We start from the raw sequence: 288,358 nt of genomic DNA on the forward strand, positions 1-288,358 counted from the left end.
CTTTAAATCCACTTTTTTTTTCATCCTTTTACACACTACATTATTATTCACTCTCTAATGTATAACCGCCCAGTCTAAGATTTTCATCTTTGTTTCTGCTATGGCCCATGGAAGGTTTTTTCCCCATCAGTTCTGGAACACATGTCCAGATGTTCACCTCAGGAATCAGTCTGTGGCAGCTTCCAGTGAAATGGTGTGTAATATTTTTGTAGCTTGAGTTCCTAGGCAAAGACAAACATTATAACACACTTCTTAAGTGGACTGGGGTGAGAGGTATGGAGTCACACTAACCATTGGAAATGGGTTTCACAGGTAGATCTGTATGTTGTTTTTTCCTTTCGAGTAATGTGGACCATTTTCAGTTTCTCCCTGCAGAAATACCAACTCAGAGCAATATTTTTTTCAGCCTTTTTGGGAACTAGGAAAGACAGTATTTGAAGAAAGCTCTCAACTCTACATAATAGTTAAAGTCAGCTCACTAGATGTCACTACTGGATAATTTCCGAGTGGTTATATTTCAAAAATATGTGGCAAAAAGGAAAAAAAAATAGCTCCTGATGATAAAGAATTGATTTATGGTAGGACATTCAGGGAAGCTGTCAAAACTTTCATTCCATCTTTAAACAAGGTAGAAAATAGTCCCCACCTACTTTTCACCTCCAACCTTTCTTTGAATTAAATTCTTTCATACACCTGCTATTTGCATAGGTCTTGTGCTAGAGGTTATGGATGCTATAAGCATGAACAGAGCAGGATAACTTTCCGGAGCCTGAGTGGGAGGGAAAGGGACAGAAAGCAGACATCAACATAGCTATATAAGTAATGTCTTTGTGTTTGCATTTTAAAGTGATAGAGGAGAAAGGAGGAGGGGTGAAGGAACAGTGGATGGGGAAAGAGAAACGAAAACAAGAAGGGGAAATTGAAGAATTTACTTCCACTTAGAAGTCAGGGAATATAAATAAGCCACCAAAAACCTAGAGCTGGTTAAACTTCTCACACAAGTTCTCCTCTTTTCATCTCCAGCCTTAAGCACTGCCTTTCACATGGAATTAGGCATCCTGAGCTGAAAGAGATACCACAACATCATCATTCTTCACCTCCTTTGACTTGCCTGTTCCCACGCTCCTGGCGGGAGCCATCACACCATCACCTCCATCACTCTGTCTAGTTATTTTCTCAGCGTGGTAACTACTAAGCAAGGAAGGGCCCCAGAGGAGGCTTAAGAAAGCCATTGTGATGGATGCTTTCTATTTGGGGACCCCTTTGGTGGACAGAGAATTTCATTCCTTGTGGTGGAAGGAACCTGGGGTTCCTATAAAACTTATCTGGGGAGCTTTTAAAGACACAGATATCTGGGTCCCCACTCCAGACCTCTTGAAATCAGAATTCCAAGGGTGTGCCCCTGATATATGGATTTTTTTAAACTCCCACAGGGGATTCTCCTGTGCGGTAGGAATATGCTCCTAGGATTAAGAACCACTGCCTCACAAGAGTCCAGGGGCTCGATCCTATACCAGGACTCTAGGGAGATGCACGTTTTCTAGAAGAGAGTGCCAAACAGCTGTCACTCCCACTCTTTGAGAACATCATGTATCCTTTCCACCTCCCAAATTTTATTATGAAATACAGTCAAGTTGAAAGAATATTATAAGTGAATACCCTGATATCCACTGGCTAGATTGTACCATTAATATTTTACTAGACTTGCTTTATTTCTATCCACCTATTCACTCCTCTATCGATCCATTAATCCATCTTACTTCTGATGCATTTGAAAGTAAAGTGCAGACATCAGCACACTTCCCTCTAAATACTTCAGCATGCAGATCATTACCTCGAGTTCAATATTGGTTTATTCCATCTAGGGTAATACAAATCTTAATTATGTATTGTGTAATCCAATGACTCCACCTGTGTACATGATCTAACCCACTATCAAGGTACAGAACATTACCATGACACCCCCCCTCCGGGTTCCTCATGCCCCTTCCCAATCAATCCCCTCTCCTACTTCCCAGAGGCAACCACCATTCTAATTTTTTTCCACCATAGATCAGTTTTGCCTGTTCTAGATTTTTATAATAATGGAATCACATAGTATGTGATTTTTGTAATAAAATTATTTTAAAATAAATAAAAATAATAAAAAACAAATAAAAATAATAAAAAATTATTATATAAAATATTTTATATAATAATATTATAAAATAAATTTTATAATAATGGAATCACATAGTATGTACTCTTTGTTTAAGGCTTGCTGCACTCAGCACAATATTTTTGAGATTAAATTTTGTTGTGTATATCAGCAGTTCATCCCTTTTGATCGCTGGGTTGTATTCCATTTTATGAATATCCCAGTTTGATTTTCCATTTTTCTATTGTTGTAACATTATGTATTCTTGAATAAGTAAATATTAATATTTGTATCAGACTGTGTTTAGGAGGGAGATTGCTACCCTATCCTGGGGTCTTTCTTGTAAATATACCATGTATGGTTACCTTCCACCAGAATTTTGTCTTAGAGTATTGATGGGGAGTGATATGTGGAACACAAAATCTAGAGGCAATTGAAAGTATGGAGGAGATGAAATACTTTCAATAGTCCTTTGAGTTTGTTTTTAAAGAAAACTTCTCTTCCCTGTGCATCCTATTCTAATGATTCTATCATTGCTGTAACCACATTTTATTATAATTAACTTTTTATGTCTTTGCCTCTCCAATTAACTAGAAGCTCCTTGAAGGCAGAGACTGTCTCTTTGGTGTCCCCAGCACACAGCCCAGAATCTGACACATAGTAGGTATTTAGTAAATGTTTCATGAATGAATAAATGAGTGAAAAAAAGCATTCACTGAATGACTCCTTGCCCAAGCTTTAGCCTCAATACTTCTCTACATAATATATGTAATATTTTTCTTATATCTGCTTATCTGTAGCTGTGGAATATTTCAAATGTTGTTTCAATCATGCGTGCTTTTATTTCTAACCATACTCTAAAAACTAAAGGCAAGGGCAGGGATGTGTCTTCCGTATCCTTCAACAAAGAGATGGGATGGAACTCTGAAAAACAGAGTTGATATTACCTAAATGCTGGTTGAATGAAAGATCATATTTTTTTGTTTGTTTCTTAAAGATCATATTTGGAATGATAAGCTCTAAGTCCCAGAAGATGCTGAGATCACAGAATCCCACTTCCTAATTCTTCAAAAAGACCAGGAGCATCCAGAGGACAGGGAGTGTCTTTTGTATTGTTGTATGTCCAGGACCCACTACATGGCCTGTCAGTAGTTTTCACTCAATAAATATTCAGTAGAAGGAAAGAAGGAAGGACGGGCGGATGGGAGGTGGGGGCCAGGAAGCAGGTAACTGAAGCTAGTTGTAAAATGATTTTGCCAAAACTTGCATCAGAACCCAGGTCCCTTCTTTCCTAGACCAGCCCTGTTTCCACTAGTTGGTTCATGTTTTAAACGTTACTAGTGTTGTCAAAAATGCCATCTACTTTCCTGTTACCGATGGCAATTTAACTATGAGCGCAGTTGCTTTGCTTCACGGCAGCTGTCTCCTCCACGGACCTGAAATGCCAGTGCCCCAGCTGTCTTGATTGAGAGCCCTGGTTGCAAGAAAACAAGACAAAATGCTTTGCTGCCTTAATTCTAGTGGGAATTTAATTTAATTAGCATCTGATTTACACAGCGCACTTCTGACAGCTGTGTTTGTGGAGTATCCGTGGAAGCAAGAAATTACCATCCATTGAAATCATCATCAAAGCTTATTTATCTTCCTACTGCATCTTTCCAGCCTTCAGCTTTGGGGACTTCTGTGTGTTTATCGCACACTTTTACAGTAAATAATACTCTAGTAAGTGCGCGAGGATTTGCAGCGTGTTGAGTATAGGCTTGTTTCAGAGTCTTAATAGGATGAATCTGAAAATGAGGCTTTGGAGGTTTGATCAAAGGACAGGTGTTTTTTTAATGTTGAGTTCTAAGGATCATTAAGGATCTCAAAGGAGAGAATCTTACCACCTGGGCCAAAGGAGCAATCACAGTGCGGTATTCGGGGCTTGCGCAGTGCGCTCTGCTCATAGCTGCTTGGGAAGGACGTGGGAGATCGTTGATGGGCTGCCCGCTGGAGCCTCCCCTCAAACACCTGGAGCTGTCCTGCGGGGAACAAAGGGACTGGTTGCAGGATCTTACCCCTGTTTATATTCCACAGTGCCTGGTACACAATAAATAGTTGTTGAATGAGCGAGCAAATGAATGGGATCAGGTATAATGGAACTGGAGGCAGAGCTTTAAAAAAAGCTTTGAAAAATGATTAGCATGAGTTTACAAATCACTATAATACCGTCAGGGGACTTATTAGATAAAGGAGGTTCTAACCACATATGGAGAAGGGAGAGTGCATGGCTAAATAAGGGCTCAGGGGAAGTTTCAAAGAAGAGGCGGTGATAGAACTGTCTTGAATCATACTAATATTTTATGGGAGACAAATGTTTTGATAACAAGAGAAGAGAGGTGGGAATCCCAAGAGAGAAAATTATATTAACAGAGTCGAAAAGGCATGAAATAAGATGTTTTTAAGGAGGAGTGAACTTGGCTCGTAGAGATAGGAAATGTAGGGTAATTTAGGGCTAGAGCATGAATGACCTTGAAGAATTTCAAATTTTATTCTGTAACAACTGTGGGACCTTTGAAGATTTCTGAGAAGGTGAGTAACCTGATTAGATTCATGGTTTAGAAGAAAGATCTCTGGCTTCGTGGTAAAGAATAGACAAGCAGAGAGAAGGAGATTTTTCATGCCCTCATAAGTTAGAGAGATTTTCAGTGTTCGTACCAGTGAAGCAACAATCAAGAAACAGGTCCATGAGTAAAGCCTGGGGGCATGGTTACTGACTGGGAAATGAGTTTCAGAGATAACACCAAGGATGAATTATCAGGATTTAGCAATGGATAGACTGACAGCTGAGAGTCAAGGTTGCCTGTTAAGTACTGAAGTTTCCAGCTGGGCTGACAGTGAGAATGGTGTTGCCATTAGAAAGAGAAAAAAGTCTAAAGAAGATACTGGTAAATATGAAACATGTTTCCCACTTTAGCATGTCATTAATGTACCTGACACAGGCCCATTTTTTTCATACCATTCCAGCTTGATACAATAAGACAAAGTGAGAGAGTGGCATGGACATATACACACTACCAAATGTAAAATAAATAGCTAGTGGGAAGCAGCCGCATAGCACAGGGAGATCAGCTGGTGCTTTGTGACCATCTAGAGGGGTGGGATAGGGAGGGTGGGAGGGAGACACAAGAGGGAGGAGATATGGGGATCTATGTATACATACAGCTGATTCACTTTGTTATACAACAGAAACTAACAGAACATTGTAAAGCAATTATACTCCAGTGAAGATGTTAAAAAAAATATATATTAGAATTAAAAGACACTTTACAGATTATCTAGTTTAGTGTTTCTCAAAGTAAGTTCCTCAGATTGCTACTGATTGAAAGGCTCCATGCACATGTGATTTTATAAGCAAATACCTTGGGAAATATTGTATACTATATCTGCCTTTTGGAGCTTCACAATGCACAGTAACATATTAAACACCTTGACAAGGCACCTTCTGCAGGAGAGAACTTTCCTTCGTTTTCTTAACTTAAGTTTCTCAGACCTTTCTTAAATATAAAATTTATTAATATTCAGAAGAACATTTTTTTCCGCCAAACCTAACTTAGTCCAAACTCCTCACTTCATAGATTAGAAAACCAGGCCCAGAGATGTTAGGGAAGCATTGACTGAAACCGCCCACCTCGGCCAGGCCCAATGATAATCACTCACATGAGTTGTCTCACAACAAGAGGTCCCCATAAGGAACACAGTGCTGCCACTGAAAACTAACGGGAGAATTAGGGAGGGGCCAAAAGGAGGGAGGAGACGCCAGCCCATAATATGTCCTACCAACCTCCCAGAATCCTCACTGGAATCCATCTTGGCTGAGAGATGCGCCTTGGCTGAGAGATGCGTGCGCAACCAGGAAGAACCCTGAGTCAGACCAAATATGGGTTTCTAATTCATATACAGGTGATTTGTGTATCTTTCCTAAACTAGAATCAGCCAGAGGGTTTAAGACTCCATATGTCGGGTGGTGCAGTGGTTGAGAGTCCGCCTGCCGATGCAGGGGACGCGGGTTCGTGCCCCGGTCCGGGAAGATCCCACATGCCGCGGAGCGGCTGGGCCCGTGAGCCGTGGCCGCTGAGCCTGCGCGTCCGGAGCCTGTGCTCCACAGCGGGAGAGGCCACAACAGTGAGAAGCCCGCGTACCGCAAAAAAAAAAAAAAAGACTCCATATGTCCAATCCTGCCCTCTTCTCTCAGATCTCCTCCCACCTCAGGCAGGAGGCTCCTTCACACCCCCAAGGAGTGGTATGATTCTGCATGCAACTCCAGCATATGGGTTTTTTTCCCCACACTAAGCAATTCTCTGACACCAGCTGGTTGTCCTACAATTCAACTCACTTCTGACACTGTCCACCTGGAGATGGCGTCAGATTCCCACAGCTTAAGGGCTTTAGTCCTACAAGATTGCCCACCCGTTTCTGCTGCTTGTTCTCTGTGCTTCTAACTGGCTATAGGTGGGAGGTTCCAATGACCCCCTTCTTGGGTTCCATTAATTTGCTAGAGCAGCTCACAGAACCCAGAGAAACATTTTTACTTACCAGATTACTGGTTTATTATAAAAGTCTGTAACTCAGGAACAGCCAGATGGACGAGATGCACAGGTTAAGCTATGGGGAAGGGCGTGTAGCTTGCATGCTCTCTGAGCTTGTCACTCTCCCCGTATCTCCACGTGTTCACAATGTCGCAGCTCTCTGAACCCTGTAGTTCAGGAGTTTTTAGGGAGGCTGCATTACATAGGCAAGATTGATTAAATCATTGGGCATTGGTGATTGAACTCTCCCCTCCCTGGGAGTCTCAGGTGCGGTGTGGAAGCAAAGGGTATGTGGTGAGGCTGAAAGTTCCAATCCTCTAATCACATGACTGGTCCTTCTGGTAACCAGGCTCCATACTTAGGTGGGTCCAAAAGCCACCTTGTTAATATAACACAAGGCGCCTTTATCCCTCTCATCACAGGAAATTCCAAGGGTTCTAGGATCTCTGTGCCAGAAATGGGGACAAAGACAAAATATATATTTCTTATTATAAATTGCAATATCACAGGGGGTGGAGAGCTTAACTTCCCTTTCTACCTTCCCTTCCTATCATTCTAGGGAAAGATAAAAGTTGCTGAGTGCTTGGGAACCAGTTGAGAGGAAACCTCTCCATTTTACTCTGACTCAGAATGGAGGTCCTAATCCATCCTCTTGTGAAACCATGACTTTTCCTTTCAAAGTTAAGAATATCCCCTCATCCATCTCCTTGGGCTCATTGCTCTCTGGACAAATCCTCTTTCATTGTTGGTACTGTCTCCCTCCTTCACGTGGAGTCTGATCCCAGCAGGCAAGGACCTGCACATTGACAGCTTTCTGAGAGCAGCTCCTGGGAGCACATTCTTGGCCAGGTCCCTCAGCTTAGCTGCCCTTGGTATAGAATTGTACCATCTATCTCAACAAGATCCCACTTTCCTGAGGGCAGCAACTGGGGTCATATTTCTGTTTTCCACACCATGACACATCTCAGTAGATAGCAGCTAAATTGAACCATCCATGGCTGCATATAAATGTGTGTGTCTGGAGGTGTTAAATATACGATATTCCCTTTTCCATAGAGTCATAACTCTAGCAGGAACTAAAGCAGAGGAGAGCATAGGAATAACCTTTAGTATACATTCTCACTGTACAGTTTTCTGCTTCTGGGTATTATCCCACAGGGGTTGAGGGGACCAAAGGGAATAAGGTAACACTGATGGAAGCTTATGAATAGAACTTTGAATGGTGCTTTTGTTAGGGAAGCGTTGACTGAAACCACCCGCCTTGGCCAGGCACAACGATAACCACTCACATGAGTAGTCTCGCAGCAAGAGGTCCCCATAAGGAACACGGTGCTGCCACCGAAAACTAATCAGGAGAATTTGGGAGGGGCCGAAAGGAGGGAGGAGATGCCAGTCTATAATATGTCCTACCAACCTCCCAGAATCCTTTTCACTGGAATCCATCTTGGCTGAGAGATGCGAGCGCCACCAGGAAGGACCCTGAGTCAGACTGAATATGGGCCAAGCAAGATGATTGGCCAGAGACAACCCAGAAACTAACCCCATTACCATAAAACCTGAGACTGTGAGCCACGTGGCAGAGCAGTTCTCCTGGGGTCCCTCACCCTGCTGCTCTCCACCCAGGTGCCCCTTTCCAATAATGTCTTTTGCTTTGTCAGTACGTGTGTCTCTCAGACAATTCATTTCTGAGGGTTAGACAAGAGCCCACTCTTGGGCCCTGGCACAGGTCCCCCTTCCTGGAACACTTTTGCAGCTCAAGTTCGGATATCAATTGATTCTCACCATTCTTGGGGGGGGGTGGTTTTTTATTATCCTCATTTTGAGGACAAGCCTGATGCTTGGCCTGTCTGTGGCTACAGCTAATGACTGGAGAAACCGGAATTGAAATCTAGGGTTCCTGGCTCTTGAATACTCACTAAGCTTTCCTTTTAAACACCAAGATATGCTCCCTTCCCATTCGCTTTAAGCCTCTGTTGGGATCCGCTGGGTATTTCATCCACTCATTGTGCCCCAGTCAACTGAATGGAGGACTTTTGGTTCTCAGTTATGCAGTTCTACGTGATCACAGTTAATCTGTGAGCGGAGTGAACTCCAGCCCAGGTACTTCTTCATAAATATTAGGATGCTGAACTTCATTTGGAAGCAACGGGGAGCCAAGATGACAGTTTTCTGCATAAAAATGTAAACGTTTAAGTGTGTTTAAATCGGGACTGCATGAAACAACATGAAGCAGAGAAGAGAGCTGTTCCTGCACATTGCATAATGGAAACACTGACCAACTGGCGGTGTAATAGTTAGCTAAATACGGTAGCAGTAACTTCCTAAATGTATGTTGGATACTAGATGTGTCAGTCAAGGTTCTCCAGAGAAAGAGAATGGAAGGGATTTTTTTCCAAAGGATTGTCTTACGCAATGGTGGAAGCTGGCAGGTCCACAGTCCGTAGGGCAGGCCGGCAGGCTGGAAACTCAGGTTGCATTTGATGCTGCAGTCGTGAGGCAGAATTCCTTCCTCTTTGAGGAACCCCAGTTTGTTCTCTTCTGGCCTTTCAACCAACTGGATGAGGCCCATCCACATTATTGAGAGTAATTTCCTTTACGTAAAGTCAACTGATTTTCAGATGTTAACCACATCTGCAGGATACCTTCGTAGTAACATCTGGATTAATGTTTGATTAAATAACTGGGCATTAGAGCCTAGCTAAGTTGACACATAAAACTAACCATCACATGAGCCAATGAGGAAGACTGACATTTCAATCAATTGCCTAAAATTAACATTAATAAGGTTCGTATATAAAGTTTCAAGAGCTACCTTTCTTAGAATTTGAAGATGAAGATGTGCATTCTCCCACCATCAACACATTCTTGGGAGCCATCTTGTTCTTGGGGTCATCTTGCTCTGTCACTTATACAGAAATTCACTCAATTCTGGATAGAATGTCGTTTCTACCACTTTGCCCTGATTTATACAGCTGGTCAGCCGGAGGCAGCCTTGAAGATGACAAACTAAATGTGTCAGGTAAATTGTATCCATTTCCTTTCAAATGATTTGTTGGGGGACCTTAATCTTCTTTTTCTCAGTGTAAATACTGTCCACCCAAATTAAATTCAGACTGATGTCACTCCCACTTTGTCCCCAACATAAATGAAATCGTACGCAGAAGATTTTCCCTAAAGAGATTTCAGCATTTTTTTCCCGTCTTTTGCCTGAAAAGCTGACTATCGTGTTTGCTAGCTCTTGGCAAGCCTGCATAAGTTGCCTGAGAATCAATATGGTTAAAGGTGTGATTGATTTCATTTTGCTGTAGGTATAAGAAATAATTATATCTTGTGGTTGGAGATGGTCCAATTTGGCAGAGGGCAGAAACTTTTACAGGAATAACTGAAAGGTATCATCACCAACAAGCCTGCAAAGATGAAAAAGACCCAAACAATTCTTGGCAGGCTGTTCATCCACGGGAAGATGCTCAAATGATGTTTGGAGATATGGAGATAAATGCCTGTGTGCATTTGCCAGAGAGCTTCCCTGATCACTTCAGACTTCTTGAATTTCCACACTAAAGGTTAAGGTTTAGGGTGACTCCATCATTAGAAAAGAAAAATAATAAAATTAACTTTAATTTGCCTACATTACGCACAAGGAAGTGTGGTGGTAATAACCTAAAACATCAAGAATCAGGAGAATCATTTAAATTTAGTTTATTGATTAAATCAACAGGCTTTTGCTACATAATTTGTTAATTGGGGATATTTTTGGCTGGCAAGAATTTAGGGTTTAAATATCATCGGAAGGGGAAGTTAGTTAGCCCTTCCCCAACGTATCATTGGATCGTGGAAGCTGCCAGATAGAACTGGGCACTACTGTTCCTCCACATACTGTTTAGCATTCATAAATCTACAAAAGGCAAAGATGCCTCCTGGGAGGAAAAGGACTAGGATTGGCACTCCTTCTCCAAGGTTCAAAGTTAAAAACATGGGGTAGAATGAACAGAGATGATACCGACCAAGCTTAGGTGGCATGAAAGGACAATAAAGGCCCAAGAGGAAACCCGCTATACAAGGGGGGAGGTCCGGACTGCTGACAAGCATTATATCTTTGTCTAGATTGTTGGCGGGGAGTGTTCTGGGTATAGAGTATGGCTAATGGTAGAATTCCTTCCTACTAAGTCAATTTGACATTATGATTGTGCTTTGGGGAAAATGGCTATGGGTCTGTAATATCACTAAAGAGTTGTACTTTCTAGGAGGCTCCTTTTATTTTTTTTTTTTGTGGTGGGGATGCTCATGACTAATATATCAGAGAAGTGTTTTCCTGGTCTACTGAAGATCCACCTGGGTAAATAACCAGGTGGAAAATATAGGAACGAACAGTGGTGGCAAATGAAACAGCGAGACTAAACTTGCAGGAGCTGGTTGCCTGGATGAGCCCCAACACAACACAATACGACAGGAGGAATAACTGATACAGCTCAGCAAGATCAGCCTAGCCTTGAGGAGTGAGGCCAAATTCTGGCCCTCTGGGAGCACTGTGATTCTTGGATGAGTAACTTTGGAGTCCTTATGCATATTTAGGAATAAAAAACCTATTAGTTATTCATTGCTATGTAAAAAAATTCCCCCAGTATTAGCAGCTCAAAAAAACAAACATTTATTATGTCACAGTTTCTCTGAGGCAGGAACCCAGCAGTGGCTTAGCTGCAAGATTCGGGCTCAGAATATCTGGTGAGGTTGCAGGCAGCTGTCGTTGGCTGAAGCTGCAGTCATACTGGGGCTGGAGGAAGATCATCTAAAAACACCCTGTCAGTGTGCAGCTCCCGCACAAGCCTCCCATTAACCTGAAGCCATTCATCCCAGGAACTCTCAAGTCTTGACTGATGGGAGCAGAGCTTTCAGGAATGACATGCAATGGGGGAGCCCTTGTTCCTGGAGAGGCCCAGGGCCCCATCAGCCACAAAACCAAATTAGGGAATTACTGTTGCTACCTTTGCAGCCCAGTATCAAATGCATTTCAAGTGGGCCGCCTCCAAAGAGGTGTATATCCGGGTGGTTAGGCCAGGCTATGCCATCAGAGGCCAGAAGGGCCCCAGCTTCCCAAGTCCTCCTGAAAAGGTGTGTACTGCCCAGGCACCTGCTGTGTGGTTCCCGGTAGCCAGGGATCTGGAACAGGAAAAGGGTCTGGAGAGGCTGGGACACAGGAGGGGACTCTTGGGGGACAAGTCATATGCCTAGTAGCAAACCCTAGCCTCCCCAATGGGGAACAGAGCTCAAGCTTACCCGAATGCCTTGTGGGGTGGGGAGGGGCGGGGCCGGCGGGCGGGCCAGGGAATCCTCCAGTTAAGAGTCACCCCGGAGCCCTGGTTGCAGGAGAAGCCCGGAGCCAATCAGGCAGCAAGCTCAAAGGTGGACTGTCGCCAACTTGCTTCTGCCCACTCAGAGTGATGGGGGTGAGGGATTGCTGTGGTGACTGTGCAGACCTCCGCAGACCTGGACGCCCCCGCCGTCCCAGGTCTGCGGACGGCATGCGTACTGCGCATGCGGGTGCCGAGCAGTTCGGGATGGCCAGGGATCTGGGACACAGCAAGGGTTAGGAGAGGCCAGGTTACGACAGTAGAATGTCCAGGGACAAGGCTTAATCTACACAAATGCGCATATTCCCCTTGAAGGCAGAGCTGGAGGATACTGGACTGCACGGCCAAGGGCAGGCCGGCGGTGGGGGGCGGGTGGGGAACGGGTGTGTCCTCTAATAAGAGACACGAGACCTATGGTTTTGCAGGAGAAGCCTGGGGTCTCGTCAGGCGGCAAGTCTGAAGGGGACTGATTGACCAGTTAGTCCCTGCTACCTCAAGGTGATTTCAGGGCGTGGGCCCCCTCCACACTGAAGACTGGGTTGGTGGTTAGGGCTGAAGGAATGTGTGTGTATTAATACTATGCCTGCCAGTCCTGCGCATTTTCTGGAATATGACCCACCCCGGGACCAGTACTGGGCCAGGACCCAGTTCAGAGGATTAGGGGCACCATGGTTGGCTCTTGGGGGAAAATAGACCTGTCGAAATTCCTTCATTCCTCACTGGCTGTTCGCAGGAGACCTTAGTTCTTTACCAAATGGACCTCTCCACAGGCTGCAAGATTCTCACAAGGTGGCAGCTGGCTCCCCCCAGAGCAAGTGAGCCAAGAGAGTAAAAGGGAGAGACCAAAACAGAAGCCACAGAGTCTCTTATAACAGTCTGAGAAGTGTCATACATCACTTCTGACACATTCTGGAGCTCACATAGACCACCCTGGTTCAGTATGAGAGAGGCTACATGGCGTGTGAATACCAGGGAGTAAAGATTATTGGGGACCATTTGAGAGGCTGGCCACGGAAAGACTGGATGTCCTTATAATTTAGCTATCTCGAACTTAAGGCCAATAGGAGTGCAGAGATTTTTGTCTGTTTGGTTGATAGATAACAGTATGTCTATGAAAATAATCAATAAACAATCTATAATAGGAATAGAAAAGAGTTTTATTTCAGCCAAATTAAAGAACATTAAACAAGTCTGGGATACATTTCTTCAAGGTTTCAAAAAACAGATCAGCACGTACATGGTGAGTCAATATGGCCTTGGCACCTGGGAAGGGAGTCTTATCAATGAAGGAGTACCAGTATTGGCATCCCAGGAGGAGAGAGATTTAATTTTTATTTTTAACATGGACATTCTTTACTTCTGGTCAGTGCACCCTTTTCTTTAATAATTAAAGCAGATGTACAATGTACGTATAATAGGCCACAAATAGGCTGTTGTAGTTAGCATAAAATTCAAGTTAACTCATGTATAAGCCAGAATGACTTCCCCATACCTCAGTATGTAAAAATCTCTTTTATCCAATAACTGGCACATACTAGATGCCCAATTCATATTAAAGGAATGAATTAATTTTAATATTAAGGGAAATGTGAACTTCTCTTGCAGCCACAGGCTGATAATATCTGGGCATTGGTTCCCGTTTGTTTTCCTTATTATATTTAGTTCGAGATTCAGTTGATTGCATATGGCAACTGACCTTAAGACAAGGGGATCTCCCTTTTTTTAGTGGAAAATAAAATTAGATTGAGAGTAAAACATTTACTAGATAAAATTTACTCCTATGAATATCACACTTTGGTTTGCCTAGTTCTCTGGAATCAGCAATAAGTAAGGTATCTTCCAGGGTACCATTTAATTGAGAAAAGTCAAAAAGAGTTCATCACAGGATCTATTCGGAAGCAAAATAGCAAATAAACCAGAAACAGAGTTTTAGTGTATGGCCTGACACCTGAGAGGCAGGTAACCAACGCTTCACTGGTAGACTTGGCCACTTCTTCTGACATGTCATAAAGCTCTCAGATTTACCTCATTTTGAAATTGGACTAGCAGGGCCTTTTGGATGAAGAACTAAGACGGACTCCTTAATGGAGACAAACCATTCAGACTCCTTGAAGCCATGATTTTCATATATATTACTAATTATAATTGATACAATGATTTGAGTACCTAATTAGAGCCATGTGCTTTTCCTCAGTTTTCACCGCTTATTCTTAGAGTAGTCATGGGCTGTGTCTACCTCACTCACTTTAATCCCCTTTTACTGAGAACCACGCTCATCCAGAAACAGGTCCTATAAGTATGTTGCTACCACATGACTCCACCTTCCTGGTCACAAATGATTGGATGAGGAATGGTCACCTGAACAAAAAGGGCTACTCAGGGGCTTCGCTGGTGGCGCAGTGGTTGAGAGTCCGCCTGCTGATGCAGGGGATACGGGTTCGTGCCCTGGTCCGGGAAGATCCCACATGCCGCGGAGCGGCTGGGCCCGAGAGCCATGGCCGCTGAGCCTGCGCGTCCGGAGCCTGTGCTCCGCAACGGGAGAGGCCACAACAGTGAGAGGCCCGCATACCGCAAAAAAAAAAAAAAAAAAAATGGATTTGATTCCTGCATCAAACCTGTTTTACACATGGGAACACTGAGAATTTGAGTAACCTGAGCTACCAGGTTAGAAAGAGGCAGCCGAGCTGAGATCAAACCAGTATTGCAGTGACTTTTCAGCTTATAATTTATCCCTTATACCACTGGAAGAAAGTGTTTCCCTTTCTCAGCTGTCTAAGGAGGTCCACACCCCTAAAAGTTAATTGCAGTCATGTGACTTGCTTTGGTGGAAGAAACATAAGCAGAGGTGACATGATTCATTCTTAGTGGAGACAGTGATTAACTATCCACTTCACTTCTGCTTCTGCAGCCCTGAGAGCACCAGTTTGGAGGAACCATAGGATCAAAGGAGCATGTGCTACTGAGCCAGCACCTGGAGAACACGGTGGGAAGCCATCTGAACTGATGGTGGACCTCCCATGAGAAGGAAAGAAACTTTTGTTGTTTTAAGCCACTGAGATTTTGGAGTTGTCTGTTTATGCCAGATAACCTATTTTATCCTCATGTATTCAACTAACCACACATTATTCTCTAGGCCTACTTCTGTCCTTGATTTCATATCAAATCAATTCCAACTTCCCATCCTCTTAGAGTTATTATTTCACTTTATATGGCCGCATAGCAAACCACTCCACAGCTTAAAATGACTTACTGTTTCTTGTGACTCTGTTGGCTGATTGGTCTCAGCTGCATGGTTTATCTGCTACACATAGGACAGGAGAAGTTCACTTATGTGGCTGCATTTGCTGGGGAGCATGGCTGGGGCTGGAACGCCTAAGATGGTCTTTCATCCTTGGGGTCCTCTCTCCACGTGGCCTCACATCATTCAGAAGGCTAACGCAAACTTCTTTACAACGTGAAGCTTTCTAAGAGGACAAGTCCCCGGTGCAAGTGTTTATCAAGCATCCAGTTGCATCACATTTGCTACTTACTATCTCACTGGCCAAAGCAAGTAACATAGCCAAGGCCAGAGTCAATGTAGGTGGGGCTATGTGAGGACATGAATTCCAGAAGGTATGGTTCTTTGGGGACCTTCAAAGAACAGTCTATAACAGCCATTAATTAAGCATTAACAACTAATATTCGCAGTTTTAAAAGAATTTTCACATTTATTAGTTCATTTCGTTTAACAGTAACCCTTGAGAAACAAATAAATGCCACCCCTATTTTACAAAGAAAGAGACGGGGCTCAGAAATTTAGACACCTAAAATCACACGACTAGTAAAAAGCAGAACTGAGACTTGAACTCAGGTCTTTTTACTGCAAAACCTGTGTTTTTCTATATCACAGCTACCTTTGGCCAGCGCAACCTGTGTTATCCAGCTATGATTTCCATGTCTGATCTTTAGAGTTTTTGAAAATTTGTTGACAAGGAAACAAGAGAATCATTCACTTTTTCCAAATACTTTTTCTAGAGCTTAGATTGTTTGTTTATTTATTTTTGACGTGTTTGGGGAGAAATGCACCCAACTCTCAAAGACTGCTATGTTGAAACAGAGTTATTAGCAATGTTTGCTTATTGCAAAGCAAGCCCCAAGTAAGCCAACATAGCTATTGCAAAGGACACCCTGAAAGGATTTAGACTTCATAATGCCCAAAGTTTCTTTTGAGGAACAGAGGGTCCTTTTCTGTACCCTCGCCATGTGACAAAGAGTTTCAGCCTAAAACTCCTGTGCCCACGTTCCTTAAGGCATTTATACTACTGTGCAAATGTCAATACTAGTAGCCCACAACTGATGGACAGGACTTATATCACTGGGGTGGAGTTGGGCTGCTGAGCTTATAAATAAAAATTTACATTGAGAAAGAATCCACAATTGTTCTTATGATTGTTTACAATTCCCGGCTGCTGGAGAATAAATCACAAAGAGATTGAGATCAGATCTGGCTCAGAAGTGCTACCTGTGGTGCTGTTGCCGTGGTAATCAATGACCGAGGATGAGAGATCCAGGGGAACTATAGCCCCGCTGCCCATTAGGAGCTGGAATCTGCCATCAGGCCCTCGCTGGATGAGATACTCCACCGAGGAGTGCCCTCGTCAATGTCCTGTTGTCTCGTTCCATACTCTCGGGCCCCAGCCTCCAGGTGACACTTTTCATTGGGAACATTGGCTGGTTGGGCCTTTGATCCATCCCCTTCACTTTCCTTGTCACTTTCCTGATACAGAGAGAAATAAGGAAATGTTTAACAGTAAACCCAATACCTCTGATCGCCCCCTCTTATAGAGACAGCCTTATAAGAAGCCTCCCTTTTATGCGATCTCAGGCTTCACACTCGACTACCATCTACGAACTATCTCAGGACCTTCTAACTTCACACAAGAGAGGCAAATACGAATAAGCATCATGGGGTGAGGGGCATTGGAAAAAGAAGTCAGTCTGACCATGGGAGCTCAGTGAAACTGCAGTTACATGAATTACCAGGTGGGAAAATACTCCTCTGTAAGGGCCCAAATCAGGAACAACCAACATTCCCATCTCAGGGCTCTTGGTGTCCCCAGTGGGATGTCACATACCTTATTTTGTGTTCTATAGTACTCATTTAACACATACTGGTATTTGGGTTGATTAAGACCAAAGAAGAGAACAAATCTTCCACCAAGGAATTCACATGCTAGAAGAAAGAAAAACGCTTTGGTAAACTGAATTAATAATTAAAGCTTAGGGCTTCCCTGGTGGCGCAGTGGTTGAGAGTCCGCCTGCCGATGCAGGGGACGCGGGTTCGTGCCCTGGTCCGGGAGGATCCCACATGCCGCGGAGCGGCTGGGCCCGTGAGCCGTGGCCGCTGAGCCTGCGCATCCGGAGCCTGTGCTCCGCAACGGGAGAGGCCACAACGGTGAGAGGCCCGCGTACCGCAAAAAAAGAATAATAATAATTAAAGCTTAAACTCAAGTTTCAACTTGCCCTCAAATGGTCTATTACTATACTTAACTTCAAGGCTGACAAAAGATTTCAATTGCTCCAGACCCTCAAAAAGTCCTAGGACTCAAAGGGAATTTGTTAAATCTTCTGTCTTCACATAGGATTACATGTAAACTATCCTTTCCAGATGAATATATCAGGGGAGATTTTCAAAATACTTAATAACAGGTACAGGTCCTGAGCAATCAGAACAGATGTTGCCTATCCCCATGTGTATCATCTGATCATCAGCTGTGAGTATGTTGCAAAGTATACCCCAAATTAATTCCAATGTTACTGAGACCCATGTCAGAAATTTTTCCATGCATCAAAACAAACTCCTTCCTAGCAGCAATTTAAGACCTTCCTTGTCTGCCTTCAGTTACAATATCAAGGTGGCCTGCAGCCTCAGGGATTGTTAGAGTTAGGGATAAAGGTTTAGCATAAATAATGAGGGGTTTCCAAAAAGGTCTCTCCTAGAGATGTTCTCCTGTAAAAGTATAGGACTTCTGATGTGCCTCACCCCGTTACAGGACTTTCCGATTCCCATGATTCATTCCACTTCTGAAGAAATTGCTCATACAGTGCATCAAAATGATGCTGTCTATTCTTTTTTAACGTGCTTTATCCTTTCAAAAATACTCTAGCTCTGTAATCTGTTTGTTTGCCACAGTGCCTAGTACATGTGCATAAGAGAAGTTTCTAAAACATTAGAATAATCTCCGGAAGTTTTCCTGTTTATGACCTACTAGAATCTTACATGGAAAAAATTAATTACCAGTGTCATCTGGGTTCCAGCTCTAACCAAAGTCTCTGTGTAAAGATCAGACTGTTAGCGTATTTATGCCTTCACTAAAATCTGGAAGCCCCCGGCAGAAGCCCTTTCAGGCTACAGTTCCTGAAGGCAGACTGATTCCCTGTGTGTCCTGCCCCTGTCATCTGAAGTCAAAGCCCAACATAGAAATCACTGTAGTCCCTGTTCTCCTTCACACGCTCATATTGCTGTACTGAGTTTTGCTTCTTTTACCTGATCTAATCTCTAAGGCTCCCTCCCTCCAAAATATTTCACCTCTTCAAACAGTCTTGCCCTAACTAAAGCATAGAAGTCTCTGGAAGGCAGCATTTCTTCTGCCAACATATTTTGGTTGAGGTAAGGTCAGTATTCACCTGGGTCTCTAAAGTAACTTCCAAATTACAAACCTTCCACCTTGATCAAAAAGCACTTAGGGCTCATACCATCTGACTAAATCTCCCTTATCATTACTTTTAATGTGATTTAAAGACCCCCTGGTCACTTTCATGGTCCCCAAGCTGGCCTTGGCCAGACATACTTTCATAGCATCCTTAAGATGTCTCCTCTGTACATCAACATTCCTGAGTATCCCAGTCTATAGTCCCTACACTCCTCCTGCCATGGAGGTTGTAACAACAAATTATCATCATGGGCATGTTTACCGGCCTATATTACCCATTGACTATTAAGGCCCTTGAAAGCAAAGACTGTCATTTGTCTTTGTGTCCCAGGGTCCTGCACAGTGCTGAGCGTACATGAGGACTCAATAAATGTTTACTGAATGAATGAATGAAGATCAATTCCTAAGAGATATATTTTATATTTTCTCAGATTCTTAAAGTTGTTTCCCCCCATCACATACACAAGCATATGCAAGTTAGAAGGAAATGAGTAATTACATGTTGCCAATTGTGATTTTTAAAAAATTGATGAAAGTCAAACAAAATAAGATTTAGTATTTTGTCTCTTGTAAGTAGCCACTTAGGCTATTCATTATGTCCTTGGGAGGGATCACTAAAATTGTTATAATAGAGTGATTATGAAAAGGGAACTTGGAACTGTGTCAGGTAACAGTTGAAAAAAGAAAAAACTTGGAAGTTTATTCAGGTGAAGAGTCACCTCAGGGAGGACTGACTATTGTCTTCAAATATTTGAAATTCTATGAAAGAGGAATCTGGACTGGTGTTGTCTGGCTTTTAAAAAGACAACTAGGATCAATGGGAAGAACTTTAAAAGAAGATAGAATAGAAGATAGAATTTACTAAAAAGAGTTGAGAAAAGATGGCAGGGTCTGCCTGAAGATGTGAGGTTCTATGCCTTCGGGAATGTTCAAGTGTAGATATAGAAGCGACCAGTTCTTCAGAATGCCACGGAGTGGATTAAACCACTGGAAGTCCCATCTAACTCTGAGGGTCTGTAAGTCTATATTTAGGACAGAAAAAAATAACCTTAGCAGTACTTACTAGAAAATGAGGTCCTTGCTATTCGCCCTGCCCAAAACCATAGGTAGGACCCCCATGAAAGTTTAGACTGAAAAAAAAAGAGAAACCAAATCAGCATAAATTAATAACAGGAGTGGTGACTGCAGAGTCTGCAGTGTAGAAGTTTCAAAATACTTTGTAATAGGTTCCATTTTCTCTCATAGATGAGAAACCTAAGATTATCAAAATTATAAGTTGATTGTACTTGGCTGTAGAAAGCAAACCAAGGAGAGCAAGGAATTAGCTTAAAACTGTGTTTTCCACAAACCTCATCTGCCTTAATTTCGCATTCACTCAGCCCCCATGTTCGCTAATAATGATATTCTAAGCTTACAGGATCAAGTGTTGAATTTGTTCTCTGTTCCTCTTTTTCTTCCTCTTCCTCTGTGCTATATTCTTCCATGATGTCACCATCAACAAAATGGATAACTCTTTTGGGAGTCCTCCTTTTGGAAGGTCTACCCTTTTCTAGTTCTAACTGCTGGAAACTGTCTTTTTCCATAAGGAAAAAACTGGTAAATGAAAAACAGGACGCTTTAAGACAATCTGCCCAGGACTGTGTTTATATAGCAGAGACGTGTCTAATCATTTTCAATGGATTGTAAAGACAGAGAGTTCAGAGGTAATCACAGCTATGATCTCATCAGTTCTTCAAATCCAAGAGAAGACAGTTTAGTTCTGTACCAAAACAGAAAAGATTCAATTAGTAGTGAAAATGTGAACTTTGGGTCTTCAAACAAAAATGTCAACAGGATTCCTTATTAATTGCAAAAGCTGCAGTTGCTGGTAGGGGTAGGAAGGGGCCATCGCCCTATGGAAATTCCTCAATCATTTCGATAAATACTGAGGAGCAATATAAGTAGTGGTAAAGAGTACAGGCTTTGCACAGACAGGTGAAAATATTTGCCAAGTATATGTCTGATAAGGGACTTATTTTCAGAATATATAAAAAATAACTGTAATTTATAAAATATAAACAACTCAATTAAAATAAGGGCAAAGAATTTGAATAGACACTTTCCCAAAAATTTACAGATGCCAAATAAACTTAGGAGAAGTGCTCAATGTCATAGTCATTAGACAAATGCAAATAGAAACCATATGCGATATCACAACATAGTCACTAGAAGGAGAAAATTAAAAAGACTAACAATACTAAATGTTGAGGGGTAAGTGAAGCAACTAGAACTCTCATAAATTGCTTGCCAGTGGGACTGCAACTAGTATGGCCACTTTGGAAAACAGTTGGACAGTTTCTTAGAAGTCAAACATATACTTACCATGTAATCTTGTAATTCCATGTCTAGATATTTTCCCAAGAGAAATGAAGATATATATCCATCTAAAGATTTGTATGTGAACATTCATAGTAGCTGTATTTGTAAGAGCTCCAAACTGAAAACGATCCAAATATCCATTAACTGGTAAAAGATAAACAAAATGTGGTATATCTATTCAGCGGAATACTGCTCAGCAATTAAAAGTAATGGACAACTAATGTTTGCAATACCCTGAAGGAACCTCAGAAGCATTATGCTAAGTAAAAGAAGCCAGACACTGTATGATTTTACTTATGTGACATTTTAGAAAAGGCAAAATTACAGTGGTAGAAAACAGATCGGTGTTTGCTAGGGGTGACAGGCTGTGGGAGGAGATTAACTACAAACGGGCAAAGGGAACTTTTTGGGGTGATGGAATTGTTCTAAGAGATAGTATGATTGTAGTAGTGGTTACTCGACTGTGTATATACATTTGTCAAAGCGAATCAAAATCTAGACTTAATTTTATTTAAGTTAAATCTTAATAAAGCTGACGAGCTTGGAGCCAGACTGTCTAGGTTCAAAATCCTGTTGCTTAATATTCCAGTGTCTTGGTTTCTTCATCTATAAAATAAGAATAATATAATTTGAAAATGTGTGTGAATATATACCAACCTTGTAAAATTAAGGAGTAAATGAGTAAAGACACATACAGGACTCAGAACAATTCTTAGAAAACAGTAAGTATTTAATAAAAGCTAGCTATTGTCAAGTACTTATCACTTACTTAATGATGTATATATATCAGGCACTGTTCTAATGTAGTAAGTACACTCTTGTCTTAATATATTTTAAGATTATATCAGCAAACATGACAGGCCGAGCTGATGTGGAAGAATTTTTCTTCCTGTTCCAAACACACAGAAATGCGGGATAAAATGAAACAAACAAAACATTCAATCAGGCTGCACTAAGGAAGTAAGAAAGAGAGTCAGAGAGAGGAAGGGGAAGGAAGGGAGTGAGGGAGGGAAGAAGGAGGGGAAAAAGAGAAGGAAAGGAAGAAAGGAAGAAAGCTAACCCAGGTGCCAGAAAAAGAGAGGAAACTCAAAATCATACGGGTGAGCTGAAGCGGAGGTAGTTCCTGGGGTTTCAGAACCAGGTATAGGCCTTGGGGCTAGAGTTTTAATACTGGCGCAGAGAGGAGAGAGCCTAAATCACAAATCCCATGAGTGTGGGGAGCTGAAGTAAAGCTACCTGCATAACACTAAGATAATCAAGTACTATCTTAGCTACAAAATATGGACGAGTAAAACTACCTGTTGGCCTGCAAAAGTGGCAAAATAATTTGTCATCTCCTGGCAGCTTGGGTAGAAATAGTCACCTGAAAAAAAATTGGAGCCCGAGGCCAGGACCCCATACTGGTACGTGGCCCAAATTCACAGCCCTCATACGGTATAAGGACCTATAAGGACCTGAAGCGAAGCTGAGTAACCTGGAGGCAGTGCAGCCCACAGAACTCTCAGATGCAAACGCAAAGTCACCCTGGAGGGAGGCTTCAACAGGACAGGGAACACTGGACCTCCACTACAAATAACCCTGGCCAAGGATGCGCTCATTGCAAAAACTTACAAATCACATGAGGAAACCAACCATCATGAGGAGGGTTCAGCAAATGAAATGAAAAAAATGGGAGAGTCCTCATCCAAGAATTAGGAATAATAGAACAACATGAAACTTTAAAAATGAACATGGTTGGGCTTCCCTGCTGGTGCAGTGGTTGAGAATCTGCCTGCTAATGCAGGGGACACAGGTTCAAGCTCTGGTCTGGGAAGATCCCACATGGTGCGGAGCAACTAGGCCCGTGAGCCACAATTACTGAGCCTGCACGTCTGGAGCCTGTGCTCCGCAACAAGAGAGGCCGCGATAGTGAGAGGCCCGCGCACCGCGATGAAGAGTGGCCCCCACTTGCCACAACTAGAGAAAGCCCTCGCACAGAAACGAAGACCCAACATAGCCATAAATAAATAAATAAAATTAAAAATAAAATTAACATGGTTAATATATTCAAAGAGATAAAGGAAGCAAAACATTATAGTATCCAAAAGGAACAGGTTGATTTGAAAAGGAACCAAACAGAAATTCCAGAAATGAAATATATGGGAACATAGGATATGTTGGATGTAGATTAAACATAGTGAAGAAATCTGAGGAAATCTCTCATAAACAGCATAAAGATATATATATATATATATATACATATATATATTCTGTTAACATGAAAGAAAAGTTATGAGCTAAGAATAGATGAGAAAGTTCAATATACTTTTAATGGGAGTTCCAGAAGATGTGAACAGAAATAATGGGGGAGGTGATGTTTGAAGAGGTAATGGCTATGGATTTTCCATATTTGAAGAAAGACACAAATCTTCAAATATGAGAAACATGAAGAATACTAGAGGGATAAAAAAATAAAATCAAACCTAGATCATAGAAATTATAGAAAATCTTAAAATTTATAATAGATAAGGCAGATTAGGCTAAAGGCTAACTTCAAATCAGCAACAACTGAGCCCAGAAGACAGTTGATTATTGTCATAAAGAATTCAATATCCAGCTGAACAATTTTTGAGAGTAAAACAATGACATTTTACGACCTATAGAAACTGAGTTAAGCATTCCTGCATCTTCACTGAACAATGAATAATATAAGATTCTGTGTCAAATAGAAGGAAAGTGAACGCAGAAGTAAGAGTGAGATGCAAGAAACAAATGTAAATGAACAAGTAAACAAAGTGAAACTCTTAATAGTGACTCTTAAAAACACTACTTTGGTAGGGCACAGTATAAAAACAAAGAAGTATTAAGTATTAGCTAACAATAACAAAAATATGAGGGGTTGACCTCTTTAAGTATTGTTTTGGAATACTTTGGAGAGGATAAGTATGCATGCTGACAATTTAAAGGTGACTAGCAAAATAATGGAATTAGAATGTATGGCTTCAAAGCCAGTAGAAGAAAAATAAAAAAGGAAATAAACACTCCAACAGAAGGCAGGAAAAAGGGGATAAAGAGAGCAAAGGAAAAGCATGATTAATGAAAACACCAATAAAATATTAGAAATAATTCCAAATAAGTCAGTAATCATAATATATATGAGTGAATCAATTATCAGCCATCTATCAAAATGAAGACCAGCAGATTGACTTTTTAAAAGTTTTATGGGCAATAAACACAGAATTGAATATACATATAAATATATATTCATACATACATATGTTTATGTATGCATGAATCAGTCACCAAATCTTATTTGTACAATGCCATTGTTAAAGGTCAGAGTTACAAAAAGCCTGTCAAGGGTTAACTTTGTTATCCAAAGCAAGGTGATGTGAGACCTTCTCAGCCCAGGGTCCCCTGAGGAGTCTTAAAGGATATATTCATGGTTTTCCCTGACCGACTTAGTGGCAGTGTATCACAAAAGAACCTTGGTGAGAAGTAAACTAAAACTATTTGGTGAGAAGTAAACTAGAACTACTTAGTTTCTGATGCCAAAGAGCAGAAAAAAAAAAAAAGATCTTAACTTGGTGTTTAAAATATGCCGAATATAACAGTATTGTTTAAAATATGCCGAGTATAAACAGTATTGCAGAAAAAAAAAAAGATCTTAACTTGGTGTTTAAAATATGCCGAGTATAACAGTATTGCAAAAGTAAATATTTTCAATGCCATGAGAAATAAAATATGCTCTATAACAATCAGAAGAAAATAAAAACATTTTCAAAAAACAACTCACCATTATTCCTCTGCTTTTTCTTTCATTGCTTTAATTGGCTTTGGTTTTGAAAGTAGTGCAAAATTTGGTGTTAGAATTGGTTCGGTAGATGACAAATTAATACAACTAGCCTTTGTGCTGACGTGGAAAGGTTCTCTTGCATGTGTCTTACAGGGCGGAACGAATTTGAGTTGTGGGAAGGTGAGTTATGTTTACATGTGCAGCATTAAATAAACCCAGTGGCCCTCAAACTTGTCTTCATGTTAGGATTACCTGGGAGTCCTTTTTTAAAATTCCAAGGCCAGGACACACCCGAGACCCACAGTCTATTGGGGTGGGACATGGGCCTCAATTATTTTTGAGGCTTCCCTGGTGATTGCAATGGGCAGGCCAGTTTGGGGACCAGTGCCTGAAGGAGAGCAGGACGAAATGTGACTTTTAAATTGAACAGACTTGTGGGATTTCTCTGGTGGCGCAGTGGTTAAGAATCCTCCTGCCAATGTAGGGGACATGGGTTCGAGCCCTGGTCTGGGAAGATCCCACATACCCTGGAGCAACTAAGCCCGTGCGCCACAACTACTGAGCCTGCGCTCTAGAGCCCCCGAGCCACAACTACTGAGCCCGCGTGCCTAGAGCCCGTGCTCTGCAACAAGAGAAGCCACCACAATGAGAAGCTAGCACACCGCAGCGAAGAGTAGCCCCCGCTCGCCACAACTAGGAAAGCCCGCGCGCAGCAACGAAGACCCAACACAGCCAAAAGTAAATAAATTTGAATTGAACAGACTTGTGATTTAGTCATGTGGTGTACTGCAGAAAGCTCCAATAGCCAAGCTTGGGCTAAGAAGTCTTGCTTATTTTCTTACAGGAGGATTTTTTTTTGCTTTCTGCTTTCTGAGGCCTCCCTGCTTTGCCCCCAGCTAAAAAGCTTACACATCAAAAGTTTAAGAATAAGGCCTAACAGTCTCATTATAGTCAATTTACTCCTTTCCAGACCATCTCCCAAGTCATACATTTCTGAACCAAATGAAGTACCCCAAGCCCCCATTCACCTGGCTCACCCCTGTTATATTACAGACTAGTGATATCTGTTGGCTTTCTGAAGAAAACAGTAGTTTGTTTTGCAAAATAGTGTTGTGCATTAAATTGACATATTCGTCTTTAAAAGAGAGTGCTAAAGGAGCAGAGTGGGCAAGAGAGATGGGGAGGAGAAAGGAGGGGAGAGAGAGAGGGAGAGAGAGAGGGAGAGAGGGAGAGAGGGAGAGAGGAGAGAGGGGAGAGGGGAGAGGGGAGAGGGGAGAGAGAGAGAGAGACCTACCTGGCTTACAGTCGATTTAGTGAATGCTTTTCTGCCACCTAATGGACATTTCAGGATATGCTATGCAAAATTCATCTTTGTAATCACAGTGTGTGTCAATATAGAGGGGGCTCAATACTGAACTGCGTCGAATCTACTTATTTTTTATTTACCAAAATCTTGGGAGCGTTGCCAACTTCACACCAAGTACCTAGACTGGGATGTTTTGGAAGTGATATTTCAGAGGGTCAAGTATTCCCCACAACATGCTTTGTACCTCAGTTTAATTCGTAGGAGAACCTCTAGTTTTTTCTTTAAAAACCCAAATCTAGTTTATCAAGGATTGTTCCCAAGTATATAATGTAATTAACATACCATATAATCTCCCTGACCTTTCAATATTGGAGTACACCAGGGCTCAGCTCTTGGACTCACCTACTCCTCATTTGGCCCTATGGCTTTTTTTTTTTAAAATAAAGTTATTTATTTATTTTTGGCTGCATTGGGTCTTTGTTGCTGCGTGCAGGCTTTCTCTAGTTGTGGCAAGCAGGGGCTTCTCTTGTGGAGCACGGGCTCTAGGTGCACGGGCTTCAGTAGTTGTGGTGCACGGGCTTCAGTAGTTGTGGTGCACGGGCTTAGTTGCTCTGCAGCATGTGGGATCTTCCTGGACCAGGGCTCGAACCCATGTCCCCCGCATTGGTGGGCAGATTCTTAACCACTGTGCCATCAGGGAAGTCCCAGCCCTATGGCTTTAAATACTATCTACACACACATTTATAGCCAACATTTTTATCTCCCTGAATCTCAGATGCATAGATCTACCGTCTACTTGAAGTCTCTTCTTGATGTCTCTTTTTGGACGGCTAACAGACAACGCAATCCACGTCTAAACCTTTTGCTCATGCTTTCAGTGCACCCTTCTCCTTCCTGAAACTACCCCACCCACTCACCCAGCTCCCACTCACACACTCACATCTACTCCTCTGGCAGTCTTCCCATTTCAATAAATGGCAACCCTATTCTTCCAGATCCTCAGGCCAAAAACATTGGAGACATTCTTGATTCTTCTCCTTTAATCACACCTCACATTAAATCCAACAAGAAGTTCTCTGGGTTATTGCCAGAGTCTTAATACCACCATTCCACTGCCACCACGCTGGTCTAAGCCATCATCTGTCACCTGGATTATTGCAGCAGTCTGCTAATTGGCTTCCTACCATCTACACTCAAGAAGCAGTAAAGAGTTGTTAAATGTTAAATCATACCATGTCACTTCTCTACTTAAAACTCTCCAGTGGGTTCTCGTCTCACCCCGAGTAAAAGCCAAAGTCCTTACAATGGCCTACAAGGTTGTAGATCTGGCCCCAGTACTTTTCTGGCCCCATTTTGTTCTACTGATACCTTCCCCCTGAGCTGCCCCCGTCTCATTCCAGCCACTGGCCCTCTTACTGCCGTACCCTGACCACACAGGCTCTCTGCCCTGCAGGGACCTTGTGCGGGCTGTTCTCTGGATGAGTCTGTCTTCCCTTAGACTTTGTTCCCTCACTTCCTTCAGGTCTTTGGCTCGAGGTCTTCCCGGGGCTCCAGTCGTTCAAAGAACCAGCTGACTTCGTTCACCACCACCACCACTCGACAGCTTACGTCATTGTTTTGTCTCCTTAGTACTTATCAACATTGAACACAATCTATATTTCACTTATCCTGTTTTTGTTTCCCTCTTCCCTTCCTTCTCTGACCCGCCCACCAGTCAGGGTGGAAGGGGTTTTACCTGTGTGCTCCCTGCCTTATTTACCTCCTGCCACTACAGTACCTGACACAGCTGGAACTCAGTATTTGTTTAATAAATGAATCATACGGTCAGTTCACTTCAATGGGTGGGGGAAGGTACTATATAATAGATTGGAAAAATAAAGAGAACAGTCTTTAAAAAAAGTTTTTTTTTTCCAAATGAACCAGGTTAACGGAACCGGCCCTGGGTAACTACCAAGAGTGCGTCAGCCTTGTTTGCCTGGGCCTGCGGTGCCCCCTCCTCCCTTTCCCTCTTCCCCTGAGGGCGTCTGAAGGCTGAGCCTCTGGTAAAAGCAAGGATGGGACAGCCAAAGCCCCACTTCACAGCTTCACAGGGCAGCATTCACTGCCAGTTTCTCCACGCCATTTCACCTGAGGAGATGGGCCCACTCCAATTGGTGACTCACCCCAGGCAGGCAGAGTGAGGCATTCTGGGGAGGATATATGTGAAATCTGAATAAATAAACACATGTATAAACAAACCACTGCTCCTCCTTGAGAAATGCTGACAGAACATCACCTGGCCGGACTCTTCTACCTTTATTTTCAGTATTAGACCATAAACATGCACCCAGCCACCAGGGGTAAGAGTGACATTACTGACATGCCTGTCCTATTGGGGTGTTTCTCAACTTTTCCTACATCATAGCAGATGATCTAGGAAATTCATTGTTTGACATTCTGGAGGTGACCAGCCTGGGAGCTCCAGCCACCTTAGGCCCTGCCCAGTCAGCCCCAGAAGGCTGAGATCAATAGCTTGAGGCAAACGACCAGAGAAGCTCTGGACAATATCAAGCCGCTGGGTGATCTAACATTTTCTCTGGGGAGCACTCTTAGAGGGAGCTATGAGCTTACACCCACCTCAAGCACATCACAGTCATCAGATACACTGAATCGCATAAGTGATAGCTCTGGCCTTTTGGGTAAATACAATCCAACACCGCTTTCTGTTCTATAATTCAGAGTAGGCGCCCCCTCCAGATTAACTATTTTAATCCCTTTAGTTTACTACAAAAACATTTTTTAAAACAAGAATGTAAATTCGAAGCAAATTGCTCAAATATCAGATTAAAGTCTTTAGATACAAAAGTATAGTAAACCAAATGACACAAGTTTATTTTTACGCACATATCGAGACAAAAAATGCCTCATTTTCTAAAGTATGATTACTCTAGAAGGAAATATTTCTGAATATGATTTTATCTGAGTATATTTATATAGTACTGAAAATGCTACCTCAAAGTTTCCAAAGTAAAAAGTTTTCTGCAGAGTACTGTACAGCAATAATGATAAGGTCTCTAGCTTAGCTCACCACCGTATACAAGACTGCAGCATGCTGGATAATACTGTGAATAAAAATATATGCAGGCTGACTGAAACCCTACTTCAAGATTAAAAGGTGGTAAGTACCAATAAGCATAAGTAGAAACCAAATAGGTCAAGGAACGTTGAGTGTTTAATGAATTCATGTAGCATAAAACAACTGATGCAAATGCATCTGTCATTTTAAAATACAACTGTGAAGAAATATGATTTTACATTGTATTAACCTTGTTACTGGCTTAATAAACATAAAAATATTTATTGAAAAACAAAAATTCCAATGAAATTGGAAGTAGAATCACTTTTATTTTCATAAATAGATAATTCAGTATATTAACAACACTTTTAGCAGGATATGTTAGTTGTCATTATCTGGTTTAAACTAAGTATGCAATAGTTAACACAAATAGTTATTACATCTATGACATTCATGCAACTTCTTTACATTTATTCACTTCCCCAAATTTCGAAGACGATTTCAAAGAATATTATATATAATGGGATAGTCAGTCAAAGTGTCACCTTTGCTGAGTCAACAGAATATTTACTATCTGCTTATCTTAAAGTTGCCAATTATTGATTAAATGTAATACCAGTATTTACTGCACTTTACAGAAGCACTGAGCATATTACATGTTTTCATTCCATATATGGAAGTATGACCCATAAAAATGTCAATATGTGAAACTGACACATATTGTGTCAATAAATTTAGCCTAGTTACTAAATTTTCAAATGTGAAAATTTAGTAACTAATAAGCACTTGTTTCTAAAATAAATAGATCTTACAGGCCAAGAGTAATAAGCTCACATCAAGTACGGTTTGAAGTTTTGTCAGTAAAAGGCATAGAGCACAAAAATACAGGGAAATTAAAGTGTTTTTTCTATAAACAACAAAATAAATGTCTGTTCAGTTATTACTCCACTGATTCTGAAAACTGCAGCTTCAAATATTAAATGTTATACAGCAAGGAGTAATTAGCATTTCCATATATAAAAAAAAAACCTCACTGATTCTATGTAGCTTTTTTTCCCATGAGTATAAACTATGATTTAAGTAATCATTTATTTTAGCACAATATTCAGATAGGTATAATCTATTTTTCATAATGAAATGTTTATTCCTATCTCAATACTTTATGCAGGTTTTACTTATTTGTCACAGAGTTGCTGTGTGGATTCAAAGGTTTATCTATGCAAGCGCTCAGCACAGTGCCTGGCACAAAGTAAGCTCTCAACATACCCTACTATTACTACTCCTATTATTTGAACCAATCTGTCATTTATAAGAGAAAAATTAGGTGATGCCCCAGGAGAATACTCAAAAGAAGATAAACCTACATGTGTGATTTTTTTTATTAAAGTATTATGTATCCACTATTTCCCAGGTTTGTGTATATACTAAACTATTTCAAATATTACAAGGTATTTTTAAGATATACTGTACCTGTTTGCTCTCTAAGTTTCTGCTATGGCCTTTGGCCTAAAGCAATACAATTCTGACAGGATAAGTGTATTAGAAAACTATATAAAAGCCATGTACACTGAAATCAGGTTAACAAAGGCATTTTACTCTAACTTCTGTAACAAAGTAGTAGAGATTTACCAGTGTAATTCAGGACAACCGATCTTGTTTAGGCTTAAAGTTCTTTCTTTTCATCATGCACTATTTGACTTCTGCAAAAACATTTTCACTGTCTTCTCACACAAATACTAAGAGCTGTTACCAAGTTCTGTCCCCTAAGTAAAAAATCCATTAGAAAAAAGTACTTTAAAAAATATTGTAGGTTTGCTTACTGAGACTGAAATGAAGTACAGGGCTATCAGCAAAAGAGTAAGCTCTTAAATGGTCTCAACATACCTATAAACACTGATTTCTAAGTAAATTATAGATTCTAACATGTATAAGGGATTTGGTATGAAGATTTTTTGATCTTTAACTAAAAGTGATTTTTTTTTCCCCCAACCAGAAAAGGTAACTGACACAGAAGATAACAAGTCAGTTGTGCTAAAACTGACATATCGGAGAGGGGTAAAAAACCTTGTCTGTTAAAAACTGACTCCTGTCATTCTTCTGGTATCAAATAAGAGGAAGGAAAATAAACTTTTTTTTGTGAAGATAGAAAAACACACCTGAAACCACATGATTCTGGCCTGTAGTGTATTAACCTGAAACTTACTACTACCCAGAGTTCAGGAAGAAAAACCCAACCCCCAAATATGCCCTTTAGAAGCACAATAAAAATTTTTCACAGGTTGTCCTGATTAAAAAGGAGTTCGGAAACAAAGCATGAAACACTTCCACTGTGTTAAAAATCAAGAACAAATAAACTGAAGGCAGATTCCCTCTGAATGTACTAAATTAATCTATAGGCTTCAGAGAAATCATTTCAAGAAAGATGAAGTTCCATGGTTTATCTTATCTGGAAGAAAATTCAAAGTGCACACTGTATCAATGTATTTTAGGAGATGTAGCACCCAGTGTCCTTCTGAGGTTTGATATCTGGTTCTTTCATAGGTTTCACCACTTCTTCTGGTTTGGGTTTAGCCTATGGAGAAAGAAAAATACAGTGTAAGTACATAAACTAAGATCTGGAAAACAAACACTAGATCTATTCCACTTCAGACTAATATAAAGATGATATACTAAAATACACAGCACGGAGACTAACAAAGCTGTGCCAGAAGCTACATACAAACCAATTCAATTAAAGACATAACAGGAAAGCAACACTTCAGTGAAGATGAAAACCTGATGGGTAGGCAAAGATCAAGCTAATGGTACTCTTATTCTTTCTGAGGAGGGAGAAACTGAGCCATCAACCTGTGCACATGGAACCCTCAAGTTTGAAGATTACTTGTGACAGTAACAGGCTACCTCTTAGGACATTATTTAAGAGGCTGAACAGGATGCAAAAACTGTTATTTTAAGGAATAATGGTTTTAGTATGGGTAGGAAATTATATTAAAAAAAAATTTCAAGGAAGCAGCTATGGCTACAAAATAATTCCCATCTCTTTTTTCACAGACCCCCTCTCTTTTGGTAGCCAAACCTCAAAATTTCCACTTAATCTACCATTTGGTTTAGTACACTAAGATGTACTTAGATATAAATGAATAAAAGCAGTCTAATTTTACTCCTGGATGATGTCACAGAATGTTGAAATTAGGTCAAATCTTCAAATACCATGCACTATGCTGAATCAAAAACAGCATTGCTATAGCAATATAAACATGGATGAGCCATCCTTTTTAGACCTGTCCTCCCACACTCTTCTTAAAGGAGGCTCTGACGAATTGTAAAAAGGCAAGATAATGTGTTGAAAACAACATCACTCAACTATGTAAAAAATCAGAAGACAACTAGCGCCTAGAGGTTTACCTCTGAAAGAGTTCAGATTTTACACCAAGCACTGTAATTAGCTAATTTAACATTTAGACAAATACATGCATCTATTTAAATAGAGGACAATATCAAACTGTGAAGTCTGAATTCTCTTTTGAAATTTTTGTGAATGAATGGAAAAAACCCAATCCCGTACACTGTCATCCTTGGGTCTTTGGGTGAGATCAAAAGCAGCCAATGTTTCTGGTGTCCAGTGCACACTTGTAGGAGGAAATTCGAAAGGTACAGGTTCTACGAGACCATAAACTGCTTTGAGTTCCAGTTGTGGGGCTTCTGTTGGAACTTTTTGAAAGTAACTGCAAAAAGCAATGGAAACAGCAATTCATTCAGTTATTTGTTAACTATTTGAGTGTCTATTTATGTCCAAGACCTTGTGGAAGGAAATGACAATTTAACGATGAATTACATAGAGAACAATTTCCTGTCTCACATAGTTTACAGATGAGTAGGTGGCAAAGTCAAGAAACCCTGTCAACAACTGTGCAATGTAACTGAAGCTATGAGGGATGTGGAGTGCTGTGAGAACACAAAAGAGGGGCAATTAAAAGAGGGGCAGATTTGGGGGGTTAGGGATGCTTTCCAAAGGAAGTGATAAAAGTTAAACTGGGCACGTTCAAGGATGTGAAAGCACAGCATGACCAGATGCAGAATATAAAGGGAAGAATGCAAGACAAAAAGCAGGGACAAAATTAATTCTACAACCTCCATAGGTACTGATCTACGGTTTGAACAACACTGATTTAATAATGGAAAACTGCTTGACAGGCCTAAACAGAACTGACAGAAAATTAATTTCCCTGCTTTATACGTGGCTGAAAAGAGAATGAGATGAGTATGCCAAGAGAAGGTATGTATATATAACACACAGAGAAGGAATGGCAGGGAAACAAAGGTAAGAGAAAGTTAGGACAGTAGAAGTGGGCTATATATTAATAATTCATGTTTGAATTTTTAAACCTGCTTTTGTATGTTATCATCAAAAGCAGAATAAAAATTAGGTCTAACACAAGTGAATTCTATCACCAATTTAAATAGAAAATTAATGCTCAACTTCAATGCAACTTGATATAAAATGTATGGGAATAAAGACTAACAAACTGTGATATTATTAAAACGATATTATTATTTAAACATTATAAATACGTTCAAACCTCAGTATCTTCGGGGGATTGGTTCTGGGACCCCAGCAGATACCAAAATCCAGAGATGCTTAAGTCCCTTACATAAAGTGAAGTAGTATTTGCATATAACCTACGCACATCCTCCCGTGAACTTTAAATCATCTCTAGGTTACTTATAATACCTAATAGAATGTAAATGCTATGTAAATAGTTGCTAGCCTGCAGCAAATTGAAGTTTTGCTTTTAAGGACTTTCTAGAATCCCTCCTCCCTGCCCCCCCATATACTTTCAATCTGCAGTTGGTTGAATTCCGGATGTGGAACCCACAGATTACAGAGGGCCAACTGCACATACTATACCGACTACTAAAATCATACTGAGCTGTACTCACATAAATCCATTTTCTCTCTGACATTTTTCAAGGGTGTTCTTCACAAGATTTCCAAGTTTCCTAAAGAACAAGTGTCCTGAAGGTTTGACTGTTGGTCCAGGGCCTTTGGTTTCTCCATATTCTTTGCATAATGCTTCTGCCTTTGCATAAACTGCATGTGAAAGGGATATACAGTCATTTGATTATAATTATTGATTATTTATACTAAAAAGGCTATTAATCAGAGATGCTCTTTAACTAGCGTAAGAGCACTACCAACAATAGTATAAGGGGTAGGTAGGTATTTTCTACAAGTTCTAGGTTTTCGAAGCACTTTTTTCTTTCCTCCAATTACTTCACTGATTCTCATTCCCTTTCATGAACTCCGCCAACATCTGTTTTAACTGCCCATTCCCTCTATGATTAAACATTAGTTTTTAAAAGAGGAGTTAATATTCTGGCAGGAATACTTACATTTTTCTGCCTCTTGAAGAGACCTGATTGCTTCACCACATTTATCACTAGCCAACAAAGTCTGACCATGATAACAATAAGCCTGATAAAAGAAACAAATTTTTATTCATTCTCTCCTCAAATGATGCTTTCCACTATCATCATTTTCTATATGCATCAGACAAAGAAATGCCTTTGTCCATTGTTTGAAGTATCAATGCAGTCCCTTACATCTCTTTACTTGAATAAGCTTCCCCCCATCTCTGTTGGTATATAAAGTGGAATTATGTCAAGCCTTAAGCCAAACTAGCCTTCTAACCATGGACTGAGAGCAAAACTATTTGCTGAAACCTGTTTTTAAAATTAGGGCAGAGGGGATAAAGGAGGGAAATTAGTGTGCTAATACAGAGGGAGAAGGAAGAAGGATTTGAGGTTAAAGACTAAACAGGTCTTAAGAAAAATGTTACCAGGCTGGAATAGAACATGCTTATTCTTTAAATGTCTACCATCAATGCAGGGATTGCACATGGTCTTATGCAGTGTGTTTGAAAGCAGATTATAAGGTATAAGAAATCTTATTTATGATTCTTCACCAACCCAGGTGATACACTGTATGGCTAAGTCTTTAGATTAGCATCAGTAAATATCTTTCTCAGTGAACAGGATGAAACGAGAGAATTCTCATGAAGTTTGCAGAAGGTTCCAGCTTAAAAGTGGGTTTGAATCAAACAGTAATTCCATTGCTATAACCCAGCTCTACATCATCTCCTTCCACTCGCTTTACTCCACAATGGCTGCACTGACTATCAGGGAACATTTACTGAGAGCTGTCCATTATCTGTAAAATGCTAACGAAGAGTCAGGCGAGATGACAGAACTGGTGCTCGAGGGGCTGGAGAGACAATAATTTACATTGTTTCTGGGCTAAAAATACTTACATAAGCTGTGTAGAAACACATTTTCAAGTGAAGATATTTTCTCCATTTAGCAGAGTATGCAGGCTCCAAACTGGATAAAGCATGATCTAAAGTTACATTTTAAAAAGCAAAATATAATTTCACCCTGATTCACTAGGAGACTTATAGTTTATGTGTTCAGATACTAAAAGACCATTCAAGTCTAAAACTCAAGCATTTACACTTTAAAAACCTTGCTTTGGGCTTCCCTGGTGGCGCAGTGGTTGGGAGTCTGCCTGCTGATGCAGGGGACACGGGTTCGTGCCCCGGTGCGGGAAGATCCCACATGCCACGGAGCGGCTGGGCCTGTGAGACATGGCCACTGAACCTGCGCGTCTGGAGCCTGTGCTCCGCAGCGGGAGAGGCCACAACAGTGAGAGGCCCGCGTACCACAAAAAAAAACCCCACAAAAAAACCCCTTGCTTTATTTAAAGTGATTTATTTTATTTACTTATTTATTTATTTAGATTTGATGGTTAATGCAATTTAAGTTTGAGATAATGATAAAAATAGCAATGACTAAGAACTTCAAAGTAAATATGAATACTATTATAGTATCTCTTTCCAACCTTTTTCATAATACAGCAATGCCAAGAATAGTCCAGTCACCCAAGTCAGAAGCAAGGATACTCTCCTAACCCTCATTCACCACCCCATCCCTGCATCTTGTATAAAACACACATGCTCATATACCCTGCCAAACACCTTTTGAATGTATTTCTTCCTCTCCATTTCCTACTCTGCTATCTTTGTCAAAACCTTCATCATTTCTTCCATAGTACTTATGAAGAAATGATTATAATCTAAGTAGAGTCAGCCTACTACTCCTCCACTAGTAAGCCCATTTCTCATCTTGCAACGATAGGGACCTTTCTTAAATTCAAGTCCAGTCAAGTCAGATTGACTTTACTATACCTTTTAAGGGGTCCCAAATACCTACCGAATGAAGGCCAAACTTCTCAGACAGGCTTACAGACCAATTCATAGCCTCACATATGCACACTTTCGTAACCTCTGCTCCTAGCTCTCATCCTGTTTCAGCTAAAACATGTCTCAGTTCCAGAATGTGCTAAGTTCTTTCTAATCTTTGTACATACTACAGAATGTTCTACTCTTCCCATATGCTAAAGCATCCCAGCAAACCTAGAATTTCTATTTCTATTTCAAAATAAGGCTAAACCACCACCTTCCTCTAGAAAGCCTTCTCTAGCATGCCCCCATCCTTTAGGTTTTTATTTCACCCCTGTAACCACACCTCATTTCATGCTATAATAATGTGGTTACATGTTTGTCTCCTTCCCTAGACTGTGAATCTCTATACCCAGCAACTAAAAGAGTAACCATCTGATAAATAGAAACATATGCATGTTTCCTAAATAAGTGACTGAAAAGAATAATACGTTAAGGAGAAGATCTGAGTGCTAGTCTCAGCCTCCCACCTGCTAGCAGTTAAATTACAGATTAGTTATGTTAATTCTCTGGATTTCAGTTTCTTGTCTAAATAAGGATAGTAACTACAAGGTTGTTATAAAGACCAAAAACATTTCAAAAGAAAAACAGCTGTTTAATTATTAGATGTTAACTGGTTAAAAAGGATAGCATCATCCTTTTCACTAGAAGTTATGGAGCATATTAACCGTGAACAGCTCTAATTCTTTTATTTTCTTTTAAACAAGATTAATAAAATAGTGCAGCTATTACTACAGCTTTGCAAAAGATGAAACAATCTGAGAGTCCTTTTGCTTTGCTTGTTCCCTACTAAGCCAAGAGCTTAATGTGAAAATCTAAAGACTAAAAATAGAACTTACCAGCTTTTTGATAGAAATTGGCTGTTTCATATGCCAGGGCAGCAATTAGTACAGGAGCATGTTTCAGTTCAATTGCTCGAGCAATTGTTACTATTACCAAAACACAATGAAGTGAATGTATGATTAAGTTCACTTGCATTTACCTTAAATTCAGTTATAATAGCAAAAGACAGTCTGATATCTATTCGGGACTTTAATACAGTTTGTTAAAAGTTTTAACATGAAAAGTAAGCTACAGAGAATGCAAACATAAACAAGCAGAAAACACTGAGCTTGTTGGTTCTGATACCACTTCCTTAAATAAATCACTAGCCAATTACTAATCACAGAAAACCCCTACTACAAAATCGCATGATGTAAGAGGAAACAAATACTTTCAGGGCACTGGAGTTTGAAATAAAGAAAAACAAAAGCCAACAAAGTTTCTTTATTGTTTTCACATAAGTCTTCATTTATTTCCTGCCACTGAAAGGCAAAGATTTCAAGGTAAGCCAAACAGTGGAAGCAGAAAAGAAATGAGCAAGGTAGAGTGGGGGGAAAGATGAGTTATAGACTTAATTATGCTGCCAGAAATGGCATGAAATCAAAATCCTCTTAAAAAGAATCATTAAACTGTAAGGCCTTTTCCAGCTAATGAAAAATGAAGGCAAATGCTAACGGTAAAAATCAGTTTTTTAAATTCTTCACTATAAATTTCTCAAATCCTGAAACTCCAGCAATTCCAGCTAATTCTGATTTTAAAAAAAAGAACTAAATGCCAATATAGACTTTCTTAAAAAAATCTTACAATATTTAAGATACCTTCTTGAGCTTCAGCTTGACATTGGATAATGTAAGCTTCTATGAGTCGTGCCTCTAAATCCCTCCCCTTTTCTGCGGGTGTAATTAATTTTGGGATATGACTTTCCTGAGAGAGAAAGAAAAAAACAACAACAAAGAAGCCAAATTTTATTTTAACTCAGCTGTTAGAAAGAAAACTGAAGTTATGAGATATTCAATTTGGGGTTTTTCAGAAATTTAGGGTACAAACAAAGTGTAAAATGGAGCAATGTTAAGCTTACAGAGAATAAAAGTTCCTGTACACTAAAACTTTTAAAGCTTCTTATAAATTTTTGTAAAAATAAGAAATTCAAGAGCAAAATTTGGGTCATAATAAATTGCTTAGATATGGAAGTCATATTCTCAACTTAGAAAATGTTTAACTGAAACGGAAACCAAATTTCCCTTTTGCATGACAGCCGAAACTGTTCATTCACATTAATAATAGCAGATATAAAGAAGACTACAGTTCTGTAGCTCACTCAGGATCACAGCTTTTTCATCACTGTAAAACTATCTTATCATGAGAAAATGCAACACTGGCCTCCAGGAGCCTTCAGTAAATAGTAGTTTAATTAGAATGGGGTGGGGGTAATTCTGGTTGGAAAATACGTTAGTCTTTCCCCTAATTCTCATCACATCTCCAAGCAATTTAATGTAATTAGTGTGTACTGATTGCCCCGCTGGCATTTTCAATGAAATACAGAGAATATACTCAGAAAATCTGGTTTTGCAGAATCATGATGGCTCCTGGCAACTGCTTCATACAGCAAGGGAAATGCTCAGAACTATCAATTTTTGTGCTTTGTTTTCTCTCATCTTTTCAGAAGAGACTGAAAAATAAGCAGTGAAGTACCACTTGCATCATCTAATTGTAAAATTCACTGATGATTTTCTGAAGTGGAACACTTAATATTCTGTAATTGGCTGCACTCATCAACAAGGTACTTAACATAAGGAAAACAGAACACATACTAGTTCTTTCTACATGATGAAATAATTCCTTCACCCCACCCCGCAAAGAATTAAATAAAAATTATTCAAAAATTAAAGCATTAAGAACATATTTTATTATTATTATTTTACCTTTAAATGTTTAAAAATCCCAGCTGCAATTTTTAAGCTTCGATGGACTTCTTTTGCTTCATCCTCTGTTATGCTGAAAGATAGTGGTTACATTAGTTACAGGATGAATCCCGTTTCTGGTATTAAAACCAACAACTAATACATTCTCATAAATCCACAGAAGTTAGTCATTTGTGTTTTTCACTACGTTTTCTTCTTTTTGACACTTAAGAAACTAACAAATGCACATGAAAAATATCCAAAGAGAAGATACTACAAGTGAAAAAGAGAGCTCCTGTTTAGGGGTCTGGACAAAGCCTTCTTGTTTTTCCTTCCAGATAACCTTCTGTGCATAAACAAGCATAAAAATCAATATACATTTAATGCATGCACATACTTAAAAAACACATACATACACAATATTCACCACTCTGCTCTTGTTTTAATCACCTAAATTACTTCAGAGACAATTTTACATCAGCACATAGAATTCAACTCCATTCTTAAATGGCTGCATATTATTCCCATGTTCAGGCGCATCACAGTTGGTAGTTGCCAGTTTCATATTGCTAATATCCAATTGTACTATTATAAAAACTGTATCTCATTTTATTTCACAGTTCCTTAATCCTTCAAAACATCTTTCACAAACTTATAAGGCTTTGTATTTTTCTGTGAATTACCTGTTTATTTTCGATTTGTTGATCTTTTCCCTGTTGATTTGTAAAAGCATTATAAAAACAATTTGTCACATGCACTGCAATTTTTTTGACCAATCTGTCATTTGTTTTCTAACTTTGTTTATGGTACTTTATGTGGTCAAACAGTCAACCCTTTTCTTGGTTTGGGGTTTTATTCAGAAAGACCACCCCCATGACAAGATTATTAAAAATTTTTTCCCTTTTAACAGTGGGCTCCATAATTCTGATACTTAAAATATTAACTTTATGAGGCAACCTTACATTTATTAGAAGTGATACTTTTTATCAGTAGCCTAGACTTTTTAATAATGAAGCTCCATACGTTTGAAAAATAATAATATGCACATAACCCTTCCCTTTTAACTTACTTTTCTTTGCCAGCCAGTCTTGAAGCATATTTGGTATACCATAAAGCTACATTAAATCCCATGGAAATTAATTCAAAAACAGCATCCTGCTGGGCACTAGAATTATAAACATGATCGTTAAGTACTGTCAATGACTGAGACAACTCTATATGAAGCCTGCTATACATCTTACACAAAATCATAAAGAGCTAAATGCTAACTGAAAAAATGAAGAGTTCTTGTGTTTAATATAGGTTGGGAGGTAAGACACAAGCACACACACACACAATTAACACTGAATGACTAAACATAATGGTCCACGATGTACTTCATAATAGTAAACATGAGAATAGTAGTTCCCAAAGGTTACTGTACGTTGAATAGTTTTAAAAATACAGATTACTGGAACTTATCCCACAAAGAAAGTCTGGGAAGTGCCCAGAATCTGCATTTTTAACAAGTATCCAGTTGATTCTGGAGCAGGTGATTCTTACACCACATTTTAAGAAAATGGATTTCAGAGGAGAGATCATTTCAGGCTAGAATGGTTAAAGAAGGCTTAATGGTATAAACAGAGTTTGAATTGTGCCTTGAAAGATGGCTAGAAGGGAAGCAGAAGGACATCCCAGATGAGGGACTGATGCTGTTAACGCACAAGAAAGGATAAAGATTTTTCTGGTGGCAGTAACCCAACTAGCTTGATTGAAGTTGCCAGTTCATAGAGAGAAATCGAGGAGCAGGAGAGCAAAAAGCCAAGCTGATGTGAAACTGTAGAAGATTCTGAATGCCAAGCCAATTGGTATACTACAAAGAAAAAGGTCTCAAAAATAAGTGTATTTTATATCTTATTTGTTTCCTTCAGATTCTATAACTAAACATGACACAAAGATGGCAAAAAGCTCACAAAGCAAATAATATTTTTATTCACTGTTGTTCTGATGAGACCCTGAAAATTCTTTATACACATTATCTCACTTATCTCAAATGATGAAGTAAAAAACCTGACGTAATACCCTTATTACACATATAATACTAATAAAGATACAGAAAAATTACCCAAAGGGAAGAAACGAGAATCATGATTCTGCTTTGTATTTTTTATTTAATTGCTGCCTCCATCTTAGAAGGAACAGAGACATGGAAACTTTTTAGATTAAAAAAAAATTTGTTACAAAACATGTAATTAAAAAATACCTTATAAACTACCCTGTTTAATATACATAATAACATACAAAAATATGACAGTTATGAACAAACTTCTTAAAACAGTTTACCATGCCAAAAAAATTTAATGCATAGTTTAACGGCTATTCTTTCCAGCACTGGGAACTTTCCAATGAATTACATCTACTAATTACATCTAGTAATTCTAGTAATGGTGATCTAAGAGGCATATCTAATTTATAAGTTTATCTTTAAATAATAAGATAGTTTTGCTAATTTTTATGGGGTCTCATGAAGAGCTCTCTCCTGTTTACCCTTCGTTTATTTCAATCTGCCTTGCTCCCAAACACTCCATTTCTATTGTACCACATCTAGGTAGTAGTTAAGAGTGTATACAGTTGAAAAAACATTTTTCAGAAAATATACTCACAGCACACTTTTCATTGAGTAAGTAGCAATCAAGGATTAAATAACTTAAAAATCTCAGATGTACTGAATACTCAACATTATAACTTAAGGCCTTTATCACATAATTCTTCACTGTCTCATAAAACTATGCTGAGAAATGCTGTCACAAGGAATGAAAATTTAGCATGGTGGGGAAAACTGCCAAATTTATGTAATACAAAACACTTTAGAATCTGCCAAAGTTTTGTAATGTAACAATGGTAGAGGTTTGATTCTTTAAAAAAAGTTTTTAATGAAAATATTCCTTAATTTTAGATGAAGTACAAAGGGGTACATAAAGCAAAACAGAAAATGAAGACTTACTTGGAAAACCTTGGTATCCCAGAATATTAAAATCTGGAAAGGACCCACAGTCCACAACTTCCTACCCAATTTATGAATTCTATTATATACAATATTCCCAAGGAAGGAAGGAAGGAAACTAACATTTATTGAATGTCTATTAATGCCTGGCATTATATCAGCCCCTTAATACAAAATTTCCTATTTTGTTCCTCACAAAAGCCCTATACCTGTAACCCCAACATACAGTTGAGGAAGCAGATGTTCACACAGGAGAAGCTCTGAGGCTGATCTACGTGTGTATGAATCCAAAGTCCACACTCCTTCCACTGTAATGCCTGCCTTGGTTGTTTGCCAATCCCCATTTCCTCCCCTTCTGATTTTATAAAACGGTTAATTCTAAAGCAAATTGAGATAAAGATATATAACTATTTAAACAACCCAATGGTGTTTAAAAAAAAATAGTTAAAAATTTAGCACCATTATGATTGGTTTCCTGTTATAATTAGATCTAACTAGTTTCAAGTGAATGATGAGAAAGTTCTGAGGGGAAGTTGTTAAAAAGAGCAGAAACAGTGAAATTAGGAAGAAAAACAAATACAGTACTGTCAGTCAAAAGAGTATGGAACTGGGGTGGAACTGGGGTGGAACTGGAGAGAATGAAAGAAGGAGACTGACCAGAGACATCTGAACTATCCATCAGAAAAGGAAAGTAGTGGAGAAAGCAAAGTTCTGCTCTGCTTGGATGGAGGCAAAGACCAAAATCTAGGTTTGGGTTTCAAATTCCCAAACCATTCTTTGTGTGTTATTAAAAGTCAAGGCTGCTCAATCTAATTAACGTTTATACTGATTATCTCAAAAATGATTTGGTCCAGAAGAAACAAATTCTGTTTGTACTTAATAGACTGCATTAGGAGTTTAGGTCAAAAGTTTTATATTAATTTCCTGATAAGGCAAAATGCTGATCAGACTTACATATTACTTCTTCCACACAGAGGCTACGAGTTAATCGCTAGCTAAACAGTTACAAAAATGGCTTGAATTTAGTACTGTTGGTGCTGCTTACCTTGGAACCTGTCCCTGTAATGTATCAGTCCACTTGAAATTTTGAATATATCGTAACTTGCTTTCTTGGGTAGATTCATCCAATGAGTTAATGAAACCTATAAAAAGGTAGAAAACATTTTCAGTTTTACGTGTCTGTTTAGAACATTTTTCGGAGAATGACTTTTTCAGATACCCGAATGAAACTCCCAGCCCCTCTATACCCTTCTCCTAAGGTAACATAATATGAAATATGCACACATTTAATTTTCAAAATGTTAGAAAGACCACATACTACCTTTACATTCTCACATTTCTGATACTCAAGCATACTGAAGAATATAACCTAGAAGACTAAACTATTCAAATCTGAAAAGTCTAAGAATCGAATATGAACTTCTACATAGTTGACTTTTAAAAACTTAAATTGATTTAAATAACTAACCTTGTAAAAGTGAAAAATATGAATCTGCTGCATTCTTCATCATTTGTGGATTACAGTTCAAATCAGTGAACAATTCAAGCAGTCGTGCTCTAGATGATCTCAAGTCACTTAAATGAGACAGAAAGAGAGATTAATGTTAAGTAAGCTGTATTACAATGAATCTATGTAAAAGTGGCTTAAAAGTTTCAACTGTAAAAGCTTAAACACACACACACACACAGCCCTTCCTCTAAGATATTACTAAGTATACAGGAATGAATTTAATTGGACTAACACTGGAGGTAAGTGAAATTTCCAGTAACAGTTGTTTTAAAAGTTGTACTAAAATAAAGTCAGTCCAACTAAAGGAGCAAATCATGAATACAATTATATAATAAAGATACACAGCAAGTTTTAATTTTAAAAAATCAAACTAACACAAGCTTTTAAGATGGGAGGAAAGAATTACGAATGAGTAAATTAATCTGACCAGTTCACAATAGAAGTTTTTTGAAAAATGGAAATTTAACATTTGTACATAATTTTAGTATCCACTTACAATGTCAAACTTTGACATTATGTCAAAATGTACTTAAGTACAAAACCATATTTTAAAATTGCATTCTATAATACAACACACACACAAACATGCAAAAACACGTGACCACTAGTCATTTTAAAACTGCTCCCTCATCTCCATTCTCCTTTGCTTCTCTGCAGCAATAAATGTTGCAGACATTTATTGTTTCTTTCTCAAAATTCTTTTCTCCCTTGATTCCAATAACGCCAAATTTTCCAGATTCTCCTCTTAACTCTAAAAGTTCCTTCTCTATTTTCTTCCATGTCCCCTTCATATTCCCACCTCCAGCAATGTTCAGTCTTTGGCTTTCTGCTCTTCTCTCTTCTGAGGTCTCATCTACGAATATAACTACATCTAATCCTAGATCTACATTATCAGCTCTAACTTGGTCCTGTTCCAGTTACACATGTTCTTTCAGAAGGCAACTTGCTTAGCGAGGGATCCAGAAATCATATTACATGGACCGTGACTAAGGACAATTGGGTGTAAATGACTAAAGACTAAATTTAAATTGTAAGCACCAAGACAGCAGGAACTGTATACTCAGAACTTAGTGTCTGGGATAAAGCATATACTCAAATTTCTGTGTCGAGTGAAGTAATACTAACATTTCAAATATTTTAAGATTTAGAAGGACTGTAAGTAGCACTGATGTTTACAAAGGAGCACAAACTTAAACCTGAATGGTCTAGATGGAATGTTTATTGGTACCAGCTCTAAGGAGGCTGATTCCAAGAAAGTATATAGTAACAACTATATACAGCTGACCCAAAATGGGATGGGCTACCTTATGAATCTGTCATTGTTGAGTTATTTAATTAAAAGCTGGGAGGGGTAATTCTTGGACTCGGAAAAAAATCTGAATTTTTTTCCTTTTGGCCATGCCACGCAACATGCGGGATCTTAGTTCCCCAACTAGGGATTGAACCCAGGCCCCCTGCATTGGAAGCGCAGAGTCTTAACCACTGGACTGCCAGGGAAGTCCCCAGAATTTGAATCCTTAAGGCCTATTCTAGACTCGAATACTTTGCTAGCTATTTCCAAGTAGGCATTCAATCATCACCTGCAAACCAACTTGTGCAAAATTATATTCATATTAAAATGACAGAATTCGAGAAAAGTGTACCTTAGAAGTATCTAATTTAGATTATTAATTTTACAGATGAGTAATCTTACAGATGAGTAATTAGTAAGAGACTTGCCCAATGCTACAGATAAAACAGTTAAGCTGGGACCAATGTCTAGGATTAGGGGTTGGCAAAGTACAACCTGTAACTTGTTTTTATACGGCCCACAGCTTAATTTTGCAAAAATGAACAAAGAAGAATATCCAATAGTGACTGTGTGTAGCCCACAAAGCCTGAAATATTTACTATTTAGCCCTTTACAGAAAAAGTTTGCTGACCCCTGGTCTAGATCAACCTTTTACCCCAATTACTTCTTTTCACAAAAAGTAGCAATTCTCTTGGTTTTCCTTTACTGGTACCACCAATGTCTTGATCATCTAGGTTCTGTATCTCATAGACTAAATGAATCCTTTTCAACTTTCCAGAGCAAATGAGACATCTGGCCAGTTGATGCCTCCTTCGAAATCTCTCTTGCATCTATCTCTTTTGTGCCAGTTAAACTGCTCTACTCATACTCCCTAGAACAAAGGTTTACCTAACAGAAATGACTTTCTCCTCTCCCTTCTTACTATCTTAAGTCAGGGGTCAGCAAAGGACCTGAAGATAAATATTCTAGGCCTAGTAGGTCATAAAGTCTCCCCTGGGAATACTCAATCTTACTGTAGAGAGGAAAGGCAGCCATAGACAATATGTAAATAAGTGGGGGGGGCATTATGTTCTAATAAAAACTTATTTTTATGAAAACAATCACTGGGCCAATCTGCAGGACACAGTCTGGCAAACCCTGATCTAAGCCATACAATGCATTTAAACCCCAGCTCAAGTCCTCTCTGCTACTGAATACTCTGAAGGCTATTTCAGGTCATAGGGACCTCTCCCTGCTCAGAACTCAATTAATTTACTATCTGGCCAATGAACAATATCCATATATGACTTTGTGGAGTCTCTTGTACTGTTGTAACATATAGCTTAACTCTTTTAATTGTGACTGTTTAGCCTCTCTGGGACTCACTCACTGACCTAAACTTGAGGACCCAGTTTAAATAATCTATGACTTAACTTTTCACATGTCATTTGTAAATATATAAGGAGTCTAAGGTTAGGGACAGTGTGTTACATACTTCTGCACTGTGCATGACCCTAAAAAAGTACCTCGTATCCATGGGGGGCTCAGTCAATACTTGTGAAGACTGACAAACTTACCTGCAAATTTTTGAAGCAGCAGGGCCAGTGACTACGCCATAATAGTTAAAAGGGACAGGAGCTGTGGCTTTTAATGGGTTCCTATGAAACCAATGTGTCATTCTCTCCAGGTGTTTCCTATTGACAAAAAACAAATGTATAAAAATTAAACATAAAACATTTAATAAGCACTGTAAATCATATTAAAATATTTTTTAAAGTAAAAGTTGAAAATTACTACAGGATATATACATTTTAATATAAAACATATATAAAACAGACATATACATAAATAAAATGCTTCACTGCCATACATCAATCTCGTTTTAACTGTTTATAGCAGCCTATGCTTAGATCAGGCCTATAAAAAAACAGCATTTGTAAATGTGCTCACAGTAGCTGCAATGCTGAAGATACTGGAGCAGTAATGTTTAAACTTTAATGTGTATAAAAATCACGTTGGGGCAGGAGGTGGGGGCTTCTTGTTAAAATGCAAGTTCTAATTCAACAGTCTGGGGTAGGACCTGAGACGCTGATGCTGCTGGTCCCCAAACTACACTTTTGAGGAGCGGAGTACTTCACTTTGGTTGGACAGCTGCAAATGAGAAGGGCACAGGAGCAGAGGAACGTGATTCCGAAAGAGGTTTAAATGGTGACCCTTATTTAGACTGCTAAGATTACTTGACAGAAATAGGTGTTAAATTAACTGTATCTCCCACATGATATTGCTGATGCCAACTGATTGGCTGTAGCATGTGTTCTATAATAAATATACTTTCCACAGAATAGCTAATAAGAATCAATATTTTCATGATAAAAAACCCCACATGATACTTGATCAATAAAATCTATCCTTAAAATGGTAAAAAATGGCTGAATTATGAACATATTTAGCATGTGTAACTGAAGAAACCTCAGGTAGAGTTGGAGTTGGGACAGGCCTGTAGGGGGGGCTCTCAGGTCCCGCTAGGAGACCTCAGTTAACAGGAGAGAAGTAAACCTACATCTCTGACAAGAAGGTACCTCTAGGTTACTATCAGAAGGAAGAAGAAAACTTCTCTCCATCCATGGCAGCTCAGCCAGTCAGACTGTAGCAGGCCAACCAATGAGAAGCCTCCATACTCTGGACTCCCAGGTTCCTCCAATGGACTCTCTGGTTATTACAGCCCCTCCCAACTCTCCTCTTTTCCCTATAAAAGCATGCTCCCCTTGCTTGTTCTCTGTATTTGCTTATGGTCACCCATCTTTGCATATCGCTGATTGTGATTTCTCTTCTAGTCCCTAATAAACTCAGTTTAGTTGGTTAAAAAAAAAATATCTATCCTTAGAACATACTTGTGGTTGACAAGGGGGAGGGCAGGTAAGGGAGGGAAGGACTGGGAGTTTGGGATTAGCAGATGCAAACTAGTATATACAGGATGGATAAACAACAGAATCCTACTGTATAGCACAGGGAACTATATTCAATATCCTGTGACAAACCATAATGAAAAAGAATATGAAAAAGAATGTATATATGCATAACTGAGTCACTTTGCTGTACAGGAGAAATTAAACACTGTAAATCAACTATACTTCAATAAATTAAAAAGAAAATAATGTCTATCCTTAAAACCCAAAATATTTAAAAAACTACCTAAGTGAAATGCCAACTTAAAAAAATTAAGTTCCACACCTTTCAGGTTAAAAAAGAAAAGAAAAAAGGAGTGTGTCACTTGCTTAAAAGTCCTTGGGAAGATACCGAAGATAATACAGGAAGGTGTAATTGAAGACTTAAATATGGCAATTAGATTTCGGGAAGTGGGAGACAAAATCGGTAAGATTTAATTAATTTGAAAGCATTATATACAATGTTGTCCATGGGTTTTTCTTATCGGGGAAAAAAACGTGGGCTGCACAGTGTAAAAAATATCTACTTTATGCACCTCCCTTACCATATTTATTCATGGCAAAACCGGCTTTGGAGAGCACCAGCTATTTAAGGATGAGGAAATGCACTGTGTATTCAATGAAAAATTGAGCAAGTTCATTTGAGTAACTCAAAACATTAAACAAGTCCTTCAAAAATATATAACCTTCTAAATATCATCCACATAAATCTCCTTTACAACCTAAGTAAATTAATACTGCATCTCTGTGCATATAAACCAAGCCTCCCAGACATAATGGCACACAATACACTTGACCGTGACAAATTTTCCACAAATACTCTTTTAAGGCGGCCTCCCACGTCCTGGATGAAAATGTCTTAAGTTCTGCATATCTTTACTTCAGGACCGAAGACGGTAAGTACCGTGTTCTCTACCCCTCCCTACCCAATCTGTCCGGTCAGAGACCCGCACTCCAGTTTCCAAGCATTCGAAGGGCGGGGTAAAAGGACGACACACCCACCTGCAGGTGCAAGGAAGGGTGCCGCTGAAGCCACCAGCACAACAGTCGGATCGAGGCTGCCACCTAAGCCGAGACCACAGGAAGAGTCCGATTACCGACAAGGGTTCCCCACTCCGGAGACCCTGGGTCCCGCGACGAACCTACCGCCCCCGAGCTCCCAACGTCCACTTCCTGTTTACCACCCAGCCTCTTCCTCCCGGGCCCCGTCCGGTTTAACGCCGTTAAGAGCTTGCGCAGGCGCACACCTTAGCGTGCACCTCCTGAACAGGCATTTTCGTGGAAAGCCGATACTATCTACCCGGGAGAGGCGGGCAGAAGGTGCCTAAACAAACTCCTAGGTAGCCATAAGACCCTCCCCCCGCCCCCAACCGCTAGTGGAGACGCGGGCAAAGCGATTCAGTGAATATAGCTGTTAATACCATTGATTCGTGGGGCTAATGTGAATTTTTTTCTCGTTTGTTCCAAGGCACTTTTTACACAGGTTCCATAGACTCCCAGATAGTGGTCCCCAAAAATCTCCTTCTAGTGCCTTGAAACACTTTAAGGAGACTTTTGGGGACCACTATCCGGGAGTCTATGGAACCTGTGTAAAAACCTTAACCCTATTGCTTGGGACTCCGGGGAGACAACGGGGTAGGGATAGTACTGGGAAACGCCCATCCTCATGACATACTTACCGGATTTCTCGATGTCTGTACAGCACCCCTCCAGAGGGAAGAAAGGCAGTGTCCGAGTCCGCAAACGAGAAAGGGAGGGAGTCGCAGAGCCCGGATTACCGAACTTGAGCGACGGAAACCAGGCCTGCGGGAGCCGATCACGTGGTCAGGGCGGCCATGACAGCTACCGAGGCGGCAGTGCGCGCCGCTCTTGGGTTGAGGCTGCCGCGTTGTCGCAGTCCCCTTAAAACACTCCGTTCCTCAGCCCTTTCTTAGATATTCCTCCACAGTCTTCCCTCTTGAGCTACGGTCTCCTCCAGAGACAAAGAGCAGAGATGGCCGCGCCTCCCACCCCGAGGAAGAATGCCGCAATAACAATGGCGGCCGCTCGGTGGAGCGGGGCGGCCTCAACCTAACACGAGGCGGGGCCTCGGGGGCGGAGCCTCGGCGGGGCGGCCGCTTCAGAGCCGCAAAGTTTGGCTGTGGCGGCAAATGGGCTTGGGCGGCTCCTTGGCGGGTGGTGGCGGTGGCCGTAGCGGTTCCTTTTGGCCCTGTTAATGTCGGGGCCAGGCCCGGGGAGGATGGCGCCCTAGAGCCCGGCCTTGCTGGGGTAGGGGCGGGAGGGGACGGGGTGGGGACCGGCCATGTCGGAAGTGACCCGAAGTCTGCTGCAGCGCTGGGGCGCCAGTTTTAGGAGAGGCGCCGACTTCGACTCTTGGGGCCAGCTGGTGGAGGCGATAGACGAGTATCAGATGTGAGTGACTAACCGCGGGAGCGGGCCAGACCGGCTCCAGTCGGCCGCCTCCCGCTTCTTTCTGTCGGTGTCTCTCATCACTGTATCTGCAGCCAAGGCTTCTCAGGGTGGGGCCCCGCAGGCGCTGGGGCTGAGATCCCACTGGCCCTGGAGACCAAGGTCCAGTCTCTGGGGTTTTTCGCTCTCCGCCTCAGCAGGGCCAGTTCCGTGCAACAGGTAGCCCTTCTTTCCTGGGGCGCCAGCCCATTCAGGCTACCTACTGAGTTCCTTGCCACCGTCTCATGGGTCCCCCGCTCTGCAGTCAGTTTCCTTTTCCCCTCTCCTCCGCCTCTCTCAGGTTGCCGCCCCTCAGTTTCTCTTTTAGAATCTCGGAGGAATACTTGTGTGTTCTCCGCCCACGTCCCCGGGATGAGGGGCCTCGCTCTGTGTACGGTGCCTTCCTCCTACCCTGTGTAGGGCAGGAGGGAACTGGTGGCGATTGAGGGGAGGGGAGGGGGTGCCCCCAGGAGGCAGCGAGGCCGGAGGTATCTCCTCAGCCCAAAGAAAGGTCTCCTCTCGCGCCCCTTCTCCACCCCTCTTTCTGGGGAGCCGTGTTTTCCCAATTCACCTCGATTCCGTTTCGGTTTCTGGGACTGTTATTTGCTAGGCTGGGTGAGTCCCACCCACCCCCTCGCTCGGTTGCTCTGGGTGGAGTCCCTGCAGGATGTGAACAGAAGAGAGCAAAATGTGAATTAATAGACCACGCACAGGAGTCACCACCGCCTCCTTGGGTCCCTCCTCCTTTTCCTGTGTATAATGTATAGCCGCAGGGTACATGTGAGCACCAGGTTCTTTGATCTACCCAAGTCCGATTTCTTTCCCTTTATGGTTTCCTCTCAAAACTTCAGCGGTGTTTTTAAAATTAAAAGACAAGGTTTGCGTATATATTAAACCTTGCTTATAGTTTTCTTGCACATTTTACTGAAAATAGGAACTGCCTGCTGAAATGCTGTTGTTTGCAAACTGTTGCCAGTAATTACTTCTTGGTTTAAAGCAAGTTATTGTTCGAAACCATGTGTAAGTAAAATCCACCCCCCCTCCCCCCGCCCCAGCGTCTTTTGGAAAGAATACACGATTAGTGCTTGGAAGATCTAAATCCTGTATTCTTTTTCTACAATAGTTACTTGTGTTTATCTGGCCAGTAAGATAATTTAAATGCGTGGATGTTCTCTATCTCATCTTACTGACTTTGAATTGCCTGTAGTTTTCAAAAGCCCTGAAAACCACCATGGTTTGGGCCATTTTGCCATGTGTGGCAACTACTGTCATTTGTTTTGCACTTTCACTTGATTTCACTTTACTCTTGCAACTGCTCGGTGAGAATATTATTATTTTAATTTTGCAAATGAGGAAACTGAAGCTCAGGTTAACCGGATTACCTAGGGTCACAAAACTATATTGCTGAAGTCTGGGTTGTTTTTTTTTTCCCAGTTCCAAATCCTGTCTGCTCTACTATGTAGTGTTTAAGGCATTTATTAAAGATGCGTTGTATAAGTGAATTGGACAAATTAGAAGACTTCCTTCATTCCCAGAGAATGTATCCTTCATACTGTAGCCGGTTAGATAGTGAGCACCCATGTATACTCATTCTGCATTAACTAAACTTGCGTAGCCTGAAATCTAAAGCTGCCTCTCACTTGTGATGGTGAGACATCGCAGCTGTTGGCACTCAGCAGCAGGCCTCACAATGGAAAGTGAAGAATACCATGTCCAATTGAAATTACAAAGGAAAATTGAATATGCAAGCTGTTTAGCTGGAATTTCTAAAAATATCTCAGCAAGAGAGTAATAAGCACCAACAAATCTATTGTTGAACCTCATTACTAACCTTGAACTTCATGATTCAGAGTAATTCTAAAATTACTATAAAAACCACCAGTGTCAAATTTGAATAGAAATATGTGATGATTGGCTTAAATTTTGTAAACATACAGGCTACATACACGATGTTGAATTTAAAATTAATACACTCAAAAATGAAGGCCAGTTGTCTTTTTTTAATTTGAATTATCTGTGAGAAAAGGAGACCATTTGGGGGCCACTAAATGATGTGAAAAAGAATGGATGGGATTTAGTAACTGACTAGATACTGAGCGAGAAGAAGAAGTCTGGGAGAACTGGCCTTTCTGACCGCAGAGGCAGCTGTGTCTTTACAGCTGTGCAACACACAGGAGTGAATTCATGGGATGGGGACTTTGTGGGGGAGGGAGTGGATGTGTTTGTACTTATCGTAAGGTAAGAATATCACAGCTTAAACAGTTTCATCACTCAGCAAGTGAGAGCTGGGCGTATAGAAATGAATAAGATTTGATATCCATCCTCAAAGTATTGAGTCTAATGGAGGATTTTATTTATTTATTTATTTTTCATTGTGAGAAATGCTGGAGGATTTTAGAATAAATGGGTATTGCTATGACAGAAGTAGGAAAAGAGTAAGTGCTGCCACACTCCTTGCTGTTTCCTGAAGCATGCTTCTGCCTTAGGGCTTTTGTACTTTTTCTGGAACACTCTTCCCCCATTATCTGCTTGGGCCGATTGATCACCTCCTTCAGGTCTTTGTCCAAATATTATCTCTGCGAGGCCCTCTTTGTCCAGTTAAGTATGCTGTCCACTCCCACTCCCTCTACCTCAGTCTTGCAGATCCAACCCCCAATCCTGCTTAATTTTTTCTATAGTATTTATCACCATATAAAGTACAATATATGTTATGTATTCATTTGGTTGGTTGTCTCTCTCCCCACTTGAATGTAAGCTCTTTGAAAACAGGGTATAGGAGGGGTTGTCTATTTTGTTCTCTACTGTATACGTAGTGTCCAGAGTAGCACTAGACTGTTATCAAGTAATTATTTATTTAGATATTATATAATTGTTGTATTCTAGTGAATGGCTTGATTCAGGAATATGCTGTGGGAGCATTAAGGAGTTGATACCACAGTACTGTTGGAAGATTTAAGCAAATTATGTCAAAACTGAAATTGCTATCTAAAATATACATGATCAATTAAAAACAACTCCCTCTAGCAGGCCACCTCTTTCAGCAACCTGGGGGTACCTGCACCCTAACTTAGGGTAGAGTGGCATGGACTCTGCTGCCTAGAATCAGCTATTTCACAGGATCAGTCCTGAGGCATTAATCCGGCACACAGATGCTCAATAAGTATTTGTTAAATGAATGGGTGAGTTTGAAGATTGGATAAGCCCTGTTAATCATCCTTATTATGCCTTGTGTCAGTGCCTCTCAAGGTGTGGTCCCATGTCCTTGCTGGTCTGCAACGAGATAAATAAAGAAATGGGGATTTAAAATTTAGGAATTTCATTGTGGTGTGACATCTTAATGATAGTTTTTATTTTATTTTATAAAAGTATTAGCCTGGAACAGATTGCGGGGGAAAAAACTAGTTCTTCACTCTAAATAGTTTGAGAAGCACTTGTTTCTGTCATGGATTGCTGTGGGGTTTCTGTGGGTCACTTGTTTATGTGCTTTAAGGATATTTAAAACTTCCCCTTGAGAGCAGTCCTGTATTACCTGTAGGCACCCTTGGAAACTGAGGTTATTCTCTAGAGAAAAATATTTGATAGGTTTTTTACCTTTACTAATAGAATGTCAACTCTTACCTGCTCATCTGATACCCAGAGCAGGTGGATTTTCCCTCAGTGGACAGATTTATGTCTCACTTTGTCTTAAAATGGTGCAATCATTTATGGGCTTAAAAAATTAAAATTTTTTAAAAATTAATTTTATTTATTCATTGATTTTTGGCTGAGTTGGGTCTTCGTTGCTGCGCCCGGGCTTTCTCTAGTTGCGGCGAGTGGGGGCTACTCTTCGTTGCGGTGTGCGGGCTTCTCATTGCAGTGGCTTCTCTTGTTGAGGAGCACGGGCTCTCGGCACGCGGGCTGAAGCGTAGTTGTGGCACGCGGGCTCAGTAGTTGTGGCTTGCGGGCTCTAGAGTGCAGGCTCCGTAGTTGTGACGCACGGGCTTAGTTGCTCCGCGGCATGTGGGATCTTCCTGGACCAGGGCTCGAACCCGTGTCCCCTGCACTGGCAGGTGGATTCTTAACCACTGTGCCACCAAGGAAGCCCTAGAAAATTAATTTTTTTGCCTAGGTTTTACAAAAAGTTTTTTAAAATAACTATTGAGGTATAATTTATATACAGTGAAATTCAGCATCTTACTTTTACAATTCAGTGAACTTTTAGTAAATTTACCAAGTTGTGCAGCCATCATTACAATCAAACTTTAGAACATTTCCATCACCCCACAAAGATCGCTTATGCACATTTGCAGTCATTCCATGTTCCCACCCTAACCCCAGGTAGCCGTTAATCTATATTCTGTCTCTAAAGATGAAATGAAACTTTTTCTGGACATTTCACGTAAATTGAATCATATGATATGTGATCTGTATGTGGCTTCTTTCATTTAGCACAATGTGTTTGAAGTTATCCATGTTGTTGTATGTATCAGTACCTTGTTCCTTGTTACTGCTGAGTAGTATTGCATTGTATGGGTATACCACATTTTGTGTATCCATTCACTACTTGGTAGACATTTGAGTTGTTTCTACTTTTTGACTGTTATCATTAACGCTGCTGTGAACATTCACGTGTAAGCCTGGGTGCACGTATATTTTCATTCTTCTTGGGTAGAGATGTAGGAGTGGAATTGCTGGCTCATATGGTAAATTTATGTGTAATTTTTAAAGGGAAACTGGTTGGTCAAACTGGGTGCACCATTTTACATTTCTACCAACGATATATGACAGTTCCTGTTTCTCTACATTGATAGCATTTGTTATTGTGTGTCTCTTTGATTATAGCCATTCTAGTGGGTATGTAGTGTACTTCACTGTGGTTTTCATTTGTTTTTCTCTTACGACTAGTAATACTGAGTGTCTTTTCTTATGATGCTTATTTTCCCTGTAAATCTTGTTTGTAAAGTGTCTCTTCATACCTTTTGCCTATTTTTAAATTGAGTTGTTTGTCTTTTCCCTATTGAATTAGAAGAGTTCTTTGTATTTTCTGGATATCAGTTCTTCATCAGATAGGATATATGATTTGCAAATATTTCCTCCAGCCTGTTGCCTAATTTTTAAAAACAGGATTCTGTTTGAATTTAACATCATTGTCTACTGACTGCTAGCATTTGAGCAGGAGTTTAGAGCTATATCCTTTCTTCTGACAGTGACCTACTTAGGTTTACAGTCACTATTGGCATATTGTGTGTAGAACTTGTCAAATAAAGAAACTGTGCAACACTGTAACTTCCCTGAATTCAGGGATGTGTAGTTGACATTGTTAAGTGTAGACTGTGATTCCTGAAGAGAACTCTACGTAGATGGTAGGCCAGCAAGAGTTAGAAAGGAAACCAAGTACGGGACAAGTATGGCTATGGCTATTTCTAATTGTACTTACTCCTGTATAAAATCCACAGAGTGGGTCTATGAATGACATTTTAGGACAAATATTCTGGGGTTTCCAGTTTTGGGGGAAAAGAAATAAATGGATGGAAACACTTTTATTAAGTAACATGGTGGAGCTATCCTGGCAAACGTTATGATTTTATGCAGGAGTTTCTTGCGTTATGATAAGGAGGATGCAGACCTTTCATAGATTAGATAGAGGTCATCAAGTGAACTTTACTCTTGATCTTTAAAGACATGATTGTATAGATTAGAACTTCCATCTAAGGCTTTTTGGAAACTCGGTGAACTGTCTTTTGCAACGGCTTGGTGGGAAATCTAGCACTTGCTACCCTTTGTATCCCTGCCTCTTTTCCCCACCTAGGATAGTATAGTATGCTTGGGAATTATAGTTTAAAATTCTTTTGTAGTTACAAAATGTCTCACCAAAAAAATCCTTTCGATTCTTTGTTTTCTTTTTCCCCCCTGCAAGTTTTTAAAAATTAAAATAAATATCACGTAACATGAAACTTATCACTGTAAAGGTGTACAATTTGTTAGTTTTTAGTATGTTCACAATGTTATGCCACCATCACCACTATCTAATTCCAGAACATTTCCATCACTCTCAGAAGAAACCCTTTACCTGATATGGGTCACTTCCAATTCTCTCATTTCCCCAGCCCCTGGCAACCACTAATCTGCCTTCTATCTCTATGGCTTTACCTATTCTGGATATTTCATGTAAATGGAATCATATAATATATGATCTTTTATATGGCTTCTTTCATTTAGCATAATGTCTTTGAGGTTCATTCATATTGTAGCATGTATCAGTATTTCATTCCTCTTTATGGCCAAATAACATTCCTTTGAATGTGTGCGCCACATTTTGTTTATCCGTTCATCAGTTAATGGACATTTTAGGTATTTCCAGTTTTTGGCTAATCACGCATAATGCTGCTCCTGTGACCATTCGTGTACAGTTTTTGTGTGTGTGAGTGTGAACATGTTTTCTGTTCTCTTGGGAATATACCTAGGATTTTGAAACTGCTGGGTTATATGGTAACTCTATGCTTAACTTTTTTTTTTTTTTTTGCGGTACGCGGGCCTCTCGCTATTGTGGCCTCTCCCGTTCTGGAGCACAGGCTCCGGACGCGCAGGCTCAGTGGCCATGGCTCAGGGGCCTAGCCACTCCGCGGCATGTGGGATCTTCCCGGATCGGGCACGAACCCGTGTCCCCTGCATCGGCAGGCGGACTCTCAACCACTGCGCCATCAGGGAAGCCCCCTATGCTTAACTTTTTAAGGAACTGCCAAACTGTTTTCCACAGTGACTGTACCATTTTACATTCCTACCATCAGTTCCAGTGGTAGGGTTCCAATTTCCACATCCTTGCCAATACCCATTGTACTTTTTCTCCCTCTTTTTAAAAATTATACCCATCCTGGTGGGTGTGAAGTTGTATGTCATCGTGGTTTTAATTTGTATGTCCCTAATAACTAATGAGATGATATTCATGTACTTATTGGCCATTTTTATATATTCTTTGGAGAAATGTCTGTTCAATCAAACCTTTTACTCATTTTTAAATTGAGTTATTTTTCTTTTTATTGTTTAGCTGTAAGAGTTGAGCTTAGACTTGTAACACAGATCCATCCTTGAAAACTCATCCGAGGCCTAGCTGCTGTTTTTAAGGATGATGATAACTGAGCAAACAGTGATTTCCATGTCTGATTGGTAGAGGATTTTCTTTATTTGCCATGAAAAATACGTTCAAAAGTATAATTTGATAGAGTATCATCACTTTGTCATGGCTGTAATTTGAACTAATCTTATCAGCAAATTAATGATAGACTGATAAAGTACCTCTGGCTGGTACTATTAATTGGTGCTCACTGGAAGTGTTTAAGCTGAATCTGGACAACTGCTCTTGGCTTGTTGTAGAAGAAATTCGTGTGTACTAAGGAAAGTTGAATTCGATGTCATTTGAGATTCTTTCCACCTCTATGATTCTGTTTTTGCTGTCTCGAGCTGAAATTTGTCCCAGTGAAATGGTATGAAAAGTATCTTATTTCCATTGTCATTGTATAAAGAGTTAGATTCTAAAGATAATGTAGATTTATACTTTGAAAACAGAAGAAAAGTGTTATTGTACTTCACTCTTTTTTAAGAATTAAATTATTTTACCATGTTTCACTTGAAATAGTTTGCTTTCCTTCAATTTTAAAGAATGTTTTTTTCTTCTTACAGATTAGCAAGACACCTACAAAAAGAGGCCCAAGCTCAACACAATAATTCTGAGTTTACAGAAGAACAAAAGGTACCATAAAATAATCTCTAGATACATCAGATTCCAAATGAAAAGGGTTCTGTCTTGAGTCCGTTAAGCAAAAACAAACAACAAAAACTGTTATACTTAAGTACAAAGAATGATACTGATTATGCTTCGCTGAACATTAAGTAATTACTTTAGAGATACCACATGATTTACCATGTAATGAATTTCTCACTTAATGAATTTCTTTACTCAGCCATTTAGACATTTAGTGGAGACCATCCACACTTTGGTTGGGAAGGAAGGGGTACCAGAGACTGGAGTTTGATTGTGAGTAATTGCATCCCACCTCAGTACTTACTTAACTCAGAACTTCCTTACCTCCTTCTCCACCTCCTCTGAAAACAAACAAAAAACAAAACAAACGAAAAACAAAAAAAGCCACCACTGAAAAATAATTAGTTCAAGTCAAGAATTTAGCATAAGAATCCATCAACAAAATAAATGCATAAAGTTGCAAAATGTTTCAAGGGTGCTCTTTCTCCTTGAATTAAAATTTTAATGAATCAAATTGATTCCCTGTACTGCTAGAGATTGTGAAAAATGGGATATTTTAAGAAGCCTTATTGTAAAACAGTGAGAAGAAATGGGAGGAAACAATTCTTATTTTTCCTGGCTCAAGGTATCTAATGTTAAGTTAAATTTTAATCTCGTAGATAATGAAAAAATTCATGTCAGTTTTCCTCCCATTTCTTAAGACATTGTAAAAACTATGGTGACTTAATTTGCTTTTATTCTCTTTTTGTACAAGGAGTGGGAGTGGGAGTGATTCTTTGCACACTCTTTAAGTAAGCCTAAACAGATTGGTTTTAGTCCTTAGGCCTGTATTCATTTGATTCATCTTTATAAGTCTTTGAAAAGAAAAAAACACCAAAAATTAAGGTCAGTCATATTTCTTACACAAGTTAGTATGTTTGCATTTTAAAAATATTTGGGGTCTGTTGAACCGGTTTGCAGGGCAGAAATAGAGACACAGATGTAGAGAACAAACGTGTGGACACCACATGGGGAAAGTGGCAGGGGCAGTGGTGGTGGGACGAATTGGGAGATTGGAATTGACATGTATACACTAATATGTATAAAATGTATAACTAGTAAGAACCTGCTGTGTAAAAAAATAAATAAAATTCAAAAATCAAAAAAAAAAAAAAGAACCTGCTGTACAAAAAAATAAATAAGATAAAATTCAAAAAAAAACCTAATAAAACATTTTTGGGTCTGTGTCATCTAGTGTATCTTTATTTTGTACTTTAAAAGGTAATAGAAGTTCTAAAATTTTAAAGTATATTTTTCTTTTTTCCTTAATAATTGCTAATATCCACAATAGATTTAGGAAACTTAGGATTTTAGCCCTGGAAAATAATTACCACAGAGGAATTGTCCGGTTTGCAAAAGGAAAGGAAGAAGGACTATATGCTTTATCACCTCTAAGATTTGTGAAATCTGTCTACGAATTGCTAAGGAAGTGATCAGCTGGCATCACAGAATTGAGAGTTTAAACATCTATGTTTTGAAACAATCTCAAATATCTGAGTATGTAAATTAACAGCTAACAAAGTGTGTTATGACTATGGAAACAAAATGAAAGCTTAGGAAATTAAAAAGTTTAATGACAGCCATATTTTAATCACCTGTTTGCCTTGTCTCCAACATCTGTTGCTTAGGTATAGGTTCTATGAGCAACACGACCTCAAATATAAACTGATTTGACCTAAAACATACTAAAGTTTTTAAAAATGTCATCAAGAAATGAGCTTTGTCGTATTCTGATGATTAGACTAACCAGAAAAAATTAGCTTTTTCTTAATTTTCTTTAACTTTCTAAGGATGAAGCTGGAGTGTTTGACAGTGCTGTGTATTCAATCTTTAATTTATAGCTGTTCTTAGTAGGCACCCGGCTGCTGTCTTTTTTCAGCTTACACAGATCTCACCCTCCACAAGGCCCAGGAGGCACCATGACCTAAAGGAATGAGCCTGAGATCTGGAGTCAGAAGACTTGGTCTTGAATCCAGTCTCTGTCTCTGGGCCTTAATTTCCTTATGTATGAAATGAGGGATTAGATAACCCTAAAGGATCTTGAAACGTATCCCTAAATCTTCAAATGACCTCTACCTTTGAGGTAGTCTGTTCCTCCTCCCCTCCTCGAGGCCTGATTTCTGAGGTATTTTTTATTTATAAACCTGCTTAGGAGGCAAATGTGGCTGCCAGTAGTGACTACAGAGAGAGATTGTGCCTGCCTCCCTATTCCTTGGGCTTGGAGAAGGGCCCCCAAATCACTCTGTACTACATTATAAATATAAGGCAAGTCGTATGCATACAAATTCTTTAAAAAAATTTTCTTTAAAAATACAGGTGAAACGTTCACAATGGGCCAGAAACCTCATATTGACATAGTAGGCCTTATTTCAATGTCACATAAGGAAAAACTTAGAGGCTCTGAGTTAATAAATGATTAGAAAAACAAAGATTTCCCAGACATTATCTGGAGAACATTGACTCTGAAAAATTAATAGATGTTATATGAACAGAGTTTGTGACTTGTCAGGGCTTTTAGTATGTTAATGTGTATGTTGGAGTTTTAAAGAGTTTGGGTAATGGAGTATTTCTCAGATTTGTTGGCTTTTGAAAGTCTCCCTCCTCCTCCCTTTATAATATTTCATTGGATCTAAAGAACATGTTATGGGAAATTTTGAAACCAACTGTTAGGTCTGCAAAATTAATTGAATGCCAGACCTGGCATGTAAGCCAAAGGAGAAGAAATTTGATTGTGTTTTCCTTAAAAGAGGAAAATGGAGAATGTTCCTTACATTATTCTAAGCAAAATTGTTCTATATGTTTTCTATTTGGAATTATATTCTTTATGCTTTTACTATTTTAAATGTTTTTGTAGCAGTGACAAGTTTTAGAATTATGCCAACCATTTAATAATTTGTGGAACTTTGAAAGAAGATTTTTGAAAACCACTATATTTCTAAAGTGCTTTCTTTATGAAGCTTTTTACTGTTCACAGTAAGATTTCAAAAATATTTGATGAATAAATGCTTTGTTAGATCTTAAGTTATTGATATTTATTTGTATATGATTATTTTAAGATTAGAGGAATCCTATTTTTTTAGAGAATAACATATATATCTTCACAATATTTATTTTAAATCTGAAGAACTCTAAAGCAGAGCTACTGATCTCTCTAAAGTTTATTAGTTGATGGTAAAAAATCTTCATATGGCTTTTCTATTCAAAATATTCTCAAAGATTTCTGGTGGAAAAAAAAGCAAGTTTATAATTCTTATTTGATGTTCCCTCATGATCAGTTGACATAGCTTTCATTTCATTTCTTAATAGTTTTGTCATTATAACAACAGGGTTTAGTAGCCAAAAAAGAGCTGCCAAAAGCTTTCATTCCGTTGAATTCCCTGCTTTGGTGTAGTAGATTTTCTCATGTAAGTTTCTGGACAGACTAGAACATCCTGTCTCATGATGCTTAGAAAGTTTTTCCCTGTTTTGAATCAAATTTAGTGGTAATGAGAATTCCAGCACTATATGCTTGTTTTACATTTTATAGGTCCCCACTTTCCACTGCCTCCTCCCTCTCTTCCTTTCTTTCCTCCCCACCCCCGCCATCTAAAGAGTAGACGGCTGGCTGTCTAAATGTAAAAAATTAAGTCTGGATTGAGACGCTACTACTTTAACAATGTGTATTTTTTCAACCTATTTTTCCTTGATATGTTTTAGCAAAGTTACTTTTGCTCTTTATTTGTATATTTCTATTTCATCTTTTCCTTTCACCACTCTTTTTGAGTTGTCCATTTCCCTAGCAAGTGACAAAGTAAAGTAGCCAGTATTCTGAAAATGACATTTTCCATTTCTATACCACAGTAGGTATAAGCAGTTAATTTGAATGAAGTGCTAATTATTTAAATCTTTCTAAAATTAAACTTCACTTTGCTTAGTCTTAATGTGTATTAGTTAATAGTCAATATTTATATTCTGACACATATGACTTTGTGCTTCTTAATAATTTTTCTGAACGATTTCTTTCTAAGAAAGTTGAAATAATTACAGTAGCAAGCACTTGATTTTGACATCAATAAATGCTGCATGTTTTGCTAGAGCTGAAAATGATAGTGTTTCACTCCTTTTTTAATACTGATGTTGGGTGTGGTCCCTTAAAATAGTTATGAATAATGCTTATTGGTATTTTGCCATAGTTCAGTAGATTCTGTGTAAAAAACTGTTGCTTCTGCTTAATGTGAAGAAATATTTAAATTTAAAATAGATTATTAGTGGACTTATAGTTGTTAAACTACATTTTACCTTAAATGTTAAAAACATCAAATCAGATGGATTGTATAGTAAAGAAGGAAAAGGAGTTAACTAGTATTTTTAAAGACTTACTCACTGGTACGTGTCCCTTAATACAGACAACCCTTTTTCAAAACCATTTTTTAAAGAACATAAAAAGTATGGCCAAATGGTATTAAAATAAGTGTATTACTTTGTTGTATATATTGCTATTGTATAGAATACACTGATGTCCAGGGCAAGTTGCTTAACCTGTCTTCTGTTTTCACATCTATAAAATAGTTGTATCTAACTCATAGGGTTGTAGTCAGGATTAAGTGACGTAATGTGTGTAAATCACTTAGCAGAGTCTGTCATTTAGTAACTGCTCAATAGTTGTTAGCTACTACTATTACTATATAATTATATTTATATTTAAAATTATTTACTAGTTTTGTCAGATTTGAGTGATATATATGAACAATGATCTGAGGTTATTAGATTTTATGTAGAAAAGATTGTTGCTGGTTCCTCCACAACAGCTCTTTCAGAGGGTAAATATGTGAGTATCTTGATTCCTTTTGCAGCAGTTCTATTAAATATAATATTTAAATGTAAAATTTCAAAATAAAATTTGACATTTTCTAAACTCTTATATTAAGATTAAAAGAAATTTTTTTTTTTTTTTTTTTTTTTTTTTTTTTTGCGGTACGCGGGCCTCTCACTGCTGTGGCCTCTCCCGTTGCGGAGCACAGGCTCTGGACGTGCAGGCTCAGTGGCCATGGCTCACGGGCCCAGCCGCTCCGCGGCATGTGGGATCTTCCCGGACCGGGGCACGAACCCGTGTCCCCTGCATCGGCAGGCGGACTCTCAACCACTGCGCCACCAGGGAAGCCCTAAAAGAAATTTTTAAAGATTGTGGAGATAGTTAAATATTGTTACTTGTTCCTTGACCAAGAGTCATGTCTTTTGCTCAGTCGTGGTTTATTTATTTATATATTTTTAAATTAAAAAATTTTTTTTATTGAAGTATACTTGATTTACAAGGTTGTGTTAGCTTCTGGTGTACAGCAAAGTGATTCAGTTATACATGTTGATATATATATCAATATATACATATTCTTTTTCGTATTCTTTCCCATTATGGTTTATAACAGGATACTGAATATAGTTCCCTGTGCTGTACAGTAGGACCTTATTATCTGTTTTACATATAGTACTTTGTATCTGCTAATCCCCAGCTCCTAATTTATCCTTCCCCCTTTCACCTTTGGTAACCATAAGTTTGTTTTCTATGTCTGTGAGTCTGTTTCTGTTTCATAAATAAGTTCATTTGTGTCATATTTTAGATTCCATAAGTGATATCATATGGTGTTTGTCTTTCTCTTTCTGACTTACTTCACTTAGTATGATAATCTCTAGGCCCATCCATATTGCTGCAAATGGCATTATTTCATTCTTTTTTATGGCTGAGGAGTATTCCATTGTATATATATATACCACATCTTCTTTATCCATTCATCTGTTGATGGACATTTATTTACCTTGCTTCTGTGTCTTGGCTATTGTGAATAGTGCTGCTGTGAACATTGGGGTGCGTGTATCTTTTCTAATTATAGTTTTCTCCAGATATATGCCTAGGGGTGGGATTGCTGGATCATATGGCAACCCTATTTTTAGTTTTTTAAGGAACCTCCATACTGTTTGCCATAGTGGCTGCACCAATTTACATTCCTACCAACAGTGTAGGAGGGTTCCCTTTTCTCCACACCCTCTCTAGCATTTGTTATTTGTAGAATTAGTGTTTTATTTTGTGAACTATCCCACCTGTTTATGGTCCACATGATAATTACGTAGTGCCATCTAGCCTGGGTGCCAGGTACCAGGACGATAGTTGTTACTCCTCTTTGCTCCTCATTTATCTTCCAAAGAAAATTGATGAAAGAGAAAACCACCAAATCTAATTGACTAAACTTTTGCAGGTCGTCAGTATGTATAGAAAAACATTCTTTTCTTTTCCAGAATATTTTTTTTGTGAAGGCATTGCAAATATTGTACATATATATTCACTTTTATTGTCAGGATTTATTCCTTTTTATTAGGAAGGATTTAAAAGTCTTGATGGGCATAATTCAGCTGCTGCCTGCTCTCGCACGTATTTGTTCTATGGGTCTCCTCCTTTTCATTTCAACCCTAGTCATTCATGTTCTTGTTCTGATTACTGTTTACATAGACAGTTGAAATAACCTGATTGATCTTACCTTTATTCTTTTCCCTTTTCTCCTTCACCCTATGGATACTGTTATCACAACAGTCTTCTTTGTTTTGTTTTGTTTTGCGGTACACGGGCCTCTCACGGGCCCAGCCGCTCCGCGGCACGTGGGATCCTCCCAGACCGGGGCATGAACCCGTGTCCCCTGCATCGGCAGGCAGACTCTCAACCACTGCGCCACCAGGGAAGCCCACACAGCGGTCTTCTTAAAGGGCAGATCTGATAGTCATTCTTCTGTCCAGAAACTATCTGTATGATTTATTGCTAAAGTAATAACAGATTTTGCAGCTGGTCCTAGAAGGTCCCCTTTATAATGACCTCCCTCCCCCAACACACACATTTCACATTTCAAACCTTTCTCCCCCTGCTTCAGTTTGGGACTTCAGACAAATGAACCATGACAGTTTTCCTAGTACGTTAGTTTTAGAAATCCTCCCAGTCACTGGGGCTTGAATCCTAATTCCGATTCTTGTCCTGTTTCTCCAGGACATATTACCGCTTAGTTCGCTGAAGCCCTATAGAATCAAGTGCCTCTGCTTTATGTTACAGTGATTCTGAATGTCTTATATAATAGAAACATGAGCTTATTAAAGACAGGAACTACACCTTATCACTTGTATCCATTTTATAGCTCAGATCTGACTGTAAAATTTACCATCATTTATCACAAGTATTGATTCTGCTTAGTATTGTTGATATATTTAATTGAACAAGTCAAGATTGGATTTGAGTCAAAATTAAATTATACCACTGTGCTAACTTTCAGATATTTTTGTTTTTAAGTCTTTTAGTGAATATCAGACTTTATGGAGAAGAAGAAAAGGTAAAGCTTAGGAGGGAAGATGCTTGAAGTCCTTTTCATTGCCCTTTAAATCACATCTAAAGCTATCATCAAAGCAAACTTGATTTAAAATTGGTTGTGGCACATTAGGTTAGGAGCAAATATATACTCACCTTCTCTGCCCGATCCCAGCCCTTTACCTCCTGTTTCTCATCTCCAAAGTCTGCAAGATGCTAAAAGAAGTAAAATTTAACTTATTTTTTAAAATTATAGATTGCTTATCAATGAAAATTAACTTGATGATTTGGACAGCTAACAGTTATGATATATTTGGTATTTATAGCTTTTTCTTTTTCCTTCAGAAAACCATAGGCAAAATTGCAACATGCTTGGAATTACGAAGTGCAGCTTTACAGGTAAATAGGTTCCCTCCCTCCAACTTTTTAATATAAGGAAAAGAAATTATTGTGAACTATTCTGATAAAATATTAGCATTCATGCCAAAAGCAGTATCGTCTCACAAAGGTTTTATAACAGTAAGAATTCATGGGTTAAACTCATATTAAAAGATTTAGTTCATATTATATAAACTGTAAAAATAAAAGATATGACTTCAATTTTTTTTCTGTTATTTTTAGCCTGAATGTTCCAAAAAACACAAAAACAAAAACCAGTTTGGAATTTTTTTTTTTTTTTACCCTGAAAGCAAGAAATAGATTCATTTATTTTGGCTACTTTTTGAATATGTCGTCAACCACTTAAAAGACATAGGGTGCAGTGAAATCTTTGTAATAAAAATATGTAATGCGCATGTTTTAAATTCAGTCCACACAGTCCCAAGAAGAATTTAAACTGGAGGATCTGAAGAAGCTAGAACCAAGTAAGTTTTGTTTTATATTTTTTAGTGATACTCCTTTAGAAAAATATTTGAGCTGTTATGGATATTAAGGTTATTTAGCAGAATGCTGATTTGAGTCATTTCTGTTAATATCTAGTCCTATGTAATTTTTTTGTGCTTTTATAATTCCTATAATATTTATAGTAATTATTCTTTGGTTCACTTTCATTATAGAATATGAAAAATTATTTGATTCTATGTCGTACCTCATCTATCTGTTTTAGCCTTTATTTTGTTTTAATCTCTTTAATAAGACTATAATTAAATTACTTTGGTAAACATTTATAGTAGAGTCTACTGGAGAATATAAAGTTATAGTCATTGATGCCTATTTATACAGCATGTCACTGAAAACTGCAGTCCAGCTGTTTGATCTGCTCTATAAAATATTTCCTTGTTGTCCTCATTTTCCTTCCTGAAAGTTTTTTTGAGGTAAACAATTCCTTCAAATATTTTGGTGGTTAGGTTGCTGCTAGATGAAGCTTTTTTGCTGGTTCAAATGAATGTTCTCTTAGAGGAAATGTTTGAAATATAAGCAAGGGCACAAGTATTGAATATCACCACAGTCAATTTTAGGACATTTTTATCACCCCATAAAGAAACCCTTTATCCGTTAGCATTCAGTCATTTCCCTCCAGCTTCCCCCAATTCCCAGCCCTAGGCAACCACTAATCTACTTTTTGTCTCTATAAATTTGCCTGTTCTGAACATTTCGTATAAATGGAATCATATAATGTATGGTCTTTTGCAACTGGCTATATATAAGATTATTTTAAGAAAAGCACATTGATGGCTTTAAAAAAAAGATTTCAGCTGCAGTTGGGATGTCTGAGTCGTATAATGTTTCTAAAGAAAATCATAACGTTCACTTTTAAATGATAAGAATAATTTGGATTTGGGATCCTTACCTAGTCACTATTTTCCATTTCTTTTCAGTTTGTTTCCAAATAAAACTTAAGAACCTGTTAGGTATGTAGGGTGGCTGTAAAGTTTGTAAACGCTTATACTCAGATGTTTATTATCTCTTTCCATAGACTCGCTCAGTTATTCCTCCTATGGCCTCATAGACTTTCTCGTTGGTAATAACGGTTGCCATTTTTTCGAGTAGTAGCAGTATGCCAAGCACTCAGATAAATCGTCTCAACGGCATTTTGCTTACTGACACTTGCCCGTGATCTTACAGCTTGTAAATGCCAGAACCGGATTTTGACCAGGGTTCTAAGTAATCTCAAAGCCTGCATTCCTACCACTGCACTCTGTTATTAATACTTGGAATGGTGCAGTATTGGCATCAACCCTAAATATCATGGTTCTTCAGGTCAAGTTCCTGAGAGATTTTTGGCCCATATCTTAGTGGAAGATTGGACTAAAATCTGCATTAGTCTTCTACTTTGTTTATTTGTTTTTGTTTTTTTTTAAGATTTGGTGTGGGAATGGAAAGGAAAGAGTATTATTGGGATTCATTTTGTTATAGTTTGAATTTATATAGTGCTTCTCATTTGGACTTCTCCCTTCCTGGTACTTATTATTTTTTTAGATGATTTTAATTTGCTGTTGCCTCTAAAAGGAACATAAATGTATATATTGTATCTCAGTAGGATATGCTCTGTAATTAATTTTGAATTTATAAAATCTAGGCACTTGTTATGAGTTAATTATTTTATCAGAATTAAACATTTTCTATAAATTGGTGTTTGACTATATTTCAGATTCAGTGTTTTTAGTCAAGCTAACCTCTGCCTCTTCTAAGAATGTTAAGGAAAGGAAAATTAATGAATGACTGTGTCTTTCAACATGTTAGTCCTAGTTGGTTTATTTTGCTAATGTATTTTTCCTTCAAAGTTTTAAAAATATAATCCTGTCTGAAATTCATACTAAAACTAAGATCTTGAAAGTACTAGTTACTTGATTTTCTTACGTTAATCCTTAGTAGCAGACTACTTCTTACTCAAACTTGTTCCCCCGTGACAACCCCGTAAACTGTGAAGTTCCCTTCCATTAATTCATCTTTGAAGGCCCCGAAGAAATCCCACCTTTCTCTGAAAGCTTTCTGTGCTTTCCCTAGCCATAATTAAACTCTACTTCATGTCCTTTCTAGGAGCACTTTTTATAGCCCCCATTGTAGTCTTCCCTGTATTTTTCTCACTTATATTTATTTCTCTCCTCAAGATTGTGAATAGCCTCTGTATTTTCCCCACAGAGCCTCATTCAACGCTCTGCCTATAGTATGAACTCGGCAGATTTTTAGGTTGAATGTCTTCAGGGAATCTTCTCACATAATTAAAAAAATAACCTTTCAGATGGGAAGCACTTGCTCATTTTTGCCTACCACAAAAATGAAAAATGTCAGCCACAAAAGAAGAATACATCTGGGGTGTGTGTCTGTGAGATTTTTAGTGTCAGCTTCAGGAGGTTGCAGGGCCTGCTCCATGACAGCAGGCTGAGAATGATGAGTTCTTACCAGTAGAGGGTGGGCCTGTGTGTGTGATTTCTACTGGATGAGCCAGTTAGTCCCCAATGGTGGTAGACTCCATGCTCATGATAATACCTTCCATGGAATTATAAACTTGCTTCTCTCTTCTCTAAATTCTCCTAAAATATCAGTATTAGTGTCAGAAGAAAAATCCTATGTAAAATTTATGTAGAACCCTATTTTAAAAGGACGTTAGAATCCCTGTTATTCCATAGTTGGTGAAAATGGAAACCTATCCTACATTTACAGAAAGGGAGAAAGGAGCTGTTATTTTTCTCCCAAAGTTATTCACACAAATTAAATATCTGATATACTCTATACTTATAAATACAAAATAAAGGAGAGGCTATTACTGCAAAACAGACATTTCCTTTTCAAAGCATTGATGCCTAAGGAAAGAAAATACTGTTTAATTCTTCTATTATAATACAAATTTAAGATATTCTTAATGACTAATATGATTTTCAACTTTTTCACTGATGTTGTTTTGTACATATTTTAAGGTTTGATTTTTCCTTTTTATTATTAAAATGTGATCATTTCTGATATGGATATACATGATCTTTTTTTTTTTTGTCACCCATTCCCTGTTCTCAGTATCTAGCATAATACTGTGTAAGTGATTAATTCAGGGGTCCCCAACCCCTGGGCCGCAGACCAGTATTGATCTGCGGCCTGTGAGGAACCGGGCTTCACAGCAGGACGTGAGTGGCCAGCGGTGAGGGAGCGAGGCTTCATCTGCCGCTTCCCATCGCTCCCCGTCGCTCCCCATCGCTCGCATTACCACCTGAACCATCCCCCCTCCCTCACCCACGGTCTGTGGAAAAATTGTCTTCCATGAAACTGGTCCCTGATGCCAAAAAGGTTGGGGACTGATGAATTAATTGATATTTGAGTTGAATGAATAGCTTACAAGGAGCATTCATGCACCAAGTTTAGAGAGGATAGTCTTATAATTTTAAAAATAGTCCTTCTTAGTGAGATCTGAAACAATAGGATTCTAGTCAGCCAGATAGGGAAAACTATGGCGAAATAAATTACCATATAATAATGTAGACTTATACTTTTATGGTACTTTAAATGTTCCCATGCAATGTCATATACTGTGTTATTTAATTTAATTTTCTCAGCAGTCTGGGAAGGATAGAACTGGGGAAACGGAGATTCAGAGTAGTTATGTGAATGCTCAAGTCATTAACGTCCTTGTAGGGCTAAGATCTGATTTCAGAGCTTTTGCTACTTCCCCCTTGCTTATCAGACTTTAGCTCTACAGTCCATTCTACTCCTTGAACAAGCTCCTGCCCCAGAGCCTTTGTTGTTGCTCTAGCTTGTTCTCTAATTCTTGGAGAGCCCTTGCCCCAGAGCTACTTGTGGACATTTCCTCTCATCCAGCTCATGGCTCAAATGTCTTCTAGTAATTCAGGTTTGAGAGGCCTGCCCTGTTCACCTCAGCTGAAGTTATCCCTCTATTCCATGTACACAAGCATCCTCTGTGTCCTTCATTACACTAATTGCAGTCTTAACATTATCTTGTTTATTTGTTGCCTTACTATTGTCTGCTTTTCCTGACTAGGGTCTAAGATCCACATATGAGGGCAAGAACCCTCTGTCTCTATCACTGCCATATCTTTAGCACTCAGTGCACGTTTGTTGAGGATAAGAAAAAGAGAGGAAGAATGAGGGTAAGAGTTGGAGAGGGAGCGAGAATAAGAATGAGTGAGAATCTAGACCCAAGTCTCAGACTTCTCTCCCCGAAGGGCTTAGTAGGAGTGCATATGTTAGAAGAAGTCTGATAAACACATCCAACTCCGATTGGAGTAAGGCATATAATTGTAACCTGTACACAGGGATTTCCTTTTTGGGGATGACAACATCCATACCTATTTTAGCTCTCAACTGCAGGACTCCAAACTTAGAGAGACTGAATAAGTTGAGTATAAAATCATAGAAATATTTTGGGTTGCCCAATTAATGCTATTACTTCACCTTCATATAGTTGCAGGTAGTTACTGGGAATCCATAAGACCAGATATGAAGCACTAAGTTACATATAGCACCTCTCTTTAAGTTTACATGCCAGGATATAGTCATTGACCACAACCATAATACAGGAGGTGGTACCATGTTGTTTGAAGACTTCTCTTGAGGATAAATCCCTCTTTGTGTTTGTGTGTGTGTGTATGTAAGAATATATGCACATATATGTATGTATATATTACACATTTGTAATAAACTATGGTAAAATACGTATGAGAATTATAACCTCACTACTATAAACTTTACCAGTTTTATGGAGTTGAGGGGAAGTTTCATCAGGACATAGAATAAGATATGCTCATGTCCCTCTCATTGGTCATCTTTGACACCAATCTTTTAATTTAAATACTCCAGGGAGGAGTTACTCTCTTCTCTGGTGCCCCATGTCTCACCTAGGACTTTGTACATAGAACTATTTTGGGGTTCATTTTCCATAAGGACTCTGAGACTCTAGAAGTAACTCTCCTTGGAGGTCTAACAATACTCTGAAATTACTGGTACTTGGAGTACGGATATTTTCATTTTGCTAAGATAGTCAATGGTTTATGGCTCTGGATGATGATAAGATTGGGAATTTTTAAAAAAGTATTAATAGGCATAGTAAAATTGACTAAAAATCAGTCATTGACAATAAAATTGTTTATTTTGATTCATGAGATAATTCATACGTCTTTCTCTTTTTATTCTAGTCCTAAAGAATATTCTTACATATAATAAAGAATTCCCATTTGATGTTCAGCCTGTCCCCTTAAGGTAAAATAAATAAGCACCAATATTTGTCTTCTTATTCTATCATCTTATTTTATACCTGTTTTTCAGAGATTCTGGATGTTTTATATCAATGTTGGTATACTGATATCATTAGTAGTAACATTAACATTTTATGTCAGCATTTTTTATATCAACATCTTACCTAGGAAATGAGTAGCTATGAGGCTTCTCTAGTATATTTAGTTTTGTAGCTCACTCTTTTCTCTGTCCTTTTGCATGTAGAAGAATTTTAGCACCTGGTGAAGAAGAGAATTTGGAATTTGAAGAAGATGAAGAAGAGGGTGGTGCTGGAGCAGGGTCTCCTGATGCCTTTCCTGCTAGAGTTCCCGGTGAGTATCACTTGTTAAAAATATACATTACTTAACTCAATACAAGGTCAAGGTGTTTGGAACTTATTTTGGTATTTGCTAGTAGAGAGTAAAACCTCTCCAGGGTTCATGCCAATCTTAAGCAAATGGTCGTGTTTTGGGCAGTAGCTGTTTTATAAGTATAGTCTGAAAGTATCTTACTATCTGTTTTGGGGTTCCAAAGACCACCTTTGCGTTTGGAGATTCAGTAGGAGGACTCACGGGACTCAGCATGTGATTGTACTCACAGCTGTGATTTATTCCAGAGAAAGAATACAAAAACAAAGTCAGCAAAGGGAAAAGGTGCATGAGCAAAGTCTGGAGGAAACCAGGTGCAAGCTTCCAAGAGTCCTTTTCCAGTGGAGTCACATAGCTTGTGCTTGATTCCTCTAGTGACAGATTGTAATGACACACGTGAAGTGTCCACTAGGGAAGCAGGATGCACATTAGAGACTCCATGCCCAGAGCTGTTACTGGCAGCTGATCACATAGACACCCTCTGCCTAGCACTGACCAAAATTCCAGACTCCTAGAAGGAAAGCAGATAATTCAGCATAAACCATGTTGTTTGTAAAAATAACTTAGGCACAGTGACTATTCTTATCAGGGGATAGTAGGAACCCTCCCAAAATCCAGATTCCCAGACTCTAGTCAGGGGTCTACCTTGTACTCAGGCCTTTCTAAGAGTAACAATCTCAGACCTGCTATGTTAACTCTTTTCTGTACACTTTTGTAAGTACTTCTTTAATTAATCAAATTGTGGTCATTAAAACTGGACCCAGGGGCTCTCCTGGTGGCGCAGTGGTTGAGAATCCGCCTGCCACTGCAGGGGACACGGGTTCGAGCCCTGGTCTGGGAAGATCCCACATGCCGCGGAGCAACTGGGCCCATGAGCCACAACTACTGAGCCTGCGCGTCTGGAACCTGTGCTCCGCAACAAGAGAGGCCGCGATAGTGAGAGGCCCGCACACCACGATGAAGAGTGGCCCCCGCTCGCCGCAACTAGAGAAAGCCCTTGCACAGAAACAAAGACCCAACACAGCCAAAAATAAATAAATAAATTTATTAAAAAAAAAAAAAAAAACTGGACCCAGGGAGAATGAATACAAAGCAAATGCCCTTTTCTTCCCATCTTGTTTTAGGAAAGCAGATAACGTATGGCAAGGCTTTTTTGTTTACAGAAGATCTTCCCTCTCTGTCAGTAACCTAGGCAGCCACCCTGGATAAATTTCTTGCCTCTCCCAATTACTGTTTTACTCTGTTCTGTTCTTATACAGGACACAGTTTTCATTTCTGGTAAACTATAATAGTTCACTTTAGTGTACTATGCTGATATATTGTGATGTATTTTAAAATAGATGCCAGAAGCTTTAAAATACAGCTAGATACAATTTATGTATTATCCTGATAACTTTCTTGGTAATAAAAGTACAGGCAGACCTTGGAGATGCTGCAGGTTTGGTTCCAGACCACCGCAATAAAGTGAGTATTGCAAGAAAGCAAGTCACACAGATGTATTGGTTTCCCAGTACATATAAAAGTTACGTGTACACTGTATAGTCTGTTAAGTGTGTGATAGCATTATGTCTAAAAAAACAAGGTACATACTTTAATTAAAAAAATACTTTATTGCTGGGACTTCCTTGGTGGTCCAGTGGTTAAGAAACTGCCTTCCAGCGCAGGGGACTCGGGTTCGATCCCTGGTCAGGGAACTAAGATCCCACATGCCGTGGGGCAGCTAAGCCCACACGCTGCAACTACTGAGCCCATGTGCCACAACTAGAGAGCTCATGTGCTGCAACTACATAGCCCACACGCTCTGGAGCCCACACACTGCAACTACTGAGCCTGCACGCTCTGGAAACCACGCTTCACAACTAGAGAGGAGCCCGTGTGCCACAGCCAAGACCCAACACAGCCAGAAATAAATAAATAAAGAAATATTAAAAAAAGAAAAAAACTTTATTGTTAAAAAAATGCTAGCCCTCATCTGAACCTTCAGCTAGTTGTAACCTTCTTGCTGGTGGAGAGTTTTGTCTAACGTTGGCTCTGACTGATCAGGGTGGTGGTCGCAGAAGGTTGGGGCAGCTGTGGCACCTTCTTAAAATCAGAGCACAGTGAAGTTTGCCACCTAGGTTGACTCTTCCTTTCACAGTTTCTCTCTAGCATGCAGTGCTATTTAATGGCACTTCACCCATAGTAGAACTTCTCTCAAAATTGGAGTCAAGTCTCTCAAACCTTGCCACTGTCTATCAACTAAGTCTATGTAATGGTCTAAATTTTTTGTTGCCATTTTAACAATCTTCACAGCATCTTCACCAGGAGTAGATTCCGTCTCAAGAAACCACTTTCTTTGCTCATCTGTACGAAGCAATTCCTCATCTGTTAAAGTTTTATGAGATGGCAGCAATTCAGTCACATCTTCCGGCTCCACTTCTAATTCTAGTTCTCTTGCTATTTCCACCACATCTGTGGTTCCAATGGTAACATCAAAGATCACTGATCACAGATCACTGTAACAATAATGAAAAAGTTTGAAATATTGCAAGAATTATCCAAATGTGACAAAAGAGACACAAAGTGAACAAATGCTGTCAGAAAAATGGCGCCAGTAGACTGGCTTGCTTGCTTGACACAGGGTTACCACAGATGTTCAATTTGTAAAAAACGAGATATCTGTGAAGTGCAATAAAGTACTACAGTAATAATAGTGATATTCCAGTGTTTATAATGCCCCTTGGGGAGGAGGCATTATGGAGTTGGAGCAACATAGACTTGAACCAACAGACACTGGGCTTGAGTCTAATCTCTGTCCATTACTAGTTGCACCTATTCTTAAACCAGTTTAACCTCAATTTCTTTATTTATAAAATGGGATGATAATCATGCCTACTCATAAGGTTCCTGTGAAGACTAAACAAGGTACAGCTTATAAAGCTTTTAGCACAGTACCTGTCACATGCTGAATATTAGTGAGGTGATTATTCTCATCATCATCATCATCTTTCAATGGAGATAACAATACCTACACTATAGGATTATTGGGACAATTACTGTAGATGGTAGCTCTTATTGTTAATAATGTTTCTTTGGTATAGGGCATTATTCCTAATGTACCTTGCTTTATGAAAAGAGAGATGTATTTTTCTTGTTTTTGTCATATATGTAGGAAATTTCAAAATTGCTGAGATGGTGAGAGAAATTATCTCGCTGTTTTACTAACTGAATAGTTGTTATTCCCTTTGCAAACCACGTATTATCATTGCCGTAGCTTCCAGTACTATAAATTTCTATCTGACTTGGTTGTTTGCTCACTTGCTGTACTTCTGTAGCAAACAAGATCTTTAAAGCAGATGATGTAAGCCATGAAACATACAGATCAAGGTTTTTATGAGGTTCAGGTTGCTGAGTTGAAAAGAAACTTCTGCCATAAATTAAATCCATTTGCTATGTAAGAGTAAGCCCAAACTGAATAGATTTTTGTAAACTGATATAGCATTGTGATATTTCATTTCAGAGGTACAGAAGGCTTACTGAACCCTTCTATTCTCTGAATTTCTTTTTTGAACGAGTACATGTAGTTTAATTAGCTGTTTTTAGTTTGGGGTCATTATTGTCCACGACCTATAGGTGTCATTAAAAAATGACTCGTAAAATTGTATTCATTGACATCATCAAAATAACAAGATGGCATTTAACCTTTAACTTAACTGTAAAGCAGGAAACGTTTTATTTTCCTTGTTATTCTGAGAGAATCCAAGATTTTAGTTATGCCTAGGCTGTGTTTGCATTTGGTGGCAAGATAGTTCTGGGAATTGTTGTGACTTTTAATTTATTATCTTTGTTTTTATATAAGTTACTGAATTGTAAGTTTGTTGTGACTTTTTTTGAAAGTCACGTTTATTGAGGTGTCACTTACATATACAACATTCACCCTTTTTAGTGTGCAGGTTTATGCGTGCTGACAAACGCCTACAGGTCTGTAACCAGCACCACTGTGGGGCTGATGAGGAATAAGGTATGGTGTGCAGATGTGGTAGGACCCAGAATCGTTTTTTCCCATTTAAAACCGAAAGCGCCTTTTTAGCCAGCCTTTAATGGGGGGAGGGGGAGAGGTAGATATTATCTTACCTTTTTTGATATTAATCTTTTTCCTCTTCAAAATTTAAAAAACTCATACGGCAAACATCATAAATTTTTGTTAAATAATTGGATTAAGCCAAAGTAGGATTTAATTCTTCTAAAGATAGGCTTGGTAGATTTCATTTAAATCAAGGATATAAATTTATAACGTGTTTTTTATGGCCTAAAAATGTATTGACATTGCTGAATATAAAGCTCTTAAAATCATAAGCCCAAGAAATATGAATAAAAAAATAGCCAAGACACAATTTTCAAGATTTAAAAAAACATTTTTTTACTGAATGACGTGATTAAACTCAAACATAGGCTTAGCAGGTTCAAAATTATACAAATGTGTTGGTGTTTTGAGCTCTTATATAGGCTTAAATATGCATAAAACATGTTTATTTTTGAAACTGAAAATAAAGAATGAAATTTACCTCTTCAGCGTGAAACCTGTGCTTGGGTTTTCCTGCACAAGTACTCAATTCTGAGTTGAACTTGAGAAATAAGCAAACATGAATTTCATTTTCAGCTGAAATGAAGTTTTTTCTTGCTCACACATATAAGAAGTTGAAAATTGCAGCAAAATGTTCATTGCTTTCCTATGACTATCAGGGCATCCTTCCTTCACGGAAATCCAGAGCATGCCTAGGAGCACAGCGGTGAATCTCATCTCAAGGGTACGGTTAGACCACAGCTCGCCAAGTTCTTTTTCTTCTCCCAAAGTCTCAAGTTCTCAGGCTGTGCAGAGGAATCAGAGAAAGTGTTCCTCATCCAGGCATTTATTAGTATGTAAAGGGAAGGAAAACACTCTTTGATTTTGTTCTCTTGTTCTCCAGGCTGGTTTTTAATAAGATGTAAGACTTATTTATATTTTTTCTCTCTCTCAAGCCCAAGCAGTCGTGGAAATATTTCAGGATTTCCTTTTAAAGTTAATTCTTTTTCTTTTAAATCCAAGAATCCTGTCACTTGAAGTTAAAGGGTTTTCTTCAGAGCTTTGCAGAGACTGGTTCATATGAAATGTCTGTTAAGTATGCTACCTCCTGCAGCCCTCATCTTCAAAGCACCCGGCAACATCTGGCCTCCTCTTTCTTGAAAGTACTCTGGCAATTCAACCTTGCAACTCAGACACCTGTGGGGAACTCTCCCTTGCTTGCTGTAGGGAATGATGGATTGCCCTTTTTAAACTAGCATTTCTACATGAAGCACATGCCCACTGACTCCTAGACTTTGTGGATGTGTGTTTATTAATTTTTTTTCCAAAATGTGATAGTGACACTGATATACTCTTTATGTACGCAAACAACTTCAATCAGCTATAATTTTAATTTCATAGACCTAGATACAATATTATTTAAATGATAATGGCCCCTAAGATTTTTTTCAAACTTTTAAAGCAGTTTTAAACACGAACAAACATCTTAACAGTTTTTCAAACTCTTTTTCGTGAAAGCTTAGAGGAACCCATTTTCCTCAACTGCTAGACAATAAATTACTTACTAGGAGAACTTGTATGTGTATTTTAATGTTTTACCACAATTTCTACCTCCAAATTGAACTCAGTATTTCAAAACAAATAAATGGTCCCTCCATAACTTTTTATCTACCCGCAATGTCAGTTGCAAAGATTATCTATTGCCAGAATTTGAAGACACATTTAATATGTTACCTATCTACCAAATACTGTGGCTGGTTTGAACAATATCATTATCTTAAATCGTGTTTAAAATTATCCCAGAATAACTAAAGTATTTTTCTTGAAAGAAAAAAAAATGCTACTTAAATGCAAAGTATTATCATGTATGTCCTTTTTTTTTTATCATGCTTTAGCAGCACAAAGAAATGTGCACTTAAAAAATATTGGATGACAGGGATTTCCCTGGTGGTCCAGTGGGTAAGACTCCGTGCTCCCAATGCAGGGGGCCTGGGTTTGATCCCTGGTTGGGGAACTAGATCGTGCATGCATGCTGCAACTAAGAGTTTGCATGCCGCAACTAGGAAACCCGTATGCTGCAACTAAGAAGCCCACATGCCACAACTGAGACCCGGTACAGCCTAAATAAATTAATTAATTAAAAAAAAGAAAGAAATTTGGATGACAGAGAATCTGTGTCAATAGTACTAGATCTGTGAGTTTAGTTACAAGTATTACAAATTTAAAGCAATGAAAACTAACAAGATTATATGTATTATCACATATATATGATATTGCTTAGTCTACATTTTGGACACCTGACTGAACTCTGCTGTAAGTGTGGATAAAAAATTAATATACTCCTTGTTAGTGATGTTTAATTTCCGAAGCACTAAGGCAAAATAAGGACCAACTCACCTCTTATTTTAGAACCAACACCCGTGGGAACATCTGTACAATATCACATAAAACGTCAAGCAAATAAAGTTACTTAATAAGCAAACTCAAATCACAGGGTTTTCAAAAGAGATAATTCTCAGTAATTATCCAAAAAGTCATTGCCTCTTTAGGAGTCTTGTCTAGGTGATGATATACTACTGTTTTGGAACAAAGACCATCATGCCATTTTTCATTATAGACCAGGAAGAAAAATCATGTGAGGACAGGGTCTTAAAGGATTTCATTGACTTCAGTTTCCATGTAACCTCTGTTTTCTTCTGTGGACTTAACACGCAGACTCCTGGTCTCTGGGCTGGCGGTCCATTCCTAGTCTGGTTCTCCGAAATCTCTCTCTTCCAGAGTGTCTTGGCCCCATTACAGAGAACCAACCAGTCCATGTGAGGAGATCCTCCTTACGGTAGGTTCTGCAGTGTTATCAGCTTCCCTTGGAACAGAGGAGTTGTAGGTGAAGGACGAGGACTGCAGCTGCTCCTCTGCTTCTGCCCCTAGGTTCTTCAGAACGATTTTTTTTTTAGATACCATATATATGTGTTAGCATATGGTATTTGTTTTTCTCTTTCTGACTTACTTCACTCTGTATGACAGACTCTAGGTCCATCCACCTCACTACAAATAACTCAATTTCATTTCTTTTTATGGCTGAGTAATATTCCATTGTATATATGTGCCACATCTTCTTTATCCATTCATCCGATGATGGACATTAGGTTGCTTCCATCTCCTGGCTATTGTAAATAGAGCTGCAGTGAACATTTTGGTACATGACTCTTTTTGAATTATGGTTTTCTCAGGGTATATGCCCAGTAGTGGGATTGCTGGGTCGTATGGTAGTTCTATTTTTAGTTTTTTAAGGAATCTCCATACTGTTCTCCATAGTGGCTGTATCAATTTACATTCCCACCAACAGTGTAAGAGGGTTCCCTTTACTCTGTTTATTTTAAATGGCTATTAGAACCTCAAAATATTAGCACCTTGTCAATGGTTGTGATTTGTAGTTAAGTGATGTTTTTTATGTTTGTGGAGCCATAGCTGCGTTCATAAATTGTCTTCTACAGTTGATGCACTATGGAATAGGACAACTTGGATTACTGATCCAAATACAACATATTGATAAATAGTTTTCATCATCAAGGTGGACTTTGGTGTGTCCCCTATTGCCCTAGTGCAGTAAAATGACCCTGGAGCTTGTGATTCGTTTTTGTTACCTTATCAGAATCATCTGTAGGCTTAGGTTTGGAATCCTCCTCTCCTAGCTCGTACCTCTTCTTCAGAAGCCACATTGAATCAAATAATTCCCCCCAGTTTTCTTTGACAGCAGTAGGACATGTTTGCTCCAGTTGGTGGTACACTGGGGAGGTAGGGCAGGTAAATCAGAAGAGGCTGACAGCACCAGGCGGCCTTCCTCCATGCGCTGTAGAGCTTACCAGCTGCCAGTGGCTGCCCCTTTCTCGCATGAAAAACTAAAAATGGATCCAACCAGATGAACGTGGTCCTACTGCCCATTGCCATATGAGACTCAAAGACCAATAATAGAGTTGCTGTAGGGACTGCCCAGTCTCTGGCCCTCACAGTGAACACGAATTGCTCAGTGCACAAAGTTCAGGTGGCGTTTATTCCTTCTTAATCACTCTCTTTTGTGGAGCTCCTAGCCACAGCTCCAGCACACCCCTAGGATTCTGCGGAAACCTGGTTGAGAAATCCTGGTTTAGGCAGTTACCTGTATGGCTCCCCGAAGACATCCATATTCCAATCCCCAGAGCCTGTGAGCATGTATGTTACATGGCAACGGGACTTACGTTAAGGACCTTGAGACGCAGATTATCCTGCAGGTCCTTTTTAGGCTTTGTGGACAATTAAATTACAAAAGTGGCAAATGGGACATGGCAGTTAGAAGCATGGACTCTAGGGTCAGACTGCTGTGTGATAATGGACAAGTTAACTAACTTCTGTGCCCCAGTTTTCACCTTCCGCTAACTAAATGGGACTGACATTAACACCTATATCATAGAATTATTGTGAGGATTAAATGAGTTGACACATATAAAGTTAGAACATTGCCTGGCACGTAGTTAAGTGTTCTGTAAGCATTGATTATCTGTTGTTTATGCAGTGCTACCACATAGAAGAACATTTGTTATTTTTGATCCTTGCTCTAGATTTAATAGCAAATTATTCTAGCTGGAAAAGCTTAGTCTATACCAGATCATGTATGATCATTTCTTTTCTTATCCTGATTATAGTCTTCAAGTTTTACAAGTGTAGTTGCTTGTTCTCCTGTTACTTTATGTAGTTGAATATTTTAATTGTTCATTTAGAAATCTTCTTTTAATGTAGTGCTTTGATTTCTGATTATCATATGGTTTTACCTTTGGTACATAAACATGCTGCCTTTCTCACCTACCCCAGGAGCTGCAGGTGGTATGGTATTATGCTAGTATTTTGTCTTCTTTCACGCACATGTCATATAAGACAGTGCATCGATACATATATAATATATATATTATCTAGCCATTTGTTTACTAGAACATAATATAACCTTTAGAGCTGTGAAATTCATTTATTTATTCAACAATACATTAACTCAAAAAGGATCTGTTTATTACTAATGCCAAATAATAAAAAAAATGAGTGGTTACCCAGATTTGTCTTTCAAGAAGCTTACTATGTAGTCAACAAGACAAAGCCAACAGTACATAATTATGGTTAGAGATGTGCACAGTGTGTTATGGATAAGCAAAAAAAAGAAGGCTAAGGGAGTTCAGCACAGGGAATCTAGCCTGAACTGAGACTCTGAGTGTGTAGGAGTTGGTCATACAGGGAGAGAGCACGTTGGAAACCATCATGAAATACCTTGAATATTCACCTTTTTAAATCATTTGTCGTCTTCATTTTATTGTCAGCTTGCAGATGCTCTTTAATAGGTGTAATGAGGGTGAAACTGAACCTTCATGATGGAATGTTTTCATACTACCTTGAATTATAGAATAATGAAGCTGAATAAATTAACTTGCAGCTTGAAATCACTGCCTTTATATTGAATTGTTAGAAATATATTTAGTGGTTAGATTAGATTTTAGTGTGGTCTGAGGCAAAAAGGTTTGTTGGTAATGAGGAAAGAAATGTCATCCCATTCATTCATTTCAACTAAAAGAGCTAGACAGTTATAGATTATGAACTGATTCATCCAAAGGTAGAAACCAGTTTTAATGTTCACTTGGGAAAAACATAGTCTCATATCATTGACTTTGAATATTGGATAAGAAATTACCTTTTGACTGTCAAAGAAAGAAAGCCATAGTCAAAGTAAAAAAGACAAGGGGCTAACATCCTTAATATATAAATAAAAATTTTAAGTTGCAACAACAAAAACCAACAAGCACATTAAAAGACTGGGCAAAAGACATGAACAGACAGTACACACGTACATACAGACACACAAAAATGTACAAATAGCCCTTAAACATATGAAAAGATACTCAACTTATAATAAGAGACATGCAAATTAAAACTACTGTTGCTTAGGCTGTGACAGATGCTCATTCATCACTGGTAGGAATACAAAATAGTACAGTCCCTTTGGAGGGGAATTCAGCAATATTTAACAATAACATCAGAAGTACACATTTACTCTTAGGCCCAGCAATCTCACTTCTAGGAATTTATTCTCAAGATACACCTCTAAGAATATGAAGAAAATATTTGCATATGCGCCAGGTTGTTTATTATGGTGTAATCTGTAATAATAAAATATTAGAAACAACCTAACTGCCATATGTAGGTTAGCTGAATAATACTGTAGAATACTATAGATAAGAATCAGGAAAATCTCCATGAACTGATGATTTTTCAGAACATATTGTTCAATAAGTAAAATATGTCAAGGCAATTCACATTAGCAGATTAAGGAGGAAAATCTCATAATCCTCTGAATAGATGCAGAAAGGTTTAAATTCTAAATCTCTTCGTGATTTTTTAAAATTCTAGCAGACTGAGAACAGAACAGTTCTCTGGGTGTTCTCTAAGGGATGCTTTGAGCCAAAATCATACTTGAAGCATTCCTTTTCAGATCAATAAGAAGACATAGTGCCTACTATGTCCTCTTTTCATCAGTGCACTAGGACCAAAAACAGAAGTAAAAGATAAAAATTATTTGTAGATTTTATGAATATGTGTGTAGAACATGCAAAAGCGCCTATAGGTAAATAATTAGAAATAGTAAGAGAGGGGCTTCCTGGTAGTCCAGTGGTTAAAAATCCACCTGCCAATTCAGGGGACACGGGTTTGAGCCCTGGTCCGGGAAGATCCCACATGCCGCAGAGCAACCAAGCCTGTGGGCCACAACTATTGAGCCTGCACTCTAGAGCCCGCGAGCCACAACTACTGAAGCCCGCACGCCTAGAGCCTGTGCTCTGCAACAAGCGAAGCCACTGCAATGAGAAGCCCGTGCACTGCAACGAAGAGTAGCCCCCGCTCGCCACAACTAGAGAAAGTCTGCGCACAGCAACGAAGACCCAATGCAGCCAAAAGTAAATAAAAATTAAAAGAAAAAAAAAGATAGTAAGAGAGTTTAGCATGGTTCCTGGATGTAAAATCTGTACATAAGAATTGATTCTATAGGCTTATTGTGATCATTTTGCAATATACAAATATCAAATCATTATGTTGTATACTTGAAACTAATATAATGTTGTATGTGAATTGTACCTTGATTTTTTAAAAATATGTACCAAAAAAGAATTGATTTTATCTTTATAAACGATCAACAGTTGCTTAGAAAATGAAATAACATTTATGATAATATCAGAAAATATCAATATAGTTTAATAAATCCAATGAGAAGTATAAGACCCATGTGAAGAAAGCAGTAAAACTTTATTGAGAGAAATTAAGAAGTCTTAAATAAATGGAGAAATATATTCCAGTTCATGGGTTGGAAGAAGCAATTTGTAAAGATGTGACTGTTTCTAAAATTGATCTGAACTTCACTGCAGTCCCAACAGTGTTTTTGTTATTTGATGTTTTGTGTTTTTTTGTTTTTTTTTTTTAAGAACTTGACAGCTGTTGTGTTATAATTTACATGGAAATGCAAAGGGCTAAAAGTAGTTAAGACTCTTGAAGAATAATGTCAAGGCGGGAGAATTTGCTTTACCGAATGTCAAGACTTTTTGTAAAATTATAGTAAGACACTTACGGTAGTGGTGCAAGGGTAAGAAATAGTCCAATGAGAGAATGGGGAGCCCGGAAAGAGACCCACACTTGATTTATGATCAAAATGCCACTGCAGATACATGGGTGAGATGACAGTCTATTAAGTAAGTAGTGCTGGGACAGTTGAGTGTCCATGTGGATTAGAATGGGATTGGGCTCCTACCACACACCATAGCCAAAAATTAATTCTGTGTGGATTATAGAATGAAGTGTGAATGGCAAAACAAACAAGCTCTTACAAGAATACCTTCATGACCTTGGAGTGGGGAAAGATTTCTTGAATAGGACACAGAAAGCACTGACTCTAAAGGAATTTAGAGATTGAGAAATTTGAATACGTTAACATTAAGAATTTACCATAATCAGAAGACACCATAAACAGAAAAGGCATTCTAAACATGCAAAGACTGATCTTGGTATTAAAAGTCAAGAATAGCTGTTATCTCTTGGGAGAGAGTGATTTGGGGGCACAAGTCAAGCTCCTAGTATGCTGGTAATATCTTTCTTTCCTGGATATGGTGCTAGTCACACAGGTGTGTTCACTTTGTGAAAATTCATTAAGCTGTGCCTAGAATTTGTACACATTTTAATATGTTACCCTTCACTATACAGATTTTTTTTAAAAAAGGAAAGCCACTGATAAATTATTTGTAAAACATGTATCCAACAAAAAGCTTATGTCAAAATATTAGAGGACTCCTACAAATCACTAAGAAAAAGGTGAACATTTCAGGGACTTCCCTGGTGGTCCAGTGGGTGAAACTCCATGCTCCCAATTCAGGGGGCCCGGGTTTGATCCCTGGTCAGGGAACTAGATCCTGCATGCATGCCACAACTAAGAATTCTGCATGTTGCAACTAAGACCCAGCGCAGCCAAAATAAATAAATAAATAGTATATATTTTTAAAAGGTGAGCATTTCAGTAGTAAAGTGGGCAAAATAATTGAATAGGTACTTTAGGAAAAGGGAAATACAAATGCTTATTTTTAAATGAAAAGGTGCTCAACTCATTAATCATTGGCAAAATGAGCTTAAGACTAGATTGGTATTTCTCTACACCTAAATTGGCCAAAAAGAAGAACCTGACAACTCCCAAGTGCTAGTGAGGATGTGGAACAATGGAGATTGTACTAGGAGCAGAAACTGACACGACCACTTTGGAAATTACACTATTGGAAATTATTTATTTGGAAATTACATAATTAGTGTAATTACATAGCAAACATGAAGGTGGTATATCATGTGACTCAGTAAGTCCTCCCTTGGGGAATGTGTGCATAGGTGGAGCAGAGCATGCATCCAAGAATGTTTGCAGCAGCTTTGTTAACAATTTCCAAAAACTTGAAGCAACTCAAATGCCTGTCAACAGAAGAATGGATAAAAAAACTGGTGTATTTGTACAACCTCTATATTATACTAATTCTGGAAAATCATAAAAATGAACAAATTACAGAAACTGACAACAATTGGATAAATCTCAAGTTCAAAAGCAGACAAAACAATTATACAGGGTTGCTTTTTAGTAGTGATTTTAAAAGCCAGGGTAGTGAGGAGGAATTCAGAAGAGCATTGGGTGGGGATAGAAGGGGACTCCTGAGGTCATGCTTTATTTTTTGACCTCATTGGTGGTTACATGGATGCTTGCTTTCCGGCATTTCATTAAGCTGTACACTCGTTTTATTTGCTTTTCTGAATATGTGTTAGATTCGCAATTTAAATTTTTTTTAAAGAATAGACAGTGGGTGCAGTAAAGACCTTTTATCTTTAATGTAAGAAAACTTGTGAAAATTGAAAATGTGTTGAAATATGGCAAAATATTTCATGTGAAAAAGTATAATTTTGAAACAGTATTAAATACTGCTTTGAATGTCCCATTTTGGTTTTTCTGCTTTTTATACTTCTACCTTGTCATTAGTCAAAAAAAAATTTTAACAGGTATCACCAGTTAAGACTCTTGGATTTCTATAGTAATTTTCAGGTCATAAAATTCACTCATTCTAAGTGTACAATTCAGTGACTTTTGATAAATCTATAGTGTTGTGCATCTATCAGTGTGATCCAATTTGAGAACATTTTCATTGCCCCCTGAAATTCCCTCTAGCACATTGCAGTCAGTTAAATGTATTGATAATATATTTTGAACATGGTAAGTTGATTGATTCATGTACTTCAAATACTTCCTCATTAAAAGTAGAATAACACATTGTTGGATAGAAACTTGAAGAGTGTCAACCAAAGTCCTTTATAAATGTTAGATTCTGTAAGTTGTGGTACTGTATACATATTAAATTAAAATCAACTTTTGTTCGCATCTGTTCTTCATCAATTATTTGAAATAAATGAACAAACTACAGTCGATTTCTTTTTTCACGTCATTTTCTTGGTGGGGAATGCTCTTGTGTGGTTCTGGGTGGTTTTTCAGTTTTAAAAAATTTAATTGATCTATGGAAAAGATTTCAAACATACAATTACTTTTGTGGTTTTATGTGGCATTCTCAGTAGGACTGATTTCTGAGAGGATAGAGCATACAGAATAGGATGAAGAAAGGAGTGGGAAATTACACTGTAAAGTTATTCAATTAAATATATAAATATTAAGTTATTTCCTGAAAGATTAATAGTAGCTGATTTATTGATTCTGGTATTAAATTTTTCAAATTTTAGAAATACATAACAAATGTTTATAAAGCTTTTTGTGTCCTTGTTCTACCACTTCATGTTGAGATATGGAGTATATTATATAGGAGTAAATGTGAAGCATATATATTATGTACATTCTCAATTATGTGGTAATTTGTAATTGGGCTTCCTGGATTGGAATTTTAACAAACTTGAGTTAGTAATTTATGCTTTAGTGTTGAATATGAAGTATGGAGGTGTAGATGTATCTTGTGTCTAATTAAGCATTTGTCTGAGAAGAATAGCATCAAGTGTCTGTACGTTTTGGAAACCAAAATGATGCCTGGCTAGTTACTAAGCCAGTTAAGAGCAAAGCTATATCTTCTCTATGTTGTTAAAATATTTACTTTGAAATTATTGGTGGAGCTCATTTTTATTGCTATTTCTCCGTTGCCAGGTACTTTATTACCAAGGTTGCCATCAGAACCAGGAATGACATTACTCACTATCAGAATTGAGAAAATTGGCCTGAAAGATGCTGGGCAATGCATTGATCCCTATATCACAGTTAGTGTAAAAGGTAAATAACTATGTATATCTATCTTCCCTCTGGGGAATTTTATAATGTTGCTTCTCATTTGGAACTTTTTTGGTGGGGAGAGGGAGGGGATGTTTTATATCTGTGACAACTTATTTTAGTTGATTTTACAGTGAGGCGAAATCCCTGGGAAGAGGTGGTCATCATTCCCTCACCAAATATTTCTGAGAGATTTACTAAAAATACTTCCCTATCCATAACTTACACTCATATTTGCTTTTAGCTTTTTCTTTGTGTATATCTTTTTATTCTTAAAATTCTGTCAAGGGTGCTGACTAGACAGACACACTGTCTTTAACAGCAGATGCATCCTTCAGAAAACAGGTTTAAAAAATGTCCCCCACCTTCCAAGGGTGTGTGGTTTTCTTTGCAAAGCCCAGTGTTCTTCTGTTTTGCCACGCCTCCGCTTCAGGTCCTCTCGTTCCTGTCCAAGAGAGGTTTGTACATAGGACAGCTGTGCAGAGGTGGATGAGAATCAGGCCTTCAATTAGTCATGAGTGGAGACAGGGAAATAGGACGCGTCCATAAACATCCGTGCCCTGAACATAATCCTGCGGGACATTAGACGAGTGATGTATTTCTTATACTTAACTATGTTACCGTCATTATTAAGCATGATTACTCTTAGGATTTGTTTTTTTCTATCCAATGGCAAACCATTTTTTTCCTTGAAAACAACTTTTTTGGTCATTGGTTTAAGAGGGAAGCCACAGTGATTGAACTGTTTTGTCGTTGCCAAGCATTTTATACAGCACTTTATTTGTAAAGCACTCAGCAGTCTTTTAAAAGTAATTATTGGGTGATTGAAGATGAAGTTGTCATGCTATTATTCAGAAATAACTGCACAGTTAATCCAGTCTACAGTTAATAAACCTGCAGTTTGAGACAAATCAAACAGGTATGGACTGAAATTAAATGGAGGGAACTTTTACCGATCATAGAAATATTCAGACCCATGGGTTCATTAGTACCAAATAAAAGAAAAAGGATTTTGGCCACAGGCAAAAGTTTTAACATGGAGAGACCGTGATCCATAGCACTAATGCTGTGATACTTTAACTTCTGATGTTACTGGTTCTCAAATCCATGGTCTACTGGAAAGTATTTACACCCTACACAAAACTACATCTCTCCTTCAGGAGCGAACACTGTAAAATACGAAAAAATGTAATGAAATGTAGATATTATGTTACCTTTGCATATGGTTGAACTGAAACATGTTTTATTTAAATATCTTTAGGAACTGAAGTAATCAAACATACTCTCTTGCTTTAAGGTCCCTAAGATGGGTCTGTTGAATAATACATGAACACTGAGTAGTCATTAAATGAGTCTGTGTTGAATTAGATTAAACTGGATGATTCCTGGCTCCAGAGATTACAGCAGTATACCATGCATAGTGTGCCATCTGGTTATTGTAAATCAGCTTATGTTACAGCAAATGGAACCAGAATTTAAGTAATATATGTAAGAAGTGTTCATTCGTGGAAAGGTTTCCTTGGCAGCTGTCGTGTCCATTGTTTGGTCCTCTGACTTGAATACAGCAGGGCAATTCTGATAATGTCAGATTTATAGGCCTTTCCGTGTCATGCACGCGATCAAGGTTGGGAAACGGGTAGGAGCACCACTGTGGTATATTACGTCCCCAAATGTAATTCACAAAACTATACTGGCCTGTGTCATCAGAAGACACCTCTTAACTAGGAAGGATCCAATTTTGTGATGTGTAAGGCGGCTTCCTCCTCCTATCCATGGGGGTCTCCCACCCTCTCTACTCCGTGCCCTGCACATGACCCTGGAAACCAGCCACCTTCAGGTACCTGCTCACCCCAGACATGGGTCTTTATTGGCCTCAGAATCTCCTCTCGGCTTTTGCCTCTTCAGGAAACACAACCCTTTGCAGTTTTTACGTCTTTGTATTTGAAGGCTCGAAGCAGAAACTGTTTTTTCCTCTCTAGATCTGAATGGCATAGATTTAACTCCTGTGCAGGATACTCCCGTGGCTTCAAGAAAAGAAGATACGTATGTTCATTTTAATGTGGACATTGAGCTCCAGAAGCATGTTGAAAAATTAACCAAAGGTTTGTGATGCTAAAAGTAGAACTATATTCAGAATGTGACTATTCTCCAGCTTTGAATCTGTTATGTACAGTGACTGTCATTTTAACTGAGACTAATGCTAATGAGTATACTTTATGTTTATAAGCATTTAAGTTAATCTTCCTAGGCTATTCTCATTTTACATTTTGTCCTTTCTTATAAATGCTATGAAGTATAGAGCTGTGCATACCAGCAATGCAGGAAATATATTATCTACAGATGATGCAGATGAGTAATAAAATTTTTTTAACTTCCTTAAAATGATGGTATCATATTTGGACTTTAATGCTGTTTTCAAATGTGACTTTATTTTCACATTTATTCAGACCTCAGACACAATCACGATGACAAGGAGATGGGTTCCATAGCTGAAGAGACTAAGAAATGTGATCTGCTATCTTAAAGATCTATGAGGTTTTTAAATAATAAAATGCCTCTGTTATTGCCGTGGAAGGGAGAAGAGAAGCTACTCTTTTGTGGACATGGCAGGGTCATACACCTGGGGACCGAGGTCACCGGTAACCTAACAATTGTAATCCTTTCGTGTGTGTTGGTAGCAGATGCTAAATATGCCCATCTCTGGAATTCCCTGGCGGTCCAGTGCTTAGGACTTGGTACTTTCATTGCTGGTGTCCGGATTCAATCCCTGGTCGGGGAACTAAGATCCCGCAAGCCACGCGGCTCGGCAAATAAATAAATAAATACGCCCATCTCTCCCTCACGCACATCCCTTTGTCTCCTAAGTGATTGGCTTTTCTTTCCTTCCTTGACATGTGAAGCGCTCCGTTTGGACCCAGGTGCCAGGGCTGCGCACACATTTCTGAACATTGTTAAACTTCTGGTCACTTGTGAGTTTTGTCATCAGTGAAAGTATTAGATGTGTTAGTTGTCTTTAAAAGCAAAGCAAGATCCAGCACCGCTCTGGTTAAGCCTTTGTTAATAAGGAGCCAGATAACAGGGAGACCCTGACGTCCTTCCGTCTCTTTCGTTGCCTTTAGAAATTAATTGTTTTTGGCTACACAGACGAGGCGATTTATTATTCTGTTTTTAGCTTTTCTCTGTGGGGAGGGGGAGAGAGCTTATCTGTTGGGCTTTGGGGAGAGAAAACTATCTACATGTTTCATCACCATTTGTTCACTGGGGGAGGGGTGGGATAGGCGTGCTCTCTAAGCCCTTGTCTTGCTTAGCGCTGTCTTCACACAAGCACATGTCATTCCAGGAAAAACAAAACAGGGCTTTGGACACTGAGAAAGGTATTAGGAAGCAGTTAACATTTAAAAACTGAACCAGCTGTTGTTCAGACTCCAAACTCCAAAAAACTGAATTTTTGAGTTTTTGTTTCGAGAAACTATTTAAGTTTGGATTTTTTGATGAACTCTTTCACATGCCTTTTCTACTTAATGCGTTTCTATGAGTAATGTTAATACTTAAGTATCTTCTGTGGGGGTTTTTGGTAGTATTTAGTATTTTCTATTCTTAATATTTTATAATTCTACCTGTGAATGAACTTATTTACATTCTTGAGTCATTCTGGCTCGAGAAGTTTTGCTCTACTCTGTAGAATAGGATGATACGGAGACATGCCCCTCTATTCAGGTCCAGATGAGTTTTGGGGTGACAGCCATAGTCAGTCGTATCATCAGAGAGATTGTTTGACAGAGGTTACTTTGTGAAATTATGACAATTGTTGCTTGTTCATAGGCTTCTGGTGATCAAAGAAAATTTATTGACACTAGAAATGTGCTGTCTGTGGCTAATCTGCTTTGCTTTAATTCCTTAGGTGCAGCTATTTTCTTTGAATTCAAACACTACAAGCCTAAAAAAAGGTTTACCAGCACCAAGTGTTTTGCTTTCATGGAGATGGATGAAATTAAACCTGGGCCAATTGTAATAGAACTGTAAGTGATGCACGTTCAGAATTAGTACTAATTTAACGGTGACTACTCTCTCTTCTTAATATGTAACCTTGGAATAGATCAGTTATCAATGGTTTTTCTATTGTGGTTACAGATACAAGAAACCCACTGACTTTAAAAGAAAGAAATTGCAGTTATTGACCAAGAAACCACTTTATCTTCATCTGCATCAAACTTTGCACAAGGAATGATCCTGACATGAATACCCTGGAACTTCTGTGAATCTTACCACTCAGTAGAAACCATCCTAGCTCTGTGTAGCACATTCGCCCTTCAACAGGCAGGAAGCAAGCCGTACCCAGGCCAGCAGGCCAGAGTGAGTCCATTACACAGCTGTAGCACAGAATTCAAAGTCCAGCACGTCACTGATGGAAAAGACTCCTTTGGATACAGGCTTAATTGTAGATCTTAAAACATTTTCACTTTTCTATTAATTGTGCAATGAATAGCCTCTTTTCTAATTTGCCACTATTCCTGCCCTGCTTCCTGGAACGACACTGTTGTGGGTGGAATGTGCTCACCTTCACACTTAATACAGCAATAAGAGTGTGCTAGAGTTTACACACCTGTCCACTTCTGCTCCAATATGCTCTTCGGTTTTTTTGAGTTAATGTCAAACTTTGGGTTGATGTGGGTAGGACAGTATGAAACTGCTTTGAGAGGAATTGGACCAATTATGCTGCCCAAGGTCAGTCTGGAAATTTATAGGCTGCTCCTCAGAGACGGCCTTGATTCACCCTGATCTCATGGTTCTCCTGCTTAGGAATAGTGTGCCTTGGCCAAATCAGTATCCCGTATGGGCGTGTTCGCAGGTGGTAGCTGTGATTTTTCCAGATGACCGGATCGTTTTTCTGAAAGTGAGCATATTTTTAGTCATGTTGATTAGCTTTTTTCTACATCACATCGTTACTCTTTCTGATAGTGATTCTGGAGTTAGTGATGGAACCATCTCAGAATAATTACAAATTCTTGGTGGGTTTATAATGTCTTCTAAATCGTGTAATCTAAAAATAATTTGAGTCAGATGCTAACAAGATACCGCAGGAATAACTGCTGTTTTTCTGACAACTGATTGTGAAACCTTAAAACCTGCATACCTCTTCTTGTAGTGATGAGTATGCAAATCTGGAGATATTCTATTTTTTTTTTATATAGGTAGATAGGATTGCCATTTATTTCCTATGTAGATATACTGACATTCATCCATATGGAAATATTGCAGGTCATTAGCTTTTTATAATTTGACTATTTACATTCTTTTGACTTAATAATGGGGCATAAATAAAACTTTCATAGAACACACAAGGTGGATATTTGATACACAGAACATTTAAGATTTGGGGTGGGCATTCTCTGGGTTAGGTGTGGAGCCCACATATTTAATATTCACTATTTTAAATGACCAATGCTAGCATGAGGGGAACGCAGTGCCAGTACTTGGCCTACTTTTAAACTCGTGTAATAAGCCTAGTCAATACCGTTCAGTATGTTTGCTTTTTAAAATAAGTAACCACAATTAAGTTCTAGCCCTTGCACTTCAAGAGATCTAGTCTCCACTTTCAGTTGTCTGTTAGGTCAGTTCTGTTTACTATGATGGATGTTAAAAAACTATATGAGCCTGAAGAACTCTCAACCCAATTTAGTCTTGCTTCCCTCTTGATTAGTTCAATTCCAGATGATTCCATCCACAGTAGCTTGAGGGGATGAGGAATTTGCCTTAATAAATTACTTTGTTGTTCACTCAACTCTTAGACTGTGAGTTGTCAGCCCCGTGCCCTGCCCGCCCCAGACTGTAAGCTCCTCAGGGGGCAAGAACCACACGTTCTCCATGTCACGTACATTTTCTGAGGTGCTTGGCAGCGCTCTGTACCCTGTGGAGTACTCAGTACCTTTTGTTTGATGTTGCTGACAAGACCTAAAAATAATCCCTTAAAAAACCTACCATTAAAATGTAGCAAAACTGATACATTGTTCTTTCTCTTTTCTCATAGACCATAAGACATGTATATCAAGGTGATAGTTTGTCACATCTGCTGTCATTCACAAAAGTATGGTTTAGATGAACTACATATGCCTTTCATCAGTGTTAAAGAAGCTTAAATCGAACACGGCTGATTAGCTTAGCTTTGTAATTCATACCTGAATGAAATAACAAAACGAGCGACTGTCTCGAAGCAGTAGACGCAGAATACTCCACATCCCACAAATTATTTACTTTTCGATGAAAAGATCAGCCATTGAATAGTAACCACAACCACAGCAGACTTCCAGGCTGAAACGCTGCTGCTCCGTAACTGAGATGACTTTAGCAACTAAGCCCAGAAAGACAGTCAGTTAGCTGGAGATGACTTCTGAAACAGACGTAATTTTCAAGCCAGTTGGGGCTGATGTGACTCAGGGTGATGCCCCCCACACCCTCTCCAAATTGGCAGCTTGCCTGGGCTGGGCTGCCGAAGGGGTGCAAACAGAGGGCTCTGAGAGGCGGCAGGGACGGCAAGTCTGGGGCCGCTCAGCTAAGCCACAGGTGGCAGTTCTCTACAACTCGATATGAAACGCAGAATAAACACCAAAAAGGCTTTAGAGGTTAAAAAAGAAAAAGACTCCAGGATTTGATGTTGAAATAGATTTAATTTACCTTTGCTACTATATTATCTTCCTAACTGGTGTAATCTATATTTAAATACTATTTAAAAAATTTATCTTAACTTCACTATTATTTCACGTCCTGAAGAGATTGATATACTCAAAAGCTGTATTTGTGACTTAATCTTTTTATTTTACATGGTTAAAAATAACCTATGCTGTTAACTATGGAGTTTTCCTCTTAAATTTCTTCTATTCTTGATAATAAACAGGACACAGAGATGGAATTCTCTTTTCCTGAAAAACTCATGTATTCATTATGAACTTTGGAAGCGTTGTCTTCTTTCAACGGTCCGTATCTTTCTAAAGTGGCATCTTTTAATTTAGTATAAAGAAAAAATTTTGTTTCACAGTGAAGCGTTTGCTTTATCTTATAAGGTATTCTAAGAGGATTAAATATCCTAATGGTGACAAGTCACGGTGCAGACTTCAGTAGTATCATTACATCACAGAACTTCAGAGAATGCGAGAGTATGATCTAGCCGTGAACAACAATATCAACCTTTATAATTCTGATTTAATTGAAATCTTAAACTTCTTGAAATGTGCTACAAAGTTACTATAGTTTAAAGTGTCTGATGAGTTAGTTCTTAGAAACATTGTTTAAAAGACCTGGTACAAGTAATGGGTATAGCAAGTATGATGCAATCCTAGATTCTCAGATTTACTGATTTTTAAATATAAGTGCCAGTATTCAAATATAAATTTTGGAATAGGATCAATTAACAAAAAGAACTGAGTTCAGCCCATGGTTGCTGACCTAGGGCATGTTACAAGCCTCACAATCCTAAATCATTCTTTCTCATCGTATTACCTACTCTTTGCCCTTTTTCGCCATATTCCTTGAAAGTCAGCGGCAAGGTATAGGAGAAATAACAGACTCTCTACGTTTTTTAAAGAAATTTTCTTACTTTTATGGTCATGACACATCATTTTCATTTTTCTGTTATGCACCCTAACGCAAGAACGGTAAAAGCAACAGAATATCAGGTCAAACAATTCTTGCTACATGTAAACGCATACTCAGAAAACCATTCTCAACCAGGCAGAGCCACAGAAAGCACATGAATGCTGTCCAAATTGGCGAACTGACTTCTTTGAAGTAGAAGGAAGACATATCAGTTGTGGTGCTTCCCGGTGACTTTGAGGTTGAACTCAGGAGCGGTGAGCCAGGGAAGTGTGCTGCCAGGTCACCATCTTCAGTTCTGGGAGCTTGAGTTTACATGTTTCCAAAATGGTACAAGTCTCGTGAGAAAACAATGAATCAACAGACACTTGGGAAATATTAATAACCAAATTTTTATGAACTGTTACTACAAAGAACTTCAGCAAGAGGGGAGGTAAAAGTTTAGTGATCTTTTAGTAAACATTTTTAGCGTAACAGTCGTTGCGACCAGATATTTTTTAAAAATCAAGCTTATAAATACGGTTGCTCTGTATTCAACTGGTGTACACTAAAAATAGGATAATAAATGGAAATACATGTTCTTTATAGCATTTCCACAGGAAATGTTCATATTTTTCACGACATCCTAAATCATTTAGCAGTTACATATGCTACATGAACTAAAACACAGGTATTCTTTATTGCACATTTCAAAGTTTTAAGGAGGCTCTAGCTTACAAGGTGATTTTTACTTTGGGGCAGGGGAAATGATATTTTTTAACTGTTTGGCTCAAAAATGCACACTGCCAGGGCAGCTTAGTTCTAAAAACAAACTTTTTAAAATCAACTTTTGGATTTTGAAGCCAGTGAAAATCCTCTACTGTCATGAACAGTGCACAGTCCACTTTCTCTCAGACTAAATGTCCAAGGTCAGTTACGGGCTCTGTTTGAAAGCCTGCGAACAGCCCTGGCTAGTGTTCTGGGAGGCAGGCGGGGGCTCACCTCTGGAGCCGGAAGCCGGTGAGTCTCTTGCAGCAGAGGAAGGTGGATAATCCTGGGGGCCATGGGTTGGGGGTGGTAATCGGGTACCAGGGATAAAGTACTCTCTTGGGCCAAGAGAGCCTAAAGGTCTAAAAGGTGCGTGTCCTGCTAAGAATTCTCGAGGGTCAAGAGGCAGGTCCCGTTTTCCTGGTGGAACGCCTGGTGCATATTCTCTTAAGCCTAGTGGTGGACGCAAACCAGGACCTGGAAAAATTAAAATTCAGTCATGTAACTACATATGAACATATCTAAATTTAGATGATTCCATGTATGTTAATCTTTAATTCCTCATACCCCTGGAAGTCAGGTGGTGGCATCCCCACTTTATAGATGAGGCAAACTGAGGCTCAGCAAGTTTAAGTTACATGCCTGTAGCCAGCCAGCCATGAAGCAACATAGGCTGGATTTAAACGTGGCTCTACCTGGCTTGTGGTTTTTTCGACAACACAATTCTGCTGTCTTTATCTCACAAGAGCTTGATTTGTACTTAGAAGTACTATATATCATACTAAGATAATAGATTATGAAATAAGGGCTTCACTGTTAGTAAATTTTGATAAGGGAAATTCCCCTGTTACTGTATCAATTAAAAACTCATGCAGTAGTCAGCATGGACCTACATATGCCATCAAAATCAAGGTGTCTGCCCTGCTGGGAAAGGCCTTCCAGCTCCACCTAATTAAATTCAGCAACATTCTACCTAGTAGCTATTACATTCTACCTTCTCTTTAACATTTCCTTCCTATTTACTCCCAAGGTGGGGAGTGATGGATTAATCTTGCCTTCTTTTATACTCTGTGACCCGTTGCTTATACTTCCATTATGGTGATTACAAGTTTTATGTTGTATATAATGTATCTATAGGACACCTTAAGCTCCTGGAGTTAGGAGAGTTAATTCCATCCATTACGGAGCCTAGTATGTAGCCAGAGATGTTCAAGAAACATAGGCAGAAATAATATTTCTGACTTTCTATGAACAGCCCATTTTCCCTTGTCTACAAGAGATACCTACTGCCCATCTCAGTACAGGGAGATTGTGCAGCACCCCATGTGTCCTGAGAAAGTGGCAGAAAAGTTCAAATGTACTCAGCCAGCTTTACCCTTTCATTGCACAGCCCTGCATAGCAACTTTAAAATTTTATCAAGGATTAGAGTGAAAAGATGAATACACTTCACAAGTCCATTACTACCGTTCAATCATCGTACCAAAGGGCGGAGGAAGTGGCCGAGGCCCAAAAGGCCCGCAGAGTTGAGGAGGTGGTCCGTATCGAATGGGCGGCAGTAGAGGGCCTCCCACGGGGGAGCTCATGAGGGGTGCCCCTGGAAAAGGAGGGGGCCCTTTTGCAGCCGTATTAACCTGCAAAGGAGAAGTAATGAAAGTTCTGAAATGCTTGGATATGACAGATAAAAGCACCAACACCAGTAAAAGCTAAAACCCAACGAAGCAGATGTCAGGCACTTGTCCAAAGAGCGAACTATGGCAACAAAACTCTACCCCTCCTATCTGTCCCACTGACAGCTCAGGCGGGTTCAAAGAATGTCAGAGGAGTGAACACTTCCACCATAATCATATTATTGCTCGTATGGGCAAACAGAAGAGGATGCAAGAGGACTGTCAAAGGATATTAACAGAGGCGATTCCCAACTAAGAACTAACAATCATACCATACACACAGTAAACTGCTTCTAGGGCAGCCCCTCCCTCCTGTCACCACAATAGCTCATTTCTCCACATTAAGAGTGGAAAGAACAAAAGGGAATGAAAAATCCATTTTCTACATGTAAGAAGAGCTAATATTCAGAGTACCTTCAATTTCCTTTCATGTGTTGTAAGATCTCACCTTGCTTTAAACATGAGGGAACAGAGGCACCGAGAGTATTAGATACCTTGCCGAAGGTCACACAGCACGTAAGAGGCTGGGCTGGAATCCACTATCAGCCTGACTCCAAGCCAGTGCTCTTCCTCCTCTGCCCCTGCTATCAGAGGAGGCTCTACTCTCTTTGAAGTCAGTCTGCTACTTCAAAGGGGTCTTGGGTCTTAGCCAGGCTGCCCTGGGACACAAAGAGCTCTCAAGCGATGTGTATTCCTGGAGTCCTGTACTGGAACTCGCAAGTATTTCCCAACAGAGATAACGTTATATATACAAGTTCAGCAGGCACAGCTCCAGCATCCACCCCCATTCACCAGTAATGCCGTCCTTCACATTACGAGGTGCTGACCAATCCTTCCCTATGGAAGCTGGGTTGGAAATTCTCAATAATGAAAATATGTATCTTGATGTCAACACAGTAAAGCACTGTGAGGTACAATCAGAGGACTTACCAGCTGTCGCAGCTACACAAGTTACAAGAGAATACACTTATGTGAACATAATTTAAGGCTACTGCTGGGAACTGGCACAACAGGTAATTAAAGATTTCCACTATTCAGTACTTCACTTATAGCAAACATCCTCTGTTACTGATCTGTAATTTCAGATTATTCAAAATAGGGCTTGCCTGGTATACCACTAGAGATATTCTTTTTTTTTTTTTTTTTTTGCGGTACGCGGGCCTCTCACTGTTGTGGCCTCTCCCGTTGCGGAGCACAGGCTCCAGACGCGCAGGCTCAGCGGCCATGGCTCACGGGCCCAGCCGCTCCGCAGCATGTGGGATCTTCCCGGACTGGGGCACGAACCCATGTCCCCTGAATCGGCAGGCGGACTCTCAACCACTGTGCCACCAGGGAAGCCCAAGATATTCTTAAATAGCACACTTCCAAACAAATACATAATAATGATGAATTTACACAATATATGATGAACTGATTTGCCTTAGAGCACTCAACACCGAAGCACACAATACAGAACTGAAGTGATGACTTTTCACATTTTAAGGTTAACTACAACAGATGCTCTAAAGAGATTAATCACCTAACCAGAACAGGAAAAAGGAGTGAAAACCAACCAACCAACCAGACTTCAGCAACCCAGCAACACTTCCAAGTCAATAGTAAGGTCAGTATTGCCATGCAATTTAAAGCAAAGCAGGTTAGTGTCATGCTCCTCAGCTCCTTTCCAGAAACACACCAAGTAAAAAGCCCAGTTCAACCTACAAGTACTTAGTGCTACTGGATGCTCAGCCAAAGACATAATGCTGGGGACTGAAGGGCCTTCAGGCTCTTGGGGAACAGTCTGCTTTTTCAAAAAGTAAATGAGATGGTACAGACATAACAGAACACACAAAAGGGAGATGGATGAGGCAAAGAGAGGGCGTTGTAGAGAAAGTCAGATGTTTTCCTGAAATACCTAATTACAACTCAAAATGACCGCAGAATTTACCTTGCCCTCATCCATCACCTTAGACGGGGAAGAGCTTCTTGAGCTACTGTTCATCATGGGAGCTGCACCAGATTCTGGATCTGTGGGAGGCCAGAGAACTGATTTAGACTTATTCTGACTTGTATACTCTCTGAAGAAGAATACAAAGTCCTCTACCCACCTCCTCCACAATTTGAGACTCTTTGAACACACTTAGGTCCCTTACCAGAGGCAGAGGGTTTCCCAGATGCCTCAGATGACCATCGAGGACGAGGTAGAGGCCCATCCACTGACCCTTGAGAGAGAAATAACAGCCCTTGCATGAATTTTTCAGAATAAACCAATTGTGGACAGGTCAGGTTTCAGTTCTACCCAGAAAGCAAAATTTAAAGCGGGTCTCCCAATACGTATGAGGAGAAATCACTAACAATTTATGCACAAACTTAAAGAATTAAAATAAGAACTATCTTGGATTGAAAGACCTGCATGTTAATAGCACTGGTCAGGGACTTCAAGCTACAGGCAATTGTATAGGCTGTTTTTTCAGTCTATATGTAATCTGACTTCCATATCTTACCAAGTATTATAGACATATTTATGATTAGAAACAGACTTATAGCATTTCACATTAATGAGAAACAGATGTACACTGCATAAATTATATAGTTTTAAGGCTACTTTTATATTATTCAAGAGAAGAACTCAACAGAAGTTTAAAGATAAAGGCCTATACTTCACAGCAAAAATCTGAAAAGAAACAATAAGAATAAATGATATTTATATATTTGTTTTACACATACACTTATACATGACAAATAGTATTGTTATAATAATAAATAAGTGCTTTTTGTTCTAAAGCAAATCTAAAGTAGACTATCCACCAAGACAAAATTAAGAAATCTCCTTCTTTATATATTGGACAGACCCAAATTCTCAACTGCTGCTTGCATCAGAATTCTCAAAGAAGGAAAAAGCTCTTGAAACAGTTTACTGCAAGGTAACACGTCAATGCTCACCAAATTCACTTCGAGGCATCTCTCTTCGGTTAAGCGTAGCAGACAGAGGTCTTGCGGGTGGGTCTGCTGTCAGTGGCGGAGAGCATTCTCCACCACTCACAGGAGATGGGCCAAAAGAGCCATTCTGGCTCAGAGGACCTGAAGACAACGGGCAATTAATTACCACTTTAAGTGAACCTTTTTTTTCTAAATTCTTGGGATTATTTCTAGGGTATCATAAATATTACACACATATTCAGAAATAAAAAGTAATTTAAACACATTTTCCACCAAAAAATAGACTGCAGCCCTTTAAAAGTGCTCCCTACCTCTCCGTGGAAGGTTTTGTGTGTTGGGTCTTCCTGGCATTGGTTTTATGATCACAGGTTCTTCCTGCAGCATTGCCATCTTTTGGGTTAGTTCCAGTAATCTTGAATACAGAGAAAGAATGGATTTAAATATGAAACAGAAAATTAATTCCTTATTGGATACCACACAGCACAGCCTTTAGACACTCTAAAACACACTGAAAATATGTTTTAAAATCACATACTTGTGTCTCAAGTTGGCAGCTTCTCTTTTCTCTTCAGCTATGGCTCTTTCTGCAGCACGAGCTTTGAGCTATTGGAGAAAAAAAATATCCAAAATAAGCCGTGGTAGACAACACACAAAATAAAGAAAAGAAAAAAAAAATCTTACCCAGTTATCGTGAGCTTTTTTCTCATGAGTAGCGATCTGAAAAAGATAACACATCAAAAAATATGTTCAGAGATTCATTATAATATGTATTAGAAAGCAGAGAAGTCTGCTGCTGTAGGGCAGTATAATTATTACCTGGTTTTTAAATGAGCGCTCTGTTTTCTGTAATTCTTCCTCCATTTCTTCAATTCTCCGCCTAAGAATTAAACTTGCTTTTATCATTTAGAGCACAACTGAATAATATTTTAAACAATCTCGCCATGTTCCCTTTACTCTAACAGCTACAGCTGTACCCTTTCAGACTTCATCCATATGTATAAAAACACATTCTACATGGCTGTAATAAGAGTACAGTGTGATCAAAACTAATACTGCATAATTTCCTTCCTTATTATTTAATAGCTGGAGATTCTGAACTGATACCTTATAATTTCCTTAACTGTTCTCTTCAATATGTTCTCAAACAATCCCACTATAAATATTTTTCTCCATAAAGCTTTTTCTTCCTTTAATTATATCCACAGAAAATTTCCCAGAGCTATGATTACTGAGTCTATCAAATGGCATGATCATTTTTTAAAAATTAATTAATTAATTTTATTTTTGGCTGCATTGGGTCTTTGCTGCATGCGGGCTTTCTCTAGTTGCAGCGAGTGGGGGCTAGTCTTTGTTGCAGTACAAGGGCTTCTCACTGTGGTGGCTTCTCTTGTTGCGGAGCACGGGCTCTAGGCGTGCGGGCTTCAGTAGTTGTGGCACGTGGGCTCAGTAGTTGTGGCCCGCGGGTTCTAGAGCGCAGGCTCAGTAGTTGTGGCACACGGGCTTAGCTGCTCCGTGGCATGTGGGATCTTCCCGGACCAGGACCCGAACCTATGTCCCCTGCCTTGGCAGGTGGATTCTTAACCACTGCGCCACCAGGGAAGCCCCTGCATGATCATTTTAATGTTTTTTTAAATACATCATACAGCAAACTGCCTTCCAAAAAGAATTTCTCTGATATATAAAACCACTCAGAACTGTTGGCATGAACCAATTTCCCTTACAGTCTTGTCAGTATTGGGTGTAAGGAAATTTCTGTGAATTTAACACTTTTTCCTTTGTTAACTTAAAATTTATTTTTTCTCATGTTAATTAAATCTTTTGACCACTTATTTCTGCCTCTGTGCCATTTTGTTCTACACAGTGTAAAAAGAAACAGTTTTTTTTTTAAAAGCCAACAGTAGTTTCATCAGCCACTGACACCCTCCTCAGAAGCTGAACTCACTTGTAAGTTTTCACTTCCTCTGCCGCCAAAAGCGCCTTTTCATCTGCAGCTGACAGCCGCTGCTCTTTTTCTTGCCGCTCATACTCTTCTTGACTCAATTTCCTAAGATAAAATCAGTTGTCAAATGAAAGTGTTTCTCTTGCTCTCCCAGCCGTCTGTCTGAATGCCTTGTTACTTCCCATCCTCTCTAAAACACACATACAAACAAGTCATAGGAAGGAATTCAAACCTGCCACTTACGGATAAAAATCAAACTCTGGCCTGTTGGCAAATCACCTGCATTTTAAAACTTTTCCTCATAATTCTCTACTCACTAGTAAATGAAACAAACAAATGAAAAAACTCTCTGTGCCCCATGGGCAAGTTTCCTGTGTTTGAGACAATGAAAGCTCATTTTACTTCAATGTGGAAAGCCAGGGCCGATCAACCTAACACAATTAAACTTATTAGGATAGAGCAGGGGATAATTATTGCTCTTATTTCTACCATGGAAAGACCTGTAATTACTTCTCTTACTTCAATCTTGGAAGGATTATTTTTCAATCCAAGACTGGTACCATGATAATTAGCCCCCAAAAAGCCTTTTAGAACGTCTTCTAATTGTGGAATTAACCACAGATTAATTCCACACTTCAGATGTGGGACTCCTACTGCCTATTTCAATAGAATTATGATTAAAGGAAAGAGAAAAGTCTTAGAATTGGCCATGTCTACTGGATAGAAAAAGAATCTAAGCTGTCCCATAATCAAGAGTATCATCTACTGGAAACTGGTTTTAACCTACTAACCTTGGAGCTCAAGATATCAATCTACTATAACAGAGATTGCAATGGTAGCAACATGGCTTTAAAATGCTATTTTCTTGTTACCCTTGTACTTCTTTGACCATAGTTCTGATTCAAAAGAAACCTGAGACAATTTCTATGAAACAGAAGCATAATCAGAAGAGCTATAGTAAAAACAGTAATCAAAGAGAAAAAGGGTTGTATATTCTTTTGTAATTGTCCATTCAATACTCAGCATATGTCTTATGAATAGCCATAACATACTTTACCTAGTAAGATGCTAAAGATAAAAATATGGGCAAAGTACTATCCCTACACTGAGTTCGCAGTTTAATGTGTAAACGATGTACCTAACAAGAGAACAATCCCTAACTCAGGAAGAGATGTGAGAAAACTGGGTCTTGAAAAAAGATCAGAGAGAATTTTGCTTCCAGGAATGAATGAGTTAGTCTGAGAACACTGAAAATAAATAGAACATTCGACAAAAATATAAAGAACATGCTTGAAAGCATCAGAGAGCTAATATATTAGCTAGTAAGCTAATATATGAGGCCAAGATCTAGTAAAAAAAAAAAAAAAAGAAAAGGAATCTCAGAATTACAAATAAGCCTGGCATCTGAAGCCACTTTTCCCCTAGGTTCACCCATGCACTTAAGACAATGTAGAGATATAAGGAGGCTACTGAATAGAGTTTTCAAAATATTCCTGGATCATAGAAAATGAAGTGGAGCTCAGGGCTACCACTGAGAGGGACCCTAGTAAAAGCCCTGGGCTTTAGGTTGAGGCTAGAAAGAGTACTTGGAGTATCAAATGAGCAATGCAGTGTCCTTTGAAGGAACTAAGACCTTTTTTTTTTTTTTTTTCCCTCTACTTGTGGCGAGCGGGGGCTGCTCTTTGTTGAGGTGTGCAGGCTTCTCACTGCAGTGTCACTGCAGTGGCTTCTCTTGTTGTGAAGCACAGACTCTAGGCATGCTGGCTTCAGTAGTTGTAGCATGCGGGCTCAGTAGTTGTGGCTCACAGGCTCAGTAGTTGTGGCGCACGGGCTTAGTTGCTCTGCGGCATGTGGGATCTTCCCGGACCAGGGCTCGAACCTGTGTCCCCTGCATTGACAGGTGGATTCTTAACCACTGTGCCACCAGGAAGTCCGGAACTAAGCCATTTTTGAATGACCTCTATTGCTGACTGGATTAAAATAATGACCACCTGCTAGAAATAAACTCAAATCTTTTCTCTAGGAAAACACCACCATTCTAGGCCTCCAATTCCCTCTACAATGTTTGCCACTCAATCAAAACGGTCTAGGCACCCCACAAGACACTGTGATTAAAATCTAAAAGACAAGAGGAATGACCCATCGAGGATCCACATAATGGAATTATCACACAGACTTTAAAATAACTGTGCCTTATATATTCATGGACGCGAAAGTCAAGATTACAAATTTCAGCAAAGGATTAGAAACTATAAAACTGAAACACAGTAACTGGAATTAAGAACTCAATGAATGATTTTAGTAGCAGATTTGATAACTGAAGTGAGATGTTAGCACACTGGAAGACAGGTCAGAAAAAAATCCGGAATGAAGCAAATATAGGTAAGAATGTAGCAGACATAGGGGAAATTATTTTAAAAAAGGTTTAAATGGAATCTCAGAAGAAGAGAGAATGAGGCAGAATCAACATATGGAGAAAGACCCCAAAATTCAGGAGGTGCTGATGACCTCAAACAGCATAAATGCAAAATAGTTAGGGAAATGGAGGGGAAGGAGAAGAGAAACCCAAACCCAAACATCCACACCTAGGCACCGCCCAATAAAACTGCTGAAAAACCGAAAGAGAGCTTTTAAAGGCAGCAACAGCAGGGGTGAGACATCTGAACAGGGAAAATAAGAGTGACACTGGATTCCTTAAACTTCAAAACCAGAAACTAACTGGTTATCTTTAAAGTGCTGGAATTAAATAACTGCAAAAATCCCAGAGCCAGAAGAATATCCTTAAAAAATGAAGTCAAAATAAAGACGTTTTCACACAAAGATAAGGTGATGAAATCCGTCACTAAAGGACATTCTTCAAGTAGAATGAAAGTGATCCCAAATGGAAGACCAAAGGTGTAGGAGAGGATAAAGAACTACAGGAACTACAGGCAGACCTCAGAGATATTGAAGGTTCAGTTCCAGACCACCACAATAAAGCGGAGAAAGAAAGTGAGTTTCGGAATTTTCTGGTTTCCCAGTGCATGTAAAAGTTATGTTTACACTATACTGTAGTCTATTATAAAGTGTGCAATAGCATTGTGTCTGAAAAACAACATACAAGCCTTAACTATCAAATACTTTACTGCTGAAATATGCTAACCATCGTCTGAGCCTTCATAATCTTTAAAGTAACATTAAAGATCACTGATCACAGATCACCATAACAAATATAATAATGAAAAAGTTTGAAATACTGCGAGAATCACCAAAATGTGACAGAGACACAAAGTGAGCAAATGCTGTTGGAAAAATGGTGCCGAAAGACTTGCTTGACACGGGGTGGCCACGAACCTTCAATGTGTAAGAAATGCAGTATCTGCAAAGCGCAATAAAGCAAAGTGCAATAAAACCAGGTATGCCTGTATAAATATGTGTGTACATCAAGTGAATATTGGCCGGGAAGCACTGTAATAGACAATAAAAACATCTTGTGGAGTTTAAGTATACAAAGAATTAAAGATGCAGGAGCATCTTAACTCAGGAGGGAGTTAAAGCCCAGAAAGAGGTAAATCTATTGACTAAGTCCAGGATACATGCTGTGGTCTTTAGGGTAAGTATATGAAGACAAGTAAAGCAACCAATAACTACCAAGTTTACACAGGGGAAAAATAGAATTATTAAAAATATTCAAATAATCCAAAAGACAGAAAGAAGAGAAAAGGGAACACAGAACAGGCCATCAAATAGAAAGCAAATACCAATATGTAAATTTAAACCTAAATATACATTTAGGAATTACATTATAAGGAAAAAATGAGTACTCACCTATTTATTTATTTATGCCACAACTCACTCTAGAAAAGATTTTAAGGAACATAAACATTTGAGTAGGCAGGAGATTGCCAGGTGGAAATAATGTAAAAGGACATTTTTACTACAGAAAAAGCAGCATGCATAACTACACAGAAGCTCAGAGTGGCATGAAGGAACTGTGGTCAGGTCAGGCTGCATCAGAAGGAGCTGCAGGAGATGCACCTGGAGAGGCAGCTCAGGACAGCTGAGGGGCCCTGTGTGCTTGCCAAACAGTCGGAAATTGACCCTGAAGGGAATGGGGGGGCCTCCTCGACAGATTTTAAACCACATGATGATATACAAGGACTTGTATTTTAGAAAGTTCCTTCTAGCAGCTGTAGACTTGGAAGAAGAGGTTTAAGGAAGAGAAACTGGAGATAGGTGATTAGTTAAGGGCTGGCAGAAAAGATGACTTGGGCCTGAGCACACACAGTGGCTTTGGGGATGAAGTGCAAGCAATTTGTGCCCGGACATGGTGACTGAATGGATGCTGGAGGAATTGAATAAAATATTGCCACATGACTATATCATAAAGAAAGACAATTGCCATTTAGGTGATTCAGATGACTACTGGTGGCAGAGAAGTGCCTTTTTCCCCCCAATATTTATTTATTTATTTATTTGGCTGCGTGGGGTCTTAGTTGTAGCTCGCGGGCTCCTTAGTTGTGGCTCACAGGCTCCTCAGTTGTGGCATGCGAACTCTTAGTTGTGGCATGCATGTGGGATCTAGTTCCCTGACCAGGGGTCGAACCCAGGCCCCGTGCACTGGGAGTGCAGAGTCTTATCCACTGAGCCACCAGGGAAGTCGCCAGAGAAGTGCTTTTTAAAAAATAATAATAAATAATGAAATGGGAAATATTTATCTGAAGCAAGTCAGGTATTTAGAGCTAGCCTGAATAAAACTTGGAAAATCTAAACTAATTTCTTGGTGAGCAAAGAATTAGAGAAAAAGTTAGTGGTTCCAATGTTTAATGGCATCTGGCAATAGCAACCTAAGCATATGAAAAAGATTAAATTTGCTTAGCAAAATAAGCCTGCTCATAGACCGCTATAAATGCCAAAGAGTGAAGTATAGGAGCAAACACAAATCGCAACCGCCACCAATAAACTATTTTAGAGGATTCAGGTATTTTTGGTGGAGAAAACTGGAACTATGAAAGTATATCTTTCAAAAGATATCTAACTCCAAATTTGAGATGTATATTTCAAAAGATTAATACCTAAACGTACACATGAAACAGGTATTTCTTTTTTTTTTTTTTTATGGTTTCCATATGGTTGTCATTGAGAACACATGCAGTTAAAAAGTTAGGGGCATGTGCTATAGAGTCAGAAAAACCTAGTACAAGGCCCTGCTTCACTACGATGTGATACTGGGTAAGTTACTTAGTCTCTCTGAGCCTCAGCCTCCTATACTTAATATACAAATAATAGTTGTACCTATCTCATAAGTTGCTCTGAGGATGAAACGAGCATTTCTATATCCCGAACTCCCAACAACCCTGCCACAATTACATATTATACATGTATAGTCTGAATATTGACTATATTAAGTCAAAACTTACAATACTGTCAGTAACTAAGTACTCCTTTTGAAGTATTTATTCTATTTAAAATCATGTCATACAAATCACTCAGGATTTTTAAAGGCTATGTTAAAAACTAGTAGAACAAATGCAAGACAAATCAGAATGATATAACTAACAACAGCAAAAGAAAAGTGGAGTAAGTGGTGGAGCCTCAGAAAGGGTATGAATCGTCAAAAGAAGCACTTCCAGAACAGCAACTCTTAGTACCTGTTAGTTAGTAGCATAACTACTATGGGGTATCATAACTACTACTACTACTACTACTACCATTATGCTACTATAGTAGCATAACTACTATGCTTCAAGTAAATTACAGGCAATAATTGCTGACAATTAGTTAAAATGGAAAAAAAAATTGGAAGTTATGGGAAACAAGGCAGAAAGGAAGAAAGACAAATCTATACTAATTATAGGCAGAAAAAACTATAAACAGTCTTTAAAAAAGACAAGATTATCTATAGTAGTACAGACATTTAGCTAGATGACAATATTGTTAACAATGAACCACGAAAACCTTACTTTTGCAGAGCCATCTCCTTCTGCTGATAGAGCTCATTCAGAATCTCCACTTTCTGCCTCAGTGTTTTGCATTCATCTTCCAGTACAGCTTTGGCAGACTGCAGGGAATTGCGATCCTCCTCTAATTTCTTTATTTGGTCTGTAAGGGATAAAACATTAGAGCTTTGTGTGCACAAGAACTGGAGAACTTACTGAGGAGGCCAGCGTTAAGGGGGGTGAGAACACGGAAACAGGAAGCCACTCTTTATTTTTCAAGTGGCAATTTCTTTTCAAGAAGCAACCTACCTTCCAGGTTACATTTAGTGGACATGGAGGCTCTAAGTTTAAATTGTAAAAGTTTTAGATCCTCTTCAACTACTGATATTGCAGTCTGTGTCTAAAATTTGCAGAAGAGAGAAACAGTCTTAAAAGTGAGGCATAGTAAGAATTCACAGGCACTTATAGTACTCTATAAAAAGGATTATACCCGAGAAATGTCCATCATCTGCTTAATCTGCTTTTTCACCTTCTCACTCCGGTCACCTAAGAAACAAAAGGATTTCAGTGCTCTTTCCTTCCTTGCTGTTTAACTATATTTTCTTAATTTCCCCCAAACAATTATCATGTTCAAACATTCAATGAAAAAACAAACTAACGAAAAGAACTGATTCAGCTATTTGACTTTTAAGAGATGTGCAAACTTAGGTTGAAAAAAAGAATTCCCAGTTTGTACAATAAAAATATTATCCATGCTGTACTTGAGCAAGAAGGGATATGTGAAGTAAAGCTCTTTCTTCTCTCTCAGATCTACCTGCCCCCAGTCAAATATCTTATTTAGAAAGACTCATTCCTCTGCTCTCCCCTTGAATCTGCTACCAGGTGTAGGTTAAAACACCCACAATGTGAACAATCTCCAACTTGAGATAGAGTGTCTACAAACATTTCTCTCATCAGTAAACACTCTTTCCCTTTAGCCTCCACTCTAACTGCTCAGTTAAGTTTACGGCTCCAACCACTAGGTACTTTTGAAATTGGTTGTGGCCCTAAAACCACAGAACTACAGAAATGATAAAAGCATGAAGTTCAGAAAGAAGTTTCTCCTACTGAGGAGTGTTCAGTACACAGAGCTGGGAGACAGGACTGATGCTGCTCTGGCTCCAGTGCATACCTACTGCTGTACCACAAACCAGCAACCCACCTCTGCCCAACGCATACAGACCTGTATCGTCGTCCCTTGGTATCCACAAGAGATTGGCTCCAGGACCCCCTCCCCCACCCCCCACAGGAAACCAAAATCCGTGGATGCTCAAGTCCCTTATATAAAATGGCACAGCATTTGCACATAACCTACACACATCTTCCCACATACTTCATCTCTAAGTTACTTATAATACCTTAAACAATGTAAATGTTATGTAAACAGCTGCTGGCACACAGCAAAATAAAGTTTTGCTTTTTTGAACTATCTGGAATTTTTTTTCTCCAAATATTTTCAACCTGCAGTTGGGTGAATCCACGGATGTGAAGGCACAGATTCAGAGGGCCAACTGTACAAATTCAGTGACAGGCGTCTACAGCTTTAACCCTAAAGAGGAAATTCAGACCGCTGAAAAAAGCATCAGTGTACTTAGAGACTAGAAGGCAAAAAGAGGTCCAACCTCCCTGAAACCAATCTTACCTCCCACTTCTCCATTTGCTAATTCATCTGATTCATTTCCTCCTTTATTTTGACCCTCAGATTCAGATTCACAATCTAACTGATTCAACTGTGTAATGCAATTAGTCAAAGCCTAGAAAAGAAGCAAAAGGATATTTATTAGGAAGAGCCTCTCAATTTCAATTACCCAGATTCATGAGAATTCATGAGAATTAAGCACGTATTCAGGAGAATGAACTCACATTAATATTATCATCTTTGTGAGTGAGAACCACTTCCAAATCTTTCTGAGACTTCTCAAATGATCTGATTTGTTCACTGAGCTCAGCATGTGATTTACTCCAGTCTTTGATTTCTTGCTGCAACTGCAAAGTTAAAACACATCAATTTCTAAACGTTATGGCTTTTGCACTGGAGACAGCAAGACCACAAAAAATGAGCCAGGGAAGCAGGGAGCCATGCTTCTCCTTGGCTCGTCATTAGGGACTATACTATGGCCTTGGTTAAGGGATGGAGAGTGACTCCATCCCTCAGAACTGCAATGAGAACCTAAGAGCTGTCAAGGACACTGATCTGGTGTATCGCATCCTTCAGAAAATTGCAGCCAGTTCAAATAATTCACTTCCAGTAGGAATAAAAGGGCACGTCTCCCTGCCTACCAAGCCCAGACTCCAGATCATGTAACCGTCCCTTGATCAGAGAAACAGTAACTGCTCAAAGGAGGGTAATAAATACCTAATTCTTTGGGTCTAAGAAGCAAGTCCATCGCCCTCTTGAGGCTATTCAAGTTAATATTTGGCTGGTGCTGGATGAGACAAAGACTAAACATTCTGATAGCTGCAAGGAATTGTACAAAAGAACAGAAAACCTAGAACAGATGGAGAATGTACACATGCACTCAATTTGGGGAGCGCAGTTTAAACTCTGCATATCTAAAAATTGAATCCTGCATACGTACTTCATTTCCTTAAAAACCATATCCAAGAAAAGATATTCAAGCGGTAATGATATCTGGTTTCCTAGTTACATAATCTATGATGTTAACTTTCCTTTACCTGCTCCTTCTTCTTCTTAAGTCTAGCATTTTCTTCTTGAACCCGATGGCATTCAGACTTCACTTTCTCTTCACTAAGTTTAGCTTCATTAAGGGCAATTTGAACCTAATGCAAAACACTTCTATTAATGCAATAATTCCAAAGAAAAACACATAAAAAGTTACTTTCCCAATTAGACATACGGTTTTTGTCTTTTGCATTTTCTAGCACACATCAAATGTTTGCTCCTCAAAATACTAAGACATCACATTAATGTATCTTGCAGGAATTGTACAGAGCTTTACCTCTGAAAATTCTGAGGCATTCATTGAAATAACATCTTTTAACTTCTCTACAGATTTCTTGTTTTCTGATATCTGCCATGGGAAAAAGAACACAAAAATGTATTAGAATTTCAGTAGAAACACTGGGATATATGATAAAAAGAAGAAACATTAACAAAACACATCGCAGAGCCATCCCCTAGATAGCAGGTAAAAGCAGATGATCCAGTCTTAGCCTAGGAGAAAAGTCAACAATGTAAAGACATGAGGAAAGAAAATACTGAAGACATAAATATTTCATACCATCCACAACTTTCCTAGTTATGAAATAATGTGGTACATGATGAGACAAAAAAGTCAAAGGAAAGAAAATGAAAAAAAATTCAAGTGAACCAGTTCAAATCAATGATTTTTCCTAGTGGTAGAGAAAAAAATCCCAAGGTCACTTAAAAATTCTCTTGCTAAACTAAAAATGGCTGGACTTGAGGGGGAAGAGCCAAATCTCAGATACAGAATTCCAAAACTTATCAAGGAATATGTCAAGGAGGTGGAGCATAACTCTTCACTCTTTAACTGTGGGTTGTGCACAGTAACTTCCTTCCAAAGAGTACAATATGCAGAGGATGGAAAAAGGGTAACTTTATAGCAGAGAAACATGGCAAATACTACCTCAGCCAGGTGATCAAGCTTAACTGGGTGTGCAATATATGGGAACCCTCTCTACTATCTTTCCAACTTTTATATAATTCAAAAACTGTTCTAGGGACTTCCCTGGTGGTGCAGTGGCTAAGAATCTGCCTGCCAATGCAGGGGACACAGGTTCGAGCCCTGGTCCAAGAAGATCCTGCATTCTGCGGAGCAACTAAGCCCGTGCGGCACAACTACTGAAGCCTGAGCACCTAGAGCCCATGCTCCGCAACAAGAGAAGCCACAGCACTGAGAAGCTCGCGCAACACAACGAAGGGTAGCCCCCGCTCGCCGCAGCTAGAGAAAGCCCGGGCGCAGAAATGAAGACCCAACTCAGCCAAAGATAAATTAAAAAAATAAAACAAAAAACTGTTCTAGCATTTAAAGTTTATTTTTAGAAAAGAACCATGCAAAAACAAATCAAAACAAAGTACTAAGACCACTCAAAGGGGCAACTATTTCTTATTTGCTCTACATGTTTCAAAGGGCAGAGCCAACCAATATGAAAATTACCCAGGGCTGAGGACAAAAATACTTCTGAGGCCTGTAAAATTAATAACTTGGGGTATTAGCATTTAAAATTCACGAAAATGCATAGAAGTAGGTTCAACTTCCCTGACTCCCAATGTTATTTGAGTTAAAGCATGGGAAAATGCAGAGTTCATCTCATCCAACCTACAAAATAGTTGAAAAGCCAATTTACAGTAACAGTTAACAGCAAAACTCTTACCAAGTCCTGATTCTTCGCATTCTGTTCTCTCTCAGATTCTAACATAGCACGCAAACTTTTAGCTCTGTCACCCAGAATTTCATTAGTTTCTTCAAGATTCTTGATTTTATCCTACAAAAAAAGGTATTAATAATAATTACTCATTATTTTTCTTTTGTCTTTAGAATGCAATCTCAAAAAGAGAAGGGATTTTTACCTTAAATCTAATTGCTTCGTCAGAGAGAATCATGTTTTGTTTCTTGGTTTCTTGAACATGTTTCTTTGATTCCTTGATCTAAATAAAATAAAGCATTCAAAATTTAGAAACATAAATTATAGTGCTACCAAAACTTATCTCCAGGACTTCCCCGGTGGTTCAGTGGTTAAGACTCCACACTTCCACTGCAGGGGGCACAGGTTTGATCCCTGGTCTGGGAAGAACCCACATGTCGGGCCATACAGCCAAAAAAAAAAAAAAAAAAACTTATCTCCAAATAGGAGATCCCTCAGAGAAGAAAGCAGTACTTTACACATATAATGACTACTTCACATTTGGACAGTTTGTAGGAGATAAAAAAAATTTTTTTTAATATGATTTAAAAACACCATAACAGGACTTCCCTGGTGGCGCAGTGGTTGAGAGTCTGCCTGCCGATGCAGGGGACACGGGTTTGTGCCCCGGTCCGGGAAGATCCCACATGCCATGGAGTGGCTGGGCCCGTGAGCCATGGCCGCTGAGCCTGCGCGTCCGGAACCTGTGCTCCACAATGGGAGAGGCCAGAGCAGTGAGAGGCCCGCGTACCGAAAAAAAAAAAAAACCAAAAAAACCCACCATAACAACTGAACTATAAGACAGGAGGAAATAATTCGAGCTGGAACCACAGGGGGAAAAAAACTAAAAGAATAATTAATACCTTCTGCTCATAACTTGATAATTTTTGTACAAGCTCTGCATTTTCTTTCATGATATTCTTCAACTTCTCAGAAATTTGCTGTTCAGTGACTGAAAAGGGGGGGAAATCCATAAAATCATCAAAAATTGAATTACCCAATGCATTAGCAGCAAAGACATGCTATCTGGCACTCTGAGGGAAATGAACTCAGCATTAACTATTATGCCTTTAAAAAGCAAACTGTAGTTAACAGCATTAAGGATGTAAAAATATTAAAATTTAAGAAAAACATAATAAGAACCCTTACTTCAATGAGATTCCAATTTAAATTTATTTCAAAGACAGGAAATACAGTAAAATGTTTTAGCTCAATGTCTTTCCCCTTCATGAGCACCTTTCTTCTCAGAAAATGTGATCATTTCAAATATATGCCATTTGTAAATAGAAATAGAAAATGCAAGCATATTGACATACCTCTATTCCTCAAATTATCTACTTAAATACGTATTTACTGTACTGAATAAACCATTAGCACAGGAACACTGTTCACAGGTAATAAATTGCACTACTTCAACATTCAAAGTCAATCTGCCCAAGCCGAATCCTCTTCTCCCTGCTGCCACCTCAACTCCTATCTCATCTACTCGCATCACCATCTACTCTGTCATCTAAGCTAGCAACCTAGGATTAGTAAAATGTTCAGGAGTTAATAAGTCAATCAGAGATCAGAAGTCACCATATCTACTGTTAGCTTACACAAAACTCATATCAAATACCAGTAGTGAGGGAATAGTACAAATAACAAAATAAGCCTGAATATTTACCTTGATATACTCTATTCTTTACCTAAAAGAGAGAAATAAAATTAAACTTGATATCAAGACATCTTATTAATAGAAATATTATAGTTCTTAACACAACAGTCAAATCATAACAGAATGAAAATTTAATAATGGTTTGGTTCAGCATAAGGATCCACAGGATTAAAAAATAAGAAAAGGCTAAAAAAATTTCAAATTTAATTGGTAGTGATACTTCATTAATAGTTTATGATAGATAAAAGCACTAAGGTAAATACCTTATTTTTGCAACTAAAGATACGTTCACGGGGACTTCCCTGGTGGTGCAGTGTTTAAGAACCCGCCTGCCAATGCAGGGGACACAGGTTTGATCCCTGCTCCGGGAAGATCCCACATGCCATGGAGCAACTAAGCCCGTGCACCACAACTACTGAGCCTGCGCTCTAGAGACCGCGAGCCACAACTACTGAACACGCATGCCACAACTACTGAAGCCCGCGTGCCTAGAGCCCGTGCTCTGCAACAAGAGACGCCACCACAATGAGAAGCTTGCGTGCTGCAATCAAGAGTAGCCCCCGCTCACCACAACTAGAGAAAGCACGCGCACAGCAATGAAGACCCAACTCAGCCAAAAATAAATAAAAAAGATACGTTCACGTATCTTTTCAATGAGCACCAATCTTATTAAAAGAGGACTTGAGTTCCATAATGGAAAGGGATTATCATATACATGGAAGTTGCTAAGAGAGCAGATCTTAAAGGGGGGAAAAGGGGAAAAAAGATCTTGTAACTATGTATTGGTGACGGATGTTAATAACTAGACTTATTGGCAATCATTTTGCAATATATACAAATATCAAATTATTATTTGTACACCTGAAACTAACATAATGTTACTAGTCAATTATTTCTCAATTTAAAGAAAGTGAAGAGGAATAGTGGTTTCATATTAAACATACTAATGCTTCACTTATCCAAATCATTTACTTGACAACCCCAAATAGCCAGAATGAGATCTAGAAACAATGATAATTGAAAAAGACTCTGAGGAAACAAAATTAAAGGCATGATTGTTGTCCTAAGATATGCCTCTTTCATGAGGAAACACCTTAGAACTCCTAATCAAAGTTGGCTATTGGGTGAATTTAGAAATCTAACAGACTGCAGCATCTGATTTTCCCAACCCCCTAAAAATAGCAGTCATAAATCTAAAAGGGAAAAGAAGACTGCTACAGGAAAATACACAAGCAATGAGAGAAATAGCAGCTAACATCTTCTAAATCATCTCCTAAAGACAGCACCGAATTACAGGAGAATAAAATACAAGCAGTACTCAATTTTTAAAAAAGTGTTACTAAATGTCTTTGTAACCCAGAACTTACTTCCCTTGTCAAACATCATAAATGGTGATGAGATGCTCAGATCAGTCCACAAATCATCCATGATCTCAATATTATTACAGTATCTAATACCATTTTTAACGATGCTGTTACAGGAAACTGCATTCAGAGTTCCAACACAGAAATAAGTAACTATTTCTCTAATGTCACAGCCTTGCTAATGAGGGAGTAAGCTTCCTTTATCCTCCTTTCACCCAAATCAACAGGCGAGGGAAAGCAGGAAGATGCAACAAGCAGGCAATGAGAGTAGGGACCAAGGTCCCAAATGTTGAGGCTGCAGGGCAGCAGTTAGGACATAAAGCCTACATAACCTTGTAAAAATCTAAGCCATGTCAGGGTTTTTGAGATGGGAGAATTAAGAGTGGGAAACAGAAAACGTTTTCACCATTTTCCCTTCTGTTCACCCTTTCTATTCTTTTTCTCCGTATCTGAGGAAAAGCCCCATGAGGTTTAAGAGGTCTTCACAAGAATCCAGGCAAAAGACCCTTCTTTTTAAGTGATTTTACAATCACTTGTGCAAGGAGAGAAAGCTTATTAACAATGATATGTCTGATAAAATTAAGAAATCAGAATACTCGAAGTTTAGAATGGTACTCATCCAATGCTTTTGGCCATTTAACTGTTAAGCTTCAACTGAAACTGAAAGCTTTTCATCTGCAAAGCTCATTTACACAGAATATCTTCTTCCTCAATTATGTTAGATGACCACGAAACAATCATAAGCATGTATCTGTACGAGAATACATATATATGTGTATATATATATATATATATATATGTAAAGCATGAAAAACAAATTATACACAGAAAAAGACCCTAAGGAATAAAAATTTTAATAGTGTGTCTTTGGACACTATATAATATGTATTTCCAAATAAAAAGATGTTTTCTGAACACAACAGCACATGATCAAATTAGAAAAATCTGTGAAACAGATATATATAAGGAAAAGGACTGAAAATTTACCTCTTCTCCTGATATATATTTTTACCATTTGCAGCATTTTTTCTGTACGTATATATGCGTTTACATAATACACAGTTTATCTACACTTTAAAGTCTTGGTTTCTGCTTTTTTCCACTTAACATTAAATTGTGAGCACTTTCTGTGCCCCAATGTCTTTGGAATACATAAATTTTAAGAGCTGCCTAATATCTCATTATATAGATGAACAATAATTTAATAACCCCCCCATGATGGATCATTTAGGTTCTGTGAAGTTTTCACTCTAATAAACACGGTTCCATTTTTAACACCCTATACAAGATCTCTAATGTATGATCAGTTACTTCTTTAGAATAGACTATTAGATATGGTATTATACTATATAAAAGGACATGAACATTTTTAATGCTTCTGATTTATAAACTGAAGTTTTCCCATTGAGATTATACACATGCCGTCTTGTTCACCTATGTCTTTACCAACAAAGATTACACTGTTAGCTTGGATTATAAATATTAATTTGTGTTCAACTTAGTAACTAAAAAAGAAACAACAGGGCAAGTGATTATAAAACAGTCCTGTATTTATGAGTCTAAAGGTATACGTTAATTTTATTTACTCACAGCAAGGACAGTTCTCCAGAAGAAAATGGCAAATGAAACCATTCCTAAGAAGGCAGTGGTAAGTACAGACTTCCAGGGCAGTCCGTAAAAATCAGGCCCAGGCTGAACATCATCAGGCAATGTAGCAACTAGCTGAAATAGAGATATTAGAAATTGTGGGAAACCTGACAGAAATTTACTATAAAGCAGTCACAGAGAATCATCCGCAGAAATCGAATTCAAACTCCATTACATAGCGATCCCCTCAAAGTTCTTCAATAGTTTCCACTGCTTCAATAAAAAGAGGATACTGGCGGCCTCCTATTTCTTGTTTGGCTTGACGTATTTTAAAACATTATAAATCTGTCTTTACATTGAGCATATATTTCCATTTTGCAATAAGCCCTACACATCATGTTGTCCAACACATGGCTCGAATCCCTCTGGATCATACTTTTCTCTTAGCTGGTTTTTATGACTTAAGCCACATAAAACAAAAAGTTGAAACATACTATAGAATCTTTTATGGCTGCAAATAAAACCGAAGCGATAATGAACAACGCAAATACAAGCTTTTCCTCTAAGATTTGAAATCTTAATTGTTTTCTACTCACAGAAAGACAAAGGCTGAGAAACTGCAAACACTTCCTGATAACTAACTGGTTTAGACAGACTGCTCTGAATTTAACTGTCTTCTATAAACCCAATGTTTTCATTTTAAAAGTTTCCTCAAAGACAGCGCATTAAACTCCTGTCTGCTTCTACACTGTTTTCACGGACCTGTAGAAGTTAACTATCATATTGGCCCCATCCCCCAAAGGTGCGGAGGATAACATGAAAAGGAGCCGTATGATGACGCTCGCTTGCTTTGATTCCGACTGTGTACCAGAAAGTAACACAGTGCCTGGCACATCGTAAGTAATTAAAAAATGAACACGCGACAAAACCTTCTCAAATACACTCCCATCATCTCCTTAAACAGCACCGAAACGTCCCGCCCGCTTCGGGCCTGACACACTCTATTTCCTCTTCGCCCCGTCAGTCAGTGTACCCGTCCGCTCAGAACTCGTCCACCCGCCTGCCAGAGCTGGGGGCGGGGGCCCATCACCTCCAGGAGCCTGCCGATGAGAGCAGCGTAGAGCACCGACAGGGGTCCCAGAAGCTCCGAGTCCCCCGGGGAAGAGGTGACAGAAGGCACAGTGGCAGGAACTGAGTCCATCGTGACGGGACAGCGGAGCGGAGGCGACACTTCCCCGCGGGACGACACCGGACCCCCTCTCTGTCACCGTTTCCTCCTTCAGAAAGGACCCGGCTCAGGGGGCGGAACCTGGGACTGAACTTCGCCTGCCCCGGCAGCTTGCACTTTCGCCCTACTCCTCCTGTAAAACACGTCATCAGACACGGCCCCGGGCGGGCGGAAGTACACGAGTCTACGGAGGCCGGGCCCGCCGTAAGCGGGCCGTAGCGGAAGAAACCAACGGTCGAGCGAGGCGGGGGAGCAGAGCGAAGAGACCTACGCGGAAGAAACCAAGTAACTAGGCGAAGATGACGGGGCTCACCTGCGGCAGGAACTGGGAGAGAAAGCGCTGTTCCATGGGCCTGGGAGCTTCGAGAAGGAGGAGAGTGGGCGGGGGCTGGGGGAAAGGAGAAAGGCCAGCCACTTAACTCCTGCCCAGAGCTGGATCCTTTTGTCACCAGGTACTGAGACGCCGGGTACCTGCCCTAAAATGCTCAGACAGATCAGCCGTTCCCGCTCCCTCGATGGACCACCCCCTGCCTCGGCCGCCGTCTCCTGGGCCAGGTTCCTTCCCAGCCCGCTCCAGTCCTGCTTGCTTTTGCCCTTCCTGGACTCCAAATGTCCACACTGTCCCACATTCGTGCCGATGCCCCTTTAAAAAGTGTAATTCTAGGGAATCTTGCTATTACCACACCTATGCCAATGAGGTCAGTTCTGGGTCCCACATTTTAGGGTTATAGGACTTGTGGAAAAGGGCAAGGAAGAGTCTGGAAATTGCGTTCTGAAAGTGGAAGAAACTAAAGATATTTAACCTGGGGCGGGGGAACGATGTTTGCAGATCTTTAAAGGTATGTCTATGAGTTGAATATAAAGCCAATTCATTAGAACAATCAAGTAGGAAAAGCCTGAAAAAGAAGGGCATGGCATGGGTGGAAGGTAGGCAGGCGGTTTAAGCAGGCTCTGTAATTAAAACAGTCTGGTACTGGCCCAATAATAGACAGACAGACCATGGAACAGAACAGAAAATCTAGAAATAGGCCCAACTGCGCTGGCAACTCAGCATACAGTAAGTCAGTTGGGGGAAAAACAGACTTTTTATTTAATAAGGTGGTGTTGGCCTAACTGGATAACCAAATGGAAAATAATAAAAATTCGATCTTTTTCTCACTATTCACAAGAATACATTCCAAATGGGTCAGAAACCTGTATGTAAAAAATGAGAACAAACAACTACTACAAAAAAAATATGAATGTATTACGAGTGAGCAAAACCTTCCTAATTAGGTCTCAAAATCCAAACGAAAAGATTTGTAACCTTGATTACTTGGAGGAAAAAAAAAAAGTGTCCAGCCCGTGGACACAAAAATACAAAATAAGCAAAGCCTGACTATGAAAACCTGCGGAAAACATATTTGTAACATATTACAAAGGGTTAATATTCCTAAAATATAAGGAACTTTACAAATAGAGAAAATGGCCAGCAAACCTATAGTAAAATGAGCTGAAAAAATGAATAGATAGTCCTCAGGAAAAGAAGTAGGAATAGCTCACAAACAGGGAACCATGCTCTGTCTCACTCATAATGAAAGCAATACAAATTAAACCCACACTGAGATACCATTTCTCACTTATATTCGCAAGATCCAAACATTTGACAACATATTCTTAGAGAATGCAGAGGAAATGGGTACTCTTATGCACTGATCATTATACAAAATGATAACAACCCCTATAAACAGTAATCTGGCAACGTCTCCCAAAATTACCTGTGTAATTACCTACTGATGCAACAATCCAACTTCTAAAGTTCTATCTCAAAGATACTAGAAACATAACAACAAATGTTGGAAAGATATATGCACAAAACCATGTTATTCTAGCATTATTTATAATAACAAAAGACTGGAAATAACCAAACTGTCCATCGACAGAAGAGTTGTTGAATACACTAAAGTATACAGTTGACCACTGAACGACACAGAGGTTAGGGGTACAAACCCAATGAGTAGTCAAAAATCCCCGTACAATTTATAGTCAGTGGGCCCTCCTTACGCGAGTTTCCTTGGTATCCTCCTTCTGCATCTGAGGATTCAACCAACTGCAGATTGTGTAATACTGTAGTATGCATTTAGTGAAAACAATCCGCGTACAATTAGGGATCCAAACGATTCAAACTTGTATTGTTCAAGAGTCAACTGTACTGCGAAACTGGAAAAAAGAAATTAAATAATTCTATATACTGCTAGGGTATGATGTCTAGAATATACATATCTTTTTAAAGGGAGTGGAGAAAAGTATATTTTTATCTAAAAAATAAAAGGAGAAATTATTTTTTTTCCAGCTTTGAGGTAAAAGTGACATGCAATAAATAAAACTGCACATATTTAAAGTGCACATCTGGATAAGATGAGTGCATCTGTGAACCCATCATCACATTCAAGATAATGAACATATCCTTCACCTCCAAAAGTCTCATCTCCTTGGTAACCCTAGCTCCCACCACTTGTCACAGAATTTCTGTCCTAATGGATTAGTCTGCATTTCCTGAAGTTTTATATATATGGAATAATTCACTATGTATTCTATTTTCTCTGGCTTCTCTCACTCAGTATAAATTGAGATTCATCCATGTTGCTGCATATATCAGTAGGTCATTAGTTTTTACTGCTGAGTAGTGTTTCATTGTAGGGATAAACCACAATTTATTTACTTACTCACCTGCTGATAGACATTTGGGTTTTTTCCAGTTTTTGACTTTTACAAATTGAGCTGCAATGAAGATTGACATACAAGGCCTTCTATGGATGTATAACTTATTTTTCTCTGGGGTAAATGCTTAGCAGAGGGATGGCTGGATCATCTGACAGGCGTATGTCCACCTTTTTAAGAAACTGACAAAGTGTTTTCCAAGGTGGTTGTACCATTTTAATATCCCCACCAGCAGTGTATATTTCCAGTTCCTCCACATCTTCTCCAACACTTGGTCTTTTTAATTTTAGTCATTCTATTGTGTGCAGTGATAACTCAGGGTGGTTTAAATCTACATTTCTCTCATAATTAATGATGTTGAGCTTTTTTTTTTTTTACTGTGCTTATTTGCTGTCCACATCACATATCTTCTTTGGTGCTGTCATTTTACTGGGTTATCAGTTTTCTTATTAATGAGTTTTGAGAGTTCTTTATATATTTGGGATATAAGTCCTTTATGAGATATATGCTTTGCAATGATTCCTTCCTAGTCTGTGGCTTGATATGATTAAGTTTAAGCCTAGCGTCTTTTTTTTTTCTATTTGTCCCATCTGTTCTTTGTTCCCTTTTTCCCCAATTCTTGCCTTCTTTTGAATCAAGCCTTTTAATGATTCTATTTTATCTCCTTTGTTGGTTTATTAGCTATAACTCCTTGTTTTGTTATTCTAGTGGTTACTTCAGAGTTTATACTATACATCTTTAACTTATCAGTCTACCTTCAAGTGATACTATACTACATATATGCAATAAGAATTTTACACAAGATTTATTACCACTTTTCCCTCTCCTGACCTTTAAACTATTGTTGTCATACGTTTTATTTTTACATATTTTCTAAACCCCATAGTACATTAATAATATTTTTCTTTAAACAGTAAATTAACTTTTAAAGATATTTAAATAATGAGATAATCATTTTATATATTTACCCATATGGCTACCATTTCTGCATTCTTCACTCCTTTGTGTAGCTCCATTATTTCCATCTGTTGTCATTTTCCTTACGCCTAAAGGTCTTCCTTTAACATTTCTTATGGTGCAGACGTGCTGGTGATTTCTTTCAGCTCTTGTATGTTGGAAAAAAAATCTTCATTTAATCTTTGTTTTTGAAAATTATTTTGCTGGGTATGCTATTGGAGATTACAATATTGCTCTTGAAGTATATACATATATTTTTTAATTAATTAATTAATTAATTAATTAATTTTTTGGCTGTGTTGGGTCTTTGTTGCTGTGCGTGGGCTTTCTGCAGTTGTGGCGAGCAGGGGTTATTCTTTGTTGCCGTGCACGGGCTTCTCATTGCGGTAGCTTATCTTTGTTGTGGAGCACAGGCTCTAGGCACATGGGCTCAGTAGTTGTGGCTCATGGGCCCTAGAGCGCAGGCTCAGTAGTTGTGGCACATGAGCTTAGTTGCTCCGCAGCATGTGGGATCTTCCCGGACCAGGGCTTGAACCCGTGTCCCCTGAATTGGCAGGCGGATTCTTAACCACTGCGCCACCGGGGAAGTCCTTGAAGTATATTGAAAGATATTATTCTACTATATTCTCCCATTCCTTGTTTCCAACAAGAAACCTGACGTCAACCTTATCTTACTTCCTAAAATCTCTTTTCTCTAGCTGCTTTTAAGATTGCTCTTTATCACTTATTTTGATCAACTTGATTATGATATGTCTTGGTGTAGTTTTCTTCATGCTTCTTGTACTTGGGTTTCATTGACTTTCTTAGATCTGTGGGTCTATAGTTTTCATAAATTTTGGAAAATTTTCACCCATTATTTCTTCAAATAATTTTCTGGACACCTCTTCTATCCTTTCCTGCAGGGATTCCAGTTATACATTTATTACAGTGCTTGAAAGTGTCCCCACAGCTCACTGATGACCTGTTCATTTTTCTTGAGTCTTTTTTCTCCTGTATGTTTCATTTTGGATAGCTTCTATTACTGTATCTTCAAGTTCACTAATCTTTTCACCTACAATGTTTAGTCTAGTATTAATCCCACGCAGTATATTTATCACCTCAGGCAGTTCATCTTTAGAAGTCTGATTTGGGTCTTTTAAAAAAAAAAAAACTTTAATGTCTCTACTTAAATGGTAATAATAACTGTTTAGTATTGTTGCCTAATTCTAACATCTCTGGCAGTTCTTGGTTGTTTTTTTTTTTTTTTTTTTTTTTGTGGTACGCGGGCCTCTCACTGCTGTGGCCTCTCCCGTTGCGAAGCACAGGCTCCGGATGCACAGGCTCAGCGGCGATGGCTCACGGGCCCAGCCGCTCCGCGGCATGTGGGATCTTCCCGGACCGAGGCACGAACCCGTGTCCCCTGCATCGGCAGGCGGACTCTCAACCACTGCGCCACCAGGGAAGCCCTCTTGGTTGGTTTTGATTGGCTGATTTTTCTCCTCATCATGAGTCATCTTTTCTCACCTCTTCACATGCCTGGTAATCTTTGAGTGGATGCCATACATTATGAATAAATGTGATGGTGATTTTTTTATGTCAGTTTGGCTAATCATGGGGTACCCAGATTAAATGTCATTTTGGGATATGTCTGTGTGTGTTTCCAGATGAGATTAGCATTTGAATTGATGGAATCAGTAAAGTACATTGCCCTCTCCAGTGTGGGCATCATCCAATCCACTGAGGGCCTGAATAGAAAAAAGTGCAGAAGAAGGAATTTGTCCCGTCTTCCCTGATTTCTTGAGCTGGAACATCAGTCTTCTGTTCTTGGTGCTCCTGCTTCTCAGGCCCTCAGACCTAGACTAGAATCTCATCATCGGCTCCCCAGGCCGCTGGACTTTGGACTGATTACCACATCAGCTCTGTGGGGTCTCCAGCTTGCAGACTGCATACTGTGGGACTTCTCAGCCTCCATCTCTGTGTAAGTCAATTCCCTGTAATAAATCTCTTCCTATATGTATATCCTCTTGGTTCTGTTTCTCTAGAGAACCCTAACTAATACAGCAGATATTCTTAAGCTTTGTCCTGGGATGCAGGTAAATTACTGGGAAACAATTCGATTCTTTTGGGTCTTGCTTTTAAGATTTGTTATGTAAGGCATGAGCAACATTTAGTCTGAGGCAAGACCCTTCTGAAACTCTACCCAATTCCCCTAGAATTAGGAGGTACTGTTCCTGGCCCTGTGTCAGCACTGATGTGTTTCTCTGACCTTGAATAGTCTTGTCACACTCACGTGCTGATCAATACTCTGATGAATACTTGAAGGGGACCTCTCAAAGATCCCTAGGGTTCTTTCTCTGTGTAGTGCTCTCCTTTTGGTACTCCGCGCTGTGAATTCTAGCTGCTTTGCTTTCCCTGGACTTTCAGCTCCATCCCCTTAACTCAGGGTTCCTCTTTTCTGTGCCACAGGCTGGGAACTTTCTCAAGGCAATAAAATGTAACAATTGTAGCCCTCATGGCATCTGTTCCCTATCTTTCAGGAATTACTGTCCTTTGTTACCTGATGACTTGAAAACTGTTGTTTCATGTATTTTGTCTGATTTTTTCTTTTTAGCTGTTTCAGTTAGGAGGGTAAAGCTGGTACCTAAAAACCTATCTTGGCTAGATGCAGAAATCATTTGCTTATTTTTTAATGGTAGGGTAGATAATGAAATTAATTTTTAAAATACATATAGAGGAGGGTATCAACAGGTTGGATAACACTAGGACAAAAGTTAGACTTCTCTGAATAGACCTTGTTTTACAAATTGACTTGGGCTCTTGTAAATGTTAGATAATTATAAAATAAAAAATCTTTAAAAAATCCCTAAAAATTGAAAGCAAATATGAAACAATTAACCTAACTGTGTATCAAGCTGGTGGCAGAACAACATTAAGGAATTATTTCAGGCATACCCTAGTGGGATATAGGTTAAAGACAAAAAGAATTGCAAAACATCCTTGCAATATTTTCAATAACGTATCGCTGGTGGCAGTGTTGCTATTGGTATTTTTAATACTGTTATGTGAACATTGTAAAATAAGGTAAATAATTATGTTGATGTTAGTAAAAACTGAGATTTCCAACACTGGAGGAAGAAAATACAATGTCAGATAGATGTGGTTAGCTTAAATTCCACTAGCATCCTTAATTCTGATTGGGAGCATCCACGTGGCATCATGATGAATATTCACATAAGAAAATCCCCACATATTTCCTAGCTTTGTCCTCTAAAAAAGGCCTAGACCTGATGGCCAACTCAAAAGCAATAAGCAATCTTAGTACCCAGAATGTTGCCTCTAAATACCATTTCCCACTAAAAGGAACCAGGGCTCTTTAGAGAAATAGCTCCTTCGATATCTGGGCAGAAAATGTACAAAATGAGCTTGGAACATCTAGTTACACTAGAAAGCAAGGAAGGTATCAGTGACCACGAGGTGGTGTCAAAAGGGCCCAGGAGCCAAGCTGAAGAGGCTCCCACTGACCAACAATGGGAGAAACTGAGCACTGATAAGAATAATAACTACAGTGGATTGTAACGCACTAAATATTTTCAAATTCACGACATCATAATGATTCTTAAAAAAGAATTAGAAGAGACGCACACACAAAAGCCTCTGGGAATCTCTGGATAATGCTGGGAAGACAACTCATTATTTTGAAAACTATTTAAACAGAAAGAATCAAATATTTATACTGCCTTAACTATACACACCAAATCTCAGTGTAAAGCATAGTTGATTGTAAATTTCTCTTTGTAGAAGTATCCCAGCCTTTACATGAAGTAGGAATAATACAGTCAATTACCATTCTGCAGCCTATGATACAGATTTAGTCAATGTCACCAATGACTAGTAACATCAAAAGAAGAGGGACATTTAGACATTAGCTGCCTCCTGATAGAAGTATACATCTTCTATCAAGTATTCTTGCCAAACAAAATTGAAGCTGAAAAAAAAAAATTGAAACTGAATCTGACTACCAATCTGACCAACCAATTCCCGAGAAATATAAAGAACAAGGGAAAATGTTCCACTGTACTAGGGGAATGCAGTTAGCAAAATCCACACTATGATACCCCCTAGCAGCCAAACCTGTTTCTTCAATGAATACATTGCAACAAACAAAAAGGAGACATCTATAGACAGAGTAACTAATCGGATACTTGCCATCCCACTGAAAATAACTAGAAAACTGGACAAAATATGTGGGAAAAAAATAGTTTTTCAGAAACAGAACAATAGGCAGCACACAATTGTGACTCCTGAGAGAAGGGAAACAAATGAGGTGAGCCCTGTGATCACCCAGCTTTCTACCTAGAGGCACTTTCTAGACCTCAGTACAGGCAGGGAGAACCAAAGCAGAGTACACCAGTCTCACTAGGAGGCAGAGATCAGAGCTCAGGGAGACTGAGGTGCCTGAAATATGCAGGGAAAGTTACCAGAAAGATGAGAACCACAAAGAAAGAGTTCCAGAAATCTGCAAGGATGACTCCTTCAGTCTTGGGCTGAACTCAAAGCAGCACCTGTGTAAGCAGGATTCCTTGAGGATCAGCAAAGAACAATGACAGGCAAAAAGAACTATAAGGAGGCTGGAAGCTGAACAATTCCCAGTTAACACAGGGCTGGGAGACATTTGTATTTCAGCCAGTCAGCATGAATTAACGTTAATGAATGCTCAAGGCATTTAGTACATTACAGAAGAATAACGTCATCATAGTAGGGAGACACTAGCCCTGGAGTAAAGACTATACATATACTACACCTCTTAACACATCTTAAAAATAAGACTAGAAAGGATCAAGCTGATCATCAAGTAACTTAACAGCTTAGCAAAACAAACTTCAATCCTTTTGAAAGGAAGCCAGCAAAACCCAGGCACCCAACAACATTCACATTCACGGCGCCTAGCATCCAAAAAACAAACAGAAACAAACAAACCAAAAAAAAAAACTTCAGACATGGAAAAAAGCAGGAAAATGTACGCCATAACTAAGAGATAAGTAAAAACAGACCAAGAAATTGCAAGAGATGACAGAATATTAGCTTTAAAGGGCTTTAAAAGAATCATAAAATATATTTAAGAATTTTTTTAGATGACCATACTAAGGAGAGAAATGGAAGATATAAAATAGGACTGAGTGGAACTTTTAGAGCTAAAAAATAAAATATCAGGAATAAAAAATTCACCTGATGGGCTTAACAACAGATTAGATTCCTCAAAAGAAAAGATCAATGAACTTGAAGACAGCAACAGGAAGTACTTAAACTGAAGCAAAGACATAAAAGGGCTAAAAAACAACAACAAAAAAGAACAGAGCCTCAGTGACCTGTGGAACTACATAAAGTGAGCTAGCATATGTATAGTTAGAGTCCTAGAAGGAGAGGCAAGAGAAAGGGGACACAAAAATTTTTTGAAAAAATAATCTGAAAACTCACAGAACTGTACACAGAAAGGGTGAATTTTACGAGATGTAAATTATGCTTTAATTAATCTGACTTTTTAAAAAGGTGTGTTTATTCACAGATGACATGATCATCTACACAGAGAATCCTATGAAATCTACAACTCCCTCTAGAAATAATAGATAATTTAGTAAATAAGTACTAAGATAAGTAAATAATAAGTAAATGTAGTACGGTACAAGGTCAACATACAAAAGTCAACTGTATTTCTACACATCAGCAAAAAAAGTAATTGTAAACAAAATGTAAAAAAGATACCATTCACAACATCAAAAACCATGAAATACATGGCATACATAAACAAAATACACATGAAACTTGTACAGTGAAAACTACAAATCATTGTTTAGAGAAATTGAAGATCTAAATGAATGTAGAGATGAACTTAATTAGAATCCTTAATATTTGTTGATATCAGTTCTTCCCAAACTCATCTATAGATTCAATATAATAACAATCAAACTCTCAGCAAGCTTTTTTGTAGAAACTGATAAGTTGATTCTAAAATGTACATGGAAATGCGGTAGCCAAAACAATTTTGCAAAAGAACTACCTGACTGCAAGACCTATTATAAAGCTGTAGTAATTAAAAGCGTTTGGTATTGTCTCAGGACAGAAATAGAGATCAGTGGAACAGGATAAAGTCCAGCAAGAGACATGCATATATGGTCAACTGATTTCACCTCAAGGTGCCAAGTAATTCGAAGGGGAAAGAAATGGTATGGGAGCAAATGGATATCCATTTGGGGGGGGGGGGAATGAAACCTGACCTTTACCTCACATCATTCACAAAAATTAACTCAAAATGGAACAAAGACTTAATCAAGAAAGGTATAACTATAAAACTTCTAGAAGAAAACATGAGAAAATATTCATGTCATTGGAAATGCCTAAGATTCCTTAGGCAGGAAATAAAAAGCACTTTACATAAAAGTAAACATTAATAAAACAGTTAAAAAGTTAAAAATCTGCTCTTTAAAAGGCAACGTTAAGAGATTGAAAGGCCAAGCCAGAGTCTGGAAGAAATTATTTGCAATATGTACTGACAAAGGAGTTGTATCTAAACTATATGAATATAAAGAACTCTTAGAGCTTAATATTTAGAAAGAAAAAAACCCAGTTTAAAGGAGGGCAACAAAATAATGCCATTTGCAGCAATATGAATGGACCTAGAGATTGTCATACTGAGTGAAGTAAGTCATTCAGAGATACATGATATCACTTATATGTGGAATCTAAAAAAAGGGTACAAATGAACTTATCTAAAAAATGAACTTATCTAAAAATAGTTAAAGATGTAGAAAACAAACTTATGGCTACCAGGGGGTAAGAAGGGGGGAGGGATAAATTGGAAGATTGGGATTGACATATACATGCTACTATATACATAATAGATAACCAATAAGGACCTGCCGTATAGCACAGGGAACACTACACAATACTCTGTAATGGCCTATATGGGAAAAGAATCTAAAAAAGAGTGGATATATGTGTATGTATAACTGATTCACTTTGCTGTACACCTGAAACACACAACATTGTAAATCAACTGTACTCCAATAAAAATTAAATTGAAAAGAACGTAAATAAATAAAGAGGGGCAAAAGATTTGAAGAGCTATTTCACACATAAACCCACAAAAAAGTATGGCCACATGAAAAAGCGCTCAACATCATAAAGCATCAGGAAATACAATTAAAACCTCAAAGATACACCCACTAGAATGTCTACAATTTAAGACTGATAATACCAGGTGTTAGCAAATATGTGACCAACTGGAAGTTTTAGAAATTGTTAGTGGAAGCATAAAATGGTACAGTCATCCTTGAGAACAGTATGGCAGTTTCTAAGATAAAATAAACTTACCACGTGACTGAGCAAATTTCAATCCTAACTATAAATCCATTTATAATTGTAATTCTACAACAGGAAAAGCTAATCTACATGAGAAAAAGTTCTGTCAGTGGTTGCCTGGAGTTTGGGGGATATATTGGGAAGGTACGCAAGGGAACTTTTTCAAGCGAAGGAAATGTTCCGTATTTGCTTATGGTTGTTTTTACACGGGTGTATACATTTGTTAAAACTCACTGAGCCATATTCCTAAAATGGGTACACTTTGTTATATGTAATATATATCTGATTAAAGTTGATTTAAGGCATATATCAACCGCTTATAACTTTTGGACTTCAACAAGATCCCAAATTAAGTAAGAATAATTTTAAAAGGAGGGGAGGGGATTTTGAAATGTGTCAAATAATGGGTGATATTAAGGAATTACCATTAAGCTGAGTGATGGGCCCATGATTTCATTTTACTCTTCTCTCTCTTTACTATTACTATTTTGAAATTTTTCCATGCTAAAACACTAAAAAAAACCCCCAAAATTAAAGCAATAACTTCAAATATTTAAAAGATTACTATATAGAAAAGGAATTAGATTCTAAGAGAAAAAAAATCATATGGAGGAAAATTTGGAGTCAATATAAGAATGAACTAGCCAACAGAGCAATGTGTAGCCTTATAAGGTAGGTTGATCACACTAGGAATTTTTGATGCCCAGACCTCGTAACTCCTGGTCAGGGCTGTAGTAGAGGAAATTACTGCAGTTAGTGAGAAGTTGGACTAATTGTTCTCTCAGATCTCTCCAAGCCCTGAGATTCCATTAACTGTTGATCTATGCATCTGACTTCTGGTGCAGTTTTTCCAAACAAGTCAGCACCCCATTATTCCCCAGCTCTATCAAATAATTATCTATACTACTTATTTGATAATTCATGAAAGCGATTTCATGTTTTCCATTTTTCCAACTTTCATATAGATTTGATACACCCCTTTTTAAGCCTTTCAGAAATCAGAAAGATGCTTCATACCTCTTAGACTCTTTTATTCCTAGCACAATACTCTGTACATACTGGGCCATCAAAATACTTTCCTGACAATACCTTTCAAATCATTGTTAGTTTGTAACATGTGCCCTTTTCTCTTGCTATTCATGTCTGCGTCTTCTCCCACCATCCCTCAAGCAGAGACTGTATCCTCTACCACATCTGTGTCCCCCAGCCCAGGACTAGAACAGGGCTCTGTGCCTATCCACAAATAAAATGAATGAAGAATTCCTCCCACATTTGGAGGCTGTTAAATTTTAGAGGTGATGATGATTCATGCTGATAGCCAAATTTGAATTCTAAGACTGCCTTAATCACTGAAAATTTCATTATTCTAACTGCACAAGTCATGCACACCATCACCGGGGTGGCTGCCACTACCACAACCATGGAGAAAACTGAAAAATGGTTTGGTTTTCCTCCATCTTTCCCATCCTGGTGGCCTTTCTCCTGAATTCCCCAGGTATTCAATGTCTTTACACTGCACTCCGACCATCTAAATGAGAAGTAGGCAGGGGATGAGATCCTATAAAATGCCAGGCACTACACGAGACACTTGACATTATCAATTCATTTAATTCTTACAACAACTGGAGTAGGCATTATCTGCATTTTAAAGATGAGGAAGCTGAGGTTCAAACTTAGTAATTTGCCCAGGCTTCTAAATGATAAACATGGGATTTGAAACCGGACCATCCTCACTCAAAGCCCCTGTGTTTGAAATAACAAAAAATAACCCTTTTCCTACAAAAGCCTTGAAATAACAGAACCTAAAGGAAAAATATTTTTGTTGGAGACAACACTTTCTCTATAGCTCCAAGGGCAACTTTGTCTCCAAATTCGGAAAGCTTGCTCATTCCCATACTTACCAAGAAGAACGTCGAATTTCAACAAATACCACAAGGGGGCGCTAAGTCCTAAAAAGCTTAAGCTTCTGGACAGATTAAATGTCTCATTTGGATCAGGACTCAGACAGATAGATCTGAATAAATATTCTGCCATAAGTGACTCTAAGAACAAATATGACCATACTTCTTTCCTCCTTAAAGCCTTCAAAGGATCTCCATCCCTAACATCACTTATCATGACACACAACTTCCTTTATGTGTGACCATCTCCCTCCAAAAGACCATGACCCTCTAACTCTATACTTGGATAACACCGACTAACGCTTCCCTGGCTTCCCCAAGCAACCATTTCTTCATGTCCCAACTCTTCAAACATGCCTTCTTCCATGTGACTGCATCTCCCCCAGTCCTATTCAACAACAAACTACACATCCAACTCACACGGGTCCTTCAACCCTGCTCAAAACATGTCTCGGCTAACTTCTGACCTTCTCTGACCGTCCTCCCACCTCAGTGAATTAATTTATTCAACATATTATTCCACCATCAGGTAAATACTTCTCTCCCTTCCCATATCATATAGTGTTTCAAGTCAGTGTCCTTATCTCCCTGATAGACTGAAAGGTCCTCGAGGGAAGAACCGCGTTTTACAGGTGTGCATACGTCTAGTGCTGGCAGGCAGCACATCCTTCTCAAGTGCTGAACTGAGATAAGAACCCACCAATCAACATCACACACCTGCGGCTTGTTTCAGAGGCTACCTTCAAAGGCTCAGGAGTAATTTTCATACAGATATTTTAAGTTCTTCATCTCATGCTTAAAATCAACTTGAAAACTGTAATGATCAACATTGTATTTGAAGAAATTGTATGTCAGACTTACCGTCTTAGTTAAATAAAACACGAATGAATATATGAAAAGAATTGCATTTTCCAAAAGTGTGACACTTGATGGTTCTTCAGCATTTGTTTCTAGTTGCTTTTTTGCATCAACAGCATCGATAGGAGGGACTTCTGTTGTAATTATCCCTAAAATTGAGGGAGAAAGCTAATACTTTATTTATGCTTCAGAATAAGATTTGTTTCTCTTCATGTAAAATATTTATTTAGTGCCCACTAAATATCAGTCACTCTGCCTGGATATGTGCTTCTCCTGAAGACAATTATATAAAAACATTTCAGAACCCCCATTAGAGCCATCACATCCTCAATTATAAAGTGAACATCATCTCCAACCCACTCTACCCACCAGCAGTCCCTCCATCACTTCCCTGGCAATGCAACTGCTATCTGAACAATATAGACTCATGGGGACTGAGAAAACCAGAATTTTACGCTTTTCCCATATACACACTGTCACATTTAACAAACATTTATTTAGTGCTGGTGAAGCACTGTATTAGAAACTTCAGGCAAACAATGAGTAAGAAAAGAGTGTTAGTAAATCTATACAAATGGATGATCTTTTTTAAATCTGAAAAACTGTAATTCTGAGTTGGTTAAAAACTGATGGATTTCTGTTTCCTTTTATGTGAGAGAATATGTAAATAAACAAAACTGAAAATTAAAAACAACAAAAAAGAGTGTTAGTTTGCAGACTTGCACCCATAGTCAGCACCAGCATCTGGCACCTGGCAGGCACTCAGTAACTGCTTACTGAGTGGATGAATGACAGCTACACAAAAGGGAATATGGTAAACACCAAGAGAGATGAAAGGGAACTGCTTACAAGGTGGGGGCCTAGCTTGTAGCTCTGTGAAAAAGCTCGAATTCCAGCTCTTCCTGAAAGGATCTCCACATGACGGGGTGGTAAGGAGGAGATTTCAGGATGAGTTATTTGGGTCTGGGGTGCTTCTTATAAACAGCTAGGAGTCCAAGAAGCAATTAGTGAGAAGTTAGACTAGTTGCCACTCAGATCTCTTCCAGCCCTGAGATTCCGTTGCTATTGACCTATGAATCTGACCACTGGTGAGGTTTTCCCAATCAGGTCAGCACCTCAACACCTGAGATGCATGAAGGACCATTTGGGAAGATCAGCCTCTAAAGGTAGTTGATGCCATTTTGTGCTGGAACTTAAAGGACAAGGCAAAACCTCTGTTTTTAATTCTGCAAACAAAATCTTTCCTAACCCTGAATGTTTTTAAGCAAGAGAATAATAAGTCTTATTGATATATGACTCATTCTCAACAAGCAGAACCTTTTTGAGTTACAAGAGTTTAGAAGTAGAGTATTATACATGAATGCAATATCCTCTGGAACATACTATTGTGCCGTTTCTTCTCTATTGTGCCGTTTCTTCTCAAATTAGCTGAATTCCTCTTCCTGCTGTGACCTCTCCTATATTTTAAAGGGGGGTAAATCAGGGGGGCAGTCCAGTGCTGCCAGGCCTGTGGTATCACAGGGTAATGCTTTACCTATGGTTAGAGACCATGACCTCTAAAAACGTAAAATGGTAATGATTCATATTGCCATATTGGATAGACAAAATAACACAATCAGCTGTTCTGATTTATTGGTAAAATGAGTGACTACACAAAAATCAGAAAGCTGTTGATACTAATACTTGGGTTGCATTCTTTCAAACTCTATTTTTAAAACAACTTTCTCAATCCAAATGAAATGAGTTGCTCTCCCACTGGATGTTTACTGTGCTCAGTGATTTAAGTACTATTCACAGGGGTCCCTCTACACTGGGCCGTTATGTACTGCAAACATTCTGTACTGTTTCCTCTCATCTTATAGTATATCTAGACATAAATATCCCCTCACTGTTTTAAAAAAAAACTTCTATGTCCAGGTAGCAAATTAACAAAAGAACTAAGCTACAATGTACTCTATTGGAGGGGAGGGGCAGATGGAGGGAAGACAGAATTGTGAGTTTCAGAGCAGTGGTTCTCAAACTTTAACTTGTAACAGATCAGAATTCCCTGGACTGCTTGTTAAACAGATTGCCGGTCTCCACCCCCAGAGTTTCTGCAGCTGTTGGTCTGGCAGAAAACTACTGTTTTTGAGCATAAGACTTTTTAAGAATAGTATTTTAGATTTAAGTTACTTGCATAAGCTAATGCTAGCCAAGCACTGGTTGGTAGGTTAGTTATGGTCTCTGACCTGCTTCGTATGATTGACCTCCACCTGTCTTGACTCCTATTTTTTCTGTTAGTTCTGGGATTTCCTACTTTTTATGCATTCACACCTGTGTTATTCTCCCCTCTATTTCCTACCTTTAGCAACAAATCTCCTAGGAGGGCTTCTTTAGAATAGGCTTCTACTTTGTAGAGAAAAATTAGCAAGCTTTACCTGGGTCTCCAGCTGTCTCAGTATTTGGCTCCTGGGACACTTCTAATGTACCCATGTCACTGGTCACAGGTTGATCCATGTGGCTGGGCTCTTCAGGAATCTGCATTATAAGAACTTCTGTGTTTTCCCATGGAATATTCTCCTCCAGCGGTGGTTGTATGTCTATAGGGGAGAAGAACGCACTGGGCTGGCAAAGCTCGAAGACAGCCCCCCTCCAGCAGCCCCTCACCACACATCTCCAGGGCCCCTCACCCCTTGCCCTCAGTGTGCTAGCATCCCGTGGGGCACAACTGGGCAAGGAAATAAAAGAGTTTCAGTTGCTTTCCTTTCACTTCACAAATGCCTAAGCTACACAATGAAATTGACAAAGAAACCCTCATCCCGGGAATTCCCTGGTGGTCCAGTGGTTAGGACTACTGTGCCTTCACTGCCATGGCCCAGGTTCAATCCCTGGTCCGGGAACTAAGATTACACAAGCCACGTGGCAAAACACACAAACAAAACAAAACAAGAAAACCCCTCATCCCAAAGTATTTCATAAATAAATATATTTATGGTAGGGACTTCAATAAGCCTAACTTCTCTTAGCAAACCAACATATGCCCACATAGATAAATGTGCAAAAGGGAATTCCAGTCAAGAGCAGAAATAGGAGACGTCTATTCTACCCAGAAATAACAGGCCCCCTTCATACACAAGCATGCTTGTTTCACAGAGCTAGCCCAGAGAAGGGCATTACGTACAAAGGCAGCTCGCTGAAGTGCCTTTCAAATATTTTCAAAGTACCTCCAAGAGTCAGAAGGAGTGAACTCATTTCTGTCCCTAAGAGGCTCAGAGCACACAGCCCAATGCGACCCACAGCCAAGGTGAATTTCTTTGAAACCTCATAGTTTACCCTGAAAATTCATTTGAGTTTTGCATTCTAATCCACAATATAGCTGCTGTGATTAAAAGCAAAAATGTTCCCGTCTCCAAACTGGCATTCTGGGAAGATACATTTTTTTCTGTGGCTTTATGTCCCCCTGTTAGTCTGCCGTATACCCTCAGTTCAAATGCCTCCATTTGAAGAGCATGGGGACAGAGAAAAGAGTATGGAGCTAGGAATCAGCTTATCTAGGATGCTGGCTCAGGGTCAGTCCAATCGCTATTTCCTCAACAGCTGCTCCGCCAAGCGCTGTGTTACAAGGCTCTGCATCCTGGTTTGATCCTTGATCAAGCTGCATGCGAGAACCCGAGGGCCTGGTAGAATTTAACTACCTGAGTGACTGCCCTAAAGAGGCAGGAAAGAACGTGGCATCCATCAAAGATGAAAGCTGGGGGGAATGAAGAAACTCGGGCAAGGCATTGAGTTAAAAGTTATGCCAGTCCATCCCTGGACAGACAGCAGTTATTCTACATGTTCAAAAAAGCCCTTTCATGAAACTTGTATGCTGTTAACAGGTCTACTTTGTGCGTCATTTTCTTGTTCCTATCTTTCTCTTTTTATGATGTTTCTTTTTGAGAATGCTACCAGTCTCACTGTCTAAGGGAAAAGCAGGGCAAGAAATCCTTATCCACGCTCCAGCCTCCAAGAAAGAAGGTGGGAAGGGCCGTGTGGGCATCCCCGTGCTGCCCCTCACCTCTGGGCACGCTGGGACCTGTGGACGGAGCTTTACAAGCACGGCACGAGGTGCTTCAGCAGTCCCCTGGTCCCCACACCCGTTTCTCAAGCCCAACCCTACAAGGCCATAGGTGGGCACCTCACCTTCCGCTGGTCCACCCCAGCCTTCCTCTGCAGGCTGTGCCACTGCCAGGGGTGCAGTCTCCTCCGCCGTGGAGTGTCTGTACCTGACAAAATAGATCAGGTCTTGAACATCATCTAGCACCGCAGCCTCTTCAAACATGCTACTGTCCTTCATCCCCAGGTCTCTATTTTCCATCACACGAGCATCGAGCATCTTCTCTGCCTCGCTCAGAATGTGTGACTCCCAAGCACGGAAGACCTTATCTAGGACTTTCTCCACATTATAGGGCAGGCTCTCCCGCTGTGCCGACTTCAGCTTGGATGACATTTCCTGGAACATGGCTTCCAGCTTATGGACGTCAAAGTACTTCTGGAACCGCTGCAGAGACTGCTGATCTTTAAAGAAACTGCTGATTATGGGCAAGTCCTCCATGTGGATGCTGTGCTCAGGCTGTATGGGTGTGTGTGGAGCCCAGGGGAATGGGTCGTCATCACGGTCCTCAGAAGCGGACCCCTGGCTTCCTGCATCCACGAGGTTCTGTACATCCTTCTCATCCTCTTTCGAGAGTTCTATCCCAGGCTTCTCTGCGAGCCCTGAGGTCTGCAGGTGTTCCCCAAGGCTGTCTTCTTTAAGAGAACCAGGATCTTTATTCTGAGATGCTTCACTGAACTCTGGAGTCTGATTTTCTTTCTTGCCAGGAAAGTCACTCCCTTCAGGGGGTCTCTGTGCTTTCTGATCCACACTACCTGGGTCCCTGCCTAGACTGTCTACCCCTTTACCTGCAGTCTCATTTTTTCTTTCATTTTCCAATATATTACTAGTTTCTTCTTTGTTTTCTTCAGTTTCAGGATCGGTCTTAATGGCACCTAAAACAGCTTTTTCAGGGACTTGAAGGTCAACATCTAACCTCTTGTCCTGAATCTCAGGGCTTTTTTCTTTAGACCGTTTCGCACTCACGGCATTTTCATCCTCCAGTAGCTCTTCGGGGCTGTAATCGTCATCTTCTGCTTCTGGATTTTCAGTGTGGAAACCTGGTCCTTCTGTGCTATCAGTCTGGCCCGTTCTTCCCACCTCCTGTGCGGCCGGCAGTGGCTCGTGCCCTTCATCTGAGGTGCCCGCTGTGACCTCTGTGACCTCTTCCCCAGAGAGGCTTCTCCTCTCCCTCGCTTGCTTATGAACTGCGGCAGCCACATCTCCTTGCTGCCAGGAAAGATTTCTTCCCAGAAGGGGACCCTCTTCTTCCGGTTTTCTTGGCAAACCAGTTTCACCTGGGGGGGAGGACCTAGTCTGATTCTGAGGTTTGAGAAGCCATTCCTTTATAAGTTCCTCACCTGGATGCTCCCCCGAAAGCATGCGTGGTTTCGGTCTGTTTACCAAACCATCTACTTCCTGCACGCTCTCTTTGGAAGCATTATGCTGGTGACCGCCCAAGACTGGGGCCACACCCACGGACTCCTGTGTAATCTTTCCCTCGTCCCTTTGATTCCCTGCCGCTTTAGGTACCGATTCCCTCTCCGAGGCACCTTCCAAACTCCGCCCCCCAGGCTTCTCTTCATGGAGCATTTCTTTTGCGATATGAACAGCTGCTCCTTTTAGGTCATTCTCCTGGTTAGCAAAGGCTGGTTTTAATGTTTCCGTACCCTTTTCAGCAGCTGGCGAAGAGCTGAGGTGGCCGCTTTGAGGAGAACCACGCACAGCCATGCCTTCTCGCATCTCATCCTCTAATCCTACCTCACCCTGCACCAGGTCCCTCTTGGGTTCCTCAGTCTTCCTCCCTTTTCCTTTAATGTGAAGTTCTGTGTCCACTTCTGGGTCTTGGTCATTATTTGCTTTAGGGACTTCTACATTCAAAAGGCCGTCTGCTGCCTTTTCAGGGTCAGTATGATCTACTGCTGGCTGTGGTTTCCCCAGTTTGCTGTCCAGGACTAACGCATCATCCCCTTCCTCTCCTTCCTTTGATTCAGTACTCTGTACATCTGTACCCGTGTTTTCTTTACCTTCTGTGACATCAGAGAAGATGGTATCTTCCCAGGTTGTTAGTATATTTTTATCACCGTTTTTGACGCCAGGGGTCTGAGTTTCCTCAACTTTCTGCTCTTCATTTGAATTCTGCTCTTTCTCTGTTGAATGTTTCTCAACTCCAGAGTTGGCTGGAGCTTTCGTATCTTCTCCACCTATAAAGGTTAGTAATGGCAGCTCATCCAAGTTTTCTTTACTCTCCTCTTCTTCCTTCCCCACTGTGTAATACTCAGCATCCAATTCCTCAACAAAATCATCCTCTAACGAAGTAACAAGTCTGGTTGTCTCGTCATCTGACACAAGTGCGTCGGCAGTTGAGCCAAATTTGGTTTTCAAGTCCAGAGTCATTTCTGTTTTCAAAAGTTTGTAAGCATCAATCTTCTCCTGTTCATTCGAGACCTGAGAACTATTGCTGGTTTTGTTGTTTTCACTTTCTGGCACTTTTAACTTATCTTGCAGCATTTCTTCAAAAGGTTCAAATGAAGATCGCTCTCCCTGAGCATGACCCGTCTGACTATTTACATGGGGGTGGCTCTTCTGAGCCTCATGTCTTTCCCTGAGTTCCTTACTGTTTTCTGATAATATACTTTCACTTTCCTCTGAGGTGGGTTCTACTGGCTCAGGTTCAGGGTCACTTCCCTTAGACGCTTCAGGAGGTTCTTCCACATGCTGAGAAGTTTCTTGTTTAACTTCCGCAGAATCTCCAGTGGCAGAATCGTACAATTCCAAAAATCCTAGAAGTTCTTCTACGTTATAATTATCAAAATCATCTCTTCCCCCATCAAAACAAACAAAATCTGTCTCCTGAAAGGGAAAGGAAAACATTAGTGTGTCACTAACCGAGTGTCACAAGAGCAAAGACTTACCCAGGCTAATGGCAGCGATGATCTCAAATTCACGTTTGGCTCTAGAGGGGCTTTTGTGCCAACCTTGGGGAGTCAGGAGATAGGAGGATGGAACCCACTTTTCCCTGGCTTCCTGCTTCCATGAGGAAGGACTCCTACCTGAGCAATGCTCCTCCTGGCTTCCCCTCATTCTCTTTTCCCCAGGGGAGGAATGATTCATGTGGCTGGTGGGTTTGTTCTGCACCATCCCTGCCTTCTGCTTGAGACTGGATGGAAGGAACACACGCCCTCTCTCTTCCATGCTGTCAGTTTTACAGGGACAGCCCCCCTTGGGGAGACCCCCACTTGGCCAGCTCTGCCTGTGGCTGGGTAAGTCTGTCTTATCCTAGACTGCAATGTTCAAAAGCCCATTCATTTCCGCACACTTGAGCCATGTTCTCCAAAAAGCTTTACCCGTAAGTAATGGTGACATTCTGGTCCCCATCTACCTGACTCCTGGGTTTCTCGATTTGTTCTAAGCACAAGTAGGGAAAAGTAGGGTATCATTTATTGGGTCCCCCGACTTCCAATACCTATGCCTGATGTTCTGGGAATTCACCTCACACTACTTTGCCCAGGAGAAGCTGGAAGACCACCCAGCGTCTCCATCATCCTCCCCTCTAGGCTATGCTTCTCTGCTTACCCAGCTGGAAACTGGGAGAATCACCTAGCTGACAGGCTCTACATCTACAACAGATTTCTGGGTCATTTTTTCCTTGGATTGGGAAAGATAACTCAGCTTAAGAAGCATCTTACTGAAATACAGGTGCAGGGGAAGTAAAAATGTTAAGGAACAGAGAATGGTGTCAAGGGGCTCCCCACTTAACTATCACCACAAATACACCTTGAAAACAAGATTCAGTGAGGGATATATTCTACTCTAAATCAGGGTTCTGATTAGCTGTCGATAAGATCTGCTTTTAGACTACCTGTAAGTCTATATTCTTCCTTTCCTCTTGCTAGTAAACAAATTGACATAAAATGGGTCGCAAACAGAAGGAAAAGTTAAAAAGCCAACAAAGATAATCTCCTTCTCCTAACTAAACTCTCACAATACTCTGGAGAGACGTGACAAGTGTGGTAAGGATGAATGATTCCTCTTCCCATCGCATGCATTTCTAAGCCATTTCGTAATGTTGAAGGAAGCATGTAGTGAGGGGTACAATGAGAAGGCAGAAGCCCCAACAAGTGAGGTCTCTGTGACCAGTGAGCTGCTGTCTCATGCGTATTTCCCTCCCAGCAGCATCTTCATTAGGAGTGAAGCCTAACAGGCAATAGGGCTGATTTCACGTCCCTCGAAAAGACAAGGAAATTTCAAGAACAGCAGTGGCTCTATGACTTCATCCATTCTGCCGAGCTCAGCTGAGAAGTGCCCCAGGCCAGCAGCTCACATGCTCTTGCAGCAACACCAAAGAGTCATTCAAAGGTTTCTGTTTGAAGGTGGGCATCAATTCTTATACATTTTAAAACTCCAGAAAATAATCAGCTGGAATGAGGATCCCAGAGCACAAAATCCTTGTCATCACAAAGCTATTTTAAGTTGGTGCACCCTGGATGAATGCTTTACAGACTGTGCAGTCAGGACCTTGCAGATTTGAGGCTGGACCGCATCTGAAATGCTCAGGTTCCCTTTTCCAAAATCTATCACATAACTCTAATCCCTTAAATCATTACAGTCAGTAAGAAAACCTAGTATAATTTGGGGTTTGATTAATTTAACCTGATCTCTATATACTTAAAATGTCTAAAAGCTATTCAATGAGTAGTTTTCAAAGTGAGACACCTCATCTTACTTGTAAAAAAAGTATTTACCTCCTAAATTTAATAACTAAATACAAAGATATTGAATTCTTCGTCCTTTTTTCCTCACATAAAATAGCAAAGAAAAATCCTGAGTAAGTATACATAGCTTTGTATAAGAACACCTGCTTCAACATATAACTATCAGATTATGATATAAAGTCTCCCGTAAATTCTTTTCAAACTTTTCTTCCTTCCTTCCTTCCTTCCTTTCTTTCTTTAAAGGTGTCTAATAAATTAAAATCTGATACACAGATGTTAACTTTTTTTTTGATCAAAACACATTCAAAGACTTGCAAAAATAATTAATTGAATGTAACTGATGAAGTTATAAACCAATTTATAATTGAGAACAATAACAACAAAAAGTCCACAACTTACATCTGTTGGAACTTGTAGCTCTTCTTGAGTATATTCATGGACTACGCGGATTAAATCCTTTGGAAAATATCCAAAAGTACGCCCAACCTATATTAAATGGGCAAAAGAAATGAATATCAATCAAAATTCTGTAGAAGAAATATAAATGAGAGACTTCTTAGTAGTGAGAGGAAATATAAAGATAGGTAGATATAACCACAAGAGATGCATGTTGCTATTATGATTACAGAGATTATCATTCCAATAAAAATTAAGTACAGAATGTTGTAAAGGCAACTTTTCTAAAACCACTGAAGTTTTCTTTCAACATTCAGCTTAATTTTAAACACAGGGCACATAAAGTGAGATTTCTGAAGTAGCTAGAAGATCTGCATAAGAGAAAATTATTGTATATTATGTGACTAAAACTATGTAAATCAAGGCTCGTTAGAAACAATTCCAAATAACCTCTAACAAGAATTTATCTGCACATTTCACAGTAGCACTCATAAACCAGTACTTAGAAGTCTTTCTTAAACCAATAAACAAAAGCCATAAGGGGACTTCCCTGGTGGCACAGTGGTTAAGAATCTGCCTGCCAATGCAGGGGACATGGGTTCGATTCCTGGCCCAGGAAGATCCCACATGCCGCGGAGCAACTAAGCCTGCGTGCCCTAGAGCCCATGCGCGGCAACTACTGAGCCCGTGCGCGGCAACTACTGAGCCCATGCGTGGCAACTACTGAAAGCCGCCCATGCTCCGCAACAAGAGAAGCCACAGCAATGAGAAGCCCACACACCTCAATGAAGACCCAATGCAGCCAAAAAGAACCACACCGACAAAAAAAAAAGCCATGAAAATTAATAAGTAAAAAAAAAAAACATTTCTGAAATGCATGACCACTACAACAAAAGGCAAATATTTATTGATATCATGGGCTATACTAGGTTTTTCAACAAATGGATTTTCAAGTATTTGGGGAGAAAATAAAATTCATACTAACTACACAGCAAGCTTAGTTTCTTGCAAAGTAAACCTCTATAGAAGAGTATCCCATTTATCTATAGCACTAACCGCTAAGATATATTAAGTTTGTCCTCTTGAGAAACATACGCTGTCTTTTACTAGCTACAGTCTGAAAGGGAGAAGCAGATCTCTTTCCAATTATTAAAGGAGATTGACATGCAGATCAAATGCACAAAAAGAAAAAAAAAGGCTATCTTATCACTAACTCCTAAAATATCCTCATTACCAGGGCTCTTGTTATATCTGGCAACTATGTGAAAGCCAGTTTTAGTAGAATACTGCCTTGAAGATTACATAAGACAAGGCAATTTTAAATTGCTACATTGGCAGTTAAAGTCTGAAACTCTAAGAAACAAAAAGAAGCTGCAGGATGAAAACTAAGAAATAAAAACAAGAACCATTCTGAAAGCTCAGGAGAGATAGTTTTTAATTTCCTTAACTATAAGGTTCATGAAATGAGACAGGAGACTGAGGGAAAATACATTTACTTCCTTCTCAGGAAAAGTTTACTTTATTGAGAGAATATGGAAAAGGGAAGGAAATCAGAGCTATGTGAAGAGAGGAAATACATTTATCTTTGTATAATCTTTGTCAACTGAGAGCACAGGTCATAAAATAACTCCGTATTTTTACATTGAGTGGGTCCCGTTTCTTATGATCTGACAAAAAGATGCAGAATCATGGGCCCTCATGACTGAAAGTAAGCTTTATATCTAATTTTGCTTCCGTATATCATCTCTGCCAAGGAACTGCTGAGTTGATTTGGGAAAAGAAAGAAAAGGGGAGGGGAGGGGAGGGGAGGGGAGGGGAGGGGGGAAGTGAAGGGAAGGGAAGGGAAGGCAGGGGAAGGGAGGGGAAGGCAAGGGAAGGGAATTGTTTCAAGAGAACAAAATCTGCATAAGCTACTATTAGGACAAATGTAAGTAAGTGCCCCTGCCCTGAAAGGAAATATTCACAAGGAAAATGGGTAAGATACGGGCCCTGCCAGAGCTTTTGACTCCACAGGAGGTAAGACTGTACACACATTAACTACAACACAAGGCAGTAAAAGGAACGCCACATGAGCAGTGCAAACAAAGTGCCACCTAAACAATTATTAGACAGCAAAGATCCCTTCTGGCTGGGAGCTGAGGGCAGTGCTTCCCTAGGAAGGTAGGGTCAGAGTTGGGAACCAGAAAGATTGGCAGGCTTTCCAGACATGAATATGGTCGTGAGCAAAGGTGTGGAAGAGGGAAAATGCAAAGTCAAGTTCACTTATCCAAACGCTCCAGCTTCACCACTACATGAAAAATGCAGCCTAGGGACTTGGAAAAAATGTTCCAAGAGTAGAAATCTCACGCAGTAGACTTGAAAGAAACAGAACAGATTCTTCTTTGAATATGGTGATTCAACTGGGATCCCGCCTAAATACAAGAGCTGTACCTGACCAGCTGGTCTTACAAGACTCCTCCCTAGGAATCTGGACTGCCAGCAAAATAAATCGAATCTTCCCGATGGGGGATTCTCAAGCCCTCTTTCCTGTTGTTTGTTTGGTGTCTTATTGAGAGTAAAACTTTTCACATTTGGGACTGGGTGTTTCTCCGAGTTTGTACAATCCTAAGGGCATTGAGGACTCTTATTACTTTCAGTAAATAACCAGTCCACACATCACATAAAAAGGAAAGGACAAGAGCTCATAAGCCTCCCAATCAGGTCACTCGTAGTGAATCTCCTCATTAAAAGCATCAAAGCATGACAAAGTCATTGATTTCCATGTCTGCTGTCCTGGCACCCACAGAGCTGGCTGGGAATAGAGCTGCTTCAGTGAACCTGGGGGAGCAATTGTCCAAAAAAGCAGGAAAAGGATGCCCCAGCAGTTGCAAGCAAAACAAGCAAACAAACAAGAAAGCACACAGTGAAAATGATACTTTGCTTTTTTAATAGGAACAGCACACATGATTAGGTATGTGAATAATTTAGAAAAAAATTATTTTTTTTCTCCATACGTGAATACCTGAAACACTATCTTGCCCATACTTTACAGGATTAAGCCCACAGATACTTCCTTTTTGAAACAATGAAGTTAAGATTTTTCAGGTTTCACCATTGGTAACTACTAGTTTGTTTCCGGCATCTGTGAGTCTGCTTCTGTTTTGTTACATTCATTCATTTTACTTTTTACAGTCTACTTATAAGTGATAACATACAGTATTTGTCTTTCTCTGCCATATTTCACGAAGCACAACACCCTCCAGATCCATCCATGTTGTTGCAAATGGCAAGACTGCAGTCTTTTTATGGCTGAATAATACTCTATTGTATATATATCCACCACATCCTTATTTACTATGTATGGAGCATCTGTGGCTGGTAAGGCCTAGAACTTGATGCCAGAAGCAGCTCAGTTCTGTTTAAGTCCCTTTTCTGTGTCCCCAGCTGGGGACACAGAACCATCCTCTTTTTCCACAGTCTAGCAGAGAGGACAGGTTAACTCCATCAAAGACCCCAAGAAACAGTTTCTTAAATTTACAGCGCTGGCTTCCCTGGTGGCACAGTGGTTAAGAATCCGCCTGCCAATTCAGGGGACACAGGTTCGAGCCCTGGGCCGGGAAGATCTCACATGCCGCAGAGCAACTAAGCCCATGTGCCACAACTACTGAGCCTGCGCTCTAGAGCCCGCGAGCCACAACTACTGAAGCCTGTGCGGCTAGAGCCTGTGCTCTGCAACAAGCGAAGCCACCACAAGCCCGCGAACCGCAATGAAGAGCAGCCCCCGCTCGCCGCAATTAGAGAAAGCCCGCGCACAGCAACGAAGACCCAATGCAGCCAAAAATAAATAAATAAAATTAAAAAAAAAATCTGCAGTGCTAAACAAGCCAATGCAAAGGAAGAAAATTAAGTATGTCAAATTTTTACTTACACTTCCAGCCCAAACTTCAGGCGATCCCCCTGCCAGTTTATAGTAGACATATACAGGGTCACCTTTTTTAAAATTCACAAAACGACAATCCGGGCCTGTAAAATCTTCCAGAGCCTCGCCCCGGTACATTAACACTGTATATAAAGAGAGGAAAAAAACAAGCAGATATCAGGATTCAACTTCCACAGTCTATAGTGGCTGATCAGGAAATATAAGAATCCACTGTAAACAATAATAAAGTTTCTCCAGTACTCTCTGGAACCAATCACTTTCAACTCATATGCTCAAAGCATCTATAGAGCTTTATTCATTGTAAATCATGAATCCCCCTGCAAGTAGACAGGAGAGAGGGAAACTTTCCCAATGCGTCCACCGCCACACATGGCTGGTCTCAAGTGAAACCCTTGGTTCCCTCTCTAACCATCTAGTCCTCAGTCTTTGCTGTTTCGTAATCATGAAAAGCTTCATTTTACAGTTGGGTAAATTCGAGCGCAGATGCTACTAGTGTAAGCATGACTAAATGCAGAGGTAATAGGTAATTGGGGAGAGCACCCAAGAACCCCCAAGGGGTCAATTAACTTGAACTAACCACTAAAAGGCCCTATCTTTAAGTGGCTGTAACTGCTACCATGCAGCAGTAAACACTGTCCATTTCATTTGCAGTCAAGTTGCTCTCTCCCTCAGTATATGGATAATGGAAAAGGACATCACACCCTATTATGGATCCAATCACATTACAAGATATTATTTTTCTGAAAGTATATAATGTTGACTATACCCAACATTAAGGTTTATTTATTTCTATAAACAAAATCAAAAGTAGGCAAGTGGGTTTTGTTTCTATAAACAAAATCATATGTGGCAGGGACAAGCAAAACTATGAGAATTGTTTAGTAGTTACCTTCAGTCTTAAAATGCAGGACAAATCCCACTCGATCTAGAAATTGGTAGAAGCAATATTTTTCTTTTTGTTGGCCAAATACACAGTTTCTAATGTAAGATGAAATGGACAATAAATGCAATTAAGCAGCAGAGAAAAAGAAGAATGAAATGGAAATAACACTTTCTCTAACAGCCAATTAGCAATAAGTACATTAAAGCACATCTTTAAATACGTATTTGAGGGACAAACATATAGATTTAAAGGGGGTTATTCGGATTTTAAAGCTAAAATCTTATTATTTTAATACATGTCAGCATCCTAATTCAGATACAATTAGGTGAGAGGCCAAGTTGAAGGTGATGGACAATTTAAGACTGGGAATTCTATCAGAATTGGAAACAGCAATGTATCTCTTATTCCCCCTTAAAAGAGATCACTGCAGATTTGTAATAATAAATCAGATGACAACATATGCACACTGAGGAACAGCTATCTGAAAAGCACACAAGGACAGCTCACAGGCACACACCTTACTAAGTAAACACTTTATGCAACAGAACACAGACCCAGAGCCTGCTCTAGCTGCTGCCTGTTGTGTTTGGTTACATCTGTTTCGACACATGCCACTTCTCAAGTTATGTGACCACCATGGGCCCTTCCAACACCATGTCTCCATACTAAGGAAGCATCAGTGATGTGATTCTCTAGGTAACTGGTTTTGAGGAACCCAGGTAGGATACTGCTTGAAAGCAATGAATAGCAAACATCTGCTATATCCAACCCTGCTTGCTAATAACCCGGATTTACTCTGAGAAAACTGCAGGAACAATTCATGGAAGTTGCTCCATTTTCGTGGCGTTTATTTACATCAGTCCTAGGGTTACTTCTAGGAATGGCTTAACACAAATCAAAGACTGACTCCTTTCTTTCCTCTAACGGCTAGCAGTGCTACAGTTCTTCAAATTGTGAAATTTGGTTTCGAATAACACCCATTTTGAATATAAATAGCTAAACTGTAGGCTTCGGCCTCCTCAGAACGAACATTTTTCTATAGGTACTGGTTACAACAGATGAACAACCATTTCTGAAGTGGTTATCGGTAAGTTTACAAGGTTATTTGAGACCGGCTGGAGGCCACAAGGATGATACTTGTCCGGCAAATACACAGGAAGACAGCCCAAGAGCAGTAATGATTAAGGCTGAAATGAGCTGGATTTATAAAACTCTTGCAGTATTTACCGTTTTTACTTTAACAATCCTCTTCACCTGAGTTTGGGGCTCTCTGCCCTCCTCAACGCCCACGGTCCACCCTCCCACCTCCAATTCGCGGTTAGGGAACCATTCCGCTTCCTGCGCAAAGAGGAGGCTGCTGGTCCCAGGTGGCCTCTTTCGAGAACGAAAGATTTTGGCCTTTCCGGTGCCCTCCCTGTCTGGCTGTTTGCAGGAGCCTTCCAAGCACAGAAATGACAGAACTGAGGCAGAGCCGGGGAGGAGACCTTGGAACACACCGCAAGCCTGGACTCCGGGCTCGTCCCAAACCTAAACTCCAATCCCTGTTCAAAAGGCGGTCCGAGCCCCGAATCCCAGTGAAGCAGAGGGGCGAAGGGGCAGCGCCAGGAAGGCTTTCCCGAGCCCCACCAGCAACCTGCCGCTGGGAAGGCGCCCACCGAGCCCTTAGCGCATCTGCCCCCGGACTGCACCCAGCGAGGTCCCCGCCGAGGGAGCAGGATAGCGCTCGCGGGCAGCGCGGGGAGCCCAGGGAGAGCGGCGCGCCACCCCATCCTTCCTCGGAGCCGGGGCGGGCCGGGGGAGGGGACGCTGCGAGCGGTCCCCAGGGAAACCGGGGGCCACCCCCGCCCCCCCACCCACCCCCGCCTCCGTCGGCGAAGGAAAAATGAACAGCTGGCAACAAGTGGGAGGTGCAGCCCCCCACGGCTGAGGCCGGCTGGCCCGGGCGCCGGCAGGGCCGGAGGAGACAGACGCAAGGACCCGGGGCTCGCCCACCTCGGCGCTCCGCCCGTCCGGCCTGCGGCCCCCCGGCCGGCTTGGTGCGCGGCCGAGACCCCGCCCCCGCGCCGCGCTCCTGGGCACTCACTGCTGCATTCGTCGTCCGCGCAGAGTTTGTGCTGCGAGAAGCGCCGGACGGTGTCCGGGTTCGGCTGGCCGGGTACCCGCCAGAGCGGCCTGAGCAGGAGCAGCCACAAGAGGAGCCCCGGCGCCGCAGCCATGTTGTGGTCACCTCGCGGAGCCGGTGACGCGGAGGAGGCGGCCCGGGCGGGGCGGGGGGCGGAGCGCGGGGGGCGGGGGGACGCGCGGCGGGGAGGGGCGGTGCCCGCCGGGGTGTGAGTCCCTGGCGGACACGTCAGCACGGCCTCCGGGAGGGGATGGAGGGGGTCCGGGAGGAGGAGGAGGACCAGCATTCGCACCTCCTTCCCAAGGCTTTCTCCTCCGGCTGCTGCCTTGGCAACCGGGACTCTATCTTCTCCCTCGTCCAATCGTCTGCCTTTGCCCCTGTCCATTAGCAGTCGACCCTCCGCAAGACTCCCTCCCTCGCCCACACCTCTCTGCGACTTTGGATCCCTCGACCCCGCGCCATCCCAACAGCAGGTCTTCTTTGACACCTTCTTGCAGCTTCTGATTTCTGGTTCGTCCCCAGCTTGCTCACCCTCAGCCCCCTTCCTGGTTTGGTACTTCCTTTTCCGAACTACCAAATCCCACCCACGATTTACCACTGATCGTCTCCAGTTCGAGATTCCCTCTTATTCTGACTCCCAGGGGTTTTGGGGGGCCCCATCCCATGACCCCCTTATATTAGGAAAGGGAGGTGTCAGTGGAATGGTGGGTCGGTGACATACAGTAGAGCCAGTGGCCTGCTTGCTCTTTTTCCCCACCCCCGGCCCTGGGGGTTGGAGGTGGGCAATGGGTCCTCATGCTGAGATCTTCAGATTTGGGGGTCTTTATCCATAAGGGGAGAATAATTTAATTCAATGCAAATATATTGAGCTTCCCTTTTACGCTATTATTTCAGGCCAGACGCTGGACAAAGCATTAGGATGGTGAGGGGAAACACGTAGATCAACAGACAAGATATCAGGCCTTTGTCTAAAAAAGCCCACAATTTAGTGGAAACAACTCACATCAAAACGACTAAAGAATAAACGTCGTTAGGAGGAAAAAGCTAATCAATAGCGGCTAACATTTATTGAGCGGTTTCTTAACGTCCAAGTGTTATTCTAAGGTATATATACATATATATATACATATCAATTTGTTTAATGTATCTTCACAACAATAGTAGGTCCTATTACTATCTTCATTTTCAAGATGAGTACATTGCATTTGTCTGTGACCAGGGTCTTCTCACTGTTGTCTCTGCCAAGGCTATTTATCAACCTTGAATGCCAATCGAATGCATTAGTTGGTTTCCCAAACTGACTGGATTCTTTAAAAGCAAGAGGAAAGAATGTGGCCCATCCATGCAAACCATAATGCTGAATAAAGGAAAACATGAGAGATGTTCACAGTTGTTTATCTATAGGGGCCATGAGATGTCCCATTGGTCCAGTGTCGTTTCCATGCTATCTGGAGAGAATGTACAATAGATTAGGTGACTGTCCAAATAGTGCCATGAGGAGTTCTTCTTTTCTTTTCTACTCTGTGTTTCATTGCTTTAGAATCTTAGGTGTGTCTAATAGGCATCTCCAACTTCATATGTTGAAAAGCAAACTTCTTATTTTCTCTCTCAAACCATGCTCCTTTCAATCTTCCCTATCTCAATAACTGGCCATTTAATTCTATTTTCCAGGTGTTCAAGTCAAAAACTTACAAACTGTTCTTGACTTCTCTTTGTCTCATACCCCAAGTCCAATCCATCAGACAATCCTGGGCACTCTCTTTGAATTGCTTTACTGAGGTGTAATTGACATACAATAAATTGCACACATTTATAGTTTACAACTTGATAAGTTTTGACACATACACACTCATGAGACCACCACCACAATCAAGGTAATTAACATATCCATTACCCCAAAGAGTCCTCATGCTTCTTTGCAATCCCTCCCTCCCCTCCCCTGCCTGTCTCCAAACAACCTTCTGTTGCTACAGATTGATTTGTATTGAATAGTTGCTAGAATTTGATATAAATCGAATCATACATTATGTATTCTTTTTTGTCTGACTTCTTTCACTCAGCATAAGCATTTGAAATACGTCCAGGATCTGACCACTCCTCACCATCTCCTATGCTAACATTGCAGGCCAAGCCACCATCATCTCTCAACTGAAAGACTGCAGTAGCCTCCTCACTGTTCTCCCTGCCTCTGCCCTGCCCTCCCAAAGCCTATTGTCTCAATAGCAGCCAGAGCGATCATTTCCTGATATAAACGTCTCTCCTCTACTCAAAACCTTCCTCTAGCTTTCCACTTCCAAGCCAAATGCAATGACTTTATTATGGACTGCACTGTCTTATTTGATCTGACGCGCTCATCCCTTTTACCATTTCCTAGCACTCTCCCCTGGCTCTGTTAGTTTCACTCAAATACACCAAGCCCACTCCTGCATCAGAGCATCTGCACTTGCAATTTTCCCTCAGCCTGGAACAGTTCCCCTAAATAGTCTGCTTGGCTAACTAGTTTGCTCACTTCATCAAGAGTCTGTAACAATACCATATCTTATTAGAGGTGCCTTCCCTGTTCACTGTACAAAAACAAGGGCTCCTTCCCATGATTACCTAGCCCATCACCCTGCTTTAGTTTTCTTCAGAGCAGTTACCACCTGCCTTACATTTGTTTATCTATTTGACTGCCCCCGTCCCCCAAATATAAGCTTCACGGGAGAAAGGAATTTGCCTTACTCATTGTGTAACATAATCTCCAAGGAAAATGTCTAAAATGTCTAGAATGTATGAGGTACTCAACAAATGATTTGAAAGATGAACCCATAATTCCTCACATATTGTAAATACACTACACTATTAACCTACATGGAAGCTCCATATATAAATAGCACCGAGAGGGAATATGCCATGAGAGCAAGGCATTTTCTGTTTTCCCTTCAGCGGCATCCTCAACACTGGAAACAAAACTTGGAATATATGCACTGTTGATTGAGGGCATATTTGTTGTGGAGGGAGTGAATGAAATTGCACTGTACTCTTTTCCTGTATCTTATCGGAATATTAAAGCAGATAAAGAGGTCATTTTAATTTTTCTTATTTCTATTTAGAGTAGTATTAATGACAATTCATTGGTGGAAAAAGCAAAATTCCAAAATGACCTGAGTAACACTTCACTAATATTTAATTTGACTGATTTTCACGTATGCTTTTATATGAGGAGTGGGAGTACTCAGTTACTAAGGAACTGGCTGCTTAGTTTGTAGATTTTCTAGGGGTTTATGTGCATTATTTTTTACTATTATTATTGCCTTAAAGAGATATTAACAAGTTTGGTGGCTAATCAAAAGAAATCTCAGCTGACCACAGTGAGAGTGGTGGTAGTAGTTCTTCCGGCCTGCATATATATAATTATAGTGGATGAATCAGCATTCAGTTTTACTCATAGCATTTAAACACAGAAGTTCAGGGCTTCCTTGGTGGTGCAGTGGTTAAGAATCTGCCTGCTAATTCAGGGGACACGGGTCCGAGCCCTGGTCTGGGAGGATCCCACATGCTGCGGAACAACTAGGCCCGTGAGCCACAACTACTGAGCCTGCGTGTCTGGAGCCTGTGCTCCGCAACAAGAGAGGCCGCGATAGTGAGAGGCCCAGGCACCGTGATGAAGAGTGGCCCCCACTTGCCACAACTAGAGAAAGCCCTCGCACAGAAATGAAGACACAACACAGCAAAAAAAAAAAAAAAAAAACAACAAAAAACAAAACAACCCACAGATGTTCAACACAAATTCTAATCTCAAGTGCATTATTTGTTAACACCTCAAATGGAATTTTCACTAAGTAAAGGTTGAGTAAAAGTCAAAAAATAAATGTGTCTAGTTTGGTGGGGGGCTGAGCATAAAATATAAGGTATGGAGGGTCCCTGACCTTAGAGAGTTTGCAATCTGATTGAGAAAACAACACAAGTACATCTGAAACAAATAGAAGACAGCATAATAACATATATCATTGTAAACCTCCCATCGTGCCTACCCAGGAACATCCATAAGGCCTAACACTGAAGTTATCAGAAATAAGCCAGTCTATTCCCAATGCCGAAACCACTCAGAGTCCAGAGAATAGGATAAAACATTTCTTAAGGACCACGGCTTCCAGTCTAGAGGGAGTAACAGGGACTAGATTTACCCTCCCTCTGTGCTTCAATTCAATATCTAGAAAACTAGACAAAATATATGAAATGATAATTTTTAGACATTGGACAACAAGCAGTATAGGCAGTGACCGCTAAAATAAGTGGAACAAATGAGGTGAGTGCTATGATTGTCCCAACTTACTTCCCATATAAAGTTTCCAGGACACAACCAGAAAAGGGAAACTCAAACAGGTGATCTCCTTGAGTTGAAGAGACAGATTTGAAAGTTTGGGGAGGCCAAAACAGCTGGAATGCATAAGGGAAGAGTACAGGAGAGAAGAGAGCTACATGGAAAAAAAGAGAACTTTGCAGAGAGAGCTCCAGAGATCTGCAGAAGGTTTCTCTCAAGTCTTCAACTGAGTAATGATAACTGCCTGTGTGTGAGGAGCTACCTGAGGCCAGGGAAAGAACCAATGAGAGGACAAGGAGAACAATCACTGCAGTAGAGAATAGTTTGTATTTTCACTAGCCACAGTGAAAAACCTGTCATATTCAGTGCATCAGGTAGAGTACTCAGTAAAGGGAAAAATCAGCCTAAGATCTAAAGCTACTCTTATCCTGCCTAACAAGGCTTGAAAACAAGCCTTGAAAAGATAAAAATGTTTTCAAGTAAATTAACTGCATTCCAGAACAGAGGTCAAGATTATTTAAAAGAGTACAAAATATCCAACACTCAACAAGGTAAATTCACAATGTCTGGAATACAAAAAAAAAAATTATGAAGCATGCAAAGGAGCAGGAAAATACAAACCATAATGAAAAGAAAAATCAATAGGAATGTTCCAAAATGACACAGATGATAGAATTATTACACAGGACATTAACACAATTATATTTCATATGTTCAAGATTCTGTAGGAAAGCATAAACGTGTAAAGGAAAACTCAGAGGATAGAAAAATGATCCAAATCAAACTTAGGTGAATAAACCAATGGCTGACATGAAAAATACACTGGATGGAATTGACAGCAGATTAGACACAGAAGAAGAAAATATTAGTGAACTTGAAGACATAGTTATATAAACTCCACAAAATGAGACAAAGAGACGGAAAGAAATGAACAGAGCATAAGAGTGGACACCTTCGGTTAGCCCAATATTTATGTAATTGGGGTCCCTAAAGGAGGTAGGAGACAGAAAAGGTGTTTGAAGAAATAATGAATGAAAGCATTCCAAATAAGATGAAAACTCACAGATCTAAGAAGCTCAACAAACCCCAAACACAAGAAGCATGAATAAAATTAGATCGATGCATGTCAAATTGCTTAAAACCAGTGGTAATGAAAAAAAAATTGAAACTCATCTAGAGAAAACAGACACACTATGTACATAGGAGTAAAGATAAATTTCTCTTTGGAAACATGCAAGCCAGAAGACAGAAGACCAATATATTTAAAGTGCTGGGGGTAAAATATGAAATTCTGGAGTTGTATATCACATGAAAATATTTTTCAAAGATAAGGTGAAGTCTTTTCAACATGTGGTGCTGGGACAATTGAATATCTACATGCAAAAGAATAAAATTGAACCCTACCTTAGCCACATACAAAAATTAACTCAAAATGGATCACAGTCTTTTTTGGGGGGGGGGTAGGAGTTTATTAATTAATTTATTTATTTTGGCTGTGTTGGGTCTTCGTTTCTGTGCGAGGGCTTTCTCTAGTTGTGGCAAGCGGGGGTCACTCTTCATCGCGGTGCGCGGGCCTCTCACTATTGCGGCCTCTCGTTGCGGAGCACAGGCTCCAGACGCGCAGGCTCAGTAGTTGTGGCTCATGGGCCCAGTCGCTCCGCGGCATGTGGGAACCTCCCAGACCAGGGCTCGAACCCGGGATCACAGTCTTAAATGTAAAATTGGGAAGATTGAAAATCCTTGAAGAAAACATAGGGAGAAATCTTGGAGTAGTCAATGATGACTTAGGTATAACCCTAAAAGCATAAGCAACCAAATAAAAAAATAGATAAATTGCACTTCATCAAATTTAAAACCTCTGCTCTTCAAAGGATCTAATCAAGACAGTGAAAAGCCAACCATATTTGCCATTCATATATCTGATAAGGGACTTAGATCTAGAATATATAAGGAACTTTTTAAGTTTAATAATAAAAAGACAAATAACCTAGTTAAAAATAGGCAAATAATTTGAATAGACATTTCTCCAAAGAAAATATATAATGGTCAATAAGTAGATGAAAAGATAATTAACACGATTAGCCATTAGGAAATCAAAACCACAATGAACTATCAAAACTACAATGAGCTATCATTTCATATCCACTAAAAAGACCTTAATAGGGAGACCTTCAAGATGGCGGAGGAGTAAGACGTGGAGATCACCTTCCTCCCCACAAATACACCAGAAATACATCTACATGTGGAACAACTCCTACAGGACACCTACTGAATGCTGGCAGAAGATCTCAGACTTCCCAAAAGGCAAGAAACTCCCCACATACCTGGGTAGGGCAAAAGAAAAAAGAAAAAACAGAGACAATAAATAGGGACAGGACCTGCACCTCGGGGAGGGAGCTGTGAAGGAGGAAAAGTTTCCGCACACTAGGAAGCCTCTTCACTGGTGGAGACAGGGGGTGGGTGGGGGGAAGCTTTGGAGTCACAGAGGAGAATGCAGCAACAGGGGTGCAGAGGGCAAAGTGGAGAGATTCCCGCACAGAGGATCATGCCGACCAGCACTCACCAGCCCGAGAGGCTTGTCTGCTCACCCGCTGGGGTGGATGGTGGGATGGGGCTGGGAGCTGAGGCTCAGGCTTCGGAGGTCAGACCCCAGGGAGAGGACTGGGGTTGGCTGCGTGAACACAGCCTGAAGGGGCTAGTGCACCACAGCTATCTGGGAGGGACTCCAGGGAAAAGTCTGGACCTGCCTAAGAGGCAAGAGACCATTGTTTTGGGGTGCGCGAGGAGAGGGTATTCAGATCACCGCCTAAATGAGCTCCAGAGACAGAAGCAAGCCACAGCTATCAGCGCAGACACCAGAGACGGGCACGAAACGCTAAGGCTGCTGCTGCAGCCACCAAGAAGCCTGTGTGCAAGCACAGGTCACTATCCACACCTCCCCTCCTGGGAGCCTGTGCAGCCCGCCACTGCCAGGGTCCCGTGATCCAGGGACAAGTTTCCCGGGAGAACACACAGCGCTCCTCAGGCTGTTGCAACGTGGCACTGGCCTCTGCGGCAGCAGGCTCACCCCGCATTCCGTACCCCGCCCTCACCCTGGCCTGAGTGAGCCAGAGCACAGTAATCAGCTGCTACTTGAACCCCGCCCTGTCTGGGCGAAGAACAGACGCCCTCAGGCGACCTACACGCAGAGGCGGGGCCAAATCCAAAGCTGAACCCCAGGAGCTGTGCGAACAAAGAAGAGAAAGGGAAATCTCTCCCAGCAGCCTCAGGAGCAGCGGATTAAATCTCCACAGTCAACTTGATGTACCCTGCATCTGTGGAATAGCTGAATAGAAAACAAATCATCCCAAAATTGAGGCAGTGAACTTTGGGAGCAACTGTAGACTTGGGGTTTGCTTTCTGCATCTAATTTATCCCTGGCTTTATGTTTATCTTAGTTTAGTATTTAGAGTTTATTATCATTGGTAGATCTGTTTATTGATTTTGTTGCTCTCTTCCTTTTTTTTTAATATATAGACATATATATTTTTTTCCTTCTTCTCTTTTTGTGAGTGTGTATGTGTATGCTTCTTTGTGTGATTTTTGTCTGTATATCTTTGCTTTTACCATTTGTCCTAGGGGTCTGTTTTTCCTTTTTTTTTTTTTAGTATAGTTTTTAACACTTCTTAACATTGGTGGATTTGTTTTTTAGTATGATTGCTCTCTTCCTTCTTTCTTTATTTCTTTTTATTACTTTTTAATTTCTTTTATTTTTAATAACTTATTTTCTTTCTTTCTTTCTTTCTTTCTTTCTTTCTTTCTTTCTTTCTTTCTCTTTCTTCCTCCCTCCCCCCTCCCCCCCCTTTCTTTCTTCCTTTCCTTCTTTCTCCCTTTTCTTCTGAGCCGTGTGGCTGACAGGGTCTTGGTGCTCTGGCCGGGTGTCAGGGCTGTGCCTCTCAGGTGGGAGTCCAAGTTCAGAACATTGGTCCACCGGAGACCTCCTGGCTCCATGTAATATCAAACAGCGAAAGCTCTCCCAGAGATCTCCATCGCAACGCTAAGACCCAGCTCCACTCAACGACCAGCAAGCTACAGTGCTTGACACCCTATGGCAAACAACTAGCAAGACAGGAACACAACCCCACCCATTAGCAGAGAGACTGCCTAAAATCATAATAAGGTGGCAGACACCCCAAACCACACCACCAGACATGGTCCTGACTACCAGAAAGATAAGATCCAGCCTCATCCACCAGAACACAGGCACTAGTCCCCTCCACCAAAAAGCCTACACAACCCACTGAACCAAACTTAGCCACTGGGGGCAGACACCAAAAACAACGGGAACTACGAACCTGCAGCCTGCACAAAGGAGACCCCAAAAACAGGAAGTGAAGCAAAATGAGAAGACAGAGAAACACACAACAGATGAAGGAGCAAGGTAAAAACCCACCAGACCAAACAAATGAAGAGGAAATACGCAGTCTACCTGAAAAAGAATTTGGGGTAATGATAGTAAAGATGATCCAAAATCGTGGAAATGGATGGAGAAAATACAAGAAACGTTTAACAAGGACCTAGAAGAATTGAAAAGAAAACAATGATGAACAACACAATAAATGAAATTTAAAATTCTCTAGAAGGAATCAATAGCAAAATAACTGAGGTAGAAGAATGGATAAGTGACCTGGAAGATAAAATACTGGAAATAACTACTGCAGAGAAGAATAAAGAAAAAAGAATGAAAATAATTGAGGATAGTCTTAGAGACATCTAGGAGAACATTATATGCACCAATAATCGAATTATAGGGGTCCCAGGAGAAGAAGAGAAAAAGAAAGGGACTGAAAAAATATTTGAAGAGATTATAGTTGAAAACTTCCCTAATATGGGAAAGGAAATAGTTCATCAAGTCCAGGAGGTGCAGAGTCCCACACAGGTAAATCCAAGAAGAAACACGCCAAGACACATATTAATCAAACTCTCAAAAATTAAATACAAAGAAAATATATTCAAAGCAGCAAGGGAAAAGCAAAAAATAACATACAAGGGAATCCCCATAAGGTTAACAGCTGATCTTTCAGCAGAAACTCTGCAAGCCAGGAGAGAGTGGCAGGGCATATTTAAAGTGATGAAAGGGAAAAACCTACAACCAAGATTAATCTACCCAGCAAGGATCTCATTCAGATTTGACGGAGAAATTAAAACCTTTACAGACAAGCAAAAGCTAAGAGAATTCAGCACCACCAAACCAGCTTTACAACAAATGCTAAAGGAACTTCTCTAGGCAGAAGACACAAGAGAAGGAAAAGACCTACAATAACAAACCCAAAACAGTTAAGAAAATGTTAATAGGAAAATACATTATCGATAATTACCTTAAATGTAAATGAATTAAATGGTCCAACCAAAAGACGTAGACTGGCTAAATGGATACAAAAATAAGACCCATATATATACTGTCTACAAGAGACCCACTTAAGACCTAGGGACGCATACCTACTGAAAGTGAGGGGATGGAAAAAGATATTCCACGCAAATGGAAATCAGAAGAAAGCTGGAGTAGCAATTCTCATATCAGACAAAGTAGACTTTAAAATAAAGACTATTACAAGAGACAAAGAAGGACACTACATAACGACCAAGGGATCAACCCAAGAGGAAGATATAACAACTGTAGACATTTATACAGCCAACATAGTAGCACCTCAATACATAAGGCAAATGCTAACAGCCATAAAAGGGGAAATTGACAGTAACACAATCACAGTGGGGGACTTTGACACCCCCTTTCACCAATGGATGGATCATCCAGAATGAGAATAAATAAGGAAACATAAGCTTTAAACGATACATTAAACAAGATGGACTTAATTGATATTCATGGGATGTTCTGTCCAGGACCAACAGAATACACTTTTTTCTCAGATTCTCATGGAGCATTCTCCAGGATGGATCATACCTTGGGTCACAGATCAAGCCTTGGTAAATTTAAGAAAATTGAAATCGTATCAAGTATCTTTTCTGACCACAGCGCTATGAGACTAGATATCAATTACAGGAAAAAATCAGTAAAAAATACAAACACATGGAGGCTAAACAATACACTACTTAATAACCAAGAGATCACTGAAGAAATCAAAGAGGAAATCAATAAATACCTAGAAACAAATGACAATGAAAACACGATGACTCAAAACCTGTGAGATGTAGCAAAAGAAGTTCTAAGAGGGAAGTTTATAGCAATACAATCCTACCACAAGAAACATCTCAAATAAACAGCCTAGCCTTACACGTAAAGCAATTAGAGAAGAAGAAATAAAAAGCCCCCCAAAGTTAGCAGAAGGAAAGAAATCATAAAGACCAGATCAGAAATAAATGAAAAAGAAGCGAAGGAAACAATAGCAAAGATCCATAAAACTAAAAGCTGGTTCTTTGAGAAGATAAACAAAATTGATAAACCATTAGCCAGACTCATCAAGAAAAAAGGGAAAAGACTCAAATCAATAGAATTAGAAATGAAAAAGGAGAAGTAACAACTGACGCTGCAGAAATACAAAGGATCATGAGAGATTACTACAAGCAAGTGTATGTCAATAAAATGGACAACCTGGAAGAAATGGACACGTTCTTAGAAAAGCACAACCTTCTGAGACTGAACCAGGAAGAAATAGAAAATATAAACAGACCAATCACAAGCACTGAAATTGAGACTCTGATTAAAAATCTTCCAACAAACAAAAGTTCCAGGACCAGATGGCTTCACAGGTGAATTCTATCAAATATTTAGAGAAGAGCTAACACCTATCCTTCTCTAAGTCTTCCAAACTATAGCAGAGGGAGGACCACTCCCAACCTCATTCTACGAAGCCAACATCACCCTGATACCAAAACAAGACAAAGATGTCACAAAGAAAGAAAACTAAAGGCCAATATCACTGATGAACATAGATGCAAAATCCTCAACAAAATACTAGCAAACAGAATCCAACAGCATATTAAAAGGATCATACACCATGATCAAGTGGGTTTATCCCAAGAATGCATGGATTCTTCAATATACACCTATCAATCAATGTGATAAATCATATTGACAAATTGAAGGACAAAAACCATATGATCATCTCAATAGATGCAGAAAAAGCTTTCCACAAAGTTCAACACCCATTTATGATAAAAACCCTGCAGAAAGTAGGCATAGAGGGAACTTTCCTCAACATAATAAAGGCCATATATGACAAACCCACAGCCAACATCGTCCTCAATGGTAAAAAACTAAAACTATTGCCACTAAGATCAGGAACAAGACAAGGTTGCCCACTCTCACCACTATTATTCAACATAGTTTTGGAAGTTTTAGCCACAGCGATCAGAGAAGAAAAAGAAATAAAAAGAATCCAAATCAGAAAAGAAGAAGTAATGCTGTCACTGTTTGCAGATGACATGATACTATACATAGAGAATCCTAAAGATGCTACCAGAAAACTACTAGAGCTAATCAATGAATTTGGTAAAGTAGCAGGATACAAAATTAATGCACAGAAATCTCTGGCATTCCTATACACTAATGATGAAAAATCTGAAAGTGAAATTAAGAAAACACTGCCATTTACCATTGCAACAAAAAGAATAAAATATCTAGGAATAAACCTACCTAAGGAGACAAAAGACCTGTATGCAGAAAATTATAAGACATTGATGAAAGAAATTAAAGATGATACAAATAGATGGAGAGGTACACCATGTTCTTGGATTGGAAGAATCAACATTGTGAAAATGACTCTACTACCCAAAGCAATCTACAGATTCAATGCAATCCCTATCAAACTACCATTGGCATTTTTCACAGAACTAGCAAACAAAAAATTTCACAATTTGTATGGAAACACAAAAGACCCCAAATAGCCAAAATAATGTTGAGAACGAAAAATGGAGCTGGAGGAATCAGGCTCCCTGACTTCAGACTATACTACAAAGCTACAGTAATCAAGACAGTATGGTACTGGCACAAAAACAGAAATATAGATCAATGGAACAGGATAGAAAGCCCAGAGATAAACCCATGCACATATGGTCACCTTATCTTTGATAAAGGAGGCAAGAATATACAGTGGAGAAAAGACAGCCTCTTCAATAAGTGGTGCTGGGAAAACTGGACCGGTACATGTAAAAGTATGAAATTAGAACAGTCCCTAACACCATACACAAAAATAAACTCAAAATGGATTAAAGACCTAAATGTAAGGCCAGACACTATCAAATGCTTAGAGGAAAATATAGGCAGAACACTCTATGACATAAATCACAGCAAGATCCTTTTTGACCCACCTCCTAGAGAAAGGGAAATAAAAACAAAAATAAACAAATGGGACCTAATGACACTTAAAAGCTTTTGCACAGCAAAGGAAACCATAAACAAGACCAAAAGACAACCCTCAGAATGGGAGAAAATATTTGCAAATGAAGCAACTGACAAAGGATTAATCTCCAAGATTTACAAGCAGCTCATGCAGCTCAATAACAAAAAAACAAACAACCCAATCCAAAAATGGGCAGAAGACCTAAATAGACATTTCTCCAAAGAAGATATACAGATTGCCAACAAACACATGAAAGAATGCTCAACATCATTAATCATTAGAGAAATGCAAATCAAAAGTACAATGAGATATCATCTCACACCGGTCAGAATGGCCATCATCAAAAAATCTAGAAACAATAAATGCTGGAGAGGGTGTGGAGAAAAGGGAACCCTCTTGCACTGTTGGTGGGAATGTAAATTGATACAGCCACTGTGGAGAACAGTATGGAGGTTCCTTAAAAAACTAAAAATAGAACTACCATACAACCCAGCAATCCCACTACTGGGCATATACCCTGAGAAAACCATAATTCAAAAAGAGTCATGTATCAAAATGTTCATTGCAGCTCTATTTACAATAGCCAGGACATGGAAGCAACCTAAGTGTCCATCATCGGATGAATGGATAAAGCAGATGTGGCACATATATATAATGGAATATTACTCAGCCATAAAAAGAAACGAAATTGAGATATTTGTAGTGAGGTGGATGGACCTAGAGTCTGCCATACAGAGTGAAGTAAGTCAGAAAGAGAAAAACAAATACCATATACTAACACATATATATGGAATCTAAGGAAAAAAAAAAAAGGTCATGAAGAACCTAGGGGTAAGACGGGAATAAAGACACAGACCTACTAAAGAATGGACTTGAAGATATGGGGAGGGGGAAGGGTAAGCTGTGACAAAGTGAGAGCGTGGCATGGACATATATACACTACCAAATATAAAACAGATAGCTAGTGGGAAGCAGTCGCATAGCACAGGGAGATCAGCTCGGTGGTTTGTGACCACCTAGAGGGGTGGGATAGGGAAGGTGGGTTGGAGGGAGACGCAAGAGGGAAGAGATATGGGAACATATGTATAGGTATAACTGATTCACTTTGCTATAAAGCAGAAACTAACACACGATTGTAAAGCAATTATACTCCAATAAAGATGTTTAAAAAAAAAAAGAAAATAAGTCTCTGGCCTTAATGTACTCTAAAGTTGAAAAAATGTTCTGATGATTTTGGGCAGAAGTGGGCTAGCTCTTTAATGAGGTGGTATTAAAAATATATTACTATTTTGAAGCAAAGAAAATGACTTATTATAGTTACATTAATTATAATAGTGTGATATTGGTGTAAGCAGACACACAACAGGTCCACAGAACAGAATATACAGCCTAGAAATAAACCTACACATATATAGGCAACTGATTTTCAACAAACATGCCAAGGCAGTTCAATTGAAAAATGTTAATCTTTATAATAAATGGTGCTGAAACAATTGAATAGCCATAGGTTAAAAAAAAAAAAATCAACCTCAACCCTTACTATACACCATATACAAAAACTCACTGGAAATAGGTCATTGACCTAAATGTAAGAACAACTTATTGAAGAGAACATAGGAGAAAATGTTTGTAATCTCAGGTTTGCCAAGATTTCAAAAACACACACAAAACCCACAAACTCTAAAATAAATAAACCAGTAATATGGGCTTTATAAAAATAAAAACGTTTGCTTTGGGGCTTCCCTGGTGGTGCAGTGGTTAAGAATCCGCCTGCCAATGCAGGGGACACGGGTTTGAGCCCTGGTCCAGGAAGATCCCAAATGCCGCGGATCAACTAAGCCCGTGTGCTACAACTACTGAGCCTGCGCCCGGAGCCTGTGCTCCTCAACAAGAGAAGCCACCGCAATGAGAAGCCTGTGCACCGCAATGAAGAGTAGCCCCCGCTCTCCGCAACTAGAGAAATCCCACATACAGCAACGAAGACCCAATGCAACCAAAAATAAAATAAATAAATTTTTAAAAAGTTTGCTCTCACTTCTATTCACTGTTATGAAAATGGAAAGGTAAACCACAGACTGGGAGAAAATATTTGCAAAACATACATTCAACAGAGGAATTGTATCTAGAATATATAAATAACTATTACAACTTATTAATAAGAGGACAAAAAAACCAATTTGAAACAAGTGGGTCAAAAATTTGAACAGACACTTCACTAAAGAAGACACAAATGTGGCAGGTATGTATTAATGTAAGGAAAGATATTGAATACCATTAGTCATTAGGGAAGTGCAAATCAAAACCATAATGAGATATTATTGCATATCCGTTAGAATGGCTAAAATTTAAAAGACTGATGTCTGATTTAAAAGACTGATAACAGATGTTGCCAAGGATGAGGATAATTGGATCTCTCATAACGCTGCTGGTTATAATTTAAAATGATTCAACCACTTTGGAAAACAGTTTGACAATTTCTTTAAAAATTACACCTTATCATATGAATGCAGTCTTTCCACTCCTGGGTATTCACTCAAGAGAAATAAAAGTATATGTCCACACCAAGACTTGTTTGCAAATGTTCATGGTGGCTTCATTGGTAATAGTAAAAAAACACAAAAAACAAAAACAAACAAACAAAAAATAGCTGTCCATCAACAGCTAAATAGATGTTAAATTTTGGCATATTGCTCAGCAATAACAAGGAACTATTGATACTAGCAACAACAAAGAAATTCTGAGTGAAATAACACAGACCCCAAAAATAATACACACTGTAAAACTGCATCTATATAAAATTCTAGAAAATTCTAACTAACCTATGACAGTGGTTGCTTACTGATAGAGCAGGGAGACTAGGGATGGACATAAAGAAACATAAGAGAAAAGACCGCAGTAATGAGACCTAATCTTACTAGAGTGAAATGATCCTGTTAAAAAGTAGTGGGAGGAGCTTCCCTGGTGGCGCAGTGGTTGAGAGTCCGCCTGCCGATGCAGGCGGCGCGGGTTCGTGCCCCGGTCCGGGAGGATCCCACGTGCCGCGGAGTGGCTGGGCCCGTGAGCCATGGCCGCTGAGCCTGCGCGTCCGGAGCCTGTGCTCCGCAGCGGGAGAGGCCACAACAGTGAGAGGCCCGCATACCACCCCCCAAAAAAAAAAAAAAAAGTAGTGGGAGATAAATTTGGGTGGCTAGGGTAGGTCGGATTTTGAAAGATTATTAATCAAGCATAATAATTTAGACTTAGAATAAAAAACAGAAAGCTATCAGACTTTAAGTAAAGGGATTATATAACTGAAGTGGAATTTAAGCAAGTATCCTGTTCTAAAAGCCAAGGAGAATGAAGATTTGTGTTGGACATGGCCAGTAGAGTTAAATCCTTTCCCTACAATTAAAAAGCCACGTCAAAGTCATGTCAAAGGGTATGTTCTCCTGGGAGTGCGTCATATACAAGGCAAGGTCTCCTATCACCATGTACTATTTGTCTAGTCCTGACAAATATTATTCCCCTTTCTACTGAACGAAGAAAGAAACTCAAACATCTGAAATTGCCAGTAACACATAGGCTTATATAGAAGTTCTTGTTTCTGGTTCTGCCTAATTTACCTTGGCACTATTTTCACAGAAGTCAAATATTTGGTGATTTGAATAAATACAGAACAAATTCCAGGGTAGGGCCTGGACAACACAATTTCCACAGTTTAAACTGGCTTTACCTATTTATGGTTTTCAAATAGGAATTACTTCCTTACTAGGACAATAGCATAGGCAGAGAATGTAGTCAAAAGCATTAAACTAGGTATCAGAAGTCTAATTGTGTGACCTTAGGCAACTTGCTAACTTTTCTGAGTCTCAGATTCCTTGTCTATAACATTGGGGCTCATGGTAAAACTTCATAACGTTTCTATAAGAAGCTATGGGAGGGACTTCCCTCCTGGCATAGTGGTTAAGAATCCACCTGCCAATGCAGGGGATGTGGGTTTGATCCCTGGTTTGGGAAGATCCCACATGCCGTGGAACGCCACAACTACTGACCCTGCACTCTACAGCCCATGAGCCACAACTACTGAGCCCGTGTGCCTAGAGCCCGTGCTCCGCAACAAGAGAAACCACCACAATGAGAAGCCCGCGCACCGCAAGGAAGAGTAGCCCCTGCTCACAGTAACTAGAGAAAGCCCACGCTTAGCAACAGACCCAACACAGCCATAAATAAATAAATACATACATAGAAGCAATGGGATAATATATTAAAATGTTGCCCATTTATGTTGTTTAAATAATTAAACAGCAGAACTTCAGGCTCTTACAGCCAATAGGAATGGTTGATGGTACAAGACTCTCTGCAAATCAATGACTTTGTCACAGAGGAGACATTTTTTGATAGTACCTCTACCATGGAAACTGTTCCCTTCTTACTAAAAGGTAGCATGGAGGGTAACAGAACCCCCAAAGTGTGTTTGTGAGGTCAAACATGCCTTCTGGAAGGAGACATTGAGATCTGAGAGGGAGAAAATATGCCCTTGATGTAACATATAATCACAGCAGATGTTACAGATCATACACAGCAAACCTCCTGAAGGTTCAGCATTTTGATTGATACAAGCAGTACAAATTAGGAACCGGAACATAAATACCATTATGAAGACTGCACTCAAGAGTGGATCCTAAGCAATTGCAAATGGAAGAGTAAGAATTCTCTGCAAGTACAAAAGCTCATTCCAATTTAATTCTACATGGGATTTGAAATGGTATGGAATACGTAAGAGGATGAATCAATGACATCAAACTAGAATGATTAAATAGAGAATCTAAATATAACTTGATATTTCCCTTAGTTCTCACTGATTCTCTAGAACAATGCTGTCCAATAGCAATATAATTCCAGCTACATATGTCATTTAAATTTTCTAGAAGTCACATTAAAATCAAAACAGATGAAATTAATGTTAATAAATTTTATTTAATCCAATATATCCAAAATATTATCATCTCAACTTGTAATAAACATAATAATTATTAATGAGGCATGTTACATTCTTTATTTCATATGGTATCTTTGAAATCTGGTGTGTATTTTACACTTACAGTACATCTCAATTTAGGTACATTTAAAGGCAGCACAGCTCTAGAAAGTAGGGATTAAATATTAACACCAGATCCAAACCATATATTATACATATTTGCACATTATTTTGTATACATTTTAAAGAAAAGCAAAGCTTAAAATTGTGTTTTAGGATTTAAAATATTTTTGGCCAACCTCTCTTGGAACTTCTGTGGAAAGAGAAAGAATGATGGTGATTATCTCAAAACCTCCCAATTTTTTTGTTTGCAATCAGACTTTTGTTATTTTGTTATCATTTATTTTTCGTAATTACCTTAAACACATTTACTATTCTTGGCAAACATAAACAAACCAAGAATGACATTTGAATGTGTAATAAAACAATTTGCACAAGAGCCCTTATCCCCTTAGGTTGAACTGTAGGAAAACAGTTGCAGAACATGTTACTTGTTTAGGCAAATGTTTCTCACTAGAGCTCTATTGTCATTTTGGGTGGAACATTCCTACCAGTTGCAGGATATACAAAAACCCTAGCCCTGGCTATGAAATTTTAGTACCATCCTTAGTCATGGTAACAAAATAAAAATTGCCCCCATGCAGCCACAACCCCCGGGTAGAAAGGATACCAACCTCCCAGTTGAGAAGCACTGCTTAACACTTTTGTTAAAATCTGATCAGTTAACAAAGCACCTGCAGTTGTGAATATTCTGTAAAAGAAACAAATTATAATATCAACCTAAGAAAAAAATCCCTATATATCAAAGTTACTTGGATCTACAAGGGAGATTTTATATATATATATATAATTAAAGCTAATACTATCTTACTAGATGTCTTACATGTCTGAATTTAATTTTCTCTTCTCTGAGAGGGGTCTTATATTGTTCTACTTCCACATTCCCACATTTGTTCCCTCTTCCACACTATCTTATCTTAAATTTACACCTGAATTAATTGTATTTTTTTCTTTGTATTAATAGTCAAATCATGGATATATTTTGAATTATTTGGAATGACTGTAGAGGATTTTTTCCCTTCATTCTTAACAAAAGAACATGCTTCTCAATTAAAACTTAGGAAAATATAGGTTGAGATGCAGTATGTAGAGTTATTTGGATAATAATTGTCATTAAGTGGGAATTCCCTGGTGGTCTAGTGGTTAGGACTTGGCTATTTCCTTGCCGTGGCCTGGGATTGATCCCTGGTGGGGGAACTAAGATCCCACAAGCCGCGAGGTGGGGCAGTAAAAAAAATATTGTAATTAAGTAAATATACATCATCTTCATGATGGCTGATCTCATTTACCCCTCATAACCAGGTTTCTCCACAATAGAATGGAGTTACTCCTCGGCATTAACAGCTACTAGTTGTATGCTAAAGCACCCAGGAGAAGCAATATAGTCAGTGACTACCATAATGATTGAGATGTATGATGACACCAGTAATTATTTTTAGTATAGATATCTTTTGGATACAACAATCATCACTAATATGATCATGTATCTTTAAAATTTTATGTATGTATGTATGTATACTAATCGAATCTGTTGTGAGCATAAACATTACTTGGTACTCTAGAGCAACTGTTGGCAAACTATGGCCAATAGGCCAAATCCAGCCTGCCACCTGTTTTTGTAAATAAAGTTCTATTAGAACACAGACATTCTCATTCACTTACATTTATCTATGACTGCTTCTGTGTGGCAACAGGAGTTAAATAGTAGTGGTGATAGAGAGACGGTATCACCCAGAGTCTAAAATATTTACTGTCTCTTTAGAGAAAGAGTTTGTTGACCCCTGCTGCAGATTGTAAGCTAAAGGTCAGCAAAAAACCTACACAAATGATTTTTCTTTTATGGCTAGAATGAATTTTATGGAATGAGATCAAGGAGCGGTTAGTTGTCTTGGGCCAAGGTCTCTTCCTTATAGAGGAGCATTTAGGACTGGAAATCTTGACACTGTCTCATGTCATAGGTGAGAAAACCTGGTGAAGTTCATTTTAATGAGATTTAAGAAGTATCTTTTCTAGAGAATTTTCAGGTGAATCTAATCTTTCTAATTGGTGTCTGAAACTATTAGATTGCAGTGAATCTAATAAAGCTTCACGGGAATAACTGAAAGGTTTGTGGGAATAATATTGTCTAAATAAAAGTTTGCAGTTTTTAAAAAAATGTAATTCATCATGTTAAGTTGCTCTTTGGCACAATGCAATTGTAAGAACATCTTTTTGTTCCTTAGAACATGTTTTCGCTTAGATTGGAATCTAGAAGTCTTTGGTATGCTTTGCTTTGTTTTATGTTTGCATTTTTGTCATGCCATTTCTTTTTTTTTAATCTTGTTTATGCTATCGGTAGTATAGTCATTTTCTTTTTACTCTCTTCTCTCCAACACATTTTCTACCAGAATTGTACCATGGAAAATGAAAGAGGTAGGTAGAGCACAGAAAGATATCAATGTTAGTTCTTAACTTTTTGTCTTTTGTCTACTGTTGTCTACAGTTGTCTGATAATGTTAAGGTAAATCGGAAAAATCTTCCCCATTTTTGTGGGAGCATGAATTTCTAGCCAGATAAAATCCATTCTAGTTTGGCTTTGGTGAAATTATACTTCATAGCAAGGGAAGAAATGTAGCCAGACCAAACCTTTTTACTAGAAAAGTATGGCTATATTATTTTCTGTGTGTCCTCTTGGACCACAACTGTCATTTATCAGCCTTGCCTGTGGAGTTAGAGCAGGGGCTTGAGTGAGACCAAGGATTTATGACCCAAAAAGCAGCAGAATTTTTCTCACAAGCCCATAGCTACTGCACAGTATTTATGAAGACAACATATAATCAAGTATTTCAGCATTTTAAGGAATCCCTGTACAAACTCTCACTAGACCCTTTAATCACCTGTACAATATTGTGATTCTGCTCAAATGCTTCACTTTCAGGGCAGGGGAAGCTCAAAAGATTCCTGTGGGAGCCCATGCCATTATTTGTGCAGCCTTAGTTATGAACAAAACTCTTGTAATGACTTTAAAGCTGCTTCTCTTTAACTTTCACTACTTAGTCCTAGTTCCGTTCTCTGATGCTACGAAAAAAGTCTGACTCTTCCTTCACAGATGAACCCCCAAATTTTGGAAATATTGTGTTCCAACGAGTCTCTGCTTTTCAGGATCATCTTCCCTAGAACCCCTCAATTTCCCCTCATTTCACATTTAACCATCTTACTTTCAACCCTTATTTCATAAGTTCGTCAACGTTCCTCATGAAAAGTGACTCCAGACCAGTGCACAGAACCACTGCCGCTGAGAAGGAAAAGATATTTTCGTCCAAATTTTGGGGAAGCAGTCAGGGTCATTTAAATTCAAAGCTAAACCTTTAATGAAAAAGAAAAAAGATTTCAAGGAAGCAATTAACAGGCTATGCAGAGATTTATCTTGTTAGGGCCACGAGCCGCGCCTCCGAGGCTCGCTGCTCGCGCCAGCAAGCCAAGCAGTAACTGAAAGGTCGTCGTACAGGGAACTACTCGGGGAAAGTGACATTCTGCTATTTGGACTGTTACCCTCATCCAGCGGACCTCACGTTGCATTAATCTTCATTTGCAATTAAAGTCTCCCACTTCTTTCCGCTCAGACAGATTAAGATGTACACCTGGGTCCAATCCAATGGGAAGGAGGCTGTACACAGCCACTTCCGGGTCACTTCCGGGTCGAGGCGCCTCCAGCGCCCAATCGGGAGTTAGGGGCGGGGCTGCGCCTGCGCGCCGCCGGAACGCCGGCGTCAGGTGTTGCACTTTCGCTCTCAAGTCGCTAACTCCGTGAGAGTTTCCCCACGCTCGTCCGGAGTCTGGAGACTGAGTTTGGTGTCGCAGAAGAACTCTGGCTTTAGGTAAGTCCCGCGGTTGTCTTCAACCTCATTGCCTGCGTTCACAGTGGAACGGGAATGGCTGTAGTAGGATTCACCTGTGTTCTCCTCATATTTTCAACTGATCCTCTGAAACCTTGAGTTCTGGGGGCGAGCCTGGAGGGGTGGGGCAGCTTTGGTTACCGTGACAACTGCAAGACACCAGTTTAGGCTTTGAGAATTTGGGAAGGGAGAGCTTCTTCTGGAATGACTCCTTAAAATACGTGTGAGTCGGGTTCAAACTCAAGTGTTATTTCAAATTCTGTGCTCGTAACCACAGAATTTGATTGTTTTTTGTTTGTTTGTTTGTTTTTTTGCGGTACGCAGGCCTCTCACTGTTGTGGTCTCTCCCGTTGCGGAGCACAGGCTCCGGACGCGCAGGCTCAGCGGCCATGACTCACGGGCCTAGCCGCTCCGCGGCATGTGGGATCTTCCCGGACCGGGGCATGAACCCGTGTCCCCTGCATCGGCAGGCGGACTCTCAACCACTCCGCCACTAGGGAAGCCCCAGAATTTGATTTTGAAAGGTTTATTCGGGTTGTGATGTAGAGAAGCCAAATTTGAGGCAGGGTAATTAGTTAGAAAGCTAATGTAGCAATTTAATCACAGTTTGAAGGTGTCCCGAGCCAGGGGAGTGGTGTAGAGTTGCGGAGCAGAGAGAAGATAGGAGAAGTACTAGCAGGTAGTACTAGCAGGACCTAATAATCAATTGGATATGTGGAAGGAGGGAGAGGGGTCCTGAGCATCTGGACGGTTAACTCCAAACTCAGCTTGGCACAAGGCTGTTTTTGTAGATTCTTTTCCCGCCATCTGCTTTCCGCCCCCCTCCTCCACGCACACCCCAAACTCTGTACATGCCAAGTGTGTTTGATGTTCTAGTTACCAGAATATTGTCCTCACCTTTTTGTGACACTGAGCCAGGTTACATAGTTTCACTGAGCCCTTCAGTTTTTTTCAGCATGAAAATGGAAGAAAGTAATACCACTTACTTCCGGATTTCTGTAAGGATTAAATTAGATACTTTGTAGCCCTGGTGTATAGAAAGGGCCCAATAAATGTTAACTACTACTGTTATTATTTGTCATATTGTTTTATTATACATTATTTTGATGTTTCTTCCCCTAGATGACTCTTTTTAACTTAAAAGGTTAGTATCTTATCTATCTTTGTATCTTCTTGAAATATAGTAGTAGTTGCAGTTGTCTTTTTTTTTAAATGGGTCATTGATTTTGGCTGCTGCTGACATAATTAAATTCATTTCTTACTTTAAAGGAACTACCAGGTACAATTAATTTTGTTGATCATTGATATTTATTAGATAAAAGGTGGCTGTCTTTCTGTATAACTGAGAAGCCTGTGGATTAAGGTGTACAAAAAGTAACTGATATTCTCAGTCTGGAATAGGTATGAGTGATTTCAGTGAAGAATTGATAAGGCCCACAACAGAGGGGGAACCGCGTGCGCCCTCTGGTACAGGGATGTGTTTTCCTTGGCTCCAAAAGCATATAGAAACCATAGGTAAGTAAAATAACATATAACCATTTCAGCTCTAATGCAAGGAGATGATAAGATTCAATATGGATACAAAAATGGATAACCAAGCTGGTTCAACTTTCAAAATAAGAATGTATGAGGATTTTTTTTTAGACTGTTAATAAAAAAGAAATAATAAAAATAGATTCTTTTTTTCTTTCAGAATTCTTTTCCTTTGAATTAATAACAGTCTGTATTACGATAGATACACTTTTTTCCCTTCAATAATACTTACTGAGCATTTATTATATCCCTGGCATTGGTTAAATATTGGGGATACATAGTTGAAGAAGATATGATCTCTACCACTGAGGAGTACATACCAGAAGTTTCTGTTGAATTGCATTGAAATAAGCTCTAACAGAATTGATCTATAATAGATTTCAAGAAAGGAATATTTTCTTCTATTTTCATCTAATGTAGAAATAAACAAGTTTTTCTATGGAATAAATTCCTTATCAGAATATATAAAAGAAGCAGTTGTCTGTATGTTGGCATGTTGGGTCGTGTAGTCCTGGGAATACATTTGAACCAGCACTTTTCTAATTGCCCACAAATATATCTTTCTTAGCCTGGCTTTCTTTCCCCTTGACTGAGATTCCCTGGCTCCTAGAGTTTAGCTCTTATTTCTTTATTTTTTAATCTAAATACCATCTCATTTAATTATCTCAGTAAATTAATCCTCAGTAAATCTATGTGCTAGGCATTTTAGAGATGAGGGAACTGAACTTCAGAAGAAGTTAAAATTCTTAATGCCGGTATCAGGAGTCAAATCTAGGCCTATCTGATCTCAAAGCCTACATTGAGATACATATATTGAAAAAAGGGATAATATATGTAAAGTGCCTAGCATAGAGCCTCATGCATAGTGAGTGTTGAAAAATAATAGTTTACTTCCTCTTTCCTCATTTTATTTTTGCTGAATTAATGTACATGGTTTGAGCCAGGTTTGAATGAATGGTACTTCAGAGGGGATGCTACCACACCCCTTGTAGGGAACTAGTAATCTAAAGTTTCTGCTAGTTTTAAGGCATACCTGGGCATGTGTCTGTCACCAGTGTTCTATAGAGAGCTTGAGTCAGTCCACAAACAAGTAGGTTTAAGACCAGAATTTACATGCTTAGACATGTTTTATATATTACAGATAGCCTGTTAAACCCCAAATACTTCCTGTCTGCAATGAGAATATAGTTGCAGGTAATATTGACATTGTAGTGGTAATTAACCATAACAGGAAAACACAATTGCCTAACAATTATTTATATTTTATTCTCTTAAATTTCTTTTGGCGTTTTGAAGGGTGTGTCCCCTAGAATAAAAACTTTGAAGGTGGGCACCAATCTGGAATAAAACTGTATGGTGAGCACTTAGAATAGTGCTTGGCTATGGTAGTGCTCAAAAAATATTCGTTGACAGGCTGACAAGTTTCCAGGTTATTTCAAGGAAATTAGAAATTAGGTTGGTGGCACTGGTTCTTTATTGTACGTCATTCCATCAAATTTATTTTCCTTGACAGTTATTCTTAAAGTTTATCAGCAACAAATAAGATTATCTTTTGCTCACAAAGGGTGAAATGAGAGCTACTCCTGAGGTAATTAGGCTCAGTTGGAAGACAGGAGGGGAATTTTCCAAGGATTTATGTATCCTAGTCTAAAGTTGATTTCCAGTTTGAGCTGTGAAAACTTGAGAGGTAGAAGGGAGTCTGGCCTGAGATCAGTTTTCCTTTAGGTGAATAACCGAGGTTTTAGGGAAGAGGTATTTTGTCACTTTCTTGGCCTAGCTGCCTGGTGTTGCTGCTGATACTGGGAGTTTGGGTGTAGATCCTGTTAAATGCAGCTTCTAATTCAGAGAGGTGGGTGGGACATAGTATTCTGCATTTCTAATAAGCTCCCTGGGGATACTAAGACTACATCAGGATCCCCAGGTGATTTGTATGTACATTTAAAAAGTTTGAAAAGCACTGGTCAAGAGAAATAATCTTTGGGACTTCCCTGGTGGTCCAGCCGTTAAGACTCTGTGCTCCCAATGCAGGGGCCCCTGGTTTGATCCCTGGTCAGGGAATTAGATCCTGCATGCGGCAACTAAAAGATCTGGCACACAGCAACTGAAGATCCCGCGTGCTGCAATGAAGATGCCGCATGCCACTACTAAGACCTGGTACAGCCAAATAAATAAATAAATAAATATTTAAGGGAAAAAAAAAAAGATATAGTATTCTACTTTTTTTTCCCCTGAAGAATTAGGTACTATCTTGCACAGTTCTAAGGTGCCATCTAAAACTTGTATCATAAGTTTGAGAGTTGCAAAAGGCATAATTTTTGGCATATATTGGCACTTTTAAATGAAATTATCATGTGACTTAAAAAAATAATTTGGTGGAATCTAAATAATATAGTATCATCCATTTAGTATTATCATCCATTTAGTATTTATGAAAAAGCTTTTAATAGATGGAAATTTTATATTGTTCCTTTTTCTTTTATACTTTTATTCTTGCCATAAAGTATGTATCTACGTTTAATTAATTTTTGCTAATATCCTATAAGGTTTTAAGTATTAAAATCTCTTCTGGATTGAGAAATCATTGTAATTGATTTTTGTACCCACCGAATCAAAATAACATAAGTAGTGTTACAAGTTTTGTTAAATTTTAAGTATTAAAGGTAAATTTTTATTGCTTATTTATCTCAATAAAATGGGTAAGGTTATCACTTTTTTCCAGTTCTTATATCTGTGGATGAATATTACGTATTCCTAGAATGAGGAAAGATTTAGCTTCAATTCTACCGTATTTTGTTTTAATTGGTGGAAATTCTGAGGAAGTTTAGTCACATAAGTAACTAGCTGGCAATGAATGGAGTTTAATTATAGCAATGTATCAGGTCTTTGGATTCCTTCTGAATTATTTATGAAAAAATTACATAGTGATCTAAAATAAAAAATTATTAGGTTCTCCTACAGTTTTGATAAGCAAAGAATTAAAAATCACCTGACTTGCAAATGGATGTGTTAGAGTCGTTTACTTTCTCAACACTCAACACCTGTATTTTCACCTTAAGGTAAAATATGATTTTGATCATGAAGCCTTGTGTATAGGCACAGTTTCCTAGGAGATCAACTTTAGGAAAGAGTATGTGAGAAAGTTGAAGATCTGCAAGTTGATTGCTGTAAAACTATCTTTGCATGGTACTTATTAGTCTCTGTGTACTCCCAGGGGTGAGGGTACCCCAAATGGAAGACGGCTGGCCTGTACGCGTCTTTAGTAGCGTGGGAAGAGAAGAGGTGGCAATATGCCACCTGTTACTCATAACCGGGGTTGTAACTAAGCACAAATATTCTTAACAAGAGGATTGTCAGTACTTTAGAGATATAAATGCCAATGTCTACAGTTATTATAATCTCATTTGCATTTACACCATTGAGTTACTGGGAACTCAGTCCTTAAAAAATAAAAGTGCACCTCTTCGTGTTTTCAGAACATAGGTAGGTAAAAAAGACCATACTTTCCTAGGATGACCCTGATGATTTTTACCCATTCTAAATACTTGGGACTGTGCTTTTGGGGCCCTCTTTAAGAGATTCTTCCCAGATTGTTTAGTGCAAGGATGAAAGGACAGTTGAATCAGATTTGAAGGATCTGGTGATCTCGGTAGCCCAAGAATGTCAAATTAGACATCTTCTAATTAGACATTTTTTTCATTTGCTAAAACTAGTTAAAATGGGTGGAAGAGTTTGTTTCAAATGGAAACAGCTTTGGAATTGGGGATGGGTTGGGTTAAGTAATACCTACTGCTCTACTTGTTAAAACTATGCTTATCAGCAATGTTTCTTGAATTGTTGATTTGTGGTCACTGTGGGTCAAGACTCTCCTCTTTAACCCTGATAGCGACTGGAGGAAAACAGGAGAAGGATTTTGCTCAGACAACAAGTGCTTGTTTAAGTCTTATCCAAGAAGCTCTGCTGAAGCACCAGTGGCAGCGAGCTGCAGAATACATGCACAGTTACTTTCAGATCTTGGAAGATTCAGATAGCAACAAGAGACAGATTGCACCGGAGGTAAGTAAGGTCTGAGTCCGCTGGAAGATAGGACAGAATCCTGGGAGTTTTCTGCCTTTTGAACTTCACCCAGAATAGCTTTTGCTATTGATTGATTTTACTAAAAGCTACTAAAAGTGGTTTTGGGTAGAGAGTTTGTATGAGGACGTTTTTTTGCACACTTCTTTTTCCTATTATCATTTTAAAGGAGACAAATATAGTTTTAAATCTGAATTTTCAGATTCCCCAATACTCATTCATTTAAATAATTCTTTCCCTGTGTCCTTATTTTCCCCTTTTTGTAGGACGTTCCCCATCTTCAAGCAAACATGTTGTTATTTCTCCCATTTAGCATCATCTCTTGACCCCTACTTCTTCCACAGGCTGTGCCCCATTTCTCCATTCTGCCTTTCAGCAAAACTCCTTGAGAGAGTTGTGTGTACCCGTCCATTCCAAACCCTTTCCAGTTAGACTACCCACCAGCCATCACCATTTTTACCAAGTTGCTTTGTCAAGGTCAATAGTGATCTCCATGTTGCTGAATCCAGTGGCAGATTCTCAGTGCTCATCTAACTTGATCTGTCAGCAATATTAAACATAGTAGATCATTCCCTCCTGTGTGACATAGCTTCTTTGTCTGGCTTCCAGGATGCAGTACTCTGTTTTTTCTCCTGCCTCACTGGCCATTCCTCAGTCTCCTTTTCTGATTGCTCCTCTTCTCCTTTGCTTTCTGACGTGGGATTACCCACGAACTCTAACCCTTAGTTGTTATCGTTATCTGAACTCACTCTTGATGATCTCATTCAGTTTCATAGCCTTACGTTCAGTCTGCGTGCTGGCGATCCCCAATTGTGTATCTGGGGTCCTGACATCTCTCTTCAAGTCCAGATTTCTGTATCCAACTGTCTTCTCAGCATCACCTCTTGATGTCTAATATCAGCTAGTATGGTATGTCATATCATAGTAACATATCTAAACTAGCTCTTCTGATATTCCCTGTCCAGCCTAATTTTCCTCATCTCAGATGACATTTCCTTTATGTATCTAATTGCGAGGGCCAAACACTGGGGTGTTTTTTCTTTTATACCCCATATCCAAACCATCAGAAAACCTTGTTAGCTCTACTTTGAAAGCACGCTCCCTGCATTCTGAGTACTTCTCACCTCCTCCATTGCTGCGCCTGGCCTCAAGTCCCTCTCACCTCACTTAGATGACTTCTTGCCCTCCCCCACGCCCGCAGTCTATTTTAAGCATAACCAGACTGATCCTTTTATTGAGATATATTAACACACCATACAACTTGCCCATTTAAATTGAACAGTTCAGTTCAGTTGCACAGAGATGTGCAACCATTACGGCAATCTAAATTTAGAACAGTTTTTGTCTTGCCCAGAAGATACCCTGTACCCACTTGTAGTTGCTCCTTTCCAACCCCCAGCCCCTGGCAACCACTTATCTACTTTCTATTCTGGACATTTCATATAAATGGAATCATATAGCATATGGCTTTTTGTGAATGAATTCTTTCACTGAACATAATGTTTTCAAGCCTTTCCATATTGTAGCATATTAGTACATCATTTCTTTTTACTGCAAAATAATATTCCAGTGTATGGCTTTATCTCATTTTATGTATCAATTCATCAGTTTTTAGACATTTGGGTAGTTTCCACTTTTGGTTACTATGAATAATGCCGCTTTGAACATTTATGTACAAGATTTTTTTTTTTATGTACAAGTTTTTGTATGGATGTTTGTTGTAATTTCTCTTGGGTGTATACCTAGGAGTGGCATTGCTGGAGCATAAAATACATGTAACCTCTTAAGGAACCACTAGACTGTTTTCCAGAGTGACTGCACCATTTTACGTTCCCACCAGCCATATACGAGGGTCCCAACATCCCTACATCCTCGCCAACCGTATTATTGTCTGTCTTCTTGATATCTCATTGTAGCTTTGGTTGGCATTTTCCTAATGATTAATGATGCAGCATAGTCCTTTTTTTTTTTTTTGCGGTATGCAGGCTTCTCACTGTTGTGGCCTCTCCTGTCGCGGAGCACAGGCTCCGGATGCACAGGCTCAGCGGCCATGGCTCACGGGCCCAGCCGCTCCGCTGCATGTGGGATCTTCCCAGACCGGAGCATGAACCCATGTCCCCTGCATCGGCAGGCAGACTCTCAACCACTGCGCCACCAGGGAAGCCCAACATAGTCCTTTTAAAACATAAGTCAAATCATGTCACTCCTCTGCTGAAAACACTGCAGTGTCTTCCCATTTCAGTCAGAGTAAGAGCCAGAGTCCTTCTGATTGCCTGCAAGTTCTCTATGCTCTGCCCACTCCCTTTCCCCCTTTGACCTGATCTCCTATTACTGTCCAACTTGCTTCTCCTTCTCCAACCTCACTGGCCTCCTTGCTCTTCCTTAAACAACCATACTCCTTCCTGATTGCCTTTGCCTTTGCTACTTCTTTTACCTAGGAAGGTCTTTCTTCAGATATCACTATGGTCACCCTCCTTCAAGTCACACCTTCAGTGAGCCCTACCTTGACTATTTAAAATTGTAACTGGGGCTTCCCTGGTGGTGCAGTGGTTAAGAATCCCCCTGCCAATGCTGGGGACACGGGTTCGAGTCCTGATCCGGGAAGATCCCACATGCCGTGGAGCAAGCCCATGTGCCACAACTACTGAGCCTATGCTCCAGAGCCCGCGAGCCACTACTGAAACTCGCGTGCCTAGAGCCCGTGCTCCGCAACAAGAGCAGCCACCGCAATGAGAAGCCTGCGCACCACAATGAAGAGAGCCACCGCTCACCACAACTAGAGAAAGCCTGTGTGCAGGAACGAAGACCCAATGCAGCCAAAAATAAATAAATAAATAAATAAAATAAAATTGCAACTGCACACCAACCCCCTTCACTTTCCAGCTGGCACTCCTGATCCCTTTATCCTGCTTCATTCTTTTCCCATAATACTTGCCAATTTAATTATTATATTTCTTGGTTATTGTCAGTCTCTCTACAATAGAATGTAAATTACACAAGGGCAAGGATCTAGAACAGTGCCTGGCATATATTGTTAAATTTATTCTGTAAAAGACAGTTTATCCACAAATAACTTCACATGAATATCTCAAGTAGCTTTTACTATTACAGTAACCATTGCATCAGTTAGATATTTAATAGAGCCAAAAAATATTAAAGAAAAAAATTTAACCATTGATTGAAAGTTTAGTAATGGACTAAAGTTATATAGATTTGTAAAACATTGGGCAAGTTACAGTCTCTTTTGGTCCAGAGTTTGTTTTACAAAATGAAAGAATTATATCAGTGGTTTCCAGACACTTGTTTGGGCTCTGTTTAAATCACATAGGGCTTTTGTTTAAAATATAGATTCCTGTGCTGCACTCCAGTTCTACTGAACTGAAGTCTGAATCCCTAGAATATTTATTTTTAAGTGGTGTCCCAGGTAATTCTTACATACAACAAGGTTTAAGAACCACTGTGATAGGATAATCTCCACATTTTCTTTAAGCATCAAAATACTGCAATTTGGTGTTCTGTAAATGAAATCTTGGTCTTTCTGAGTTGGGAAGATGAGTATTACGATTACATAAAACAATCAGTATGTATGTTCAGAGAAGGAATTGATTTAAAATCCACTTAAATTTACTTTGAAGTCACTATTATTGAAGTACTTTAAATTGGGGTAAGAGAATAGACCATGCAAAAGAAGAGCTCCAAGTTCTGTCACCAAAGTTTTGGTGGTCTGGGGTGAAAATATTTTTATTAAAATTTGTCCATAGCTGATGAAAATTCTTAAATTGGAGCTCTAAATATAGTCTAAATATAGTCAATAGTTGTAGATACTTGATAGGATCTCAAGAAACATCTAGTCCATAGCTCTCATTTGGTAGATAATAAAGATGAGGCTGAGAGCAGTGAAGAAGCCAATATTAATAGAACCCAAGTTTTCTGACATTAATATTCTTCCTGCTATACTAGTTAAAAATGTTATTTTCAATATGTATCTTAACTGCTTACCTTCTTTAGACTACTAACTACTATTATAGTTACCTGGTATTTTCACTTAATCAGCAGAAAAGATTTTTAGCCCATAAGATATAATATTAGTTTCACTGGGTAAAGTACAGTAAAATGTTGATGGTAGTGGTGTCTAGAAAAAGGAACTATAGGTGGTTTTTTAACACTGTAATCAGTGTTAAAATCAGCTTTCTTAGATATTGGTTAAGGCAAGGATTTTACAGTTTTGTTAGTAATTTCTGTTTTGACAGATTATTTGGAGGCTTGGAAGTGAAATTCTTTATTATCATCCCAAAAGCAGTGTGGAGACTTTCAATACCTTTGCTGACCGGATGAAAAATATTGGTGTCATGAATTACTTGAAGGTGAGTATATAGGTTTTGTGAATTTACATCTGGGGCATTCATTTCTAAAACTGCTTGTCTCAGTGATGAGGTAGGTAATGTAAAAAGCATGAGAAACGGGGTAAGACACCTGGGTCAATAAGAGAAGCTGAAAGAAAGCAGCATCGTGAGAACCATTTACTTTTCCATTTCCTGTTGCCTACCACGTTGTCTGAGTGAAAGTATCTTCTCTTTGTGTATCTCTGGCTGCCAGAATCAGTCCTTCAGAGGTGGCAGTTGTGCTTCATTATGATGATGGGCCAAATTCTAATATGTTTACTTAAGTCAGTTGAGATCTCTGAGAATTGATGCTTTTGGAAAAGGGAAACAGCTAAACAAATTGGGAATTTGAATACTTGAGAAAAAAATTGTTTCCAGCTTTGTTGAGATATAATTGACATATATCATGTAAGTTTAAGGTGTAAAATGTGATGATTTGATGCATGGATATATTGCCAAATGTTTACCATAATGAGGTTAGTTAATGCCTCCATCCCCTCACATAACTACCATTTTGTTGTTGTTGTTATGGTGAGAATGTTAAAGCTCTATCCTCATAGCAGTTTTCAAGTTAACAGTGCTATAGTCACCATGCTGTACATTAGAGCCTCAAACTTACTCATCTTATGATTGAAAGTTTGTGTCCTTTGACCAACATTTCTCCATTTCTCCACCCCTCAGCCTGTGGCCAGCATTTTACTCTCTTTCTATGGGTCGGATGTTTGTAGATTCCACATAAAAATGAGATCATACAATATTACAATTTTCTGTCTGACTTATTTCACTAAGCATAATGCCCTCAGAGCCCATCCATGTAGTCACAAATGGCAATATTTCATTCTTTTGTGTGGCTGAATAATATTCCATCATGTGTGTGTGCGTGTGTGTGTGTGTGTGTAACATTTTCCTTATCCATTCTTCCATCAGTGCTCACTTAGATTGCTTCCATGTCTGGGCTTTTGTGAATAGTGCTGCAGTGAACATGGGAGTGCAGATATCTTGTCGAGATAGTGATTTCACCTTTGGATATATATGCAGAAGTGGATTGCTGACTCATATGGTAGATCTATTTTTAATTTGTTTGAGGAACCTCCATACCATTCTGCATAGTGGCTGGACCACTTTACATCCTGAAGAGAATGTACACCAGCAGTATACAAAGGTTCCTGTTTATCCACATCCTCACCAACACTTGTTATCTCTTGTCTTTTTGATGCTAGCCATTCTGACAGGTGTGAGGTGATGTCTCATTGTAGTTTTGATTTGTATTTCCCTGACAGTGATGTTGAGCACCTTTTCATGTGCTTGTTGGCCATTTGTGTATCTTCTTTGGAAAAATGTCTATTCAAGTCCTCTGCCCATTTTTAATTGTAATGTGTTTTTTGTCGTGTTTGCTATTGAGTTGTATGAATTCTTTATATATTTTGAGTATTAACCCCTTATCAGATACTTGATTTGCAAATATTCTCTCCTATTCAGTAGGCTGCATTTTCATTTTGTTGATGGTTTCCTTTGCTGTGCAGAAGCTTTTTAGTTTGATGTAGTCCCACTTGTTTATTCTTGCTTTTATTGCTTGTACTTTTGGTGTCACACCCTAAAAAATCATTGCCAAGACCAATATCAAGGAATTTTTTTCTCTATTTTCTTCTAAGAGTTTTATAGTTTCAGATCTTACCTTTAAGTCCTTAATCCATTTTGAGTTAATTTTTGTGAGTGGTGTAAGTTAGGGGTCCAGTTTCATTCTTTTGCATGTAAATATCTAGTTTTCCCAACAACATTCATTGAAGAGACTGTCCTTTGCCCTTTGAGTATTCTTGGCTTCCTTGTCAAATATTAGGTGACGATACATGGATGGGTTTATTTCTGGACTCCCAGTTCTGTTCCACTTGTCTGATGTGTCTGTTTTTATGCCAGTACCATCCTGTTTTGATTACTGTAGCTTGGTAATATAGATTGAAATCAGGAAATGTGATACCTGTAGCTTTGTTCTTTCTCAAGGTTGTTTTGGCTATTCAGGGTCTTTTGTGGTTCCATACAAATTGTAGGATTATTTTTTTCTATTTTTGTAAAAAATGCCATTGGTATTTTGATAGGGATTGCATTGAATCTACAGATTGCTTTAGGTAGTAAGGACATTTTCACAATATTGACTCTTCTGATCCATGTGTGAAAATGTTTCAATGTTTCTAATGTTTAGGTGGAACTTTCTCCTTTAATAAAAGCCTTATCCAAAAGAATTGACACACTCCAAAATGTTATGACATCTCCCTCTCTCTGGTATATATGAGACTAAAAGCACTTTCTCAATAAAATTTTTAAATGCTTTGCTTTTTAATTTTTTTTCAGTGTCTCCAAACAAAGTTTTATTGGAACATTGCCACACCCATTCATCACCATATTGTCAGTAGCTGCTTTTAGTAGGACAATGGCAGAGTTGTGATAGAGACCATATGGCCTGCAAAGCCTAAAATATTTACCCTCTGGTTTTTTGTTTTTACTTTTCCTATTTTCCAAATATTTTTATATTGCTGTAAAATATGTATAACATAAAATGTGGTATTCTAGCCATTTTTAAGTGTGTAATTCAGTGGCATTAATTACATTCACATTGTTGTGTAACCCTCACTAGTATTTCCAAAACTTTTGCATCACCCCAAATAGAAACTCTGTACCCATTAAGCAATAACTCCTCATTCCCTCCTCCTCCCAGGCCCTGGTAACCTCCGATCTGTTTTCTGTGTCTATGCATTTGCCTATTCTAGGTATTTCATATAAGTGGAATTGTATAATATATGTCCTTTTATGTTCTGCTGTTTCGCTTAGCATAATGTTTTCAAGATTTATCCATGTGTTGGCATGTATCAGACTTTATCCCTTTCTGTGGCTTAATACAATATAATATTCTATTGTATGTATCTGTGAAATTTTGTTTATCCTTTCATCTCTTGTTTGGTTGTTTCCACCTTTTGGCTATTGTGAATAACACTGCAGTGAACATTGGCGTGCAAGTATCTGTTTGAGTTCCTGCTTTCAATTCCTTTGGATATATACCTAGGACTAGAACTGCTGGATCGTATTTTTTGTCATATATACAAATACATATATTATATATATATATATATATATAAAGTATGTATGAACATATAATTCTATGTTTAACTTTTTTAGGACTCACCAAAGTGTTTCCCATAGTGGCTGTAGCATTTTATATTCCCACTGCTCTCTAATTTTGAAAAATGATTTTACCTAGTTTAGGATTCTTTTCAGATTTTATTAATTTAGGAAAAGTTTTTTGCTTCTTTTATGTGCCATGTTCTCCCTTATGATCTTATTTTCTGGTAGACCACATACATTACAAGTAGAAACTAAATGGAGGCAGCATATGGTTCTACTTTAGGAAGAATTTTGTAAGTGAACAATTGGAAAAAGGGAATAGTCTGCCTTGGTGTTGTGTGCTCCCATTTTCTTCTTTCAGGGAGAAACTGGATAGCCATTTGATTGGGGAGGGAAGGTAGAGTTTTAAGTAAATTATTGGCTAGATCCTTTTAAGCTCATGGAATCTATTCAGTTGAAGTAAGGAAACCTGAGAGGAACCTTATTTCATACTCTGGAGTCTGAGGGTGGTAGTTAGGATAGGCAATAAAACATGTTTTGCTGTTAACAATTTTAAAAACACCTGCTGCTGTTTTCTAGACAATGTGCTAGCCGTGGTTCTTGCAGTAGGGGGAGACAGGCATGTAAATGGAATAAATGGTTATGGGTGCCATAGTAGAAGTGTACTGTACAGGGAGAAGACAAAGTGGAAAATGGTCGGCTCTCTGGAATTTTGGAAAGGGCTGGGATTGAATGAATAGGGGAGTCGGAAAAGAAAGAAGTGAGGCTTGAGATGAGTCTGATAAAGCTAGTGGGTATTCACAGTGCATACTGCGGGAAAGAGTAGTCTAGCATGGCAGGAGATAATAAAGAGTTTAATAGCTCTGTGTCTAATGCTTTAGTTACTCTAAAAATCATGTGGGTAGAAGCCAGGGGAAGCTGAACTCTGTGTGCCATTTCTAAGGAGCTTAGATTTTTATTCTATAGGCAATGGGAACTGTTGAAGGATTTTACACAAATGACTAATGAGATTTCCTTGGCGGTCACGTGGAAGATGGATTAACGGGGGCAGGATTAGAGACACCAGTTGAGAAATTATTACAGTAGTTTAAGATGAAGGTTTGAACTCTGACTCTGTTCAGACGATTAACTGTACTTCCCATTATTCTCCTCCTTAATGTCCTCCCTATTTGTATTACTCGTTCTTTGTGTAATTATTCTTTTTTTTTAATTGAAGTATAGTTGCTGTATAATACTGTGTAAGTTACAGGTGTACAGTATAGTGATTTACAATTTTTAAAGCTTATACTCCATTTACAGTTATTGTAAAATATTGGCTATATTCCCTGTGTTGTACAAAGTATCCTTGTAGCTTATTTTACACATATTAGTTTGTACCTCTTATTAAGATCACCACACCTATATTGCCCCTCCCTTCTGTGTGGAATTATTCTTATTGCTTCTCCTGTATCAGGCATACACTTTCCATTTGAACCAGTGCCATTCTTCAACACCCCTTATTAAGATGTTTTCTCTGAGTTTATAGAACATGTATAAAATAATTTATTGTCTGCTATGGGCTAAACTAGGTATTAGGTGGTATACAAATATATCATCTCACTTAATCCCCTTAATGCCCTTCAAAAGGGTTAATAATAATTGTTCCATATAAAAGAGGAGACTCACAAAGGGTGAGAGTAACTTACTCAGGTTTATGTAGCTTTAAAGTAGCATTTGAGCCTGGACTCTGTCTTCAACGTCCCTGTTCTTTTCACACTGCCTTCTGTTTGTAAGTTTATATAATTTAGTTCTCATTTACATAATGATAATTTTTCATTTGTCTTTCTGTTAGATTGAAAGTTTTGATAATGAGGACAATATTGCTCCAACATTTGTGTCCTACCAAGGTCTTAGCCTGAATGTATCATATATTTACTGAGCTTTTTGACTAAGGGTTATCTAATGACCTATATGACGGTGGGCTTTTTCTTATTATTGCAGATCTCCTTACAACATGCATTATACCTTCTGCATCATGGTATGCTTGAGGATGCGAACAGAAATCTCAGCCAGGCAGAGACATGGCGATACGGTGAAAAGTCGTCTTCTCAGGAAGTGTTAATCAACCTTATTCAGGCCTATAAAGGGCTTTTGCAGTATTATATTTGGTCTAAAAAGAAGATGGAATTGTCTCAGCTTGGTGAGTGAATATGAGTAATAAGTAGTAAGACTGACTCAGAGGGACAGAAGGGGTCTGGAGGAGTAATCTAATTCCCCTACTTCCAAGCTTGGCTTTATCCAGATAGTACAGAGAACAGACATTTCTGTGGATGTAAAATTCTTGATCATCCTTTATAAAATTTCTGATATTTAAAAAAACTTTTCAGACATCAATTAGGTGATATATAGATTGAGTTCATGACCATTTTAGATTCACTGCTTTCTTAAACATGATTTCTACGATAGGTTACAAATTTTCTTCAGCAGGCATTATTGCATATAAGAAGCATTATTTCCTGTGTGTTTACAGTGGAGTTTAGTTTGTTTCATAATGTTGTTTCTTAGGAAAATACGTTTAAAGAGTAGGGCAAGATAATGTTGTTTCACTTTTGTATAAAGGTCAGAACAGACAGTTTTCTTTCTTTACTGACCACCCCAAAAATTGACTGTGTGTTCTTCTCAAACTGACTTTCCGTGGTGATGTCATCCTCTCCTGTCCCTATATTTCTGTTCTTTGGAGCTGTGTGATCATTCTCTGTACTTTTTTTCCCTTGTATAGTTTTTCTCCATAACTCCTCTAGGAATGACCCCTTCCTTTCTATTTTCACATCCTCCACCCAAGTCTCAGTTCTGACATTTATCACGTCATTTGTGTTAAGCAGTGTTGCCTTACTGTCCTTATGTGATAGTATTTCCTTGGTCTCTGGGCATGTGGGCTCACTAATCTCAAAATTCCCTCCTGTTTCCCATCTTTTTTTTTTTTATTCTTTTGCGGTACGCGGGCCTCTCACTGTTGTGGCCTCTCCCATTGCGGAGCACAGGCTCCGGACGTGCAGGCTCAGCGGCCATGGCTCACGGGCCCAGCCGCTCCGCGGCATGTGGGATCTTCCCGGACCGGGGCATGAACCCATGTCCCCTGCATTGGCAGGTGGACTCTCAACCACTGCACCACCAGGGAAGCCCCTGTTTCCCATCTTTGATCTCCCCCAAGACACTTCTGAAATGCTGTCTTCATCATGATAATATTGTGAGGCCTTTGTGCATTCTCCTCCTCTAGAATGCCATCTGCCCTTCAAGACTCATTAGACCCCGCCTTATTTTACCTTAAGTCTAACGTATCAGCTGCATGTTCAGCCTATATCATTTGGCTCTTCACCTCTTGCTTTTTAGTCATTCTAAGTTTTTTCATGTGTGTTTTTTGTTGTATCTCCCTGTCTAGACTCATCAGTCTTTTGAGGTCATATATCTGTTCTCTGTTTCTTTTGCTAACCTTGCCATAATGCCTGCCGTAAAGGCTTGCTGATACTGATTTAGGTAAGTTTTAAAGTCAGTATTTACTTTTCTTCCTACACTTTAAGTAGAACTCAAGCAAATATATGATGATTAAAGCAGTTGGAATGTGGCATTTACACCATCACTCCCATGGATAGATAATTCAGTACCTTCTGCAGCTGACACTCTTCTGTAGCAACAAGAGATAAAGATGGGATAATATGTGGCGCTCTTTAGATGGTCTTTAACCTCATGTGTCTGTTTAATGAGAAAAAAAAGTTAGAACTAGTTCTGTATAACCAGCTCATAAGAATGGAACATGTGAATGTATGCTCAGAGCTGGTTTGGGATTTTTCCTTGCTGCTGTGGCCTGTGCTCGTTAGCTTTGATGCACTTGGCGGCTGGGAATTCCCTTCCATGGCAAATCCATACCTAACTTGTACTTACTCAGGGATCTGCCTTTCTTTCTTAACCATTTTTTTGGATATCATTTCATACCTACTTTCCTGTTACCACTTCATTTCCAGGTTCATATTGATATTTATTCAATTGACCCACTGGGAAGAGAATACCAATCCCTGTTTGGGGGTGGGGGCTACTTTTTTGGCCAAAAAGTGGCACTGGTACCAAAAAGTGTTTTGTGCTTCTATCAGCTGTTGCTTTCGAAAGACTGATTCTCTTTTTAAACCTTTAAGATTGTGAAATATATCCTGAAACAGTGTGTAAAACAAATGTCTGGTAGAATGGATAATTATAAAGCAAACATCCATGTAACTACACCCAGATTAAGGATCACAACATTGCTGACCCCCTAAAAGTTCCCCATGTGTGCCTAATCACACCTCCTCCCAGTGTCTCAAGAAGACTGTCCTGACTTTAAGGGTAATTACTCTCTTGTTTTCTTTAAATACTTTTACCACTCAAGTATGTATCTGTAATTTAGTTTTGCCTATATCTCAGTGTCATATTTCGATTCACACTGTATATATTCTTTTGGGGCCTTGCATATTTTGTTCAGCATTTAACATGTGTTCATATAGTTGAATTAGCTCTAGTTTGTTCATTTTTATTGTTGTAAAACCATACATTGTATGATATTCATGCAGTTTATTTATTCCTTCTATATATTGATGGCCATTTAGGTTGTTAATAGTTTGGGGCTATTATAATTAATGCTGCTTTGAAATTCTTGGGCATGTGTAGTGATACACATATGTGTGTATTTCTAGGAGTAGAATTGTTGTCACAGAGTATGTGTGTCTTTAGCTTTACTGTATAATAGGCTGAACTCTTTCCAAAGTGGTTACCAATTTATATTCCACTAGTAGTCTGATTCGGGCTTTCTTTTGTCTGTCTTCTCCTCATTATTTGTTATTGTCAGAGATTTCATGTCACCCAATTTATTGGGTGTGGTAATCATGTTTTTTTTTAAGAACAACAGCTTTATTAAGAATTGAGATCTGATTCTTAATATGATTCACCCACTTAAAGTATAAATTCAGTGGTTTGTGGAATATTCATAGTTGTGCATCCATTACCACAATCAATTTTAGAACACTTTTATCACCCCAAAAAGAAACGCTGTAGCCATTAGCAGTAACTCGACTCTTCCCAGTTCCTCCTGTCCTAGGCAACCACTAAACTACTTTCTGTCTCTCGAGATCTATCTATTCTGGACAGTTCATACAATGGAGTCCTAAAATATGTAGGACTGACTTCTTTGTTACTGACTTCTTTCACTTAGCCTTATGTTTTTAAAGGTTCACCCACATTGTAGCATGTAATGGCACTTCATTCCTTTTTATTTATTTTATTTATTAATATTCCATTGTATAGATATACCACATTTATGTATCTATCATTGGGTGATGGACATTTGGGTTGTTCTCCGCTTTTTGGCTATTTTGAATAATGTTGCTGTGAACTTTTGAGGGACCTCTGGACTGTTTTCTTTCCAAAGCAGCTGTGCCATTTTCCATTCCTACCAGCAGTGTATGAGGAGGGTACTAATTTCTCCACGTCCTTCCCAACACTTGCCATTATCTGTCTTTGATATAGCTGTCCTGCTGGGTGTGAAGTAGTATCTTGTGGTTTTGATTTGCATTTCCCTAGAGGCTAATAATGTTGAGCATCTTTTCATGTGCTTGTGGGCCATTTGTATATCTTCTTTGGAGAAATTTGCATTCAGATCCTTTTCTCCTATTTTAATTGAATTACTTATTATTTTATTATTGAGTTGTAAGAGTTCTTTATATATTCTAGGTACAAGTCCCTTTTCAGATAGGTGTAGGATTTGGAAGTGTTTTTTTTCTATTCTGTGGGTTATCTTTTTTACTTTCTTAGGTGTTTTTTGAGTCACAAAAGGTTTTAATTTTGATGAAGTTGTTTGTTTTTTCTTTTGTTGCTTGTGCTTTTGTTGTCGCATCCAAGAAGCCTTTGCCTACTCCAAGGTCACGAAGATTTAGACTTATGTTTTCTTCTGAGAGTTATATAGTTTTACAGTTGTTTTCTAATTCATTTTGAGTTAATTTTTTCATATCACGTGAGGTATGTAGGGGTTCAACTTTATCTTGCATGTGGGTATTCAGTTGTTCCAGCATATTTATTGAAAAGGCTATTATTTTCCCACTGAATTGTCTTGGTACCCTTATCAAAAATCAGTTGCCCATATATGAAGTTGTATTTGTGGACTCTAAATTTTCTTCCATTGATCTATATATATCCATACTTATGCCCATATCACAGTCTTAATTACTGTAGCTTTATAGTAACTTTTGAGGTCACAGTGTGAATCCTCCAAATTTGTTCTTCTTTTTAAAGATTGTTTTGGCTATTCCTGGTCCCTTGCATTTCCATATGGATTATAGGATCAGCTTGTCATTTATGCAAACAAGCCAGCTGGGACTTTGATAAGAATTGCATTAAAGCTATAGATTAATTTAATAAATCTTCCAACCCATGAACACAGGATGTCTTTTCCATTTATTTAGGTCTTCTTTAATTTCCTTGAACAATACTACTTTTCAGACTATAATTTTATGTCTCTTTTGTAAAATTCATACCTAAGTAGTTTATCGTTTTTGATGCTATTGTAAATGGCATTATTTTCCTAATTTCATTTTTGGATTGTTCATTGCAAGTGTATAGATATACAACTGACTATTGTGCGTTGATTTTATATTATGCAACTTTCAACTCATTTATTAGTTATAATAAGTTTTTAATGTATTCTTAGGATTTTCCATGTACAAGATCATGTCATCTGCAAGTAGAGATAGTTTTACTTCTTCCTTTCCAATCTGGACATTGTATTGTTTTCTTGTTGAATTGCCCTGCCTAGAACCTCCATTATAATGTTGAATAGAAGTTGCAAGAGAGGACATTCTCTCTTGCATGCAGTCATTCACCATCAATTCTGATATTAGTTGTGGGTTTTTCATAAGATGCCCTTTATCAGATTGAAGAACTTCCTTCTTTTCCTAGATGTTCAGTGTGTCTATCATGAAAGGTTATTGAATTTTGCCAAATGCTTTTTCTGGAACAATTGAGATGGTTATGAGGTTTTTGTCATTATTCTATTGATTTGGAATATTGTATTAATTGATTTCAGATGTTAAACAACCTTGCATTCCTGGAATAGATCCCACTTTATGTGTTGCTAGATTCAGTTTGCTAGTATCTTGTTGAGAATTTTTGCATCTATACTTATAAGAGATACTGGTCTGTAATTTTCCTGTGTTGTGTTTGTCTGGTTTTGGTATCAGGGTGATTCTGATCTCATAGATCAGTTGCGAAGTGTTTTCTCTCTGTCCTTTTTTAGGGGGAGAGTTTGTGATGAATTAGTACTATACTTGAAGTGATTGTTAGAATTCACTAGTGAAGCCATCAGGGTCTGAGCTTTTCTTGTGGGTAGTTTACTGAGTACTGATTCTGCAGAAGTCCTCAGTACTGAATACTTTAAAAAATCTTTTGTCTTTGGACAGATGAGGATGATTATACTTACAACACAGCGTCCCAGAATATGCTCAACCACAGCTGGAAGACATCTATAAACCTTTGTGCATTGATTCAAATTCCTGGAGTTTGGGACCCTTTTGTGAAGAGTTATGTAGAGGTAAGTAAACTTTTCATAAGGTTTTATTAGTTTCATTTTGTTATAAGCTTAATCTTTATTGATCAGAAAGGAACTAATGGAAAAAATTGTTTAAAAATTAAAAGAATATGATGCTTCTTTTTGGTCTGAATAAGTTTTGTTTATTTTACCAATATACTGTAAACGTTACTGTGTTTATTTTCACCATTGGTTAATGTGTCATGGCCAAATACAGTAGTCCCTCAGTATCCATGGATGCTGAGGTCCCTTGCTTTTTGAAAGTTTCATTAGTGCTAAAGTGATAATTATGCTGTCCGAAGATAATCTCTGAAACCGTATGCTAGTGAATCTGGAAATTCCTGTGTCAGGACGGGAAGGAATGAAAGGAAAGGAATTATAATTCCTTATGCACTCCTTTTGTGGCTAAAGTTATGTAGGGCACTGAGGTTAGTTGCATCGTATGGTCTTTTTTTGGTCCTAATGTGCCCTACTTTGAAGACTTTATTTCTCATAGGAACACTTCTTATGTTGAAGTTGCTGCATTTTTCAGTAACAAAATATGATAAGGGAAAAATGGGAAACCATGTAGGCCTTTTTTATGATCTTCTGTGTTCTATGGAGGTTGTAACATATGCTGGTGGAAGCAAAAACTGGCATCACTGTTGTTCCCTATATAGTAAATGCTGTTTTTCAGTTGTATGACTTTTTTTGTGCTCATCAATAAAGTTAAGTTGTACATGATATTTCATATAGCTATCTTACAGAATTTAGCTAAGATATCATGACTTATTTTATATAGATGCTGGAATTCTATGGGGATCAAGATGGAGCCCGAGAGGTGCTTACCAATTACGCCTATGATGAAAAGTTCCCATCAAATCCAAATGCTCATATCTACTTATACAACTTTTTAAAGAGAGAGAAGGCACCAAGAGAGAAATTGATAAGTGTGCTTAAGGTAGAGAATTTTTATGTCAGTGTTTGAACAGGGTTGGGGATCTACTTTAAGACATTCTTAGGTCACTGCTTTCCAACTTTCATGTTGTAACATCCAGAGAAAATGACAGTGTATGTATGGCACACTGAGGTAAAGACAGGAGGCAGCAGCCTTCCGGCAGACCCCCCATCACTACCATTCCCCCATCTTCTGCCCAAGTGAGACGGAGGGGAGAGGATCAATATTTCAGAAACTGTTTTGTCACCCTGGTTGGAAAGTTCTGCATTGCTTTTTTTTTTAGGAAATCATCTTTATTGAAATTTAACTTACATACAATAAAACAGATATTTTAAATGTACACTGGGATGCATTTTTACAAATATATGCATCCGTGTAACACCATAATAATTAAGATATTGAACATTTCCATCACCCTAGAAAATCCCTCATTTCCCTTTGCAGCCAAGCCGCCCATGTACTCTTGGCCCCAGGCAGTCACTGATCTGTTTTCTGTCACTATAGATTAGTTTTATCTCTTCTAGAATTTCATATAAATGAAATCTGACAGTATGTACTCTTTTTTTTTCTTTCTTTAGGTCTGGATTTTCTTGCTCAGTAGAATGTTTTTGAGATTTATCCATATTATTGTATCAGTAATTTGTTCCTTATTACTGCTGAGTATTATTCCATTTTTATACATTCACTTCTTGATGGACATTTGGGTTATTTTCACTCTTTGGCTATTATGAATACCACTGTGAACATTCATGCACAAGTTTTTGTGTGCACATATATTTTCATTTTTCTTTGGTAGTTACCTAAGAGTGGAATTGCTGGAAGGTATATGTTTAACTTAAGAAACTGCCCAACTGTTTTCTGAGGAGACTATACCGTTGACATTCCCACCATCAAAGTATGAAAGTTCAGTTTCTCTTATTTGTCTTATTGATTTGGAAGTTTTTTTATATAATCTGGGTACAAGTCCTTTGTCAGGTATATGGATGGTAAATATGTTCTCCCAGTCCGTGGCTTGCCTTTTTGTTTTCTTTACAGTATCTTTCAAAGAGCAGAAATTTCTAATTTTGATTAAGTACAATTTACTCATTTTTCTTTTACAGTTAGTATTTTTTGTCTAAGAAATCTTTGCCTACTCCAAGATAATGAAGATTCTCTTTTGTGTTTTTTTTTCGAGAAGTGTTACAGTTTTATGTTTAGGTCTGGGACAGGTTTTGAGCTAATTTTTTTGTGTAGTGTGAGGTAAGGGTCGTTGAAAAGACTATCCTTTACCTGTTGAATTACATTGGTAACTTGGTTGAATATCAATTGACCATGCATATAGACTCTATTGTGTTCTAGTGATGTGTATTTCCATTCGTATACCAATACCACACATCCTGATTATGGTAGCTTTACAGCGAGTCTTGGAATCATGTCATGGAAGTCATACAAATTTGTCCTTTTTCAAAATTGCTTTTAGCTTCTCTAGGTCTTTTGACTTTTCATGTACATTTTAAAATCAGTTTGTCAGTTGCTACAAAAAATATCTTGTTGGGATTTTGAATCTGTAGATCAATTTTGAGAGAATAGACATCTTAGTAATACTGAGATTTCCAAACTGTGAACATGGTATGTCTCTCCATTAATTTAGGTATTTTATTTCTCTCTGAAATGTTTTGTAGTTTTTAGTGTATATATTTTGTTAAATTTACCCCTAAGTCTTTCAAGTTTGGGATTGTTACTGTATATGGTATTCCTTAAAATTTTTTTTTATTGTGGTAAAATATATGTAATATGAAATTTACCATTTTAACCATTCTCAAGCGCACATTTTTTCTTTTTTTTTGGCCGTGCTATTTGGCATCTGGGATCTTAGTTCCCTGATCAGGAATTGAACCTGTGCCCCCTGCATTGGAAGCTCGAAGTCTGAACCACTGAACCACCAGGGAAGTCCCTCAAGTGCACATTTTAATGGCATTACCATTAAGTACATGCACAATTTTGTGCAACCATCACCACTGTCTACTTCCTGAACTTTTTCATCATCACAAACAGAAACTCTGTATGCATTAAACAATAGGCTCCCCCAACCCCTAGTAACCTCTATTCTACTTTTTTTTTAAATATATTGAAGTATAATCGATTTACAATACTGTGTTAGTTTCAGGCATACAGCAACCTCTATTCTACTTTCTGTCTCTTTATAAATTTGCTCGTTCTAGGAACCTCATCTAAGTGGAATCATACAGTATTTGTCCTTTTATGTCTTGCTTATTTCATAATGTTTTCAAGATTCATCCATGTTATAACATGTATCAGAATTTCCTTCCTTTTTAAGCCTGAATAATATTCCATTATATATATATATTATACAAATATATTCCACATTTTATTTATCCATTCATCTCTTGGTAGACATTTGGGTTGTTTTCAGTTTTTGGCTCTTGTGGATGACTCTGCTATGAGCATTGGTGTACAGTATGTGTCTGAGTCCCTGCTTTCAGTTATTTTAAGTATATACCTAGGAGTGGAATTGCTGGATCATATGATACTTCTTTGTTTAACCTTTTGAGGAACCATCAAGCTGTCTCCATAGCAGCTGTACCATTTTACATTCCCACCAGCAGTGCATGAGGGTTTAAATTTCTCCACATCCTCACCAACACTTTGTTACTTTTCTTTTTTAAGAAGTTGATAATAGATCTCCTGAGGTGTATGAAGTGGTATGTCATTTTTATTTTGATTTGCATTTTCCTGAGGGTAGTGATGTTGAGCATCTTTTCATGTGCTTAGTGGTTATTTGTGTACCTTATTTGGAGAAATGTCTGTTTACATCCCTTTTTTGAACTAGGTGTTTCAGTTTTTTGTTATTGAATTTAGGAGTTCTTTATATATTTCATGGTCAGTTTCTAATCATATTTTAGAGGAAAAAGAAAGGTCCTTTTCAGCCTATACAAATGACTGAGAAAAATCCTTTTCTACCAGTCTTCCTTTTAAAAAGCCAATTAGCTCTAATCTGTACTTGTATAGTCATCAAAATTGACATTATCAAACCTTCAGATGTGGAAACTGTACATTTTATAAAGTTTTCAACAGGCTTTGTTTTACTGCATAATACTTAAAAAAATATTTTTAAAGAATATCTGGTTTATTCTTGATTCAAGGCACTTTACATTTTCTTAACAGCTTTTTTGAGATAGAATTTACATAACATAAAATTCACTGTTTTAAGTGCACAATCCAATGTTTTTAGTATATGTACAGTGTTGTGCAACCATTATCATAATCTATTATAGAACATTTAATGACCCCCCCCAAAGAAATACTGTGCCCATTAGCCCACACCTACCCTGTCCACCCAAACCCTAGGTAACCACTAATCTATTTTCTGTCTCTATAGATTTGTCTATTCTGGACATTTCATACAAATGGAGTCATACAATATGTGGCCTTTTGTGAATGGTTTCTTTCACTTAGCATATTTTTAAGTTCATCCATGTTGTAGCATGTGTCAGTACTTCATTCCTTTTTATGTCTCAATATTATTCCACTGTATGAATATACAACATTTGTTTATCCATTAACCAATTGATAGACATTTGGGTTGTTTTTACTTTTCAGCTATTATGAATAATACTTCTGTTAACTTTTGTGTAAAACTTTTTGTGGGACATACGTTTTCAATTCTCTTGGGTATACATACCTTGAAGCTGAATCACCAGAATATGCTAACTTTATGTTTCACTTTGTGAGGAATTGCCAAGCTGTTTTGCCAAGGAGCTGCACAACTTTACGTTCTCCCCAGCAATGTATGAGGGTTCTAATTACTCCACATCCTTGCTCATATTTGTTACTGTATTATTATTATGGCCATCCTAGTAGATGGGAAGTAGTATCTTATTGTGGTTTTGATTTGCATTTCCCTAATGACTAATGATGTTGACCAACTTTTCATGTGCTAATGGGCAATTCGTTTATGTTCTTTGGAGAAATATTCCTTTGCCCATTGTTTAATTGGGTTGCTTACCTTTTTGTTGTTGACATGTAAGAGTTCTTTATATATATAAAGAACTGGGTACTAGACCCTTCTGGGTACTAGACCCTTATCAGGTATATGATCTGCAACTATTTTCTGTTTTCTACCTTTTTGTGGGTTATCTTTATCTTTCTTCATAATGGGTTTTTTTTGGCTGAGTGGTGCGGCTTGCGGGATTTTAGTTCCCCCACGAGGGATTGAACCCAGGCCCTCGGCAGTGAAAGTGCCGAGTCCTAACCACTGGACCACCAGGGAGTTCCCTTAATAGTGTTCTTTGAAGCACAAAAATGATTCATTTTGATAAAGTCCAATTTACTGTTCTTCCTTTGGTTGCTTGTGCTTTAGTTGTGTCATATCTACGAAACTATTGCCTAATCTAAGGTAACACATATTTACACCTAGGTTTTCTTCACAGTTTTATAATTTTAGTTTTTACCTTTAGGTCTTTGATCCATTTTGAGTTAATATTTGTATGTGGTGTGATGTAGTGGTCTAGTTTCATTCTTTTGCCACGTGGATATCCAGTTGTCCCAGCACTGTTTGTTGAAAGGAATTTTCTTACTCCCATTGAATTGTCTTGGCACCATTGTCAAAATCAATTGATCATGGATATATATGGTTTATTTCTGGACACTGAATTCTGTTCCATTGATTTATCTTAATATCAGTACCACAGTCTTAATCTTAATATCAGTACCACAGTCTTACTTGCAAACTGCGTAATATACTTTTAAAGTTGCTATTTTAATTTTACTCTTCAAGATTTCTCTTTACCCATTTGTGCAAGAAAATACTAAGGACAGTTACAACAAAAGCAAGATGCTGAACTTCACTCAGGTTGTCATTCATTAATGGTGTTCTGAAAAGACTTTAAAAAAATGGAATAGAAAACAACTGTATTCAACACTTATCTTCAAGACAAGATAGATTTAGAGAAATTCTGGTTTTCCTTTTGAAAAATACAGTATTTGAAATTAACTCAATAAATGGGTTTAAATAGATTGAACATAGCAGAAGAGAGAATTAATGAACTGTGTAGAAAATCAGGCTAAAGAAGGAAGAGCAAAAAGAATAAAAAGTGCAGAAAAGAGTGTACAAAGGACTTGGTGAAAGGTCTGAACTACTTGTAATTGGAGCCCAGGGAAAGGAGAGAGAATGGGATTCAAAGGCAAACAAACAGGCAAAGACAATATTTAATGAGTCAATGGCTAAGAATTTTACAAAACTGATGAAAGACTTCCAGAGTTCTGATAGTGTTCTGTCTTTTGATCTGGGTGCTGATTATGTGAGTGTGTATAACTTGTGAAAGTTTATTGAATGGCACACATGATTTGTGTACCTTTCTAGTACATATGTTATATATTTTTTAAAAATCTAAGTGAATTGAACCATATACAAAATTCCCTAAATCAAAAAAGAAAATGTGATTTTGTAAAAACTGAGTTTTAATAATACTCTCTGATATTGGTATATTGATCATGTTGTTTGATCTCTAATTTAAAAACTATTAAGAGAAATTAACAAATTTACTTTTCATTTTGTGGGAAATTATTTCAGTGTAAGGTTAAATTACCTCAGCAGCAGACAGAATAAATTCATCTCTAATATTAAATGTGTTTAAGTGAGAAATATACTTTCAATCCTATTTTTTGCATATTCATAAAAATTGTCCATCCTATTTTTAGAAAGAAAAACCTTTAACTTGTCCCTATTGTGTAAAAAGATTGTAAAAATATTGACTTGAATACTCTTAATGTACTGTGTTCCTGAACACAATCTTCCAAAATAACTAGCCTTGCCTTTTTGGGTTTTGTTTTGTATATTCTATGACCTTTTGTGATCAATAAATATTAAATATTTTTCCTATGTGATATTGATTCTCTTTTTATTTTTTTCCTCAGTCCTGGCTACTGAAAAGAAATTAAGTTTTTAAGTGTGGTAAACAGTATAAGTATAGAGAAAATAAAATGTCTCCATCTATCCACATCCCCCCACCCTCCCAACCAACTATCTTGTTATTAGGAGGGATTTTTTTTTCTTTAAATAACTTTACGTAGAACACCTTTCTATACCATAATTGAACTGGATAAAAGCAAAGTATCTTTTGGGCTTCCCTGGTGGCGCAGTGGTTGAGAGTCCGCCTGCCAATGCAGGGGACACGGGTGCGTGCCCCGGTCAGGGAAGATCTCACATGCCGTGTAGTGGCTGGGCCCTTGAGCCATAGCCGCTGAGCCTGCGCGTCTGGAGCCTGTGCTCCACAACGGGAGAGGCCACAACAGTAAGAGGCCTGCGTACCGCAAAAAAAAAACAAAGCAAAGTATCTTTTAAATCCTTGATTCCTTTACCAAGGGCATATTAGATAGTAAGAACTTTATTTGAAAGTAAGCTGAAATTAGAGATCTCGCCTTTCGAATGTGTAAAAATTACAAGATTATCTTTTCTTCCAGATTTTGTATCAGATTGTACCATCTCATAAACTGATGTTAGAATTCCATAGATTACTGAGAAAATCAGGTAAGTAGTTTGTTTTAAATCTCTTTGTGCAGACAAGCTATAGACTGTGGCTCAGCAGACTGTGGCTATGGGCCAGAACCACCTCTTGCCTGTTTTTTTTTTTTTTTTTAGTATTTCTTTCTTTCTTCCTTGCTTCCTTCCTTTCTTTTCTTTCTTTCTTTCTGCATTGGGTCTTCGTTGCTGCACCCGGGCCTTCTCTAGTTATGGCAAGTGGGGACTACTCTTGGTTGCAGTGCGTGGGCTTCTCATCGTGGTGGCTTCTCTTGTTGTGGAGCACGGGCTCTAGGTGCACGGTCTTCAGTAGTTGTGGTGCACAGGCTCTAGAGCGCAGGCTCAGTAGTTGTGGTGCACAGGTTTAGTTGCTCCGTGGCATGTGTGATCTTCCTGGAACAGGGGTAGAACCTGTGTCCCCTGCATTGGCAGGCGAATTCTTAATCACTGCACCACCAGGGAAGTCCCCTCCTGCCTGTTTCCATAAATCAAGTTCTGTTAGAGCACAGCCATGTCCATTTATTTATATACAAAAATATAAAAGCATCTATGGCTGCTTTTGCCCTATGACAGTAGTGTTGAGTAGTTATGACAGCCTGTAAGGCTTGCAAAACTTAAATAGTGTCTGGCCCTTTACAGAAAAAGTGTGCTAACCTCTGCTATAGAATTTAGGCAATGGTTGCAAAAGAAAAACGGCTTCAATTTATATGATTCAGCTTATTTTAATCTTTACTGGGATTCACCTCAGTATAGAAAAGAACATAATTCTTCATAGGAAATCCGCTTACTAAGTCCAGTAGGTACTGGGACTACCTCGGTTCTTCTCGTAATAGAAGAGAACATATATAAAATGCCCAAATAGGGCCGGTACCTTAAGTAATGTTCTCAGTAATATAAACCCATATAGAGGTCAGACTCACCACCCTGCCTTCATTAATGTGGACTAAATTATCAAATTCTTCAGATTCATCACAGGAGAGTATGATCATAATGAATTGTTTTAAACTGTTAAACTAGAAGGCTTATGATTCAGTGATACTGTATCAGTGGAATATAATCTTTTAGCTTTGTGCTCTTCAGTGCTTTCTGTAAACTCTAACTGTTGTGACCATTGCAGAAAACGAAGAACACCGTAAACTGGGGTTGGAGGTATTATTTGGAGTCTTAGATTTTGCTGGATGCACTAAAAATATAACTGCTTGGAAATATTTGGCAAAATATCTCAGACAGACTTTAATGGGGTAAGTAAGAAACATACAGTGTTTATTACTGGATCAGCATAAATAATGTTTTATAGTATTTTAGCTAATAAAGTTCTTTGTTTATGTTTTTGGATTTCTTGAACTGTGTCTTCAGCTGTTTTCTTCTGAGTACGTCAGAAGAGCAGGAAATAGGAAGTCACAAGTAAAACATACAAAAATTCTATCCGGACTTTTTGTGCTATCAAAATGGGTAATAGCCCTTACCACTACTCTGCTAAGAGCTAAGTTTGTGCTTTCTAATTGGAAATAGGGACCAGAAGGGGTCACCTCCACTCTTCACTAGATTCTTTGTAAAGCTGTTTGTGATTTGTGTCATCAACTTGTAAGATCACATGGGAAGCAGCTTTTCTCCCAACAGTTCTCAGTCATTTTCAGTGGGTTTTTTTAGGACCTCATAAAATCGTCATGGTTATTCATTCAGCAAATATTTATTAAGTCCCTTGTGAGCTGGGTATCTAAAGCTATCCCTCTGATCAAAATAATCATCAGTGCCACATTTTGAGTAAAAGAAAAGGAGTGGCCCTTGTCATTTTTACCTTGTGTGTGAGAGAATAAAGGATATCACAAAAATTAAATTTCATTGATTTATTATATCCATTTTAGTTGCTTAGGAAATTCATTATCAGTGGGAACTTGCTTCAGGCTTCAGACCTGACTTGACCTTAGAACAGTCTTGATTAGGAAGTATTTTTGGTGTGATATGTTGATGTACTCCCTGTAAACCACTTTCCAAATCTAAAGCACTGTACAAACCCTTACTAACCCCAAGGTTCTTGAAGGCGGAGAAATGTGCTGCTCACTTTTTAAACCTCTAGAAGTTTTGCCACAGGGGCAAATAGGTACTAAATAAGTCTTTGCTCTATTAAATTATTGAGGAATACTTAGCACTGCCTGGGTTCAACTGTCAAACCTATGTGTTCGTATAATAATGCCATCTCAATTTGGATAGTAATTCTTTGTAGCATATAATTTTAAAGTAAGGTTTTAAAGTAACTTTTAAGAAATAAATAACAATAGCTAACATTTGTTGAAAATGTACTTTGTACCAGACAGCATGCAAAGAGCTTTATATGACACTTGCTATACTATGGACCAGTTTAATCCTAATAACAGTGCTATGAGAGGGGCACCATTAATATCCTCAAGCAAATTGAGGCTCAGAAAGATTAAGCAACGTGCCGAAGATCACATAGATAGTAGATGGAAGATCTGGGATTTGAATCTGAGATTTTGACCTTAGAGTCTATGCTGTTAACTGCTGTGCTGTACTGAACTGGCTCTTTCATTAAATGGAAAATGGGACGTGGAGATCAAAGAGGACAAAAAAGGATTTGCTTTCATGCGTGTGCTATGCCATGGCTATACTTGGAAGCTAGTTTGGAAACATCTTCCTTGTCATCTTTCCACAGACCCTACTTAAGTTCAGATTCTGACACTATAGGTCTGTCTCCATCACTGACCTTCCCTTTTGACACTTTTCTTTTCCAGGAGTCATCTTGCCTGGGTTCAAGAAGAGTGGAACTCCAGGAAAAACTGGTGGCCAAGCTTTCACTTCAGCTACTTTCGGGCAAAAAGTGATTGGAAGGAAGATAAAGCTTTAGCTTGTGAGAAAGCTTTGGTAGCTGGGTTATTGTTAGGAAAAGGTACATGTTTTGTTTTCTTTTTATCTAGCCATAGCTTTCAGGTGATTTTGAAATTACAAAGTGTGACCATTCATTCATATTAGAGTTTACCTAAACAGTATCTAAGGGTATTATATGATGGAAAAATAACTGCTGAGTGGAAAAATGAATACTGAATTCGGGCCAGGTGATCTGCTTGTAGGGAATTTCCATGGATTGGAAACAGTGATTTCATATTGTTGATCGTCATTGGTTTTTATGCTCTAACTTGAGTATCTTTAGGGGCTATTAAGATAAAGGATACACCGTTTTCACAGCAAATGACCATTTGGCTGTGCTGTAGAGAAAGTTTACTGAGATTATCTACTATATTAGACATAGAAAAATATTCTTTATTGACCTCATTTTTTTTATGACAGCTTTATGTTATTTATATTTACTTACCTGTTGCTGTAAGGATGAGATATTTTCTTCCCTTCAGAAAAGAAAAAAAAAATACCTCCTATTAACTTACTTAAAAGTCCTCTTAAAAGAAAGGGAAATTGGTCTTTTCTTTGGGGAATATCTTGGCTGTTAAAACTCTTACCTGCTTTGTACCACTGAAATATAGAAAGGTAGCCAGTACTGAAATGAGACTGCCACAGAACGTGTCCAGAGGTGAAGAAAGTGACCTCACAGTGGCCATGAGTAAGCACTATGTGGCCAGAGAGTTTAAAGTATCCTAAAGAGATTCTTCAGGTCGGTTTAGATATAATTTGTATTGATTTGGAATTAGTATTCTCAGTTAATGTTTCAGATGGTTACTTAGATTAGTAAAATACTGATTTTATGGGAGGAAAAGGATTAGCAAACATGAAAGTAGTTTTAAAAATTTCTCTCTGATGTACAAGAAACAAATGTGATTTGGATTGTGACTTTCTACTTTATGAGTGTAGAGGTTCCTGGTACAGATATCAAAAGGTACCTGTGTTTGAGTTGGGTCGGGAGACCTGGGTTAACTTCCAATTCTGTCCCTTACTTGCCATGTCACTTAGGTCAAGCAGTTAACCTTTGGGATCCTTCTGTTTGAGATGGGCAGTGTAACACCTGCCCTATTTGCTTACAGGATTGTTAAGCATCACACAAACATCGCATCAAAGTGCTTTATACATTCTGAGGTATCCTGCGACTATCAGGCATAAAATGTCTGAGAATGGACTCACCTTTTCTTCTTTCAGGGTGTTAGTATGGGGGTTGAGTCAGGCTATTGGGAGTTGTGCTGGGTTTTGTTCTTGATCTGGTTACCCTCAGTACATCCTGGGATTCGAATTTTAGTCGTGGCCTCCCTTTACTTTGAGCTTGGAGTAGGGTACGGTGGCTGCCCTTCCTCCCATGCTCTGCTCAAGGTGAACCAGGCCCATTTCTCCTTGGAGGGGCCTTTCCTCCCAACAGTTCAGGCTGCTTGGCTACCCTGTGACTTTAGCTTGGTGGGCTTGAAGTTAGGAATTGTAGTTTATTTGGCTTTTTCTCTGTGTTAGATTGGTAGCAGAGTTTTTTCCAGTTTTCTGTATTCTAGACTGAAGCAGAAATCTGTGTACAAAGTATTTTGTTTTTGCTAAAGTGGTAGATGTGTTTAGAAACACAAATTATTATATAACACCACACACGCCACTGCTTCCCAGCTAATAAAATATTAGCAGTTCTCACCTTACTATTTTCAGGGATAATAAAATTGTTGCTCTAGGGCTTCCCTGGTGGCGCAGTGGTTGAGAGTCCGCCTGCCGATGCAGGGGACACGGGTTTGTGCCCCGGTCCAGGAAGATCCCACATGCCGCGGAGCGGCTGGGCCCGTGAGCCATGGCCACTGAGCTTGCGCGTCCGGAGCCTGTGCTCCGCAGTGGGAGAGGCCGCAACAGTGAGAGGCCCGCGTACCACAAAAAAAAAAAAAAAAAAAATTGTTACTCTAGGTACAATATATATTCTAGCAAGTTCCCAGAGAATATGAATAAATGCAAACTGAGACTGTAATAAAATTAATTTTTCCTATGTTTTTTATGGTCTCATTTATTAAATAGAGAAAATCTCTTACAATATCCAGTTTACGTTTTTCTTACAGGAATTTGATTCATGTCTCTGAAATACTTAACTAGTGATCCTCTTAGCATTGTAAGACTATGAAAAGCAGGTAGAACTTCTGATGAGCACCTTTGGCATATCTGCATGATCACCATCCAGCTGCCTGCTAGATGGCGGGAATGACTAGATTAAATTTTTGATTTCTTCTAACCTATGATTTGTTTATTCTAATTCTTCACATCAGGGTTTTCTACAGAGAACTTCCTTATTGTCATAAATGCATCTTTGGCTCTTTTACCAACTTATCATTGAGAAGGAAGCTCTAGTAGTTTGCTTCTGGAGAAGGCTCATTTAATATATGAATATATATAATATGCATATCACCTTAACTAAGGTTTAGGAGGCAAGGTAGAAAACAAGCTAAAGTATATGCTTTAATTATGATGCATCAGAAATATTTTTGTATGTAGGAAGCAGTACATTTCATTGGTGACAGCTCTGAGAATGGGCTTAGACATAGCGGTGTAGATAATACAAAGCCTTCTACTTTTAGAATCATCAGTATGCCAGAGTTGAAGCAAAATTTTTAAAATGTAGAAATATACTTGAAGAATTTGATGATCAGTATTAAAACTTTTTATTTTGCCTTGTTTTGTTTCTTAGGGTGTAGATATTTTCAGAATATTTCAAAACAAGATCATCAAGTCTTAAAGAAGAAAATTAAGCAGATGAAGAAATCAGTGAAAAAATACAGCATTGTAAATCCAGGACTCTGATACTGAATTTTAGTTACTTCAGATTAGTAGCTACAGAGTAGTAACTCAGTTGATAGCTTTAAATGTATTTATTTATTTGATATTTTAAGAAGGTAGCTTATTTGGCTATGAAAAAGTTATATTTTCTTTTACTATCGGTTATAGCTGAAGAGACAGTCTCATTGCCTTTGCTCTTTGTAAATATATTTTTCCTTTTTTTTTGTACTGTTAAATGTAACATTTATTAAGGAATAATCTTCAAATAAAAATATATTTGTTTTATCAGAGCATATAGCTCTACAGCAGTTATTGCTGTTCGCAGATAATTTGCCTCTGATAATTGTGTAATGAAATATAACTTGTGGGACTGTTAAATGAACGTGTGTATTCTTTTAGATGCAAATGATCTATGTTAGGTTTACCACCGTGAAGAACATATTGGTGATGAGTTCTGTTGAGGAAACAGAGAAGGATTTAGAAAAGAACTCCTCCTCTTTCTCTTTTGGTAGTAAGACATGGTAGTGTGGGGTTAAGTGACCTCTGGTAGAGAGCTACCTTTGACTCTGGAGGACTCATTTGGGTCAGAGAGGGTAGGAGGGGCCTGGTTGCTTTTAGCTGGCACTGGCCTAACTTTAAAGGATTCTAGCTTTGTTGGTTTTGCTTGTTTGCCTTGCACAGCAATCTAAGACATGTTCTAGAACTACTGTGTCCCTCTCCTTTCTCTTGGAAACCAGAATGCAGCAGTGGGTAGCTGGACAGTGGAGAAATAGTGTCCCAGGGTCATACAGGAAGCCCATTGGAAAGCTTTGCTCAGAAGCCAAGAACAACTTTCCTGGAATATCAGCTGAGCTTTCTAATATGTTGTGGTAACTGGTGGAGTAAGTGCTTCTTGAAAACTGTCTTGGCTCATATACATTTACTGTTCAGATAACTAGTATTTGAGTTCCATGAAGGCTCCTTAACTTCAGAGCAAGTCCGATATTAAGGTGGCAAACCACACGTTTTCCCCATTGGCTTATATTCCTACCAATTTCAAACCATCTGTCAGAAAATTAGGGGACAAATTATGCTTTGTCAATAATTCGATATTTTATACTTCGTAGATAAATGACTATCAACAAATAACTACCCAACTTTATATTTGTGTGAAACAAGTAGGTGCCCCACAGAACCAAAGTCAAGCAAGTGAAAACTACCAATGAATAGGGTTGGCTTCACCACTGAGAGTCCATGCTTGGGTGGTAAAGGAGTTCCATATAAGATCAACACCATAAGGGTGAAATTCCCAGAGGATGTGGACAGAATCTCAAAGCTTAAGCCAAGATCGTCAGGGCATCTACTCCCTGAAACCTATAGTCAAAAACTCTAAAATAGGATTTATGAATTCTCATGGTCCCTAGCAGGATGGAGGTGAGAATGAAGGAGAAATGAGTAGATATGGTTATCAAATGTTTGTATCTAATTGTGCAATAAGAGCAATGTGAAATTTTTTCCAACTGTGAAATTTTTTTAAGCCCACTAAAAGCTAGTTTCATGAGTCATAATGGCTAAAATTTATCAAGCACTTTGGGCTTTACATTTCATCATCTCATCACTGCAGTCCTATGAATTATCCCTATCTTAACAAGAAAGAAAGTGGTGTCTTCAGAGATTAAGTCACTTGCCCAGGGTCACAGCTGGTAGGTGCTGGCTCCAGGACTATAACCCGATCAGTGTGGTTCCAAAGGTCACACTCTGTGCTATGTGTACTGCCTTCCAGTTTAGTCATGTTTATAACCTGTAGCGCCCTGAGCTAGGGAGCAGGAAAAAGAATAGAGGGGATCCATCACCCATCCTTTCTCCTGGGCGTGGAAGGTTCCCTCTCTGTGTCCTCACTGATCCCTCCCCATACAGACTCTTGTGAAATCACCACATTGTTTAATGGTCTTTGTACATCTGTCTTTCTCAGTAGTATATTACCTAGCCTTAATAATCTGCATATCACCAACACCTAACAGAATTTCTGGCTTATTAAATATTGAGTAGAACTGAATGAAAATTTATGAAAGCTATGGACTGAGTGCACCTGTCCCATAGGCAGTAATAATCTTGGTGAATTTCTGCCAAGGGTAGGGCCTCAGGAGACTGTTAGGTTTGAATCCTGGGTTTATCATATGCTTTCATTGTTTCTTTACCTACAGAATGGAGACAAGTAAAATTGATTGCTGTACTTTCTTTTTTATTTTTATTTTAGTATTTATTTATTTTGGTTGTGCTGGGTCTTAGTTGCAGCATGCAGGATCTTTAGTTGCCATATGCGGGCTTCTTAGTTGTGGCATGTGGACTCTTAGTTGCGGCATGCATATGGGATCTAGTTCCCCAACCAGGGATCGAACCTGGGCTGCCTGCATTGGGAGTGCAGAGTCTTACCCACTGGACTACCAGGGAAGTTCGTGTACTTTCTTTTTAAAAAAATACTTTTATACATCATGATGGAATGAGAAAAATCTGGGATGTAATTCAGAACACCTAAACTTCCTTGCCATCTTTTGCGGTCACCTAAAGCATGACCCTAAATGTTTCATGAAACCTCTCAGACTTAAGCCACTTGTCTATACATTGGTAATGGCATATCTACCCTGCTTAGCTAATAGAATTATTGTGAAGATTACATGAGATGAAGTGAGAAAATACTTCATAAACTATAGTACATAATACAAATGAGAAGAATTGTCAATACTTTCCCTAAGCTTAAACGCGCCTGCTCATTTTCAGACTGTGAGAGAAGGCAGATAGATGCCAGAGAAATCAGTAAACTATATGCAAGGCTACTGAGCTGGAGCATTTCTTTTTATATTTTCTCTATTTTATTCCATGACCTGATTCTAGGATAAACACCAGACCTTAACCTCACAATATCGTTTTTAAAAGGCACTTGCTGGGCTTCCCTGGTGGCGCAGTGGTTAAGAATCCGCCTGCAGGGGACACAGGTTCGAACCCTGGCTGGGGAAGATCCCGCATGCCGCAGAGCAGCTAAGCCCGTGCGCCACAACTACTGACGTCCGTGCGCCCTAGAGCCCACGAGCCACAACTACTGAGCCTGTGCTCTAGAGCCCACGAGCCACAACTACTGAGCCTGCATGCCACCACTACTGAAGCCCGTGTGCCTAGAGCCCGTGCTCTGCAACAAGAGAAGCCACCGCAATGAGAAGCCCGCGCACCGCAATGAAGAGTAGCCCCCGCTCGCCGCAACTAGAGAAAGCCCGCGTGCAGCAACGAACACCCAACGCAGCCAAAAATAAATAAATAGATTTATTTAAAAAAAAAAAAAGGCACTTGCCATAGGAAACAACGTGTGTGTGTGTAACTGCTATGGGATGAATTGTGTGTCCCCAAAAAGACGTATTGAAATCCTAACCCCCAGTACCTCAGAATGTGACTTTATTTGGAGATTGGATCTTTATAGAGTTAATCAAGTTAAAATAAGACCATTAAAGTGAGTGCTAATCTGACTGATGTCTTTATAAAAGGAGAAATTTGGACACAGACATGCACACAGGGAGAAAGTTGTATGAACACAACGACAGATATTGGGGTGATGTTTCTACAAGCTAAGGAATGCAAAACATTGCTGGTAAACCCTGAAAAGCTAGGGGAGGGACGGGGGCCAGATTCTCCCTCCTGGCCCTCAGAAGGAACCCACCCTGCGGACACCTTGATCTCAGACTTCCAGCCTCCAGAACTGTGAGACAATAAATGTCTGTTATTGAAGCCTCGCAGTTTGTGGTACTTTGTTACGTCAGCCCTAGCAAATTAATACAATAGTTTTTAAAGGAAATATCATGCCTGCTTCAAAAGTGAGAGCTAAAGTGATTTCAGATACTCGGTCTTGGCCCAGCTGGTGGTTCCAGGTTTATCTCCTAAGCTCACCTCACAGTCAAAATTTGTCCTCCGTTCTTCCCCATCTGTACCTTATCTCAATACCCTGATCAACCTTCATTAAGACTTTTTTCTTTGTCCCCTCCATCCTGATGTCATCTCTCCCTCCTTGGAATCCACTGGCAGTTTGCTCCTTCCTTATTATCTTAATATAATCTGCCTTGTATTATTTGGAAATTTATTTTAACTTCTCAGAGCATAAATTTCTTGAAAAAGTTTGTTTTGTGCATCAGTTTTCTGTTCAACATTCCTCTTCCAGCATAATGCTTTGCACATGCTCATACAAACCTACTGAACTGACATTGAGACATCTATGATAAAATTAATTACTGCATAATTATTACATAACCACATGTATTATGGTATTATATCTAAAATATATTATGCAATATAATATTATATTAAATTACATATTTTAATAATGAGAAATTCATGCTGTCATTACATCTGATGGGACCTGCAAGCCAGTCTCTCCCTGCTAATTTTGTAATCACTCTGCCCAAAGCAATAAGATCTGATTTACATGTCCTGGGTAGGTAGGAAGATTTGTGTTTTCATATGTCCAAGTTAAGTTTTTTAATGCCGAGTTCTAATTCTGTAAACAGAATCATTTAAAATTATTTTCCAAAAAGGAGGCATTCCTTTGGACTCAATTTTTTTTTCATGGCAAAGGAAAACTGAGACAAACGTTAGTACAATCAAAAAGTACTCTCAGGTCCTACACGGAACAAGAGAATGCACTCATTCTTACACGTCACAGGGTAAACGGTCACCTCCCATTTCTGAGGCCTCAGGGCTGTAGATTCACTGGCGGAAGTTGGTCCAAGTGTAGCTCCTCCCGCCCAAGGCTTCCAGAGCAATGACATTATCTGAACTTCGAGCAAACAACCCCGTGGAATCAGCACAGCCACCAATGAATTACTGATGCTGTATTATGTTTTAAAAAGCAACATTCAACGAGGTATGATGTTGAACAGTACCCCAGGGATCATTCTAAGGACTCCCTCCCCTTGACTTTTCTCATAGTTACAAAAACGTTTGTATTTTAAAAGCCCTTTAGAAGCTTGCTCACCTGCCAGCTGCCTCCACCTGGGGCTTTGGGCTCTGCACAGACACACTGAGGTGGAGTTTGGTTTCCACAGGTTTCCCAAAGCTCTCCCTCTGGGGTTCTGCAGGCCCTGATGCTTTCTCAGGCCCCAGAAGAATGCGATTGGTATTCTTCATGGAGCTGTCTGGGCAGCCATGGTCTGGGTCCTCCCTGCAGGGCTCTGAGAGCTGAGCACAGCACACACCTGTGGTGCTCACAGAGCGCATGGGGGAAGTGGTGGCATCCGTGGGGATGCAGCCCTCGTCCTGGTCATTTGTGCGAGGGGGTCTCTGGTGTGATGATGGGGGCTCTCCCCAGCTTTCCAGACCTGGCCTAGGAGAGCTTCAAGCTGCTGAGTGGCAATGACTCAGAGGTTCTGCTTCTCCTGGCTCTCCAGTAGCCAAAAGCCACATGCTTGGCAGACATCACCTCAGTAGGTCTCAGCCTGAACCCACGCTGGATGCAGACTGCACACACTGACTTTGTGGGAAGAGGGCTTCAGGGGTACAAGGGAGAGTCTGTGTTGGAGAGCAGGTGAAAGAGGTTGCTGTGAGGAGGAGTGTTCTCATGATGTGCTGGGGGTGAGACACAGCAAATCCAGGCAGACCTTTGATCTGAGACCCGCCTGGGCATGTCAGCACAATTACTTGGCTCTCCTGCTGTGATTCCAGAGCCAACGGGCCACCCCAACTCCCAGTGAAGGGAACATAGCAGAGGCTGGCACAGAAGCCAGCCACCTGTGAGGCATCGCTCCGGGCTGTCCTCTCTTACCTCGGGTTCCACCCCTTGGCTGTTTCCTGGAGAATTAACTCTGGGAAAACCATCTGGGCAGAAGCTGGGCTCTTATGAGCAGCACCGAAACTCTTAATTTCTGAGATATTCCCCTGATAAAAATGTCTCTTCCCTCCCTCTCTCCTGCCTCCCCCTTCCCTTTTGGGTGAGGTTTCAGAAAGCCAAATTCAACAGCTCTCCAGTTTTAAGAATTTGAGGAATAAGAATAACCTACACATGTCTATAATGGGAAAGAATGCGAAAAAGAATATATATATGTATAACTGAATCACTTTGCTGTACAGCAGAAATTAACACAACATTGTAAACCAACTATACTTCAATAAAACTAAAAACAAAACCAAAAATGAAACAAAAAAGAATAAGCTACAAGTGTCTATTAAAATTCACAACTTTATTCTCCCTCTTTCTTCCCCCCCACACGTGGTGTGTTCCCAGCAATGATCCTGTAGGCAGCTACTAGGACCCCCATTTTACTGATGAGGAATCAGGAGTTTTAAAGGACTTACTGAAGGTCAAACAGTGTCGGGGCACACATCCGGAGGCTCAGGCTCCAAGTCTCGTGCCCTTTTGATCACACCATGCCAAAGCAGAGTCACAACAGCCCTGGCCCATCCACTCAGTGGTTCTCTGACCTGGGGCAAGCGTAAGGTCCATTAGAACAGAGCCTTTGTGCACCTTGCTCACTGTCACAGCCCCCGTGCAGAGGACAGTGCTTGGCACACAATAGAGACTTCCTGGGCCTTCATTTTCTTTTTTTTTCTTTTGCGGTACGCAGGCCTCTCACTGTTATGGCCTCTCCCGTTGTGGAGCACAGGCTCTGGCCATGCAGGCTCAGCGGCTATGGCTCACGGGCCCAGCAGCTCCGCGGCATGTGGGATCTTCCCGGACTGGGGCACGAACCCGTGTCCCCTGCATCGGCAGGCGGACTCTCAACCACTGCACCGCCAGGGAAGCCCGGGCCTTCATTTTCTAAGACAGAGAAATGATAGTTACTGAGCTGATTGAGTAAAGGCAACTGTGCAGACTCTAAATTGCTGCATAAGAGTGTGCCATGGTAGTGATTATATGTCCACAGCCTCCTTTGCTCCTGGGTATTTCATCCTTATTTTTGTCTTCCATCTCTCTTCTTTCTACTCCCCAGTGGTGGACAGCTCAGCCAGGGACTCAGAGCGGTTCATATGGCTTCTTGTCAGCAGCTCTGACACGTATCCTGAATAGAAGCAGACAACAGCCCAGGGAGAGATGCTGTGAGTCTCTGGGCTCTTTCTTCTGCTCTTTCTGATAACCAAGAAGTCACTCTGCAGTCTGCAATCAGGGCTGAAATAAGAAAGAATGGGGAACTCAACATATCTGAGAAACGCTGCTGGTCCCTCTGTTAAAGTGATGAGAGAACAGACATGAATGAGACGGCCCTGGGGGAGGCATCAGTGATCAGAAGCGGGTTCTGGGCCAGAGGACCCTGCCCTACTCCACAGCCCCAAACTACCCCCTTTAAATTGGTCTTTCTTACTTTCCTCATCTCACTTGCCTCTGCCTTTTGTCACTATTGAGAGTTGGTTGTCTGCCCACAATATTCTACTTTCCTCCTAGAAAACGCTATAGTTCAGGGAGGCCCAAGTAGCAGATATTCCTTTGGTTCACAGTCCTTGTATGTCTGTAAAGAGCAGTCATATGGCCCCACAGCCACAATTTAAATTTGTGTGGCTCCCAGCATGGTGTTTTGTATATTAAACACTTCAATATTTTTAATAAATAAGGGAAGAAATTGCTAGATGCCTAATCCCTGGGAATGATGTAGCGTGTTCATTTTGATCATTTTATTTTTAAATTATACAATATTTTGAACATACGGAAAAGCACAGAAAATTAAGTAATTAACACTACGGATCCAACACTGAGATTCAACAAATGTAAAACCCTTACCACATTGCTTCAGATGTACAAAAAGAAATCAAATCTTACAGACACAGCATTTAGGATAAAGGGAAAGATGGAGACATTTGGTACTCTCTCTTTTTTAGAAAAAAGTGATCGTTTAATAAAACTCTATATGTCAAGAATGAACTTAAAATGCTAGAGATGGTGTAGTGAATGTGAGGATTTTTTTTTTTTCCTTTCTGCTTTTCAGAAGCATTAACTGGGTAGAAAATTTGGGTCCCAGAGAGGAGCTTTACCAGTAGTTGGTAACAGGAGCTCCAGAATCCTGGTTCTTTCCCAGATCTTTTTTCCCACTGTTTGCTCAAAAACTGGTTCCAGCTCCACCGTGGTCCGTCTGCCCGCTGGGGCTGAGCTGCCTCTTCTTTTCCAGGAGTGCTCGCCCTGCGCAGCCCACCGCTATGATGCTGAGAACCCGCGGACGCCCCTCCGGAACCTTCCCGACCTTTGCTCTGACTACTGCTCTGCATTCCACTCTAACTGCCGCTCCGCAGTCTCCCTGCTCTGCTCACCAAGGACCGCCGCCTCCAGGAATCCCATGAAAAGGATGGCGCGCGCTTCTAATGGCTCCTCAACCTTCCCGACAAGGCCCACTGCTTCCCTAACGTCTTGAGGAGTGGCCATCTCAACCGCAACCTGGGGGTGGTGGCCGAGAACCCTCGGGGCTGCCTGTGGCCCCCGGGCTGAGGAACCCGGTCTCCATGGTCCACGCTGGGGATGGCACCCGTCGCCTCTTCGTGGCCGAGCAGGTGGGGGTCTATCTGCCTGATGGGAGTCGCCTGGAGCAACCCTTCCTGGACCTCAAGAGCATCGTGCTGATCACTCCCTGGATGGGGGATGAGAGAGGCTTCCTGGGGTTGGCTTTTCATCCCCAATTCCACCGCAACCACAAGTTCTATATTTATTATTCATGCCTGGGCAAGAAGAGGGTCGAAAAGATTCGGATTACTGAGATGAAGCTTTCTCGGGCAGATCCCAGCAAAGCTGATCCCAAATCGGAGAGGTGAGGCATACCCACGAGAATCTGCAGCTGTGTACTGTGTTTCAAAATGTTGCCCATCAGTCCTCTGAGATGATATAGGAGAGCTTTCCTGGGTTTAGACCTACTAGCTTATAATGATGATAAAGGAGTCATTGTTGATTACTGAGGTTAACCCAAGTTAGCTTCTTGAGTCCATGGCTTCTTCATGGCTACAGCCACCCACCTTACAGTTACACCTGGAACCATGCTTGCTTGAGTTTACAGAGGCTAAGCAAGGGCCGGCAGCCGTAAGCGTTTGAGAAATGATTTTAGATAATATCAGTATATTAAATATAATAGCAGCCTCTGATTATTGCGTGACCATTAGATCCCAGGTCCTTTACCATGAACATGGGAATTCTCATCCTTGCAGGAAGCTGTGACGCAAGGCCGTTAAGTTACTGATGCCTGGTCAGATGAACGGCTCAGTTCTAACTGACCCCACACTCCTGCTCTTTCACTCTACCATGCTGCCTTTTTTCCTTTTCCTTTCTGCCTTGTCTCTCTCTCCCCATATAGACAGGTTAGGGGATTGAAAAGAGCATGAAGAAGTGATAGACTGACCCCTGTGTGGTTGCCTGAAGGAAGGGACTGAGAGTTCTTGTAGAGCGGAGAGTAAGGCTGAGCCCCAGCTACTGGGTTTTGAGCCCTCACTATATGCCAGACACTTAGCGAGATATTTATATATATTACCTTATTTAACATTCACAATGCTTGCCTATGGTAAATTCTCTTACCGTCCCCCATTTTATAGATTGATAGATTTTATAGAGGCTTAGAGGTGTTGAGCAACTAACCAGTTAATAAAAATTAGATTAGTCTTTTGTAGTGGTGCAACCTTCACAGAGCACCAAGCTCCTCTTATAATAGCAAGTGAACTTCCCCATCTAGGGCAAGTGGGTGACCGAAATATCTCTGCAGCAGCTTTTTTGATTCCTGAGGGAAGCTAGTTATTGGTCTCCTATGGGAGACTCACTCCTGATAGTCAAGGATTCCTTGATTCTAGGAGGAAAAAATATCCTGCAGGGTGGAAATATGGATTCCTAAAATATAAGGTTTTGCTTTTCATCTAGTCAACTTATGGCTTTGCAGGAAGATAGAAAAACCAAGAAATGGGAGAAACAGGACATTTGCCTGGGCAACCCTGAGTCCTGTGCCTTCCCAGGGTTGATCAGCACATACAGCAAATTTATCATCTCCTTTGCTGAAGATGAAGCAGGTAACAAACGTACAAGGTTATTCTGTTTCTGCTTACTGGAACTTAGATAATCACAGGCATTGTGAACTGAACATTTATTATCATAATAATCATTATTATTACTATTGTTATTATTACTCTTATTATTGTTATTGAAAATGCAACTACCACTTTTTCTATTTTCACTGTCATTTAGTCACCTTTTTTTTTTTTTTTCTGCTGTATGCGGGCCTCTCACTGTTGTGGCCTCTCCCCTTGCGGAGCGCAGGCTCCGGACGCGCAGGCCCAGCGGCCATGGCTCCCTAAAGCCAGGGAGGCTGTCCCCGAGGCAAGTTATTTTCTTCCAGAGTTGCTTGCTTTTGTGTTTTTGCAAAGAGTGATTCAGATTTTCTGCATGTGTTATAGTCTTTCCCATTATTGACCTGTTTAGAACTCAGTTTATTTCATTATTTTACTATTAGTCACCAGCTTGAGATAAGCCACATTTTAGTTGCACCAGAGCTCTGCCTTCACTGTTGCTACAGTTTATTTCCTGAGTTCTTCTAACCAACAGCTGGTACAAATAAACGAGTGAGTAAATAAATAAGTGAGTGGCGGGTGTGGGGCTACCCGTGGCTGAGTTCTGAAGGGTTGGATTTCTGAATGTCAGTCACTGAAGCACATCTTCAGGAGGACTGGCTGAGGTCACAAAGCTTGCAGTAAATTCACATTGCATGCATTTTGCTTTACATGGCCTGTTATAGTTTTTTGGTGTGTTTTTTTGCCCTAAAATACATTTTTTAAAAATGTCAGACCCTACAAATGAAATTCACTTCTAGCATTGTCTTCCCCTGAAAATACATGCATGTCCAAATCTATGGCATGTTTGGAACATATAATTTACACCAACTGTAGTCATGTGTAGGGAATATGCAGCAATGCAGGGTTTCCAATTCTCCTTTTAGACCAGAAATTGTTTGCGTGGTTTGGAGGGACCCTTGCCCGAGGGTGACCTGTGCACATGAAGACAGTTGGTAGACACCTCATTTATCTAATGTCAGCATCACCTTGGACAGTACCTGGGGTTTCTAATCAGAGGGGCAAACTGGCTCTAGGGAAGGGTTTGTCCTAAGTCCTCAGACCCCCTTACAAGGGGAAGATTATAAATACAGTTTGTCAATACACAAAACCAAAGTCTATTAGTCAGTTGTTACCTTGTGTGCGTTACCTCTGCAAAGAACATCAGTCTCACACTCGGCCTGAGACAAACATTAGTCACTGCTCTCCACGAATTCAAGGAAGAAGATTGTTTAACTAGCTCAGAGCTGTCTAAAGCTCTAGACTTCTCCAATTTGCACCTTAGTAAGACATTTCCTTCCATAAGGTTGAGAGAGAGCTTGTGTAAATCACACAACAGTAAGTGCATTAAACCCAGTGCGATAGCACAAAAGTTGTGTCAGGCTCACAAAACTGTCACGGTGCCAGGCTTTAGGGAACAGAGACATAAGGAAGTAAGAGGAACTGCCGATGACTGAACACTTTCTCATTTAATACCTAATAATCAGGGAGGATATTCTTATCTCCCTGTTACAAGTGAATAAATAACACGAGGGTTACCCAGGTGGAGAGGTTGCCCAAGACAACACAGATGGTAATGGGTGTTATCAGATTTCAAACTCAGTTTTATCTACCCAAAGTTGGGCCATAAACCCTACACTGTCCCTCACAGGGAACCGTGAAATGAGGTGGAATGAGGTACTTACCATGAGAAGGGAGCAGTGTTTTCTGGAGTTCAAACATGAGGAAATGGGAGGAAAAGGGGGTCCCTGGTAAAAGAGATGAGGAAGACAGTGGGTGGAGGTGATTTCTGTGGGGTGTGGAGAAGACCAAGGGGGTGCCGAGTAGAGGGTGTCACAGGAAATAAGGAACCCAAGACTGAAGAAGGTGGAGTTGGAGGACACGGTGAGATGGGGGAAGGGGGACTAACACAGTAAGGAAGGGATAATAGAATATAAAGTATCTAATAAGTGGTCCTCAGCCTGTGGCTTGCCTATCTCTGGGCTTTACGGAGACTCCTTATCAGTAGTGGAGAACTGGGGAGGGAGAGGGAGGCTCACTGAGGTGAAGTTTCTGAAAGCAAAGAGGTGATAAATGAGATGAGAAGCCCTTTGGCTCGGAACATGAACAGAAACGTGCCTCTGGTGGGGGACACCCCAAGCTGGTCTGGGGGGCTGAGATGGACTTTCTCCTTGGGGAGCTCACAGACCTTGAGGCCTCACTGTCAGTCAGGATTTCAGGGACCCCTTCCTGGGGCTCATGCATTTCAGGGCCACAACCCCTGGTGATGATTTTCTGTGTGTTCAGCTGTCTTGGCCCGGCCTCGTGTCCTGTCCTTGATGGCCTGTTCCTGTTTTATCAGGGGAGCTCTACTTCCTGGCCACCTCCTACCCAAGTGCCTACACGCCGCATGGATCCATTTACAAATTTGTTGACCCATCGAGGTGGGACTTGGGTTACCTTTTCTTCTCAGGTGATTGGAGCTTGTCTTTATCGCCATGGCAGGTCAGAAAAACAGTCCTCACTCCCCAAGAATTACCAGATATGATCAACGGAGCGTATCTTTCTTTTAGATGCAAAGCAGACTGGTCTGGGACTTCCCTGGTGGCGCAGTGGTTAACACACTGAGCTCCCAATGCAGGGGGGCCGAGTTCAATCCCTGGTCAGGGAACTAGATGCCACATGCACGCTGCAACTAAGGAGCCAGTGAGCTGCAACTAAGGAGCCCACGTGCCACAACTAAGACCCGGCGTAACCAAATAAATACATTAAAACAAAAAAAAGCAGATTGGGCAGACAAATGTGTAGGACAATGCATCTGTAGGAATTATGGAATATTGGGGAAATGGTCTCTTTGTGGTTGGAAATGAGGATCTTGAGCCTTTCTAGGATGACTAGTCCAGACCTGTGGCTCCTGTCTTTTTTTTTTTTTTTTTTATACTTCTGGAGACTTCTATCTGGGATCATCTGACAGCGGGTGTACACCTCTGCCCACCTGAGTAGATACTGCCACCCTATCCCACGGGTTGGTCTTTGGCACATACAGTTGGCCCTCCGTATCCATGGATTCCACGTCTGTGGATTCAACCAACTGTGGATCAAAAATATTTTTAAAAATTCCAGAAAATTCCAGAAAGCAAAACTTGAACTTACCATGCCCTGGCAACTATTTATGTAATATTTACAACTAATTACATAGCAGTTATATTTATTTACAATTATTTACATAGCATTTACATTGTGTTAGGTATCATAAGTAATCTAGAGGTGATTTAAAGTACATGGAGAATGCGTAGGTTATATGCTGAACACCATAGCATATTACATAAGGGACTTGAGCACCAGTGGGTTTTGGTATCTGTGAGGTCCTGGGACCCATCCCTGGGAGCTGTATCTAAAACTGTCAGGTTTCTCAGTGTCTCCGCCTGACCCTTCCTGGAATTCAGTGAGAGGATTTATTCACTTGGTAGACTCTACGATGTTTAACTCTCCTTCTCTGCCCACCTTTCTCAGAGACTAACCAACCTTCAACTCATCAGGCAAAAGCCATACTACAGACTCCCATTTGTGAGGTTGTTGAAGGTGTGTCCGTATCTGTCCCTGGGAGAGTGATGCAGTGTATCCATCCTGAGAGCTCTGGGCAGTGTGCGGGATTTATCTCAGGATTCTTACCCAAAGCCAGAAAGTCTCCCCGTGAATCAGCTTGAAGGTAGACCTGCAGACGAAGACTTCCCTGTGAGGCGTCTGTTACCATATCTGGGGTGGTGTTCAGAGTACATTTGCTGCTGGTGAGGGCTCAGAAGCCCAGCCCAGCACAGCTCCCCTTGGCAACCGGGCTTGGGTTTGGTGTTCTCAGACGTTCCCAGAAGAGACTCAGTCCCTGAGGTTGTGCCCAGGGACTCTCCTGGTGGAGCGCAGGGTTGTCAGGGGTGAATTAGGGACTGGCTGTCTCCACTGCTGGGTCTACTCCATGCAGATCTCCTGTGCTTGAGGGATGAAGCAAACCCAGGGTCTTTAAAGTGCTTCCAGAGGCTGAAGGTGCCTGGGTGGGGAGTTTTCTGTTCTTTCTATCAACAGGTTTCCAATGTGAATCCCTTTTTCTTTCCTTTGACAGTTTCCTGATTTGGCTGGGGGATAATTTAGCTTACCTCTAGTGGCATGAGAGATTAATCATAAAGCAACTATAAAGGCTGCTCCACGCTGAAGACACCCTTTCTCATGCGCCTTTCTCTCAGTTGACATTTATGGAGTCATTTCTGTGTCCCAGGCACTGTGCTGGGTGCTGTGTGTGCAGGCTGACATTTGATGCTGACAGAATCCCAGTGAGACAGGGTAACACCCTCAATCTACAGATTAGGTAACTGAGCCTAGCTACCTTTGATCACTTGCCCAAGGTAGAGCTAGTAAGAGGTGACAGAGGATAGGAACGCATTCCTCTTTCTGGCTCAGTCATTTCAGCACTACCTATTCACTTCAGTTATAATGACGACTTGAATTGTACAGACTTCTGTAGCAGTGGGTCCAGATTCTGCTCTGCTTACTTCTTTAGCCCGTCTTTGCACTAAATGAACCCTCCCCAGCATTCTAAGGAGCAGTTGGTTTATTTACGTATGCTTTCCCCCTTCCATCTTTTCCTTCTGCCCTTCCCTTAGGATCATAGACCCTGGATGCTGGGTTTGAATCTCAGCTTTACCACCAACTAGCCGGGAGTGTTCCTAGTCTGCAAAGTCCCTTTTGTTTCAGAAGGTGCACCCAGGGGACAGCAGTTTGAGAATCAGAATACTAGGAGGCAGAGAGGCTGCCATTACTTAAGGGGCCGTGCCATGAGTATCTGAAGAGATTTTCTTTAAAGGGAATCACTTTTGTATGTGCTGAGCACTGCTCCAATCGTTTTTTAAAATCTCATTTAAAAAATAATTTAGGGCTTCCCTGGTGGCGCAGTGGTAGAGAGTCCGCCTGCCGATGCAGGGGACACGGGTTCGTGCCCCGGTCCGGGAAGATCCCACATGCCGCAGAGCGGCTGGGCCCGTGAGCCATGGCCGTTGAGCCTGCGCGTCCGGAGCCTGTGCTCCGCGACGGGAGAGGCCACGGTGGTGAGAGGCCCGCGTACCACGAAAAAAACAAAAACAAACAAAAAAAGAATTAAAAAAATTATATATCAATCACTTATGGTGTGCCAAGCACACAGTTCTTATTTAATCCTCCTCGTCTCCCTGTGAGGATGGGTGATATTACTTTTTCTATTTTACAGAAGCGAAAATCGAAACTTAGCAAGGTTTACTTGCCCATGGTCCCCAGGATTTGTACCCTATTCTCTCTGTTGCCAAGCCCATGCTCCAACCCCCCCCCCCCGAAGTGCCTCACTACAGTGTCCCTGTGATGTCCATGTCCTTTCTCCTCTCTGTCTGAGCTCATCGCAGATTTCCTGTTACATCTGTCCCATCCCTATGGATAAGGGAGGGCTGAACCCAGCTCTTGCACATGTATGCCTTTTGGTGACCGGAATTTCGTGGTTCCATCTTCAGAGTCTTGTATCCTCACTTTTTCTCTCTGTTTTTAGGCGAGCACCTCCAGGCAAGCGCAAGTACAAGCCAGTGCCGGTGAAAACCAAGAGTAAGCGGGTCCAGTTCAGGCCACTTGCTAGTGAGTCCCTCTCTGTCTTTAGGCTCAGGCCTTGGCATCCAGGTGCCGGCACAGTGCCCTCTGCAAACAGCGGCAATCCCGGGGTGGCAGGTCTTATTTCCTCACCTAAGGCTTATCCTCTGACTGAGGACTATTACCTGTGGTCTGTATGTCTCTTCTGTGTACCAGGGTGAGAGGGGGCAGCACCTGCTTCTGCTGTGACCTGCTGCCATTCATTCTTTCATTCATTTGTTCGTTCAAGTATTCATTCATTCATTTAGTACTTACTTTGTGGCAGTCTCTGTGCCAATCCCTGAGGATACAGCAGTGAACCTGACCTGTAGGAGTCTAGAATCAAAGGAGAGGAGGACATGTAGTGCAGGCAAATGAAGAAATAAATATAGCATTGAGGTTCTGGCTAGAAGCATGCCCAGGGGACTGAGAAGGCCCTCAGAGTGAGAACTTCTTCCCCCCGGGAGGGTAGTCAGGAAAGACTTACAGGGGAGGGACAGTATCTTAAGGGAACTATTCTAGAGCCATGCATCTCTGGAGTGATCACATTACAAAAGTAATCTATTTAGATCAAGGCCAGGGAATTAAACATATTAACTTCAAAAGAATTTATATTCAAGAACCCTCAAGTGGGCATAGGATTCCATAGGATTCTTCAAGCTACTTTCCAGAACTAATATTTCTCCTAAATAAACACTTGTTTCCCAGAAATGGTCTTGGACTTGCTAAAGAAGAAGTCCGAGGAAGCTGCTAGAAAACTGTCCAATGCAACTTTAGCTTCCAGTCCAGACCGGACCTCATCTCAGAAAGGCTCATCCAAGAAGCCGGCTTCTCCCACAAGCAGCAGGAAGACATTTCCAAGGTCTGGTGCAAAGCAGAGAGCCAGAGCGTGGTCCCCAGGCCCCCAGGGGAAGAGGAGGAAGAGCCCGAGACGCCCCCGAGGCAGAGGCAGCCAGTCGGCACAGTGGAGGCGAGCTGGCAGAAGTGTCCCTCTGCCTCTTCAGTCACGGTGACAGGTCAGGGGACGAGTGCCCAGAGAACCACCTTGCCACGCGGAAGCTGCTACTGCTGAAGGTGACCTTAGACGCATGGGAAGCCGGGGGTGGAGGTGGGAACCGGCGGAGAGAGCTTGATTTAGGCGGCACGGTTGTCCTGTCCACGGGAATTTTTCCATCTAAACGGATGCTCCTTGTCTGCTTCTGCGGGGAGACCAAACCCCATGTTGCCAGGGCACCTGGCTACTCATGTGCACTAGTCTGTAAACCTGCTTGGAATTCCACTATGTGTTTATGTTTTGCTTTGTAAATGCCTGTGACCTAAGGTAGTAGATCAACACTTGCTCCAATAGACAAGCTTCTTTGAGCTCGGAGAGCCCCTCTAAAATGGTCATCTCCTTTGCCCCCTGTAAAGATCAGGGTCTGAATAAGGTTAGGTCCTGTTCTGTACCTCCAGTGCCTACTATTTTGCCCTGGTAAACAGCATAATAAACGTGACTACTTTTTGCATACCTATTCTGTGCTAAGTTTATATATTATATTATCTGAAACCTCAAAACCTTGCTTCTTATGTGTTGCCACATAACTTATGTTGACGGTGAGGGAAGTGAGGCTTGGTGAGGTTAAGCCACGTGCCCTAGACCACAGCAGCCAGGGAGCAGGGAATTGTCAGCTGGACGTGAGCCAATGCTCCTGTCAACCTCCGGTGAACTTGCCTCCCTGGAGGGGCCTCAATGAGGGTTGGTAGCTTTTAACCAGGTAGTTGAAGAATGAAAAGGCTAAGAGAGGAGATGACCCCTGTCTTCAAGAAGTTCTCCAAATTGTGCAAAGCATCCAGAACGGTATAGGCAATTTGACTTAAGCAGAACAAAAACAAAAATGCCTGGGTTGTTAAGGACTTTTAGAGGTCACGTGATCCTTGCTTTAGATGAGGTTGGACATATCCTGGACAGGTTATTTTAGACTTCCAAAGAAGTAGATTCCATTTTGTTTCTTTAGCAAACTCCATTTGTTGGGTAACCTAACCTAATCTAAATACACCAAGCCTCTCTGATTCTCTTCCTCTTGTTTTGTCTTTATTAAAGATGCAAAACACTGGTCATCACTTTCTGAAGATCATTTTTAGATCATCTCTTAGCTACCTTCCTTTGCCCTGTCTCATGGTTTTGCTTTTCTTTACTTTTGCCTACCTTTGTAGCTCTTATGAACGCTCTAGTTGACTGAAAAAAATCGCACAATCTAAAAGTTGAGAATTATACTTTATTTGGCAGACTTACTGAGGACTATAGCACAGGATAGCAGCCCCTCAGGTAGCTCTGAGGGACTGTTCCAAAGAGGTAAGGGAGGAGCCAGGATATATGGGAGTGTTTGCTGAAAACAGACAAACAAACAAACAAAAAACATGTGGTTGAACATCAAAAGATTAATGCTAATCACAACAAAGAGACATTTCAAGTTAAAGATCTTAGTGCTTTTCTATGTATGGGAAGATGCAAGAGTCTGGGCTCACTGAAATTATTCCTTAGGTATGCATCTTAACTCTCTAGAGCCAGTCTCCTGTTTTTCTCCATCCTGAATTCTCCTCAGGGTGCACTGTCAGGGGAGGCTGCAGCGGCTGATGGCTTATAGCCACAACATCCTTTGTTTACTGAAATGGCAGGCGACATTCTCTGTACACACTCTCCAGGATAGAAATGAATTTCAGGGTCTGACCAACCCTGATATTTTACACTTTTAGCTTCTCAGATGAAGATATCAACATAAAGATGGGAGGGCTTACACCCTGCATCATTTTGTTGAAAGATGGCTGAAAATCCTGGTGCAGTTCAGGGAGACTGGATCTAACCTCTGGAAAGAATATATGAGCTCACTCTGTCTCATTTTTTTCCTGTACGATCTTTCTTCAAAGACGTGTGGCAAAAATAGGGTCTGGCCCTATCTCATGAATATAAATGCAAAAATCCTCAACAAAATATTAGCAAACTGAATCCAGCAATACATAAGAAGGATCGTACAACATGATCAAGTTGGATTCATTCCAGAGTTGTAAGGATGGTTCAACGTATGGAAATCAATCAATGTGATTTACCACATCAACAAAAGAAAAGACAAAACCATATGATTTTCTCAATAGGTACAGAAAAAGCATTTGATAAAATTCAGCATCCATTCATGATAACGCCTCTCACCAAAGTGGGTAGAGGGAACATATCTCAACAAAAGCCATGTATGACAAACCCACAGCCAGCATGATACTCAATGGTGAAAAGCTGAAAGCCTTCCTGCTAAATTCAGGAACATGACAAGGATGCCCACTCTCACCACTTCTATTTAACATAGTATTGGAAGTTCTAGCCACAGCAATCAGACAAGAAAAACAAATAAAATGTATCCAAATTGGAAGGGAAGAGGTAAAATTGTCATTATTTGCAGATGACATGGTCCTCTATATAGAGAACCCTAAAGACTCCACGCAAAAACTATTAGAACTAATAAATGAATTCAGCAAGGTAGCAGGATACAAGATTAATTCACAGAAATCTGTTGTATTTAACACTAACAATGAAATATCAGAAAGAGAAAGTAAAAAAAACCAAACTGTTTAAAATTGTGTTAAAAAAAACCCAAACAAACCTAGGAATAAACTAAACCAAGGAGGTGAAAGACCTATATGTTGAAAACTTTAAAACATTGATAAAGAAAATTGAAGATGATTCAAGAAATGGAAAGATAACCCATGCTCTTGAATTGGAAGAATTAATATTGTTAAAATGGCCATACTACCCAAAGCAATTTACAGATTTAATGTGATCGCTATCGAAATAACCATGACACTTTTCTCAGAACTAGAACAAATAATCCTAGAATTTATGTGGAACCACAAAAGGCCCAGAATTACCAAAGCAATCCTGAGGAAAAAGAACAAAGCTGGAGGTATAACCCTCCCAAACATCAGACAATACTACAAAGCTGCAGTAATCAAAACAGTGTGGTATTAGCAAAATCAGACATATAGATTGATGGAATGGAATAGAAAGCCCAGAAATAAATTTACTTACCTATGGTCAATTAATCTGTGGCAAAGGAGGCAAGAATACACAATGGAGAAAAGACAGTCTCTTCAGCAAGTGTTGGGAAAACTGGACAGCTCTATGTAACTCAATGAAATTAGAACACACCCTCACATCATACACAAAAATAAACTTGAAATAGTTCAAAGACCTAAATATAAGACATGACATCATAAAACTGCAAGAAGAGAACATAGGCAAAACATTCTCTGACATAAGTCATGGCAATATTTTCTTAGCTCAGTTTCCCAAGGCAAAAGCATTAAAAGCAAAAATTAAAAAATGGGGCCTAATCTAACTTAAAAGCTTTTGCACAGCAAAGGAAACCATCAACAAAACTAAAAGACAACCTATGGAATGGGAGAAAATATTTGCAAATTATGCAACTGACAAGGGGTTAATATCCAGAATATACAAACAGTTCACACAACTCAATATCAAAAAAACAAACAATCCAATCAAAAAATGGGAAGAAGACCTAAACAGACATTTCTCCAAAGAAGACATACAGATGGCCAACAGGCATATGAAAAGATGCTCAACATCGCTAATTATTAGAGAACTGCAAATCAAAACTACAATGAGGTATCACCTCACACTGGTTATTAAAAAGTCTACAATAATAAATGCTGGAGAGGATGTGGAGAAAAGGGAACCTTCTTACACTGTTGGTGGGAATGTAAATTGGTGCAACCGCTATGGATAACAGTGTGGAGGTTTCTTAGAAAACTAAAAACAGAGTTACGATATGATCCAGCAATCCCATTCCTGAGCATATACCCAGAAAAGATGAAAACTCTAATTGGAAAGACACATGCACCCCAATATTCATAGCATCACTATTTACAATAACCAAGACATGGAAACAACCCAAGTGTCCATCAACAGACAATTGGTTTAAGGAGATGTGATATATATATATATATATATATATATATATATATGTGTGTGTGTGTGTGTGTGTGTGTGTGTGTATGTATACACACACATACACACAATGGACTATTAGTCATAAAAAAGAATGAAATATTGCCATTTGCAGCAATGTGAATGGACCTTGAAAATATTATACTAAGTGAAGTTAGGCAGAGAAAGACAAATATTATATGATATCACTTATACATGGAATCTAAAAAAATAATACAAGTGAATCTATATATAAAACAGAAACAGATCACAGACACAGAAAACAAACTTATGGTCACCAGAGGGAAAAGAAGGCGGGGAGGGATAAATTAGAGTATGGGATTAACAGATACAAATTGCTATACATAAACTAGATAAGCAACAAGGATTTACGTATAACACAGACGACTATATTCCATATCTTGTAATAACCTATAATGGAAAACAATCTGAAAAAAATGTATATATATAACTGAATCACTTTGCTGTACACCTGAAACTAACACAGTATTGTAAGTCAACTATACTTCAATTAAAAAAACAAAGGCTCTGGCCTGGAAGTGGGTTTTCTTGGTCATGCTTTTATTTAATTTAATGAATTTATTTATTTGGCCATGCTGGGTAGCTTGTGGGATCTTAGTTCCCCAACCAGGGATTGAACCTGCACCCTCAGCAGTGAAAGAGCAGCGTCCTAAACACTGGAAAGTGTTTTGAGCCCAGAGAGAAAGGTGCTCAGAATTCATCTGTTAAAATAGAGGACTACATCCATCAAATTCAAGGCTTTCTGAACACAGCTTTTCAACAGGAGGATAGCGGGTCTAGAGAAGGGAACTGAACAGGTACCCTGAAATGCTGGGAACCTGGGGGAGAGGCAGGGTATTCCTCTCCGGCAAAGTGGCTTTATTTTTTGGAAGGTGGCTGGCAATGCCTGTGAACTTTCATGAAGGGGTAGGACTGTGAGAAAACAACCACTAGGTCACAGCCAACATGTATTCAACTTCCTTAGAGCCTGAGGAGTTGAAAGGTTCAGAAAAATGCACACACGCATGTGCTTGTTCTTTATAGAAACCGGCAGGAGGAGGGGGAAGGGGATGAAACATGAGGACTGGGAATGGCTGGAGGGAGATGGGACTGGATTGCATCTTTTTCTTACTAATTCTGTTACTTGATGACCATGTAAAGCCAGGGTAAGGAGTCTTGGTATTAAGGTATTTGAGGATTTGAAATGGCTTTGCAAAAAGGCATTCAGCGCCAATGAAGTGATGCCCCTTATGTGATAATTATGTATATTTTTCCTGCATAAATGGGGCCTATTTTCTCAAGGCACTCTGACCACTTGTCTCCCAGCACTCCTAGCAGCAGATATCCAGACCATAGAAGGGCAAAATAACCAACAAAAGCATGTGTGTTTTTCCAGAGCTAAAATCTTGCAAGCCAAGGTAGAAATTCTTACAGTTACATCATTCTCAAAACTAACCCACTTTAAGAAATACATTCTCTTAATGGACTTGAGGACACCATGGGGCAGGGGGAGGGTAAGCCGGGACGAAATGAGAGAGTGGCATGGACATATATACACTACCAAATGTAAAATAGATAGCTAGTGGGAAGCAGCCGCATAGCACAGGGAGATCAGCTCCGTGCTGTGTGACCACCTAGAAGGGTGGGATAGGGAGGGTGGGAGGGAGATGCAAGAGGGAAGAGGTATGGGGATATATGTATATGTATAGCTGATTCACTTTGTTATAAAGCAGAAACTAACACACCATTGTAAAGCAATTATACTCCAATAAAGGTGTTAAAAAACAAAAACATTCTCTTGTTCTTTGTGGAGTTTTAGATATGTGATTTCATTTCAACCAATGCCATGCTTACTGCTTGCCAGGCACAGTACTGGCTCTGGGAGACCCAGAGATGAAAGGTTTACCTGGTGTGAGCACGGGTTAAGAATTAACCTTGAACTCAAGGTCACAGGACCCTGGCTCCTTGAACCCACACCATCCAACAGAAATATGAAAGCTGCAAATGGGAGCCACACATGTAATTAAAATTTTTCTAGTAGCCACATTAAAAAAATAGGTAAATTTAATGTACTTATTTTAATTAATCCAATATATTACAGTATTATCGTTTCAATACGTAATCAATTAAAAATTACTAATGGGACAGTTCACTTTTTTTTTTGGTACTAAATTTTCTAAATCCAATGTGTATTTTATTCTTTCAGCACATCTCAATCCGGAATATCCACGTTTCAGGCACTCAGTGGCCACATGTGACTAGTGGCTACTTTACAGACAATCCTTTATCAAGAAATCCTGGGTGGAGAGAATTCATTTATTCAGAAAAGGCTCTCGTGACCCTACTGTCACGCGACATTCTGGAATTCAGGGAAAAAACGGAGAAATGAAACCGGTTGCAAAACTTGGCTTCCCAAACCGCCCGAGACTATTTTTACGAATCGCTCCCCCTTCCTCTCGAAGGGGGCAGGACCTTGGAGCCAGGCTGGGCTCCGAAGCCAGGGCTGCCACGTGTCATCGCAGCGCGGGCCTCAGTCCAGGCCACGCTGGCCATTCTCTGAGCCCCGGGAATAGTGTCGGAAGGTGCACTCGCCGGCCGGGATCAGGAGAGTGGGAGCCTGGCCACAGCGCCGCCCGCCGGCCGAGCGGCGTAACTGCAAGCGCAGCACCGCCTCCGCGCGCCCCGCGCGCCCCGCCGGAGGTCGAGTTCCCATCGCCGGCCGCCCCTTCTCCTTTTGTAACTCAGTGCTGGGAGTCTGCAGGGCGTTGAAAACTAGCTGGTGGAGCCTCGCGCCTCCCTTTTGCCGGTTCTTGGGCCGCAGGTCCGGGTAGCGCTGGGTCGCAGAGGACCGCTTTTCTTTTCTTTTTCCTGCTCTTTGTTGCATTCCAGGATTTTCTCTTCCGGGTCACTTCTAAAGCACAGTAAGGATGCTCATAATTTGCATTTCAGGAGTAACTTTTAATCCTGCCAGAAGTAACGTTTTCAGAAATCACTTTGCATTTTGGTACTTGTTTATACAGGACGATTTTAAAAAATAGTACTAAGGAACACGAGGCCCCAGCGAGGATCGAACTCGCGACCCCTGGTTTACAAGACCAGTGCTCTAACCACTGAGCTATGGAGCCTGTCTTCTACGGGCACTTCTCTAGTTCAGGGACATTGGAAGCAACATTGCTTTCTGGCAGTCTGAAACTGACCCTGTGCATCCTCTATTAGTGACAATTATAAAGACAACACAATAAGTAGAAAAAAGCCCAGTCTCAAAATTTTATGATTACAAAATACTAAATCACACCTACGATAAGTTATGCATACAGATAAGTGCTGGAAGGGAAAATGCAAAAATGAAATAATGTTCCGACGACGTTATGAGTGGTACCTTTACGTCTTAAAAAATTCTCCAATCTAGTGTTTATATGACAAATTGTATCAAGTTTCGCACTTATAGGGAAGTTATAGGGGGAATGTCTTTGGTTCTTATAACTTAAATAAATTATTGATTATGGATGAATTAATTGATTCAACACATTTATTGAGTAATTACATACTATTAGACATTAGAGTGAATAAGTAAAGCTCTGTCCCTGCTCTTTTTTTAATGATTGGGATCATGAAACGATGCCTTATTTCCTTTTGCTTAATTAACTCTTTACTGAGGGAATGAAATTATGCCCGCAGCATGACCCGTCACCGCGCGAAGGAGGATGGTGGTCACCCGCTCGCAGTGGTCTGCAGGCTTCTCTCCCTCACCTTCTTCAGGTGTCTGCTCACATTCCGTTTCTCAACAAGACACCCACCCCCTGCCCCTTTAAAGCTGCACTGTCCTCCTTATCCTGCCCTTTTGCCTCATGCTACTTAGCTTTCTTTCCTTCTAGATAATGTGCTTATTATTATTATTATTATTATTATTTGCGGTACGCGGGCCTCTCACTGCTGTGGTCTCTCCCGTTGCGGAGCACAGGCTCCGGACGCGCAGGCTCAGCAGCCATGGCCCACGGGCCCAGCTGCTCCGCGGCATGTGGGATCCTCCCGGACCAGGGCACGAACCCGCGTCCCCTGCATCGGAAGGTGGACTCTCAACCACTGCGCCACCAGGGAAGCCCTGTGCTTAATATTATGTCTATTATTCTCTCCAGGTTAGGATGTTCCTTCTTCGAGGCCAAGGGTTTTTGTTTTATTCTCCGCTGTATTCCCAGCATCTAGAATAGTGTCTAGCCTACAGTAGGTGCTCAATAAATACTGAATGAATGACATCTACGATGATGTTCATTTTGTGAGCCAGGAGAAATCAGGGAGACGTTTTGGGAGGTGTCATCATCATTTTCCTTTACTTCCACTTCCACAGCCTCTCCATACAAGTTGGAATTTTTAACACCCTTTAGTTTCCTTGGCCTATCGGATTTTCTTATTGTCCTGTTTCCCCGCCCTTTGCTCTGAGATTGACTGGCCTATTGCGAGGCTTTCCTCCTTCCTCTGCTCCAGGAGCCTCCAGGGGCTTCTCATTGTTCTAAGGATAAAGGGCAAACTCCTCGGGTAGTTTCATTGTTTGCATACAAACTTCTCCTCCCTCTCCAGCAAGCCTAGGAAACCCCTCCATTTCTCATGTTATGTGGCTTCTTCTGCCTGTAACATCTTAGCCTGATTTTAATGTCTCACGTCATCTTGCCAAAAGCACCAAGAACTGGCTTATTTTCCATCTGAGGTGATTCTGAGGAGTGCATTTGTTTCTAGCCTTGGCAAAATATCAAACACGGTGGGGCTTAAACAATAGAAACGCATTGTCTTACAGTTCTGGAGGCCACAAGTCCAAATTCAAGGTGTCGGCAGGGTTGTTTCCTTCCGAGGGTTTTGAGGAAGGATCCCACCCAGGCCTCTCTCCTTGGCTTGTAGATGGCTGTCCTCTCCCGGTGTCTCTTTCCTCTATATGTGTCCATGTCTGTGTTCAAATTTCCTTTTTTATAAGGACACCAGTTATGTTGGATTAGGATCCACCCTAGTGATCTCACTTTAACTTGATTACCTCTGTAAAGACTCTGTCTCCAAACAGGCCACATTGTGAGGTACTGGGGGTTAAGACTGCCACATGAGAATTTTGAGGGGACACAAGTTAACCTGTCACAAGTAGATCAGGCATTGAATCAAGGCAGCAGCAAGGCACCCCTCCACTCTCTTGATCCCATGCTGCTTCTGGCCAGTGGGAGCTTCACCAGCGATTTTCACCTGCATCAGCCTTCCCCACAGCCCTGGTGAAGAGGATCTGCAGGCAGCCGCAGGTGGGATGTGACGGAAAAATGGACCCTCTCCTCTCAACTCAAACTTCTGAACTGTAGGATGAAAGATCAGTAGGGTGGGCATCCTACAAAGACTGTAATTTGCTCATAAGTAACACGGCATTAGAGGACCATGTCTGGGAGGGTTTTATATTTAATTTTATATCCCTTCCTCCTTCTCTTGACCCCCTCCATCGAGCCCTAGCTCAAGCCCTTTCACCACCTGTAAAATGGAGGCCATCATTCTGGCTCTATCTCAGAGCACTCTGGGGGATTCAACACAGTTGTGAACTTGACAGTGGTCAGAGATTGTGAAGTACCAGATACAAACATGACAGGCGTTGTTCTTCATAGGCTGAACATCTCCCCCTAGTGTATGGTTGACCCAGAGCAGAACATCTCGGGGAGATTCCGGCTTGAGGCACTGGGAGCAGGGAAGGCCTCCAAGGTCCAATTTGGGTGAAGGGAGAGGAGGACATAGAAACAGAAGTCTCTCAACTATGCTGTGGTTTTTTTTTTTTTTTTTTTTTTGCTGTAAGGCAGCAGTGTGCATGGCAGTTTGCTTTGCTTGCCGGTCACCCACAAGCTCTCCTTTCTCTCCAGCTGTGCAGGGCTGAGTCTCCTGCATCCGGGAGGTGGGGATGTAGGACAGAGGTCGGCTCTCCACCCACCTGCGGCAGCGGCTCTGCTGCACTGTCCTCGGCATCACTGTTCCTGCATCCGCTGTCCTGGGAGCAGGCCTTATTCTATCCCATCCAAAATCAGGTGAGGACGTGAGGTGTAAGGGTCAGGGGGGACTTTCAAGTTTATGTAGCCTGCACTTCATTTTGAAGATGAGGAAGTTTGGCCCCAGGAGGGGAAGGGGCTGACGTCCAAGATGAAAGGTAGGCTCTTCAGTGGGTACCCGAGGGCCAGGATGTGAAGAGAGGGAGGAAATTGGAGGGTCCTCCCTGGGATCTGGTCCCTCTGTACACCCACCCACAAGTGATCTAGGGGTGTGGGGTGGGAATAGGACCCCTTAGCTGGGAGAATCCCAGAGTCTGGGCTTGGAGAGAGAGAGGAAAAACACTAAAGAAGGGGAGGGGCAGGAAGTCGAGGACCCTATTGCTTTATAAACCCAACACAGATTCACAAGTGGAAGTGAGAGCAGTTAGGGACTGTGGCCCCATGTCTCAGGAAGCATAGAGCATACAGGGTTGTCTAGTTACAGGAGATTCAAAATGAGCAGAATAGGAATCCCTGCCATCCAGGTTTCCATTTAGTGCTAGAGAGGAAGGGTAAATACCTGAGTGCATTGCAATGTTCTTAGTGTCCAGTGAAGCTGGCTGCCTGGCCCAGGTGTCTGAACTCTGACCCGCACCTCCCCCCCACCCCCAGGTTGATGGGAACTCAGGACACAGGAGGGGCTCAGGGGCTCAGAATCTGGGATGCTGGGGTCAGGGACCCTGAGTCCTAGATGACCCTCTCCTCTATTTGCCCAGACCCTTGGTGGGAGGGGCTATAGCATCCTCTAGAATGACTCAGGGCACACAGCTCTTCTCAACAGCCCGGACCCATACCGCTTCCAGCTGTCAAGGGTTCAGAAAAAAAAACAGAAGTAAAACCAATGAATCACTGAAGCAGTAAATAGTAAGAGTATTGTGCACGCACCAAAAAGATGGTTTGCAAATGGGGAGCACTGAAACCGAACCATGGAATGAGCTCCAAGGAATATTGCTATAGAGCAGCTTATATAGTGTGGAGTCTGTGACTGTTGATTCTTCACAGCGATTGGTTACAGTATTAGAATTGTTTACAATATTAGAATGTTCTGAAATGAAAAAGAATTGGTTTCTTGGTTACCTCGTATCAGTTTTGGGGAACAGTTTATGTTTTGCTTCTGATTTTCAGCAGCATAAGGAAGAAGTGATCTAGGTCAAGTTAACCTTTTGCTTGTTTTGCAAAAGAAGCTAAATTAAGCTTTGCTTGTATAAGTAAACTGGTCTTGTCTGCTCAGGGACTTTGTGAGTCTGGTCTCTGTGTTTGATTTGTTATTTATTTATTTATTTTTTTTGCGGTACGCGGGCCTCTCACTGTTGTGGCCTCTCCTGTTGCGGAGCACAGGCTCCGGACGCGCAGGCTCAGCGGCCATGGCTCACAGGCCCAGCCGCTCCGCGGCACGTGGGATCCTCCCGGACTGGGGCACAAACCCGTGTCCCTTGCACCGGCAGGCAGATTCTCAACCACTGCGCCACCAGGGAAGCCCTGTGTCTGATTTTAACAGGCCAGATGTGTCCCACACGTGGGTGGGTGGACTCTGACCTTCCTGGGGGCAGTTCAAGAGCGAATGCCTCCCTGCCCTATGCCCGATGGATTGCACCCGCTTATTAAAATCATTGTAACGAAATTCATCTCCTGGATGTTGGTCCCATCTCATGCAAAATAGACCTCTCTCAGACAGGATTTTAATCAGATTGCTGGCCTTTTGGATGGGATCGATGCACGCACTTCAATTCTGAGTCTGGAGCTAGGTGTGCACCAGCCGTGCGGGGGTGTCATTGGGTCAGGGTGCACGGCCAGTTAGTGGTGGGACCGGGGTTGCTGGTGTTTAGGTTGTTCTGGGAGGGAGGAATCTGGAGGGGTGAAGACCAAAGAGGCTGGAGAAGATGCACCCCTAGCCCCACCACCTGCTGAGCTAATTTACTAGCTCAGACAAGGTCTCATTTGGTTGGTGCCGCTGATCCTGGCATCTGTTCATGAGCTGCTGAGCCAACAAAGACTGGCTCACTCCGGGAAGGTGAAGGTTGATCACTTGTAGATCAAAGTGCAGGGGGAGGGCAGGGCAGTGGGAAGACCGGGGACTCTGGGGTCTGGTAACTGAGTTAGAATCTAGTGACACCTGGTCCTGGTCACCTTTTGCTGACTGCAGAGGGCTCCAGGCTGCACCATGGACCAGCTCAGTCTTCATTGTCAGAGGGGCCTGGTGCCCAGCCCAGCTCCGCCCTTTGCTGGCAGCACCGAAGTTACCTAACTTTTGAGGATCTGTTTTTTTCACTTGTGCAGAGGGGCTAAAGTGTCCATCCTTCTCAGGGTGTTCGTGAGGGTAGAACAAAATTCTGGTGTAAAGATGCCAGCCCAGGGCCAGACTCACTTCCCCTTCAGGTACCACCACGTGGACCTGCGAGGTCTGGTCGGCCCTCTGGCCTTCCCTCTGGCTGTGGCAGAGACAGCCGGGGACCTGCAATACCCACTCTGCCCTCTATCCCTCCAACGTTCAGCCTCTCAGTCTCCACTGGACACTTCCCATCAGCTTTTAACGTGCTGGAATCTCTCTCACAAAAAGCATAATAAAACAAGAGAAAACAAACCAAAACAAACTCTCCCTCCACCCCAGGGAGTTGTCTTCACTTGTTCCATAATAGGGAAGAAACTTTGTATTCTGTTACAAGTTAATCACTAAAGCTTAAATTATACATAATGGCCCCTCTCTGGGAACCCTGCCTCCAAGGTAAGGAGCATTAAGCTAAAATACCTTTGTTTAGCTCACAGGACCAGGCCCATGTGTGAATGGCTGCAGGGAGGAAGCAATTAACACATCTCCTCTGGAGTTTGGCTGCAACAAGGACACTCCCCCCTCCTGTTTTAGTATAAAAGAAGCCTGAGTTCCAACTTGAGGAGGATGGTTCTTTGGGACACTAGTCCGCCATCTTCTTGGTCTGCTGGCTTTCCAAATAAAGTCCCTATTTCTTGCCCCAACAATTTGTCTCTCAATTTATTGGCCCATCTTGCGGAGAGCAGTACAAGCTTGGACTTGGTAACAGTTCTTTCTGTTCCTCACCTCCCACTCATTCAACCCTCCAGCTCCCTTCTACCCCAGAGCTCCCCTGAAATGACCCTCCCTGGCCTCGTCATGGATAAAACCTCGGTGTCTTGGCAGTACTTGACACCACTGGCCATTTATCCTCCTTTGATACTCTCTTTCGTATCTGTCATGGTCCACACTCCTGACAGGTTGCTCAGCTCCCAGGAAATGGTTTCTCAGCCTTCTTTACAGACTGTCCAGGCACGCAGGGCCCAGCCTACCTGAGCCTGAATTCTGGCTCTTTTCCTGCCAGTCTGGGAGTCAGTGGTGAACCAAACCAGATGTGGTCCCTGTCCCTGTAGAGCTCATGGGCCGGTGGGAAACTGCCGTCATTCAGATAGTTGGTGGCATCATGGGGACCAAGGCTGAGGAACAGGAAGGGTGAGTGCAGACAACTCGCTTTCCTCATTTGTAAAATGATGATGATGTTAATAACAATAATGCCTTCTCATGTGGGTACTTGGGAAGAAGAAATGAAGCAGTGCGTGTAAATACTCTATCTGGAGCCTGGTGTCTGGGGAGCGCTTACTGATGTAAATTACTTTTATTACTCATTTGTACCTAGAAGTACTGAGTGAAGCCCTCCTATCATCTGTCGGAAACGGACGTGGCAGGAGGCAAAAGAAGGGATGCAGCCCCATTTCTGCATCCAGAGCTCCTCTCGGGGACCTGCTGAGTGAGATGTTATCACTCTTCTCTGAGCTGATATAGGAGGCAGTGAGTCATGTCCAGAAAGAGGAGATTCTCTCACCTCCCCAAAGACCACGGATTAGAATTAACCTTATTAAAGTCAGACTGGGCAAGCGCTCAGTGAGGCCAGGCGGGGGATAGTCTTTCTTGGACGCAGCTGTCAGCTGTCTTCTGTCATGTTCCCTGCTCTTTGCAGCCTTTTGTAGAAGGAGTTTCCACACACCACCTGCCATAGACAGTGGGGTGGGATTTCCAGACTTTGGGTTGGTAGGATGAGAGGCTGGAAATGTTGAGTTCAGGGACTGGAGGGCAGTTGAGACACTGAGGAGGTCCCAGGAAATTGTTCAAGGCTTTTGGGACAGTCTTAGGAGACAGAGAAGCTAGGCACCCCCGAAACAGCTTTGTGTGTTGTGGAAGGGGGAAAAGAGGACCTCCCGTCTAAGGGGAGTTGGGTCCTAAGGTAGAAACACTGAACTTGAGGGGCTTAGTCCCATGAGTCTCAGTTCTGGCCACACTCAGAGTTACCTGGGGGCTTAGAAATGTTATTGCCCAGGCCCCAGAAATTCTGCGTTAATTGGTTTCGGGTGACTCCTAGGCATTCCTTTTAGTATGCTTCCTGTGATTTTAGTGTGCATCCAGGGTTGAAAACCTCATTTAACCCATCCTTTTTATCTTGTAGATGAATAAACAGAGATTCGAGAGCTTAAATAATTGACCCCAAATAAAGGCCATAGAGTCAATTATTGGCCACAGGGTCTGAACCCAGACCCAGGGCTTTCCCCTGGAGCAAAATCTCCTCTGCCATAACACTTTGGATTGATTTTCTTACAGAGAAGAGCTACAGTCTTTATGTCTTTAAACCTAAATCTGGATATATTATTTTAATGGTGCTAGCACACTCTAGAAGGACTGTGGACAATCAAGACTGTTCCAGAGACACGTGTGACCTGTGGTCCCAGGATCTGGAGGTGGTGATGAGCTCAGGGTTTGGAGTCACAAAAGCCTGGTTTTAAATGGTAACTCTGCCACTGCTGGCTGTGTGACCTTGGCCACATTACCTGACATCTCTGAGCTCCAGTCTCTTTATCTGTAAAGTATTTCCTCAGAGAGTCAACACAAACTGGTTTCTGGGTTGTGAAGATTAAATAAGATAATGTCATAAACCCCTTAGCATGCAATTTGTGCCTTTTAAGTGGTAGCAGTGGCAGCAGTAGTTGTTGTTGTTAGTATTACTGTTTTATATGTCTGTGTACTTGCCTTCTAGAAGAGTGGTTCTCAACTAGGGTTGATTTTTCATGCCCAGGAAACATTTGGCAATGTCTAGAGATCTTTTGATTACCATAACGGGGGAGAGGGATGCTACTGGCACCTAGTGGGTAGAGACTAGGGATGCAGCTAAACATTCGTGGTGCACAGGACAGGCCACCCAGCCCCCAAACAAAGAGTCATCCAACTCCATGGTGCCAAACTCTGGTTTGATGGGCGAGAAACTCTGCTCTAGAAATCTGAAAAGAATGGGGAGCTTGAAGGCCAGAACCATTGAGTGATAATGGGATGATAGATTTTGGTTCTCGCACTGGCAGGGGAGCAAAGGGGCGCTGAGTTTACAGGGGCTGTAAACAGCCCCATCTCTGGGTAGCTGCCACAGAGGAAAGACTTAACACCTCTTACATATGAGTTCCTGCAGGTAATAATAACACTGAGATTTATACTCCTTGGGGGTGCTGTGAGGATAATCTTGCATCCAGAGCTTAGAGTCGCTGGTATGAAAGGCTAAGTGAAGCCAAGACAATTGCATCAGGTCCCGCGGGAGGGCTGCCTTTCTCCACGGTTGTGCTTTGGGCACCTGGGGGTTGCATTAGTCCTCCTCTCTCATGAGCTCATCGCTTATAAATGACAGCCACCCAAGTTGGAAAGTATGACCCGGAGTTGGCAAGTAGAAAACTTACTCAGCTTTCTTGTTGGAGCCTTGTGTCTTAACTTATTTATATTAAAAATAACACAAATATAATACTGCTAGGCAAGCTCTATTATGCGAGAAGAGAAGAATGCGCGTAGAAATTCTCCTTGAGAGCACAAAACTTTTGTCAAGGTTAACCACCGTTGCTTATCTTGGCTGCGGTTGAGAGAGTGGACACTAGGTGGCGCTACGTTCTCACGCGAGAGGACGGTGCCTTCCGTGTTAAGTTATTAATGTCAGTCTTGGAGTACATGCACCCCAGAGTGAAAAATATAGTAACAGGAAAGATTTAGTTCCTAAAATAAGTCAGCAGCCCAATGAAGCAAATACTACCATGGCAGGTACATTTTCTTGCTGGAACTGATGGAAAAGGGCATTTATTGCTTACAGGCATCTGGCTACATATATCAAATGATAAAAATACACAATTAAATGAAACCTCCCAGCAGGCCTGGCCTCAGAAGAGAATGAGAAGCAGCTGAGCTCAGCCATAGGCCTGGGATCTGGCACTGATGTGCCTCTGTCACGACTGTTGCATAAAAGTGTAGTCGTCGTGCGAAGACCCTTCTAATTGTCTGGTTGGCTCTTCCTGAATTATGAGCGGCTTGGCCCTGCACTTAGGCAGCCATGCCACTTTTTTTGACCCTCAGGTTTTTTACCAGTTAGAATAGGGATCAGTTTTCTGGCCCACGTTAGAAGGTAAGCAGAGTGAAGATCACAGGTGGCCATGGATGGGACTGGCAAGGAGGAAGTGCTGTTTGCATGTTGTCATGGTGATGGGGCCAAACTTCTCACTGGCCCCTCTGCCCAGCAGTTACGATGCGGTCTCTCCAACCCAACTGTAAGTGTAAATTTGGACTCACTGGCTCTGATGCAAATTCACAATCATCTTGCCACTGGTCTCCACAATCTGTAGCCGCTACTGCGAAGTCCCATGTGGGTCAGGGCTTTAGAAAGAAAGGTACAGGATTGAGAGGGTGGCTGCAGACCCAACAGTCCTGCATTCTAGCTCTGCCACCAACTAGCCCTTTGACCTTGGAAATGTCATTTCACTGATGCCTTCGTGTTCTGCTGTCATCTGTAAAATATAGATTGAATGGGCAGGATGGTTGAGAGAGGGCCTGAACCTCTCCAAAGGCATGCACATCGATCAGAACCTAGAAGGTTTGCAAATCAGGTGGCCAGACAGCCACACGTGATGTCAGAAGAAGTGTTCAAGCCAGTAGAGGGGCCTCAAATTGAGATGGGCTGATGCCATTCCCACCAATTCAGTCCCTTTTCATTTTTGCTTGTGTCTGCCCAGACTCGGTCCCTACATATGCTTAATAAACTGTTACAATTTAGTCTCTGCTCTTCAGTTTCCTGACGTGTAATAATGTACCGATAGCTCTCATGGATGGCGTAGTAGGGGCACTGCTAGCACTTTAGGGACATCAGCTTTCTCAGTTAATGCTCACGGCACGTGCAAGGTCAGTACATCTGACGAAACGAAGGTGAATCACTTCGGAAAGTCCTGGGGCAGGTGGGTGGTAGAGCTGGGAGGCTAACTCAGGTCTCTGAGAAAGCAGGTAGGCAGGAGACTCAACTGCCCCATATGAGAAGCAGAGACTCTGCCTTTTCCCTCGGATTAGAAAGTGCCTAGAGGCTGCTCTGGAAAGAATATGCAATGAGTTCTCGTTCAATCACTGATGATAATTCAAAGGACATACAGATATACATCTACTCCTCCACGTAGGTGCAGGGCTTTATTTTTATCCCGAGTTGCACACATTCATCGTTATAAAGAGCCATGGACTCAACTGGGTGTCCCACAGGGTGGCTCTCCTAAGGGCCAGTTTAAGACATCTGTCAACATGGAAGGGGGACATGAGCTTGCTGGTCCAGGCCTGAGCGAATGAGCCTCCATCCTCCCCCATTTGGTTTGGGACAGGCCAGTCCCCTTACTGCTGGGCTATTAAACCAGGGCTGTCTGGGCCAGTGATTCTTCGGGGCTGAACATTCACCTTCCTGCCAAAGTGACAGAGTGGTGGACAGTCTCCAGCTCCCTGCTGAGGTCAAACCTTTGAGATGCAAATGATTCTTGAAATAACTCTGATTTTGAACTTGCTAGCATCTTGCCATCTCCCAAACCTCGTTTCAGGCCTCCCGAGAGTCAAAGAGCATCTTGTCTTCCGCATATTGTCAAAAGAGCTGAGCCCCACCGCCCTCCCCGGGGCCAGGATCTTTGAGCTTTGGAAGGTAAAGTACATTTGTCAGCTTTGCCTGTCTCCTCCCAGGTCATTCTGTGTCGTCAGTTTCAGGTAGGGTGGCTGGGCAAGGGAACTAACATTTGTTGAGGGCACACTGTGTTTTAGGGACCCACGAGGTGCGTTACATACGTTTATCTCACTTACTACTCACAACCGCCCTGTCTGGTAGCACTAATTAGCCTTGATTTAGAGATGTCTTCAAGGATGACCTTGTCTCTGATTATGCAGCTTGAAAATGTTGTAATTGGATTTTAGGCTCAGATCTGAACTCTTCCTAGTACATTGTACTATTGAAGTTCATGCCTCAATCAACATGTACTTATTTAGGTCTCTTTTCTGCAAAAAAGTGCGGCCCTAGGTAACCTAGAGAGATGCAAGGAGTACAGGACATGGTTCTTGCCCTCAGGGAATTAGAATAGAGTTGCGGTAAGAAGACTTACACAGATGGAAGTTAATGAATAATATGAAGAAGTACCACAAATGCCCAGTAGGAAGAGATGACATGTTCAGTCTGAGGGAGTGACACCTGGGTGGACAGTAGAGGTTCACGGAGAAAATGGGAAATGAGTTAGGTCTTGAAGTATGTGTATGATTTCGGCGGGGCCAGAGATCAGATAGAATCTAATTGAAGCAGACCTGCATGGTATGTTCTGAGAGCAGGAGTTGTTTCATGATGGGGGGTTACTGGTGGGGGAGTAGGAAATTTGGGGTGGGAGCCTTAATGCCAGATTCTGGAGTTTGGACTTTACCCTGAAGGCAACGGGGGAACTGTCAAAGTTCTCCAGATGGGGTGGGGAGTAGGGAAAGATTTGAGAAAAGTAGAACTTTCAGAAATATTAAAGAGGAAACAAAGGGTAGAAAAGAATAGAGAGAAGACAGATCAGGGAGAAAGGAGGAAGGGAGAATAGTTAGGAGGCTAGTCATTTGCCCATCATGTACCAAGTAATATGCTAAGAAACTTTATAATCTCTTATCCTCAGCCTGTCCCTCTAAGACAAATATCATTATCCCAGGTTAATAAGGTATCCTTGTGGCATTACTGTTCAACAAATCTGTTTTCTCTTCTTCCTGGGAATACAGTTAGATCAAAATTTCCAGATCCTCTTGCAATTAGGTGTGGCCACATATATCACCTCCAGGCCTGGCTCATACCTACTTCTTGGGAAATTGTCTACTTTCTCTCTTCCGTTATCAGCCAGGTGGGTGTTGAGGACCAAGGTGACCGAGCTTTTGTCTTTGTTATTCATGATGGGCCCTGGGACCACAGCTGGGTTTGTGCTAATGAGGTGACTCATTATGGGCACGCTGATAGTTTCAGGTTGGCGGTTGGCCATGGGAAAGAACAACCATGGGATCAGAAGATGGAAGTTTTGAGTCCTGTGATATCAGCCTGATCTCCTGACTTCTGGGAAAGGGATGGGGGTGGTGGTGCTGGAGATTGAGTTCCATCATGTGACCAATGATTCAATCAATCATGCTTATGTAATGAAACCCCCATGGAAACCCTGGATGCTGAGATTGGGTGATCTTCCTGGTGGGTGAACACACTGATGTGGCATTAGGGTGACACATCCTGATTCCCTGGGGAGAAGACATGGAAGCTCCACATTTGAGACCCTCCCAGACCTTGCCTTCATTTGGCTGGTCTTGATTTGTATCCTTTATAATAAAACTGTAATTGCAAATACAGTAATTTTCTAAGTTGTGCAAGTCATTCTAGTGAAATATCAAGCCTGAGGGGGTTGTGGAGACCTCCAAATTTGTAGCTAGTTGGGCAGAAGTGTGGGTGGCCTGAGCTGGCAGCTGGTGTCTTAAGTGGGGGCCATGCCCTAAGCTTGTGGGGTCTTTGCTGAGTCTAGATAGTTGGTGTCAGAATTGCACTGCAGTGACCTTGGAAGCCGGGTATTGAAGATGCCTGACGCTCGCTTAGCCTGGATCCTGAATGACTATATGGACCAGAGCTCCATCCAGCTCTCCAGTACCCAGTGGATTTTATGAGAGCAATAATTAACTTCTTTTGGATTAACTCTTAATATTTGGGGGTTTATCTGTATAAAATTTAGCATTACCTTCATTGACAAGCCATTGAGAGGCCTGAATAGCTTAGACTTTGGAAAATATACCCATGTTGGATTATTTTATCGTTGAGCTCCTAGAAAACGGCCAGGTCCTTACAGGTAGGGATGGGATTTACTGTTCAAGAAATTGATGTTTCAACGGTCAATCATCCTGGGCAAGAGTAAGACAGTCCTTGGGCTGGGTGAAAGAGCACCTTCCTCCTTTCTCAGGCCCGGACTCTGATTGTGTGAAGTCCTGGGGCACCTCCAATGCTGGGGATGAGCTACCCTTGACCCTGCAGGGTGACTCCCAGCTGTGGCAGTGGGGGAGCAGCTTCAGCAGTGTTTGGCTTGTGCCTGCCAGGTGCACACCTCCATGCAAAGCCACGGGAGAAGCCAGGACTGATTTTAGGCATCCGCAGAGCTGTACTTGTTCCCTAAAGAATTTGTGGCTGGAAAGAGGTCATTGCTAAGAGCCATTGCCCCTGGTCTAGGCTGTTTCTGCTGAATGAGCAGGTCAGAAGATAAGAGGTCTGGTGGTCTTGGGATCCGTGGGTGAGTGTGGAGAGCACCTGTCGCAGCAGCTGTGGCTCCTGGGGGCCTTCTCTTTGCCCTGCTTTCATTCTCTGGGCTCCATCAGGGAGCCCAGATGGGCAGGAGGCAGCGGAGACCAGCATCTGGAGGGCCATGATTGCGGAAACAGGCCTCAAGGAGCGCCCCTTCTCCACAGACCATGTCCAGCGATGGGGAGAAACTTCTTGGCCTGCTCATCTGGGCAGGTGAGGGCTCCCTGTGATTGTGCTTTGAACGCTGAAGCAAACATATTTTATAGAGAAGAAGACTTGTAATAATAGAGCTGTGAGTGAGGGCAGTGAGAACAAAAACCAAGTGGTGGAAGTGATCGACAGTACGGGGTAAATAAAAGACCATGTTTGGCCATTGATTCAAGACTGAAGAATCTGGAGTGTAGATTAGAGGCGAGATTAGGGCTTTAGGGAGGTGTCAACGAGACCCTTTCCTGCTCCTCTTGAAAGCACGCTGTCCACAGGCGCGCCGGGTCCTAAACCTTCTCTCCCATCAAGTGCTTTGCTTCTGCAACGACCTCTTCTCTTTGCCCCACACAGTTTCCTCCTCCACTGGATTACACCAGCATACAAATAACATGCGGTAACCTCCCAACGTAACAAACCCCACCCTAGATTTTGTTTTCTTTTAGCTGCTGCTCCAGTTCTTTGCAAAGCTCCGCGGAAGACTTGCTGTTTCTAGCTCGTCTCTCACCTCTCGTTCTCTCACCCGTCTCCTCCACACGCCACTGAATCTACCCCTGTCTCGTCTCTGTGACCTCCATGTTGCCGGATCCAAGGGTCTATTCTCAGTCTTCACCCCACTGGGGCACTGGCCTCGGTTGACCTTCCTGAAACACTTTTCCTGCCTTTGCCTCGAGGCCCTTATTCCTCGTTGTCCTCTTACTGCCCTAGCAGCTCCTTCTCGGTCTCCCAGGCTGCCCACCCTCCTCTCTAGACATCAATGCATCCCGCGGTGAGATCTTCTCCTCTTCTGTCTCCAGACTCACGTATTGGAGGAGCACATCTTGACCAAGAGCGATGAACATCCGCGTAAAATAGAGCTTCTCGCTGCAGCTGTCTCTGAAGCCTGCTGTATTTTCTTTCATCACCATCTGCGTTGTAGTTTATATCTATTTCTTTGATTACTGTCTGAGTTCTCTCATCCCTGAGGGCGGGGGCCGGATTCTGCCCGCTGCTGCATGACCTGCCCTGTGCTTGCGGAACAAGTGGATGGACAGAGACGTGGCATCTCTGACTGGGAATGTGCTTTGGGGAAGATGATGAGGAATCCAGTGTTAGAAACATGGAGCTGGCAGGACGCCCAGGTGCAGGTGTCCAGGGCGCTGCTGGAAATTCCAGCCTGGAGCCTAGAGGGGCCCGAGTTGGAGGTTGTGTCCTCATGAAGGGGAGGTGGGAGCCAAAGCATGAGTGAGCTCTTCAGGAATGAGGGGTCAGAGGTCTGAGGCTGGCACTTGGGGGACAGGGGTGGGTTAGGGATGAGGGGGAAAGGGAGCCAGGAGGTGCTGTCCTGTCCCGGCAACCGAGGCAAGAGATTCAGGAAAGAGGGGTTGCTTAGTGGTTTGAAATCTTGTAGAAAAGTCCAAGAAAATGCTAACCAATCTGGCAGTGGGATTGGAGGATGCAGCTGAATGGGAGAGGGTGGCCCCCATTTCAGGAGCTTCAGGTATGGGAGGGCATGACTCAAGTTACTGTGACCAGGGTTTGATAAGGAAAGGGAGGTGAGACCCAGGATGACAGTTTAAGAGGGCAGCATGTGTGACAGGAAAGGCTTCTGTCCCTTAGGATTGGGGAGGTATGGGTGCATGAATCACACATCAGGGTTTTTAGAGACTCAGGATTTACAGATGAGCAAAACCAGCAAATTGGTATAACAAATTATTTATACTGACAAATAATATTTATACACCCGCCCAAAGAAATCAGATTTATATAACGCAACAGCATAAAAACCTTGTTCCCATAAATGACTGAAGTCTTATGATTGATCAAGATCTATTACACATTGATGAGAGTTGTGAATTTGCCCAGCAGCTCAGCTCTGCCTAGAGATGTGAGAGGCTTAGGGATGGCATTGCTATCTGGACGATAGCATCACATTTTGATCTGAATCTAAAAGACTCTTCCATGACTTGGCTATTATAAATAGTGCTGCAATGAACATTGGGGTGCAGGTAGCTTTTTGAATTATTGTTTACTCCGGATATATGCCCAGTGGTGGGATTGCTGGGTCATATGGTAGCTCTATTTTTAGTTAAGTAATCTCCATACTGTTCTCCATAGTGCCTGTACCAATTTACATTCCCACCAACAGTGTAGGAGGGTTCCCTTTTCTCCACACCCTCTCCAGCATTTATTGTTTGTAGATTTTTTGATGATGGCCATTCTGACCGGTGTGAGGTGATACCTCATTGTAGTTTTGATTGGCATTTCTCTCATAATTAGTCATGTTGAGCATATTTTCATGTGCTTTTTGGCCACCTGTATGTCTTTTTTGGAGAAATGTCTATTTAGATCTTCCACCCATTTGTTGATTGCATTGTTTTTTTTTTTTGATATTGAGCTGCATGAACTGTTTGTATATTTTGGAGATTAATCCCTTGTCGGTCGCTTTGTTTGCAAATATTTTCTCCCATTCTGAGGGTTGTCTTTTCATTTTGTTTATGGTTTCCTTAAGCAACCTAAATGTCCATCGACAGAGGAATGGGGAGAGAAGATGTGGTACATATATTCACTGGAATATTACTCAGCCATAAAGAAGAATGAAATAATGCCATTTGCAGTAACATGAAGGGACCTAGAGATTATCATACTGAGTGAAGTAAGTCAGACAGAGAAAACCAAGTATCATATGATATCATTTATATGTGGAATCTAAAAAAATGGTACAAATGAACTTATTTACAAAATAGAAATAGAGTCATAGATCTAGAAAACAAACTTATGGTTACCAGGGGGGAAAGGGGCTGTGAGGGATAAGTTGGGAGATAGGGATTGACATTACACACTACTATGTATAAAGTAGGAAACTAATAAGGACCTACTATATAGCACATGGAACTCAACTCAATACTCTGTAATGAGCTGTATGGGAAAAGAATGTAAAAAAGAGTGGATATATGTACACATATAACTGAATCACTCTGCTGTACACCTGAAACTAACACAACACAGTAAATCAACTACAGTCCAATAAAAAATTAAAAAAAAAAGACTCCTTCTGAGATAAGGGGCCCAGCCGGGATTTTCTCACTTGATTGGGAGTGAGGTGTTAACGTCAAATGCTCTTCCTCAGAGAAAAACTGATTCAATTAATATGGGAGGTTTGATTAATTCATACTGGGACTTACTCATTAATCTTATGTTTGTCTCATCTGTTGAATACCTACTATATGCCAGACCCATTGCAAGATATTGAGGAATGCCCAAATAAGAGTAAAAATAAGTGATCTCTGTTCTCAAGGAGATCTAACGTTATCTGAGAGATGGGTTTTATTCTCTTAATGTTTATAGCTGAGGTTAAGCGAATTGTCCAAGGTTGCCCTGGGCAGAGCTGATCCTGGTAAGCAAAGGAGAAATAATTTATGGAAATTTAGAAGGGAAGATGCTGGAGGGAGAGAGCAAGATTGGGAGAAATCAAAATAAGGAACAGGGTCCTGAGCCCAGGAAAGGGCAGCCTTTGGAAAGAAGAAGGCTGGGTTTCCTAGCAATGTGGGGAAGGGGGGAGGATGGGCGTAAGTGGGAGAAACGGAGGCATTCACTCTGGTGGCCCCAGGATAATGGTAAAGTGTGCCATGAGGTGGTAGACCTTGAGAGACTGTGCAGTTTTTAGGGAGGGCAAAGAAGGTTTGAACTATGTGCTATGGGCATATGGGAAGGCCTCATGAAACCGAGCAGGACCCTGTGGGCCTCCTGGGCACAAAAGCCTTTCTGTATCCCCCATTTCTTGATTACAGGACATAGGCTTCATTCAGCCTCCATGACCTCCCCTGAGTTCCAAGGGCAGGTTCAAACAGTTGCTAATTAGGGAAGGGAGGGTTTTCAGAGACACGGGAGGAACAGTCAAGAGAAACAATAGTGCATCCTTGGGGCAGGGTCCTGGTTCCCCATCAATGGATACACAGAACAATATCTTTGAGCTGTTTTGCAGATACTGAACCCCCCTCCAGGTGGGAGAAGTTAACGATTAACAATGGTATGCTGCCCACAAGCATGTAGACCCCAGACCAGTTGGAACCTGAAGGTTGATGATGCTGACTCTTACCTCACCACCAACCCATCAGAAGAATGTCCACAAGCTGACCACACCCTCTTTGAACCATTACTATAAAACTTCTCACTATCCTCTCCAAGTGGGGAACACATAGTTTTATGAGGCAGGAGCCTGCTGTGTTCCCCCTTTGCCTGGCAAAGTAATAAAGCTATCCTTTTCTACTTCACCCCAAACTCTGTCTCCGAGATTCAATTTGGCACCGGTGTACAAAGAAGCTGAGATTTTGGCATCAGTTTTGGGGGAGGGGAATTGAATGGATGATCTCCTGTTTCTTTAAACAGGTTCTTGTAAGAGGCCAGAGAGCCTCTTTCTCCTGGTTGCTAGCCTAAATTCTCTTTCATTTATTCCACACTTATTTACTGACTCCATACTATATGTGAGAGATTATACTGTGGGAAACATACGGATGAATAACATACTGGTTCTGCCCTTAGGGAGCTTCAAGCTAAGGTTTGGGTTATACAGTATTAAGTGCTATATGAGAGGAAAAGTGAAGTACCCTGTGAATTGAGGAGGGGGCCACGCCCACTGGGATTAACCTGGAAGGCTTCATAGGGGAGGTGGTTGGGAATTCAAAGAGTTTGGATTTGGCCGTGCAGAGAAGGAAATATGGTCTAGGTGGGAAAGCTCTGAGGGCAAGTACAGAGATGATCAGGGAGTCCAATTTATTGTGCACTTAAGAGGTATCTGTTAAAAACAAATATCATATATTGACGCATATATGTGGAACCTAGAAAAATGGTACAGATGAACCGGTTTGCAGGGCAGAAATAGAGACGCAGATGTAGAGAACAAATGTATGGACACCAAGGGGGGAAAGTGGCGGGGGGTGGTGGTGGTGGTGGGATGAACTGGGAGGTTGGGATTGACATGTATACCCTAATATGTATAAAATAGATAACTAATAAGAACCTGCCGTATAAAAAATAAATTAAAAAAATTCAAAAAAATAAAAAGAGGTATCTCTTGAATGAATGAAGGAAAGTTGAATGAACTAGGGCTAAGAGAGTTTGATGCCACTTAGGTGATCAGAAATGTGGACTAAAATCCAGATAATGACAATAACAAAATTATGACACTTATAATGTGCCAGACACTGTTCCAACACAGTTATATACAGTTAGTAACTTCATCCTCATGGTGGCCCCGTGACATGCAGTCATGATAACCCAGTTTACAGGCAGGGGCTTGCCCAAAGTTTCACAGCTCGTACATGGTGACCTGGGGTTTGACTCCAGTCTTGTTGGATGACTGAATGCTAGGCTGTGATACTGTGATTTATAATAAGAAATATATATTTGGTCTTTGTCTCCATTTCCAGCACAGAGCTCCTAAAACCCTTGCAATATCCTAAGTGATGAGAGTGATAAAGATGTCTTTTGTTGTATTAATGAGATGACTTTTGGTCCTCACCTAAGGATGGGGGCCGGTTGGCAATGGAGCCAACCATATGATTACAGGGCTGGAACTTTCAGTCCCACTGTGGACCTCCAGGGAGAGGAGAGGGATTGGAGGTTGAATCAATCAAGGTTGGCCAATGATGTAACCAATCATGACTTTGTAAAGAAGCCTCCATAAAAAACTCAAAAAGAGAGAGTTAGGAGAGCTTCCTGGTTGACGAAGACATGGAGATTTGGGGAGAGTGGTGAGCCTGGAGAGGGCATGGAAGCTGTATTTCCCTTCCCCATACCTTGCCTTATGCATCTCTTTCATCTGGCTGTTCCTGAGTTATAACCTTTTTTAAATAAACCAGAGATCTAGTAAGTAAAATGTTTCTCTGAGTTCTGTGAGCTGCTCTAGCAAATTAATCAAAACTGAGGAGGGGGTTGTGGGAATTTCTGATTCATAGCCAGTTGGTCAGAAGCACAGGTAACAACCAGGGCTTTTGACTGGCATCTGAAGTAGGGTGAGGAGGGCAGTCTTGTAGCACTGAGCCCTTAATGTGTGGGATCTGATGCTATCTCTGTGTAAATAGTGTCAAGACTGAGTCGAATTGTAGGACACCCAGCTGGTACCTGAGAATTGCTTGGCAGTGTTGAGTTCCAAGTCCCATTGGAATTGAGGTGCTCAGAACATTTTACAGGCCAAGAAGTCAGGATCCTTCTTATACTTCTATCTGCTGTCACCAGGCTGCTCACACAAGGCCTCACCTCCATTGTCATCTCATTATTATATGCACCCTCTCCCTCTCTCACACCTCACATTACTACCCTCACTCTCTCCGCCTTACTGAGGATGGAGATGGCATCGGGAGGCTGCAGGTGGCACCAGAGACCTCATCAGGTGGCATGCAGAGCCCCAGGGGAACACTGGCTATTTCTGCACAGCTCACTGCAGACTCAAGCAGTAAGTGGTAATTGCAAGTAACTGCAGGAGTGGGTCTTGGTTTAAACTTGCCCATTACCAGAATTCTGCACTCTTTTTTCATTTTATTTATTTAGTTTTAAATTGCAGTATAGTTAATTTATGATGTTATATTACTTTTAGGTATATATAGCAAAGTGATTCATATATATATATATTATATATATATATTTATTCTTTTTCAGATTCTTTTCCATTATAGGTCATTACAAGATATTGAATATAGTTCCCTATGTTATACAGTAGGTACTTGTTTATCTATTTTTAATATAGCAGTGTGTTCTGTTAATCCCAAACTCCTAATTTATCTTTGTTTCCCCCTTTCCCCTGTGCTAACCGTAAGTTTGTATTCTATGTCTGAATGTCTATTTCATAAATAAATTCATTTGTATCATTTTTTAAAGATTCCACATATAAGTTATATCATATATTTGTATTTGTCTGACTTACTTTTATGATAATCTCTAGGTCCATCCATGTTGCTGCAAATGGCATTATTTCATTCTTTTTTATGGCTGAGTGATATTCCATTACATATATATATATGTGTGTGTGTGTGTGTGTGTGTGTGTGTATACACACACACACACCACATCTTCTTTAGACATTCATCTGTTGATGGATATTTAAGTTGCTTCCATGTCTTGTAGACTTTGCAGTGTGGTAATAAAGCCAAAATAATTTGGATAAATTTAAGCTGTGCAAACTCCTTGGCCTGGGATCAAGTTTTTCCTTTTCCATATCTAGTTTTTCACGTGCACTGGCGAATAGGCCAATCTGTGTGTCTGTATTAATGAGTCATCACAGTGATGAAAATGCTTCATTGTGGGGCTTCCCTGGCAGTCCAGTGATTAAGGCTTCACCTTCCAATGCAGGGGGTGGAGGTTTGATCCCTGGTCAGGGAGCTAAGATCCCACATGCCTCGTGGCCAAAAAACCAAAACATAAACCAGAAGCAATATTGTAACAAATTCAATAAAGACTTTAAAAATGGTCCACATCAAAAATAATCCTAAAATAAAAAAAAAGAAAGAAAATGCTTCATTGTGCCTCTGTGGGTCAGAGACCTGGGGATGAGAAGGCTGAAGTGATGGGGACAACACGGAAGTGTCTCAGTAGCCTGGTGTCTAGGGAAGGAAAGTTGGCCTAAGAGGGATCCCATGTATTCTGATTTATATTTTAACAGCTTATGCTGAACCCCTGTAAAGGCACAAGGACCTTCTGACATCTAAGACCTCGGTAATGTTGCTCACTTTGGCATGATGGTTGGACTTTAACCCGGACCACCAACGTGAGGACAAATCACATGCCAGGAACAGGGCAAGATGTTGGAGATTTACTGATACCGAAGACCTGGACCTTGCCCTGAGGGTATCCCAGCTTAGCAGAAGAGACAGACACATACATGAATGACTCATCTGCCGTGTGCATGGACTCGTTCGGAGATGTGTGGGTATAGGGTGCTCAGGAACACAGGTGAGGGGGCATGAGGAGGGAGGGAGGAAGGGAAGGAGAGAAGAGCTGACAGTTGCAGAATGGGTGAATGTGGGCTTCCTACTGATCACGTGTTAGTAGATCTACAACACTATTTCGTTTGAAGGGTCTGCTTGGGCTATTAAGTTGTTCTGCAGGTGAGTGATTGGGTGAGACATGAATATTCATACCGAGGTTGATTACAGTTGCTGTAGTCTGAATCATGCCACAGTTCCCTCCGTGACCTCACCATTGCCTCCACCCTAGCCTCCAAGGACCAAGTGCAGGTGGTCTCCGTGGTGTTGATTCCTTCTTCTGTGATGAGGGAGGCTGACACAGGTGGGAGAGACCCAAGGAAGGTGGGGACACTTCTCTCTAGAGTCTTGCTAGAGAGATTGGGAATCAGCTGAATCACCTCACTGACTCCATCCTGGGCTCCCGGATCTGGGAGGATTGAGAGGATTTACAGCTGCTTCCCTGAAACCATCACAAGGTCATATTGTTGCCCTCAACACCCTGAACCTGGGGTAGGGGGTGGAGGACCTAGTCTGTGGTCATCCATGCTCTGTTTTTTCTAGTTCTCCCTGCAGCTGTGAGTCTCTAATCCAGAGTATTCTATACCTTGCCTTGGAGGAGTGTGGTGAGAAGGCACAGACTCCACATCAGGCAGCCCCACCATTTACTCACTGCTCGACTTTGGCCAAGTTACTTTATAAGCTGCAGTTACCTCATTGGTAACATTCAAGCCTAGTTAATACTAGTTTCTACCTCTTTGTAACTCTGAAGCTTTTAGTTACTCTGAAGCTTAGGTTAGATTGTGTATAACTACCTATTTATACAATGCTGAGCACATGCCTGGACATTACATAAAATATATGAAATCATAAAAATATGTAGTTTTTTTAAGCTCTTAGTTGCTCTGATGAAATGCTTGTTTATTTATTTATTATTATTTTGAAAATTGATGGTATAGTTGATTTACAATGTTGTGTTAATTTCTGCTGCACAGCAAAGTGAATCAGTTATATATATATACACATTCTTTTTAATATTCTTTTCCATGGTTTATCACAGGGTATTGAATATAGTTTCCTGTGCTATACAGTAGGACCTTGTTTTTGTATCCATTCTATATATAATAGTTTGGAAATGTTTGTTGGTTGAGTCGAGTGCTTTTGGAATATTTGTGGCCTTAGTCACTTGAGTTATTTTCCTCCCACAGACTTTTTGAGAATTTGTTGACTGTTCTGCTTGAAGTGTTCCCGATATTATGACTCATTTGACATATATTTATTGAGAACCTACTATGTGCCAGGCATTGTTCCAGGCCCTGGGTGTGCAGCAGTGGACAGTTCAGACATTGTGTTGTGAGCATCCCCTGGGGTTCCCACCGTGGGCTGTGCTGGCTGGACTGTTACCAGGTGTCCTGGGGTGGGGCTGGGGGCAGAAGCTGTTTCCATGTGGTGGGCTGGGGAGTGCCAGGTTGACCCCATAGATGGTGAGCCGGTGATTTTTAAAGTCTTCACCTGCCACTGACCTGTCTCTGCAATGGACTTACCTCAGCTCTCTGCCTTCTCGGTGGGCAGAGGTCAGCCACCCACCAATACACCTTCTGTTTGTGAAGATGCCCTGAAAAACTGAATGAAAACGCAACACCATTCCAAAGTGAGGACCTATGCTTTGGGCTGTATTTGTAAGGAACATTCTTTGAGTCTTTCCACCGACAAATCTGTCCCGCTCTGAACGCAGTATATTGAGGCTTGACCTTGGCTACATTTACCTGCAAGCTTTTAAAAGAGGCTGATGTGCCGGAGGGGACCCCACCCCCCCGCCTCTCCCCGGACCAACAAAATTGGCCTCTGAGTGGGCCTGAGCATCATTTATTTGAAGTTTCCCAGGTGGTTTTAGTGGCAGTCAGGGCTGAAGCAGGTCTTGTCAAAATCTTGCAGGATAGAAGCTCCTAGATTTTCTTCAACCTTCAGCAGGTAGTTTGCTGATGATCACTGGTGAAAGTGAGTCATATCAATTCCCCAAACAGCTTCCCTAAACTTCCTCCTGAGAGTTTGGTGTGTTTGTTAGGAAGAGCTTATTTTCAGATGTGGCTTCAGCTATTTTGTTCCAGGTGGACTCCTTTTTTATTTTTTGATGAGTTCTGAAAGCTGTTTGGAAAGAGATAAGGCAACCTCTTGCCTATAAAAATGGGACCAAAATAATACATGATTTCTCACTTACAAATTAGGAACATAAAAGAGACAGTCAGGTAGAGTTAACTAATGTAAGAATTAAAATTTTACGAGGCACTTATGTGCCATGTATTGTGCTAAGGGTGTGTTTGTGTGTGTTTATACATACACATATATACAAGGTGAATAAAATTTGGTCACTACGCTTAATCTAATGAGAAAAGAAGTCCTCCCTGCCATGAGAGTAAAGCAGGAGGATGGGAAAATGGAGGGCTTGGGGTCTGTGTGGGCTCTGGAGCCAGGCTGCCTTGTCTGGATTTGAATTCTGGCTCTTGCATGTTTCAGAATTCATTTGACCTTAATTTACTTTAGTCCTCTCCTCCCTGAAATGAGAGACAAGAATCATACCTAGTTAATTGCGTTGTTGTGAGGATTACATATGTAACATATATAAATTATGCAGAATAATGCCTGGCAAATAGGGAGCACTTGATGGAGGAGGGAAATTATTGTGTCAAGATTACAAATGCAGCATTACTGTTTCCCATTTTCAACGATATTCGAAGTTTCTGGAATGGCAACTCAACAGTGACTGAGTCAGATGTCCACCACTTCAGACATGGGGAGGTTGGCTGTCCAGTTCCTCAGTCCTCTCTGGCCTTGCCTGGGATATAGATGCTGCGAGAGCATCCTTGGGTATGTTTTGAACGTGTCTGAGCCATGATTTTATCATCTGTCAAATGGGAAGACTATCTATTTAGCAGAGCTGGTGTGAGGATAAGATCCCCACACAGGGCTTCCTAGCATAAGAGCTCAACAGATGGTTCTTCATTCTGCAGAAATGACCGTGTGTTTTGTCGGAGCAGGCACTGCTCTAGGCATGGGATGATACTGAGAAGAAGGCAGCTGGAGGGAGCTGGGAGGGGTACGCGGGGACAGGGGGATATTGAGGTTGCAACTTGGTAACATTAACACTTATTTTTAAAGCTCTCGCCTCCACCTGGCCCAAGTCGATACCATTATGCTTTGCATTTGATTGAGCGGCGGGATTAAGTGTGCCCCGGGATTCAGGGGACGGTGGTGATGGCGAGCCGTCTGACATTCTCATCTGCATGAAGGGATAAACTGTCCTTGCATCTAATCCACAACCTCGTGTGAAGCTTGTAGGCAGGTCACTAGGCAGAGCTTGTTTGGACCACAGCGTCTAGAGGGGCTCTTCACACCTGGCAGACCGTTTTGGAAAGTCGGAGCATGCATGTTAATTCCCTTCCTCTGCAGGGTGAAATTTACTTACAAGCAGGATTGGCCGTGTTTCACAACTTGCCAGGATCCGCAACTGATGAGTAGAAGTGATGATGACAGTAGAAGACAATGTTAAGCCTCTAAACCAGAGCCTCAGGGAGGCTATGCCCTCCTCTCACGGTGGTTTGCTCTCCAGCTGCACTGTCTGGCTGTCGGTTTCTAACTCCGCCAACCAGGCACGCAAGTCTTTAGCCTGCTTCCTTTACAAGGGTGTGAAAACTTAATAAAATGGCTGAAAATTTCTCTGTTGCTACAAATTGGGCCAGAAATCCCTATTTAGAGAACATTCATATATGAGGCATCCAATCAGACAAACACCTAAAAAAATGCCTAATCATTCACCCCTCTGCTTTTATTTTTGGCCCCTGATTCTTCCAGAAAAGCAAGTGCTGGGAAACATCAGCAGAGATAATTAGCAGTGAAGCTGAGGCAGCGGGTGCTGCTAGATGGTCCATGTCTAGCAGAAAGTTAGGGCTGGGATAAGCACTCCTTTTATGCAGTAAACTGAGTTTGACTTCTCTACTTTGATGATGGTTTCCCTAAAGGGAACCAGTGGCTATTTACATATTCCAGAAGAGGTCGTCTGAACAGTGTGACATCTAGTTGCTATATTCTCTTTAATTTAAAGCATCTAGTTGCTATATTCTCTTTATAAGCATCATTATAAGCATCATTATAAGCTATATTCTCTTTATAAGCATCATTTCCAGAGCACTGCCCCCGAGTGGTGTCTATGAAGAGGGTTTTGTGGTCACAGTGGCCTGGGAAGCCTCGGTACTATAGTACCTCCTGGAGATTCACACTCATGTTGGCAGGTTAAAAGCTCTGAAAAGTCCTGCAGAGAAGAAATGGGTTTAAAGTTGTCTAACCAAGCATGTTCCGAATTTATTTGCCTATGAAGCCCTTTTTACACATGTAACACCTACCTTCTGGGAACCTGGGTCAAAGTGAAGGGAGTAGCATTTACTGAAGTTCTTCCATTGCAGGAAACCTGCTAGATGCTTTATAGACATTAGGTTGTTTCTTACATTAGCCTTCTGAAATGTACACTTTCATTCGCATTTTACAGATGAAGAAAATGAGGTTTGGCAAGATCAAAGAGCTTGCTCCAGGTTACACAGGTAGTAAATGGTGGAGCTGAGATTGGAACCTTGGTCTCTGTTACTCCGGATCACGTTCTCTTTTTACTTCACCAATTCATAATGCCATTCCCATTTTTAACCAAGGAGGCAGAAAGGCGATAGATGGGAAACACTGAAGGACTTAGTTTGAGGGTCAGTCAGGTGCAAGTTTGATGTTATTTTCTTCCTGATGGAGGCAGTCAAGACCTTCCACCTTGTAGGAACATCTCTCTGCTAAGAGAAATGTTTGAGAGGTGGCCAGGTCCCATAAATTTAGGAGTTATTGTGATGAAGAGGCAGTTGCCCTTGAGTCTGGAGTACAGAGATATTTAGATGGGTTAACAGAGGCCCACAGCCTATATTATGACCCTCCTATTTCGAGTGATTCTTTTTTTTTTTTTTTGCGGTACGCGGGCCTCTCACTGTTGTGGCCTCTCCCGTTGCGGAGCACAGGCTCCGGACGCGCAGGCTCAGCGGCCATGGCTCACGGGCCCAGCCGCTCTGCGACATGTGGGATCCTCCCGGACCGGGGCACGAACCCGTGTCCCCTGCATCGGCAGGCGGACTCTCAACCACTGTGCCACCAGGGAAGCCCATTTTTATTTTTTTAATTTTTATTGGAGTACAGTTGATTTACAATGTTGTGTTAGTTTCAGGTATACAGCAAAGTGAATCAGTTATACATACACATATAGCCACTCTTTTTTTTTTTAGATTCTTTTCCCATACAGGCCATTACAGAGTACTGAGTAGAGTTCCCTCTGCTATACAGTAGGTCCTCATTAGTTACCTATTTTATAGATAGTAGTGTGTATAAATCAATCCTTATCTCCCAATTTACCCCTCCCCCTTCAAGTGATTCTTTCATCGTCATCCCCATCAAGTTCTCCATCTGCTGAAGTTCTGGTGGGTTATGAAATGTATCGTCTAGTTCTGGTAAAGAATAGTTGGCCACCAGCAGGCAGCAGGGTAAACATGTCTGATGAAGCAGCCTGTTCCCTGTGGGCTGCCCTCCATCCTCAGATGCCCTGTGTGGGAGGTGCTTCTGCCTAAAGGCCCTCGGGGGGAAGGGTCTGCCCTGGGGCTTGGGGAGCTGGCACAGGGCTGGCATCCTCAGGGCATCGCTGCTGCTAAGTCAGGATCCGAGGTCCTTCTGCTTCTCCCTCTTCTGACTCTCTCCTAGTGTGTTGTTGACCCTCCTGGTGTGACAAAGGGGTTTTGCTACCAAACCTGGTTTCCAAAGCATAGTTTAAAAAGATTTCTTCTAGGTGGCCTGTCCTAGGAGGTTATCTAGAGTGAGAGGTGTGATAGAAAACTGTCAGGAATGATGAACACCCTTCACGACTTCCCTCCGTGCTCTGAAAAGCAGGGCGGGAATGCAGCTGTGGCTGAATAATGCTGGTCTTGGGAGAGTTGGAGAATTAAGTAGAGAGACCAGGGTCTTGGTCAGTGTATTCAATGCATCTAAAATGCTTCTCATGCTGGCTGGGGGCAGAGCAATGAAGAAAATAAAGATGAACAAAATCAGATACTCCCGGGAGGACACATGTAAACATGTAATTGCAAAACAGTGTAGTCAAGGCTTTAGGAGAGGCGCTTACTTCCAAGGTGGGAAGGCAGCGAGGGGTCAGCACAGCCTGGGAGCGGGGGTCCCAGCTGAGCTTGGAAGTGGGAATTTCTTGTTGGACAAAAGGGCAAGGAGGGAGAGAAGGACATTCCAGGCAGAGGTAACAATGTGTGAAAGAGAATAAGGAGGTTTCTGTAGCCAGTGGGGGTTGGGGAGGAACTTCCCCTGGATGGAAAACACAAGCTCCTGGATGCAGGCTTGGGGCAGGGAGTAGAAAAGCAGAAAGGAAGACCACGGTTCAAGGATACAGGGTAGGGAAGAGGACGTTCAAATACCTTTAATATAACAGATGTTATGCCGAGTCACTGCATGGAGAACGAAATTATCTTTGGCGGAGAATCATGGGCTTGGTTTTGTCTAAGGGGCATAAGATTTATCATCTTAACCTCCGTCTCTTTTCCCGGAAAGACAGTGGGAGAGGGGATGACAAGGCCCCTGTCCAGACTTTTGCAAAGCCATATGCTGCATCTAAAGCTGAAACTTAATATGATTGTTCACCACGTGGCCCAGGCAGTGTGGAGGTGATGGCAGGACCCTTCAGGATCCTTACTTCTTCCCAAACCTGCGGGGCAGACAAGTGAGCCCTTTTCCCAGCTGTGGTTGAGCCACCTTCCTGCTGGTGCCTGAAGGCCAGCTCTGTCCCAGCTTCGAGTCGCAGGCTGCAACAGAGAATACCCGTGTTGGGTGGGGAAAGGCATTCTGTGGAGCTGTCAGGGCCTGAATATTTATATACAGCGACTGGGTTGCAATATGTCCAGAGTTGCCATCGAAAAGAAAATAAGGGAGGGGGCTTCCCTGGTGGCGCAGCGGTTGAGAGTCCGCCTGCCGATGCAGGGGACGCGGGTTCGTGCCCTGGTCCGGGAGGATCCCACATGCCACGGAGCGGCTGGGCCCGTGAGCCATGGCCTCTGAGACTGCGCGTCCGGAGCCTGTGCTCCACAACGGGAGAGGCCACAGCAGTGAGAGGCCCGCGTACCGCAAAAAAAAAAATAAGAAAATAAGGGAGATCTCCACATTTGTCAAGATGTCACACCTCGTGTATTTATAGCTGGACAGGGTGACTTGCTGACCTCTACACTACTCACAGGGGCCGCATCCATCTTGCCCTTCTCTAATCCTTCAGCCTCCCTTTGACGCTGCCGTTGGGCCAGGCTCTGCTGATAAACACTGGCCTGAGGCCGCATGTCACTCTAGCAGCTCTGCCTGCGGACGAGGCCCATGCGTCCCCGGACACGAGGGCTTTGTTTGCTTTTTCCTATTTCTCTTCATCACCCTCAATGACCTTCATCACGGTTTTTATGGAATGGAAACAGTAGGAAAATGTATGGAAGAGAACCTGGGACGATGATGACAAACACCAGCTCCGTGGCCTCATGAGTTCCTTCTTGTGCTCTGAGTCGAGGCCGTTCCTTGACGTCTCCCCAGGATCAGCTGGATCAAGGGGTGTTTCCAATGGACAGGACTGGGATACAGCTGGGTGAGCACCGCCAATGAGCATATGGGCCTACAAGCAAAAGGCAGGAGGGAGGAAAGGCTGGGTACCAAGGGACCTCGGAGAGAGGGGCAGCGAGGAGTGTACACATGTCGCAGGTGAGGCCAAGGCCAGGCTGTGTGGGCCCAGGGGTTGAGATGGAGAGGGCTTCCAGAGAGTCAAGGGCAGGGAAGGAGCTACAGTTTCCTTCTAGGGCTCTTTCTCAAAACCCTTAGAAAGGCTATGGTGGAGGAGGATGGTCATGAACTTGCAAAAAGAAGACTTGCCTTGGGTCTTGACCCCAAACAGCAGGGTCTAATGAACCAACTTTTTTCTTTCTTTTTTTTTTTAAAGGATGACTCCCTTCTTTTTTTTTTTTATTATTTATTTTTGCTGTGTTGGGTCTTCGTTTCTGTGCGAGGGCTTTCTCCAGTTGTGGCGAGCGGGGCCCACTCTTCATCGTGGTGCACGGGCCTCTCACTATCGCGGCCTCTCTTGTTGCGGAGCACAGGCTCCAGACGCGCAGGCTCAGTAGTTGTGGCTCACGGGCCTAATTGCTTTGCGACATGTGGGATCCTCCCAGACCAGGGCTCGAACCTGTGTCCCCTGCATTAGCAGGCAGATTCTCAACCACTGCGCCACCAGGGAAGCCCCCAACTTTTTTCTCCTCCTTCCCTCCCCTGCCTCTTCTGGGCTGCCCCACTCTGCACAACTCCAGGTTTGAGGGGAAAACCTGCATTCTGTTCCCACCCTCAGGCATGAGGTTTCATGGGTTCAAAGGCTGAGGTTCTAACGTAGATACTTCAGGCTTCTGATGATGGGCTGGCGCGTGTGTGTTTCTCCCCTCAGGGTAGGAGAGGTGGTGAGACTGCACGAGAGGTCTCTTGTTTGCTGCCTTTTCTCTTGCAAACTGTCCATCTCCATTTGGGGGAATTGGGTGGGTCCGGGAGCTGAGGGGCAGTCACGGCCATCAGTGGGAGGTGTGAATGTTGTGGACAGGCCGGGAGAGGGCAGGTGTGTCACATGGGTGAAGCCAGCTTGCAACACTGAGTCAAACTTTGGACCCCCCTCCCTGTGAGGAGGGTGAGAAATTTCGATGTAAAAGCAGAATTCCAGGTTACAGAGGCTCTGGTGTTTGACATCTGTCTCTGCTTGGAGGCAGCAGTGATGGCCACCTGGCTGTCTGGGAGGCAGGAAGGGGCCCAGGTGCCTCCAACGACTTGCTCCCTATTCTGCTTTGGCAAAGGAAAGTGGTTGACAGCCCAGAATTAGAATAATTCGATTCTCTCTTGGCATCATTGAACCATGAGCCCAGGGTGTTTATCGAGTGGAGTAATCAGTCACCCAAATCCTTTCTCTTCCTCCTTCTATTCCCTGGTTTTTCAAACACACACTCAGATGAACAAACTGGGAAAAAACCCAAAAAACAAAGCAAAAAGGGTACAGCCTGGACGCAAATCATAAGCAGTTAGAATAGAAATCGTCTTCTTCATAGGGTCCCCCGATTTAACTGCCATCTCTCCTACCCCACCCACTTGGAATGATGTTGAAAGCTGGAATTTTCATTGTAGGAAGCCAGAGTCTGCTTTCGGATGGCTTCATGAGGTTGGGGATCGTGTACTGCCAGGGGATATCAGCTTGGGGGCAATGGAGACCATCCTTTGCCTCCCACTGGACGTGGTGCAGAGGAGGGTGGGGTGTGAGCGTGGGACTACAGTCCCTGAGCTCAGAAGGGGCCCCTGGGTGAATGGGGGTCTTTGTTCTTGACATCGGCTCTCTGGTTCTATTCATTTCTGCCATTTTGTAAAACACTTTTGAAAACACAATTTATAATTTTGAGGGGTTCTAAAGTTTTTTTTTTTTTTTTGCAGTGCGCGGGCTTCTCACTGTTGTGGCCTCTCCCGTTGCGGAGCACAGGCTCCGGACGCGCAGGCTCAGCGGCCATGGCTCACGGGCCCAGCCGCTCCGCGGCATGTGGGATCCTCCCGGACCAGGGCACGAACCCGTGTCCCCTGCATCGGCAGGCGGACTCTCAACCACTGCGCCACCAGGAAAGCCCTCCAAATGTTTTAATGCTGGGTAAACCCTGGTGGCCTTGTCCTTGCCATGGCTCTGGATGCGGAAATAAAGAATTTATGCAACGAGCTACATTATTTAAAACAACTGAAAAATAGTCAAGAAATATTTTATATTAATACCAAATCCTTTAAATATGTCAAGTCCTTAAAAAGTCCTGTGGGGAGTCAATAAACTTCTAGGAATTTCATACCTTCGTCCACCAGTAAGGCAATCAGTGTTAATGGTTTGACACTGACAAATCGTGTCTCTCCCCCATGACATGGTATCCTTGGGGACAGGAGGAACTAATAGTTGTTCATTTCAGCCACGCTTGGATGCTTCTTATTTGTTATCTCAGTCCCTCTGCCCTGTCTCCCAGCCCTCGACACAGGTAGGTGTCTCTCCCTACTGTGCAGGTGAGGATGGTGAAGCTGTCCAGCTAATCAGTAGTAAGCGGCAGGAGTTAAGAAGGGTTAATGCTGGGATTTGAGCCCAGGCCAGTCTGACTCGGAAAGCTTTGCTCTTTCCATTACCCCATGCCATCTTTCTATGGCTTTGGTTCCTGTTTTAAAGGTCACACACAAAAAATTCCATCTTTTCAGGTCAGGTGTGCCAAAATTCCTGGTTTGGCATTGGACCCTTGGACTCTGTGAGTGCCTTCGAGGGGAAGCCGTGATCTGTGTGTATGCCCCCCTCTGCTTCCCACAGGTGTGGGCTAAGTTGGGTTGGTAGGGCAGGTGGCACATAAGGTGGATAATTGATTTTCTTCTCATGAATATTTATTTGAGGTTACTTCTCCAACTGCTCTCCTTCTGTAATTTCAGAACGGTCACTGAGCACGGCACAGGAGCATACCTGTCCCTCTCCTTCTAGGTCACTCCTCTCACCACTGGAGGAACAGGGCTGAGCCAATGATCACTGGAAGGCCTGAATGGAGAGTGCTGGGTACACTGTCTGGGCTTGGGGCCTTTCCAGATTGCATGTCCTTAATTGCACAGAGCTCTTTAGAGCCATCTGAAGAATTGCTTCTCAGCACGGCCATCTGCACAAACATGCAGGGCTGCTTGCAAGACTACGAGGCAGTTATGCCCGAGTTATGTGGCTGAGCCCCTGGGCAGCTCTGGAAAGAGGAGGATACATAGGTCACCGATAATAGCTTATGATGGAGAGGAGGAACCATCAAGTGCAGGAGGCTCATTAGTTTTGATGGATTGGGCTCAAATAATACAACATTTTAGTCCCTTGTGTAAAATCTAGGCTAAGTACAGAATAGAAATGTCTCTTCGGGCCCATGGTAACTGCCTTTTGGGGGAAAGGAAAATTGCTGATCCTTTTATTATGGTTCAGGGGTTCAAAAGTGACTAAGATTGTGTAGAAACCATGTCTTTGCCTCAGAAAAGGCTGTTTATCCGGTGTTCTATCAACAAGAACTGAATATCAAGTGACTCATCCCCCATGAGTGAAACGTGATAACTGATATTCCTACTTATGTCTCTGAAAGATGGAAATACCTTAAATGTGCACCCCCATATTATTATGGATGAACAAACTATGTTCACTGAAGTTTTAATGTAAGATGTATTTCATAGGTTCAATTCTGGGACCGATTACAATGTAGGGGCTTTCTTCTCCACGCCATCAAGCAGTTCTCAGACACCAGCAGGGTGACCTACAGTTCAACTCCATTCTGACACTATCTACATGGAGATAGTGTCAGATCCCTCAGGCTCAGGGTTCAGTCCCACAAGACTGCCCGCCACTTCAGATGCCAATTGTAAGTCCGGGTTGTCATTTGTGCTTCTGACCGACTGGCTATAGATCAGAGGTGCCCACAACCCCTTCGCTGGGTTCAATTAATTTGCTAGAGGCGTTCACAAAACTCAGGAAACCAGTTAACTCACTTGATTTCTGGTTTAATACAAAGGATGGTAAAGGATAGGAATTAACAACCAGGTGAAGAGGTACATAGGGTGAGTTCCCGAGCAAAGGAGCTTCTGTCCTAATGGAATTTGGGTCCCAACACAATGGCACATGGAAGCGTTCTGGTTCACCAACCTGGAAGCTATTCAAAACGTGTCCTTTTTGGGGGTTTTTATGGAGGATTCATTACATTGGCATGATGGATTAAATCATTAGCCACTGGTGACTGATTCAACATCCAGCCCCTCTGCCTCCCCAGAAATCAGGGGGTGGGACTAAAAATTCCAACCATCTATTCAGGTTGGTTCCCCTGGCAACCAGCCCCCATTCTTAGGTGATTTCCCAAAGTCCCCTCATTAACATAAACTCAGTTGTGGTGGAAAGGGGCTGATAACGTGATACCCATTTCACCTTGAGGGCTCTGAAGGGATTTCAGGAAATGAGGACAAAGGACAAAATATTATAACAAAAAGTGATCCCATTTCTCTTATTTTTCAGGAAATTCCAAGGGTTTTGGGAGCTGAGCCAGGAACCCTGAAGGATGACCCAAATATATATTTATTATAATCACAATATCACAACAGGGTACAAATTCTTTACAAATTGTTAGTCTTTGCATTGCCTATTTAGGAATATGCTCAGTATTGAGATAATTAGTATAATTCTGACCATGATGGATAACATGTAGCTTATATCAGATTTCCCATTCAATATTCATTCATTCATTTCTCATTAACAAGTTACCCTTTCATTCTTTCTTAACACAGTGCCTGGCATGGGGTAAAAAGTTAATAAAATTTAGATTTTAGTATTATCAAAAAAAGAGTATTAATTGAGCACCAGTCTTAGGCACTGTGATAGGCGTAGGCGATGGAGTGCTGAGTAAGATACAGCTAGTGCTGGAATGGAACATACATCTAGTGGGGGAGACAGGCAGGAGGCCAGGCAATGAATGCCTCTGTGGGGGACACATGGGAGGGGCACCTTTCCCAGACCTGAGGTGCTCAGAGAGTCTGAAAGACAATTGGAAATTATCCAGGCAAAGAAGACAGGTAGCTGAGGGAGCAGAGTATGCCTGAAGGTGAGAGTACATTGTATTCCCAAATAATGGGTGCGTTCCTGGAGAGAGACCACTGACCTCTAGTTTGGAGTGATCACGTTGTAGCCTCCACACTTTCCTTCTAGGTGTCGTCTGTGTGAACTCTTGGTCTACACCAGTGGTCCTCAACCAGATTTTGCTCTCCCTTCTCCCCATATCCAGGGACACTTGGCATCATCTGGAGACATTTTTGATTGTCACAAGTAGCGGGAGGTGGGGTTGCTACTGGCAGCTAGTGGGCAGAGGCCAGGGATGCTGCTATGTCCTATCTATGCACTGGACAGCACCTCAACATTCTTCAGCCCCAAATGCCAGTAATGATGCAGCTGAGAAACCCTGGTCTGCATTAAATCTCTGTACTAAGTCTTTGGCCCCTGAAGTCCCTTGATGAGCAGTCCCTGAATGAGGAAGTGGGAGGTGGGCCCTGGTGGATGAGATACGGGGGCACCAACCAGGAGCCTTTTGTCACGTTCTCCGCTAGATGCTGGAGGAGGAATTTCCTCTCCACCCTTCGTGTTCCTGTCTGTACTAACAGAGAGCAGTTGGCTAATAACTCTAAAATGTATCAGAGTATTGTACAACCTGCTGCCTTCCCAATGGCATTTTAACCCTAATCGTCATCCTGAAGAGTTTGTGTAAAATGAGATAGTGATGTCACATTGAGTGATAGTGACAAGTAAAAGAGACAACATATGTGAAGTGTGTGGCATGGAATGATCCACAGGTGCATCTTCTTCTTCTTATTGTGTTTACTATGGTGTGACGGCTTCTTTGATGTGTCAACTTGTGTAGGCTACAGTCCCCGGTTATTCAACAAACACTAATCTAAGTCTTGCTGTGATGGCATTTTGCAGATATAATTATCTATCATGTTGCCCCCAAGGAGGTGACTTTAACTAAGAGAGATCATGCTGGATCACCTGGGGGGGGACATGACTGAATCCGGTAGAAGGCCTTAAAAGCAGGGCTGCGGCTTCCCAAGGGGAAGAAGGAATTCTGCTCTTGGATGACAGCTTGAGCCTGTGCCTGTGAGTTCCAGCCCCACGTAAGCAGCTTTGGGCAGGAAAGAGCTCTCTGCGGGAGACCCCTTTGGTCTTGTCACTAACCTTTAACCAGGCCCCCCCCTCCCCGCCATGCTCCACTCATCTCTGGCCCAAGCACACCTTTCAAATCTTTTGATCACACAATACCTTGCCTAAGCTGTTGGTTCTCTCCGTAGATCAAGTAAATGGAAATGAAGAATAAGTGATTAACAGGTGACTAGATCTCTTCCCTAGCTTCCCCTTCAGTAATCTCCCAAACTGTGTGACTAAACTGTGTGAACAAGATACTATATAGAGGAAGATACAAGGCGTCAACAAGCCTGCATACAGGCCCGCACACAAGCTCGCACACAGTGGGGCACGGTAATGACTCTGACCCCTTATCTCAATGACTGAGATTACTTCCCTTTTTCCCTTTAAAAACTTTCATGGCCGAGCAGAATCTTCGGAGATGGTTTTTGGGGGACACTGAGTCCACCATCTCCCCAGATTGCTGGCATTCTGATTAAAAGCATCTTTCCTTTCTACCAACATATGTCTCTCTCTCGAGTATTGATTTTTTAGCGGTGGGCAGCCCGACCTGAGTTCGGTAACGCTGAGATCTTTCTTTCCTGACTCACTGCCTTAGGGATATCGGTGTGCTCAGCCAGTGCCCACAACTGCATAGGTAATTTCTTGTAATGAATCTCTTAATATAAGCTCCTACTGCTTCTGCTTTTCTGATTGAACCTTGACTGAGATGATTAGTTTTCAAAGTATTTGATGCCCACTTGGTAAGAGGTATTTCAAGGTTCTTGAAATGTATTTAAAAACAATTTCTGCTGAAACCCCTGTCCCCTCCCACTTCTGAGTGGACAGGTGATGATCACAGAATACATAGAATAAAAGGAAAGATCTTTTTGTCAAATCTTTCAGGAGTGGAAGCCAAGAAGGTAGATTGGATGTGGAATTGGTCTGGCTGGTTAAGTGGACATGATCTCTACCCTCTATGAACTTGCAATCTATAAGTAGGTTTCAGGGAAAGCTTACGTAATTTTGATATATAGTTCAGCTTTCTAATGAGGGTGGATCCCAAGGTGAAGCATTTATTTGTTGGACTGGATGATGATGGGGCAAATGCAAGTTGGAATGAATCTTTGCTACCTAAAGCATGGAGATGGACAGAAGCTGAGGAAGGGCTGAGAGAGGAAGGGGGCTGTGTCCAGGGGGCTTCCGAGGCTGGAAAGGGGGCCGTGAGAAGAGAAGATGGGTGATGTGGCTATTAGGAGAACTTCATGGGAAAGAATAGAAAAGTATGCAGGGGATTTTAAAGAAAATTTTCCTTATGGTATGAGAATGTAAACCTCATTCCTTGTCTTCCCATGAACTCTTCAATAAAGTATTCATTTTTATTAATGAAGGATGAATTTTAATCAATTTGGGGGTATATTGAGGTGTTGAGCCCTGCTGTAAGGGGAGTGGATAGTGTGATGGAGGCTTCATATGGGACCTGGTCACACATGGCTTATAAATTTTTAAGGATGCACATTACATTGTTTTGTTAATGCAGTCGAAAAGTTTGTTATTTATGATAAAATGGCTCATCCATGCATTTCTCATCTATTTATTGCACTGTCTGGGGGCACTGTGATGGGCACTGGACATAATGTCTGAAGCCAAGACTGCCATGGGAGTTATGGTCTGGTTCAGGGAACATGGTACAGATAAATAAAAGGCAACTATAATATAATGATGAAATGGCGAGTGAGAAGGTGTTATAGGGGCCCTTGAGAGCTTACAACCTGGACCTGGTGGGTCATGGAGGCTTTCTGGGGGAAGTGATACTGAATCTTAAACCAGAGGATAGGTAGGAGGTAAGAAGATAAAGATCTAGGGACAGGTGATTAAAGCTCTTAGTCTAGCAAACAATTTGTTAAATAGGTGCCATGTTCCTTGTCACTTTTCTATTTATGTTCTTTCCTGAAAGTTCCATATCGACCTCATACCTTGATATAAAGTGGGGACTTAATGTGAGGCTAAGCTTTTAAAGTTTTTTTTTTTTTTTTCTGGTAGAAAATCATCCACTGTGAAACCCTTCCAGGCAGAAATAATAACAGTCCAATCTGTCTGTTTTTCTGGCTGTCCTGTATGTACAGGTTGAGGGTGGAACACTAGAAGTTAAGAAAACTATAAGGGAACAAACATAGCACAAACATGGACTTGATGGTAAATTTCACAGTAACAGAATTTAGAGGCAACACTTAAAGCCTGAGAGAAACAGTTTAAGGACAAACACAAGCAAAGTCTTCACTGACTCTATGATATGGAACTATTATTCTCTAAGACACATCACAGATTGAGATTACAGAAAAGTCCAAGACGTTAGACAAGTTAAGATATGATGGATTCATAATGAGCTACTAGGGGAATCAAGGGATATTGGGAATAAATCACATTACCATCAAGTTTTGACATCATGGAAGTCTTAAAATGCCTCAAATGCTACCAAAGGGGGACACTGGAAGAGATGGTCATGAGACTCCAAAAGACAATGACAATGCTTTTTCCCTAAGCAATATATATCTAGAATGTTTTTATTTGCACACTCTCTTGAACTTCTCTCTGTCTGCCTCTCTCTTTATCGGAATAGTTGACATACAATATTATGTTAGTTTCAGGTGTACTACATAGTGATTTGACATTTTCATACATTATGAAATGATCGCCACGATAAGTCTGGTAACTATCTGTCCCCATGCAAAGTTATTACAGTATTATTGACCATATTCCATATGCTGTATATTACATCTCCATGGCTTGCTTATTTTATGACTGGAGGTTTATACTTTTGTGGGCACACTGGCAGGCGGGGATGAACCCCACCGTGGTTTGCTACAAGCCCATGTCTTGTGCAATGGCTGCAGGTCTGCTGGAGGGTGAGTTACGCTTCTTTTGTAGTTGTCTGCACAGTCCAGAGGGGCTCCGGGCTGGTTCCAGCCTCTTGGTGGGTGGAGCCATGTCCCTGATGCTTATAGGCTAGAGGGAGGATTCCAAAACTTGTGGCTTGCTACCATTTGTGTTATCACAGTAGAACAAGCTCCCCAAAATGACTGCTGCCAGTGTCTCCATCCTTGGGGGGGGGGTGTCCCAGTTGCCTCCTGCCTCACCAGGAGGCTGTCCAAGATCAGCAAGTGGGTCTGACCCAGGCTCCTTTCAAACTACTGCTTCTGCACTGGCCTTGGACTGTGTGAGATTTTGTGTGCACCCTTAAGAGTGATGTCTCTGTTTCCTATAGCCCTCTGGTTGTCCACATGCAGGCCCTGCTGACCTTCAAAGCCAGACATTCTAGGGTTTCATTTTCCTGATGGGAGACCTCAGGATGGGGAGCTGAATGTGAGGCTCAGACCCCTAGCTTCTTGGGGAGGACATGTATGATTGTGATATTCCTCCCATTTGTCAGTCACTGACCTGGGGTGTGGGTCCTGACTATACTAGATCTTTGCCCCCTTACTAATCTTGTTCTGGTTTCTTTTCTGTGTCTTTAGTTGTGGGAACTCTTTTCTGCTAATCATTAGGACATTCTCATAAATAGTTGCTCTGTAAGTAGTTGTAATTTTGGTGTCTGTGGGAGAAGGTAAATTCAGGGTCTTCCCACTCTGCTGTCTTTTTTTTTTTTCTGGAATAGGGACTTATAGCATCAGAGAGCTATGATTAACTGCAAATAGCAAACTGAAGCTCTGTTACATGTCTCACTACTCATTTCCACCCATCATGCTTTATCCATGTCCTCTGTCTGTCTCTTCTTTCCTTGCTTCCTTTCCTTAGACCTTGATTCCATACAGCTGACTTTATTTATTTATTTAAGCAGAGGGAGCTTTTTTTTTCTTGGGAGGGTGGGAAGGAAGACCGTTAATCTTTATGGTGGGACAACACACTGAGACTGTCCCCAGCCAACCCCACTTGTTACTTGGCCTATTTCAGGGATTGCTAGAGCTGACTTTCCATGTTCGTCCATCTGAGGGCTCTGGTTGAACTGAAGCTCTTTGAGGACAGAGACCCTTAGTGTTCCCCTCTCCTTGTGCCTCACACCATGCCGTCACGGGGTGGTGTAGCATTTATTTCAGTATGATGGATGTCCCAGACTGCCCTTTACTCTCAAGTGGTTGGTTTAGGGAGTTTTTTAAAAAATTTATTTATTTATTTATTTTTGGCTTCATTGGGTCTTCATTGCAATGTGCAGGCTTCTCATCACGGTGGCTTCTCTTGTTGTGGAGCAAGGGCTCTAGGTGTGTGGGCTTCAGTAGTTGGGGCACACAGGCTCAGTAGTTGTGGCTTGTGGGCTCTAGAGCACAGGCTTAATAGTCATGGTGCACAGGCTTAGTTGCTCCATGGCATGTGGGATCTTCCTGGACCAGGGCTCGAACCTGTGTCCCTTGCATTGGCAGGTGGATTCTTAACCACTGCACCACCAGGGAAGTCCCACAGCTGACTTTTTAAAAAAGTCACCAGTGTCTGCTGATTTATTCTTTTCAGAACTCTAGTATTGAGTCATTATTGTGGGAGTCTCTTTCACATGTTAGTAAGAGAGTCTGCCAGAGCAAAAGGCATTAGCTCATCATTTGATATGGCTCATGGATGAGTTGATTTGTAAGTGGAAGTCTCTTATGTTGATTACAGCAGGATATGGAGAATAATCTTCAGGAAAGGACTATGGAAAATAATTTCAGCTGAATGGGAAAAGAGTTGTCATGCTATCTTTCTTTTATTATTAAGATTTTACTTTTTAAAAGAAGTTTAAGGCTTCCATTCTATCTTGTTTTTAAGGGGCCTGCTTTCCTAACCTCAGTGGAATGGAGAACGAGTTATTTAGCCAACTCTTGTTTCCAATTAATTTCTCTGAATCATCCAGGTGTATGTTTTCGGCCGTATTTTTGTCAGCATTTTTATTGACACAGTTTTCCATTTTACTTTGCCGTGTGCAAAGATTAAGCCATAATTTGATGAATTACAGGAATAGGAAGAAGATTTGTCAAGGGGTAGAGGTGAGGGTGATCTTGAGGATCTACTCTGAGCCCTCCTTGAACTCCTTTCTCTAGCCGTTGCCTGGCCCCTCTCTGCTGGGATGGGTTTGGGCTTGGTGATCCTCATCTACCTTCAGAACTATATTGATACCCTGCTGTCCACTATCCATTTCTCAAAGTAGCCTTTGGCCTTGGTCTGACTGGGGCAATGTCTTTTTACTTCTTCCTGCTATTAACTGACATGTCAAATTCTGGTGTTTTCATTTGAAATGTGAAGAGAAAGTTGGGTTAGGAAGGCAGTTGGTTTGGAATGGGATTCCTGGTAAAGGAGTGACCTTTTAGCGCTGGCTATATCTGGTAAGACACCAAATGTTTTCCTTTCAAGCTGAGGTGGAAGAATTTCTTTGATGGGACAGGAGGAGGAGTTGACTTCTGATTCTCCAATATTCTTTGATTCTAAAATTCAAATAACAACTTATTATTTTTCTACATCATCTCCAAACAGATTTGTTTTTGTCATTAAGTGTGTTGAGTTAAATATAAAATTTCTTTAATTTGCTTTCTCTCTGATTGCTATATCAACTAAAATTCTCCTCTTCTTAAACCCACTGCCCCCCAACTTTTGCCAATCTATTTGGTAGATTGAAGACAAAGTAAAAAATTAATACAGACTCATTGTAATGTGTGAAACAATATGAAGATGTATGTAAAATAGCTAGTAGTATTCTATCTACCACCCAGCCCATTCAATTTGTATTCTCATGAAATAACCAGTGTTAAAAGCCTGATGTGTATACTCTTCAACATCTTTCTTCATATTCATCCAAGCCTACATAAATACACCTGATACGTGTAGATTCCTTTTTCCCCTTAAACATGAACTCTTACTATCTAATATCCTCTACCTTGCACTTCCCCCTTAAAAACACACCATGAGCATCCCCTTGAATGAATAGATTTCTCTAACCTTGCTCTGTTCCATACAGTAGCCACTAGCCACGTGTGGGTATTGAGCACTTGAAATGTGGCTAATCCAGATTTCCAGGACTTAGAATGAAAATAAAAAGGATGTAAACTATCTTGTTAATAATTTTTTTGTTGATTACATGTTGAAATGATAATATTCTGGATGCACTGAATTTAAATAACATATATTATTAAAATTAATTTCACCTATTTCCTTTTACTTTTTAAAATTGTGGCTACCAGAAGACATGAAATTACTTGCATTATATTTGTATTGGACAACACTGCTTTAATCCATTCTTTTTAATAGGTAATTATATTCCAAAGAACTTCATGTAAGTTGGTGATCTATATCTGCACAAAAGTATTTTGTTTAAAACTCTTTCCATGGAGAACTCTTTGACCATTATGGTCTAGAAAAGTGGCCTTTTTTTCTTAAAGACCATAGCAAAACAGTCATAGATAATGCCAAATACACATTTCTAATAGGGTACTGAGCTCCTTGCAAAATCCCAAACTACACCTGTTGTACCAGCAATTCCTCTGAGCCCTGTTCTTTTTGAATAGCTGTCATACAAACCGAAAAATTGTACAGAATTCCATATATTTAGTACTGAGACTGGAGACACTGAACCTGTTAAAACAGGTAGAGCTTTAAAGTCAGGGAAGCTTTAAATTTGATATAGAATTTGCTCAGCAAGATCCATGTGGTGTTGTAATTTGGAAGAATATTCTAGGAGGGGCAATAACTGGTAAGTTTCAGTGATAAGTTGTGCAGAACCTGCAGCATTTTCCTTTCGTAGAGAATGAACCATATTTTGGAATCAGAAGACCTGGGCTGGAATTTGGACTTGGCCATTTAAAAGCTGTGAGATCTTGGATAAGTCATCTAATTTCTCTGGGTCTTGGATTTCTCACTGGTGAAATGAATTTAGATGACTCCCCATATAGTACTCTTTCCTTTCATGCCATGTTGCTTCTCAAAGTTGATGGAAGGAGCAGATGATTTGAAATGAATAAATTTAGTCATCAAATTATTTAGTTCTTTTTATTAAAAGTAAGGTCCATTTTATACATATGCAGCAGTAATAATGTCATGGATATATATGTATATATATTCACATATATTATATATGAATTATATATGTGTGTGTGTGTGTGTATATATATATATATATATATATATATATATATATATATATATATAATTTACTTCTAGTTACCTGTATTGTGTTCCTAGTTCTTTAATTTTTCTTTATTTTGTGGTCACGGATACAGAGAACTCCAACTTGGTCACTGTTGTATGTACATTAGTGGTGGAGACAGGTCCAGGTTCTCAGTCCTGTCCTTAATTGGGTTCCCTGCCCTTTAATACATACCACCACACTGTTTCCCAATAACTTCAAGCCTTATTCATGTATTTCAGTGACTAAATCCTTCCAAGAAGGAAAACTATTTTAGGAGTGGAAAATCTGGGGGCTATATATCTTGGACATAAAGTTTGGCTAAATCGTATAAGCAGGAACTTTAAAACATGGCTTTACTTTACTAATGACTATTACAGATGGTCTCACATTCACTGGCAGGAATCTTCTTTGGGGGATTCTGGCTGCCCCTGTGCAGTGGTCCTCGCTCTTAGGTTCCAGTGTCTCGCTGTGTCTCGCATCTGTGATGCTGTAGGCTAGAGGAAAAGTGGAGTTACTCCATGGCTAATAGAGAGCATCAGCCTTGTGACTGCTGCATTGGGTTTGGCTGACTGTCCAGGATTAATGACCTTGTTGCAAGGCCTTTATCAGTCACTGTACAGGGTTGGATGACTTCCATCAAGCAGGCTGGGCAAATATCAGGGCTTCAGACTGAGTCTCCCAGGGAGAAATGAAAAAGCAGAGGAAGGGAGAGAAGGACATCAGAGATTCTGGCTGGGGCAAAGTAAGCTGTGTGTGTATATGCGTGTGTGTGTGTGTGTGTGTGTGTGTGTGCATGTGCGTGTGCGCACACACGTGAGTGTGTATGTCTCACTCTCTAGATATGGTTACTCTCAGATACCAGGCGAAGATCACCCTACTCTTGTAAGTTATCTTCAAGTCCTCCAAGAAGAAATTTATCTATTGTAACTCTGATAGTCCCGGGGCTGACTGTACTTTCCCAGAGTTTCACATTATTCATTTCCAGAAAGTAATTTTAGTTGATTGCCTTGTGGTCTTTTTGAATGAGGCATTTTAAGAAATAGGAGACAATTGAAAGGTTTGGCTCACTGTCAAAATACATCTCTTCTGAATGCTCCTGGGGGAAGTTCAACTGCCAATTTGGAATGGAAACTTGTTGGAATTTCCATCTCTGGAGCATTTTAATGGGCGATGAGACAACTATCTTTCTTGGTCCATTTAGTTGGATGCCTGCCTGGAACAGAGGCATTTGATGACCTTGTAGTCCTTTTCAGTATTGGCTTTTTATGATTGGGTAGTAGATTCATGAGACAATACTAGGCTGAGGATTTTACTCATCTGCTTTATTATTTGGCCCAATGTCTCTCCACCTTGTCTTTCTAAGCAGATTTTAAATTATTTGAAGGCTGATATGCTGCTTTTTGTTTCTTTCATGTTCTTCATGGAAGGGGGGGGTTAAGTTATGGAGGTTTCTGGAGGAGACCATGTCCAGGGAGATAAGAGCAAGGTCCTAGGTGGAAGGATACCACATCTTCTGAGGTTGGAGGGAAGGAATCAAAACTGATATGGGTGTAAATAAATGAACAGATAATTGTGAGAAAAGATGAGGAAGATCACACTTCATAACTTCAGCTTCACTGATGAAGAATGAGGTAAAATCATCCACTGAAAGAAAGAAATCTAAGGGATAGAAAGAGAATGGTAAACATTTGGAATAATTATTGCAGAGAATGGAAAGAGGGACCGACCAAGGACAAGTCAAAGGTTTGCTGGTTGGTGTTAGAGCTCAGATGAATTTTGAAGCCATGAATATGTAGTGGAACCAACCCTGAGAGCTGCCTGACTTTTGTCAGTGGTGCAGCTGGTGGATACAGGGATGGAGAAGGAGGATTGGAGGGTTGACTCAGGGTTGGAATATTCCTAAGTAACATGGTAGACAGATAACAATGCAAGGTAATCGAGGTTAACAGACAGAATAGTTAAGGTAACCTATTCAGGGATGTAGACTTGGATGGGAAGGAAAAGTACTGCTGACTGCAAAAGTTTGAGAAGCCAAGAGACTAGAACACTCTGTGAGGCCAGGGAGTAAGTGTAGTAGGAATGAGAAACTACGGGAACTTAAAGGCTAGCAGAATGGCCAGAGAGTAGAATATTGGAGTTCAAGATTTTTGGGTGATGACAAAACCAGGTGTGGCCATGAGGATGGGTGGTCCAAATGCAGTGGAGTAAATGAGCAGAGTTAGGGAGATCCATGAACTTCAAGGTCACATTGCTGGATGTATCATCACGTGGGTGGTTTATCTTCACGGGCATGCGTATCATCTAGGATTTGGTGAGGAGTAAGAGTGGAAAGGACTGTGAGTGAGAACTTAAAGGGCTATAATGGGGGGAGAATACAGTGCTTTGTGGGTCCATAGGCAGGTCTTCTAACCCAGATCTGGGGAGTCTATAGACTTCTTGGGAAAGTGATAGCTAACATGAGCCCCAAAGGATGAGTGAAATTAGCCAGGGGAGGGAAAAGTAGGGCAGGGAAGAGAGTATGATTGTTTCAGGTAGAGAGAAGAAGAATGTTAAATAGATCAATGTTTTATAAAGTGCCTAGGTTCATAAAATTAATGATAATCTGGAGATGTAGAGCCTATTATTAAATAATATAGTCTATAGCTTGGCAATTTTTCCCACGTACAGTAGCCCTTATTCTGTTATTTTTAATTAAAAAAATTTTATTGACTCAGACTTCTGGGGGATAAAGTTTATATCCTCACATTCATAACATCTGGTGAAACCATTTAATATAAGGAGGGAGATGAAATGTTCCCCAGGACCTGTCCTCCTCTCATACTGTACGACTTAGCCCTCTGTTTTCAGATTAATTTTCAATTGTAGAACAAGTGTATTATTTATCCTACATGGCTGAATTGGAAAAAGGAAAAAGAAAAAGAAAACATGGAACTGGTAAAGCAGAGGAGAACATACAGTGGAAGATGGATAATATACCCAAGAGCATTTTGACTTGTGTCTTGGTAAGATGCAAATGAGGGGGTGTTATTTATATGTGCAAATATTCTCATGCTAAAAGTAGATTAAGAAAAGAGAAAAGCACTCAGAGAAGAGCGCCAAAATGTCTGCAAGGGAAAAAAAAGTCATAAAAGAGGCCAACTCTATTTCAACCAAGTACTGGGGTCATAAATTACATCTAAGGAGATTTAGTTAACATAAATTACATCTAAGGAGATTTAGTTAACAGACAGGTTGGACTTGGAACCCACATTCCTTTTTCCACCTCGTTCTCACTGTGAGAAGGGGTTGGTTGTGGCGCAGTGTGAAGAGCCCAGGCATTGGACCAGAATGCAGCTGGACCTGCATCCTGGCTCTGTCTCTGCTGGTGAGCAGTGTGACTTTGATCATGTGTCTAAGCTTCTCTGAGCCTGCATTTCAGCATCAGTAGAAGAAGAAGCAAAAACTCAAGTCAAAGCGTGAACGTGATAATTGGAAATTATGGATGTGAAGCACTCAGAACAATATCTAATACATAGGAGGCAGTTAGTAAATGGTAGCTATTAGTTATTACTACTGATGCCACAACTACTTCTATTCCTAAGGATACCAGCGCTCTGTTGGATAAATGAATCTGTGCAACAGAGGGAATGCCTACCAGGGATATGTCATATGTGTGTGTGTATGCTACACTTTTAACAAATTCTTGCCCTAATAAAACAATTCAAAATACAAATGGAACCTCTGTAGTCTTGCAGACAGTGTCACACTTCCTCCAGGAGGCTAACAGACATTTGTCCATGACCTTATATGTGTGTGTGTGTTTGTGGGGAGAGAGTACTGGGGAGCCAGGAAGGTGCTTGGGAAGCTGGAAGCAGCTTCCCTTCCTCTAAATAGAGTCTGGAAGTTTAGCACCATGAGACCCAACCCTGGTATCAGTGCACACATGTCTCTGGGATCCATTTTTCAGATGCAAGATGTGATTCTTGGCAGTATCCCCAGCTCCTTCTTTGAGGAAGGACCAGAAAAGGAGTGTCATTGGAATGCTTGGCATAAGGACTGTGACCTGCTGGAAGGCGAGATTAGTGCTGCGCCTCCTTGTAAGAGCTCGTGTGTTACAGGTCTGGATGGGGCTCCAATGCTCACTTTCTTGGCTTAAGCCATGGCATGTGTCCAGCTGGACTGAGTACAGTGCACATTTTGGTTCTAATTGTGCACATGTCCTGAGTTAGGTGCCAGGGAGCTTCTGTCTTCCTGCCTGATAAACAAGTCAAGTTTAGACTTGGCTGTTTACATAGTCTCTGGCACATACATTTTTAAGTGTATAATATCTATTTTGATGCCACTGGAAATAAAAAGCAAATTTGGTGTGTTAGAAAAGCTACATGGGAAGGGGTCATTAGGAAAATATAGCAGAGATCAAGAAAAAATGGAGGAGGGAAGGCAAATATGGGCTTGGTGATTTTAGAACTGGGAAGCACAATCCCAGGAGAAGTCTCTTTTGGTAAACATGATTACATTTATAGGAAAATTACCTGGGGAAGCTGTGAGTTTGTCTTCTTCAGACTTCTTGAGGATAGACCTTTGTCTGCTTGGAATAAATGAAGGAAGACTACCTATAGGCAGGGAGATTGATTAGATAATTGCTAGTCCCACACTGTACCTTTTTGATTCCATATTAAAGAGTAGAGAAGCACATTTTAAACAAGGTATTTTAAAATATTTAGATGAGCGGATTTCTGGAGTCATGCAACTCACAAAGTATTACATCGTCTTAATTCACTTAGGTGATCCTGGCGCACATTGGCAAATGGATGCTAGCAATTGATAAGATGGTCCCATAGATAGTGACACTGGGACATATTCTCATTGCTCGACATCCCTTTTTGGCCCATTGTCTTTATTCTATTGCTGGCTAAATCCTCAGGGTCGACAGCTTGTTCTGACATCCATTTCCAATTTGGCTCCGGCTCTCCTGCAGGACACGGCACATGACTCTACTCACTGGTCTCAACTCTGTGACGCCCTCCTGCCCTCCATGGGCTCCACCCTGGACCCCAAGGAACTGAACAACCAGGACAGCCAAGCTCTTGTCCCTTAACACTCTACTCTGTCAGAGGAATGAGAAAGAGTTGCATTAGTCTTTAGGGTTAATATATCTGTTAAAGGAAGAATAATCAGGTACTTTATATAAAATAAATAAGTAAATGAACACTGGGGTGCATGTATCTTTTTGAACTATGGTTTTCTCTGGGTATATGCCCAGGAGTGGGATTGCTGGGTCATATAGTAGTTCTATTTTCAGTTTTTTAAGGAACCTCCATAGTGCTCTCCATGGTGGCTGTACCAATTTACATTCCCACAAACAGTGTAACACTATTTACAATAGCCAGGACATGGAAGCAACCAAAATGTCCATCAACAGGGGAATGGATAAAGAAGATGTGTAAACATATACAATGGAATATTACTCAGCCATAAAAAGGAATGAAATTGGGTCATTTGTTGAGACGTGGATGGATCTGGAGACTGTCATACAGAGTGAAGTAAGTCAGAAAGAGAAAAACAAATATCGTATAATATTGCTTATATGTGGAATGTAGAAAAATGGTACAGATGAACTTATTCACAAAGCAGAAACAGAGACACAGATGTAGAGGACAAACTTATGGACACCAAGGGGTGGGTGGAGGGTGGGATGAATTGGGAAATTGGGATTGACATATATACAACTACTATGTATAAAATAGATAACTAATGAGAACCTACTGTATAGCACAGGGAACTCTACTCAGTGCTCTGTGGTGACCTAAATGGGAAGGAAATCCAAAAAAGAGGGGATATATGTATATGTATAACTGATTCACTTTGCTGTACAGAAGAAACTAACACAACATTGTAAAGCAACTCTACCCCAATAAAAATTAACTTAAAAAAATAAAATAAGGGCTTCCCTGGTGGTGCAGTGGTTGAGAGTCCGCCTGCCGATGCAGGGGACGCGGGTTCGTGCCCCGGTCCGGGAAGATCCCACATGCCGCAGAGCGGCTGGGCCCGTGAGCCACGGCTGCTGAGCGTGCGCGTCCGGAACCTGTGCTCCGCAACGTGAGAGGCCACAACAGTGAGAGGCCCGCGTACCGCAAAAAATAAATAAATAAATAAATAAATAAATAAATAAATAAATAAATAAATAAAATAAGTAAAAACATATAAAATGTAATGTACAGCATGGTGACTATAGCTAATAGCACTGTATTGCAGATTGAAAAGTGGCTAAGAGAATAAATCTTAAAAGTTCTTGTCACAAGAAAAAATTTTTGTAACCATAGTTGACCTTTGAACAACATGGATTTGAACTGCAAGGGTCCACCTATACACAAATTTTTTCACTAAATACGTATTACAGTACTAGACGTACATGGTTGGTTGAATTCAGGGATGTGGAACCATGGCTGTGGAGGAGAGGGCCGACTGCAAAATTATGCACAGATTTTAGACTGTGTGGGAGGTTGACGTCCCTAAACCCTGTATTGTTCAAGGGTCAACTCCATGTAAGGTGACAGATGTTGACTAGACATCTTGCGGTGATCATTTCACAGTGCAGACAAACATTGAATCATTATGTTTTACATTGGAAACTAACACAATGCTATATGTTAATTACACTTCAATAAAAAGGTAACCAAAAAGGTAATTCTTAGAGTCAGTGCAATATCTTATTTAAGAATCCACGAGTTCATATTGATAGTTTCAACTTAATTTTAATAGTAGTGTGTACAGTATATTTAATTCCTTTGATTTTTATAATTGCACATCTTTCCGATTACCCTGGAATTATTGATTCCTAACATCAATGTATGAGTTTCCCGAGGCTGCTGTAACAAATGGCCACAACTTGATAACAACAGAAATTTACTCTCTCACAGTACCAGAAGCCAGAGGTCTGAAATCAGTGTAGTTAAACGGAAATCAAGGTGTTGGCTGAGCTGTGTCCCCTCAGGAGGTTCTAGGGGAGAAACCATTCCTTGCCTCGTCCAGCTGGGTGGCTGGGACCTTCCTTGGCTCATGGCTGCATCACTCCAATCTCAGCCTCTGTGCCTGGTCACACTGCCTTCTCCTCTGTATGTCTGTGTCAAATCTGCTGCCTTGCTCTTATATGACACATGCGATTATATTTAGGGCCCACTTGGATAATACTGGCAGGGCAGTCTCTCCATCTCAAGATCCTTAACTTGATCACCTCTGCAACATAGTTTTCTTTTCCATATGAGGTACAGTCATGGGTCCCAGGGATTAAGTTGTTTGTTGATTATTTATCCATCTACCTATCAATCATATATCTATTTTACTGAGATATAACTAACATACAACATTGTGTAAGTTTGGGGTGTACAACGTGTTAATCTGATAAAATTATATATTGCAATATGATTGCCATCGTAGTGTTAGCCAATACCTTTGTCATGACACATAATTATCATTTCTTTTCTGTGGTGAGAACAAGTAAGAAAAAAAAAAAAGAAACTTTATAGTGCCTGTGATTCTTTCCCAGAACAAGGACATATGTCTTCTTTACAGACTTCAGGAAATAAAAGTATACTTGCAATTCTGCAAATTACATTTAAATTTGCAAAATATTGCCCATCAAGCCAGGGAGTCAGGCTCAGCAAACCAATTTTCAAAGCTAATGGTTCTAATGACAAGTCCTTTTAATTGAAAATTTAGCACGGGAAAGAGAGATACATATATGCCTGAACTTACTAGTTGCTCACAGACATTGACCTTTAGCTGAGAGGACACGGCGTCAAACTTCCCATTGCCTCTTGACTAGGCCTTGGAAAAGTGGGGAATTCTGGAATGTAGTCTCTTCCCGCTATGAAAGTTCAGTGCAGGATTATTACCTAAAACTCATTTATAGAAAGAACATCCTGTGAGGAATAAATATGTTTCACAAAAGTCTAATCGTGATTCTCCTGTTCACAGAAGATGAATATGGGGCTTCCCTGGTGGCGCAGTGGTTGAGAGTCTGCCTGCCGATGCAGGGGACACGGGTTTGTGCCCCGGTCCGGGAAAATCCCACATGCCGCGGAGCGGCTGGGCCCGTGAGCCATGGCCGCTGAGCCTGTGCGTCCGGAGCCTGTGCTCCGCAACGGGAGAGGCCACAACAGCGAGAGGCCCACGTACCGCAAAAAAACCCCCCAAAAACAAAAAAACCCGATGAATATGATAATGAGGACTGTGGTAGGTCTGGGAAGGAAGGACGCTATCAATCAATCAATCGATCCATCCATCAATCGTCACTCTCATTGTGTCATCGAAACCACTTTATGTCATACCTCCGAGTTCATAAAACACTGTCACGTGAGTGATCTTGCTTGATTCTCCCAACAATCTCAGAGGTAGACAAGTCAGGTATCATTTATCGCCATTTTGCAGATAAGTAAACTATGGCCCAGAGAGGTAAAACACTTGCCTGAGCTCTCACAGCCAGAAAGTGGCAGGTCTTGGACTGGAAACCAGCTCTTTGAAGTCTGAGTCTATGTTTTTGCTCTGTGCCATTCTGCGTTGAAAGTGTATATATTAACTCTGCAATGGTCTTGCGAAGGGCTTTATAAGGCTGATGAATCATCGTACTAAGTGCCTAGGAACTATCCAGCATTATTAATCCTTTCACTTCTGATCCCTGTCTTTAGACTCTCCAGAGAGGGAATCCAGCCTATTAACACTCAGCATCCTTTGGTCATGCCCTGCATTAAGCTGATGGCGGTTCATTTGTTCTTATGTGGAGCCTGCTGCTCTGGGGTCTGGTTCTGGCAAGACATGAGCTGCCCCGGCCAGGAGAGGCAAGAACACAGGACCACCATCTATCACACAGATTGACTGTGGCTCTCTAATCCTTGCAACTCATGTCTGCAGCTAATGATTGTAGAATGAAAACAGTGCATCCAGGGGAATTAAGCCACCACAGGAAAATGGGGAAAATAGAGTCACAAAAGTGGGTACATGATAATGATACACTTTGCTACATCTTTTACTCCAGTCCAGAGATGATAGAACATGGCATTATATTATGTGCTGATGTCCACAGCAAACAACAGGATGTAAATGACTAGAAAAAGCCCTCTGAGCTGGCAGCCAGCAGCATTCTGGTTCTGGTTCTCCTTGTCAAGTGCCTTCAGCTATAACTATATCTGCCTGCCCCTTACATACTTCTCTACTTTCCCATACTTTCTCCATAGGTAAACTGGGGAAGATTTTGCCTACTTTCATCTTTACTACAGGATGAAGCAGATTGCAGATGTAAAGTGCCTGAATGAAGTGTTGCATAGACAAGATGATAACAAACATCTCTGGCTACCTGGGCATATGTGAGGGAATATTTGGAAGGTATCATTAGCTGGTATCACAGTACTTTATGTAACATTTCTTCATAAATTTTTCCTCTGTATGCTCCAAATTATTATTCCTTTTTGCCTTTTAGACATCAGGAAACGGGGCTAATGCTCAGGTCAGATCACTGGTAAAAGGCAGGGTTGCAGTGGCTCCTGACTCTGAAATACCTGCCCTTTCCACTCAGGATGCTCCTCCCCCCATGGAAGGTCCAGGTCAGGTTTTGGGCTTTCCTCTGATATAAGTATTCTGTGTTTTGGCCAACTGCTTGGGTGTTTTATTTCTGTGTTCTCTGTTGTCTTGAAATACTGGGAAGTTTTACCTTCTACTTTGTTTTGGTGGGAGGGACAGCTCCCTGATTGGGGTCTGCATCCCTGCACTGAGCAGAAACACAGACCCAAGATGCTTCTTGCAGAGCTTTGTGAACACTGCTGGGGCACAGACTCTGAGGCTGTCTCAGGGCCAATATTGTGAGGGTATCTGTGATTCTACCACGGCTTTGGATGAGAGATGAGAGATAAATGAGGTGCTGGTTTGTGATACTCAGACCTTGGGGTTTACCCTCGTCATTCACTGTAATATTGCTTTACTAAGAAAAAAATTGGCAACAATGTAAATGTCCATCAAGAGGGGATGGATTAAATACATTACGATATATCGTTAAGGAGATTAAGGTAAATTTGTATGTGCTAATATGGAGAAATAGCCAATTAATAACATTAAGTAAAAAAGGAATATATATTTTACTATGATTCCATTTTTATAAAGAAAAGAGCTATCTATCTCTCTGTCTATCATCTATTTTACTGTCCTAACTGAATGATATTCTTAAAATAAGGAAGGATTCACAATGAAATTTTAATAGTTATTAATTTTAGTGAATAGTCTAAGGGTCGGAGAGGAGGGGGATTTTAACTTATCGTTTAATACCTTTCCATATTTTTTGAAATTTTAACCATAATCCTTATTTTCTCTGTGCCTTGGTTTCCTCATTTATAAAATGGGGATAATAATAAGTGGCTGAAGTTTTGGTTCATGACACCAAACCTTAGGATTTACCCTTGTTTTTCACTGTAATACTGCTTTTGTTAAGAAAAACCTCAGAAGCAATCTAAATGTCCATCAAGAGGGGATTGGTTAATATCTCATAAGATATTTGAGGGGCTTGAATAATTAAATACATATAAAATGCTTAAGTGCTCATGAAATGTTAGTGATTGGTTTCAGAGTCTAAAGTAAAGAGGAATAACTGCTTACATTTGAGTTCTGCCAGAACCATATGTCTATTAACAGAACAAGCACAGGGCTTCATTCCTAGGTCTGTCCTCACTTGAGCCTAGTGAGAGATGATGACAGAACCCAGGCTCAACGATTCTGTCTGTCCCTTTCCTTTTACTACTGCAGATGGCATTTACTTAGTACTTGCATGTAGCAGAGTACTATAGAAGATACTGTGAGGTCAAGTTGATGACATTTTTTAAAAGTTTATATCAGATAGAGGGATAACTGAGTGCGTCCCTGCCTAGGGATGGGGTGAGGCCAGATGTCTTGGGTTCCCTGTAAAACACCTGTGCTTGTCAAGTGTGTGGTGAACACAGGAGATGGGACGGGACTGGGTCGGTGATGGAATTTGGGGGTGTTTTTCCCTGGTTCCTGGCACAGAGCTTCAAAAACCCTTGGAATTTCCTGAGTGAAGGAGTACCTTGGTAATGCTAATGAGGTGAATTGTGGTGGATCCCTCCTTAGCTTCAAGGTGGATATTGGTCACCAGAGAGACCAGACACGTGATCAGAAGGTTGGAACCTTGGACCAACTCACCCTCTGAGGAAGGGAGGGGGCTGGAGATTGAGTTCAATAGTGTGGCCAATGATTGAATCAGTTATGCCTGTGTAATCAAATGCCAATAAAAACTCTGTCCACTGAAGCTCAGTGGAGCTTCCTGGCTAATGAACACACTGATGTGCTGGGATGGGGATGTGCCTGATTGTACAGGGGAAGGGCACGGAGGCTCTGACTCCCTCCCAGACCCAGCCCTGTGTGGACCCTCTGTAATAAACTGCAATTGTAACTTAGCACTTTCCGGAGTTCTGTGAGTTGTTCCAGTGAATTATTGAACCTGAGGGCGTCCTGGGAACCCCCAAATGTGTAATAATTTTGTCAGACATGTGGGTGGCCTGGGGACCCCTGAAACTTGTGTCTGGAAGCTGGAATAAAGGTGGTCTTGTGGAGGGCTGAATTTTTAAGTCTGTGGAGTTTGATAATAACCCTGGATGGTTAGTGTCAGAATTGAGTTGTTGTAAAATACCCAGCTGGGGTGGAAACAGAGGACAGAGTCACTTGGTTTAACTAACCATTAGCAAGATCTCTCACTCTCTTTCCTATCAACTAGAGAGCCCATTTCACTGTAGTCGTTATGGGGTAGAGTAATCCAAACCAGAGGCTGGAAGTAACTTGCTGTTACCATAAGCCCTTTTCCCTCACTTCTCATCCTCTGCCTTTTGATACTTGTGAAAAGTCATCAGTAAAAATGATGGTGAAACCACTTAAGTGCCATTTTTCCATTTGTACCCAGGAAGTTTTCTACACATAGATCGAATGCAGTCCTTCTTGGTGTACAAATTGCAGTAATTGGTTTTCCTTGTTTTTGTTTTCCCACTGACTGTCCTCCAATAGGGACCACCAAGGACATATGTTTGCTGAATAGCAATTTCATTTACAAGACCTCCCCGGTCTGTTAGACTTGGAGATCACACAGCGTTGCTGCTCAGGTTTAAATGTAACTCATTAATTGTAAGACACGTTACTCATCTCACTGTTTAGATTTTTAAGGAATGCAAATAGCATTTTATTTCAAAGCTGGGAAAAGCAACCAAAAAAGTGCCGGGAATTGTCTTGACTGGTTTTAGGTAATTGTTAGTGCAAGACATACAAGCCTTCTCACCATGGATTAAACAGCGTCCTGTGTCCTGATGCAAAACTTTTTTCTTTTCTTTTCTTCTCTTTTTTTTCCTGTTTTTAATCTTGATCATCCATCTGCATACCAGCCACCACTTCCCATTACCATCAGCACATTACAGCATTTCCTCCTGTCAAAAAACAAAACAAAATGGGTGAGTACTTAGGAAATGCATACCCATTCCATTACCAGCATCATGAAACAAAATAAGAAATGCAAATATGTTAGCAAACATGTATAATACACCAGCACCTCAGGGCAAATAGGTACGGGTATACAGAGACTCATTAAACCCTATGGCTCTCCCTGGGGGATCAGGATGGGGATGGTGGCAAACCATATCTGTGAAAACCACACAGAATTAAAGCATCTTAGAGGTGAAAATATCATCTTAACTATGAAACCCTTGTACCATCCCCCTTATAAAATGTCATCTAGATTCTGTAGGAACAGTCAAAATACAGTGAAGGGTCTCATGGACTTCTGGGTGGTCCACACTCAGTTAGGTAAGCAGCTCTAATTGTTACATGATTCTTTTTATGTTGAGCTGTGTCTTGCAACCAGTGATCCTGTTTCTTCTTGCTGACTCCACACAGAGGTAGTATACACCCTGTTTGATGTAGCAGTCATTCTCATGTGGGGAGACAGCTTTTCCATGGTCAGCATCCATACCGGTTTCCTACGGTTGCTGTAACAAAGCACCATGAACTGGGTGGTTTAAAAAACCAGAAACTTATTCTTACGTAGTTCTAGAATGTAGAAGTCTGAAATCAAGGTGTCAGCGGTGTTGGATCCTCCCAAGGGAGAATCTGTTCCATGCTTCTCTCCTAGCTTCTGGTGATAGCAGATGATCCTTGGAGTTCCTTGACTTGTAACGGCATCACTCCAATCTTTGCTTGCATCTTCTCATGGCATCCTCCCTGTGTCTCTGTGTCTTTACATGGCCATCTTCCCTCTGTGTCTCTCTCCCTTTCTTATCAGGACACCAGTCATATTAGATTAAGGTCTACCCTATGCCGGTATGACCTCATCTTAAGTAATTATATCTGCAACAGCCCTATTTCCAAATAAGGTCCCGTTCTGTGGTTCTGGGGGTGAGGACTTAAACATGTCTTTTCTGGGAGAGCCAATTCAATCTAGAACAGTGCTTGAGTCCCCTTAACTGTTCTTGATAGAGCAAATCTTCCAGGCTCCTCCTTACTCAGTTCATCTTCATTCACAGGGTCCAGGTTGTCAATGTCCCCCAGGGAATTATCTTTTACTCTCACTTTTTCTGAGTCTAGGAATAAAACATTTCTAGTTGTAAATGGTAGAAAGGGTCTGTTTCAAAATAATGTTTTCAGGCAAATGAAACTTTAAAAAGTCCTGTTTATCTGTTAATAAGAAAGTGTCTACATGTCTCATGGAACTGACACCTCCTTTGCTCAAAGGCTGCTCCTCCCCTGCCCCTATCCCTGGCTTTATCAGGATCCCAGAACACTGTATCACCTGCTCTTCTGTTTGCAAAATGATTATTCTGGAAAATACATGAAAGTGAACCATACTCAGAGGGCAAAGGAAACCACAAGAGGGCAACCTGTGGGGTGAAGTCTGGATGGGAGGATGTGACCTTCCGGAGCATTTATGTTGGTGGGGTGAGCTGTTTAAGGTTGATTTGTGGCCACGATGAATCCTTTCCACATGGAGATCATCCCCCCCCCGAGCCCCAGTTGGTTGTGGGGCTCCAAACCACGAGTTCAGGGGAGGAGGACTGTTGTCCGTTAGCTGTCCTATCACTGTGGCTCTATCCATGCTCTTTTCTGGAGAGCCATGTACAGCGTTTTGGAAATCTTCCCTGTTTTTGTCCCATTTTGGGACCCTGACTTGTTGTTACTCACTTTGCCATGCCCTAAGCCTCTGGCTATAAGAAAAGGATCCTCTGCAGAGAGTGGGCCACAAGTGAGGATTTGGTGGTGGAGGCATGGGAAGGGGGTTATGGAGAGTGGGTAAAAACAACAAGTGAATCACTGCTTATGCTGAGGTAATGGTGCTTGTAAGTATCCTGGCATAAATATGCCCAACATTACAACAACAGTGCATTTGAATCAGAAAATCCTCAGGAAAAGAATCTAAAAAGAGAGTGACTATATGTATATGTGTAACTGATTCACTTTGCTGTACACCTGAAACTAGGACAACATTGTAAATCAACTACACTCCAATAAAAATTAAAAAAAGAGAAAATCCTCAAATTTATTTTTATAGCAAACATTTTAATTCTTGCCAACTACACTACCCTGCATTTTTAATAGGAGGGAGTGTAATTACTGAATGGGCATTCGTTACACAATGCATCAATAATGCATTGGATTTTGTAATATTTTTCCTGTTGTTATCATTGTAGTGATAGATTGTAAGTCTAAGGAGATTCAGTTAATGCTACTGTGATTTATGAGAACATGCTGTGTTTGGAAACATCTAGAAGTACTCTTTACACAGAGGTGGAAGGAGGATGTTGTCATGATGCTGGCAAGGGGGTGGTAACTCTGTTATTCTATTAAGGATTTACAAATATTAACTGTCCCCTGCCCAGTCCTTAATTAGCCACATGTTTTCTCTGCCTTTCTGCATCCCCACGAAGTTGTTGCAAGTATTCATATTTCTATTTACAGTGAGGTCCAATGGAACAAAACATTGTTTTGTGTCAATACTTCTGGGAAAAGCAGAAATTGGAGTAGAGTTTTGAAGGTAATATAGTTCATGGGACCAATGGGACAAATATATTTTGATCACTAGAATGATTGTTTTTACTCATTGACTTGAATTTAATGATATAAATTTAATTTCATTTAACTATAGCACTATTGAGTGCCCACTACATATAAAGTACATAGCAAATGGTGTGGGCGGATCCATCAGAAATAGCTTTAACACAAAGCAGAATGAAAAGAGTATCATCAATGAGATGTTAAAAGTACCATTTGGGGGCAAAGGAAGAAGAGATCATATTTATTTAGTGTGTCAGCTGAAGTTCTAGGAAAAAAGAACCAGAAACAAAATCTTATAATGCAATACTCTATTGGGGGTGCAATCCCAGGGAAATAGCAGTGAGGCAAAAAGGGAAGTGAGGCAGGAAGGGAAAGCAAATGCAAGATGGTGCATTGCTAAGCTGGTTGCAGCTTTGCAGGGAACCAGATGGCTGCTCCATCACATGGGCCATATCCAGAGATACTGCATGGAAAAGTCATAAAAAAGGAAGAGGGAGCTCTTACCTCTCTCCTCTTTGTCTTTAGCTAAAGTCTGTTCCGTGGACACCAACTTCCTCCCAATTTGGGTTTGTGCTATCCAGCCTTCAGCGGGTCGCTTGGGAGGCCAGAGCCTCAGTGGGTCCAGTCTGTCCAGTGCACAGATATGGTCAGTTTTTAACCGTGAGTGCCTTTTGGTCTGTGGTGGCAGCAGTGGTGGCTTGGGCTTTGTAACCATAGAAACAACATGAGCTATCACTAAGGTAAGTCTGGCCTGGATGTAAGACAAGTGAGTAGGGCTGGGGGTGAGGAGATAGGGTTGAGCCAGTCTAGGGTGGTTCACATCTCTACAGTTAGAATTAGGAAAAGCTTTAGAGGAAGGTAGCACATGAGATGAGTAGGATTTTGATAGGCAGAGATAGAATGATGTTGGTAGTGAGATTTGAATCAAATAAAGACACGAATGTGGGAAAGTAGGGTTGGTTGAGGGCCCAGTGAGTAGTCCACTTTACTTGGACTGTAAGATATGTGTAGAGGAGAAGTAGGAGATAAGGTTGGAAATGTAGACTGTGGGTTGATTAGGGAGGGCCTTGAGAGCAAGTGTATCAGTCAGCTATTGCTGTATAACAAACACAAACACTTACCGGCTTGTAACAATAGGCATTTATCTCTTGTATATCTGCTGGTCAGCCGATGTTCCTCCAGGCTTCAAGTCCATGGATTGGCTGGGAAACTCTGCTCTATACATGTTCATTCTGGGTCCAGGCTGAAGGGGCAGGAGGTCTGTGGGGGGAAGCTCTTCTCATCAAGATAGCAGAAGCTCAAGAGAGCTTGTCCAACCACACAAGCACACTTTAAACTGCTGCTTGTGTCAGGCATAAAGAATTGTGACCAATTCAGTCTAACAGAGCCAAGGTGAGCAGTTTGTGGACTCAAGGAAAAGAATGATATTTTATTCATTATATTTGTACTCCTAGTGCCAAGCACAGTGCCTGGAACATAGTAGGTACTCCATGTTTTCTGAACGCATGACTGAATAAAGGCCAACTGCTGTGCACACAGCACTGTGAACACTGCAAATTGAGTTTGGGGCTTACCTCTTCCAGCATTTTCTCCAGGTTAGGCTTCAAGATAAAACTCATATCCAATTAGATTAACACACTTATTTCAAGATGCTCTTTTCAAAACTTTGCTTTTCTATGTCCTTTCCTTACTCAACAGCTAATTTTTTTTTTTTTTTGCGGTACACGGGCCTCTCACTGTTGTGGAGCACAGGCTCCGGACGCGCAGGCTCAGCGGCCATGGCTCACGGGCCCAGCCGCTACACGGCATGTGGGATCTTCCTTGACCAGGGCACAAACCCATGTCCCCTGCATCGGCAGGCGGACTCTCAACCAGTGCACCACCAGGGAAGCCCAATCATAACCTCTTTTGATGACCTTGTCAAGCCTACCTTCTCTGCCTGACCTTCCTTAATCTGACTCTGTTTCCCACCACTCCTGACACAGACTGTCCACACCATCATGCCCCATCTTTGGTGTTCCTTCCATGCTCCCAATTCCTGTTATGGCTGTTGTTTCCTCAGTGCCTCTACCCCAACTGCTGTCTTTGTAAATTGTGTCTTCTTTCTCAGCTCTGCCCAAATACTAATTATTCTTCTGGCTTGGCTAAATGTCTCTTTTTCCATAAAACCTTCTAGGACTGTTCCAGACCTTACTGACCCCTCCTTTTTCTGAACACCCATTCCTGCCTGTGAAACATTTTGACTCTTTGTTGCTCAACAAATGTCACATGTGTGTGAATCCCATTTGCCCAACCAGCTTGTGAACATTTTCAAGTCAGGTCGCAAATCTTTTGCTTCTTTGAGAATCTCATAGCGTCTAGTGTGGTGCTTGATACAAAGTGGATGAGTAATATATAATTATTGATGGATTGATCCTATATGCACTATGGACATTTAAAAAATAAATTTATCTATTTATTTTTAGCTGCATTGGGTCTTTGTTGTTGCACGTGGGCTCTCTCTAGTTGCAGCTGGCGGAGGCTACTCTTCATTGTAGTACACGGGCTTCTCATTGCGGTGGCTTCTCTTGTTGCAGAGCAAGGGCTCTAGGTGCATGGGCTTCAGTAGTTGTGGCATGCAGGCTCAGTAGTTGTGGCGCACAGGCTTAGTTGCTCTGTGGCATGTGGGATCTTCCTGGACCAGGGATCAAACCCATGTCCTCTGCATTGGCAAGTGGATTCTTAACCATTGCACCACCAGGGAAGTCCCCACTATGGACATATTTAAAGGACTTGGCTATTGACCATCTTGCATGCATTAGAAGGAAGACTCCTTGAGGGCAGCAATAAAGACTTCTCCATATGTGTGGCTTCTACCCAGTTGTCCCAACCTAGCCCTTGGATCAATAATTATTGAACTTCTGATAGGTATTCAGCCCATTCATCATAGTGCATTATCATTTAGATGCCCCATGATTTAGAGGCTGATGGGGGTCAATAAAATTATTATCAACAAAGCAAGCTAAGGTCTTGGTCCCCGCTGTACGTGAACCTGTGGGAGTAGGTCCTCCCTCTGCTGGGCTTCAAGGATGGAGCAGATCCCATCATCCCAAGGACCTGAAGAGGATGCCCATTTTCCTCTGGGCTATGTGTTCTCTCTTGTCCATTCTGCAAATGAGGTATGAAAATAATAGGCTGTTTTTATTTCTCCCCCTGCAACCTTGAAAATAATGAGCATATGTTTCTAATTCTGCCTGGGATAAAAGGAGAGGTTGAAATTGTCCTCTCTGGTGAGGAAGATTCAGTGTTTCTCTTGCCACCTCCTAAAGTGACGTTCTTGCTTAGAGCACTCCTGACTCAGGGGCTAGTTTTGAAGCTGTCATTTCAAAGGAGGCTAGCCTTTGGGTTATGCTCCTTAGAAGTCTGAATAAAAGCATTAGCTCCGTTTCCTCCCTATATTATGTGCTATTGACTACAACTTTGTTGATCTGGAGGATGACTGTCCAAAATCGTGAACAATCTATCCTTTGTATATTTCTGCTGCACCCTTCCTTCTCCTCTTGCCATGCCTTCCTAGTGCCTTCTTTCTCCGGGTATCTCCAGGATGTTTTCCCCCACAACTGTCTAGGACTCCATTACAACATCCATTTGTAATGGAAGGGTTGTATGTTCCCAA

General features: G+C 40.7%; 6 protein-coding genes, 2 long non-coding RNA genes and 1 other non-coding gene across 27 annotated transcripts; 3 read left to right on the forward strand and 6 right to left on the reverse strand.

The window, feature by feature from the left end:
• Positions 1–15,679: 15,679 nt before the first annotated feature.
• Positions 15,680–21,367, reverse strand: FAM177B (family with sequence similarity 177 member B). Its single transcript, XM_049705958.1, has 4 exons — positions 20,161–21,367; positions 19,809–19,875; positions 17,168–17,265; positions 15,680–16,809 (listed from the first exon to the last, which is right to left on the reverse strand). The coding sequence occupies exons 1-4, from the start codon at positions 20,326–20,328 to the stop codon at positions 16,627–16,629; spliced, it is 516 nt and encodes a 171-aa protein (XP_049561915.1). The 5' UTR covers positions 20,329–21,367; the 3' UTR covers positions 15,680–16,626.
• An 8,015-nt stretch (positions 21,368–29,382) lies between these two features.
• Positions 29,383–49,986, reverse strand: BROX (BRO1 domain and CAAX motif containing). 3 transcript variants are annotated; one of them, XM_033430430.2, is made up of 14 exons: positions 49,648–49,951; positions 48,971–49,033; positions 46,601–46,717; positions 43,712–43,818; positions 43,289–43,385; positions 40,330–40,425; positions 39,282–39,354; positions 38,178–38,283; positions 37,377–37,466; positions 35,551–35,636; positions 34,634–34,715; positions 34,181–34,331; positions 32,805–32,964; positions 29,383–31,811 (listed from the first exon to the last, which is right to left on the reverse strand). In XM_033430430.2, exons 3-14 carry the CDS (start codon positions 46,699–46,701, stop codon positions 31,725–31,727), a joined length of 1,236 nt encoding a protein of 411 aa, XP_033286321.1. In that variant the 5' UTR covers positions 46,702–46,717; positions 48,971–49,033; positions 49,648–49,951; the 3' UTR covers positions 29,383–31,724. The 3 variants fall into 3 exon arrangements, with proteins under 3 accessions (XP_033286321.1, XP_033286323.1, XP_033286319.1); XM_033430432.2 differs by lacking the exon at positions 48,971–49,033 and having other exon boundaries at positions 49,648–49,986; XM_033430428.2 differs by lacking the exon at positions 48,971–49,033 and having other exon boundaries at positions 46,601–46,720.
• Positions 49,987–50,042: 56 nt separating this feature from the next.
• AIDA (axin interactor, dorsalization associated) lies at positions 50,043–92,702 on the forward strand. Of its 9 annotated transcripts, none has more exons than XR_004483858.2 (11): positions 50,043–50,380; positions 58,073–58,142; positions 65,854–65,907; positions 66,317–66,371; positions 71,589–71,652; positions 71,893–71,999; positions 86,801–86,923; positions 88,900–89,022; positions 89,496–89,559; positions 90,822–90,939; positions 91,052–92,702. XR_004483858.2 is itself a non-coding variant. In XM_049705851.1 (11 exons), the coding sequence occupies exons 1-11, from the start codon at positions 50,271–50,273 to the stop codon at positions 91,146–91,148; spliced, it is 990 nt and encodes a 329-aa protein (XP_049561808.1). In that variant the 5' UTR covers positions 50,043–50,270; the 3' UTR covers positions 91,149–92,702. The 9 variants fall into 9 exon arrangements, 7 of the variants coding, with proteins under 7 accessions (XP_049561808.1, XP_033286324.1, XP_004271055.1 ...); XR_007475494.1 differs by having other exon boundaries at positions 89,821–90,939; positions 91,052–91,079; XM_049705851.1 differs by lacking the exon at positions 89,496–89,559 and adding an exon at positions 89,821–89,889.
• Positions 87,154–88,910, reverse strand: LOC125963511 (uncharacterized). The gene is made up of 2 exons (XR_007475557.1): positions 88,770–88,910; positions 87,154–87,492 (listed from the first exon to the last, which is right to left on the reverse strand). It is a non-coding gene; the product is annotated as an uncharacterized LOC125963511 (long non-coding RNA).
• Positions 92,092–147,968, reverse strand: MIA3 (MIA SH3 domain ER export factor 3). Of its 4 annotated transcripts, XM_033430427.2 has the most exons (30): positions 147,818–147,951; positions 145,741–145,829; positions 144,840–144,973; positions 140,936–141,022; positions 135,872–138,674; positions 134,128–134,289; positions 131,714–131,859; positions 116,735–116,866; positions 113,790–113,811; positions 112,987–113,075; positions 112,290–112,367; positions 112,094–112,204; positions 110,698–110,769; positions 110,414–110,518; positions 109,601–109,723; positions 109,380–109,491; positions 108,189–108,244; positions 108,008–108,098; positions 107,723–107,861; positions 101,784–101,885; positions 100,658–100,718; positions 100,523–100,558; positions 100,377–100,444; positions 100,153–100,253; positions 99,845–99,982; positions 99,055–99,123; positions 98,850–98,929; positions 96,736–96,886; positions 95,489–95,731; positions 92,092–94,812 (listed from the first exon to the last, which is right to left on the reverse strand). In XM_033430427.2, the coding sequence occupies exons 1-30, from the start codon at positions 147,823–147,825 to the stop codon at positions 94,592–94,594; spliced, it is 5,829 nt and encodes a 1,942-aa protein (XP_033286318.2). In that variant the 5' UTR covers positions 147,826–147,951; the 3' UTR covers positions 92,092–94,591. The 4 variants fall into 4 exon arrangements, with proteins under 4 accessions (XP_033286318.2, XP_004271056.3, XP_049561533.1 ...); XM_004271008.4 differs by lacking the exon at positions 145,741–145,829 and having other exon boundaries at positions 147,818–147,968; XM_049705576.1 differs by lacking the exons at positions 144,840–144,973; positions 145,741–145,829 and having other exon boundaries at positions 147,818–147,949.
• An 8,060-nt stretch (positions 147,969–156,028) lies between these two features.
• Positions 156,029–169,217, reverse strand: LOC117201769 (uncharacterized). Of its 2 annotated transcripts, none has more exons than XR_007475559.1 (4): positions 169,107–169,217; positions 168,773–168,920; positions 166,190–166,266; positions 156,029–158,119 (listed from the first exon to the last, which is right to left on the reverse strand). It is a non-coding gene; the product is annotated as an uncharacterized LOC117201769 (long non-coding RNA). The 2 variants fall into 2 exon arrangements; XR_004483860.2 differs by lacking the exon at positions 156,029–158,119 and adding an exon at positions 165,435–165,768 and having other exon boundaries at positions 169,107–169,215.
• Positions 169,218–169,299: 82 nt separating this feature from the next.
• TAF1A (TATA-box binding protein associated factor, RNA polymerase I subunit A) lies at positions 169,300–203,570 on the forward strand. 5 transcript variants are annotated; one of them, XM_033430437.2, is made up of 12 exons: positions 169,345–169,436; positions 169,775–170,594; positions 170,852–170,965; positions 174,867–175,036; positions 179,305–179,418; positions 184,531–184,729; positions 190,005–190,135; positions 190,914–191,072; positions 197,532–197,598; positions 198,707–198,830; positions 200,340–200,494; positions 203,192–203,570. In XM_033430437.2, the coding sequence occupies exons 2-12, from the start codon at positions 170,573–170,575 to the stop codon at positions 203,302–203,304; spliced, it is 1,368 nt and encodes a 455-aa protein (XP_033286328.1). In that variant the 5' UTR covers positions 169,345–169,436; positions 169,775–170,572; the 3' UTR covers positions 203,305–203,570. The 5 variants fall into 5 exon arrangements, with proteins under 5 accessions (XP_049561964.1, XP_049561971.1, XP_033286328.1 ...); XM_049706007.1 differs by lacking the exon at positions 169,775–170,594 and having other exon boundaries at positions 169,300–169,436; positions 170,842–170,965; XM_049706014.1 differs by lacking the exon at positions 169,775–170,594 and having other exon boundaries at positions 169,322–169,436.
• Positions 203,571–209,661: 6,091 nt separating this feature from the next.
• Positions 209,662–220,940, forward strand: HHIPL2 (HHIP like 2). Its single transcript, XM_033431016.2, is given in 8 exon segments — positions 209,662–209,726; positions 211,229–211,517; positions 211,520–211,685; positions 211,688–212,021; positions 213,095–213,258; positions 215,636–215,717; positions 218,834–218,916; positions 219,616–220,940. Coding segments are annotated over 8 exon segments (1,488 nt in total). The 3' UTR covers positions 219,921–220,940.
• A 6,012-nt stretch (positions 220,941–226,952) lies between these two features.
• Positions 226,953–227,025, reverse strand: TRNAT-UGU (transfer RNA threonine (anticodon UGU)). Its single transcript has one exon. It is a non-coding gene; the product is annotated as a tRNA-Thr (tRNA).
• Between the last annotated feature and the right edge of the window lie 61,333 nt (positions 227,026–288,358).

The sequence above is a fragment of the Orcinus orca genome, chromosome 1 (genome assembly GCF_937001465.1).
Source record: "Orcinus orca chromosome 1, mOrcOrc1.1, whole genome shotgun sequence".
In the NCBI taxonomy this organism is placed as follows: domain Eukaryota; kingdom Metazoa; phylum Chordata; class Mammalia; order Artiodactyla; family Delphinidae; genus Orcinus; species Orcinus orca.

Excerpts from the sequence above, each read along its gene's own strand:
- FAM177B (XM_049705958.1), bottom strand. The coding sequence starts at position 20,328 with ATGGAAAAAGACAGTTTCCAGCAGTTAGAACTAGAAAAGGGTAGACCT. Across the intron at positions 17,266-19,808 it reads AGCAAGGACCTCATTTTCTA|CATGTGAATTCCTTGGTGGA; the intron begins GTAAGTACTGCT and ends TCTTTCTTCTAG. Across the intron at positions 16,810-17,167 it reads ACTATAGAACACAAAATAAG|GAAAGTGACAAGGAAAGTGA; the intron begins GTATGTGACATC and ends TCTCTGTATCAG.
- AIDA (XM_049705851.1), top strand. The coding sequence starts at position 50,271 with ATGTCGGAAGTGACCCGAAGTCTGCTGCAGCGCTGGGGCGCCAGTTTT. Across the intron at positions 65,908-66,316 it reads TACGAAGTGCAGCTTTACAG|TCCACACAGTCCCAAGAAGA; the intron begins GTAAATAGGTTC and ends TTTTAAATTCAG. Across the intron at positions 66,372-71,588 it reads TCTGAAGAAGCTAGAACCAA|TCCTAAAGAATATTCTTACA; the intron begins GTAAGTTTTGTT and ends TTTTTATTCTAG.
- MIA3 (XM_004271008.4), bottom strand. The coding sequence starts at position 147,950 with ATGGCTGCGGCGCCGGGGCTCCTCTTGTGGCTGCTCCTGCTCAGGCCG. Across the intron at positions 144,974-147,817 it reads CGCGGACGACGAATGCAGCA|TGTTAATGTACCGGGGCGAG; the intron begins GTGAGTGCCCAG and ends CTTTATATACAG. Across the intron at positions 94,813-95,488 it reads ACCGGCTTCCGGCTCCAGAG|CTCCCAGAACTGAAGATGGT; the intron begins GTGAGCCCCCGC and ends TGTAAACTCAAG.
- BROX (XM_033430432.2), bottom strand. The coding sequence starts at position 46,701 with ATGACACATTGGTTTCATAGGAACCCATTAAAAGCCACAGCTCCTGTC. Across the intron at positions 38,284-39,281 it reads GGATTTTTAAACATTTAAAG|GAAAGTCATATCCCAAAATT; the intron begins GTAAAATAATAA and ends TTTCTCTCTCAG. Across the intron at positions 31,812-32,804 it reads AAAGACCCAAGGATGACAGT|GCTAAACCCAAACCAGAAGA; the intron begins GTACGGGATTGG and ends CTTTCTCCATAG.
- TAF1A (XM_033430437.2), top strand. The coding sequence starts at position 170,573 with ATGACTCTTTTTAACTTAAAAG. Across the intron at positions 170,966-174,866 it reads AAAGCATATAGAAACCATAG|CGACTGGAGGAAAACAGGAG; the intron begins GTAAGTAAAATA and ends TAACCCTGATAG. Across the intron at positions 175,037-179,304 it reads AGAGACAGATTGCACCGGAG|ATTATTTGGAGGCTTGGAAG; the intron begins GTAAGTAAGGTC and ends CTGTTTTGACAG.